General features: G+C 41.9%; 8 protein-coding genes across 11 annotated transcripts; 6 read left to right on the forward strand and 2 right to left on the reverse strand.

The window, feature by feature from the left end:
* Positions 1 to 2820: 2820 nt before the first annotated feature.
* mapta (microtubule-associated protein tau a) lies at positions 2821 to 40497 on the forward strand. The gene is made up of 14 exons (XM_069665126.1): positions 2821 to 2885; positions 14053 to 14218; positions 18360 to 18434; positions 19075 to 19137; positions 21205 to 21228; positions 23727 to 23761; positions 25100 to 25234; positions 25579 to 25630; positions 25757 to 25795; positions 26021 to 26277; positions 28326 to 28418; positions 32375 to 32456; positions 32984 to 33090; positions 36769 to 40497. The coding sequence occupies exons 2-14, from the start codon at positions 14071 to 14073 to the stop codon at positions 36964 to 36966; spliced, it is 1308 nt and encodes a 435-aa protein (XP_069521227.1). The 5' UTR covers positions 2821 to 2885; positions 14053 to 14070; the 3' UTR covers positions 36967 to 40497.
* Positions 40498 to 43242: 2745 nt separating this feature from the next.
* On the reverse strand, positions 43243 to 75415 carry kansl1a (KAT8 regulatory NSL complex subunit 1a). Of its 4 annotated transcripts, XM_069664182.1 has the most exons (16): positions 75393 to 75415; positions 74256 to 74338; positions 66247 to 67720; positions 55559 to 55700; positions 55340 to 55423; positions 53369 to 53472; positions 52488 to 52629; positions 49877 to 50042; positions 49191 to 49346; positions 48326 to 48535; positions 48085 to 48239; positions 46956 to 47080; positions 46702 to 46759; positions 45825 to 45937; positions 45469 to 45721; positions 43243 to 44939 (listed from the first exon to the last, which is right to left on the reverse strand). In XM_069664182.1, the coding sequence occupies exons 3-16, from the start codon at positions 67650 to 67652 to the stop codon at positions 44724 to 44726; spliced, it is 3330 nt and encodes a 1109-aa protein (XP_069520283.1). In that variant the 5' UTR covers positions 67653 to 67720; positions 74256 to 74338; positions 75393 to 75415; the 3' UTR covers positions 43243 to 44723. The 4 variants fall into 4 exon arrangements, with proteins under 4 accessions (XP_069520283.1, XP_069520284.1, XP_069520282.1 ...); XM_069664183.1 differs by lacking the exons at positions 74256 to 74338; positions 75393 to 75415 and adding an exon at positions 70437 to 70871 and having other exon boundaries at positions 46956 to 47077; XM_069664181.1 differs by lacking the exons at positions 74256 to 74338; positions 75393 to 75415 and adding an exon at positions 70437 to 70871.
* A 12597-nt stretch (positions 75416 to 88012) lies between these two features.
* LOC138593317 (corticotropin-releasing factor receptor 1-like) lies at positions 88013 to 162957 on the reverse strand. The gene is made up of 14 exons (XM_069664270.1): positions 162928 to 162957; positions 155084 to 155171; positions 152377 to 152436; positions 151916 to 152041; positions 125101 to 125186; positions 114750 to 114856; positions 109019 to 109139; positions 105986 to 106139; positions 103662 to 103722; positions 100993 to 101065; positions 96258 to 96343; positions 95960 to 96095; positions 95689 to 95730; positions 88013 to 88355 (listed from the first exon to the last, which is right to left on the reverse strand). Exons 1-14 carry the CDS (start codon positions 162955 to 162957, stop codon positions 88215 to 88217), a joined length of 1311 nt encoding a protein of 436 aa, XP_069520371.1. The 3' UTR covers positions 88013 to 88214.
* A 22213-nt stretch (positions 162958 to 185170) lies between these two features.
* On the forward strand, positions 185171 to 198828 carry LOC138593792 (protein FAM171A2). The gene is made up of 8 exons (XM_069664878.1): positions 185171 to 185498; positions 190300 to 190527; positions 192306 to 192398; positions 192862 to 193020; positions 193812 to 193991; positions 194091 to 194204; positions 194870 to 194996; positions 195170 to 198828. Exons 1-8 carry the CDS (start codon positions 185402 to 185404, stop codon positions 196650 to 196652), a joined length of 2481 nt encoding a protein of 826 aa, XP_069520979.1. The 5' UTR covers positions 185171 to 185401; the 3' UTR covers positions 196653 to 198828.
* Positions 198829 to 199752: 924 nt separating this feature from the next.
* On the forward strand, positions 199753 to 214467 carry grnb (granulin b). The gene is made up of 17 exons (XM_069664390.1): positions 199753 to 199866; positions 200163 to 200233; positions 202010 to 202150; positions 202778 to 202918; positions 204407 to 204520; positions 204858 to 204999; positions 205124 to 205224; positions 206811 to 206940; positions 207029 to 207120; positions 207215 to 207377; positions 208945 to 209042; positions 209367 to 209600; positions 209797 to 210033; positions 210212 to 210475; positions 211149 to 211382; positions 211548 to 211805; positions 213161 to 214467. Exons 2-17 carry the CDS (start codon positions 200231 to 200233, stop codon positions 213305 to 213307), a joined length of 2499 nt encoding a protein of 832 aa, XP_069520491.1. The 5' UTR covers positions 199753 to 199866; positions 200163 to 200230; the 3' UTR covers positions 213308 to 214467.
* Positions 214468 to 221797: 7330 nt separating this feature from the next.
* On the forward strand, positions 221798 to 232095 carry LOC138593084 (mitogen-activated protein kinase kinase kinase 14). Its single transcript, XM_069663922.1, has 14 exons — positions 221798 to 222044; positions 222816 to 222891; positions 223077 to 223872; positions 225986 to 226120; positions 226231 to 226360; positions 226483 to 226611; positions 228266 to 228346; positions 228713 to 228876; positions 228961 to 229111; positions 229744 to 230307; positions 230818 to 230924; positions 231004 to 231121; positions 231202 to 231302; positions 231605 to 232095. The coding sequence occupies exons 1-14, from the start codon at positions 221798 to 221800 to the stop codon at positions 231767 to 231769; spliced, it is 2964 nt and encodes a 987-aa protein (XP_069520023.1). The 3' UTR covers positions 231770 to 232095.
* A 1083-nt stretch (positions 232096 to 233178) lies between these two features.
* Positions 233179 to 241134, forward strand: arf2b (ADP-ribosylation factor 2b). The gene is made up of 5 exons (XM_069664021.1): positions 233179 to 233251; positions 235659 to 235816; positions 236776 to 236886; positions 238937 to 239061; positions 239237 to 241134. Exons 2-5 carry the CDS (start codon positions 235669 to 235671, stop codon positions 239396 to 239398), a joined length of 546 nt encoding a protein of 181 aa, XP_069520122.1. The 5' UTR covers positions 233179 to 233251; positions 235659 to 235668; the 3' UTR covers positions 239399 to 241134.
* A 2169-nt stretch (positions 241135 to 243303) lies between these two features.
* On the forward strand, positions 243304 to 263857 carry grb7 (growth factor receptor bound protein 7). The gene is made up of 15 exons (XM_069664308.1): positions 243304 to 243385; positions 248713 to 248887; positions 250226 to 250355; positions 254309 to 254465; positions 254539 to 254660; positions 256162 to 256236; positions 256829 to 256966; positions 257068 to 257178; positions 258575 to 258673; positions 258887 to 258970; positions 259093 to 259209; positions 259467 to 259524; positions 259641 to 259728; positions 261364 to 261457; positions 262358 to 263857. Exons 2-15 carry the CDS (start codon positions 248718 to 248720, stop codon positions 262502 to 262504), a joined length of 1590 nt encoding a protein of 529 aa, XP_069520409.1. The 5' UTR covers positions 243304 to 243385; positions 248713 to 248717; the 3' UTR covers positions 262505 to 263857.
* The last annotated feature ends 24501 nt before the right edge of the window (positions 263858 to 288358 follow it).

The raw sequence follows: 288358 nt of genomic DNA on the forward strand, positions 1-288358 counted from the left end.
TAAACTTTAGCACATAGACTGTAATTACAAATAAAGTTTTGTGGGTTTGAACAAAGGAAGAGTTTCTATAGAAAGTCAGAGTTTAAAAGTGGCCCAAACCGACCATCTGCGTGTAAATGATGATACTGAAGGCCAGACCAGCCTCAGGGAGATTAAAATCCTTTCATCAGCAGTGACCAAGAAAGCAACATGAACATCGTTAGACCACAAATATTTGTTTCTACTTAATCATCAGCCAACATATTCCAGGATTGGTTTCTATCTAACATGACTTTGACCTTAACATTTCATCCATTTAGGTTTACATCTAATTGCAGGAAACTTCAACACAATCAGTAGGTGATATGTAGAGGGATGAGCAAAAGGACCAAAAAGCATCCCCTTTGTTAACCTTCCATCAAGGGCCATCCCCCCCAAGGTCACCACTGCGCGCACCCAGACGCTGTCCTATCCCGGCTTGGAAATATAACCATTAAATTATAAAGAGTTATTGAATACAGACGGAGCATTTAAATTTTAACCGGCGCAACATTTCTAGCCCTTTAATGATGGTGAAGGCGGCCTGTGACTGTAAACGGGAGGAACAGTGGGTGTACATTTTACATGTGGGGGCGGGGGGCTTCTCCAACTGGACCATCCCCCCTAAAAATTCCCAAATCACCTACTGACTATAAGAAACACCCAGCTGTAGAAATCTTCAGGTTTTTGGATCAGCATATTCCTAGAACCTAAAGTGAGCATATAAAGCTACTTGATAAAGTCCCAGCAGAGGAGGTAGCCTATTTCCTGCACGAGTTCAGGAAGTTCAAGCAGCCTCAGGAGCTGCTGATCCAACTCCTCTCCTCAGAATCACCCACCATGTGCTCTAAATCTCATCCTTTCTTCTTAATATACAACACATGCAGCTGCCCATACAAAGTAAATACTTTAAATACAGGATGTATACTATCTGGGGATGCTACTTCCTCATATAACTGCACATTGAACTTTGACCCTCTTGCTCATACAGTAGCACAAAATTTGCATACTGCTTAAAATCAGCACTCAGGCCGGAAAGCCACAAAACAACATGCAGGCTCACATGATCCAAATACAACCGGACGTGGGATGATACCTGGTTTCCTGCATGTGATGTACATGTAATGGGACGTACTAACTGTTTGTCTGGCATAATGGATGTAACAGGAGTAACCCAGCCCCAGTCTGTTATGATTCAGTCCAGATGATGACAGCAGATGGGCAGAAAACAAACAGGAAAGGACCAGACTACGATAGACAAATAAAAACAACCAGAGCTCTCTATTCAGGGTTTAAACATCTAGAAACAGGGAGGAAACATCCCTGAAGAGCAACAATATCCTGGACACCACGTTTCAACTTCTAATTAAGCTCTGTGCGCAAAAACAACAACAGTTTGTCTCCCCGGACAATCACTCTGATAAACAGCTGTATCAGTCGTAGGGCGTGAGGAACTCGACACGTTTGACCTTTTTCTTCAGCTTTGTTGTTTTCAGGTTTCCGTCTGTTTCCACCTTCCTGAAAATCTGGAACTGTGTGTACAGATTGGACCTAATTAAGTGTGTAACTCACAAATATCATGCTCCCTTATAAACCTGAGAGTGGTTGAGTTTGATTTGGCTTTAAGGTTTTATGTTGAAGGATACTTTAAGGATTTTTGACACGCTTCATTCTAGAAGAAGTATATTTATTTGATTTAAGTCTGTGGCTACTCTTCACTTTGAAGTCAGCGTGCTGCAGGTCCGGAGTCAGAGGGGACATGTTGTCCTGCCTGGTGCAATGAGCAGTGATTAATAGCAACACCTGGACCCTGGACTGTACCAAACACCTGCAGCAGAGAGGGGGGGTCAGAGGAGACCCTTTTGTTTTTATATATACAGTTTTATCGTTCTCGTTTTTTCTGCTTAATTTATTTTAACGATGGCAGCAAACAGACTGTTCAGCGTATGTTTGCAGTACATGTAGTAGTCGTGTTCCCCCCCCTCGTGTCTGTGAATGGTTTAGCCTGCGAGCATATAAATGATTCTTTCATGGTTGGTTAATTAGGTCAGTTGACTGTTGTCTGTATTTTTACTGCATTTCTGGCTCATTTAACCTTTTTTACATCCCAGTTTTAGTTATTAATCGTATAAATTTGTGGAGATTTTTCTTCCTCCGTTTTTTTTATTATTGAAATCCAACAACCTGTGACCTGTGTCGCTTCTTATGGATGATTTCTGACATAGTTCTTCCCATGTGTTGCAAATAACACCAAAAACATCACATTTATTTCAGACATGTCGTACATCGAAGAAAGAGATAAAAGATTCTTAAGGAAGATCATCACTCAATAAATATTCAGAATGGTTTTAATATCGCAAACAGTTTACGAATGTAGAGGTGAAACATTGAGCTCAGGTTAAAATGAAAAACAGTGGTAAGAACGATGTTTCCTCTGAGATGTGGTGAGGCAGAAGTATAAAAACAAGACTCAGAACTTCTGCAAACAAAGCATCTTTACTTTTGTTATTTCAGCATATTTTGATGCTAATTATTTTATGCTTTTGTTTTCATTTTGAATGCAGGACTTCTGCATGAGATCTGAGAACTTCTTCCACCTCTGATTAAAACATGGAGGTATTAATGACCATCTTAGTGGGTTTAAATAAGGTTTATAACCACGCTTCACCGTGCCGCTCTTTGTTTACACCTCGCACACTGCCAGCAGATGGACTGAAGGCTGCCGGGAGCAGACAGGTTGCATATCAGGACAGACAGCCTCCGCTCCGCAGCGCCCTCCTCCGGCCTGTTGCTGCACTGCGAGGAGAAGCCGAGTCGACCCGGTGAGCGACTGCCGCTGAAGAGACAACACCGCTGTCTGCACTCAGGTAAGAGAAAAGCCACATTTTGCTTTAATTTCACGGATCAAATCTGAGTTCCGAAACATCCCAGCGAGCGTCTGATGTGTGCGCAAAACGCTGCGTGGTAATTCTCCATCGGCATTCGTCTTGTCACTTAATATTTTTTGCATGAGGGAGGAGAGGATGGGCCTCTGTGCGTTTACATGTATAGAAATATCATGCACATGAACGAGATACATTTTCATTGCATCATATGGCGGCGCAGATCCTCCTGCTGCAGCTTTCGGGTTTTAAAATCAGGCTTTGATTACGCGCGAGCTCCGTCTCCATCGATCCTCCGACACAATAAACAGAAAGTAAAACGTGTTTTTGTTGCAGCCATCGTCGCTCCCGCGCTGAAGGAGCAGCAGTCGCCTCCCTACAAACACATTCTGCATGTTTTCTCCTCGTTCGCAGCAGGAGAAAAACACTGAAATGTCTCCACCGTGCATCCTCCGGAGCAGGTCCCGCGTTCGCTCCTGCCACACGGAGATTGTCCTTTGCGCGCGGTAACAAGACTAATCCGCCAGAATATTTATAATCTCATTATAAAAGGATTCCCTGAGGACAACAATGCAATGTTATTTCTCTGATGTTTACTCGTGTTAATGGCGGTAAACACTTGTTTTCTTTGTGTGATTTGCGCGCAGTGCGAGTCTGAATGTGTGTCTCTTCACGTTCTTTTTTCCCTCTTCCGTTATTCTCGATCTTTCGCTCTTTTCTTGCATCTGAGGGCCTAAACGGGTTCCAGCATAGCTGTACGTGCAGCACAGATGAGGTCCTTTATTCTATAACCTGATTCCCTGCATGTGAAGCAATGCAAAAAACAAGCGTCCCCTGTGTATTGCCTTCATTTGCATGCAGTCTCCCCTGTATGTTCATCTTCGTACATTATTTAAGCAGCACATTCTGTGGGGAACCGGGATGATGATGCGGCGCCTGTGCGCAAATGCCAAGCCCATTTTTCATGTGAGAGTCCGCACAGCAGCGTCTCTCCGCTGTCACTGAACCGGGCTGCTTATCTCACACATATGGGCTCCTCAGTAATCCTCGCGGGGTCAGTGGACAGGGTCTGATCCACTGTAGGTGCATGAGCAGCCTTTCACCATGAAAACAAAGGGCTTTAATTCGCTGTTTGCGTGTCAGTGCTGATAAAACCTGCGCTCTGATGGACTGCGTGGATTAAGTGGAATGAGGTCTCTTTCTCTCCCGTCACACCTCTTCTCCATCCTCACGGGGAGAGTCAGGTTCTTGTTCGTTACATTGATTTCAGCGAGGAGGGGGAGGAGGGGTTGTAAAACGGGCACGTTGAAGTCTGTAACCGCAGCTGGAAGCCATTCCAAGCGGCCATGATCCGCGGAAAGGAATGAAAGACATCTCAGTGTCATTTTGTTAATGTTTGGATTAGACACAGACAGCCTTCTGCGCGTTTCTGCAGCGTGTTGGCACGAGTTGATACCGGAGAGATGGACTGGTATGCTGCACACAGAGAGGGCACATTGGATCCCTCCCTTCATAGGAAGGATTGAAGTTTTGGTTCATTTTAAAGGAGGGGTGCAGAGTTTCATCTGGTTTTTTTGTGACTTCAGGCCAAGTATGGCGGCCATGTTGTTTATTCAATATCCAGCCCATTGAATGGCTGTAGTTATAAACCTAGATGTAAGGTTTAAGGGCCCCACTCTTCCTTCTCACGTTATGACCAGAGACTGTATAAATGTGGACGTAGCCATCAAGACATCACCCACTCATTTTTTGACTGCTGGTTTGAGGCTTTAAGTCTGGCATTATAGACGCCGCCATGTTGGTTTTGTGTAGCCATAAGTGACCATATTTGGACAAGAGGCTGGAGTTGGAGAGTAGCGAGTGGCTAGTAAAGGCTAAGTAGTCAAAGCTAAGCAGTCTATACCCGAGGCTAATTCATCAACTGGATAATTAAAGTAAACCAGAGTGTTAAAGAGAGCTTCTAGAACGTAGCGTACTAGCTGCTCGCCCGGGTCAGAGAGTGACGGCCGGATAAACAGAACAAACCAAGTCACTTAAAAGAACAGGTGTACAAGCATCCTGTCTCCTGTGCACGTGCCAGAACAAATGTAATCAAAGTGTGACAAACACTGAACGAGCTAACAAAGCAGGGTAAGGCGTGAGCACTGACACACATACCTGCTAATTAGTGCTAACATATCAATACAATAATATAGAATTACACTTATTCAGCTATGGACACCAAAGGTGTTTTTGTACCAGGCTGTAAACACGTTTGGTTCTGCTGTAAAGCTGGCCTTTTTAATATGAGGCCTAATGCGGATTGACTCCAGCCTCAAGTGGACACTCGAGGAACTGCAGCTTTTGGTATTAATGCATTAGCTTCGTTTATCATTCCCCGAGGCCGACGCTTGGAAATTACCCACTCTTGTATCAAGGCGGTGACACAAACTGGTGGCAGTAACTATTGAGACAGCAAATCGTTGGAGGAAGTGGTTCGGGTGGGTGGATGGATGGAAGGTGGTTCGGGTGGATGGACAGGTCAGAGAAACCCAGGAGGCCGAGGTTCATGTCTGGTGTGAGTCCAAAAGCCAAAGTTATAAAGTCACGTTCCTAACCTGACTTCTCTCCGTCTTGTTTCTTTAAAGGAGCATATTTTACTGTATTTATGCTGCAAGTTTCCAGTATTTCTTTGGTGATACTTTGAACATCTGTCTCTATTTTCATAAAGGTTGAAGGGCCTAAAAACAACAAAATAACGTTCACTCCAACACAAAGACAGACATTAAATCTTATGAATAAACGTTGGAGTAAAGCTGCAGGTTCATTGTATTCTTCCAGGTCTTTCCCTGAAACAGTCCCTCCCCTGAATGTGCCTGCTGACGTGACTGAGTCATCGGCTTCAGAGACACATGCATTATGAAATGAGTCTTCAGCGGAGTGCTCCATTTAGCAAACACTGACAGGCTGCTGCCACGCACAGGCTCCGGTCCAACAGTGACCGCATCCAGCCGGCCTCATTCTGGAAGGACCTGCCTGAGGAGCTTAGGCTGGCAGAACCAACATCACCAAAATGACTCCTCTGCAGTCCAGCTTCTTATACAAGTGACTCAGTATTTCACTCAGATATCGGCTGAAACCAGAAGTCGAGTGATCGGGTAGTCTATTGCGTCTTTTATATTCTTTTGTTTCAGCCTCTAAAATGTGAATTTCTCTTTTTTATATTTAGGTTTGAACAAAAAAGGTTCACAGATCAACTTTGTTTCTATGAGTGCACAATGAAATGTAGCTGCATCCTTCTGCTCTACACAGGCTGCAAAATAGACGTTGACGTGGCCGTTTTGAAGCCTCGAGGTTGGTATTATAGCTGCCGCCATCTTGTTTTTTTATCAGCAGGAAGTCATATTTGGATGAGAGGGTGGAGCTGGAGAGGAGCGAGGGTATGCGAACGCTAGGTTGTAAGCTAACGCAGGCGCTGGCTTGGTTAAGACACATCTGTCGTTCATTGTTGCTGCAATAGAAACTGAGAAGCTAATTCTGGCTACAAGAAACTTTCAACAAATCATGGCCCTGTCAATCAGATGGCCACGCCCTCAAACACACCCTGCTTTATCGTCTATTTGACTCTAAACAGAACCATACTTTAAAGGAACATCATGCTGTGTTGAAGAAGACTTGGAATTGATGATTGAGACCATAAACTCGTTAGGAAAATGTTTTCTGAGGGAATAAATGAAGTGAGGAGTCGTCTCAGACTTCTAAACAATCAGGCTTCTTTTTGTAATCAGTGTAGTCTCCCCCTGCTGGCCATCAGAGAGAAGGCAGGATGCAGGAACCTTTCGATTGGCTTCATTTTTCAGACATGAACGAGTCGTGCTTTGAAGGATCAAACATAAAATGTATCACCACTTTGCAGTGTTTAAAACAAAACGATATCTTTTAGCCAAATGAAACACGTTTCTTTCTTTCATTTGAGCATTCCTTCAGGTGCAGAGTGAGATTTAAGACGAGATAAAGCAGACGGTTGTAAAGTGGGCCAATGAAGCTGCTCAGACGTCTCTCTGATTGCGTCGTCTCGTTAAAGAGAAGACGAAAAGCCACAGCCGGCTTTAAAGCGCATTCTTGTACACAGTTAATTGGCACCGTGCTGATCGAGGACTTTGGTTCATTACACCAGTAAACGAATGTGTATGTGTGTGTGTGTGTGTGTGTGTGTGAGAGTGTGAGTGTGTGAGTGTGTGTGTGTGTGTGTGTGTGTGTGTGTGTGTGTGTGCGCTTTCAGATCAGATCATAGCTCCGGGTCTTGTGCACATACTGAAACATGCAGCAGCTGGAGCGTCTTCACTGCTTCGCACCATGACAACATGAGAAGAATTCCTCATAGTTTGAATTCCATCCTGCGTGATGAAGACTGAGAAACGCTGCGGCGTGTCTTTTACTGCTCTGCAAACTAGAACCGAAAGTGGAGCTTGGATTACGTAACAAATGTCTTGTTTTAGGAGGCTGCAGCGTGTTTGAACGGAGAGGAGGATGTGTGGAAAGGTAGCAGGGCGTGGTGACATCCTGGAGGTATGAAAACAAAGATGGAAAATGTGACTACAGGGCTTTACAGCCACTGAACGTGTGCAGCTGCTGGTGTAGATGCTGAGCAGGAGGAAGACCCTGCAAGATGCATTCCCTCCAACGCTTAGACGGAGGGTAAAATGGAAACGGGCTCCACCTTCAGCCTCCTCCTCTGCAGGGCCGGGCCATCATTAGAAAAGGTAGAGCCAGTGTGCGGCTGCCGGAGGCTCGGAGGGAGGAAGCAGAGAGAGAGAGAGGGGAGGATGAGGAGGAGAAAGTAGGTCAGAGATACAGAAGCAGCCGAGCATGAGAGAGCAGCATCCTCGTCTCTTCGCTGAGCGTCGAGCAGCGCTGGTGATCGGGCAGGACCAAACACAGCCTCAGACAAACGCCTTTGTGTTCCTGTTTGATCTGTTTCAGTGCTGAAATGAATGATTACATTATGAGTCAAAGAATATTAAACCGACAATAAGCTAAATATTCTCTGCTGACGGCTCCTTTAATGTGCAGAGTGGCTTCTTTCTTTGTCTGTTTCCATGTAAATGGGATCTCTTGAGTTCTGATCAGACACAATAAACATTTTGAAGAAGTCATTGTCAGCATGCTGCACAATTTAATAGATAAACCTTTAAATATCTGAAACATCACAAAGACAAATGGTTTTTTAAGGTTTCAGTCGTATTTCCTACAATGCAGCTGAGCTGAAACCATCAGTCGATTGCAGCTGCAGCTTACGGCCGATTAATGTGAAGAATATATTGATTTAGCAAAAAAATTTTAAAAAATGAGCATCTCAAGCTCTGAGAGGCCAAAGACCCCAAATATCAGAGAAATGTAGCTGTTAATATTTCAAACCACAAGATAAATCCATGTTTGACGGTGGAAGCCATTTTTGCTCAGTTAAATAATTGTAACAAATAATCGATAATCAGAATCCTGACGGTTTTGGACTAATCAGCATTTTTTTTGTTTCGGCTCCTGTGTCACAAATATTATGTGCTATTATGTTTTGTAACCCAGAGACAGCAGCAGCTGCAGAATACAGGATCATATGCTGAGGTAGATTCCTTTATCTATACATGTAAGATAAATAAAGGCACTCGGGCGAGGCAGGTAAACATTGACAGAGCAAACAGTGAGGTATAAAAAGATATCACACACTACAGAGAGGAGGAGGAGAGAAACCAACTGTGCACCAAATTCTCTGTTTCAGGCTTCTGAGTTGTGATGATTTCTTCTCTTTGTCTAATAACAAAGTGAAGTGACTATTTTGGGTTTGGGTCATTTTCAAGAGGTCATGTTGGACTCTGAGAAGTAGCGAGGAAGGATTTCAGCTCCAGCCTGAAAACCCTCCTGTGAGTGTTTGAAAGTGGTGCTTCAGTGGTTGAGTATTGCACTTTAGAGTCTCAAGAGACGCATCTACCAAAGACGGTCAAAACTGAAGCAGCACAGGCCGAGATCTCCTGACGTCTTTGTCCCTAATATGTGTCAAACAACAAGAACACAATGCAGCTAACAGCATCTTACGTTGGGCTGTCAATGCCTGAGCTAAAGCCTCTCACTGGAACACTGGCTGAGTGAAGCCATAATAACGGGTCATTTTGCAAAGAGACGACATGATACAACCCCAGAATTAATGTTCATGTATAAAATTAGACTTCCCCTCAAGATAAATCCACGTTTTGCCCCACTTTGCTGCATCACACACACATCGTTCAGACTGCTCCAGTGTCAACAGCCCTGATGACCGAGCTTCTCCTTGCAGAGCCGTCTTAGCGGTTAGCTCGGGAGGCCGGGGTCTGTGCCAAGATTACATTTTCACACGCCCCTGAGAGGAACAAGCTGCCTCAGCAGACCTTTCAGCCTTTTCCCCCTCATGAAGCTGCGACAAAGACCGCTGTCACGTCCCCTTTCTGCTGCAGGTGAAATTTGTGTGTGTGTTTTGTCCCAAAGCAAATCATTGAGAGGGCCTGGACGGGTGTGTTTAAAAAGCTCTCATGTTTACAGACTATTTTACACCAGTCTCCTGCAATGTAACACCGCTGCAGACTAAAGTACACACAAGTATCAGCTGGAGGATCCAGTTCTTATCGGGCTTCAGTTTGTTTGCTCTCCAGCCGTCCGAGCTCCCGGATGCAGAGCGAGGATTGTCACAGGGATTGTCTTGGTTGGCAGGGCTGCAGCTTTCTTCTTGTTTGGATTCTGTCATGTGTAATGCCACAATGGGACTTCTGTCCCCGAGCTGTGTGAGCAGTGAGAGTACACTATTCATCACAGTTTCAATGGGACACACAAACATCCCTCTGCCACTTTTAATAAAATGAAACCTCCTTTTTTTAAATGCAGTTTTTAAAGGTTAAATCTGGTGTTTTTCTACATGTTTCTTAAAGCAAACAAATCCCAGGAAAAGACTAAAAACTAACAAAGTGTTTGTCCGTCTCTCCAACACTCTCAGCGTCTCTCAGCTCCGAGCCGAGCCCGCTCCGAGCCTGTGAGTCGCTGCCTTCATCTCTGATTATTTCACTGGTTCGAATAGGTCTACTGTTTGGCTCGTCTGCGGCTTTTAACAGCCACTTGGAAAACCAACAGATCCAATCAGTGATTTGTTGGCGGGTTAAGAATGGGGACGTTATGTTCCTGCACCAGCGCCAGAACAATCACAAAAGACAAGGTCATGAAAAAGGCGGCCGGCGTGGAGGAGAACGATGAGGGTGACCAGGTGGTCGTAAGTCAAATAAGAATTCTTAAATTGGCGTATTAAGTTGAGTTTATGGCGACTAACAAACGCTGCTCCTGTGTCAGCTATAAACGGACTGAGGCCTTGTCCACAAAGATAGTTTTTAAAACGGATCATTAAGTTGACGTTTTTGCCTCGTGTCCACATGTAACGCAGTATTTTTATCTTCTACGTTAAATACGTTAAAAACTCTGTTGTTTTGATGTTCATGCAAATTAGAGCGTTTGACAAACAATGACATCACCTCAATGAGCACATGCTCATTGTTGTTTAGTGAACTGAGCATGTGCATGAAACTACAACAACAATGGCTGACCACTTTTTTTTGTTTGTTTGTTTACAGTTGGTCAGTGTTGACAGATCTAATAAGTAATAACTATAAATAAATAAATAACAAGCTACAGTTTTTTATGTTATTAAGACACTATTTGTACTAAATTATTGCTAAGTTAGCCTGATTATTGTATAAATACAATCAATAAATCAATATATTATTATAGCCTCTTTCAAACTAATCACATGAAATTCAGTGTTTTACAAGCAACTGACAAAAAATGTGATTTAGAGACGAACATAGATCATAAAGATTAAAGCACGTATAATAACATACTCAAACATAAACACTACCAGTCAAAGTTTGGACACACTTTCCCATTCACCTGTATGAGAAAATGTGTCCAAACTACTGACAAGTAGTGTAAATAAAGATGTTAAAAAGCACATGTATAAGAATAAATAATTAACACTTATTTACAAAATACCACAAAAAGCATAATTAAAAAGGTCAGGATTATCTTTATTATGATGTCATTTGATTTTGAGTTTCAGGATTTATTTATTAGTTTTGTTTTTTTCCATGTTTTTTTTTTTGAGAAAAATAAAATGTCAATATTTAGTCATAAACTGGAAGTTGTGGTGTAGAAACAAGCTCGCAGCAGGAAAGAGTTTTTGTCTTCTTAGGCCAGATTTTGTTGCTGCTTTGTCCCATTTATGACGTCGTTTGTGCTGCTTGTGGAGTTCAAATGTCTAAGGTCAGGAGATGTGAAGGTCACGCAGCTGAGCTGCGAGCCTGGAGACGTTTATTGGGTTGAGTTGTTGTTGAGTTGTTGAGTTGAGGCGTTGCTGCCTGTAAAGAGACAATCGCATCAGAGGCGTCACAACGCTGCTGAAGAGGAGGAGCAGTAGGGGAAGTACTGGAATCCTTTACATCAGTTTAAGTACCGATTCAACAATGTAAGAGGACTCTGTGAGAAGAACCAGTCCTGTATTTAGAAGGACAGAAGTTTTATCAGCAAGTTGGACTTCTAGTGTTAAATATTAGGTTCTTAAACTGATGTATTATAGTGTCCACTGTTGATGTGGAAGTTTTAATTACTGTATATGCAGTTATGTAGTTTGATCCTGTTTCAGCACAGGGATCAGGCCCCTGTTAAAGGTCACCTTTGTTGTTTTTTTAAAGGTGTTTTATTGTAACCCTATAAAAATATATCTATTGCACAAACAAAGTTTGAATTTGTATGTTGATAATTCACCCAAGTCTGCAAATTAATCAAAGTTATGAGATTAAGTAAAAATTATTAGAAGTATAATGTAGAAAATCTTTAGAGTTCTTTGTAACTTCATGTCTAGTTGTCGAGTATACTGCAGTAAAAAGTACAATATCTGTAGTGGAGTAAATAAAGTATTAAAACATGTAAATACCTGAAAGACACAGCTCTTGACTGAATCTATTCAGAAACTTTCCACCACTGAAGAGTTCAAATCTTTATGGAGACATCACATTAACTCAGTCCTGATTGACGTCCCTGATATTGACAGATGATGATGAGTGAACTCAACAGTCTGTGGGTCACTGCGGGCTTCAAACCGGACCTCAGAGATTAAACCGGGTTGTGTTTGTGAGCGAGAGGCTGAAAATAAACGGACAAATCTGCATCAACATACAAACACGGAAAGAGCAGTTTGGATCGGACACTGATTACACCATAAGCTCTGTGCACTGTGTGTGTGCGTGTGTGTGTGTGTGTGTGTGTGCGTGTGTGTGTGTGTGTGTGGGATGGACAGTGATTGTGAGCGGGCAGTATATGATTCTAACTGAAAAGTGCTGATGTAACAGAGGCTCGGGTTTAATCTGATATGTAATCCTCTTTTTATGAGATTTGACGCGTTCACGTCTCGCTGGTCGAAGGAGAGTCTAAGTTTCATTTCCTGGGACAAACTGAAGCGTCACTCTGTCTGCATGATTCATCTGCAGTGGTGGAGAGTAACTAAGTACATGTTTCATGCACCTTTAGTACAAATTGGAGGGTTGTACTTCAGAGTCTTATTTTCAGACTTTTCTCTACAACATTTGTCTGACAGCTGAGCTACTTAACAAGTTAAGATTCAAAACATAATAAAAATGGATATATGATATATATGCAGGACATGAATATAAGACTATATTTATAATGGTATGCATTACATTTCATTTAAAAAAAATGTTTCTCAAATGTGATCATTTAGTTTTTTCCCTTTAAATTATTGTAATCGACGACCTGTATTTGTTATAATTTAGCAGTGTGGACTGTTGGCTGGACCAAACAAGCTTTGAAAAGAACCCCGACACACAAGCTTCTTATTCTAGCCAACAAATGTCAACTGTTGGTGGCAAAATGTATTAGCTTTAGCTAGAAAGTTAGCCAATCGAGTTAGCTCCATGAGTTTGATAAAAATGCAGACTAATAATATTTTCTTGGTTCCCGCTTCACACTCGTAAGGCTCTCATTATTTTCCCTTCAAAAGTTAAAAAAAGTTTATTTAATAATGTAGAAGTTTTGGACTGTTGAAAGGACAACAGAAGCATTGTGAAGGTGTCACTTTGGGCTCTGGGTAGTTGACGGTTTGCTAACCCCTTAGTCCCTGTAAGTCCGCCTGATATCTATTATTGTTTATTAACAATGACTTGGTAGATTCACCATTTAAAATTCTGACTAATATGTGGAACAATTGGTGCCTGATTTCAGACAGAGGTAAACAAAATGAGCCAATGAAGAAGAAGTGTTGGTGACAGAATTAAAAAGTTGTGGCTAGCTTGCTAGTAATGCTAACGTTAGCTCCATGAGGTTGATAAAAATGCAGACTGGCAACATTTAATGTCTTTTTAATTATAAATCTTAGTTCTAACTTCTTAAATTTGAGGATTTGTCGTTTGTACTTTTAATAATTTGGATCATTTTAATATATTTGCATTAAGTCAGAGGTTTGGACTGTCCCTTTGTGCTCTGGCTGTTTGCAGAGACTTGTGCTCCTAGGCTTCTCATTTCGAGTCAACAAACATCAATTTCGCCAACTGAAATGACTGTCAGCAGAATTTATGCACTATAGCAAGACCAAACAAACAACAACAGTAGCATAAACAGTAGACTATCCATAATGAAAATAGTGAGCAGCTAAAACCTCATTCCCCAGTTAATAAATAACATTTCAATGGAGGACTTTTACAAACAAAGTAGTTTACAGTGTGTTGTTAGTACTTTTCCTCCAGTTCAGGTATTCTGAGCTGAAACTTGGCGGTCCATGAAACAGAAGTGCTGCACTTGTTCAGAGGTGGTTGTTTAGGAAGTGGAACTTATCTCATCAAGGACGACGTGCACATGGGCAGAAGGGACTATTTTTATCAGTCAGGCTGTAACATGAAGCGCCGACCCCACGTCAGGATGTATAAATAACTGGTTTTCACAGACACAGTGTCTGTTTACATTTCGTGGTGACGGACTGGATTCTGCAGGCCGGAAGACAAAGTGTCCATGAAGTACGCCATCTTTAGATTTAATCCTTAAAACCAGGCCTCTTCCTTCTTTATCCTTATCTTGGTTTCTTGAACTTTTGCAGCCTGACCTGCGACTGGCAATGGACTACATGAACAACGCCTCCAACAGCTACAGCTCTGGAGACACCATGAGCTCCACCTTAGCCAACATGACCATCAACGATCAGCACCACCAGGAGAACGGCGTCCAGATGGGACACCGAAGCCCCGGAGACGCCAAAATGAAAGGTCAGACATGAGACAGACCAGCACAGCCAACAAAGAGATGCTTCTTCAGTTACTGTGCTCAATGAATACTGCTGAACGGTGACATAATCCTGATGTCACTCACATTATCTTCTTATGATTACGTCATCGATCAGCTCTGATGTCCTGGCAAGACCCAGCAGAGATTCACGCTCAGCAGCACTTTGATAGGACGATAAAGACTATTTCTCAGGCAGTGAGCTGTTAAAAATACATGTTACATAATATTTCACTTTGCAGAGAATAAGCAGCTATTGTGTCCTGCAAGACTACAACAAACTCACTGATATTAACAAGATTGTATCGCATTAGAACGACTGATTTAAATAGTCGCGACCTAATAACAACATACATGCACAGGCATTTACCTCCAAGACTTGTAATATTCACCAACTTAATGAACAACATTTTTTATGAGGTTCTGAATTGTTACTATGCATGAAAATAATCATGTAAAATAATTATTATAAAAACATGACCTGCCCGAGACTACAGACAACATTTACATCCATAGCTAACTCTGGTGATGTTTATGCTAATTGATTAATGTGCATTGTCCCTGGTAATAAAACAAATATAAACTAAAGTAGATTAGGGTACAGCTAGCTTTAGGTTCTTCATTTCTACTTTAATTATATGTTTAAATATAGGAGTAAAGGATATGGTTACAACTAATATATCTACATCACATTACGGCAAACAACAAAATTCACATATTCTGTCATAAATAGAACATAATTATATATATATAACTGGATTCCTGTGAATAAACTGATAATGAGTGTTAGTATGTCTTTAAACTAGAGGTTTTTATTGTTAAAAATCAGTAATTAAAATTAACTTTCATCTAATTATATCCGTAGTGCAGGTGTCTCCCACAGGTATTTCGCGACCTGGATTTTAGTAGCTCACCAAGAGGTTCACAGACTGTACAAAAAAAACGACGTTAGTAAATGCACCTTGAAAGCCTCTTCCCACTTCAACTCAATCAAACGCACAGATGTCCCGCCCCCTCCGATACAAAATACTAGGATAGGCCGATCAGCTGTCAATAACAAACGATGATGCTCCTTGCAAGTTTGTCAACATCTGAACCTAACCAATCACAGCAACGCTGCAGCAACCGCCATCGACACGTCGGGTCAGTTATGCTGTACGCTAGTGGAGCTAAAGTGAGGAGTTCAGTGCTGTTAGCCTGTTAGCCAGAGTTATGATGGACGATGAAGGTGGCCACGTCAAGAAAAAGCAGAAAACTATTCCCACGGGGGAGTGGGGAGACTCCTGTTGTAGTGTAAAATAAGACATCTGTTAAATGTTTGTGCAGTTTCAAAGTGATAAGGTGACTTGTGGGTTAACTTTGGGGCCTGGAGGTTAAAGGTCGAATCAAAACAAGTGCGTCCCTCTGGTTTCGTGTTTAAATCCCAGAACATATTCCAAAAACATCCCAGAGGGCAGGATTTATATTTCCACGTTCAATCCCCTCTCTGAGTTTCCGTGTAGATTGGGGTCTGAGGCCGAGCCCCGCAGACTCTACTGTGCTTTGTTTTAATCCCTCTTTACATAATAGATACAAGACATGCCTGACTGTCCCCGAGTGTGCGCCTGCAGCTGCACTGTGCTCTGTAATCCAGACATCTGGGTCAGAACGAGCCCCGTCTCCATCCTGTGTCACTGTACGCTACAGATTCAGCTCATAGACAATCAGGCTTTTAATGCAGCACAGAAAACATCGACTTTTAAAAGGCTGAAAGGGTGATTAGTGTGAAAATAAAGGTCAAAGGGAGGTCTCGTTGGTCAGCTGCAGTTTGTGACATTAATAATTACAGTCGTCGCTCATAATCAGTTTCTTCCTTCTCCTCCCAATCAAACCACACGGCCGGTTAGTCCGTAGCCTAGCGTTCCCCAGTTTACAGCCCTCACTAGTGCAGTCGTTCTCCCCGTTCCCTCTTCCCATCATCCCTTATTCAGACAGGAAGCAGCACACAGAGTCAGATCCACCCGCAGAGATAAACAGAACACTTACCTACGCTGAGACACAAAGTGAGTATCATTGATGTCCTTGTAGTAGAAGTGGTAGTGGAGTAGAAATTGGAGGGTGTAGTATTTGTAGGTTAAAGTTACTCATGTGATTAGTTAGTTGTGGTTTAAATATTGGTTTGTTTCAGGGTTAAGAAATCCAGTCTAAAAAGGTCCGATCGCATAAAAAGCTCTTAAAATGTGATCTTGGAAGTTGTGAAATAACAGCCCCAAGCATTTCCTCATACACAATATTAAAGTGATTATATGAAAATGATGGAAAACGGAGTTATCAGAGAAACAGCAGGTGAATCTGGAGCTCTCCCTCGATTTCACAGAGCTTTATTCTGAGTCCCGGCTGATTGTTTATCTTGTCTGGCGCACATTTTTACAGTTTTTGGTCACAATCACCACTTTCAGAGAGTTGTTTTTGGCTGAAGGCAGCTGTTTTCTAGTAAAACCTCTGGACAACACGCTGCACACAACGTGCTGAGCACCAAACAGCTAAGAGACGCTTGTGGAGAATTTAGCAGCTAAAGAGACAGATATTTTGACATAATCCCATGGGATTGTGTGTAAAGCGTGTCACTTTTAGGTCATTTTGCGTGCCATTACTGCCATTTAACATTGCATTTTATGAGCTTTGGGCGTGCAGGAAAAGATGAAATCAGGTGGTTAATTTCAGGAGTTTGGTTAGTTTTAAGCTCCAACACTACCTGGTTAGGTTTCAGAGTAGGTAAATTTTTGTGTTAAATGAAGTACGTTATTGTCTGACGTTGATATATCCTCTGGGAGTGATGGCCAACTTTTCAGGGCTTCCGGTGTAGCCAGCGGTTAGCGATAAAGGACTTCCAGCCAAGACTTCCTTTTCCGCGTGGCTGCATTGTTTACAGTCGGACAGATAACTGGAGAAGCCAGAAAGGAGTTGGAGTTGAGATATGACGTCTAAGAACGGATTGCTTGCTGTACTTGCATGCAGATGTCTGATTATAGATGGGAGCTGTGGCTGTGTTACAGTGGATTAATGCTGCGTTCAGTCAACCTCGAGTTTTTCCGACCTCCAACTCGAAAAATTGCTCTGGAACGCCATTCAAAGTCGGAGTTCCTACTTGTGAACTCGGAGCAGATTCATCTACCCTGGCTTCACGAGAATCAGATTTCTGACGTCACACAACAACGGAGAGGGAAAACGTTCATGGTAAACTATCAACTGGAAAGCAATGTAATTTATATTTGGCTGCATTTAATTGAATAACAATTACTATCATACAGTAACACATGTTCTGCATGAAAATGTTTCTAAGAAACGTGGCCAATGTGACAAGGTCGCTGGTTACTTTAAATCATCTCTGAAAGTTTTCTTCTCTCCACAAATGTTATTCTGGAAAACATTAAAAATGCAAAAGAAAAAGTTAAATTGGCCGAAGAAACTTTAGTTTGTCATGGTCGGCCATTTTTTTATTTACTTTTGCCGTCGTACACCCCGAGTTTGGAAGTCGGAATTTACTACTGGGAAGTTTTCGAGTTCCCAGTTGTCTGGAACGCAGCATAAGTCCCGCCCCTTTTGTTATCCACATGAACTGTTTTTCCTGCATGCAACCAAAGCCTGCTACGTGATTGGTCGGACTACAAATGCACAAATGGAAACAAAAACACTTCCGAAACCAAAATCCGATTCTAAGTTTGTATGCAGAGTTTGTAAATAGAGATGAGCCAGTGTTTGACGTTGATATAGCCTCGGGGAGAAACAGCCATTTTTTATGGACTTCTGGTGCAGCCAGCGGCGTTTAGAGACGACGACTGCAACCAGAATGTTACATTTTTCCCCAGCTAAATGAAATAAACATGTTTAACGTTGCTTATAATGCAGATATTTAGAAAATATATATATTGTCATGTCTCAATTTGTTCTCATCCTCCAGTCATCAAATCTCTTCAGGTTTTAAAGGTTTGTTCTTTTAAATGTTCACTGTTAAACTGTTGCCAAGGTTTTAACCATTTTAATTCTATTTCACAGCTCACATAAACATGACGTGCTTGACTTTAGCTTCTGGCTTCGGTCACCAAACGCATCAAGCTTGACCTCCAGTTTACCTTTGATTCACAGAGAACGAAGCAGCTCTCAGTGAGAACGGGCTGAAATCTGGGTCTGAACTCTCTCAGCCAGAGAGCAGCCAACCTGGTACGCTGCCTGCACTCCTCATGTCACGAAGCTAAAACACCAAAGACTTAAGCCACTTCTTTAATTTGTGTGCACTCTTTCCTTTCAGCGGTATAATCTAACGAACATTTATCTTAATTTGTTGATTTTCTTCTACCTAATAGTTGTTATTCTTTTCAGCCTTCCAAATCCTTCCCACGTATTCTTTATTAATAGCCTCCTGGTGAAAGCTAGGCACATGCACTGCAGCTGTGTAGTCACTAACATAGTAAAATAAGAGCCTATTCTCCCGTGAACATGCAGAATCAGCACTAACATGGAAAATAAAGCGTCTGTGTGCCGGTAAGAGTTAGCCACAGTAGCTCCACTCTCGTCTGGGTCGAGCACGCTTTGATCATAAACACTGAGACTGACAGCTGGTCCAGAGCAGTGGAGAGGAGTGTCATCGGTTTGAAAAGCCTCCTTGATCTGTTCAACAGCTCCAGAGTGTGTGAACATGAGAAATACCACAGCTGACCCGTAGCCGCTCACACCAGGTCAGGGGATGTTGTTTCAGAGCTGATTCAGCCGAGTAAACGGGAGTAAACGTGTCAGATTAGGGTTAGACTTAAGGTTCAGTGATATCTGTTTCCTGCCTGACTGACGTGCATTTATCCCACAGCAGAGACGTCTGCAGTGAAAGGAGGTGTTGAAGCCGCCTCATGTGGAGACGAGGGGCAGCTTGGTATGCCTCCGGACTTTCAGCTCGCCTTTTCTTTTCAGCTGCTTGTGCATTCAGTTGTTTTTCCCAGCATCTGTAAAAGACTAGTTTGACATGCTGGGAAACATTTGCTTTCTTGCAGAGCGACGGGAAGATCAATACCACTCAAGTGTCTGTTACTAAAATATGAAGCCTCAAACCAGCAGCTGGTTAGATTAGCCTCGGATGAAGACTGGAAACAAGGGGAAACAGCTTATCTCCATCCAAAGCCACCAAAATCTGCTTACCAGAACCTCTAAAGCCGCGTATCCACCAAAGACTTTCAGCATGGTCCCATTAAACCTTAAATCTGCACTCCCCCTGCAGACAGTACCATTAAATCATAGGTGGGGTTGATACCAGATAGTAATAAATACATGAACCATGTCAGAATGTAGTGCAGTGTTTAGAGTCTTTTGCAACTGATTGGATACTGTATTTAAAAATGGCAGATTTGAGTCCTTTGTCATATAAGAAGGGACAATTCAGTTAACTTTGAGTCTCTGGTCAGGCTGCTATGTGCCTCAATAATTATGCTTATTATTATTATTATAATAAGCAGGTCTAGACCAGACTTTTACTAATATTTACAGAGGCAGAGAGGCAAGAACTTGGCAACAGCTGCTGCTTTTAACCGGCAGAAACCTTGAGAAGAACTGGACTCACAGATGCACAGCCGTCTGCCTCAACTGAGAGCTGTATAAAAACAAACAGACATGGAATTGAGTTGTTTCTTATGACACCAACCATAACTGTTGCCAATGTTAACATGAAAATAATATAATAATAATAATAGTAGTTCTAATAAGCAACAAAGTTGATTGAACTCAACTGGACGGCTTGGTGAAGCAGTGAAGAACGCACCCTCGAGCTGAAACAATCAAATGTTTTTGTTTTGCTTAAAACCCAAAACGATTCAGTTAGTTTTAATGTAAGACAAAGAGGAGCATCAAATTCTCACATGTCCATATGTTGAAACATTTTTCTTGTATTTCTGTTTGAAAGTGATCCTCTACTTTGGATTTTAATGATGATATCAGCTGGACTTCTCTGCAGTGGACAGACTGATGAGGTCTTTATCTCGGCACAGAGGCAAAGACCGTTTGCTTTAATCAGAAGAGAAACATTTGGACTCCAGAGTAGTCTTATCTTCATGTTGTGTGTTCCTAACCAGCTAGCTAACGGTAGCTACAGGAAACTTCAATATCAATATTGAATAATAAACATGATGTATTTTGTTTTTTCTAATCTCAATAAAAACTGAAGTATAAATTAACCAATCATGAATTCAGGGAGGTTATTCTGCTAACCGTTTCCTCCTGCTTCTAGCCTTTGTGCTAAGCTAAGTGGCTGCTGGTCATACCTTCATGTTGAACCTTAAGATACGAGAGTGGTATCCATCTTGTTGTTAAACTCTAGTGTAAGAGTGTACGTGTATATTTCCCATTATGTTGAACCTTTAAGTTCGATGATCTAATCTGCTTGTGTTGATTTGAAATAAGCCGACTGTCTTTTTCTTTCAGCAGCTTTCTTGGAAATGGGTGGGAGTTTGGATTTCTGTTGCTTCTTCTCTTCTTTTCATGCTTGGCTCTGATGTTTTATACTCCTCCGATTCAGAACAGAAACATGATCATAAACAGACTCAAACATTTTATACAAAAACATGGTTACATCCTGGCTATTTTTGAGAGGCCAAACCGCAGGAGGATTTCAGACTCCTGTGATGTGTTTAACAGATGCCCCGCTCCATGAACGCCAGAATAATGTTAAAAACAGCTGAGCAGTACCACACGCAGCACCAGCTAAGGTGTGGTACTGCTGCACATGACAGACCGATCAAACATGCGGCCGCTCTGTGTGTTTATGTTTTTGAGCGATATATTTAACAGACATGTGCTCTGGGCTTTCTGCATTAACTGAAGACGTGCTGTATGCGGGCTTTGAATGGATTTCTTTGCAGTGAGTGAGAGTATTAATCAGTCATGAATGACAGAAAGTCATTACTGGTCGTGCTCTAATGTCTTTTCCATCTGTCTCTTCATGTCCGACCAGCAGCAGGAGGAGCAGCTCCAACAGGTAGGCGCTTTTATTCTCATTGATCGCACTTAGACTGTTTTTATTTACCGCAGGAGGCAGATATGAAGACAGTAATGACTTTAGGTGGAGCCCAGAGGGGAAGCAGCTGTTCAGCTTTTCATAAATGCCATACATGGACCCATTTGTCATATGTTACTGCTGCTGTATTGCACAGTCTGGAGGGTACCACCTGAATAATTATAGACTCTGCAGAACTTAAGTGTAAAAGTTTTTTTTTTTGATTGATTCATAATATTTGCAATTAAATAACTTAATAAACTAAAATTTTAAGAAATCGTTGCCATTAATAACTTAATTTCCTCATTTTATCTTAAATAATGAGTTAATATTACATTTTTTTAATAGTATCACAACATTTTGAAACATCTAAAGCCAAATTATTTGGATTTTTGGCCATTTGGGGAACGAAACAAGCTGTAAAAACATTAAAACTCATAAAAAATTCAAAATTATTTACTTTATTCATGTAGCTCTTTTTTTCACGCATTTTTATTGCATAGAAGTTGATTTTGTGAATGCATTTCTGCTGCTACACAGGGACGATGGTAGCTGTGAGAGAACTGAAACAGTAAAGACAGTAAACACAATACACTATGAATTATGGGTTAGAAATGTACGTAAACACTCAAGTAAATACAAAACGGCACATTGAAAGTTTGTGATTCAATTTCATAGCTCAGCTCTCCATTCTTAATTCAAAGGCAAAATGAGTTAGAAAATTATAAATTGGCAATTTTAATGACAGTTTATGTGCTGAGTCAGCCCATGCTCCTTTTAATTGTACAATAAAACGCCTGTATATTATATATTTTCAATATCAATTTATTAAACCAGACTTTATTATTATTATTCCAGACTACACATACTTTGTATCATATTTAAGGAACTCTGTATCATATTTTAATCACTTTATTTACAATAAAAAAACATTTTATTGGTGGTTTTCACTGGAATGCATCATCTGTCGTCTGTCAGCCCAGTGTGATGCATTACCGTCCATCTTCATCTCATCTTATGTTCATGTGATCTTTTTCCACCACTGGTCACGTCTCAGTTTTGCATCTTCACTTTGTGTAGCTCTCTCAGTGTTTTGGGTGTTCTACAGTAATCTTTATTTTCCTCATGGACATCAGTTTCCCAGTGTTCTTCACTTCTTTCATTATTTTATGGTTTCAATGGGGAGATGGAAAACAAGTGCTGTGATTGTCATCATTAATCTGCTTTCCAAACAAATTAGCAAAGCCTGGTTCTGGAGTCGGCAGTGAGTTTGCGTTTGCGGGCGCTGGATCACAGCCTGCTGTAGACGGAGCCGCCGGGGAGGGCGTTGACTTCTTGGGAGCTTCCTGCCCTCTGGACCCAGGAACCGAGGTGGCGGGGAAGAGGCTGAGTGACTCTTTATGGGCCTCTGAAGACCTCAGCGGCGGGGCAGAGATTAGACCGGACATAATGGCCAGCAGGGGGAGCCCTGAGCGGACTGGAGCAGTGGATTCCCACAGGGCGATCAGCCTCGACGCCTCCGAGTGTCTGAGTGAAATGAGCAATCTGTCCGGGATGTCTTTAATGCGCAGCTCGGCTTTGGAAGACCTGACATCCATCGGAGATAAAGGAGGGCAGCTCGTCTCGGAGCAAACTAAAGATGGAGCGACTGCACACAGAGCAGCTTTAAAGTCCTGCAGTGACGCTGAAAGCAAAAACATGAGCCCAGAAACACTTAACCCCCCTCGCACCCAAAGTCTGTCTCACTCCATCTTTGATTCTCCCTCAGAAGATCTTCACCCAGAACAAAACAGTAGGAACATTTCCGACATGGATAGCCTTTTTACCAAACCGCCGCCTTGCACGCCAGCTGAAAACAGCAGCAGTGACTCATCATCACATAGAGGCAGCTATTCAAAGCCTGACATTTCTAATGACTCAGACATGAGGAGCGATGTGGCTCAGACCACCGGTACCGCTGAGCTGCAGAAAACTCCCCCCCAGAGCTCTCCAGCCAGAAAGTCTCTGGTGCCGGTCGCTATTTTCAAAGGTCTGTTTGCTGTCATGTTCACCAGTTCAGAACCAGCCCTCCTCAGTTAACTCCTTCCACTTGTTTCTTTTACAACGCAGCTTTCTTTGCAGCACTCTCCCTCAGAGTTCTTTTCTATGGACGTTAACTTTGACCCGAGGAGAAGCTTGCCGTCCTCCCTCCCCACTTTAGCTTTTTGTTTCATCTCTCCATCAAAGCTCACTCTGCTGGTTATGCAGCCCCGAAAAAAACAAACACTTTTTGTTTTCCACGAGCACTTTGTGTCACGATGCATGCTGCATAACCCCACATCACCGAGATTTCATTTCTTTGCTGTGAGAATGTGTTCAAGCACACACATGGAAAAAAAGGATTCATTTATCTCACTTGAGTGGATAAAAAGGATAAATTATAGATGTTAAATTCCAAAAATGGGGTCAATCTAAATTCTGCTTCTGTCTTCTGTCTGCAGCTCAAGCAAAGATGGATAACGGCTCTGCGGATAAGGTACGTGAATGAGAACATTCAAGGAGTGACATCATCTCTCTCATTAAAGGGATCCTTCTGGTTTAAAACAACTTGGAACCCTTTTTGGAAGCTTTGTACAGATTTTCTATCAGTTCTTAAACTAATGATCTGGGAGCTGGTTGACAGATTAAATGGTACAACCAATCAGAGCAACAACTGGATATCTTCTTCCTGATGTCCGCAGGCTGCACTGAAAGCCCCCAGAGGCTTGATTGTCTTTATCTGATATCCGATAGCTTCCAGGATTGCGAAACATGTGACATAGCGGTAGGATGCTAGGCTAGGAAGCTAGTTCAAACATTCAAAGTATAAGGCTTCTAGTTCAACATAATATACAGATGATTGGCAGGACCTAATCTACTGTCCGGTTTCCCATGTCCTCGGCAGCCATGTTGGTTTACGAAGATGCCTCAACGGTTCGTAGGCCCACCCCATTATAGACAAATGGTTGTGATTGGCCCGACTTTCATCAGGTCTCATAGAAATCTGAACTGGAGGGGAAAAAAGACACGTCGGCCAAAGGAAATAAAACAAGAGCTTGAAGATTTGTCTGACTGTCAGGCTTTGATTAGACAGGTTGTAAATAAATTGTTAGTAAGAGACCAATGGTGAGTTATTACCCAAACTGAAATAAACATATTTTATAATTGACTAACATCCATGTTCAACTTTGACCAAGAGAACTTTCCGTCATTATGCAACGAGGGATTGTTCTGCTCATTTCAAGTTGTTCCTCTTAATAAAGTGGTTTAGATAATCTGGTAAAACCTTCTCCTCACACCTCCACCTCCCGAGGGATTAAAGAGCGATTATAGAGCTTTGGTCCCTCAAAAGAGCTGCTGGAAATTACACTGATGAGAGCGGTCGACTAAAACAGTGAAGCAGCAGGCCAGGAAACCAAAACAAGGAGCTTAAAGATGCTTAAAAACGGACTTTAGAGACGAAGGGAGCTGCAGATTGGGCTGACAGTTTGCTGTGTGTAATACTGACCCTTGACTGAAGGCCAAAGCCACAGCGGCAAGATTTAAAGAACACTCATATGTGTCGTTTAGGAAGAACATATTTTGTCATATTTTTTGTTGCCCCGATGTGCTCCCAGATTTCAGCGTTTACTTTGGAGATTGCAAATTTTACAGCTGCTTAAAGTGATTAGAAGACCATGAAAATCAGGTCCAAGTTGTAATAAACCAGAATAATCCTTCAACATTACATTCATGAAAATCAACCTTTCATTTCCATCATTTTTCATTCCTCTGTTTTCTGTTCATTGTCATTAGAACTTTGTTTCTTTCACCATTTTCCCTCCTCATGAAAAAGACTCAAACTGCCACCACTCCAACCTCTTCCCTTAAAAGACCCTCCATACCCACCAAGGGCAGCAAAATACCCGCGTCAGCCCGCAACGGCCCCAGCTCCATCCCCATTAAAGCCAGCAGCACAGGGCAGCCCGGAGTAAGTACAGGTCTGAATGCAGCTTAGAGGTTAGACCTGCGCTGAGGGCAGGATGGAGGGATGCAGAATATCAGCTAAGTTCAGTGAGTTTGAATGCACCCAGATCTGCAGTGATTTAGGCTAACATCATCGCTAACCAAAGCCTCATCATCACTGAGTACAGTCTGACACTCGAGCAGATCAGAATGAAATGTGCAAGCTTTGTGATTCTGCATCCAAACGTGTTCTGATTACTGACCTGCCTCGGAGTGAATGCACGTAGATTTGAAGCAGCTGAAGCTCTGAGAGCTGAAAGTCTCTGATGGAAACTCAAGTATTTCGTTGTTGTTGTTTTTGATTTGCAGAGTGGTGCCAAGTCTCAAACTCCTGGAGCCAAAACTTCTGCAAGACCTGGAGGTATGACCTGAGCACTTCACACTTCATTTTTTAATCTGATCTTAAACATTTACTTTTGATTTCTGTCTTTCTATAAGTCGTAGGATTTAAGATTACTTATGATGTGTCATATTTTTTGTGATACAGCTAGTGCCAAGAAACCTCCCACTCCAAAAAATGAAAAAGGTAAAAAACAAGAAAAAGCAAAAGCACGAATCATTAGCGATCACTTTAAGCCTCCGTGCCTAAGTCTGATCCGGTTAATCCTGGATCGAACTTGGGCCGCTTTCAGCCAGCACAGCTCCCAGTTTGTTTTTATGATTTATGATCATTTCTGCATTAATTTCCTTTCATCCACGACGTTGACTTGCTTCAAACTTCTGACCCTGTGGCTTATCTTGATTGCTTAAGATGCCAAGAGTGGACAGAGCAGCCCTGGTACTCCTAAATCTCCCACTAGCCAAGCGCTCTCTGCGAAGGCAGCAGCCGAGGCCAACAAGGTGAAGAAGGTGGCGGTGGTACGTTCTACACCCAAATCCCCAGGCTCGCTGAAGGGCCGCCCCCCGGCTCCGCTGGCTGCAGCAGCAGGACCCATGCCCGACCTGAAGAACGTCAGGTCCAAGATCGGCTCCACTGAGAACATCAAACACCAGCCCGGAGGTGGAAAGGTACTTGTAACAGCGTACACCTCACACTGCTCACAGTCCAAACGTACGGTGTTGTTTGCAGAGTGGAGGTTTAGAGCCAGGTAACATTTCTGCAGACGGAGCTGCTTTGGAGGCAGAATCAATCATATCGGTATAAACCTCACCTGTCCATCCTGATAAAAGGTGCATGGCAATAAATGCATACCTATTTAGAAAGGTCTAAAATAAAATTAAAAATAAATTTAAAGGTCCAAAAACAATTTGAAAGATTTGCAATGTGACGTTTAACTTTTTAAATCCTGCCCTGTTTACAATAAACTTTACATCTTTATGTTACGCCTCTGCAGCTCCTTAGTTTGGAGCACCTTTATTTGCATCTACTAGAACATGTTTAACAAAACGTGCACTCACTCATTAAAATATTGCACCATACTTGTAGTGGTCTCCACAGAGCGCCTCTCATTCAAAACACTATGGGTTATTAGTATTAGTGAAAGAAGATGTCAGAGACACACGCGGTCAGACTAAGATCAGCAGAAAGAAGACAAAGTGTTACCCAAACTGTCCCATTGAAAACATCCAACACAGTTTACAGGCAGACTTCCTGTTCAGCTTTGATTGACTGTAACTTTAGCTTCCCTGTTCAGCATTTAAGGAACATATCCAACATTTTGGGTCTTCTCCCAAATAAAGTGTAAAATGAAGTTTGGATAATCTGGATGAAATGTCAGCTACTTGCAGATCGGTTAAAAAACAGCTTGAGATTTATGTCTTAAGTCCAAATTGGTGAATAAATCTGATCCGCCTGCAGCCTGAACAAAGGCCAGAACAGAGAACAGGGAAACATTCCTCTGCCCACTGAGACTCCATCAACCAATCGTTCTGTTTCTGCTTTCGGAGCGCCGATGTCTCTGAGGAGTGTTTTTGGAACTGAGACTCCAATCTGTGTTTTAGTGCTGTCCCCACATTGTGTACATGTTGTCCATATGCTGTGTGTGTTTGTGTGTGTGTCTTTTGCGTTTGATGAGTGTGTACGTGTGTGAGGCCCATTTTAGCATTCAGAGCTCTGCACGTCTTTGTTCTAATTTTGTACCGGCTGCAGTCACGTGTCTGATGTTTCTCTGCTGAATTTTAGAGGATGTTAAGTTGTGATATTTATGGAGCAAAATAAATCATTTAAACGGTGATCAAACAAACAGGAGAGAGGATGAAACTCACAGGACACATGGTTTTATATTCCCCCTCCCCTCTCCTCCTCTGTGACACCTCCACCTGCATGCGGTGACACACAACGCCACGAGTGAGCGGCTGTTTCTTCACAGCTCGTGTCACACCATCGTCTTCTTGCGCTCAACATCTAAAAGCTGACGTTTTCATTTTTCCAGGTTCAAATCCTTGATCAGAAGTTGGACTATAGTAGTGTCCAGTCTAAGTGTGGCTCCAAAGGCAATGTGAAACATGTACCCGGTGGCGGCAATGTGAGTAACTGAGGGATGAACTCAACACCAGACTCTTGAGTATCTCTGCAGTTATGATCATCAAAAAACAACTTTTGGTAAAAAACTAAGTGCTCTCTTACTTGTGCTCTCCATGTTCAAACACACGACCAGAAGATGGACTTACAATGGAAACTGTGCAGACACAACCTGCTCAAAAGATACTAATAAGACACGGAAATATTTTTACTTTACATTCTAGTTGTTGCACTAAAATCTCAACTTATATGAAACCAAAAGACCACTGCTTTGAGGCATTAAAGCTGGCATCTGTAACATTTTATTAGTTATTAAAATGAGCCAGTGCTCGAGAAGTGTCATATGTCTGCATGATATTTGTATTTTAAAAGGCACTACATTCGTAAAAATACCCCCTACAGATTGCTTTGGTTTGCAGTGGTTGAATCAAACAGCTGTGTGAAGTTATGGATGGCAGCTTAAATGAAAAGAGTCCACTTTAGTCTAATTCTCATCCCTTCATCATCTTAATTCATCCTCTTGAGCTGCTCCTCTCTGCAGCTTTTCCTTCTTTAAAGTTCTGATTATCGTTCTGCTTCTTCTCGCACTGTGCAGGTCCAAATCCTGGACAAGAAGCTGGACCTGGCTAACGTGCAGTCTCGCTGTGGCTCTAAAGACAACCTCAAGCACACGCCTGGTGGAGGAAAGGTGAGGAATCTGGACAAAAACTCATCTGCAAATATTTTACTGAAGATGAAGTCTAGAAATCTGAGCCTTCTCTGAGCTAGCGAACACGATCCTTCTGCTGCAAGTAGAGGAAATGTTCACTATTTAAAAACTGGATTATTTACTGCACAAATACATTCTAAGCTTAATCCAAAAGGCAACTGGACTTGGTTGAAGTCTTCAATACTTGGTTGAAGTGTTCAGCTGCCTTTTGGATTAAGCTTAGAATTACCATGACCTGGATGACTGAGAACCTTCACAGACATTAAATGAGGTACAAACATCGAGTGGTGGAAGTAGCTGAGAGCAGTAGTACTTCACTTGAATATTTCAAAACACATCAAACTAAGCTGAGCTCTGCCTCAGCTTAAGATAAGACTATTTTTAATTATGTTTTAGAGTTTGTTATTTCCTGGAAAACAAAAAAACCCATCATTTTGCGTGCAATGGAAGAAATCTCAAATTCAAGTCACCCTCATGACGCACAGGTCCTACTAGCTAGCAGTTATGGGTCGTCAATGTGTCCGCCATTGACTGTATGTAAAGACGGACGACGCAAAAGTGAAGCCAAAATTCCCCCTGGAGCGGGTGCTGCCATCTTGTCCACCTGTATCCAGAGCGTGTGCAGTAGAGATCGGCTGGTGGAGCCGCAGTATCGATGTCCTGCCCCTTCCTCTACCCGACACACACCTTTACCTTGTGTCCTTGGCGTGTTGGAGCCCTCAGTTGTCCTTGGCGTGTTGGAGCCCTCAGGTGTCCTTGGCGTGTTGGAGCCCTCAGGTGTCCTTGGCGTGTTGGAGCCCTCAGGTGGGCTCAGTCTGCAGCAGAACAGCTTCTTGTGTCGGTCTGAAGCAGATATTCACGCTGATGGAAAGTTCAATGACTGTAGTGTTAGTGTTAGTTACGTCTCCTCTCGCCTCTCCTCCTCTACTCTGCTACTCGGGAACAGAACGCTGCAGGAGCCCCATTTGTCCACAGAGCTGTCAATCATGAGGTCACACCCCCTTTTTATAGCATCAAATAACAAATTAAAAGTGTCAGAAAAATGAACACTTGGACATAAATCAGCATGATAAGAACTAACTATAATGACAGAAACCATGTTTGAGAAAAATGTATTTGACGTGTATTTTGATTTTATAGTTTGACTCATGTCCCATCTGTTAACATGGAGGAGGCGGGCTTTATGAGTTGTACTGCAGCCAGTCAGCAGGGGGCGACAGAGAGGGTTTGGCTTCACTTTTGGGGATCTGTAACGTCATCCATCTTTTTACACAGTCTATGATGAACGGCTTCATGGAAACTTTTAGTAAAACTTTGACTCGGTGGTATTTCAACGTGCTTCCTCCACGACTGCAAACTTCTTCTTCTTTGGTATTTTTTCTTATAACAACAAGGCTGAGTTCTGTAGTGTCTCTCAGTGGTTCTCTTACCTCTGCACTTTTCCAGGTTAAAATACTTGATCAGAAGGTGGACTATAGTAATGTGCATTCTAAATGTGGCTCCAAAGACAATATGAAACATGTACCCGGAGGTGGCAATGTGAGTAACTACGGGATCTTCTCATCTCTGCAGTTACGATCATAACACAAATCCTTGTTAAGACCAATCAAAGTACTTCCCCTTCTCTTTGATCAGCCGTGTTCCCTGGTTAGACCTCTCTCAGCTCCCGCAAAGATCTCATTTCCTCCCCAGCAAAAGGGCCTCATTCACAGCCTCGGCTGCTGTTTCTGCCTCCAGGATAACCGTCTTTCTTTCCTCACATATCAACTTTCCAGGTACAAATTCTTGATAAGAAGTTGGACTTAAGCAGTGTGCAGTCCCGCTGCGGCTCCAAAGATAATATAAAACATGTACCCGGTGGTGGCAATGTGAGTAGATTTGGGATTTGGCCTGTGAAAAGCTGCAGGTTTGCAGCTGCTGCCAAAATCCTTCTTCTTGTTGCTTTTACTGAATGCATCTTCACAAAGGAGCAGGATGTCAGAGTGCACGAACCTCCCGTCTGTGTGAAACCCCTCTGACCTGGACCCCCCCACACAGACCTGATAACACCTCCTATTAACAGTTTTATCATTAAACTTATACACAGCCATGAGCATTTCATACTGACCACTAGAAACCAAACTGTAGAAACACTTAACGGCAGTAGTTTCCTTTCTGCTCGAACTGAATCTTTTAATTAGTTCTCATTAACTGGAGTCTTTGTTGGTGTGCAGTCATGGTGTAGTGCTCGCAGTGCCTCTGCTCTCACAGCTAACACTGTTATTATGTATTATGCAATGCTCATGGTGTAATGTAAGCTTGATGTTGAATCTGTGCTTGTTGGTTTGACCGTGATTAAGATTTTGACCCCCAAAACTGGCCCCTAAACAACAATGATGGAGGCCCGTTTTCACCAAGGTGACGAACACAAGATCCTGTGATCAATCTCATCGACAAACTTTCCCAATAAAATCTTAAATGTTAAAATAATGACTTGGTATCTCAAAACAATGAGTTAAAATCTCAAAATAAAAATTACAATGATTTAATATCTTAAATTATGATTATGAAATATTTTTAAATAATGACTTACAATCTCAAAATAATGGGTAAGCATTAGAAAATAAAGACAAAGCATCTCAAATCAATGAGTTAAAATCTTGAAAAAATGTGTATTATAAAGATTTCCTATCCTACATAATGCGTAAATATCTCTAAATAATAGTGAAGTATCTCAAAATAATTACAGACTTTCCGAAAACAAAGACATAGCATCTCAAATGAATGGCAACTTATTCCAACATATTGAGAAATCTCCACATTAACACTTACTTGTCACAAAATAGTGATAAAGTATATCAACAGAACACATTTTTCAGGGTAATGTCAAAGTATCTAAAAAAAAAAAGGAGTTTTAAAATAACAAATGACTTGATGAGTATCTTAAAATAGTGACATATCCTCTCAACAGTCTCAAAAAATGACCTTAATAAGTCATAAAATAACGACTTAGTGTCTTGAAATATGATGATTTTGTGTCGTATTTTATTGCCAAAACTTCTTCAAATGATCTCGAAATAAGGACTCTAACTGATGGTACATTTGCATAGTGTTGCAATAAAAGAAAATTTATGTAAATGTATGTATTTTAGTGTTTTAAATCACGTAATATTAAAACCTCTCCACTTATCTCTAAACTTTAGAGAGAAAGCTAGAAAAGCAGGAGTTCTGGTTTATTCATGAGATACCGTTTCATTACTGAGAATCTTTTTCTATCACACTGGCAGAATTGGGCCTCCATACGACATGCATGAATCCTGTGTGTGTTTTTGACTCAAACTGATCCGTGCCTCAAGTTGCAAGATCAGATCATTTATAAAACAGATAATCCATTTTTAACAATCTGTAAATCTCTCATGGTGAGGAGAACTAATAGTGTCATAAAACAGTGAGGAGAGGAGTCCTCACAGAAACAATACGTCTCTGTCCTCGGCCTCTCCACCAAACACTGCCTGTTGTCCTGAGCGCTGAGATGACCTCAGCCCAGAGACTGAGCGCTTTGTGTTCCAGCGGCCATGACAGGAGAGCCTGAGATGAGCTCATGGTGACGACTTTTATCTTCAACCAACATGAGCGTGTCAGAGAATGCAGAATATGATCAATTTAACAATAGACTAAACTTTTTTTAACATCAAACTGGATCATTTTTCTGCATTTATTTAGCTAATTAAGGTTGCAACGGTCACGGACGGCATCACGAGACTTTAATATCTAATCCAGTTTGTCTTTATGTGTAAGATTTGATCAATCTGTGTTCCTTCCTTCCTTCGTGTAACAGTCGTAGAGACTAACAGGCCAGTTTCTAGGATCAGATCCTCTGTAGCTGCATGCAAACCGAGTTTACAGGAAAGCGTTATTCTGATTTCTTTCTGTACTCTGTTTTGTCGCATTCTCAGGTTCAAATTGTGCACAAAAAGATCGATCTGACCAACGTTCAATCTAAATGTGGATCGAAAGACAACATCCGTCATAAGCCAGGTATGTGTTTTGTTAGATCTCAAAAGACCAAAAACATGCATACAGGCCTGCTGGACATCAAAATACGTTTGGCAAGAGAAATGATAAAAATATTATTCTGAACTACATTATTTTTCCAGGATGTTTTAAACAAGTTTGGTAAAATTACTTGCAAAACTAGCTTTCAATGACAATCTTCATTACAGACCATGCACTCGTGGACAGAAGCTATATGCATGTACTCCACAAGTACAATTGTAAAAAGCACTTGGATATTTCTTAGACACCTACATTGTGCACGACAGTTGGACTTGTTGTACTTGTAACATATTTTGCAGCCTGAATTAATAGTTAATTTTCAGGTGAAGACTTTGCACAAAAAAAGTATAACATTATAAAATAAAAAAGCAGTTTAGTTGTGGCTACTTGTCCTGACTGAGACGTATTAAGTTGTTAGCGCTTTCACCAAAGGGACGTTTACTTACTGAACTCAACTGCAATAACTAACAGCGAAAGAGGTGAGTAATGGTGCCATGTTCTGTTTTCAGGTGGCGGTAATATCGAGATCAAAAACGAGAAGCTGGAGTTTAAAGTCCAGTCTAAGATCGGCTCTCTTGACAACATTGGCCACGTTCCCGGAGGAGGACTGAGAAAGGTAAAAACATCACAACCAAACCGCACTGCTTCTTACTCCTGCCTGTTATCATCCTCCACTTCTGCTGCCAAAGCTTTTATATGCACAGCTGGGGAGCTGTTCGTCTGTTTTCTTTAGATAAACGGTTTTCAGTCATCGTGACGACCTGCAGACTCATAGTACCTTGACCCCAGCAGGAACAGCAGTTCCTTTAGACAGCTGTACATCTCATTTTCTGCCTTTGAGGGTTTTAGTGGGTGAAACACAGTCAGCAGCACGGCCAGTTTCACACCTCACAAGCAGCAACAACTCGCCATCTTTACAGAAACATCCAAAACAAATACAAGACTTCAGTGATGTTTTCAGAGGCTGAATTTCCACTTAAATGTTGTTTTTAGTGCCAACACACACCTGTGCAGATGAGAATATCTCTGAACAGTTTCCTCTCACTGGCCAGCTCTAAGATATAACAAATCAAAGACAAAAACGGATATGAGAGGAGCCAATCAAAATCTTTCACAAGGAGCTACAAGTGGTTTGCACTGTTTTGACCTGAGTGTTGCATGTCAGGCCACACAGGCTTCCCTTTCTTATCACCCTGTGTTCACATACTATTTTATTATTGCACTAGGTACTGCAGCTGCCCTAAACATATGTACTTTGCATGCAGGAAGGACACAATACAAACAAACTACTTAATCACCATGAACTTTGACCCTCGGGCTCATGCATCCATCACAGTCTGCAGTGCGAAATTTGAATAAAAAGGCAATGTGAGGAATCTTCTGCTGCACAAGTGACTGTGGGTCAGCATGAGCCGAATAGCATTCTTCAAAGGACCTACTTTAAAGGCTAAATATGTCCGGATCTTGTAGTCCGACATGCTGAATATTTTTTCGGCATATGACATACATGTACAAGGGCTTTTTCTGGTGTCGTATGCAAGCAAGTATGAACATTGGAATGGAGCCTTTGATAGGACTGCAGGCAAGACTCAGGGCTGAAATAAGAAAAGATTTAAAGCTAAATATAACGTATGTATGGAAATAACAACTTCCTCCACCAAAAATGTAACTTTTGTTGTACGTTTACAATTAATATTCTTACGAAAGGACTCGAGAATTGAGCATAAATCAGACAGAAGATAGTAAAGGACAGTGATGGGAAAAATAAGGAAGATATGGATCTTTGTAATAAAAGTGGAAGACAGTGTAATTTATCCTCATTTCTTTTCCTGTTTGTTGTATAACTTTTTAAAGTAGTTTGACCAATTCCATCATAATTTGTTATTTGCTGGATAATAAATGTAAATAAACGCAGAAAATATAATTATCTATTTAGCTGGGGGTTCAGAAATGTCCCCTCTACTTCAGAAACCGAGCCTGCATCTTCTGCACCGAACTACATTTACAAACGACAGCATATTACGAGCTGCAGCTTCATTTTAAAGAGTCCGCTTTTATAGACTTAAGAGATTCATGCATGTGAAATTTAACAAAGAGGCATTGAAAAGGCTGGCAGACATTTTATTGCCCACATCACACCACATGATCTAAGTCAAATCATCATATTACTACTGAGTTCTACACAAAAATGGTCATTTTTAGAGCCAATATTAACCTGCATAATATCCCTCCTTCCTTATTTTGCATTAGCGCTTATCTCCCTCTTTTGTTGCCATCTTTTCCATCCAGCTGATTTTATGTTCATCATGATTTATTGATTCTTCTGTTTCTTGCCATTAAGTTTTTCCATATGTTCTGTTGCGTTTTGATTTCTGTTGATGCCATCACGTGTATTTTTGTTGCATGCCTTGTCATTTCCCTTGCTGGGGCTCCTCTGTAGAAGGAGAAGGGGAAGGAAGCGGAGGGCAGTTCCTCAGACAGCCCCTCCATCCCCTCCCCCGCTGTCACCCCCCCTCAGTCACCTCAGACTGTCCCCTCAGCACCCATCACACCCATCCTGACGAACCCCCTCATAAAGATTGAGGAGTCCTGTAAGTACTCACGAGCTGTGTGTTGTTTTAAGCTTCAAACGGCTGCAAAAACGTTTAGTTTGTTGTTGACCATTACCGTTTTTAGATGCAGAGTTTTATTTACAGGTTTCATGCATTAGCAGAGTCACGGAATTGTTTTGAGGGAGTTATGGGGGGGCTGGATTGTTCGTAGCAGGTGCTTATAATATACGACGATTAGCACGGGTATAGAATTGAAAAGCACTATTAGTCCCATACGTTACTAATAAACAAAACAAACGTAGACTATTTTAATAGTACTCGACAATAACAACCACAATCTAACTCATAGTCACCACAAAAGCATTTGTGGATTTACAAAACATTTAAGCAGCGCACAAACACGACTGTAGCACTGCCAAAGTTCAATATTATAATGTAGATTCCTCTAACGTTACTATAGAAACAACACGGCTCCTGCTAGCTAACAGCTGCGTGCTAGCTGTCGCTAACGTTAGCCCGAGTTACACAGTACATAATCGGGTAGCTTACTTTCTGCTAACGGCGCTAACTCACCGTATTAATGCTCGGTCGGGCGGTCCTCTTCTTCGCCGTCCTCCTGATTTTCCTCCCATGTTTGGCATCGTGACGTCGTGGTATTAGCCAAGATTAGCCGTCTCTGATCGTGGCGACCGACGCCATATATTCTCCCTCGTTTACTTAACAGAACTAAAGTAACAGTGGTCCATTTTTAGCTGATTACCACATGAACTTATACTTCACCGAAATGATTCGTCACTTGTAGTACCTACCAGACTAAAAACTGTTAGATTTAAGTATTGATTGTGGTTTAGGTGTCCAACACATTAAAACCAGACTTGCAACGATTCAAACTAACAAGTTCAACGGTTAACGTCACTGACGTTACAAACGGTCACGTATATGTACGCAAGGTCCTAAGGTAAGTAACGTTACCTACCGTTCTTATGTACATAAAAATATGATTATATTTCAATATATAGATATAAGCTAGATCAATGTCTCCTTGTGTTTGTAGTATAATCGTTTTTATTCCGTAGATATTTTATCAAAGAGTTACAAGAGAGAGCTTTCAACATCAATTAAATACTTAATTTCTAGCCGGAACCGGAAATATGAAAAAAAACGACCCATCTTACGCTCTAAAATGTTTTTTAATTTACAAGGCCAGTAATGAAAGGTATAACATCTGCTTGTGCCTTTCTGTCATTCTGATTAGTTGTACGCCATCTTGTCAAATTTCAATGTCTAAATTTCAATTTTAGTCAATGTCTAAAAATATTGAACCCTAAAAATGGCCTCCAGCATTCCTTAAGAAATTAATTCAAGAAATTAATTAAGTAAACCTGAGATTTAAATATTGTAATATTATTAATATAATATTGTTTTTCATTTAAGCAGTCTCTTTAGCATTAACCCATACACATCATATTTTATATTTTCACTGATATTTGAGTTGGGGTTTTTCTTGTATTTCTCTTATTAGTTCTGTATATTTGGAGCTATCTGGTTGTATAATTTCTTTCGAGATTAATAAAGTTCTATCTTATCTAATTTTATTTATGGTGGAGTCACCCCTTTTAAAATCCAGTGCATCATTCAGCCCATGTGTGATTATACTTTCCTCCACTGGAGGGCGCCTTACAAACATGTCAGACAGGTACTTCCTGCTCTGAATGTGACCCTCTCCTGTGATCTGACCGCAGATTGAGAGCCACAAACTGAGCTTCCGCGAGACAGCCAAGGCCCGCACTGACCACGGCGCTGAGATCGTCTCTTTGGAAGACTCCCCCCACCAGCTCAGCACCGTGTCCTCCTCCGGCAGCATCAACATGGCTGACTCCCCGCAGCTCTCCACGCTGGCCGACCAGGTGTCCGCCTCCCTGGCCAAACAAGGCTTGTGAATGCACCCGCCCTTCCTCCTTCTCCACCTCCACCTCCACCACACGACCACGTTAGAGGAGTTGTGATGCCTTCCTCATTATGTTCACAGGACTTTTTTAGCTACCCATCACTGTTTATCCTTCACTAACCTTTGAAACTGTTCTTAAGAGAAAAAACAGGTTAACACGTAGGCCAACATGTGTTTGATTTCTCTCTGTGGTCTTTATTTCCTCTTTCTACCTTTTGTAAGTCTCCCTTTAAGAGTCAAAGCACCCCAGCAGAGCAAAATTCTCCCTGTGGATCCGACAAATTCTCCTCTACATATCCCGGTGAATCATGCAACACTTCCTGTCACATCGACTGTGAACCCTGTAGGAAGTTTCCCCTCGATGGGTGTCCACTTTCCTTTGGTTTTCTTTTTTAAAATAAAACTAGAACTTGTGAAATGGAGGGAAAGCAGACTGTTAGGTGCCAGTTTGTGCTAAAGCAGAAGAAGGAACAGTAACAGGGTAACGTGAGGGGGAGCGAGAGGAAAACTGTTTCAAGAAAAGTAGCAAATTTTTTTGTCAAGGCAGAAAAAAAATGCGTTCAGACCTCGCTGCTGTCTTTGCTTCGTGTAGTCCCGACATGTGCTGCACCCGTAGGTGCAACCTGGATTTAAAAAATAACAGATCGGCTAGAGTAGAAACTTTGGTTTGTGTTGGGCACAGTTTTATAATCGTACTCTGTGGATATATGACATGTATTTGATATGAAGAAAACATTTGTATTGTGCCTGCTACTGTCAGTGTTATTTTCTTTTCTTCTTTTGTTACTGCTCTATTGTAAATGCGCTTCAGCTTGACGTACGAGGAGGAAAACTAACCTTTAAAGTGTAACTTTTATGGCCAAACTATGACAAGGAAGCTCATCACTGATTACAGTATTTAAACTGCTATATGCACATTAAAGGTAGGTAGGATGACGTTTATCCAAATATTAAACGACAGTTCTTAAAGCGAGACTACGTAACTTCTGCTAAACAAAGGCCTCTACTGAGATTATGCTAAATGCTAAGCTAACATTGCCTGAATCCCGACCTTTAAAAGACATGACATAGTTACTTGATAAAGGGTTTACCTCAATTAAAAAGTTATCTATCCAATGATCACATGATGACTTATGTTTGGCCAATCAGAGCCAGGGGCGGGACTAATGCTGTTGTCATGTTGGGGTACTTTAGCCCTGTGGAAACATAGCAGAATGTTTATTTGAACAGAAACGTTGGTGCATTAAAAACCCTGCTCTGTATGCTGTGTTTGTAAGTGCACTGCTTTTTTAATACAACAGGGTTTAAATGCACATCACTGCTGACTGGATAAAGCCTCTGACACAAACACCAAACAAGATCAAACGTACCTCACAGACTGTTTCACACCTTAATGGGGAAACATGTCATTCCACACGGGTACCTGTTTGTCAGAGGATTAATAACGTTAGTTTATAGAGATGACACGACTTTTTAATATCGCCTAACTTCTTTCTTTTTTCTTACTTTGCTCATAAAACTCCTGTAAATTGTTAGCATGGCTACACATCACGGCGTTAGTTTCAGGAGGATACGTCTTGTGTTGATCGGAGTCGAGGAAATGTATGAAAAAAATAACAGGTTGACAACTCTGTCTGATATCAGGCAAAAGCTACTTTTTATCATGAGCTAAAATGCTAAGCTAATCTACAGTAGCCCAAGTGTAGAGGAGTCCCAGTGATGATATATTGACCTAACATTATGCTAGCTAGCAGAAGCTAACATTAGCTTACACCAGACAAAGTAAGGCTGCGTTTTACTGCTTTTTAAGAGTGTGTTTATCTTCGCTCGAACAGTTACATAGTCTCACTTTAAAGGCTGAAAAAAATAGTATTTTAAAAGTCACTCAACCCGAATGAGAACGACTGAAGTGAGAAACTGATGGATGATGGGTGGATGAAGTTGAGACGAGGGATTTTGACATGTGGGAAGAGAAAGAAGAGAAACTGTGCAGCATCATCAGATAAATATTACATCTATACCTGAGCTTTGAACAGGTAGAAACACAGCATGATGTCAGCTGGTTGCTTTTATATTTAAGGTTAAAATATAAACACTACATGGCCTGAAGTATGTGGACGCCTGTACTCTAAACCAAAACAACAGTTTTCTAGTTTCAAACTCTCCACCAGACTCACCAGAGCTTCAGCGAGGCTCAGCTCTGATGCTTGCTGATTTTAAAGGTCTGGCAAACAGTCCCGTTTGTACTGCAGGTGTTGGACGGGTTTAGGCCGGTCAAGTTTAATCCAAACCCGTTTTGGCTTGTAGAAAACGTATTATCCTTTGAATCCTTTTCAGAAGCCAGAAAAGGTAAATTTATCCATTAATTCACAACAAAATGCGAAGATTCAATCAATAAATTGATTCATTTTATTTCTATAGCACCAAATCATAACAAAGGTTGTCTCAGGACACTTTACAGACAGAGCAGATCCACACATTATTAAGATACAGAATCCAGTTTTACTGTGTTTTTCTGCTCTTCTGTGCTCATTTACACATGACCCCAACAATCAGGTTCATTTTGATTTGTTAAGGAAATCTCCACCCAGAAATAAATGGAAGCAACCTGAGGAGAAGGAAATGATGAGGGATCCCTCTCCGAGGACGCACTGACAGGAAATATGCCTCAGGAATATAATGACATGTTCCTGTAGAGTAGATTAGATCATTGGAGCTGAGAGGCCTCGTCTGAACAACTTCAACCTAAAACAAAGGTGCAGCAGGTGTGCACGGCCGTCCACATACTTTTATCCATGTTCTGTGTTTCATATTGAGGAATGTGGATTGAATATGAACACTGATGGGGAACGTAACGAGGGAATATTATTTAGTTATTTGATGGATGAACTGAATGCAACCAGCTGCAGAATTAGAAACAATCTGCCTCCAGGTGCTCCAAACGTCCTCATGCAGATCTATACTCCTGATGATTCATCTCTAACACTCTCATTATAAAGTGAAAGAACGTCTGCATGCTCCTCATGTGAGAGCTCGTCTGCTTGTTGCCTCCCCTTCATGGAGCGACCTCTCTTCTGTATATCCTGTTTCTATATGCGCCCTGACCTGGAGGATATACTGACCCTGTCCCCGCCGTGTGTGTCCAGATTAAACCTTATAAACCACAGTTTAAGTTAAAGATCAGACACGTTAGGACTTTAAGGGTGTGCTCGCAACATTATCTGCATGCTACGTTCTTATTTCAGACAGACACAGGATGAAGATGCGTGTGTGCGCGTGTGTGTGAGGGTCTGGGAGTGGATCCCACTGCAGCAGGTGTGCGGTACAGTTGGTGTCCCTCTCTGTCGCGGGACGTTTCTGCAGTAACAAAACTCATCACTCTTTCTTTCTGTTCTGTTTCTTCTGACGCTGTACAGTCGTGGAAATGTGATTGTTCTCGTTATTGTGCATTTTATCAATAACTGGTTTATGATGATTCTCGTTGCTGTATATGTGTATTTGAAAATAAATGCTATGAAGTCACTGTTGTTGTCGTCGTCTCAGTTTAACTCATAATGCACCAAATTCAGATTTAAAGCTGCAGCACAGAAAATCTATTTCTTCTTTTTCTACCACGTTACAGATATAAATAAAAGAGCTGTCTTTGCTATGATAACAGTATTAAGACCAAACAAGTCATTGATAAAGTAAATAAACCACTGTGGCGTGTTTCTGTATGCCACACTACATGATATTGATGCATCTATTGATCATGTATAGGTCATTTCATCCCTTCAAAAATGGCTAAAAAGCTAAATACTCTTCTGCTTGGATTTAAATCACATTAAACTGACGTGAGACATTTTAAAGATATCACACTGGACAATTTCAAACATGTTCTGATATTTTAGACTAGATGATTAATAAATCATTAAAATAATTACATATGCTAACCTGATGCTAACGTACATGATACCGATACAAATACCTTTTATCTACTGATATTTTAGCAGTTGAAACATAGCTAAAAAAAACCTAAACACTGCTTTTCTCTGATTAATATCTAAAAAAATCGTGATTTAACTGAATATATTGTATATATATGTTTATTGAGACATTTAAGACATGTACACTCTGCACAAAGGGGGCGGAGCCGCCTCTCTTAAGGAGGCTCAGATCTCCAGACATGTGCAGTAAGATGCTGCAGGTGTTTATCAGTGTGTGCAGGCAGGTGTTCTGTTTCATGCTGCAGTCTGCTGGGGAGGCAGTATGAGACACAAGGATGCAAGGGGACTGGACAAACTGGTGAGAAAAGCTGGCTCTGTGACTGGAGCCAGGTTGGACCCACTGGGGGACGTGGTGGAGAGATGCACACTGAAGAAGGCTGAGGCTGCTCTAAACAACACGGATCATCCACCTCATAACACCTGGATGGACCGAAGAAACAACGGTTTGCGCTGCAGGACGGATAGATAGAGAAGATCTTTTGTTCCCACAGCCGTCAGACTTTTTCCTTCTTCAGTAAACGGTGATGAGATGCCAGACAAGTGCACTTCCCTTTGGGGATCAATAAAGTTATTGTTATTGTTATTTAGACATTTGTTCTGATATTTTAGACCAAATCATAACAGACAGACTTTCCTGTTAAAAAATTCCATTACAGCATGTTTACATATGCTAACATACATGATATTGATACCTTATATTTATTGATCATTTCAAGGTCAAATGGCAGAAGAACTGAACATGTTTGTTTTTACACATTTTTAAAAAATATCACATTGAACATTTTTCATTGTTTTTCCTGAGATTTTTTTTTTGAACAAATCATGATAAAAATAATAGATGCAGCCAAATCACACACGATGACTTTTCCCTTTAAAATAATCCACTATGGCATGTTTACGTGTGCCAGTTTACATACTGATACAAATACGTTAATATATTGATACTTTGAAGGTAATTTCTCTAAAAATAACAGCTAAACACGGCTTTTCTCTTTTTATATCATTTTAAACTGATTTGTGTTTTTTGTTGACATGAGACATTAAAAGCTTCACGTTGGATATTTTTCAGTGTTCTGATGTTTCATGGACCAAATCATTGATATCAATTAAAACAATAGATGCAGCCCTCATGCACTTGACAATTCAATAATTTGCCCTCAAAGATTCCACCATGGCATGTTTACGTATACGTCAAAGTAGTGACACATCTGTTGGTCGTTTTAGCATCTTTGTTCCATCCCTTTAAAATAAAGCCAAACACTGTTTTAATATGACTGACATCACATTCAACTGAATATATTTGGGCTTCAGATGGAAGACATTTTAAAGACGTCTCTCAGTCTCTTAAATACGTCCTTTTTTTCCATTTTAAATCATAAACTGAAAAAGTTGAGGTTTCGTACTGAAGAAAAAAAGGATTTAAAGACATCACGTTTGACTTCGAGAAACTGGGACGGAAACTTTTCACTATTTCAGCTGTTTTATGGACCAAACTATTAATTTAGGATAAAAATAATCTTAATTTAATTGTACAGTTATAATGAGCCTTAGAACTGAAGCAGAACACATGTAAACAATACAAATAATTGTTACATTGACATTCATGTTTTATACCTTCTTTGTCATATGGAGTTCTCTTTAATCCGACAGTTTGTTTCTGTCAGTTAGCCGTTTCATGCCTCATGTTCAGTTACTTCTGAAAGAACAAACTCACACCATGTGACCTGTGTCACATGACTTGATCAGGGTTAAATTGCTGCACCTGGCTGCATGCGTTGACTTAATCCATGTTATAATAAAGGATTATTATTCTACACCAGAGCGCCTCGGAGGCCTGTTGACTGCCTCTGCACACCTTGGATTTATTTACCGTCAGATAGCTGGACTTTTTCTGTCTCTATGCAAACAATAATCTACTGATTAATAAGGATTCCATTCATGTTGTGATTTTTCTTCATTGTATTAAACTGAAGATCTTTGGATTTTGAATGAAAAGCAAGAAATAATGTCTGACTTTGAGAAACTTAAAAATAATTTAAAATGTGCTTTTGAGACTTAAAGACATTTGTCGATAGTAATAATAATCCTTATCGAAGCCCAAACCCACTTCAGAGGCAGCGACATGCTCTGAGGAATCAGTCAAGATGCAAAAATACATGTTACAAAAAAAGTCCCAAAATCAGGAGCGTTAACTCCGACTGCGACGGGGTGAATGAGTGAATTATTGAATGAGTGACTTCAGACATTTCGACACTGAAGGACTGGAGGCCAGAACAGTAACGCCAAGTTAAACATAAATGTTTTAATGGTACTATTTACAAAAAAGAAAAACAATTCTGCTTTTTGATTAGGTTAACTGCTGCAACAATCGAACAGGTACATCGACATCTTAACTACAAAAGAAAGAAACAGTGATTGAATGGCTGTGGCATACAAAGGAGGTGTAAAATGAAAAACAACCATAGATTTTTTTTGCATAGCAATTAGTTACTTAAGAAGAGGAGGGGGGGCAGGGGGGGCAGAGAGTGTGGTTATGATGTTTGTGTGTATGAGGGGGCAGAAACAAAGTCCTTCTTGAAACGGAGCAGATGTGATCGATCTGAGAGTGAAACTATTAAACAGCAGAAAAGATTCCCTTACGTTGAAAACCTGAGCTCGGGGTGGCTTCTGGCTGAGAGCTGCTACATTTGAAATGTTTGCAAGAGAGAAATTTGTCAAGCTGAACCAGAAGAAACAGGAAGTGAGGGCGAAATTGTGTTTATTTAGCCACATGTTTTATCTTTCTGATACAGGAGAAACTGTACGACGAGACGAAGATGGTACAATCATCCTGCGACTGATTCCTTTTGCTTTCTGTTTAATAAGTGAAATCTGCCTGTGCTGTTGTGATAAGACTAACATGAGCATGTTTCCCAGCATGCAGCAGCGCTTTCTTTGTAGGGCAAGTGCTCAAAAAGTCACCCCAGTCCTCTCTGTGCCGTCACCCTCTTTACAACAGAACGGAGGGAAGAGAGAGATTACAGGGGCGGGACACTCTCCTGAAGAGACTGTAAAGGAATGATTTTACTATTCAGAGAAAAAAAAACAAACACACAGAGAATGTGTTACGCTGGAACAGACAGAACAGACACAAATAAAACATGTCAGGAATGAAAAACAAACAAAGAAAGCAAACCAACAAAACCAGACTTGGCAGTTTGGAGAAGTGCTCTGGTGATTTCAGGCGACCTCTAGAGGGAGAAGAAGGAACCACATCTCAAATGTACCTGTTTATTTGGATGAGGAGGAGGAGGAGGAGGAGAAGAGGAGGGAGGGGGTATTTTTTCTTGTTTTGTTATTTGTCACTCCACTAAAAATGTACATGGGAATTACAAGCAAACTAGTCAATAGAAAACACCCTTTGGCCATATTTTGAGGAGTCCGCTACATAGTGCGCTACGAGTGTACACGCGACATATGAAACACCACTAAGCCCCCATGTACATTGTTTAGCCTACTACAGAAAACATTTTTTGTAACGTGTTGTTTTATACTTTTTTTTTTTACATTTATCCTTTTTTTTCCTGTGACAAAAACAAGTGTAGGGAAAGGCTTCTATCTCCATAATGTTCACTAAAAACTGTGAAAGTATTAGACTGATGTTTGAATATCAAACAACAGGAACCCATTTAATATCTTATTCTGCTTTGAGGTTCTGCTTGTTAATGCCAGAGAGGAGCTGTGAGGGGCAGGGCAGGGGGCGGGGCCTCAGCCTGTCAGTCATTCATCGGTGGGTGGAGGCCTTGTGTTTGGGGACGATGCCGCCGTCTTCGTCACAAGGCAGCTCCGTGTCGTCCGAGTCCAGCCGTCCGTAGGCGGTCGCCCTGCAACCTGAGATGCTGCGCATTCGGGGCCTGATGTGGTGGTCGCCCTCTGGCTCGGGCTCGATGGCCGGGTCCTCTGGCATGGGGAAGCCGCGGCGCTCCCACGGCGCTACCGTCTGCAAACAACAGACAGAGCTCATTTAAGAAAATGTATTATGAACATATCGGCTTTTTATTTCTATTCTAGAGGAGCTTCACATGATTCACAGGGGAAATTATCTGTATTTGACTTTTAATGACGCTTTATGCCGCCCCTCAGTGCATCCTCTGTCTGAATAGGCTGTTTTAGCTCCTGAGTCTTTGAGCCCATCCTCCCTGAAAGCCCTTTTTCTGATTGGCTAGATTCCCTGAAGCCTGTGAGCACCACTAGAACTAAATAACATGTTTCATTATTGACAGGAAATGCTGCTTTTCAAACCCATACCGACACAATCTGGCCAAAGTCTAGGGCTGTACCCAACCTAGGCTTCAAGTATGTCTTCCCTTTTATTACAGGAGGACGTCTCCACTTGCATGGTACATATGAAAAATGCTGACTAAAGTGGAAAATGTCTGCTGTGAGGAAATGTGGCTCAAAGGTCCCCTTTTAAAGACCCTGGAAAAATGCCCTCAAGTCTCATCGTGCAGCAACGATCCAACACGTACCCGTTCCTCAAAGGTGAAGTCGGGCGTGGAGCAGCGAGTGTCCTCACTGGACAGCAGCCGGTGCGAGTCTCTGGAGCAGGGCGTGTGGGGGTTGGAGGTGGTGTCGGGGCTGGCGGGACTCATGGGTGAGGGCACGTGGCTGTAGTCGTGCAGCATGGGGCAGTGACCCGGGTCTGGAGACGCAGGCTGAGGGGTGGGAGGGTTGGTCCCGCACAGCAGCGGCGTGGTCCGCCCGTCCACAGATTTATACGACCTGAGAGGGAGTTCAGAGTCCACGTCACATCTACAGTCTGTGTGTGTGTGTGTGTGTGTGTGTGTGTGTGTGTGTGTGCGTGTGACACAGAGGGGGTACTGACCTGCTGCCCCTCCTCTTAGCAGGAGCCAGAGCCATCCAAGTCCAGCGGGAGCGCTCCTGGTCCTCGTAGGGCTGATGGAGCAGAGTGAAGGCTGCGTCTGTCAGGTCCTCCACCTACACAGGATAAAACAAAACAATCAGTTCATACTTTCACAATCTTCCAACATTTAAACACCTTTTAATACAACATAAGACACACCATAATGCTTATATCACAGCCAAAGTATGAAATATATCAATAAAAAACAATTGTTTACCAAGTGAGTGAAGTTGTTGACATTTATATCACATTTTAATAATGAAAGACAGATTAGAGATGACTGGATGGATGGATTAGTGCATTAAAAAAATACTGCATATAAATCATGAGGTAAAAAACTGTCAGGGACTTTTTGCAACTCTCCTGTTCCACAATGCTGAATAAATAAAACAGCTACCAACCACAACACATCAAAAGGTTTTAGCGCCCTGATTCTGCCAGGCTGTGAACTGCACAGTTTTCTTATTGTGTACATTTTGTTTGTTTGTTTAGACGAGTGACAGGAAATATAAGAAGAAGAGAGCGGGGATGACGTGCCTCTGTGCATGGGGCGCCTGCTCAACCAACTGAGCTAAACGACGCCCCCTTTCTTATATATTTAAAGTAAAAACTTACAAGAATAATAATAAATGTTCTCATGAGCTGCAGCCCTTATTTTGTTTGAAAGGTTAAAAGAGTTTCCTCTTTAAAAGAGACCCTGAACCTCTATTGTGTTCGACCACCAGGGGTCACTGTTCACTCATTACCAACATAACGGAGCTGAAAACAGTGAATAAAAAAAGAACAGGCATGTGAAACTAAGAGGAAACAGTCAGTAAATATGGTGGTTAACACTGACCTCACGCTCATCTTCCTCTTCAGTGATTGGCTGAGAGAAGATGTCCACCGATCGCCAACTACACAGGCAGAAAAACAAATGTGAGAACAGCAGCAGTGACAACACGCTTCACGATATAAATACACCGCAGAAGGAAACCAGGCAGGCGGTAACAGCTCCTGTGTCAGACCCCACAGGCCGCAGGACAAACATCATGCCGGTCAGGTGTGAAGTCCTGAGCCGACAGTGTGAGCAGTGCGTGCAGGTGTGTTTACCTCGGGGTGAGGATCTCCTTGTACTGCAGCTTCTCCACTCTGGTGGTGGCAGCCACAGACATGGGGATCACGATGTTGTTGATGTCGAAGGAGCTTTCACCTCGCCTCCTCTTGATGGGCTGCTGCTGGAGGACAGAGGGACGAGTGACGGATCAAAAACACAACTTTAGCTTGAAGAAGATTTTTACTTCCTCTAAACACTCAATATCAGCATCTTTATATGGATTATATTGCAGATATTACAATTCATATACTTCATTATGATTTGTTCAGCATCTGTTGTGTGCATCGTTTTTTTGTGACAATGCAGCATTCTATGTTTAGCTGTATATTATATTTATGTAAAGGCCGTACTTCTTGGTGTTTAAATTTGCAACGAGAAGAATATTTCTGCAGTTCTTGTGCAGATCACATCCAACACATCAGTGCACACCTTCCACTGCAGGGGGCTCCTAACAGACAATAATAGCTACTCTCAACACATTCATGGCGGAGCAGGAGCCATTTAAATATTAAACCTCGCACAGATTTTGCTTTACAAGCATTTTCTCAAACCACACCTGTCAGCACATTATCAGATACCCAGCCTGCACTGCCTGACAGACGCTACACTGGCTGTTAGATGCTACACTGGCTGTTAGATTACCACAGGTGTGTGCTTCCTGTCACTTCCTGCTTCAGCAGCTGCAAAAACAAACAAAACCACGAAGCAAATGATGTTTCAGTTTGAGTTAACTTTCACTTTCTCACCTGCTCGCCCACTCGCTTCATCACAACCCTGCATGTCAACAGTGTCTGATATCAGGCTGAATCAGGGCGACATGTTATCTAACATTTACAGTAGCTCTTATGAAGTTTCAGTTCCCACACTAAACTCCTCCAGTCCACACGTTTCACATTTCACCCGTAAGACTAAAGATGTTGTGGTGCCTGTAGAGATCACATTCAGTCATGTGAAACTTTCCACACAGGCACAGAAATAAAAAACACAGTGCTCTGCTGGATCTGCAGTTTGAGACCAGACCAGAGCTTTGAACTGATGGTATGCACCATCTTCATCTCGTCCTGCTTTATTATAAGACATGAAGCAGGCAAACAGAACTAGAGCTGTGCTGCAATGTGTCCTTACAGGTGTGTTTGGGACGCTCTGGCTGCCGGGGCCCAGCGGTGTGGAGTTCTCCGAGGACGTGGACAGCTGGCGTGTGAGGGGGCTGTGGAGGGACGAGTGCATGTTGGCCAGAGAGGGGCAGGGGCTGCTCGAGTCCAGGAAGAGTTTAGGGGAGGCTGGAGGACAGGAGATGGGCGTGTTTAGATTCATTATCCCACAAAACGATTGCATGTACTTGGGGCTTCATTCATTAAACACTCACTGTCGGTCCTCTCCAGCGAGGGCTCTCTTAATCTCTTGCGGCTGTAGTTCTTGTCGTAGGGCCCCAGCGGGGTGGAGAGGCCCTGCAGCCGCTCGGTCTTGCACACGGCCTGGCCCTCGAGCCGGGCTGTGTTCAGAACAGCACTGCTGCTGCCCACGTTGCTGTCCACTGTCCTCTGCTTCTCAGCACGGTTCTTATAGTGGCCCAGTCCTGCAACACAAAGGTCACATTATTATTATTATTACACATTTTCATTATTATAAGATGTGTTAGACTAGTTTTCACAGTGAATGTTTTATATGCGAGTATTTTAAGGAACCATGCATTCATCTTAATCCCTACAAGGCCCCAGTTTTAAGAGACTCCCTACGCTGGGTATGATGTGCATTTCTGCTTCACCACCAAAATAATAGAAACAATGAAGCTGCTGGAGTTGTAAGAACTCTTGGGTTTGGCAACAACAGCCAATCCCGCACTGCCTCTTCCCTGTGGCAACGTGAAATAAAACAGTTACTGGGACGAACATCACTGGGGAATGAAAATAACTGGAATTAAATGAAAAACATTCTGCAATAAACATTTCACAATAAGCCAACAAACATAAGAAACACTGGAAGCTCTGTATCGCTTATTTTATTAATTGTAGTCATCATTATTTCATTTATTATCTAACACTGATAATAGATGCAAAATTAGCAGCTGGCCGACTCGGTTTATCCTTAAATTATTTAGCCGTCTCTGTTAAAGTGGACTGTACATTTAAAATATATGGAACACTTGGGTTCTCCAGGGATGTCAGAGGACCTGCAGACAGCTCCTGCAGTATCTCTGTGTAGGCATGTGTGTCTGCAGCATTTGTACTCACTGACTGCCATGAGTGAGTTGGTGAACTTGTGCTTCTCTTTGGACGAGGACAGCTTGTGTTTGAGGGAGAGCTTCTTCAGTGGTTTGCTCCTCTCCAGCGACTTGGTCTGCCACTGGCTCTTCATCACCTGCTGCAGGCGGAGGCCTATACAAACGTCTGAGGGACGAGGACAGGAAGAGGATTTAAACGCTGAGATTTCACCTGCATACAACATGTGCAGTGTAAAGCTGGATGCTTCAGATTTGCCATCTGTAGTTCAACATTAGCGATTCACAATGATATATAAAATTTATAATAAGCCAAAGGCACTCTACCATGCGAGCTAATGCCAAATCCATCTCTGTCTCGTGGTTGTAAATACTACACTGTCTCAATAATGTATCAGACAAATGTGGTTCATGTTTTTCATTTGCAAAAGCACAATACATTCCTTAATAATCACTAAAATGCTCTGCAGAAGCAGAGCAGAGACGTGTGTCACTGGATAGTAAAGGGAGCCAGGCACTGAGACACATCAGGGGGAAATGTGACCCACTGCAGATAGAAAACATTTTCAGCCATTTAGACGATCTTTTCTAAGAACTTCCTGTCGAGGAGTCGCTGAAAGGCCCCTCCCTGTTTGTCTTCCCCTCTGGATGTAAAGAAGGAAACGGCTGCGTAAACTGAGCAAAGAGCCCGACACTGACCGTCAGGGAAGGAGAGGATGGGGTGGACGCCAAGATCCAGTCTTGACAGGCGCTCCAGGGTGGGCAGCTCATACTGAGGGTCCTCTCTAGGGGTGGGCCAGCCACCGCACATCACACAGCTGGGGTTGACCCTGCAGTTACACTGGATACAGCTGCTCCTCGGGGCCTGGAAACCATGTCAGAAAAACCATGTCAAGCTGTGATCGCTCATAATTCAACCTTTCTGTTAACAGTGTTAGAGTGCATACTGTATCACTCAGTGAAGAACAAACAGCTTCTAGATGTGTCTAAGATTAACTGCACAACAGGAGTTAAGTGAGTCACCACAGAAAACATTTCCATCTTAGAAGTCATTGGCGTCACAGTGACACACTGCATGTTTTATTCTACTGGCTCCTGAGCAGCATGACCGGTGTAAAAACAGAACACAGGCAAAATTATACCCCATGGATGCCACGGTGAGGACAAAGGACATTTGTCAGGCTCAGTATCTGTTGCACCCTTACACCCTTCTCACCCCGTCCTAATAAATGCACTGATGACAGATATTTACATGGCATTGAGCAATAAAGGTGAATGAACACAAGTGCCGTAAAATTCAGTAGACGCACTTTGAACACATTTTTATATCTAAAAAGTGGAAGGCATCCTTTATACCGATGTGACCAATATACCAGTGTAAAATGCAGAGGTATATTATTGTGTTTCAGTGTTTTACCCACACGATGGCGCTATCCAGTTGTCAAGTGGTGACATCACATCTCCGCATTAAACTGTTTCTGGGTCCAAGCCGCTACAACGTCGTGTATTTACGCTTAAAACAGCGGGGAAATCTAACTTGATTGTTGCCAAAGCTTCATCACAGACATGCACCGCCATGATCGCCACCCTCACAACAAACAATGTAGGCTGCCAGCTACTGCAAGCTACCGCACCGAAGCTAGCAGGATCGCAAACTCAACATGGTGAAAACAGCTGGAAGGTTTAATTTGTTTGTGTGTTTTAAATTGAAATACATTGAAATAGTGTTGAAATAACTTGTGTACATGTTTTTATTTATAAATAGCTACAGAAAACCTTCATTTCCTCTGGGACACCCCCAAAACAGACTGCGTCTTATATTCAGGTGTGACTTATATTGCAGATTTTACAGTAGTTTGCATCTTAAAGCTCCTGTGAGGAGTTTTTTGCAGGTTATCAAACAGACTTAAATTAATTCTAATTACTCTATATGAGCTACAAAAGCAAACCAGACCATCAGCAACAAGATTGATTATTTCTATGTAGTTATTTTTAAGGGGTAGGTGTCACATAAAGCGATTAACCTCACGCTGCCTTTGTATTCCAGGGTAAAAATGTAAAGTGAGTGACACATGTCACTGTTAAAGAAAGCTGGATGAGATTGTTAAATATCACCACTTAAGCACATACAGGACAAAATCAGAGAAGAGATGAGAGACAGCTTTGTCCACAGGGGGCGCCAAAACAAACACAACCCGAAAGCTCCTCACAGGAGCTTTAAATGATCTCCTTTACTAACTCATGCTGAGATGAGGTGAAGCCAGATTCAAAGATAAACTTGACGTGCATGCAGCTTTTGTTTTGGTGCATTTCATCTTAATAGTAAATGTAAGCTAGCTATGAATGAGGGGAAATTCCTGCAATGCACGATTCTGCAGCTTTAAAGAGGAAGTGATTTCTTGCAGGTTATTCAGTGCACGAGTTTACATCATGAATCAAATCACCTTTCACCTCAGGCTCTCGTACAGGAAAGAGACTTTAGTGATGTTTGGATCTTCAAACACTTAAAAGAGGTTTATGAAATAAATGTGCATTATGAAAACCTTTATGATACTAACTTCTGTGCACAAACTACACTTAGTAGCTTAGTAACTTAGTATCGATAAAAACAGAGAGACATTGGCACTGATACCTACAAATCTAAGTAAAGGGGTTTATTTCTGTTATTTTAAAATAGATAAACCTCTGTGGGGGCAGTGGGCACGTTATGTCATCTCTGTATGCCCTACAACCACGTAACACTGACTGAAAGTCTACAGTCGTGCCCTGAAGCTTTAAATACAACAGATTGAGGAAGATAAGGCTGCATAATATACTGAATGTTCTCTCTTTATGTAAAAACTATCTACTCAAAATGTCCCAAAGAACCCCGAGCTGTAGTGTGTATGTGTGTGTGTGTGTGTGTGTGTGTGTGTGTGTGTGTGTGTGTGTGTGTGTGTGTGTGTGTGAATCATCAACAATCAGCCAATGTTTCTATTTTCCCTCCACTAAAACTTGTGAGTTGTCACAAGGGTGATTTCTCTTCTTTGTTGTTTGCCCCAGTTTTTCATTAAAAAGTCACTGATCTCTTTTTTCCTCTGATATAAGGTCACAAACCAAAGAGCTAATCAGTGACAGCAGCAACTTAGAGCACATTAATTGTGTGAGAATAAAGGTCCATTTCTTGTGGAGCTCTGCAACAAAATATTTAACATCTTCACAGCACGAAAACACAGATTTAAAAAACATAGCCTCACAGGATGATGTGATTTAAGGATCGTCCACATACAGTGAGCATGCTGAGCCTTCAAACACAGACCCCCAGACTCACCTTGCCGTTGAGGTTGGGCACAGTGTTGGGCTGAATGAGCCGCCGTCGTCTACAGCTGACGAGCGGTCGCGTGCGCGCGGCCACACACGTGCTGTCGTACGCCGACGGCTGCTGGTGCTTGGTGTCTGCACTCTCTGCCATCCTGTCACAAGGACAAACAACAGGGAGAATAAGGTCACAGATTTTACACCTTCAGATTAAACACTAACACACTGTGTCTCAGGTGACCAATAAGACACATCAGCAACATGCAACAATCAGTTTGTTGTCTTTCTGTAAAGCAGTAAAAGCAGGGCAAATTATGGTTGTTATTTTTCTGTCTTGATGAAAGAAGAGTGAATTCTATGAAGATATTTTATAATAAAATCCTCAAAACTACGTCTCAGTTTAAAGATAATGAAGCAACAGCATCATTTTTATAATTTATTAGTCTACTAAACACTTTAGAGATTAATCAATTCAGAATTTTGACTATGAAATATAAGAAAATAGCGCAACATGCCCTTTAAGAACTCTATGAAACTGCCTGTTTTCCCCCAAACACATTTTATATCTAATCTTAAACACAAAGATCTTAGACACAAGATGATTAGCGTCATGTACGACAAAGAAGAGCATTAAATGTTCATGTTAGTGAAGGTGGAACTCAAATATGTCACACTTTAGTTTAAAACTAACCAAAGCGATTATCAAAACAGCTGCTTTCTTTTCTGTTGAGTGACTTGTCGATAAGCGACTAATCGTCACAGCTCTCAACAACATCAGCACCTCACAATTACAAATGCCTAAAATCCATCATTATCGAGAACTCCCCTGTTGTGTTTCTCAGAAAACAGAGTGCCTTCTGGGAGATATAACAAGGTAATCATCATCAGCTGTACCTGGTGAGGACGCCGTTAACAGGCTGTGCGTTTTGACCTTTCCAGGGCTCTGTGTTGGCGATGTGGGCGGCGCCTGTGTGCTCCAGCCGCTCTGAACCAACATCCTGCACGGACAGATAAGACAAAGCCAGTGAGAACACACTTCATGTTACTGGCACAGAAACACAGAGGACTGACAGCACTTAACAGAAGCGGGGATATTTAAGGAAACTACATAATAGACAAACTGAATCATGCCGCTCCTCTGGCCTTCAATTATTCAGTTTGGATTTGTGATAAAGGGCCGGGCTCTCCCAAAACTTATGACTACAGAGACGTCACCGAGCTCTGTTCCTCACAAGCTTTCAGACACAAATTAAACTATTTCATGGTTTCATTCAAACTGAGGCTTCCTTGGTTTGTCCTGAAGTCTCAGTTCACTAATTCAACACTTTACAGGTCCTTGTTTTTGCCCAACATCTATTACAAAAGTCTGTCTGAGGAAGGAAGGTTTTTTTTTGTTTCAAATCAACAATATGCCTCTGTAAGAACCCAAAAATGACACCTTTGATCAGGGTTATTGTACAAACCGTACAATTCATAGACTGTATGACTAATTAAAATACAGCAACAGAGCTTGGTTCAGACTGCAGGCAAATCAGATTTGTTTCTTCGGACAGCACCGACCTATCTGCATGGGTTCAAGTCGTAACAACGCAGGCGACTGCAACAACACACGTGACCAGGAGTGTAATTATCTATTTGAATAAACATATCAATTCCATGACCAGCAGATACCAGAGCCATTGTCGTAAAGATAAAACAAAACATGTTATGGCATGCCAGCGAACATGTTTCCGTTTCCATGAAACAGGTCTCTCATATCAGTCCAAAAAGGTTCACCTCGTCTTCACTGAACTTAATGATACGTTTCTTATCAGGAGACAAATGATTTAAGGTGTTTTTACCTCGACATTTGTCAATGATGTTGCAACATCACATGACTCTTCTGAGGAAGACTGCAGGAAGACACCAGTCCAAACATGTGAAGGCAAAAAACTCCTTAAATCATTTGTCTATTGATGAGAAAAGTAAAAATAGGTCTTTAATATCGTCTCATATAATTTAGCAGCCTGTGAATCAAATTATGTTTCTATTGTTTTATGTTCATGTGTAAAATCTGGATGAGACAGAAAACAGATTTGGGCTCTCAGTCTGAACGGGTCCTCAGAGCAGAGGCCGCGCCTGCAGTCGTACTGGATTAACAAACATTTGTATAAACAACTCGAGCGTATCCAGACTGACGGGCTCAACCTGCGATAAATCATTGAAAAGATGAATGCTGAAGACGTTTATTACACAAAGCATTTTCTGTCTAAATCATTTCAGACCTGAGAGACGGATAAAAAAAATCATTTCCTGAGAGCATTTATCATTTCCACCAGATGCTGTGACAAGAACAAACAGGCCCAATGTTTCATTGATTATCAGGTTCCTATGAATAACCTGTACGTGCAGAGACAGTCAACAGCTCACATTAAACATCCAAAGCTCAGACACAGAGCTTTAATTAAAACATTTACTGTAAACTTCATGAGCTAATTTTTCCAACAAGCATTATCTACGTTTTTCCACTCTTAAACGCTCGGTTAACTTAAACAGGCTGACGTGACACAGCATTTGGAGGATTTTTTTGAGTGATTTAAGCTCAACATTTTGACGTAATTCTGTTTCTGGCTGAGCCTTTGTTGGAAGAAATAATATCATAGCCCAAATGTGTAATCCAATAGAAAAAAAGAACGCCCTCTTTGCTTCAATAATCACAAAAAAGATCCTGGTGAGAGCACAAAATGCTGTATACTCATGAGATACTGCATTTTAGAGCCAGATTACGGAACTTCCGCAGAGATCATAAATCTATTTGAGCCATTTTCTCTGCCTATTCAAGCTCAACAAAAGCGCAGCTGTAGGGTAACCTCACCCTCTGCTTACCTGAGTGTTTACAGGCTCTGTCTTCACCTCTGTCCCGCCTGCAGACACAGCGCTCGGGGCAACACCTCCCAACTCTACTGAGCCCTACAGAACCAAGACCTGAGTGTTACTTCCACCCCAGAGATCATATTTGTGCTAAAAACCCTCCTGAAACAGCTCAGTGTTCTTCTCGTATTTAACACACATGATATATCTAACATAGAGAGAACAGCGACTGACCTTGCTGGCGCGGATCTGTCTGTAGATGTCGGTCTGCTGTCGGATGCGGTACTCCAAGTCTGAGATGTGGGCCTGGAGCCAGTTCCAGTGGCTGATGATGGCGGCTCTCTCCACCGTGTAGCGGCTCTCTGCTCGCTTCCATCTGGGGGTCAAGAAAGGGACAAGTGCTTGTTTGAGAAAAGGTGAACAGATGAAATCAGGGCATAAAAAAAATCACCAGCCACAAGAAGCAAGCTGGTAAAATATCAATGTGGCTGGTAGGTTTCTCTTAAATATTCAAATAATCTGCTTTTCTCCCTTTAATATGGTTTGATAAAATAAGACACCTCCTTGGAGTCTGAGAACCTTGGATGGACATGTTTTATGTTTTAAGATCAATGTTTTAATTTCAGTAGCATAAAGGCAAATATGGTTTTATGTAGTCTGTCTTATCCAACATGAAATACTAATAAAAACAGATCATTTACAGCACATTATCTTGTGAGCCTCAGAGCATTTCCCCTGTCAGACTGCAGAGGTCAGTGAATCAGCATTATACAAATCACTCAGTAACTGCAGGCACCCTGAGAGAGCATTATGAGCAAAAACATGTTCAGACATGCTTCAATAATGTGGAGGACATGTAAAAATAGAGAGTTTCATTCCACTGATTTATTTGATGGTAAACAATGAATGCCAACTGAGAGCAGAGTACTCCATTTTACCAGTATGACACACAGAATGGGCATTTCAAAGGCAGACATGAGAGGAAAATGTCTGCTCCTGCACCGTGCAGCAACGACCACAGAGGGCGCTGTTTCATCAAAGTGCAGGCTGCAGTGACCGTGGCTGAACAATGAAAAAAATGACTCAGATGGCAGACAAAGATAGACCTTGCTCTCCTCTGCGCTTTCTCCTCCCCACACCCGACTCTGTTTTCAATTTTTCAGAGCTCCACCAGGATGGAGGAAGTGGAGAAAGGCTTCTGCTGGGAGAGGGAGAAGAGATGGGGAAGGGGAAGGAAGAGGGGAGTAAAAGAGGGACAACAAGGAACGGGAAGCTCTGGCAGCCTGGAGAGGAACAGACGGGCTTTAAAAGCAATCTACAGGCCACAGGGTGCTGGAGGGGGTGGGGCAGGGTCAGGGAACAGTGCGGCAGACACTGGGATAACCAATAATCCAACCAGGCATGTTGTCTTATTGTGGAGCTGAGCGGAAGGAGAGTTACTGTGGCTTTGACGCAGACATCAGCCAACAATCAGTGCAATCAAAGACGTCTTGATTCTTTCCTTCATTCAGCCACAACATTAAGAAATCTATGGCTTGTTCCCTGCAATACAGAATCAAGGACACTGCTGCAAATCCAGCTGCAGTTACCTGCTAATAACCTCCCATTGCTATTCTACAGACTCCATCCTGCTCTGCGCACATAAACAAACATGTTCTCCTCTTACACACTAAATGGTGGATGTTAAAATAACACTGCAACACTCATGAACACGCCCATGCCTGGTGCACCAGATCAATTCAGTGGCAATTCATTTGCATCACTGAATCCCCGTGGAGACTCATCTAAGAACACTGATGGCGCAAAGTGTGTCGCACCATCGGCAGCACAAATTACCGAGCACACCATGATTCACCAGGAGGTGGGAGGACACTGGATCCACCACAGGGAGGAGAGGCCAGGTGTAACGTCCCTCAGGGCGAACTGGATAATGATCTCAAGGAGATTCATAGAGGGGAATGTATATATAATGCAGAAAACGACAAAACAGTGAAAAATGAGCAGACATCTTAGCTATGGCCTGCTTACAAAGGAGAGTAAGTCTGTACACAAAAGAGCACAGAGAAGGGACAGATAGAGTGCAGTTAGAAGTTAGGACAGCATCTAAAGTCAGCCAAATGATAGGTTTATGAGTTGCTTTAGCTGCTTTCCCACTGGTCAAAAACCAGCGAACACTCGGCTTTTTTGCTTAATGGGAAAGGTTACAATCAGCATTCAGACCCGGGTCAAATGACGGTAACTCCTGCGACTCCTTGTCATCTCAGCTACAAATTCCGCCCGTCTCCGTCCAGCGCCGAGTATGATGCACAGACTGAATGAGTAATAGATACAATAAAGACCTAACCACTGTAACATCATCTTCGTTTGTGACGTCAGACAGTGACCAGCAGAAAAGAGACCGACAGGACTATACTTCACTGGCAATGGGAACAGAGACTATCAGCATCTATAAGCGAGTCTTCCCGGGTCTGAAAAACCTCCGCAACACACTAAATTTAGGTGGGAAAGGGGTATTAGTCAGCCAAGTGTTTGCCATGTTACCATGACATTATTTCATTAGTAAGGTAGTAACCCAGGCTAGGCCAGGTTACCCGAGCCAGGCTTAAGCCAACTGAATCAGAATACAGAGACTCCCAACTACAGCTCAGGGGTAACAAAGCTGGAGAGGACAAAGTTAAACTAATTAGAATGAAGGAACATAATGTTCAACTTCCTTGCTGGTTGTTCCAACATATATAGTCACTGCTTGGTTAACTGGCGGCATGGAAATGTATATTTTAAAGGTTTATTGTTGCAGTTCTTTTTATTTATCTGTCACTGATAACATCCTTTTTAAGCCCTGGAGCTTACGCTGTCGGTTATGTTCTTTAAGACTCAACTAGTTCTGTCTAAAAAATGTCAGAATCTAAGTCGGTGTTTCCCAAAGCCCAAAAAAGAATCCTTAAAATGTCTTGCTTTGTCAACAACGTCACAGAGGGGAAAATATTCATGTTTAAGAAACTGGAATCAGGTTTTTTTTTAACTTCTCTTTCTTAAACACTCAAACCGTTGAAAAAGTATTGATTGAGTGTTGCAGCTCTACAATTTGGATCTCCAGACCCTGGCATATGTGCAAAGGCCTGATTTAGACTTCACTTGCCAGTAAGAGCTAAATTAAAAACTGTAGCTAGAGTAGAGAACTCATGCTTGTGTACATTACAGTGACAGGGATGCAGTAACAGCTAAAAATGTAGTTTGGTAAAATATAAACACAGAAGTCCATTGACCTTAATCATCAGAGTGACAGAGGAGGAAGAGGAGGAGGGGTCAGTTAGCAGCATTGAGAACCTCCCCCCCTCCCAACACCAGGAGCTCCATCCTCCATCCTCCCCCCCTCTAACCAGGACACATTTTTCTCCCCCCTACTCCCACACACACAAAGCACCAGCGGCGATCACTACAGCCGTGGTTTTCTGGCTGTCAGCACATTCTCCATTGTGGAGCTTCTCTGGATGCAGCACATACGTTGTAGGGTGCTGGAGACCCCTGTACCATACCGACCCTCCTAAACCAACACGATCGTTCACAAGCATGGCCAAGCACCACACCAAAAAACAACAACAGGTCTCTGGACTGAGAGCCGGTTCACACATCTACACCTGATGTATACCTCTGCTGGAAATGTACCGTGGACGGAGGAGACGTGTGATGTTCCGTCATGCTAAGAGAAACTATCATACATGGTTTCAAGGATGCCGAGATGGTATGTTGCTCCAAGTTAAAATGCACCAAATCATACTGGTATCACCCTTTATGGGACAAACTAAGTGGAATTTTTGCACCCTCTTGATCTCTCTGTAATCCATTGTGTGTTTGTTTATAATTGTTTGGGGGTGGGGCGTTGGGGGCGGGGGTACTTCCTTTCCATACAGACACAGACTTGAAATAGATTTACTCTCTCTTAGCTTGATGCCTGTAAGACACAGTGTAATTATGATGCAATATGTAATCTGCGCTGACATTTTTACTTATCACTTCATCTTACAGCAGTATGGGCAGCAGAGCCTATACATGCGTGCATCCTGTATGAAAGGCATAAGAGCAGAGGAAGCTCTGACATATCAACTACACTGCAGAGATGTTTTTACACAAGATAGACCTGACTGCCGTTTCTTATATACGACTATCTGAAAACACTTGTTCCACTGTTGTTAATCAGTAGCCGGCAAGCTTCAAGCATAATTTCAAACTAAAAGTGATAAACAAAACAAAATAAAGACATTAAATTCAAAAGGTCAAAATTAAACGATATATAATTGTTAAAAATCGTTCCAGAAAGGGAAGATGAGTACGCAACAATCACAATAAATATCAACAAATATACAAAGGGAAAGAAACAGCCTCTAAACTGCACAAAATATGTGGCCATCAAACCTATGTCCATCGCACGCTAGCTGCTCGTCTCTGCACCAGTGCTCAGCTGTCTGCTCTGACAATTTCATGCACAAAAATTTAATACAGAGATTTTTTTCTGCTTAGAGGTGCAGCTCGCATCTGTTCCTTTCCCTCACTTATAGATTCATTTCCTTGTTCCAGCAAAGTGTTGCAGTGACACAATTCTCAAGTGCTGCTGTGTATTGCAAGCAGGGTTTAAATGTTTATAGTTTGCTCAGGCTAAAGAGGGGTAAGGGTCTCAACACCTTCCTGCTATAGTAGTCCACCTCTGCACCCTTTGTAGACATTAAAAAACAAGACTATGCAAGGCAATTAAAGCAAATGTATGATATGAGATATGTATTCTGAAAGTAGGTATCGGGAGTCCCAACATTTTGTGGTTTGGTTTTGTGTTTTTTTTAACCCTAACCCCTTGACGGCAGTGTTGTAATCCATCTACAGCTATTTTACTTTTTCACTTAAACCTAGCAACATAAACGGAAACAGGAAGAAGTAAATAAATAAATATCCTATGAAATGCCTATGAAAGAAGCAGAATCTTAAAGGGCATAAAACATCACCTTGCAAACAGTATCCCAACATATTGCAAGCTATTGAATCATAACCCCTGTATCGTAATGCTCATCTTTTTAGGCCAGATTCTTGCCCATAGGAGCCATAGTCTAGTCAAACATATTTATTAAGGATGCATTATATTGGCAGGAATGCTTATTTGTAGCTTATGCAGATATTCCATGTTAAAACATTTATTAGACTATACCAATAACCTGCAGGTATCATCGACCATTCAGAGAGATTTCATACATCTGGAGAACAGCATTTATAAGCTGTGTGTCACACCTGCAGGCCTATAGGACTTCATCATAAGGATGTTTTGTCACACATCTGCAGCCTACAAGATTTGGATATTGCACTTGGCTGCATCGTGATTTCCATAATATTTAGAACAATTGTGCAGCCCTTGAGAACCTCAATTGTGGGCAGGAAACACTTAATGTGACTTAGTTATGTGCATAAGGTGACAATTCATATATCTGTAGTTTCCAACATGTTCATATTTTGAAACAAAAGCTCCTTGTACAAAAATCTGTCACAGGAACATGAATATGAATAGAGGTAATAATGCTATGGAGGCAAAACAAAGGCCTGTAGACATTTTTCTTTCCATATGAAACGCAATAAAATCACTTTGCTATTGTTTCACAAACCATTCACTCATCATTCAAACTGAGTAACAAGAACAAGGGAAATCAAAGCAGCAGCTGTCATTTTAATGTCTTTGTTCTCTAGAGTCAAGGATTTTCAAAGCACATTTAAAGAGCTGAAAATTCACCAAACACTGAAACATTTATGGAGGCTGAACACTGCCTTATTTTTCAGGTTTATTCCGATGCTGCCAGGATGGCCGGCTGGAGTTTCACAGGGCAGCTGGTTAAACTCATCTTTAACAGGAAGAGAGTGCTCGGGAGCCGGGATAGTGAGCAAGGCCGGCCGACAGGGTGTGGGGCAGGAAAACTAGAGAGGGCAAATTCAGCCGGAGAGCTGCAGCAGTCATTACATAAAAGAGGGGGGTTATGTAACGCCTGTGGGTTTCGTGTTGAGGAACTTGGGCCTGGCTAAACACATCCAGATGTGTCGAACGGGACAGAAACCTATACAGGAACTCGCATACATACATAAACACATATACACAGAGGAAGGGAAAGAGGGAAAAAAACATAGCTGAGCTACTCAGACTGCAGAGTAATGCTGAGCCATAAGCATGAAAGGCACGCTGTAGTCTCAGCCAGCCTAGTTACCCTAGTTCACAAGCAGCAGGCAGACAGGCATTTCAACTGTCTTACTGCATGCAAACAAGTACTCCGGATCACCTAGCCATCTGAGAGACAAAAAGCCTGCAAGCCTCGGCACATTTTGCTGCTGGTCAGATAACAAATTTCAGACAATTTCATTGTTCTGTGTACGAGCCATTATGTAAGCTCTGAGATTTCCTGATGAGCATTATTGTTGCCTCAGAAACAAGAGACTGTGCCCACTCACTCCTTAACACAGAACAACCCAAGATACATGTAACATGCCTAAATAACAGAATATCCTTTAACATCCACTTCTAATGTATGAAGTGTCTCAGTCACTTTGCAGCTGGTTATAAAGCAGACTTCCTTCTGTGAAGCTAGAAGCACCCACACCCTAGTATAGAGGCCATTATGGACGTCATATCCACAGACAGACACACTGGCTCGAGCACAGAGGCCCTGCAGCATAAGCACGACAACAGATGTTGGCTATCCCCCAATCCTCTAAGATACGGGAAACCACGTCTACAGTATGGATGGGGATGACAGGATTAGTTGTAAGCAATGCGCTGCATTCAAACAAGCAGCCCAAATAGGTTATTTTCCACCGTGCTGTAAACTCAGCTGACGTTAAATAATTGAAGTGCTGCTGCTTGGAGAAGACGTTACATTGTCTGTAGTGTTTACTGGTGTAGAGCTGTAAGCCAGTAATTGGTAACTGGGACAAAATTTCAGTTGTGAAAATGTGGCATTGTGGTTATATACATACACACACACACACCCTATTCCTGCAAGAACAACTCATTCACAATCAGGTATGTTTTCTCCTCTGCAGGTTGAGGAGCTGAGAAACCCTTTTTACTTGCTGTGGGGCTGGATGATTGTTCAATGAGCATCAGACGGCTGCTCATAAAGACATTACAGATGGACTGCTTTATATTTCCAAGGCTCCAAAGCTTTCACTCAGTGCACAGAGAACTATTAGGCTTACATGTGCCACCACTTGGCAAACATTTGCAAACGCCAGAAGTGACAGGTGCTTTTGTGACAGCCATACAGCAACTCTCACACAGGGCTTATTGAAGAGCACCTGAACACCGCTCCATGAACCGGTTTTGTGCTGCTCAAATTGCATAATTTTGCAGTATTGTGCAGCAAGTAATGCAGGTCAATAAAACCGCTGTTCTCTTATAAAACATGGCTGGACCTGTTGTCAAGTGAACTCAAGTCTAGATGCATTTTTGTGAGGGGAAAACGACATGGGGTTGCTTAACAGAACTCCTGCAGGGAAGGCAGCATTTAGATATTTGCTACAGAAGGCTTTAACATGAATCAGCAAGCATCTGATGATTATATTACTGATTAACAACACATTTCCCCCCATTAATAATGTTTAAAGATTAATGAATATTATGTGTATATGTGCCGTCATTTAACCAAAGAGGCCAAAGTACACCTGGTCTGGCAGAGTTCTTTCCACTAAGTATAGGAATTAGGAATTTACAGTTTAATAGATAAGTTAATGAATGTGCTAGGTTCATGTCACAAGTAGCTCCATGTCATGAATAATATATACAATTGTGACTCAATATATTAGCCAGATACTCATCAAAACATGTTTAAAACTCTTAAAATGGAACCAGACATACTGAAATAAGTCAACGCTATGTTTAGTTAAGAATGTTTTTCATGCATCACCCCTGCTTAAAGAGGATAAATAAATAAGAACTACATAAATAAATATAAATGTAGTTTACATTTGGATGGTTTTGATGGTTACATATTGCTAAAATTTCGGTTTTGGTATAATGTCAAAATATTTGACCTTTTAGTACTTTTATTCATGGACAGAAAACTACCATGCCAATAAAATATACATTAAAACGAAGAGAATATTCAAGATGATCCCTGGAAAAGGAATTCACCAAGATTGACATTTTTAGTCTTTTCTCATCACAATGATAAAATCCTTTGTCCTTCCTTATGCTAGCACTGCTGTAATGTGTGTTCATGTTGTACATAAGCTAGCTGGCTAGCTAGTTTTTCCTGCTCATCTGAAGCTTTCATTGGACGCAAAATGATACACCTGAGGGCAGAATGACTCATCTTCATTTTTAATTTTCTTTCCCTGTCAACTCCAAAAATATCATTTAAAATACCTGCAAAACAGCATTTTTTGGCATTGTCAGGCCAGATACCTGCATAAAGGTGATGATCAATGCAAAACGTATGTGTTGGGGACTGTAGTCACTGAGGAAGTGGGACAGTCGTTAACAATGGTGACTAAGGTTGCAAGAAGCTGTTCCTGCTTCACAATAAAACCCTCACAATGGTTGGCCGCTGGAATGTTTTAAGGTAAAGCAGGAACAAGATGTGTCATGTTTGCTATTATAGAAGATTAACTGCAGCTCAGAGGAGGAAGAAGTGAGTTTGCTACAAGTAATTTTCCCTGCTTGTTGAAGGACATTAAAAGGCTGTAATGAGCTAGGCAGGAGTCATGTTACAGATGTATTGAGGTGGCTGCATTATCCTTACTTTTATATCTAAATAATACCTCAGTTTCAGATGCTTCTGGAAGTATGTTTGAGTAAACATGCTGGAAGAAATATGATTGGTCTACTTAGGCTCAGCTCACGACCAAAGCTTTTAATCACAGCGTGAATAAAAAAAAAAAAGAATGGAAACACAATTACTTTGGGTGTGTAAAAAATGCACTGCATGATAATGATGAAGTTAAATCATACGTTAAACTATAAATCAGCCCTCCTCTCATGAACACATTGATAGCCTATAATTATTGAAGCCTGTAACCATATTCATCCTCAGTATGGGATTTATATTTATGAGATATTATTAACATTTGGCATGTGTTTACAAAGATACATAATTAAATACTCCAGGTCCATCCAAGTTTAGAATGATAATCCATGGATGTACCATAGTCTCACATTTGATTGTTATGATCTGATCATTACATTACTGATGTAATGAGAATATCGCACTTAAAATGGGTTAATTTCCTATTTCTATCATCATGATCAAGGTGTAGATGACCCATTGACAATCTTTATTTAATAGAAATAGATAAGCCTAATTCAAGTCCGTACTAACATTATACGTTACCAACTGTGGAAAGCCCCTACAACTTCTCAGGGTGTCCTATTTCAAAAGCCCCCAGATCGGAACAGCTTTCAGTTTCATTACAGAAAATAACTAAATAAAATCATTAAAATAAATAAGACAGCGCACGCACATATAATTCAATAAAGATGATTTATCAACTGACTAAATTAGACATTTTATATCAAAACTGCTGTCGTAAGGCTTTTGGTAGTCGAGACTTTTACTGTCTTGATGTGTAATTTTACAACTTAAGAAAATCATAAAACATTTGTATCATAGTAAAATTATTATCTGTGTACTTTCAGTCAGGCCTACACTGCTTTTCTTTTATGTCATGCCTTTGTGGGGTCATCAAATTCCCCGCTATCTACATAATTATCCTTTACATATAAACATTATATAACAGCTGTTATCGATTTGTTATGAAATAGTCTCCTTTTGATGTGGTAATTGTAAAATCTTGTTAAAAGAATTTATCTGTTACATTTGTTTAAATGATATTCACAATGACTCTCACTCCTCCTACAATCTCAGGACACATTAATGCAGCTCACTGTCCACTCTCCTTGAAAACGAGTTGCTGTAAATTTGCACATTAACTGCTCTAATATCTCATTTGACCTTAAGAGGCCCAAGACACAAAATGAATATATTACAAGCAATTTTTCTACGTTGGGGTCATGAATGCAGCACACACAGACACAGTCACTTCCTGCTTCCTGTTTGGCTATGAAGATATTTGGGTCAAAGGTCTAAAGTCAACACAGAAAAGGATAATAAAAATCTGTGTTTCTCAGACACGTCGTTAATAATCTACCCAATCCTGCACAGGTCGGTAGGTCCATTAACGCTGCTAACCCACCTGCTGCACTTTCTTCCCCCCTTTCCTCACATTAATGTCAGACAAATGAGCACCTTGGTGCCTACTTCCCATGGAATAGATTTGCAAGCACCTGCTGAGGTAAAGCTGACATCACACCAGGCAGCATGTACAAAACATAAAACCCACACCTTCTACAAAAACCACCAACACCCCCAACTCTATGTTTCTTCTTGGTTTCGGTTTAAATCAAAACACTCGCTGGCTCTGTGGGCGCTCACTTGTTCGCTCTGCAGATAAACAGAACGTTCAGTCTCAGCCTCTCAGGAGGAAGCACCGTGTGACGAGAAAGCTTTTATACTCCGAGTCCATTCGAGCCTGTATGTTCTCTACAGGATGATACCACCCACACCACTACACATGCTCTCTGGTATCTCTACCCCTCCCTGGAGTTTGACCCAACCACTACTGAGCCGACCAGGCAGTTATAATTGTCATTAGCACCTGCTAGGCCTAAACAGCTTACTGCAGAGCCAAGAAATACAGTGACCAAATTTAATGTGAGTTACTTGGATAGGTGGCAAAGAAACCTACTCACTATGAAACCTTTTTTTCCACATAAATACTGCTTTAAAAATTCTCCTTGAGCCGTAACGGGGAATTTTCCACTACTGCAGAACCATACACATACAAGCCTACATAGTAAATACAAGCCTGATGTCTCTGTAAGTGAGGTCACCTTTACTTACATTTTAACATGTCGCTGCTCAATGTCCACTCTGGCCAGCTCCTCCTCCTCCAGGTCAGAGTCCCCTCCAGAGCTACTTTCTGTTACATCTGAGTCAAAGGCGCTTTCTGCTGAATGAAGGTTGGCTGAGCCGCTCAGATACAGCCTCTCCAGTTCCAAGGGCATGGCGCCGCTTTTCAGAAAGCGACTGAGGCTGTCTCTGTTGTTTGACGAAGAGTGGCGTCCGGTCCTCCATGTAGCCGTCGGGGTTGCCGTCTCCGATTTGCGATTACCTGCTATTAGCCGGTTGAGAGCCGAGTCCAAGAAGCCACCAAGCTGCTGCTGAATGTGCCGCTCCACCTGCTTCGCCTGTACAACCTGAAGACGTTTACGCAGACGCCTTAGCCGACTTTCTATCTCAACTTGGCGGCTGCTGTTGAGAAGGGTGCGCTCCCTTACTTGAGCGTCAAGGCTGTCCGAGGAAGAACTACAGGGCAGAGGAGGATGTGGTGCAGGTGTGCAGGACGGGGAGCCCTGCTGACTGCTACCTGCTCTCTCCCTATCAGAACCCTGTAACTGACCGGTGGCCGTGTGTGGATCAGCCTCCTCCAAATTAACATGTTCAGTGGGGTTAGGGTTGTCATGGGTAAAGGGCGAAAGTGCAACAGACTGAAGCACTGTGGGTTCAAGGTTTTTTCCATCAGTATTTTGAGAAACCCCAGAGGAATGCTTCTGTTTAAGGGTTCCTTTCATTGGGATATGCCCTGATAAGGTAGCTGTTAAGGTCTCAGAATTTAAGGGCAGGTTCTGGGTCTGAGAGTCCGTAGTAGCAGAAGGCTTGTCACCATTCACCGCCACCACACAGCCAGGGCCGGACATAGTGGCCAGCTTCTTGGCCAGGCCGTTGACAGGTGCCATAGGCTGGCCACCTCCGTTGGTGTTGCCACTCATGAGGCTTTTGAGCTGGCTGCCAGAAAGTTCTATCGCCTGCCTCTTCCTTAACAGGAAGTCTCCTCCTCCGTTGAACAGCGAGTTGTCCAGTATTCTGTGGCTCTTCAGCACAGATTGTTTGATGAGCACTCCTTGAAGCTTGATTGACTCCTTAGTTGAAGGGACAGGTGTCACATCAGAGCATAGGTAAGAAGCCACCAGCGGCTGGAGCTTGCCCAGGGCCGAAGCCTGAGCCACAGAGTCTGTTTGGGGCTGCTGCTGCTGCTGTTCCTGGTCACCACCACAAAAGTCAAGGGGGCACTCTTCGGGGGCGGCCTTACACTTGGTGGAGCCGCTGCTGTGGATAAGGATGTTGCTGGCGTTACCGTTGTTCTCTGCACTGGCCGGTGAGAGACTTGAGGATGGGGCAGCCAGTTTGAAGCGGATGTGGTGAGCTTCGGCTGGGGCGTCGGTGAGAGCGGGCGCCATCGCAGCCATGCAGTGCAGAGGGACGGGCACCGCGGCCTGCTCCACTCCACCCGCTTACTGCCCCACCTGTGGACAGCCTGGACATAAAGAGGGGAGGGGAGACAAGAAAGAAAATCAAATTAGTCTAATGAGTTTAAACACCAAGAACCGAAAGTTTACAGAAAATCGTACATCAAATTCTGATCCAGTACTTGTGCGAGGGTATTAGTTTGAAAAAATTCAAGGTAACGTTCACAACCTTGTTCAACCACAACCACATAGTGTATTCAAACACATTATCAAGAACAGTAAAGATTGATTCAATCCTGAAACCAGCAGCTCTACAAAAGTAAATGTATATGTGTGGATTCACAAGAATTCAAAGGGCGTTAACCTAAGTTCACAAGGAAAATCTAAATAGAAAACATTTCAATCTTGAGTGAGAGGGCTTAAAGTTGACTTCAATAAACACAGAAATTAATTTGATTTACATAATCCATATAAAAATATTGTTTCATAACAACATAAAGGCAGGCTATACCAATGTCCAATAAAACATACAAGAGAAATACTTGCACTACAGGTTCTGTGAGCCTGTAAAGGGAGTGGAAAATTACTAACCACCACCCAAAAAGAAAGTACACTTTCTAAAATATTTGGCATCAAACATACTCCCTGAAAAATCCATTACCACTGCTTGATGACAGGTATGACATACTGACTCAAAAAAATCTTGAGTAAATGATTACCAACTTATCTAGTGAAAGGTCTGATCAAATGAACTGGTGACTCATTGACATTTTGTTGACCTACTGGTTACAGGCAAAAATGATCCTACAAAGCAGCAGGGAAAAACCTTCCAGGTGAGGAATACAGGGGAGGATCAAATTTACCTTCCAACCACTCTGTTAGCTCTAACAAAATTTGAGAAATATTCATATAATTTAATAGTAATCAAGATCAATTTGTCTACAGAAGCCCTCTCACATAGACATGAAAAATTTAATGACATGCTCTGACCTTGGTGTGTGGGATGCTGACTATAAAGATGGAATAACAGCAGACATCTGAGCTACATCCCAGGCCAATAAATAATTCCCACTACACCCATGCATGTGTGAACAACCCTTCATTGTCATTTACTCACAAGGCTGCTCTTTATAGAATAGGCTTTGGTATTATATTCTGACAAGGGACAAACAGGAAAAACCAATGCAAATTATCCAAACCCCACTGCCCTACATGTGCCCTGGTAAGTCAGTGTGCAGCAGGGCTTCACACAGCCAGTGTAAGTAGGTGGATTTAGGCCTCAGTATTAGTCCAAAGCACATGATGTCATCCTGACTAGGTTCCTCTGTCAATATCAGCCAAACCTATTGAACTCTAACAATTTCCTTAAATATTATGTGCAGAAAAGGGATTTCATATTAAATATGTAAAGAGAACGACAAATACGCGATTAAGGGGACGTGTTGTCTCATTGGTTAACACGCCATTCACACCGACTGCCTGTATATTCATATTAACCTTTTAAAAGGCTCCCTTCACATAAAACAAGAGATAAAAGCGAGCTGCATCCCCGCGTATCGTCTGCAGGGTCAGATGAATGGGGGCTCAGTATTTCACCGCAGTTTCTAGTCAGCGCGCACTACGCCATGTTGGTATTTCCGAAGCAGATTATGCAATGCAATTCATCTACCTAAAACCGCCCATTCCGCTCCAAACACACCGAACTAGTTCACGCTATAGGGGAGGAAATAAATAACGACCGTCAGTATACACATAACATTAATCCATTATGCATTATGACACCAGCTTAACTGTGAACTCTGGCTGGAGATGCGACAAAAATGTCCACATCCAACGTTAGCCAAGCATAACGTAATCACCAAAATGTCTTCCTAGTGTTTACAAATACATTAATACGTTTAAAGGAAGGTAAGCGCGTCTGTCCAAGGTGCGTTCAAGTGTTATAAGGTTGTTTCGTAATCTTGATTTATCCAATAGCTGCCGTGGTAAACCGTATAACACGAGTGTGTTTGGATCAGTGAGCAGTGCCAGTAAAAAAAAAATCAGCAACCGATGGCCACATCATTTGAGAACCGAAAGATAAATAACATTTCGCTATTTTTTGTCACTCTGTACACTGCGTGCAAATTAATGCGCTCTGCTTGCGGCTAACGTTAGCTCAGAAAGCTGCTGATGCAAGAAACACAACCTGCTCGAGAGCTATAGCGTGCGGCTCTTATAAGCCAACTGCAGTGCAACGCTGCTTGCCCTCATCACGTTATGGATAATTTTGTAGCTTTCGATTTAGTACCACTATTTCCTGTGTCTGATTAAAGCTTGGCTGAGCTTTACGCAAACCTCGTTAAGGAAGTAAACATTTTAGTCACTTACTACGCAACCTACGCGCATCTGAGTTATAGTTTAAAGTCAATAACGCCTGAAGTGATATGCATTATACGTTAAAAACAATGATTGCACATGCATTAACGTCTACGTTAAATCACAGACACTCATATTCATCCACAATAACAAGACACCTTCGCTTGCAACTTATTTTAAACACCGCTTTAAGACCTAATGCAGAGTGGAGACATGGTGTGCATTGCAATTAGACTGTGGAAATAAATACAGGCAGTGTGTTGTTGTAAATCTATACTGGCCCGTCCTTTGCCCTACTTGAGCACACTCGCAGGTGGGTGATTAAAATGTACGTAACGATAATGCACATATGTCAAAAGCTGATAAGTTGGGAGTAGACCCTGCCAGTCTAGCTAGCTCGCTAACAAAGAAAAAGGAGGAACCTACCACGTGACGAGGTTGCACTATCCGAGGGAATTTCGGCAACAATCCCCTGCAGTTTTAATGGAAAAAAACCAAAGGGTGCTAACACAAAAACACGGCTCGATTCAATCACTCTGCCATTAATTAATCCAAAAAAATACAGCCAGATGGCGGAAAAGGCCCGGTTCGTAGAGCGGCTCGGGTTCGTTCCGGATTCAGGCAACGGGCGAATCAACGATCTACACCTCCTCGCCTCGCCAGCTAGCTCGAATATAAGACAAGGCCGTGAAACACTCCTTTCTACCCCGATTTACTTCAAATGTAGGCGATTTCACAGCAATCCTACACCAAAAAATCCGATTCTCAGTAAGCGAAAGGTAATCCAGATGGCAGTTTGTCGCGAGCGTTTTTCTCTCGTTTTAGGGAGAGACGCTTAGAAAATGGCGGCTAGCTCCTCTCCCTCGGATTTGAGTCTGACAAACATAGAAGGGCTGTGTGCGCGTGCGTGTGAGTGTGAGTGTGTGTGTGTTGCTCGCTGGTAGGCGGGAGACATTTCTCATACTCACCACTAGAGTAAAGGGCAGATAAGAAACGACATAAAAGCTCTAAAGAAGATACCACAGGAGGGCATTGTCTTCTAAAAGATAGCGCAATGTCAATTTAGCACTTGTTAGATACACCCTGTTTTAAAGCTGCTGCTGCTGGTAGTTGGACTGGAAATACTGCCGCTGCTGTTCAACACTATTTTCCACCTCATGTGCAGTAAATAACCTAACGTACTTAGCATTTCCCTGCGTTTATATCCAAAAGAAAAGAACCCCATTTATTTACGCATTAAGGGTTTAATTTTGTTCTCTAAATTATAATAATAACAACAGGTGCTGGGAATTATCCTCCCTGTTTCTGTTTGCCATTACAGACGAGAGGGACCAGCCCCTTTTGAGTCGAGTCTGCTTGGCTCTCATGACATTTTAAACAGGAACTAGATCGCCCACCACTACAGCAACCTTACTGAAGGTGCAGCTGGTGGCCACATGAAGGAGCTCGAGCTCACATTATTGTTAAATGCAGCCAAAGCTGAAATATGAAAGGACAACAATTAGCTGAGTAAGAGCAGGGAAGAGGAGCCAAATGAGACCTAATGTGTACAAAATTAATCCTCACAACTACACTAATATACTATGTATATATAATTCACAGCTTTCACATATTCTATATATCATTTACACATTTCTTAATTTTTTCTGTATATAAACAATAATATATATAACATATTAATTACATATTTTTACTGCATTTATATTTTCTATATTTCTTTATACTTCTAGTCTGTAAATTAGTAGATATTAAAGCAAACATACAAATAAAATGTAGTTTAATACAATGGCCTTTGTTTTTGTGTTGTACTGGATTAAGATGAAATAATAAAAAAAGTAGAGCTGCAACAGTTGATTATTATTTAAAATTGACCTGATTATTTAGGCCATTATATGTAATGCCAAAATGGCAGAAAATTATTTTTTCAACTCACTTTATTGTGGTGATTTTTAAAATATTAATAGACTCTTTAAATATTAACTAATACTGAATATCGTTGGGTTTTATATGGACAAAACATGACATTTAAAACATCACTTTTGACCTTTAGAAACTCGTTTGGATATTTTTTTTCTATTTTCTGACATTTTGAAAACCAAAAGATTAATCGATTAATAAAGAAAATAATTGTTACATGATTCCTTACTTTCAGCCCTATTTTTAACTATATAACATTATATACAGCCTGTGCAGCTTCAGAGTTATATAAAAAATATATGTAACATATGTCTCAACAAAACTGTGCATACAAGCATTAAATAAGGATGGGAATTGTTACATTTTTGTATAACATAACCATCATATAATTAAACAAAAGTAAGTTAAGTGTCATGTTAAATGTTATCTGAAGCAGCTGTACAAGAATTTGCTATTAAATTAACAGAATTTTGATTTACATTGGAACTACTGATCGAGTAAACCTGCTGTACTTTACAGATTTTAATCCATCAGTCGTAACTCAGGTTGAAAAGCCAGCGCCGTTCTTAAAAACATATACAAGTCCTTTATAAGCGTTTAGATATTGTAGCCTGTACTCCTGTTTTGGTTAGATCTCTCACATTTGTACATTAAATCATACATATAGAAGTACCTGTACTTGTATAACTGTAATCATTGGGTGAAGCTGCCCCTGTTTTTTTATATTAAACTATACTTTAAAGATAAGTTACTTTCATTAAAGAGATTATTTTACTGTTATCATTTTTATGGGGGATGCTTACATTTCTGTAGTTACTCCCCCTTTTTCTTTTTTTTCTTTTTTACAACAACTGCTGTTTCCTGTTTCTCATGTTCATCAGATTATCTATGGCTGTTAAATAAACAACTGTTGAGGACTTCCTGCGCACTACAAGATTCTCAAAGCTGTTCATCCTTTATGAGTCAATGTGCATATTATTATAATATTACTTCACATCTATTAATCACCGGAAAGTAATTACATAACTAGGTTGAATTTAGATTAGTTCAGTGCCTCTGATCAGACAATGCTTATGACTTACACTGTTAAATGTTAACTGTTAAGCAATGCAAATGAATGCATACCACGTCTTTCCTACGGGTCGTGCATGGCCTTTGTGCATTATCTGACGACAAGAGTAGATATGCATAAGGAATAAGTAATTATTAGTGTGTGTGTGCGAATGAGGGAGAGCGGAAGCTTGTCCTACAAAAAATTAGGCTACATCAAAGATATTTCAACTGAAAGACTTAGCAGTTAAAACTACAGATGAGTGTTATCTAGTCAGTTATCCAATGAGCTGCATTTATCCACTTCTGCTAATTGGTTAAAACATTTATCTATACATCCATCGTCTGGTCCTGCCTCAGGTCTCAGTAACAACAGGCTCTGCTAGGTTGCCTTCACTTCCAGCTCCCAAGCCACATCCTCTAGCTCCTCCTGGAGTGTGCTGTAGCATTAAGAGGACCCTTTACTGTAACTAAGGGGCCATGCCCAAACCCTGAACAACGTGTCCAGACCACTATCCCTCCTCTCTGTGCATTCCAGTAGGTGGCATTTTCCTTGCATCCAACAAATGCTGATTCAACCATTACACCTCCAGATTGATGAGCGTGATTCATAACTCCACAGAACATGTTTCCACAGCTTCAAAGTCCAGTTGCTATGTGCGTTACATCACTTCATAAGACGCAAGATTTTGTGGATAGTGATGTGAGTCTTCTGTGCAGCTGTTCAGCCTTAGAAAACCATTTCATGAAACTCTTGACGCACAGCTTGTGTGCTGATGCTCTTTCCAAAGGCAATTTAAAACTCTGGAGTGAGTGATGAAACAGAGGATAGGCAATTTATGGCCCAGTTCTCTGAGTGTGCGTGGTCTTATTTGTTTGTAGGCTCTTCTACTTTACAATAATGACTTGTAGAAAAGGTAACATCTTATGTGAGTGCCTCATCTAAAGTCGCTAACCTTTTTACAATAACTTCAGAATTAAAAGTTAGTAGGGTTGTCCACAAATCTTCTATCAGATAGTGCATGCATGTTCTAAGTAGATGTGTGTGAGTCTTTCTCTGGAAAATAGAAAGTTGTTCCTGTTGTGGTGAGCCACGGGAACGGAAAAAGGAAACTCATTTTGACCACTAATATCCACAACCTAATTTTGTTACAGTTATCACCCAGAGTGCAGGACCCCAGGCGGGAGCTGGCAAAACCGCATTGCCCTCCAGCTCCGTCAGAAACACGCAAAAATACAGATTTTGACGTAATAACAATAAGTAGTATTTCAAAATACCTTTAACTCCATTGTTGAAGTACTCCACTCAGTAATCCTGGGGGCCATTATTCCAGTCACCGCAGATGGAAATAACATGACGCCTAAAAAGAAAAAGAATGAAGAGAAAAACTTTAGTTGAATTCCATTTAAACACATCGGAACAGAGCCAGGCTCATTAAATAAAGTTGTCAACTGTCTTATCAGCGGTTTGAGTCTCAATGATTCCTAACGTCCAGCTGGCAAGCTAGCGCTAGCTGGCTAGCGATCACTACACGAACGTTATCATTGCAAATTTATAATGAAAAAGTTTTATTTGATGCATAATTTAGACAGTGAGCTTGAATATTTAAAAGTCAGTGACGAAGGCAGTTTCCTTGTTGACTATTCTTTCAAATAATACATTTCCAGTGATTTTAGGAATACAATTATCAGTACTTTCTCTTAACGCTAGTTGAGAAGCTAATGTTAGCCGAACTAACGCTGCTTTCAGAGGTTGTGCAAGTAATCGGAAAAATGAACTTCCACCTGGGAAATTTTACGAGAACGCTCCCTCAATTTGGAAAAGCAAAGGGTTAAGTCGGAGAAAATGTTGGTACTAGACTTACAACGCAGAAACTTATTAACAAATTATTATTTTTTTACTCATTTGTAATTTCATATGGAAATCGAATATAAACCTTAGTTAATGTATACTAATATTGACAGGGATTAGTTTTTAGCAATATTATATAATACATCTTCTTAGTGGCGTCCGTGATCTTGCCGCGTTTAACGCGAGCGCTTATAAATACACCGAAGTCGGAAGATTGACTCCCCAACTTTCGAAATGGAAATGGACCATCCGAGGAGCACGTGAATGCATCACAATGTTTGAGCCTGAGGTACAGCGACGTAGTGAGCTAACGCTGAGAGCCTGGCCAATAACGGCCAACTAAGCTAGCAGGCTAAGCTAATGCTTGCTAGCTTGTTTGCTTCCCGATCCCATACTGACTTCTCAATGACTACAGTTTTCTGCACGTTTGGCAGAAAAGTGTGCTAAAAAAAATCCAACCCACCAAAATCGATCAACCGAGGGTTTAACCCAATGAGTGTTTTTTCCTGACAAGCAGAGCGTTCGTGTATTTTGAGAAAATAACAAGACAAAATCTTACTTACCTGCTTGTCCTGTTACTAACCGTTTACGACTTGATAACAACCGTCCCCCGCGCTCCTATTGGTCAATGCCTCGATTTGAGGATTTCTATTGGCTCCCAGACCTATCAGTCTTCACAAATGCCCGTACAGCGGAAATGTGGACGAAAGTTCATAGCACGAAACTTCTTTATCCAAAAATATTGTTTTCATTTGAAAATGTTTCCTTGAGTCATATAACCTCCACATTATTCGCAAATGACTGCTTTTAATGTGCAATAATATGAGTGTTGTTTACACCGCACGCAAGCTAGCTACTCATAATCCAGGGTGATGTATTTCACTCAATGTAACTCCAACGTCAAATAATTCTATTGCTTTGTCTCTGAAACTTTAGAGAAATGAACCACTCATTTTCACCGCATTACACACATCACGAGTATATAAAGCAGATGACTGCTAATGAGTTTCTTTATTGTATTTCATTTGATCTTATTTCTTCCATCAAATGCTGAGCAGATTTTGCTGGTTGAGTGAGAATTGAATGGGCTTTGTCTCTCAATCATTACCTCGAAATAGGACAGGAGACACAAGAGAGGGCATTTACTTTAGTTAAACCTGGAGCTGGTGAGACAGGAGACAAGTGTATGCAAGGGACAGAGGACTGATGTACATATAAATTAATGAGGCAGAAGTGGGCTAGTGAAAGCAGGATGTAGGATTTGCAACAGCAAAGTGTTGCAGTGAGACAGACCTTTAGAAGTTGCCATGGAGTGATTTACTCACATAAAGAATTTAATATTAGTGAAAATGACCAGCAGCCTACGTCCATGCAGCTTAGCAACAAAGGCCTGAATTAGAGAATGACTTTCTGTATTTGGAGCAATAGCAGCTACTAACATACTGTATATTAGAAATGTATTGTGATAGTTTAGCTACTATATTGCATGCTTTATTGAATGTTTTTAATGGGTGCAATATTGGACAACACTTCTTACTAAAATTAAAGGTCAAGATTGGGCAAGAAAAATGTGTTAATGAAATATTAAGAAGCACTCTGACCTTTAGCTGAATAAAAATAGCAATATCAACGCTTATTAATACAGTGTTGCTTTGCATCAAATAAGCTATTTATTCAAAGGTAGAGAAAGTGTTCAAAGAGTAAGTTATATCATATTATTGAAGAATAATATAATCACCACACTTAAACTATTTTACATTCTGGCTTAATCCAATAAAATACATAATAATGTATCACTTTATTTTATTTTGAAGGGCTGCAACTAAAAATTATTGAATGCAAATACTGAAGAAAAGTAAATTTTTAATAGGTCCAAGAAAACATACTTAGATACATTCCAGCTCTGCGTCATGTTGTCAGAATGTCAGACAGACAGACAGAAAACATATCCAGGGCCCTTACTTATTAAATAAAACACCACACTCTGCTGACAGAACAGCTTCTGTAGGTTTATGTTTTAATGTTGGATTATTATTACTGATGCATTAACATGTAAACAGCATTTTATTCTTGTGGCTAGTTAAGGTTTAGCTTCTTTATATCCTGTTGAGTATCTTAATCCTGAACAATGCATTCTACATGCTATGCTAATCATGTTTTGTAATGGAACATCTTGGTTTTCAAAATAAAAGCTGGCAGACAAATGAAGTGTCTCTGAAAGTCAAACATTTCCCTGCAATATGTTGAGGAGAAATATTAAGTTTTATCACCTAAAAAAATAACTTACAATACACCACATAATACAGTATGATGTTTTATATTTTTGAGGTGATTCCACATTCACAAACATTAATGAATAATTAACCTGAAAGTGTCAAAAGTCTGTTTATCTCTACTTTCCCTTTTGTGAGAGTTTAAGTTAATTTAATTTCTTTAAAAGGCTCTGGGATTTCTTGTTATAACAGGAGATTTGTGTTTAAGCTGTGATAATTTAAGAATTCAGTTCCAGGTAAAGGGAGATAAAGAAAGCAGTAAAAACCCCAACTAACCACCATCCACACACACGTATGCATCCGTATGTCAATCAATATCAATAAATTATCAAACATATTAATACAGCATCTTTCAAACAAGTTAAATGTTTTTCAAAAGTGCTTAACCAGCAAAGAAAGGCTGTTAAAATGGATTAATAGAGAGGAATGTGCATTAAAACAACCAACAAAGCAATGCAAAGATAACATAATCAATAAAAACAACAATAAATATATTACAGTAAAATGTAAATCTATAAATATAATCACATAAATAACAATAATAAACAGCAGTTGGCAGTAAAATGTTGTGAAATACAATGAAATCAATAATAATGATGCAGATAAATAAAGTAGTTATTAATAATAGGACACTAAATAAAAGTATAAAGCGTTTTTGTTGCACGCCATGATGTTCTTCAGCTCTTAAATCTTACAAAACATTTTCTTGTGACGCGTTTATAAACTGAATTATTGATGATAAAACGTCTCCGGTCCTGTTTACCGATGACTAAACTTATTATAGCTCCGTCTGGCTTTTTATAACACATCTTAAGCTTTCCTGATCTTCCTCCATCTGGCCTCCTCTTTTCCCTCTCTGTATTTATCCCTGGCTCATCCTCATTCTCCAAATAATCACTCAACACATGGACTTTCTTTGACAATGATTTAATGCCACGGGGTAGGAGCTCTTTACAGACCCAGAGTTTGTGTTTTTATCAGGCTGGGGTCAAGATGTCTTCGCCAAGCTTTGGAAAGTTCCTCCTCTCTAAATCTAAATGTTTACGCATCTTTTTTGTGTTTATTTGGCTGTAAAAGGCAAAAACTCCTATTTATAGGCCCCAACACTCTGAAACCCCTCTAAATGTAGTTCTAGTAAATCAACACTAGATGGCGCTGATGCATCACACTCAACATCATCATGAGGCGACACGAGAATAATAAAATGCTCTCATTCATATATTTACTGTGGAGTACTTAGCAGCATTTAAATGGGAAATACATGATTTATAACACTATGATGCAGATCTGCACTGACTTTAAACTGTTTACTAATTTGCACTGTTTGTTAGCTTCTCGTACGAAGGCACATTTTGTATTATTACAACCGTTTTTTGCCACGTTTTCATTCATTATCTGTTTAATACACAAGCCTCTTCTTACAGGAGTCTTAGTGGTTGACAATTAATCAATAAACACTTCTATCTGCTTCTTATAAATATACCACAGTTTGTTATTAACCATTGATTAACAGTTTATAGTGTTTTAGATGCTAAATACGGGGGCTGGAAGGAGAGTGATGCCAAATTTACTGCCAATTTACTTTGATAGAGTTTCAAAAGAAGGTTATTATTCTAAAATATAAATAAAAAGCCTATCGTTCTTTAACAGTGTCTCTGAATAGCAGCTTTGATGATCCAATCACTGTAAGGTGAGATAATAGGCAACGTGCTCTCATCAACATAATAATGCCGCCTCATAAAAACTCGTCTGTGCGTCACTTTATTTGCATTTTGCAGTAAATCTCAATGACGCATTTGGGAACATGTGATCTTCTACCAGAATCAAACAGCAGGAGTTCACAGTGCTGGACTTACTGAACAGTCCAAGGGCTCAAAGAAAATGTATTTTTAATTAAGATTCAACTGTTTAAATCAATAAAATAACTTCTCTCTGAGGCTCCTGTCAGCTGACCACAGCCAGCTGTAGATGTTTGCATGCAGCAGTGAGCCGGTTAATATCACCCAGACTCTCTCAGAGGAGAAACATGAGCTCAGCTGATTACCCTAACACAGTTATATTGTTTACATATGAACAGGTTACTTGAGTAACCATGTTATGAGCTGCGCGCTCATGCATATAAATGCATAATTGAGAGCAATTTGGCACCGCGACTCTCTCCTGGGACCGACTGCAGATCACAAGGAGGCATTTCTTCATTCAACCGTCAAACATGTCGTTTGGTTATTTTGTTACCACTTCATCTTGATTATTAAAGTTAAAATAATCAGCAGATTTACAGCGTCTAGCTTTAATTTCAGGGCATATTGAAAGAGTAACATAACATAACGAGAGGATTTTTAATTAGATTTTTAAAAGTGGGAAACAGGTGTTGGTTGAGCAGTCCATGTGCAGAGGCCACGGTCCTCTCTGCGGCGGCATTGGGTCCCCGGGCCTTTGCGGCGTGTCATCCCCTACTCTCTCTTCCCCTCTCTATCCACCGTCCTCTCTATACATGAAGGCTTAAAACGCCCCAAAAATTAAATCTTTAAAAGTGGGAAACAAATCGATGTACGATGCTGTTGCTAGCTAACAAATAAACATCAGCTTTGTGATGCTAAAAGTTGAAGGTTGATTGATGCTTGGATGTCATGGCATTATTTGTTGTGATTGGTCGGTTCAAGCTTCTATAAGCACACGTCATTTTCAGACTGTAAGGTTAATACTGAGGTACATAAAATGGCAGTTCCTCCAGTGGCCACTAGAGGCTGGCTCCAAAAGCGAGTCAACCCCCATTAGGTCCCATGTTGAAACGTTTACATGTTTACAGCCTGGTACAATGAAAAGTTTTGGTCTTATTAGTGGCTTATTTTCTAATTCATACTGCAGTGGGTCCATTTTTTATTTAAGTCACAAGTTTGAGTTATATTAATGCTAAATGAGGCAGACAGAAGAGCACAAGCTGGATGTCGTTCTAGTGGCAGAGCGGTTGTGTTCAGGTCTTTGTCGTCCAGAGTTTCTTTTTTAATCTGGGTAACAAGAAGCTTATGAATTATTTGGATGCAATTGATTAATACATTATCCTTTTTCAGACAAACTTAATCAAGGGATACAATCAACATGGTTTTAAAAGAGCATTTTTCTTTTCATCGTGTCTTTAAATTCGTCTAATTCAGATTATTATTCTCCTTGTTCCATTTTATAAGACAGCCTCTCTTTTCAAGACTAATTGTTTTGAAAAAGACTTTCTGAAGACCAAATCTTGTTTTTATAAAGAAAATTATATTTTACTGTTATTATAGATATATTATAGATTATAGATATATATATTATCAGTCCTGAAACAGACCTTCGTTGTGTTTTTCAGTAACACACTAGCACGCTCCTGTCAGTCTCTCTGGAAGCAGCCGCTTTGAGGACCACATTTTTTCTCTGTTAGCATCTGTTAGCTAATACTGTTAGCATTTTTAAGACAGTCTTTTTGGTCTCACCGTCTTCAGACATTGCCCTCTGCAACACCGTATTTCTGTGCTGATTGACAGCTGTTTAATGACTCTGCTGCAGTGATGAACTCCGCCTCAGTTGTCGGTTAACTTCGCCGACTGTTGAGCCACTGTGTTCCGGACGATCACCGCGTCTCTCCGTCTTTCATCCCCACCATGGCTCTGTAGTTGTGAGTGACGGCTGGCCTCAGTCAGAGGGGAACACTCGCTTTAGAATATTGGCATTTAAAAGTCTAGACCTCGAATATAAGACGATTCCACTTTTTCAGATGTATTTCAAGGAAAAGAAAACGTCTTATTTTCGGACCAATACGACAAGTGTCTGTTTAAATATTTTCTGGCTTCTTCCGACTCATCCTCACAGCCACATGATGAGTTTAATATTTAAGACTTTTTCACGGCTGCACCATCCTATTAAATATAAATGTGTTTAGCCACACATATTCACTATCTAAGGAGACTAGAATTGGAAATAGATTTCTGTGTGACTGACGGATGAGTTTATTAAATGACCGACTCGACACTAGGTCGGAGAGGTCGTAGAGGTTAAACCAAGGCCAGTGTGGACGTGTAGATGTATTGATTTCCTCCTGAAAATTGAATTGCATTGTTGTGAAGCTGGAAGCTGCAGAAGGATGCAGCCTCTTCACTAAACAGCATACCACATTAAAATAACAAGGAGAACTGTTGCAGGTAAACAAACAGTCATAATGCAATAATCAGAGTGGTGATGTGTCGGCCCAGTCTCAGTGCAGACTTGGTGTATTAATAAATGGTATAACAAAAGGGCAATGTTTCTGTATAATGTTATACAACTTAAATGAGTTGTCTTTATTTCTTATCCACATTGGGAAGCACGATGTTATCGGCTCGTTATCGGTATCTGCAGATTATGACATATCAGCATCGACATGTCATTATTCTGACGATATTTTCCACCGATAAAAAAACGCTTTCATTATACATCGATGATTCCCCAAAAAAAGAAAAAGAAATCTGGCATTTTGTACATAACTCAAGTTTAAGTAGTTTTCATATCCTGCCCAGTGAATGTGTACATTTTGAAAATGTTATTTCGGCATCTGCCAGTGAGCCACTACAATAAGAGCAGGCATGACATCAATTCCACTACAGGGGAGACTTCATGTTCTCTGCAATGAGGTGGAAAAAACATGTGCCGAATATGTCGGTATCGAAATCGACAAACAAGGTTGGAAAATATCGACAGATCGGATATCCTGCATTCCTGATATGAAGTGTTTTATTTTTATCAGACAACTACGATTGTTATTTTTGACCCACTTTTTAACATCACTATGACCGAATATTCGCAGAATGTTACAGATTTATTTCTTGCAACAAATTAGAAACTAATAAAAGAACACACATCTGTAATAATGTTTGATATTTTTTATTTTAAGGTTTTTATACCAAACAAAATGTAAAGTTATGATATCCTAGGATTTATAAGACTTGGTATAATCATAATAAATAATTTAAGTGATATTTGTGCACACATACCGATCACATAAAACAACCGGTTTTATCATTACCGTAAAATCTGGAATATAAGACGCAGTCTGTTTTTGGGGGTATTGCAGGGAACATTTAATTTATTAATAAAAATGATTATGCAAGTTATTTCAACACTATTTATCAATTTATTTTCTTTCTGAACACACAAATTACAGCCTAACATCTGTTTTCACCATGTCGAGTTTGAAGTCCTGCTAGCTACCGGTGCGGTGTTTGAGCTCAGCCTACGGTAACGCTGATCATCATGGCGGCTGCACTGGCGATCATGAAGCTTTAGCTGGATTATAGCGCCATCGTCTGGGTAAAATACCGTAACAAAATAAAATCTCCCTCTCTGTATTTTATACCAGTTTCAGAATCAGAAATACTTTATGAATCTCCTGGGGGGAAATTCAGGAGAAGTTTATTGGTTGCACCGGTGTTTAGGACGCAGCCCAGTTTTTAGATGAAAAAAATGTATTAAGAGTGCGTCTAATACAATTTTACTCCTCTCCATTGTATTCTTGTGTCACTGTCTACAAGTGTTATTGCTTTTGTAATTTACAACTATTTACATCTGTAGGCCTGTAACTGTAGTTTTATGTTTATGTTATCTTTGTCGAGCTTGCTGTCCTTGTTTTAGACGTGTGTCTATTTCTGTGTGAACTTAAAGAACAATGTAACCCTTCATGGCTGATAAAGTTGATTCTCATTCCGATTCAAGTCTCAAAATATCGTGAAATATTTCCAAATCGAGCGCCGTCTGGGAGCCGAAAGATTGCAGCGCTCATCCAAATGAGGAGCCTGAATTTTCATCACTGCATCCGGACATCTGCGTTAATGAGAGCTAGATCATCGTGACTAAACTCTAATCAGAAAAACTGTGAAGATGAGCAACTCTCCCGAAGCTAGAATTACAAAAATGAGTTGGTACGACGGCATTAATCGTTCGCCTGAAGCTCCATCTGTAGGCAGTGAGTAACCCGGACTTCACATTACATTTAGAGCTGGAGAAATGCAGAGAACGCATGTTTGGATGGTTTAAAAATCGCCATGAATACAGTCACAGTCCATTTTTGCAGCATGTATTTTTCCCCCGTTTCTCGCTGTGCATTGGCGTGACATCACAGATTAAAAGCAGGAAAGCCTCTCTGTGTTTGTGGTCATGGGAACAACACTGTGAATGCTCAGTTTGGCAGAAGGATCGTATTTAAAAGCTCCCCCTCTGAGACACACACACACACACACACACGAAGCTTAAAAGGATCACACGAAGCTCAAAATGTATTTCTTGTTTGCTTCTCTCTCAGGGGGCCGTGGAGACAAATGGCAGCGTGATCCGGAGCGCAGCTCTTAAAGCGAGGAGCCCATAACGTTAGCTGAACGTGTAGATGTGTTTTCTGCGGTGGAGGTCCATCCTGTCGTCTCTATAAATAAACATCTTAGCCGTCTTGAATTTTTCATTCAGTCGAATGCAACAGACACTTTATTTTTCTCTTCACATTTTTTCAAGTATGAAAACAACAACATTGAAAATAAATAACAATAAATAAGGTTGTGATTTGGTTTGAACACCGTTTGTACCACGTGACAGAGAAGCCGTCAGAGTCGCTGATGGTCTCTCTTTCTCCTGTCTGACTGAGCTGGAATGAAAACATGTCACCAACATGCTCTGCTGAGTAAAAGATTTTGGTTGCTCCATTTAATAAAAAAACATGAATTTGTTGGGTTTTAATTTCTTATTGGTGTGTTCAAAACAAATGTGAAGCAAATCTGATTTTTGGTGAGCAGGGGTACAGCAGAATGTAATGCAGAGTTGTGATTGGGCGATGCAAATCACGCAAAATTCTCGTCATATGTAAGAGTTCATAATTGGCGAGAAGTCGACCGATGTAGTCACAGCGACACCATCGGTTCGGCGGTTTGTCCGTCGCCATCTTGGTTTTTCAAAACCAGAAGAGACCACAGCTGTGTCTCAATTCGGGGCTGCATCCTTCGAAGGATGCAGGCTACGAGGGATGAGTCATTCATTATCTATGTAAACACTAAAGCCGAACTGAAATGAGACGGTCTGGTCTATGGAGGATTTTCTCTCTGCGTCACCAGCTGTTCCCGCTCTTACCCTTACTCTACCCGGTAGCTAGCTGGCTAACTAGCTATTATAACTAATGTCACGTAACTTGTTTCAAGGCCCCTTTCGTGTTTTAACATTTGTATCTCTAGCTGTTCGATTGAGTTAAATCAATAAATTCCGTGGCCTTGTTGGAGTTCGCCATCTCGTTTGAATTGGCGTGCAATGAATCTGGGGATATACGTTGGGCCACGAAGGATCTACCCGACGGATCCTTCGTGGCCCGGGAAAAGGAGGATGCATCTGAAGGAGCCTTTGAAATGGGACAACGCTGTGATGCAATCGGCTTTCAAGTACGTCCTTCGAAGGATGCAGCCACTGAATTGGGACACAGCCCTGCTTTATCGTCTATGTTACTCTAAACTGGACAGTAATTTACTAAATGAACATCATGCTGTATTGAAGGAGACTTGAAACTGAAGACTGAGACCATTAACTCGTTAGGAAAATGTTTACTGAGATAATAAATCAAGTGAGAAGAAGGCCCTTTTTTTCACCCCCTGCTGGCCATTATAAAGAATGCAGGTTTAAGGCACTTCCAAATTGATTTCACTTTTGGAACTTATTCCCCTTTCCCACCAAAATTAGCGCGTTGATGCGGTTTTTTCAGACCCAGGAAGACCCGCTTATAGATGCTGATTGTCTCTTTTCCCATTGCCAGTGAAGTATCCTCCTGTCGGTCTCTTTCCTGCTGCATCACCGCCTGACGTCACAAACGCGCCGCAGACAGGGTTAGTAAACTGTGAACTGTGTTACGTCTGTTACAGTCTGTTCATCAAACTCGCCACCGACAAATTTCGAACGATGTTCGACGGCTGCTCCGATGGAGACGGGTGGAATTTGTAGCTGAGATGACGAGGAGTCGCAGAAGTTACCGACGGAGCATAACATCGCACCGGAGAGGGGGAGGAGATTAACGTGTCGACACAGGTTTTGTGTTCCCATCAATGCCGATCGGAGACGAGGCGATAATTAACCGGGAGTCATTTGACCCGGGTCTGAATGCTGATTGTAGCCTTTCCACGAAGCAAAAAAGTCGAGTGTTAGCGGGTTTTTTGACCAGTGGGAAAGCGGTTTAAGAGGTTCTGTTCCACCTCTTATACACAGTCTATGGACAAAACATTTCATTATTGACGCCATAGTCAACCTTTACATTTCAACATCTTAACTGTAGAAAGGATAAGAACAGAAAAAACCAAAGGACTAAATGTAAAATGGTAAAAATATGTATCTGTTATTTGATTCCAGACATCAAAGGTTGCAAAAAGTCCCAAAAAGCCTAAATTTGCTTCCTATTTGTCTGAACACACCTTTATATCCACATTAACCTGACTGCTCTTTAACCTGAGCACACACTCGGGTGCTCTTTAACCAGATAAACGCTCTAACACCTCGATAGTTAGCTACACAGACTGCTGCATCACAACATGAGAATAAAACACGTCACAGTGGAGTGTCTTAGTTTGACAGTCCTTCACAATCAGATCTCAAAGGGATAAAAAATCATGACATGAGGGAACAAAAAGATGAGGTCCATTTACATGTCGACACAAACAGTAAAAAAGCACGGGTGCGAGGCAAACTGGTTCGTAGGAATGTGGACTGTGAATTTCCATGTGCTTCACAGTGTGTGGTTTCTGTGTGTTTTTGGTTTATTTGTGACGACTCTGCTGGATCCTCGGCTCCTCGCTCGGTTATTTATATATTTACAGAAACAGTAAACAAACTTACTGCTGAGCCGACTCAAATTTCATGCTTCGAGTCCGCCGAACGAAGACGGCAGGTAAGAGAAGAACACCTTCCTGATGGATATTCTTCGGATGACTCTCGTTATCGGTTTGCTGGTAGAGAGGCGGCGAAGGTAAGTCTCTTTATTCAGCTGAAGAGTTTTGTTCCAAACACAGTTTATTTCCTGATTTGTTTGTAAAAGTTTAACAAAAAGAATCTTAAAGTCAACTCACATTTTCACAGCTTTTTATCAGATCCTAAGTCGTAATATCCTGTGATTTTAATTAACCACGATATCAACGGCACAGAAATGAAGAAAAGCCAAGTGGAGCTGATAACAACCAATATTAATGTTTACCGTTAGTGGCGCCCTCTAGTGGCCGTAGTTATAAGATTGGTAGCAAAGTAAGAAGTCATGTGACGTAGCATAAAGAGTAAGAAAGTCTGAGAACTAAGAGGACAAATACTGGGTCATTACTTTAAATGACTTTGTGAATGTTATGTTGAGTTAAATTACACGTCCAGTTTAAATTTCCCCTGAAATGAGGCGAACATGTGAGAAACATGAAGTGTTCTGTCAGCAGACAGTAAGTGCTGTTATGACAACATTTCTAACATTAAACATTTCAGTAAGTTATTAGAATATTTTCCTGAGATTTATTGTGAATAAGAAGACTGAAACCACTCTTCTGTTTGGGTTAATTCTGGAGCTGGAGCCGGGAGGTGATTAGCCTAGCTTAGCATAAGGGATTGGAAGCGGGGAGAAACAGCTGTGTATGTATTTTTAGACATTGAAGAAAGGCAGACTAACGGTTCTCTCTGCTTAAAGCCAGATATAGACTTGCTTTTGACTACACGTTTGCAAGCGCATGATGTCCGCCATGCGTTCCCTGTGTCAGTTTGGAGCGTCGGCTGTGCACGTCCTCAAAAATTAACACTACGTGTACGCGAGCTGCAGTCTGCACCTGAACAGAGGGGGCGGTGTAGAGGCAGAGGGGATGTGACAGGGTCAACACAGCCGCAGGGACAACGATGGCAGAAAGTTCTGAAGACGAGCTGATAGACCAAGTCCACAATTATAGACAAACACGCCTGTCAAACAGCTGCAGACAGATAAGTTCTGTTTTATAAGTCGATGTGGAAACCTGCTAAACTAAATGGGAACAAGTCTGGGACCGTTACGTCCGTGCACGGAGGAACATGTTGGAGAGACGGACCGGGGACGATGCAGACGGTGTGTTCTGTCCACCGAACACACAGCAGCTTTTTCTTCTGTGATCTCAGAAGTAACATCACAGTAACCTCCTCGAGTGTCTTCATGTCTGTTGTTTACATCCCGCACATACGGTAGCTGCACACGGCCTGAGCTCTCTGGTGCGCCCTCTAGAGGTATCCTCCAGTAACACGCGTAGTGCAGAGACAAGTATGTGAACAACAACCTTCATGCGCAGACGGTTGTGTACGCGAACACAAGGTTAAAAAGCAAGTATATCTCTGTGCTTAGTTTAACTGCTAAGCTAGGCTAATTGTTACCTGGCGCTAACTCAGTTTTTAAAGTATCAATTTTCTCATGTAATTCTCATAAAGAAAGCAAACTACTGAAGCAAACCCTGGCTATAACGATTCATTCTTGTTTTACGTTGGAACAGAACTCTTCAGGTTGAAATGATGGAATGTGTTTAACTTTCTGACAGTTATGAAAGACGGCACCAAGCTGAACAGAGGAAGAAAGCACAACACAAACTGACAAACACTTTGACCAGACGACGGAGACAGGAACATAAAAATAAAATCTGTTTTTATAATAACTTAGTCACATTTCTTTAGCTTTTTAATCTTGTGTCCGCTGGGAGGGAATCCAGTTCAGTGCAGTCCAGCGGCACGAGCTCCCAGTTCTCACTGATGCAACATCGTAAAAATAAAATAGAAATACAACAGAGACTTTTATGGCAGGCAAACATTAAAGAACACGGAGTGCTGTACATTCACATAAAGTCTCACAGATCCAGACTCAGCTCGTCTCCTGATCCACTAACCTCGCTCCTCACACAGTCTGCAGCGTCCTCTCTGCGCGTCCTCTTCCTCCGTCTCCTGAGAGTCTGTGCATCGTCCCTCCTGAGGTTTAGGAGTCTGATTCAGCCTCTTTCTCTCCCTCTGTGTTTTAGTGAAGTCCAGTGATGTGGCAGAAAATGATGACGGCGACAGCTCGAGGTTCCTCCCAGAGCCCGTATGTAGGACAGCGCGGGTCGCCCTGTCTCATAGTGACGTGGACTGCTTGATGCTGTGGAAGCTGACCCGTGAAGGTGAAGTGGGGATGGACATGGCCTGGGTCATCCGCGCTCGGATCGAGTGCTGCTCCTGCCAGCGGTGGAAACGCTTCCTCACAGCCGACCGCACCTGTCACAACAGAACCAGGACGACTCAGACAGAGGATTGATCTGTGTGACGACCTGATAATGACTTAAACGAGTTTACTGAGACATTACCTCACTGTTTTTGAGCTCTAAATGATGGATGACATCGTGCATATTTGAATTATCTGATGCACATTGATGCTGACAGCCAACATGACTGCAGAAAGGGGGTAAAAGGGGAAAGTCTTCTGGGGCTCAGCTGCTAAGCGCCCATGGAGGAGAGCTATAACCTTGTTCATCCTTAATATAAGCAATGATAATAACACTTTAATATAACCTTTATACTGACCCTTACTCATTTACGGGAGCAGCCATGCGTCCATACATTTTATTGACTCTGTTTTCCCGTGATAAAGAGTCATCTCAGTTGTTTTTCTCGAGATCTCGACTAATTTATCTCGAGATAATAAAGCTGGTTTTCTCGTGATAATTTTCTGTCGATCTATAAACCAGACCGACAGGCTGCTCACTGTGATGTTACAGAGCCGGACGTGCTGCCATCGCCCACACTGATGACGCAAGTTGAGCCTGTTTCTGTGTTTTTATCTAAAGAAGTCAAGATATGGAAATTACCGGAAAACAGAGTCAATAAAATGTATGGATGCACATTCTCTGGAACAGATCAGCTGCAGGAGCTGTATTTGTCAACAGAGCTGTCAATCATGAGGCCACGCCCCCTTTTTATAGCATCAAATAACTTATTAAAAGAAAACTTCAGACAATGAACACTTGGACATAAATCAGCATGATAAGAACTAACTATAATGACAGAAACCATGTTTGAGAAAAATGTATTTGACGTGTATTTTGATTTTATAGTTTGACTCATGTCCCATCTGTTAACATGGAGGAGGCGGGCTTTATGAGCTATACTGCAGCCAGTCAGCAGGGGGCGATAGAGAGGGTTTGGCTTTACTTTCAGGGAGCTGTCACGTCGGCCATCTTTTTATGTCATTGGGTAAAACTCAGGTGATAATGTTGGTAAAAATAAGAAAACAAATGTGATAAAAACAAACACAGAAAGCTCAACACGAGATGGAAAATAAAAACATGACATCACAATTCAAAATGGAGAAAAACTATGAGAAACGGAGTCAAAATAAAAGAGAAATATAACTTTTTAAATCAAAATAAGTCTAAATAAACACATTAAAATGGACTCAAGCGAACAAAATCTGACTTCATATCTCATGAATGAACATTTTGACTCATCTTATAATTTAAAGTAACATTTTTATAACTCCAAACTAATTGTTTGAATAACCGTGATGACTTTTAGGTTTACTCCTTTAACTCTGTCTTTATTGTCCCCTTTGCGCCTCCATAAAATTAGTCCCTACAATGTAGAACAGAATTTACACCCCTGTGTCATGTAACGCTGTACTTCATGGTGAACAGAATCTATACAACAACATGCGATAAATCACTTTAATGATGATTAAAAAGGTTTCCTCCTCTCTCAGGATCAATGGTCCCATGTGTCCCACTTCTGGAACATCCCCTCCTGCAGCCATGAAAACACAGGAGGAGCTGTGACCTTAAAACTGAACTAAACCTCTCTTTAACACTTTAATATTTTACAATCAGTGTTTGGCTCCGTCCTAAAGTAATAATCTCCTCCACATGTTTCGGCTCTTAAGGTTTCCTTTCTTTAAACCTGACTCTGCGCGTCTTTTCTTCATCGGTCTCATCTCCTCCTCCTGATCTCCTGCGCCTCTCAGCTTGTAACTAAACACTCGATCAATATCCTCTCTAAGATACACATGCTGGATAATCCCCTCGCCGTACTACAACACGCCTCATCATGAGATATTCATTCATCATGCGGCCTGCAGCGGGGAACCAAAGGGCAGCAGTTGGCTGATATTACATCCTCCTGCCTCTCGGGGAATCACTTGTAGGACAGTGATTATTCTGAGATGAGACGCTGGGTTTTTACTTCACATTATATAATCTGGATTATCACGGTGAAAAGGTCAAGTGATCATATAATTATTTGCAGCCTGCTCTCTGGTGGCAGGACTTTGGTGTGGAACATCGGGCAGTATTTCAGAGGTCGTATCGAAGCCAAAAAGGTATTGATCGAATCTTTGGAGAGCACGACGGGGGAGTTAATTTATGCCTGTAAGTATGAAGCTCTGGTTCCTCAGATCGAACCTTTAAAGGGACTAAACATCTATTTTTAAAACCAACTGTTTTATTTCTGCTTTTAAACCTCTTTTAAAAATAAAATTGTTTTATTTTATCCTGACTAAAAAGTTATTCTGAAATGCTTTTATGCCACAATCAGAATCAGAATCACAATCACAATCAGAATCAGAATCCGGGCCTTGTTGCCGAGTATGTTGACACATACAGGGAACCTCGGTGTTACTGGTGCATAAGGGTAAATAAAAACAGATATAAACACAGGAAACAAAGTGAACAGCAGTAGTCTTACTGTCTTACTGATGAGAAATCTAAATATATTAAAATAAACAATATAAATATAAAGTATAACATGTGTCTTTGGTGTATAAAAACAGCTGTACAGTTTGTATAGGGATGTGCAACATTTTTCATTTCTGATTTATTGAAATGAGTTTTTCCTGCTGTAATTTTCTGATGTTTTTAAATGTTCTAAACAAATAAAGTTTAGCATGAATATTAGTTCAATCATAATTGATCAAAATTTCTGCCAAAGTTCAAACAGTCAAAGGTTTTCTGTATTTTTCGTTCTTCCTGGTTCGAAGAGTGGGCGGGGCTTATTTGCAAACAGATGATGTCATATATTTCTGAGAACCAATCAGAGCTTCGCAGTATATCACTAACACTGTGACAACAGCTGTTGGGTTGTTTCTGTTTCCAGCACTGTCAATCAAATCTGATGAACCTCGTCCTCCTGCTGAAGTAAAAACAGTTTGTGTTTGAAGCCGTTTAAACTGATCCAGAATAAAAAACTGCTTCAGTATTCATTCTTTCTGCAACAGGAGGCGAGTTCTTTCTGTCACATCATCGGGCTGTACGTTTGGTGACGACATGAAAACGTTTGGGGCAGTGACAAAGGAGCGGTGGAGATATGGCAGCAGGAGATTAATGTTTGCATATTTTAAAAAAAGGATTAAGAGTCATTTGACCAGAAAATGCACCTGATTATTGCTGAACGCTGCTGATCTATTGTTTGCTGTCATTTCGGCTTGTTTTAGTCGTGTTTGCAACGGGATTGTTCCTGGTTAAATAAAGGTTAAATAAAAAATAATAATAATCCTATATAATCCTAATAATAATGTTTAAATGAATCTTAATCTAAAACACATTAAAGGTAGAGCCCAACCTACAAAACTTAATAACATAAATGTTGTATTAATCAGATTTTAGGGATATAAAGGATTTGAAGATAAGAAATGACATCACAATAAGCATAAATAAATAAAGACAGTATTTCTATTGCAGATGAAACAATGAAAACGCCTCTGCACTCTGCTGAAGAAAATGAGAATATCTCTAAATGTTTAAAACAAACAGGGTTGAAGCTGTTCATCGAGTGTCGAGAAACAGTTTATTCCTGTTTATATGTTCAGAAACGTTTTGAATCTTTATGTTTTATTTATCAAAACTTTATAAAAAATCGCGTCAAAAAGCTGAAACATCTCAGTTACTATGAAACCCCGTCGCACACGACTCATATAACATGCAGGAAGAATACGCAGCTCCGCTCTGACATCATCCCCTGATATGAAGTCAAGACTCTGCTAAACAGACACTGACACCACTATTAAGAGGCGAACACATAATAAGTGTAGAGCCTGCTGAACAATCAATAACCCTCCTCACTGACTGCTGCCATGAATTTAAACCACCTCATCATGTTGAGTCGTCTCTCTTCTGAGGGATTTGAGCTCTTTCTGTGCAAATGTTTTCATGCTGTGCAGCGAGATGAGCATATCCTCGATTTGCATCCAAAATACTGTCAAATCTTTCTTTTCGAGCAGCGAGGGCGGCCGAAGTTATTCCTAACAGGGAATCTAACAGGGAAAGAGGCAGAAGAAACCCTCTGAGAAGACAAAAACAAAGAGATGCTGAATAATATCATCACAGGACTAATAATATATCCTACACGATGTGTGGCAGAATTTTTAACAAACACAGACATGGCAGATTTCTCCCAAAATTAAGATCAGACACGCCTCCGCAAATATTACCAGAGGCTCCCGTGTAACACTTCTCCTGTATGCAGAAGGCTTTAGATGTTATTACACTTTTATACAGACATTAATCTACTTCTAAATTAACTGTAAGAACTTTCAATATTAAGTTTAACAGCATTACTATTTAGAATTTTCAAGGCTTTTATTTTGAAAGTACAGAGCAGTTTGGGCACCGCTTGATGTGTATATACCAAAGACTGTATAAAAAGATGGCAGACATGACAGCTCCCTAAAAGTGAAGCCAAACCCTCTCTGTCGCCCCCTGCTGACTGGCTGCAGTATAGCTCATAAAGCCCTCCTCCTCCATGTTAACAGATGGGACATGAGTCAAACTATAAAATCTAAATACACGTCAAATACATTTTTCTCAAACATGGTTTCTGTCATTATAGTTAGTTCTTATCATGCTGATTTATGTCCAAGTGTTCATTTTTATGAAAAGTTTACTTTTAATTAGTTATTTGATGCTGTAAAAGGGGTGTGGCCTCATGATTGACAGCTCTGTGGACAAATGGGGCTCCTGCAGCGTTCTGTTCCCGAGTAGCAGAGTAGAGGAGGAACGGCGAGAGGAGACGTAACTAACACTAACACTACAGTCACTGAACTTTCCATCAGCGTGAATATCTGCTTCAGACCGACACAAGAAGCTGTTCTGCTGCAGACTGAGCCCACCTGAGGGCTCCAACACGCCAAGGACACCTGAGGGCTCCAACACGCCAAGGACACCTGAGGGCTCCAACACGCCAAGGACAAAGGTAAAGGTGTGTGTCGGGTAGAGGAAGGGGCGGGACATCGATACTGCGGCTCTACCAGCCGATCTCTACTGCACACGCTCTGGATACAGATGAGCGAGACGCCAGCGCCCGCTCCGGGGGGTTTGGCTTTAATTTTGGACGTGTGGTTCATCTTTATACGCAGTCAGTGATAGATACATGGGCAGGTAAGATAAGATGGGCGATCATCGGGGAAGGGGAATGTGTTTTTACCAGGATGAGGAAGGAGGAAGACGCCGCAGATCTCTCGTCTGTTTCCTGTGAAATATTCTAATAAATGTCAAAGAACTGAATTATTGCTCAGACTTTTTACGATCCTGCGTAAGATCTACTTCCTCTGTGCCCAAGTGACCGGTTTTATTCTGAGTTTTTGGTTGATCAAAGGACAAAAACAGACAACATTACAGCTACTTAACATCAGCATGTCAACGTTGTTGTTGTGAACACGATGTTACGTCTATATTTAACGACACGGAGACTGAGAACATTTCCACAACGACTAACATCTGTCTCACTTCTGTTATACGTTCTGTGCCATTGTGTGTATATAATAAAAAACCTAAGTAAACTATGAAATAAATGTTTGCATTAGCGAGCCTGTTTACTGCTGGGAAACATCTGGAGAGATTGTGCAAAGAGGGGAGACAGAGAGCGAAAGATAAGGAGGAGGGAGCGGCCGGGGCCGTGTTGGTGCAGGAAAGCAGAAACATTATATTTATTATCAGACGTAATGCGTGCTCTATGTCTCTGTATGTCTGTGCAGTATGTTATCATGATGTCTTTTTCTTCTCAGCACATTTAATGTTCTAACGTCTGTCCGTCCTCCACCACAGAAATGATACAACAAAGACTCAGTACAATTAGATTTTTAAGATAATATATAACGGCATCACAACTCCACCACTTTAATCTCAGTGTGCCCGACACACGCTGAAGAAACACTTTATATTATTACAACTCTTTTTGTACATTTCAGGAACTGGTTTTAGTATTTTATGTCTTTTTTTTGAGCCAAAATGTTTTTATGTTCAGTGTTTCTGTAAAAAGGTATCTAAGATCTATCTCTTATCTCTCTTTTACCTCTTCTCTCCCTCTCTCTGTCCTCTCTCTCTCACTTCTATCTCTTCTCTCTCTCTCTATCTATTTATCTATCCATCTCTCCCTTGAATCTGTCTATCTCTCTCTAACTCTATCTCCATCTCTCTATCTGTCTCTCTGTCTCTCTCTCCATCTCTCTATCTGTCTCTCTGTCTCTCTCTCCATCTCTCTATCTGTCTCTCTGTCTCTCTCTCCATCTCTCTGTCTCTGTCAGTAATAAGCTCGGAGGTCAGTAGCTTTAGGATGTCAACATCTGAACAAACCCTGTATGAATCAATATATTTGTTTTTGAAACCAAACGTTTGTAAGAATCAATAAAAACAGGGCCTGAGGTTTGGGCAGGACGGGAGACTGTTAAAGAAGAATTTCTGTAAAAGCTCTGCTGCCTTTTTTCTTTGAAATCTCCGGCTTTAAAATGAATCAGCTTTTAGTTTCCGTTAACTGCTTATGTAACATTTTATCCGACACCTGTTTTTATCTCTGACTGTTGATGGGATTATCTTTGCACCCGTTTACCTCACATCCAACACATCGCTTCTTTTATCATCGTTGTATTGTTTTACAAAGACCCCACAAAAGGTGCTGTCACTACGGAAGCCCCATGTGGACATGCATTTTATTTACTAATTTCTGTGTTTGTTTGGTTTGCAGCTCTGGAGATACGAGTTATGATCGTGTGACGTTACGCTGGTGAATCACAGATAAATAAAAAGATCCAGAAAACAACTGGAAATGACTCGTTATCACGGGGAATTAAAATAGTGTGGATGCATGTCCTCTTTTTTATAAACAAAATAAGTTACTCTTATTATTGTTGTTTGATTCACTTGCTTTTTCATTTGAGGAAGTCTGTATTTGCTCCAAGACCGACCCTTTTATTAGCATGCAATGTTTGCTATTCTTGAAAATACTGAATAAAAACAGAGTTTAGAGGAAAAGAAAAACCTCTGTCTGCATCTTGTGTGTATTTCTTTTGCTATTTCCAGAGCGTTTCACCCCCGATTCCTCCATGGAGCCAAATGAGGCCTGACACTGTCATAAAGCGTACAAAGCGATGTCACTTATGTCGCTACATGACAAGTCTTAATTGTGCCCTAAACAAAAGAGCTGCAGGCTTTATCACCCGGTCTGCCGCAATCACACACAGCAGCAGCAGCCACCAAAAGGGAGAGCGGGAGCGCCCGCAGAGGGGCTTTATGCATAATTGTCTGAAGCAGGGGGAAACGTTAGATCAATAAGTGGATGCAAATGTGCTTACCTCACTGTTTAGGAAGCAGTAAAACACGGACACAAAGAAGCCCTGCAAAGAGAGAGAGAGAGAGAGGAGGGAGATAAAGAGAGGAACAAAACATCAACAAAGAGGAGGAACGCCCTGATCCGGTTTTAATCGCACACACAGCCGCTTAGCTCACACGCTACATTCAATCAATCATCAGAGAGGAACACTGTCATTACAATTATTGTGTCTTTATGTAACAATAAAAACACCCCACGAACATAACAGATAAGCTCATTGTTTTTAATCGTACCTGAAAGGACTCCAGAAAAGAGTTGAAGTATATAAAGACGATCTGGGAGATCTCGTCTTCGCCCGGGTTGACAAAGAAGAGCATGTAAGTGATTCCCAGCAGAGGAAGGAGAACCAGCGTGGCCTTCACAGCTTTCCTGCAGATAAGCAGACGATGAATCAGACAAGCATGACAGGAAGTTACCGTCTGCAGGAGCCGCACACAGTCGACGCCGTCAGAGTGTGAAACATGAATTATTTAACGTGTGTTTAATCCCCTCCGACACAGCAGGTTAATTAAATTCATCTGTTACATGTACCTGTACTGGATGGTCTCTGAGGTGGTGGAGGCTCGCAGTTTGGTCATCAGGATTCTCACGATGTTGAAGAGGAAAATGAAATTGATCTGTGGGAAAATCAAACTTGTTAAAAGGCCTTATGGAGACATTTTGGTGTCTATTAACGTCAGAGAAAAGCTGGTTAGAAGGTTTTTTATCACTTTCAGGCACACTACAGCTCCCGCTCCATCCACCTGCCTTTCAGCACATTTTCAATTTGCACATAAATGACCTGAGAGCACACGCTGGAGACGCTCACTCTGCATGCTGCAGAAAAGTTTGCAGAAGAGGAAAAGTTGGTGTTAAATTACTCATGAAACAAACATTTAAGGCGTCTTTGTAAATCTGTCGACGGGACGCCTCGACCTGCTAAACGAGGTCAGTAGCGACTCTTTCTATCTGTGAAGGTTTTGCATGATAAAAACATTTCCTGAGCCGCTTGAGAACGTGTGACGTGGAGGAAATTGCAGAGGCAAGCTGGAGAACCACCTCTGCACAAACTCAGAGAGTCGCATGCTGAGGAAGTAAAACCCGGAAGATGGGAACTATGTCTGGGAATGAGCCAGGAGAGATTTATGGGACGGAATGAGAACGATCTCTGGGTCAGGTCCGGGTGCTTGGCATGTTTGTGTTTGAGTTTTAAATAAGACATAAAAACTATATGATATTATAGCACTTTAAAGTTGGCATTCTGCATGAGCACATGTGTCTTTGATTCGAGCACACGCTGTTTATCTTTGTTTTTCTTCATACAAACGTTGCTGTTTGAATGCTTTACTTGGTGATGTTTATTATTACACGGTGGTTCCACTGGAGTGTTTTTTCAGCTCTGATGGTTTAAGGCAGACGGATCTTGTTTGTGGGTTTAACTACAGTGTGTTTGGAACGTGTAACCAGTGTCAATACTTCTTGGACAACACTGAAGCTTGGGTGCACAAACGACTGCGCTGTGTCTCTGGCGAAACTACTCTCTTACAGCGTGTAACAGCAGAACTGAAAGTCGGCAACTGAAAAGTTTTGTGGTTTCAGTTTGTCGTTCGAGTATCGTCCACTTACAGCGAGTTTTGACTGCACGCTAGAAAAACAGTCCGTGTGGATGTGGAGCTTCTTCCCTTTTTGGGGCTCCAACCTTTGTTCATCTGAGAGCTACTCTGAGAAAATGAAAGTGGCCGAGAGCTACTTGCATCAGATTGCTGTAATCGCTGGTGGCGCCTCATGTTGATTCTTTTGTCGACTGAAACGTTGGTGCCACAGACGAGGCACATACACTTAAAGCTCTCTTTCCACGTGGAAACAGTTCTCTGCTTTTTCTTGGCGTGGTCACCTTCACTGTCCATCAGAAGCAAACTACAAACTTTCCAGGAGCATCACTGTTTGTTATTGACAGCTGATCGGCCTATCCTATTGTTTTGTATTGGAAGGGGCGGGACATCTGTGTATGTGATTGAACTGAAGTGTGAAGAGGCTTTTCGTAGGATTTTTGAACCTCTTGGCGAGCTTCTAAAATCCAGGCGGTAAGCTACCAGTAGCTCCCGAGCTACCTGTTGGAGCCCCTTATTCTACAGCGTGTATTTTCATGTCGATCAGATTATTAAATACTTTTCCTTAAAAAACCTAAAACTTTGTGCTTAGATTCAACATGTATGCTTGCACTCAGATAGATTGTTGTTGCTTCAACCCTCGTCCGCTCACTCAGACCTCGTCTGTACGCTTCTGAAACATTGCACTGTGCGCTGCACTTCTCTGCTCTTGGATGTTTTTGAAGCACCAACTCTGTCAAAATTCCCCAACCAATAGAAAACCATGTATAGGGTTGACCAATGATGTGATCTCTGCCCCGCTGAGTCTCCCGTACAGGTGGTTACTCTTTAACCGTGTTTATCCTCTCCCGCCCACTACGACTTTACAATAAATGTCTGACTTGCTTTCTCTATGACTTTCCAAACAAAGGATCAGCCAACAGTTTGGTACATTTTTAGCTTAACAGCTTCACAGTATATGTGGAGAGCAAAAGCAGCAGCATACATCGGCCGTGATGCCGTCCTGCAGTCCATCGGCTCTGATTGTTATGATCTGAAGTTGTCCTTGAGGTTGTTTTTTCTAGAATGTGATTACAGAATCAATAACTCTTGCAGTCGCTGTGAAGGATGTAATATGGGAGCAAAAACAACTTTGCTTTTTGTCACTCTTTGTTTGCCCTGACCTCGGCATGAACAGATGGATGGAAATCTCTCGAGAACCATCCACAGTCCTCTGAAACCTCCTGCATCTTGGTAACACTTTTAACAAAATCCTGGACTTAGTAATTATAACAGAACATCAGAATATTGCTGATATTACAACCATCAATCTAAGGCGTCGAAAGTTCAGACCCACAGCCTCCTGACAGGAGACAGCACAGATACTCCGGTGACCTGCCGATGATCCTGCCTGATCAAGTGCCAGCCTCTGAGATAAAAGCCTCAGAGAAAAGTTGCTATTGAAAGCAAGAATGGAGAAAATTTTGTGAAAGAAGCGGAGAGATAGTGAATGAGGCAGATGAGAGCTCTAGGGGAGAGTCGGGCAGGAGACACATCGCCTTTTAGAAAGATGACTTTTTCAACTTTAGAACAGATAAGCGAATGAGCTTCTGACAGGGATGGGAAGGTCAGTCCACCACTGGAGACCCAGCAGGGAGAAAATAGAGCAAACGGAGCGAGAAATGCCCCGAAATGCCACAGCGAGGGGAGAGCCAGCAGAGGTAGTGCAGATTAAGGGCATGCAAGTGGATAATCACTGAGGATGGTATTTTGGAAGCCCAGCCAGGAGGGACTTAGTGTAGTCCAGACGAGAAATGACTAAAGCTTGTACAAGAAGCCGGCTGAGTCCCCAGCCAATCTCCAAAATCTGCAGGATCACTCACATGAGCCCCGCTGCAGGCCGAGCGTCCGCCATCACAGAGGCTGTTAGCGGGGTGAGGAAGAGTCACAATAACACCACTATGTTCTGAGCGCTGGAGGAGACGTCTGCAGCTGCTTAATGTCCACTTTAAGATGCTGCATCATGCTCCCTCAAAGGTGTAATCTAAGTGCTGAAGGCTGGATGCTACGGAGGCCAAAAAGGGCAGACAGGCCCACAAGATTTCCATTTCACGGAAATGGGCTGCTAGTTTAAGAGGACGATGAATATTCAAGAAAAACACGATGGAAATGTGCACGAATAACAAGACAAATGCATTAACAGCAAACACTCTGCAAACACCTGCAGTCTCCACAAAGGAAGCCTCCAGGCCTCTAGGGGGAGCTCTAAGCTGAACTGGTTTTTACTGAATCATATTTTATTGAGAAAACAATTTAAACAGCAGCTATAGCAGCTTTGAGAAGGAGGTTTTCAGCCCTGTATGAGGGGTTAGGTCACATCCAGAGGTCAGTTTGTTGAGCAGGAGAACTGTATGGCTTCTGGCACCCAGCGGAGCAACCGTTCAGGCCTCGCTGAATGAATCCAAACAGCCCTCTAGCTCCTCTCATGCCTCCACTGAGTCTTTATTATCGCCTCAGTCACGGTCCTGGTTGGATCTGCTGTACAGCTCCTGGTTTTCCTTACGGTGAAGTTTCTCCCTGTTGTCAAACTCTGCCATCATTTTCCACTGCCCCAGGCCTGAGCCTAGACCTCGTGGTAGTCCGAAGGTCCTGTGCTAGTAAGAGGAGGAGATACTAAAACCCCTTTCCCACTGAAATTAGCGCGTTGATGCCGTTTTTTCAGACCTGGGAAGACCTGCTCATAGATGCTGATTGTCTCTGCCAGGTGACAGCGGGTTTTTTGAGCAGTGGGAAAGCGGCTTTAGAGGAGTAGACACGAACACTCTCCTGACGCCGAGAGCTCCCAGACCAAGCAGAGTCAGCTAGCTACACAGCTAACTGAGCGTACGAGCTAACAGCACCGGTTACTCTAGCAAATGTATCCGTCCAATCAAACCATTTCTCCACTTTTTCGGAGAATTTTTCCAAATTCAGAGACTAAGGTTATGAAGCTGTGTGCTTTCTTCTTTCTGCACAGTAGATTGTTCACTGCTCTCTCATTGCTCTCTTAACTTAGAGCTCCCCCTACAGGCCTGGAGACTTCCTTCGTGATGACTGGTTGTGCACTTTTTTCAGCTGTTTTTTAGAGTCGTGCATTTGACTGTGCTACGTTTATGTATTTGCAGCATGTTTCTGTTGCTGCATTCGTTTTAGTTTTTTGTTTGTGTTTTGGATTCGTTTCTATATTTGCAGCAGATTCCTCCCTTTGTTAATCTTTTACACCGCTGCAGCAGTTTGGCCTTATCTGTCATCGAAGGACGCAGATTAGAGAAACAGATTTCCCAATAGTTAATACCTGATGAAACATTGTAATAAAACCATGACAAACCTCCCCTGGAGGTATGGAAAGGACCCAATAACAGAGATCAGTCTTAAAGGTATCAACGAGTCGGAACATATTCTTGGATTTCCTTCTTGTTTTTCAAAAATCATCTCCATATTTCTGAAAACTTTTCAGCTGCAGAGATCTAAATCCTGATAGGGGACGCATTCGAGCGTCACATTCATCTCTGCTCACATGAAGAATGTGTTGACGTTTCCAACTATTCACACCTTTCAGGCATTTTAGAGACATAATGAAGACGAACTGTGTGAGCAGACTGTATAATGCTGTTGTGTGCTGAACGCTGCTGAAGGACGAGGATACAAAGCTCTCTTACCACCAACACAAGAATCATGGGCCCTTGGTAGATGTAGTCTGTGTAAACGCCTGCTCGCTTCCCGAACCAGCATCTGCAACGTCAACAAAAGCAATCAGTCATGCTCAGTGCTCACAGGCAGATGTATTTATATTGTCAATCATTCTTCATACAGAACTCCCCTCAGAGTTCGCTACGTGCTGGAATTCATTTCATTTTCTGCACTCAGGGGTTTAAAAGCACGTTTTGCACTCAGTCATTTATTCAAAATGTATTATCAAGTTGTTTCCGTTTATAATTAGATCCTAAAATCCTCATTTTCTGAGAGCAAATGAAACCATTCGCCAGTGTAATGAGACTATTTCAAATAAATAGATTTGGTTTCAGTGATTGTTGAGAAATGAGCTTTGCTTTCTTAAAGAAGAAAGAATGCGTCAGGTCGCAGCGCGGGGAAGTAAATATAATGAAAGATGATTATAGTGAGAGTTTAGGAGGCCGCTGTTGTTCTGTATGTTTCAGATTTTTAACAAGTTCCACACAAAGACAAAAAGCATCTTATTTCCTGTCTGTGACTCCGAGCAGCAAGACGATTCTTTCCTGCGGAGGATGAATGATTGAGTGAATGATTTCCTCAAACAGCACGACACTGAGATTTTTATCAAATGTTACTAAACAGGAATAAATAATAATAAATTATTTTCATGCATTGTTTAAAACTTTTGCCGAGCACACTTGCACTACCTGTACCTCAACTCGTATGTATGCACATACAGTACATCGCAACACCCTGACCCAGATGTTGATTATGCATATTTAAACCTGCATTAATAAACATATGCATATTAATAATGGATTTATGTGTAATGTGAAGGTGTCGCTTGGGGTGACAATTATCTTCAACCATCAACCATCTGGGAAGTCATCCTTGGAACGTGTTTGGAAAGGGCAGGTTGTCAGATGAATTATCTTTCTATCATTGTTTATTAAAGGGCCAGTTCACCGACTTTCACCCTCAGTCCTTTCATGCTATCATGGGGAGCTAAAGCCGTTATGGTAGAGAGAAAAAGCTATTTCTTTCTGTGCCTTTGGAGGACGCTATCCGCTTCTCCAATGGGCCCTGGAAAACCTCCGCCAGGCGACACATGCGTCATCTGGCGGAGGCCAGGGAGCTCGCTAAACTACACTTCCTCAATCTAGGACGCCGCCCTCGATGTCATGTCTCGTTCAAAATCGTCAGGTTTGAAATGTCAACTGCAGACCTGAAGATTTTTTAGACAATCCACCGGTATATTCTCGTCGTGTTTCGGTTACTGTCCCACTCTGAGCCGTTGCCTGCAGGGAAACAGTCGTATTCCAGCGTCTCTAGCTGGGCCGTTCCTCTCATGTATGAGGGTCTCTCAGTCAGGGAGTGACGATCGGAGTCTCGACCAGAGTTTACTTTAGCCGGGATCACATGTAGCTGTCCGGCAGATAACGACCAAAATGCCCGGTGGGAAAATATGCCAAATAAATAAAAATTAATAATGCCGTATTGAATATATTGGTTTAATTAAAAGACGTGTTACCAAGAGAACTGAAAAATAAACGTATGCAGCCTTTGCCTCCACTGTTAAAACATCGAGAGATGGACAGGCAGAGGCGGACAGCGGCACAGTGCGACCCATCGTTTGCATCTTGGTACTCTGCGAGATGCACTGCGATGATGACAGCGCTGTGCGGCTATGGCAAGTTGAAATTCCACACGGCCTGTAAAACTGTCATCTGGGACTTCTGGGAAATCTACTCCGACTGGGCAAAGCTGGCATGACGAGGATATTCTTTTTCCCTTTAATGGCTCCGTCATGTAGCTTATTCCGTTCTAACGTTAATGGAATGCAAAGACACATTTAAGATGTCTAATGTGGAATTAATGAATATGCCTCATTAATGGCATATTTTGCTATTCAAAGCATGTGTCATATTGTTTTTCTATACGGCCGGAATTCTGGAATATTAACAATTTAATGTGTGAGTGGAATGACAGGGTGGAGTCCACGATGACCCCCAAGCTGCGGACTTCTGCGGATGGAGATTCATTTACAAATGAGTCTGGCATTAGCAGGCTAGTTAACATTGACGTCCTACTTTAGTGTTTGTATGCAGAGAAGAAATGTCTGAAGATGTTTCAACACGACTTCTGGTACAGATTCGGAGCTCTCGTGAGTATTTGGGTCATGAATTTTTAATCGCTTGTGGAAGAAAATGAAGCTCTATGTCACAGAGAAAGAAGTACATCATTGTTTTTTCTCTCTCTTTTGGGATAATTTGTTGAAACTAACAAAATAATAAAACCTCAGCAGCCTTACTCTCCGAGGATTTGGATTATAGAGAAAATGAGAAGATAAAATGTCCCTTTTTTTTTACCAGCTCTGAATCTGTTTTCACCTAATCTTATTGGTGCAACAAGAGACTACTTATATCAATCCAGCACTAAGCTCGCTCAATCAAAGAGAAAACGGCTGCAGGGGTAACGTGTAATTAAGAATATCGTACAATGCAAATGTGATTACAGCAGGTTAATAATAGACATTCATCTCCTTAATGCAATCCAGTTTGACTTTGCCCTTGTCCTTTTATTAGCGGGCGAAGAAGAGACGTCTCTTCGAATATCAAGAACAATCTTTCATCAAGAGTCACAACAAAGGGCTCACTTCTCATTGTCGTAATACAGCTTCCCAATGGCCCACGCCACAATGATCGGGAACGGTATACCTGTGAGGAGAAAAAAGACAGAGTGACACATTCTTCTTTCATCTTTTCTCTGCTATTCAGATCAGGAAAATATCATTCCGGGGATTTTACGCTGCAATATAAAATCCTTGTGTGTTTTTTTTTTTCATGGTCAGTCCAGCACCAAGCGCCTGCCAAGTTCTGTCAAAACGGATTGTTCCCTGTGTGCTGAGATCCACAGATGCAAGCCAAGACGTGTCACCATCTGAAATTTTCTTTGTGAATAAAAGAAAAGCTGGACTCTGCTTGATGCTAATGCAGAGTGATCCGCTGAGTAACTGACTTATAGGAGTATAATACGGCAGATAAACACCCATTACTTACATCTAAATGACACTAAAGGGACCGTGAGGACCTTGCCAGCTGCCACGACACACTTGTAAGTCTCTCGTCTCTTCAAACGCTTCTCTTCATTAGTAAAATATTGTAATTAGTGTCACGATAAACCTCAACCTCAATCTACTCTCACAGCCGTGGAAAATGTGATTTGTTCTGTTGTTCTCCTCTCTTGTCCACACCTCTCTGCCTTAATAATACTTCTGCTCTTGAAGAGCGAGTTGAAGCTAAGTGGAGCAAATAAAATTTGATCTTATTTATGTCTTCACAGCCGTGCTGCCATCTCCCCTTCACACGGAGGCTTCACGCTGCCCTGGGGGAAATGTAATCCAGCTGGCACAATACACCTAATCTCAGCAGCACATAGTTTAGTTTGACAGTGTGAAGCAGGGTGTCAGTGAACCCCACACCAATACATTTCCCAGCTGCCATATGAAATCATGGTTTCTCCATCAAGTCAAATGCTCCCATTGTTCGCTAAATTTGTATCTGACCTTCAGTCGGTTCCATTGAACTCAATCGTACCTGAAATGCCCGCAGTTACACAAATAGCTTCGGGAGGATCTATCATTCTCTTTCCTGCCAAGATTTTTATGAGAAAGTTGACATCACACTCACATCTGTCTATCAACGATTCAGCGAGAACTAAAAGCTGATTAGCGTAGCTTAGCATAAAGACTGGAAGTAGAGGGAAACAGCTAGCCAGGCACACAAAACATTTTGTCCGTCTTACATTTATGTTTGTCAATTTTTTTTAAATCAATTATCAATTCTTAACAAACACAGGTATGCTAAGCTAAGCTAACTGCCTCTTGGCTCATCAAACTACATTTCCCAGCACCTCTAAACCTCATTAATGTAGGTGTTGCATCTTGTTTGTTGAATATATATACAAGCAGAATGTAACAAGGAATATAATGTGGTTATATTTTGAGTTACATATTAGGTTAGCTGTGTCCTTGTTCCACCAGTCTTAATGCTAAGCTAACAGGCTCCTTTCTAGCTCGTTAATGGAGATGTTGTACGTTGTTTGTTGAATCTACCTGCAAGCAGAAACGGAACAAGGACTAAAATGTGGTTCATTTGGAGTTACATATTAGGTTAGCTGCATACCTGTGCTTCCAGTCTTAATGCTAAGCTAAGCTAACAGTCTGGTTCATCTACCTACACTAACCAGCACCCCTTAAGCTAATTAACATGCTCTACCTTGTTTGTTGGATCCATACACAAACAGATATTTAAGAGGGTCAAAATTAGGTTATTATGTTGAGTTACATGCTAGGTAAACTGAAAGCGTCTATTCTTTATGTTATGCTAAGCTAACCAACTCCTATCTGTAGCAAGGAGTTGTAAATTCAAGCAAACCACCACAATATTGGATAATTACACTGACGTCTTGGGAAATAAATATACAACGCACATATTTTTCTGTGCGTAAAGCTCTAAGCCGGAGCCAGTTTAGCTTAGCTTAGCATAAAGAGCAGAAGTAAGGGGAAACTGAAGCTTTACAATTTTGAGAAAAACTCTGATCTTGCTTAGAGTTCTCTGAGAAAATTGTTGCTACTCTCGTGTGTACTGAGCTCAAGGCAGGAGGTGGTTAGCTTAGCATAAAGTCTGTTTGTGTTCTTTTACGTATCTGTTTGTTTACAGATTAAAACAACAAGATGAAACATGTTTATTAATGACCTAAATGTATCGATGGATATTTGTTAAACTTTGATCATCTGGACAAGCTTCCAGTCTTTATGCTAAGCTACGCTAATCTCCTGGCTCTTTCTCCATTTTTAATAAAAGACATGTAGTGTGGTGTCGTGGTATCAATCTTTTAATTGAAACTTTCAGCAAGACGACAACAAAATGTTTCTGGACCCTGCAGTGGTGTTAAAAGAGAAACAGTGCGTTTACGTACACCAGCCGATGCAGATGAACATCCACTTGCGCAGCTTGTCGGTGGAGTAGGTGAGCACGATGGCGGTGTGGAGGTAGCAGCCCTCGCCAAACATCCAAAAGAAGTTGGTGGAGTGGAAATAGTTGAAGGAGGCGGTGACGAGACGACACCACACCTACAAAAGGAATACATAGACATCTGTGTAAAACTGTGTCATAACTGGCGTCTTAATTCTTGAGTTAAGGCCAAGACGATATTTGTTGAATCAGACTGGCCTTGACCTTTTACCACCATAATCCATCATTGAGTCTAAGTGGGCGTCTGTGCCAGTCTGAAGAATGCCTTGAGGCCTTATTGAGGAGCGTGTTAATGTGTTTAAAATTCGCTCGAAACCTGCAGGCTGAAGATGGCAAGATGTGGGTCGAGCCATAAGGCAGCCTTGCTTGGCTTCTTTTGGTGATATCTGGCATTAGGTCATTAAAATGCCTTGGCTTGCCTCCCCACATGCAAATGTTCCACCATGTTGCTTATTGCATTTTTTACTTTGTCGCTGCATCCTGAGTGAAGGCACTGCCCAAATAAGTGACTGGTTGAACCAAAGAACAGGCAGGCAGACCCTTCTCCAGCGAGTTCGGTCAGCACACTTCAGACTGTTATCAAATTACTGTGACTCAAACTCTGTGACACGCCGTTCCTCCCTCCGATACTCTTCACAGACTTCACAGAATCTATAACAAGGAGATTTCAGTCTGCTCTGGTTTGTCACGGCGAGCAAACACCGGAGTGAATCTCATTATGCCCCTTTTTTTGCTTTAATTTGACACCTTGACACGAACGCAGCAGAGGGCTCTCCAAACGGGTTGCTGAACATCCTTGGCGACAGCGCGGATGATTTTTACAAACTCGAGCACAGAGTTAAGATATGAAGCTTGTCGTGTTTACAGCAACAAAGAATTAACAAAAGCAGTTTTATAATGTCTGTATTAAAGGATTCTTTCTGGCCAGTTAACATAGATGATCACAAAACAGGGTATATATGAGTAGGATTTCGCAGCTTTTCCTGTGATCGTTGAGGCCTAAAAAACCTGATTTTGCGGCAGATTTCTGAAAAGTTGCAATGCAAGTGAAATGTTTGTTCAGGCTTTGTTTGTGTGACACATGAAACATCTGCGGTGAGCTACACACGCTCCAATAAAGCCATCTATCGGCTGAGCGAGCTGTTTGTCTTCTGACATCACTTCCAGTCAATTTTTGAGTCAAGATGGAAAATAAAATGTGAAAATGACTTTGAAATAGTAATTTCTATACCATGTGAATGTTATCCATCTTTCCACAGAAGAATCTACACATTATTCATCACATTTAAGATGTTCTGCTTGTTACTTCAGGTGCTACGCTTCTATAAAACCACTGATAAGAGACGGTGATTAATATCTCACTGTACAAAGACTCTTTGAGATCAACGTCTGTAACAGAGCCTCTGGTTGGTGGAAAGTTAAAGGCACCAGGAAGTGGCTAAGTGAACAGCTAACAGTTTTCAACATGAATAAATAATCACAAGAAGATAATGGCGTGTTTGGATTTATTATTATTTAGCTGAATTAATTTGATAGGGACGATGTAATTTAACATAGTCCCAGTACAGAGCACAGAACTGACGTGTTGCACAGAGTTTGAAGCGTTCGCTAATAGTTGGGCCTTTACATATTCAGTGTAATAATAAAGCAGTCAGTGTCATAAAACCACATAAAACCACAGACTTTAAAGTACAGTTAAAATTTGTCATACTATAACAACACACAAATACTAAACAATAATACAAATACGTAATCTAAAATACAATAAGCTAAAAATGACTCGAGACAGAGTCTGTAGTGTAAACCGGATCAGGAAGCTCATGACAGAGAGACGACGTAGAACACAGTAAACGATGCTCTCTGATGTTTATACAACACTGCAGAGCTCTGAAGATCAGCATCTTGGTGACGTACACATCGACGACCGTGGGGGAAAATAGGTTGATTGGTCAAATCTGCAGAAAGGTGGCAGAGATTGGCCAAAATGGCAAAGTCGCAAAAACTTGAATTCTCTGAATCGCAACTTCCTGGAGGGACTGGATTTTCCGAGTAATACACCTCATAAAAGGAGCAAAACAAAAAGTGTTTTTGTGCCCCAAAGTGTCTCTCTCAATACTGTCTGACGTCTCCTACAACTTAAGAAACAACACACAGATATGCACTTTAGAAAGAGGCAAAACAATTCCCTAAATCAACTGGGCATGGTGGTTTTTACCATACATGACTCACTGCATTTGTCCGGGACTATTTTTAGCAGCGGATTAATCCACAGTTGGAGCTCTAGTGAATATTTGTGACAGCAGGACAGTGTGTGTGTGTGTGTGTGTGTGTGTGTGTGTGTGTGTGTGGTGTTGAGTCTAAATAAACATGTTTTTATGCAGTTTTCAAGTCGAGTGGGAAAGAAATGTTGCCAAAAGTGTCGGGCCCTGGAAAACCTCCGCCAGACTACGTAAAACGCGTCATCTGGCGGAGGCCGGGGAGCTCCCTAAACTACACTTCCTCAATCCAGGACGCCGCCTCCGATGTCATGTCTCGTTCTAAATCATCAGGTTTGAAATGTAGACTGCAGACCTGAAGATTTTTTTAGACGATCCACCGGGTCTATTCTCGTCGTGTTTCAGATTCTGTACTGCTCTGAGCCGTTGCTGGACTGTTCCTTTCAGAGGGAGGGGCAATGCATGCTGGGTGTTGTAGGAATATAGAAAGGGTGAAACCATGAGCTGTTTGTACAACTTTCTCCACAGCTATGGCGCCAATTAAAAATATTATTGCATCTATTGATTACAGAGAACACCAGCTTTGACTGACAGGGGCTTTTACCAGGGGCGAACTGCTCCTTTAAGTCGAAAATAAACCTCTGTGTGTGTGTGTGCTTGTGTTCATGGTAATAAAGGAACAAGGTGCAACAGTGCGGCGTGATTGAGACAAATCAAGAAAAGCTCAAAAAGTGTTTGCTTAAAGAGAGACGGATACATACCACGTTACTTTCGTGCACCTTCGGGCTCATGGTCAGCTGGACGATGAACCAGGTGGCGTTCCTCAGGATGAAGGCGGTGATGAGGTTCCAGTGGATGATGTTCCTCAGGCAGCGGATGCTCCTGTGAGACGAGCAGAGGGCGAATAAATCCACATGTTACTGCTTCTTATTCGACCTTTGCTGGGGAAAACATATGATAATTCAAGTATAATGTGAAGTATAATATTAAAGCCAACTTCCTGCTGTGTTTGAGTGTGTTTTAATCCCACTGTATTCAGACGTTACTCGACTGTGAGATCATCTTTAATGTAATGTTGTAAAAGAGGAAAATAAAGATGATGAATATGAATAATGAAGCGATTTAGCCTCAGAGTAACATCTCCCACTGCTACCGCCCCTAATGTAAGATGAAGTAACATTTCATCCACGCTGTTTGCACTCTTGTTTGTGTCACCTCCTGAAACTCTGATGTTTCTTTAATGCTGTGAATAAATAAATGGACCCAAGGACACAATTAAAATCTGCTTTAGCGCCTCAGAGCGAGCGGGCGAAAATAGCAGCACACGAGCGAGCGGACGGAGCGGACCAGCCTCTGTGACAGCCTCGTTTGTCGTCACCGGCTGCAGCATTGTTAGCCACTTCCTCCTCTGCAAACTATGAATGACTTGATTTATGTTTTTGGCTTTTAGGCTTTCGCTGTGTGCTGACTGAGCGGACAGGGTTTCTAGTGACATTGTGTTATTGAGACTTTTTATAGACCGTGCTGCTCTTAAGGAAAATAAAAAACATTATTTACAGCTGCAAAAAGAGCATAAATGTGAATAATTATAATGTTACACAAACACAGAAACAAAGCAGCCTTCAGGGTGCAAACAAGTGCAGCTAATTCCCCTCATTATGTGACTCTCTGTTACTGGAGCTGCCTTTAAAGGCGGCTGGTTTGGAGTCGTATTCCTCACGCTGTGACCTCACTTCCTCCTCTCGGCGTCCTGCAGGGCGAGGTCACACCGAGCTGCTCTGATGTGCGTTAATTAAGAGGAAAGACAGTGAAATAAATAAAACATGTACATTTGTCCTCATCATGTGTCACTGCGTTAATTATTCCACAGTGTCTTGTTAGGAGGAGCAGAAGAAGAAGAAGTACTCAGATGTAGCTGGTGGAGCTAATCTTGATTTATTTATACTCTGCCGGGTTGCTTAATGTGCGACAATAAATCATAATTCATTAGGTGATTTATATTTAGCATTAATCTTAATCTGTGATAAATCATTACATGTTATGCTGTAAAGTATTAAAAACACACGACGGTCACACTGAAGGACGAGTTCCTCAAAGTGCAGGTTTTCCACCACAACAGGAACAAACCTCACACTTTGTATATGTTGTCGCTCATATCACAGCATCAAAATGACACTAGATTAGTGCTATATCTGACACTGAGCTGTATATTCTATACTATATAATAAACTTCATCATTGTGTTCTTTTCTATTTAAGTCAAAAACAGACCTATTTTGCAGATTTTACTCCTCTGTATCAGCTCTGTGTGACAGAAGCAAAGTGTCTGAGGACACGCTATCTCACACCTTCTGGTTCTGTCGCTCACTAACTGGATTCTGGTCCAGAATATCTGACAGGTACTCTCAGGCCTATAAAAGACTTTTCTAGCCGGGAGCTGGACTTGACATCTTCAGCTGCTTCAGCCCCATACCCATGCAACGATCACTGATGCTGGGGATTGCAATCGCCAAAACCCCTTTCTTTATAGTATCTAACAGTCATTCAGTTTGTTTATCAAACTCGGTTCGAGCGCTGCTCGGATGGTGACTGGTGGAAGCTGAGATGACAAGGAGTCGCAGAAGTTAGCGACAGAGCATAGCATCGCGCCGGAAAGAGGGCAGAGATTAGTGTGTCGACACAGGTTTTGTGTTCCCATCAGTGCCGATCGGAGCCGAGACGATAATTACCCGGGTCTACTGCAGAGTCATGTGACCCGGGTCTGAATGTCGAGTGTAACCTTTCCCTCTAAGCAAAAGAGCCCGGTGTTAGCGGGTTTCTTGACCAGTGGGAAAAAGGCTCAAGAGACTCACCCTGAGAGACTCCACCTCTCCTTCATTTCGAAAATGGATCCCTGATATGATGTCAGTCATACAAAAGGAAACACGGTTCGATAAGGAAATCTTCAGGTAACTGAGACCCATTTCTCGCGTACCTGGACGAGCCTGATGCAGGATGAAAACTCTCATCACTACTCTTTCTACTCCTCGTAAGACTCTTACGATTAACAGCTTTGTAACGTTGGTTTGACTTCTTTTCTGCCTGCTCTTCATCTACCTGTTTTTCTTTTCAGTGTCTCTCATACTCATGTTTATTTTTCAGACATGTCTGAGCCTGGTGTTTGTTTGATCTTTTAGTTTTATTTGTATTATGCTTAAAAAACTACAAATAAAGTAAAAACATACCTGTTTCATCAGGTGCAGTCAGCATTTTATCCATATATGTGTGATATTGTTTTATTCTTATTCTTTTGCAAACATTCACAAACTATTCACCTGAAGGGTCCGGGGTAATTTTATGTATTTATTGTTCATACATTTTTAAACACGTCTGATTCAATGTTTTATTAACGTTATTCTTTCTTTCTGTGTTTTCTGAACTCTCAGTTTCTCTCTGTGCTGCAGTGACGTGAACTTTTATCCTCAGGTAGCAATAAGTACTCTTCATTCATAAATTATACGCTGAATATTAGAAAGGAAAGCATTTTTGGGTATATTTTGTTTCTCGCCCTGCAAAATATTTTGATTTGCAGAGACTGGTTTCCTTGTGTGATGAAACCAGTCTCTCTTTGCTTGTGTGTTGGGGTCGCTGGTGCAGCGCTATGACGTGTCAGAGGTTAGAGATCCGTTTGCACAAACCTTGTTTACATTTTCAATCCAATTTCCAAAGTATTAATGTCCTCTTCCTGATCTAACAGCGAGGGTGAAGGTGAACCCGTCAGACACCTGAACATTTTGATCAAATTACACCTGAGCAGCTTGTGTGGTTGCAAAGGAAGGAAGGAGTTCTTTCGAGCTAAAGTTGAATGCCCTTTTACTCCAATAGTCATTAACTGTAACATGACTCAACAGTTGAAGCATTTCATGGAATCTCTTCCGGTTGAATCATCGGCACAAAAGATGTGCAGCTGTGCGAGAAAATATCTGCTTTGTTGATTAAAGTCAAAGATACAAGCAGAGGAGGATCCAGGCAGTCTGAGCGCCACCAGCTGCGTGCAGGGTGGAAACTGTGCACCCAAAGTCGTGTTGCATTCATGGAGAAACGTTTCCAAACCCCTTTCTAGCATTAAGGGCGGAACGCATCCGTTTCTCTGCATCATGCATTTTTGCACATCAGGCCACCGTAGAGGGCGCCGTTTTCATGCATCGAAGACGACACGAAGAAAAACACGAGTAGGAAAATAACTGGAGGTTGTAACAATGGAATCATTCAATGCCGATTCTCGGATTTATTTGATCTCTCAGATGTATTAACATGTCTCATCCTGCTTGTTTCTTGTTACTTATAATTTATATACTGTATAATTTATTTCAGTTTCATTCAGTTCTCATTTCCTGTTTTATTCTCTCCTCTCCTTTCACTTCACTTCCTGCTCGTATGTGATTAGCTGCGTCCCAATTCACATATGCATCCTTCAAAGGATGGATTGCGTCACAGCGGCGCGTCGCAGGCTGTCCCATTTCGAAGGCTGCTTCAAATGCGTCCAACAAATGCGTCGCCCTTTTCCCGGTCCACAAAGGATCCAACGGGTGCATCCTTTGTGACCCAACGTATCCCAGAATTCAATGCACACCAATTCAAACGAGGTGGCGGGCTCTTAAATGGCCGAGGAATACTCTTTAAATGTAAACATTTTTGGTTTCAACTCAATCAAATAGCTAACGTACAAATGTTAAGACACGAAAGTGCTCTGGGACCAATTTTCTTTAAAATTGTGATGTTAGTTTTATTAGCTAGCTAGCACGCTAGCTGTTTGCGTTTGTTTCCCTGAGCTGGTTTCATCTCCGTCACATGTCCTGCCGTTCAGCCCTTTCCTCATATCACCTGACCTTCCTGACCTCTTCTTTGTTTCTTTGCACATTTCCTGATGTGTACACTTTTGATTCTCGCACACTCTCTTGAGATTTATTCGCCTGTGTCAGACCTTTCCTGCTTCATTTCCCATAAGCCTTGTATAATTGCCAGTGCCTTTACAGTCTGCGTTTGGGTCCTATAACCTTTAGTCCACTTAATCCCTCTATTGACTCTCACTGTGTTTTTGTTAAACATCCACAGCTTAAACACCATCACGTGCATCACTAATATCAAGGGAACGCTGAAGTTACAACCTCATAAAACATTCAGCACTTTAAACAGATTCACTGTCAGATAACTGAAGACAAAAAGAAATGTTGTATTTCTTTAAGCACAAAGGATGAAACGCAACTGTCACTGTGCTGCAAGGAAGATACTCTGTCTCTGCTCTTTGCATGCATTTAAATGAGTTAATATGCAAACCTCACGTCACACTATTTGTGGTACCCGAGGGGCCTGGAGTCCTCGTGAGCAGATATCTGCAGGAAATATCACGTTTATGTTCCTAGCAATATAAACTTCATCAGATGCATAAGAAGGAGATTCCCCTGAGATGCAATACTTGATGTTCATTAGTGCAATACCTGTCCAAGCAGCAGACAGAGGTCGTGAGTGCTTTACAAGTCATGGTGCTGTCTTTGTGCTAACTTGCCCCCGAGTGTGATAAAAACACAGACACAAAAAGAGTTCATTTCTGTTCAAATCGTTTGACAAAAAGTCTCAGAATCAAAGGCAACATATTTAAACCAAATTAACTTGTGTCTTTGTTGACTCATCCAGGAGTCAGCTCTCTCTCTCTTCAGTAAAAAGAAAACCTTGAAATCGGAACATGAGCTTCACTTTTTATTCACTCTCATTACAGAAGCTAAAGTTACATTTAAGTGTTTGAAGGATGAACTTTTCTCTTTGCCTTGATTCTTTTGTCTCTTTACAGTTGGAGTGCCAACCTTTCTCTCCTCCCCTGGCAGCAGAACGCTTCCCTTAAATGCTGCTCGATCTCATTAAAAGAGTGAGAAAGGTGAGTAATAAATGCCAAACTCCTCCACTGCCCCGATGCCATTTTTAGCTGGCCGACACTCGTCCTCCCTCGCTCCCTGAAGCACTGCGGCACACAAACACGGGTTGTGCATAAACGCTGTCCTGTAAAAAGTCTATTTATTATTTCTCCCTGTGCCCTTTCACGCTTTTCTCACCCCCGGGGGTGTCTCGAGGATCGATAGCAGCCCTGGCTGTTGAGGGTGCTAAGACCTTTCTCTCGTTAACGCACGGTTTGCTTTGCAGTTTGTCACAGAAAACCATCCCACCTCCACCGGCCGTCCCAGCAGGCCCCCGCTGGATGCTTTGGTGTTCCTCGCAGCTTCCTGAGACAGCTATATTATTCCCATTTGAGGGGAAATGTGCCCTAGTTTTTGCGGGCGTCTAAACCCCTTTACATCTGCGGGATTGAGATAGGAAATGTTTTATCCCATGACCAAACGGTTTTTGAATAAGAACGAGAGAACGCTTTGAACGCGGGATCTTAGGAACACTGACGTTTCTGTCACATCAAGGATGCGTTCGGGATTATCAGCAGCCTGGTGGCAGCGAGAGCAACACTCACCTCAAACACAAGAAGAGGAAGAAGGCGATGAGCAGAGCCACCATGGAGATGCAGTGACCCAGGAAGTTTATGATCACGGCGATCTGGTAGTGCATCTTTCCTTTTTTCTGCAGGGAGAGAGAAACACAGGAAGAATCGTCAGAGTGAAACTGAAAATCCTCTTCAGTCTGTTTCTCTTGGCTCTGACTCGTTTTTTAACAAGCGGCTCATTTAGAAACTTTGAATCAGGCAACACTTGGCAGAGTTTTAAAGAAGCAATAACAAACTGAACATTCTCAATAGTAGCTGTTTATTCAGTGTGTTAAACGGTGCCAGATAAACATGTTTAAATATTCTGATATGAAATCACACTGAGAGAACAGCTGCTCTTTGTGATTCAAACCGCCAACAGGCATGAATACATTCAAGACACCCAGACTGAGAGAGACACATGTCTCCTCTGTGATCTCTCTGTCGTCCTTTGGGCTTTTTCTTTTGGTTCTTTTGAGTCTTTGCAGCAAATTTGTGTCTCTTTGTCGTCTTGCCAGCTGCTGTAGTCCTCATTTTGTGTCTTGTGGTCTTCTGACATCTCTGTGCGGTTATTTTTGTCCCTTTTAAAGTCATTTTGCATCTTTATAAAGTCCTTGGTGTTGGTTCACGCGTTACAAAGTAATCTGTTAGAGTACTCTGATTACTTTTTTTGTTGTATGGAGTAACGTAACGCGTTTGTTCTGCAATTCAAGTAATCTGTTATTTAGTTTTCATAAGAAAGTTTAGTTTTTCAACAGAAATCTGTCACTGGAAAACAAATCACCGTATTTCTCTTTTCCTTTTGTCTCCACAGAAACAGAAACTCCCTGAAGCTCTGTTTCTGTTTCTCTCCTCCTTCTTGGCAGGTCGCTGCGTACCAGCAGAAGGTAAACACAGCTGTGTCACTGCACATGTGTAGCTAGCTAACTCAGCTAGCGAGCTAACAGAGAGGACAGCGTTTACTTTGTGGAAATATTCACATTATTCTGAATGTTTGGGTGAAAGGGACGAGAACAACATGACGGTGAAATGTAAGCTGTGTCTGGAGGAGAAGTGCTCGTCAGCTGTGAAGAGCTCGACCTCAAACGTGAAGAAGCATCTGCAGCTAAACACAACTCCACAACACTGGTGGGACTAAGAGCCTGTGTTGTATTGTTGTCATGGAAACAGCTGTGCCTAATACTGTATGCCTCTGCCCAGTTTACTGTCAGACTGTTAGCATAATAAAGAGCTGTAAAGGTTATACTGCGTCTGTCAGTCCTGTTATCAGGCTGCAGAGTTACAGATTATGGGTCGTAAACGAGGCGATGCAATGATGATAGAGTCGATACATTCAAAGGTAGACGTACAGCAGGCTACACGCCGTTCTGACAATATAACACACATGTGCAACAAGTCGTAAAGGGGGGTTAATCTTTGGTAACGCAAAAGTTATTTTGCAGCAATGTAAGAAGTTACTTTTAAAAGTAACGTTAACCAACACTGCAGGCATGTTTCTCTGTGGCTGTTTTTGTCTGAAGTTTTTAGTCTTTTTTGGTCATTTTTCATCATTTTTATAAACTTGGATCTTACTGAAATATAAATTGTCTTGTTGTAGTCATTTTCCTTTCTGTGGTCATTTTGTCGTCTTATCATTGTAGCCAATAAGCATATCTTTGTAGTCCATTTGTCAATTTTTGTCGTTTTGTGTCTCTCTGTCGTCTTGCAGCTGTTGCAATCATCGTTTTGCATGTTGTGGTCATGTTGCATCTCTGTGTGCTCATTTTTGACCTTTTTGAAGTCATTTTGCATCTCTTTGTAGTCCATTTGAGCCTCTCTTTTTAGTTGTTTTGTGTCTCTTTGTTTTTAGTTTACATTTCTTTGTGGTCATTTGGCATCTTGTTTCTTTTCCCACATTGTTTGTAATCTTTTTGCACAGCTTTGTTGTCTGATTTTATCGCTCTGAAATCATTTTGTTTCTCTTTGCAGTCATTTCACATTTCCTTTTGGTATCCTGTCCCTTTGTAGTCATGAAGCATCTTATTGGAGTCATTTTTTTCATCACCTTTTGCACCTCTTTGTCATGTTTTTGTATCTGCTTGACATTCTAACACAAAATGATCTGGTCTCGGGGCCCTGGACCTTGTCGACCTGACGAATAATCCAGCTGTGATACCAAGAAGCCCACAACCTATCATCATACCTGTCAGCTTCCAGATGTCAGAGGGACCTGTGCCATCCTCTAACCATGAAGACTCTACAGCCTGTGAACGTGCACACACACTCTCATGCAGCTTCCACATGAGGCCTTCGCTCTGCAGGTTTTACACTGCACACATGAAACTCTGAAGCGCTGCCTAAAACCGAGCGCCGTCTGTGACTCACGTATCCATTGTGATCGGATTTCCGCCCCACACTACCAACAGTAATCTGTGCTGTAAGTGGATTTATGTAACCTCCTGGTGTCTACGTCCAGATTAAATGAGCGCATGTTTAATCCCTGCCCCGCCCTGCATGAAGCATCTCTCCCATTCACTTTATGTTGGTGCTGCAGAACAAATCTTTAACTCTTGAGCGGACAAATATCATGGAAACAACTCTTGTGGTTCATGAATGCACACTGCATGGTTGATGATTTGTTCGCAGAATAATCCTACAATGTGTCTGTTACGCTGTACTTAATTACAGGATGGGTTTGGCTTTTTACAAGCCTGTTTTATTAGAAAACTCGTGTCTATAAAAAGCGATAATTACTGCTGCAATCACGGCTGATCCAGAGAAGGGATTGAAAAGCTCTTCTTTCATCCTTTACACGTCGGTTTCCATCACTTTTTGTGTGTAAATAAAACACAGAGAATGCCTTGAAGGAGAAAGTCTGAAGACAAAGAGACACAAACAAAAGAGTGACTTCTTAGCGAGATTGTGGAGGAGGCGTGATGCAGCCAGGAGGAGGTTATGACAGCAGCCTTTCATCTCCACCATTCAGGAAAGGTAGACACACTTTCTGTCCCCCACTTCCTGCTGCATCCCACCGCTTGAGTCAACAAACTTTCCAAGGACACATTGTTCGTCGTCATCGTTTGAGGCTCATGGAGTCGTATCTGTTGATCGGGTTTGTATTGGCAGCTGAAGTGTTTCTATGTGAGTGTTTTGCATGTTATCGTGTTCATGTCACATCTTTGAGGTTGTTTTATCTTCTAATCGTCACTTTGCATGTCCTTGTTGTCATTTTGCATCTTTGTGGAGATCTTGGAACCCATCAGCTTTATTCTTAACTCAGATACAGCCTTTGGGAGTGGCCCCCTTTTTGTTTACAGTGCTTCGAGTGCTTCGAGTCCAGGACAACGCTTCCTTTTCTGAGCACTTATCATTGTTTACAGTCCGACAAGCAACTTGAGACGTGAGATTTGGAGTTTAAAGACGACATCCACACCAGATAGCTTCACTAAAATTCAGATGTCAGATTTGAGATGTAATAAAATGCTAATTCATTCGTTCTTCGATTGCGTCACAGCTGCCTCCGCCTCTCTCCACAAAGACAAACGAAGTCCTGCTCAAACACGAGGAGACAATTGCTTGTATTATAAACAGAAACAAAAATGCTTCAGACACAAAATGTGTTGCATACAGATTCTGCATCATCAGCAGACATCTCTTCTCTTTATAGAGATAAGGTTTTCACTGAGCACCAACACAGATCTGAATCACAGAAAGAAAAAACGAAACTGTTCAATATTTAATCTTTTAAGTGTTTGTCTTGGTGTTTTTGGCCTTTATTTGATAGGACAGTGAAAATGGTGAGGAAATGTGGGGAGGAGAGAGCGGGGAAAGAAATGCATGAAAGGGCTGCGAGCCGGAGCCGGAGCATCGAGGACTCTGCCCCTGCACATCAGGCACACGCTCCAGCAACCGAGCCAAACCAGCGCCCCGAGTATTATTTTTAAGTATTTTCTTTCCTTTTTTTTTTTTTAAGATCATGTTTTTGGCCTTCGCCTTTATTTGATCGGACAGTGGATAAAGCTGGAAATGTGGTAAGAGAGAGGGTGGATGACCTGCAGCAGAGGCTGCATGCTGCTCAGGGTTGGAGTGGAGCCTGGGGCTGCTGCACACGGGCTGCGGGCCGCACCGCCGAGCTAAACCGACGCCCCAATCTTCAGAGTTATTTTTCCAAAGTGTTGGCTTCTTGTTGATCTCTTTCACTTCTGGTTGTTCTGTCAGTTTGCATTTGTTTCTAAGGAACAGAGCATTGAGCTTCAGGGCCACCGTACAGGAGTCATGTTACTCTGAGTTCTGCTGCTTTTCATGTGATACACATCTGAAGACACTGATTACACCTCAGCTGCTTTTTATAACACCTGTTGTATAACGATTTCTTTGTCCGGTCCAGGACCATCCTTCCTAGAAGCACATTAGCCTCATTCTGAAATGATTTCCTTCCATATGAACTTGCCGAAAACGCTCAAGACATGACCGTTTATACACACTGGGCAGGCCGGAGGGTGTAAACAGGAAGAACGCTGCAGGATAAGGAGACCGCCACATAGCTCACATAATAGCTCGCTTCCTGTGCAGCAATCCAGAATGACTGCACAACAGCTGCTAGCACAGAAGGTCTGCTACACCTGTGATTGAGAACCTGTGGAAGATTATTTAACCAGGAAGAGCATTTGCATTTAGAGTAGGGAAGCCTGTCCAAGACATCACAACACTTACAGTTAAATTACAAACAAAACAAAGACAAATTCAGTGCAAACCAAGTAAATCCAAACAAGTTAGTTCAGCCAAAGCAAACACGGGGCTCCAGATGTCGGACTTACAGAAGCCACATGGGTATTTATCATCCAGGGGATAGTAAATGCATATCATTAGTGTTGGTCCCAGGAGACAGATCTTAATGCATCTTTATAGTTGTTTTGAGTCTCGTTATTTTAGGTTCGTTTGGTTGAGTTTAGGGTCATTTTAGGATTCTGCCGTCGTCGTCTGCTGCTGCTGTCGCTGTTTTGTTCTCTGTGGTTACTCAGTGTCTTACTGCAGTCCTTGTATAATCTTTAATGGTCACTGTGCATTTTGTCTTTTTAATGTCACTGTAGTCAGGGCTGCACAGTTAATCGCGAATAACGATTAAATAAACATGATTGTCGGTGATATTGGCGTTTAAAATGCTCCGCCCGAATTAAACTCTGCTGCATATCAAATCAAGCGCTCCCTAAACTAGCAGCCGCTCCCCCAGGGGGCGATGGAGAGCTTTGGCCTTCACTTTTGGGGGAGCTGGCGTGTCATGTGATGAACGCCGAACCTCTCAGCGACAGTTTAGAGTGTGTTTCACGGTGTTTTGGTTCAGCGAGTGACCATGTTAACTGGTGACTTTCAGAGGACTGAGGTCTGTGGTTGCCATAGTTACAGCAGCTGTTGAAAATGGGAAGAGAAAGTAGCTGTCCTCGTGTATGCCTCTTTGTTGCTTCATTACGATCTCAAAATATACTTCTCTGTTACGTCTTTGGAGTGTTGTTTGTGCGACGTGTCGCATTATCATGTCGGGATTTTGAACGCTGCAAAACAGGAAGAGAGCGAGTCACTCATTAAACCGAAACACCCCTCCCCCAAAACGGCTCATCATCCGTTGTTTGGAGGTGTTCCAGGTGTAGGGCGAGTGATGTTAAGAAGACAAAATAATCAGCAAAGAGGTCATGAAGCCTGCGCCTGTGCCGCAAAGCAACACGACTAACAAAGAGCAGCATGATGAGTGTGTGAAGGCCGAGAGGAAGAACGAGCTGCTCCCCGTCCTCCAGCGTCAGTCATCCAGAGCAGAGACACCCTATCCACCCAAAGACACACTGAAATCACCCATGATGCACCACATTCAGGTAACGAACCTGATTTCAAGTCTTAGTTTGATGCTAAATTTGTACATTGAGCCCTGTATTGAAGTCTTATTTGTGGTCCTTTAACATCTCTTTGTGGTGTTTGGGAGGTGTAAATGTCACGTACGTTTGATCTTTCAGGACGTCATGTGTTTACAGATTGTGATGCACGACACACTTCAGAGACATCTAGTGAATCAGACATGTTGTGTTTCTTGCCTGCCGCCCCAGAGTCCACATTTTTCAAAGAATTACATCCTGAAGTTCAGCCAGAGCAAACATGAGTCCTCAGATGTCTGACTTACAGAAGCCACTCGGGTATCATCATCCAGGGAGTCACACACGCATATCATTACTGTTGTCCCAGTAGGCAGGTCTTAATGTAACTTACAGGACATTTCCTCTGCTGCTGTGAGATACATTTTTTCACCAAACAAGGAGTGCAGATCATGTCCCCGTGTGGAACACAGAGAGAGACTCTAAAAAAGGACGCTTTAAAGGCAGCTATGACAGGAGGAATGATCACAATGGATGGTGATTACACGATGAAGGATTACTCTCTCTGCGAGCATGTGAGCTGTGATATAGACCTGAAAAGGAGAGAAATGAATAGATACTGACTGGTGCAGGACGGGCTGACACATCAGGACATAAATCAGGCGGACATAAGATGGATAGCAGAGCCTGAGAGGAGGAGGGGCGGACAGGAGGATAATATAAGACCCACCCACCTCTCGCTCCAGGTCCAACTAAACGTGTGGGCCACAAGAAACCTGACTCACTCTCCTTCCAAGGAAACAAAGACTCTTATCTTTTGTTTGAGAAAATAACCTCGAGCGAGTCCCAAGAGGAGGAGAGGATTCGTCTCCACTCAAACAAACTTTCCAATAAGCCTTTGATCTACACTTTCTCCTCCCGATGGGACCGCTGGATATCCAGTTCAATACCGACTGAACTTTAAAGAGGATCTACTTTAACTCCCCCGCCTTTCCCCCTGATGTCAATCACGCCACCTGCTGATTTGTTTTACGGCTCCAAAAGGACACACAAAATCAAACGCACATTTTTAAAAGGTCAGACAGTCTGTATCCATCTTCTGCAGGGATCGATCAGACATCACACTCACAAACTGAAGGGTCTGCAACTGTTTCCTCGATAAAGTGCTGCGTTTAAGGTCAACATGCCTTCACAGGTTACACATAATCCTTTACAGAAAAAGGGGGTACTCGATATGTTTTTTTATTGTTAACAAATCCCAGGAAACGACCAACATCAACAGGCCTGATCCCTCTAACAAGTTCCGACTGTGAAGCCAAATCCTGATAAAACCCTGAAACAAACGAGCCGATCTGAGCTTTGTGGAGAGGATAAGAGCAAAGATCCTCGTGAGGCGACGCCAGAAAACACAACACAAACATGACATCACAAAAAGTCACATGACGGAGAAACGACGAACAGGAAAGCAAAAGAGCTTTGGCAAAAACACGAGTTTGCTTTCTTGCTGAGATTCATTCCCCTCTTGAGCCAGGACATGATTAGCTTAGCTTAGCATAAAGAATAAAAGCATGGGAGGCTGACGTAAAACACAACTTGTCAGTTTGCATCGCTATTTCTGTACAGATTGTTTGCGATGTGTTAAGAGAGATTTTAAAGAGGTGCTAATATGTTTATTTTAGGACGGAGCCAGGCTAGAGACTTCCACCTGCTTCCAGTCTTTATGCTAAGCTAATCGCCTCCTGGCTGCACCTCCATGTGGTATCCTTCAAATCCTTTTCTTATGTTCTTAAGCGGAAATGCAATAAAAAGTAGCTCCCACTGTGTCAGACAGTTCCTCTGAATCTACTGAAGCTGTAAAATGTCGCATTAAAAGCTTCTAACTAACGAAGCCGAAGAGTCGACTGCAAACGACCTGAAGTAAGACGGATTTATGGCTCGTTTACGTCCGCGCCGTAAAAACTATTCAAAGCATCAACCGAAAAGAACTTTTATCTGACGCGCACCTTTTCAGTGAAATATTTGCACTTTTGTTCTTTAGCACACTGAGCTGTGCACGAGCAACAGCACGGCAGGCTGTAAGTTAAGCTAGCAGCTGTTGTGAAGTCTCAGATATGGCTGAGAGTTGATTCTTAAAAGGTTTAACAGGAAGCTGAAGTCTCTCCGTCCCTCCAAAACAATCAGAGCTGCTGATTCAAACCTCCAAACACACTGAATGAAGCCGTTTTATATAAAATCTGTTTCTCTGAGACTTTTCTCCATCAGACACAGGACATCAGCTGTGAGCTGAGCTGCTGCTAGCTTACATCAGTGCCTCTCAAAGTGGGGTCCTGGGACCCCTGGGGGTCCGCGAACCATAGCCTGGGGGTCCGCGAAATATTATAATAAATTTAGAATAAATGATAATATAATAATAATAATTGTGTTGTATCATTAAAAATTGCATGTCTATAGATGACGACCATTTGTGCAAGCAAAACAAACATACTTTGTCCATTACTCCCGCCCACGTAGCTTTGGACCAATAGAAACGGATTGTGACACATCACCTCATGAATCACTCAACTCACTCAGGTCGCAGCGCACCGTTCCTGCAGCTGTCCTGCTGCTACTTCAAAAGTATAAATGCTGTCTAAATGTTTTTTCTGTTTATCACTATGAAACAGGTCTGCAGTATTTACATTGATAACTTTTACAATACAAACAGTTCCAATGGCATCTAGGAGTGCAAATGGTCATGAGCATATAACCGTGTTTCGATTATGAGGGGGTCCTTGGAGAACGTTCGCCCCTGTACGGGCTCCCTGGCCCTAAAAAGTTGAAGAACTCCTGCCTTAGATGACAGCGCTCAGGTTGTTCTTTGTTAGGATTCCTCATCTCTTTATCAACATGGGATTCAAATAGGTAAAAGCACAAGCAATGTTAATAGCTGTGTTTCAATTCAGGGGCCGCATCCTTCCAAGGAATGACTCATCCTTAATTGGGACACAGCTAATGTCTCTCAAATCCATGTCTCTTTAGAGAAACAGGGGATCTGAAAAGTGAGCTGCTGCTGACTTTAGCTGAGTAAAATCATTCAACCAGTTAAAACACACAAAAAAAAACATTCATGAAAGCCAAAGAAAGCAGTCCGATGGAAATGTTTTAATGTCGGGCGAACTCTGTGAAACATGCCTTATACAGGCAGAACATGAGGCCGCTAAAAGACTTGGTAACAGGTGGTTAAAGGTTCGTGTTGAACATCCAAATCATCCAACAACATTTTAAATCCTTCGACTTGAAACACGCTGTAAAGAGAAAAATGTAAATCAATAATAATGGCCAACGAATCGGGAAACCCCGTCTGATTATCTGACAAACGTTCATGGTGCTGCGAATGCTATCCTGAGCATTAAATATGTATCAATCCGCTGCTCAAAATAGTCCCCATCAGATGCACGATTTCTTCCTGGATGAAAGCTACACTGCTCAGCTGTTTCTGGAAATCACTGAGCATTTTTTGATGTTGATATCCTCCACATAAACAAAGAGTCTGAGAGCCAAACAGGGATTCAGACTGTGTAAGGAGACAGATTATCACAGTGTTGTTTCTCGTCTTTTCATGGGATTTGTGCAGAATAAAGCCAGTTTCATCCTCTAAATTCAGGACGAGGAAGATGTCTGAAAAAACATACAGACAGCTTATTGAAGCAGAAGAGGGTCTCAGTGTTTATGGAAACTTCACTGTGTAATATTCAGCTCCAGCAGATGTTCAGGTCACGGCAACAAACAAACATCTTTGCATTTTACATACAATACCTCAAATGTGCTCGTTCCAGCCTCATGTAGGTCAGCGTGTTCTGTCTGAAAGCTTTGTCCTCTCTTCAATCCTAATTAAAATGAGCGCTCAACACCGTCACATCTGCAGATCACAATGCTGCATCCAGGTGGAGGATAACAGCATGCAACAACAAAACAGGATAAAAATCTGGAGCACAGCGGGATCGTAACAGCCGCCATTTAACCAAAACACTGCCGACCGTGTTTTTCCTCTCTGCGTTTACATCTCCATCACATCGCCGGAGGACAGCGCTGCCTGGGAAAATCACTGTCACAGTTTTCTTTTGAGGAATTTACCAAGTGAAACACTTTGTGTGCAATCAGAAGAGGAATAGCTGCAGGTTAATTTGTAGATTTCAAGCCTCCACCTACTGAAGGAAACCAGCCAAGCCCCCGAACCCTTAAAAAGGACGACATTAAAGCTGCAGTTTTCATGCTAATTCACCACAGTTGTTGTGGTGTGTTAGCGTTATTGTGGAGTCCCTTTAGGCTGCAGGCACCAAGCAACCAAAGCCTGCATCCATATTCTCTACAAATCACCCTGGAGTCAACCTCCTCCTCCACCGCTAACCTCGCTGCCTTTGTTGTTGGTTTTTGATTAACGCATGTTTCATGTGCTTTGAGGCTCTCCGTGAAAGGCTTCATTATTCAGGATAAATGTACACAAACGCCCCGCGCCGCCGTCTTACCTCCTCGTGAAGTATGGCCTTACACATGGAGTAGTTCCCCTTCAGCGCCCACGTCCCGTTCGCCAGACATTTCCTGTAAACGTTATCTGCACAGAGAAAAGGAGAGGACACAGATTTAGATTTTTGGCCTTGTATCCCTGAAAATCTACATTATGTGAAATGCTCCTGGATCTGCCGTGGCACGGTGACCTTCTCTGCTTTTGAGCGTAATAGGGAGCGATATCATTAGAGGTAGAATTTCAAGCTGTGATATTTCACACATCTGCTGTCAGGACAGTCTGCCACCCTCGGCCTCAGCATTGTTATCTTCCTTTACATTTAACCTCGGTGACCTGCTCTCAAACCGGATTTTTCCAACACTTTACACGAAGTATTTTCCCCCTGTGCTCGCTCGTATCCGGCTGCTGCGAGAAGAAGGGCCAGTTTTTCACATAAAAGCTGTGACGCAATTATCGGGTGTATTTTTAAATTTCAATCCGTCTCCTACTTTGAATCCAAAGAGAGACCATAGAGTGTAAAAAAGCATCATTTCTGCACACTGAAGGAAAATGCACGAAAGCTCTGACAAGTGATGAGTGAAATTATATTTTTCCATCATCGCAAACATTTTTCTGTCTGCCTTCACAGGACAGAAGTTACATAATCTGCAGCGAATTTCACATTTGTCATTTCACATTGGAGATGAAGGAAATCAAATCGTCAAATAGGGACACTTTTTTTTCCTGCAGATGTTTTGACACTGCGGAGCTGAAATATTGAAATACTGCAAATGAGGCAATTTAAAGTTGAAAGGAGAGTTGTCAGACGTTTCATGAGGATGATTTTTTTAAACATCAGAAGCCGTCTGCAGAGGAGGAGGTGCGGCGGCTCAAGCTGACAGCCTGTGCACAAAATCACGCGTGCATTTTTGTAAATAATAAGTGAGGCTTTAATGACTCTGACCTTGTGAGAGATATTTAAAACAAAATGACTGAAGCTGCTTCAAACACAGCTTCATGACACTTTATTAATAATGCATGCAAATAAATAAAGTGCATTTCTTATCCTCACCAGCCCTCTGAAATCCTCACTTACAAACAGCGACGGCACAAGTGCACACATGCTTCACTCCAGATGAATACATGCATGTAAAAAAGCCTAAAAGCAGAAGTCCTGACTCCCCCTCGTACCAGAAGCAGGTTGGCTGGTTTAACGTCGTCCACGTCACTACAACTTCTCCCTGTCGCTCACATCCACTCGCCGCCTCCTGTCATCAAGTAGTTTTCCTCTGTTTGTCTCGATGCATCTTTCACGATGTTTTTGTCGTGTTACGTCTGCCGTGTGTGATTTGCACTGATGGATAAACCAGGGAACCATCTTTCCTTCCTGTTAGTGTCTCATCCATTGTCATCCTCTGGCAGCTCTTTGCACCGTCTCTAATCTATCATTTATAACTACACAATCTTTTGTCTTTATTATTATTAGAATTATGCATATCTTCTCAAGTTTAATATCCATCCATTATGTGTACCGCTGATCCTGTTCAGGGTCTCAGGGGGGCTGGAGCCTATCCCAGCTGTGATTGGGCGAGAGGCGGGGCTACGTCTGGACTGATCACCTGTCAATCACAGGGCTGATACACAGAGACAGACAACCTATCACGCTCTCGCTCACACCTACGGGCAATTTATACCCCTTTCCCATCTAAAATCAGTGCACTGACGCAGGTTTTTCAGACATGGGAAGACCCGCTTATGCCGATGGTCTCTTTTGTGCTGCGTCACCGTCTGACGTCAAAAACGTGTCGGAGACAGGGTTAGTAAAAGGCGATAATTACCTGGGTCTACTGAAGAGTCATGTGACCCGGGTCTGAATGCAGATTGTAACGTTTCCCACTAAGCAAAAAAGTGGGGTGTAAGCGGGTAAGAGGGAAAACGGCTTTAGATTCCCCAGTGAACCTAACGAGCATGTCTTTGGACTGTGGGAGGAAGCCGGAGTACCCGGAGGGAACCCATGCATGCACAGGGAGAACATGCAAACTCCACACAGAAAGGCCCACTACGTCTGAGCCGGGATTCAAACTGGGAACCTGCTAGCTGCTGCGCAAACCACTGCACCACCGTGCAGCCCAGGCTCAGATATATTACATATAATTTTGCAGTTCAATCACAGGAACAAAGCCACACAGTTGTGTAGTATGAGCCCTGTCTGTAAGTATTTACCGCCGCGTTTGTGTCGCTGCAGTTGCATATATTTGGCTAAAAGAGTTTAATTGTGCAGTTAATTATATATATTGTTTAAGGGCTGGTGTTAAGCTTTGGCTGAGGTTGATTAGCTCTGTAACAATACAGCACTAGCTAACCTACAGAGCCAACATTTAGCATAGCATTCATAGCTTTGAGAACAAATAGGGCATCAAAGCTGACGCTGCATGTGTCTGCTAACCTTCTAGCTGTGAGGCGACAGCGCTAACCATGATTCTTATTCTGCCTTTATTTGACAGGACAGCTGTAGATAGGACAGGACATGTTGGGGAGGAGAGAGCGAGGGGATGACATGCACCAAATGATCGGCAGACCAGGAGTCCGACCTGCCTAAACTGCCTGAGCTAAACCAGCTCCCCTCTATTATAATATTATAGCATACTGCGTATTCACACCTTTCTATCAGAACCAGCATGAACTTTTTCAGCAGTTTGAGCTTCAGTAGCTCTTCTGTTGGATCGGACCACACGTGTGTCACTGAGCCTTGGCTGGTTTTCCTTCCTGGGACCACTTTCGGTGGGTCCTGACCCCTGCAGACCGGGAACACCCCACAGGAGCTGCAGGTTTGGAGATGCTCTGACTCAGTCGTCTGGCCATCATAGTTTGGCCCTTGTCAAAGTCGCTCACATCCGTACGCTTGTCCATTTTTCCTGCCTCCATGACGCCAACTTCCAGGACAAAATGTTCACTTGCTGCCTGACATATCCAGCCCGCTGACAGGAGCCATTGTAACGAGATAATCAATGTTATCACTTCACCTGTCAGGGGTCATAATTATATGGCTGAACGGTGTGTGCGGCGCACTCGCGTGTCTCTGTCTTGTCTTGTTTTTGTCATGTTGCCTCTGTTGTCTGTTGTGCTATGGATATGTCATGTTATCGTCTCATTCATTCAGGTTGAAGCTGCTCTTTATGTTGGGATGACGGCACACGATGCAACCCTCACAGCCAGAAGCCCCTGAGTCTCTTCATCCCTCCAGTCTGCAGACATCTTTGCTGTCGTCTCATAAACGATCCTTCTTCTTTTACCTCAGACGTTTTTAATCATCCTGTTATGTGTCACTCTTCTGGTTTACACCAGTCACATGATCTGGACATCATCACGCCGCCCTGACTTACTTACTGCGTTCACACATCGGTTCACACCAACTTCTTGCAGATATTTTACCAGGAAGCCGGCAGGAAAAAGTCTGCATGAAGTCGGGCTGAAAAATTGCCCATGCATGCAACCTGATGCAGTCAGTGCATGTGTGAGAGAGGCTATAGTAACTCATCACACTGACTGTAAAGTGCCTACTCATGCTTACTCTTGTCGCTGCAGCAGAACCAAGGAGTTGTAGACGGCAGCAATCAAAGTGTATTTATTTAAAAAACATCCACTTTCCCTTTAAGGAGATGATACTGAGCGAGTTCTGCTGCTAAGGATTGAAATGATGATGAGACAGGCACTCGAAACACTCCGAGCCGGTCTGCAGGATTGTTTGATGTTCAGTGAAAGACTTTCTGTCAGCGCGGAGAGACTTCAGCAGTGAGAGCACGTACGGATGTGTCAGACAGTTAATCGCTCGTCCCGTACAGAAAAAAACGCTTTTCACTGACTGATGTGGACAGCTCTGACCCTGTTCCTGAGGCGCGTTTCCTCGGGTCGTTGCACACCTTTTCCAGTGACAGGAGACCCGCTGTGGAGAAAGTGAAGCAGCCCCACAGTCGGCTGAAGCTGCAGTGGTTTAAAAATTGTTTTTGCCTGTTTTAGGAGACGGTTTGTGATTTTCTCTCAGTCAAACAGGGCGAGTCTACACAGCAGGCAGTTTGTCTGCTCCCATGTTTCAGTGTTCATCAGCAGCTGTTTCCCTCATCTGGAAGAACAACTTGCTTTAAGACAGCTACAGAAATGTCTTCTATGTTTTCCAGCTGTTTGTTTTGGTTTCCAGCCCAACAACTTTCTGTTTTTTTTCATTTAATTTATATAATTGGACGACAAGAGGTGGAAATATCCCGGAGTAAAAGTCGTGAGGGAACTGTGATCCAGCTCAGATTTAAAATATCTATTAAATGTTTTGTTCAGGGGAGAAATTAAAGCAGTTTTTCCAGTGTGTGAAACCGTGTAGTTAAAGCAAATCTATTTTACTTGGAAGCACCACAAATCCAGCTACAACACATTCCTGCAAATTTTATTTAACTTAATTTAGCAAAATCTTATTGTCTAATTGTTTCAGCTCTTGTATTTATGATGCAACTTCAAAACTTTTATTGATTAAAATTGTTTCCTGACTTATCGAACCTTTAATCGTCGGCTCTACAGAATTTAGGGATATGACACATTTGAAAATACTTCTCGTACTGACATCATAATAAGCCAGAATATAGATAAAAGCAGGTCGTAGGCATAACGATGGCTTCTCACAATTAAATAAAGTGAAAATGATCGGCGGCGATATTGATGTTTAAAATGCTCCTCCCGTAGAAAACTCTAAAAACATCAAATCAAGCGCTCCCTGAACAGCCGTGAGAGGTCTGGGCTTCACTGTCAGTCATGTGATGAGCGCCGACCTTGCAGCGGCAGTTTAGACTGGAATAAAGAGAACAATAAAAACAAATATCCCTAAAATGAATAAATAATCGTGATCATCACTTTGGCCTTAATCCTGCAGCCCGAGATAAAAGAGCTGGCAGAACATTCCTGCTGCAGAGGTTTAAGGGTTAAATGTTTCCAGCATGGAGATCAACTCTGATCTAAAAGCCAAAATGTAAAGCAAAGAATGACACGTGCGTCAGATACATCAGCGACGGCTGATAAACATAAAGGCGCGTTTGAATAAGGGGAAATGTTCTGGGGGGAGAGGGGATGAAACGGGAAAGGGTTGCCTGAGGGCAGTAATGTGCAATGAGTGGGGTAAAAATAGCCTGTTGACAGTGTGCTGGGACTGTCATTCCCAATCAAGATTACCTAGTTTGAGATATTCCCTAAACCCCAAACGCAGGAACCTAGAGAGAGACGTGTCTGCGGAGAATCATGTCAAAGTCAGAAGTTAAGATGGACAAAGTTCTGCTTTGAGCTGTGAATAAATAAAGAGTCAGTGGACTTTTAGGAACACTTTCTATCTATTTGAGTTCATAGACGTCGTTTAAAATCAGTATTTGGTTTTTATTTCTGTTCAAGCTGCTTTAAAAAATCCGTTTCCGACTATCCGACTGAATTAAAGGTGACCAAAGAAACAGCTTTTCCCCCCAAACGTCTCTCCTTTATTCAAATCAAATCTACACAATGCTGCATGATTGGTTCCTCTGGGCTCACGGTCGCACATAATCTGCATAGATTATCGTCTTTATTTAGAAAGCACACGTACCAAGCAAAGTGCAGAGCAGTTTTTAGGACGTCACAGCAGAGGGCTTCACACAGAGCCAGAAGATTAAAGGTAGAAAAGGTTTGAGCCTTAAATTAAGCTGTTTGACCTTTGAATTCATTCTCTGTGGCACCGCAGCTCACAGATTTATGTCTGTTAAACCTCTTTGTATAGAACAGAGTGTTTATCCTATCATTTAATAACACACATTAATGTCTCTGAATCATTCTTCATGTAATACGTAAGTAAGTTTCCATATCTGTGAACGTTCACCTCAGACCAACACAAGAAGCTGTTCTGCTGTTAAACACGCCGGCGAGCGAGATCCTTGCTGTCTTTACGGTAAGTTAAGTGTGTGTTTTGGTTAGCGGAAGTGGCTGCGGCGGCGCCACCCGCCGATCTCTACTGCGCAGACGTCACCATCGCAAGATAGCAGCGCCCATCACAGGGGCTATGTTGGCATCACTTTCGTACAATGGGAGCAGACGGAGACGCGTCGTCTATTGACATATACAATCATTGGCGCTGATGTAAACTGGAGGCAGATGGTGTCTTAAATTACGTTAAGTTTTCCCTGGTTCAGAACCAACACGAGACTGTGTGTCGGTCAGGAGCTTTGGACGTGTTGTGAGTGTATTTTTGACTTTCTGGTCGTCTCATCTTTTAGTTCACTTTACCAGAAAAATTAAGCATTAATTTCCTGTTAAGTGATCATTCAGATTTGGCTCATTAAGATAAACGGTGATCATTTTGCAGGAGGATGCTATTAAATCACTGCAGTGAGGAAGGAGCTTCAGTCAAACCTGAAATAAAAGCTCCATGGAAACCGTTTATAAAGGACTTTTTTTCATGCATTAATCTGAGGAAGTAAAGTCTCCTCATGGCTCCACACAGACCTCATGTTTTCCTCTCTTCAGTGGAGGTTTAAGTCACAAGCTTCGTGCGCCTTCATGATTTATTCACCAGGCTGCTTTCTGTTGCTCTTAATTTAAAATGCACCTAAAAACAGATGGAAACACTCTGACTGGACTGTATGTGGCAGACGCACTTTGTGAATGAATAAACTGTTAGCTGAGAAGCAGTTTAAGATCAGACCTGCCTCGTCATTTTTACATCATTGATCATGTGCAGGAGAAGACGTAGTCGTGCATCCAGACTAGCCTTTCCCTCTTCTTCCCGTCTTATGCTACGCTAGGCTAATTTACCCGACTCCAGGCCTGTTTTTATGCACAGACATGAGATATATTCAATCCTTTATTTCCGTTCTGGGAAACGAAGTAAATAAGTGAATGTGAAACCTTTCCTTTAATGAATAACCCGAGTTAAAACAACAAAAACTGAATTTTTCAATAAAAGGACAAAATGTTTGAGCCTGCGTGCGGTTGAGTCGGGTTGGACGCCAGCTCCTGAGGTTTCCTGGAAACATCCGTCTCTCTCTCACTTCATTAAAAGTTCCAGGCTGCACTTTCAGTAGCGCATGTACCGTCTCGTTCAATCATAGAAAAACATGCATCAATAATGTGAGATTTGTACTCTGCGTCTTCCTTTCGTTCTTCAGACTGCAGCGGGGCCACTTGATTAACATTCTCCTGCAGTCCTCCGAGGTCTCAGGGAGACGAGCTGCTGAAAGCGTCATAAAAACCATCGTTCAAACGGGTCACGAGCTCAAGGTCCCTAAAATAGCTGCTGATATCATCGAGTATCTGCTGCCAATCTGGTGATTTTCCAGGATTTATATCATCATCAGATACGTTTGTGTCTGCAGCATCTTACAGTGGATGTCATTGTTCGAAGGGATGTAAGAACGCTGCTACATATCACTTGTAATCTTTGCTTCGTGGCCAGCCTTTGTGTCGTCTGAATGGGTGTTAAAAACAGCCACTGCTCAGTGCCAGGTGCTAAATCCTCCCTCTGGAAACAGGAGCTGGAGGTACATGTGGATGGAACACAGGCTCCTCTCCAAGCCGGCGGCCAAACGATCCTCTTTTCATTCACTTCCAGACGCCACACGCCAGCCAGCCGTGCACACAGCTGAGAAACAAAGCCCGCTGCACAGAGGATCCTCTCCGCGGCTGAAAGCGCAGAGCAGAGCACAAACGCTGCTGTAATTGGAGGCCCTACGCGAGCAAATATGCTGACCCAAATTTAGTCACACTTACTTAGCACTTCAACTCATCGGATCAATGGCTGCAGCTAAGAAGCATCTTCCCCCTCAGTGCATTCTGAGCAGAGGTCTAATTAAAAGACCGCCTTAGTAGGGAAGAAAATAACTCACTATTTGCACTAAATGAGGGGATTTTTGCACAACAGTGGAGCAAAACTCGGAGCTGTGTTATGAAGCGTTCACTTGTTTATGCAGGTCAGCAAGTGTTCCAAAAACCTCAGAGAGTATACACATTAAAGGTTCTGCAGAGGGCTGCAGTTTATCTACTCACATGACCATTCTGTTTGCCTGTGTACAGATTAATGACACACATTAGGTATGATTGAAGCTCAATATTGTTCCTTTAATATCTTTATTTAGTGTCGGTGTAGACGTCCATAGAAAGAACTGCTACTGCTGGAGAAGACTCTGTTTGAATCCATCGTAAATCTGCACGAAAGGGGGAAAAGTCGTGCTCTGGTTTGTTTGTATTTCTTTACACCAATCAGGATCGTCCTGGCGGAGCTAAGTCCAGGGCGCTGCGACCGCGTTCCTGCACAACAGAGTCAGAAATAAACTTGACCATCATTTGCACATGAGAAGGTGAACGCCATCATCATCATGGCTGAATCCTTTCACCTTGTAGCTTGTTAGCTCTGACTTTGTTGTTTGCTGTAACAGGGAGTTAATGGCAGGTTATATGACTGTCTACGTCCGGGCAGTCAGATTAGTGTAAGCATGGATCTGCTGCGCGGCGCATGAAGGTGTAGAAGGTATTCAGACAGTCCTTAAGATGTGTGGATTTAAAATGCGTTTCAATGTTTCAACAGACGTGGGCAGCCGAGACACAAAGCCAATAAAACCTGTGCTCCTCCGAGGTGTCCAGTTGATCTCTTGTTCAGATTTCATCACAGGCTACGTCCAGTCCTTCAGAATTCCCCGAACAATTACTACAAGCGACAAGTTTCTCACAGGCCATCGAAGAAAACAACAATGTTTAAAGGACTATTACACATGTTTGGTCTTTTTCAACTGTCGACATGGATCTTTTTTAAAGCGTTGGTGCCGTTGACTAAATACAAAGATGGCCGACGCGTCTCCACCTCCTGCAATTTTACAAAAAAAAGCCAAAACCCCCCCGGAGCGGGTGCTGTCGTCTTACTCATCTGTATCCAGAGTGTGTGCAGTAGAGATCGGCTGGTGGAGCCGCAGTATTGACGTCCCGCCCCTTCCTCTACCCGACACACACCTGTACCTTGTGTCCTTGGCGTGTTGGAGCCCTCAGGTGGGCTCAGTCTGCAGCAGAACAGCTTCTTGTGTCGGTCTGAAGCAGATATTCACGCTGATGGAAAGTTCAATGACTGTAGTGTTAGTGTTAGTTACGTCTCCTCTCGCCGTTCCTCCTCTACTCTGCTACTCGGGAACAGAACGCTGCAGGAGCCCCATTTGTCAACAGAGCTGTCAATCATGAGGCCACACCCCCTTTTTACAGCATCAAATAACTAATTAGAAGTAAAGTTGTAAGAAAAACACTTGGACATAAATCAGTATGATAAGAACTAACTATAATGACTATTATGATCTGTTAACATAGAGGGGCGGGCTTTATGAGCTATACTGCAACCAGTCAGCAGGGGGCGGTAGAGAGGTTTTAGGGAGCTGTCATGTCGGCCATCTTTTTATACAGTCTATCGTCAGTGAGCTGCAACCAAAACAACCTATTTTCTGTAAGTTAAGTCCTTGTTGCAGACGCATCGGGACAAACTATTGTTACACTACCACGTAGCTTTGGTCCACCTGCATGAAACGAGCAGCTCTGCTCACATTGTTCTCGGCTTCTTACTGAAACTAGAAAGAATAAAGCATGAGCCAGCGATGAGGTCATGTAAAATGTAAAAGCTGAAACTCTTCAAAAAGACGATTTGCATTAAAGTAGATTAAAATATTCATAACTCACTTTTTTAAGAGGAAACTTTAAGGACACAACTGAGACTGAAATTAGTTGTTAGGAGAGTTTTTTCCCCGAGCTATTAACATGTTTATTATGTGTTTATATGTGGGAAATATATTCTGCAAAATATGCAAATTAACTAGTAAACTAAGCTGATATATGTGGTGGAGTAAAGGTTCCATGTTTCCCTGTGACATGAGGTGAAGCAGAAGCACAATGTGGCACTGAGATTAGTTTTAAAGTCTCTTATACTTTATATTTTCCTGCTTATACTCACACACTTTCACAGTTGTACTTTGTGGTATGGGTACTTGTAAGGGGTCTGAATGCTTCTTTGTTTACTGGTTAAAGAGGAATTACGTTTACGTATTCACAAACAACTCTAACACTCTGCAGTCACACTGTTTCTGACACAAACCAGACGGCAGCTCTTTTACTGCATCTTTCCACTCTGAAATAAAATTCAGGTGAGCAGCTGTACCTGTGTTCTGAAAACATGCGTCCCTGCTGTTCGTGGAAAAGTTTGCTGCCACCTCATTATCATTTAAAGGAAATCTGGAACAGCTCCTGAGAAACCGCAGGCTGCATGCGCTGAGGGGAGCCGATGCCAGCTTTCACGCTGGGTGTGTGTTCTGGCTCGCTTCTGTTTGGTTTTGAGACAACTCGAGGGTCTGCTGAGGACGGCACAGTCTGCTCGGATCTCTTTCTGCAGAATCGTCTTACAGCTTCTGCAAACTCGGCTTGAAATAGTAAAAATGCAAACATGATATAAATTTGAGTCTCAGAAAGAATCCCAAACTAAGTGAAAATAAATGCTCATAACTAGAAGAACAATAAGTCAAACAAACTGATTAGACAACTTCTCCAGATGGTGTGGGCGTGGCCTGTCACGCTTTGATTGACATCTCTCTGACTCCGCCCACAGTGATGGCACATGTAACGATCAGTACGTTAGAGTCGACTAAGTCAGAATCAGAGGAAGCAGAAGCCATCTTATTACACAGTGAAACATGTCACTAAACGGTGAGTGACGAATGCTATGCTATCCATGTCACAGTGAGGAGTTAGCAGACACATGCAGCGTTAGCTTTGATGCCCCTATGAATGCTATGCTAAATGTTGGCTCTGTAAGTTAGCTAGTGCTGTATTATCACAGAACTAAACTACCTCAGCCGACGCTGAACACCCGCCCCCCCCAAAAAAAGATCATCAGCTGCCCAATTAAACTGTTAGCTGAATAAATAGACAACTGCAGCGACACAAACGCAGCTGTAAATACAGACAGGGCTGATACTAAACAACTGTGTGGCTTTGTTCCTGTGATTGAACTGCAAAATTATACCTAATATTTCTGAGCCTGGGCTGCTCGGTGGTGCAGTGGTTTGCGCAGCAGCTAGAAGGTTCCTGGTTCGAACCCCTGTTTGGATGTAGCGGTCCTTTCTGCGTGGAGTTTGCATGTTCTCCCCGTGCATGCGTGGGTTCCCTCCAGGTACTCCGGCTTCCTCCCACAGTCCAAAGACATGCTCGTTAGGTTCACTGGTGACTCTGTGAGCGTGAGCGTGAAAGGTTGTCTGTGTCCGTGTGTCAGCCCTGTGATTGACAGGTGATCAGTCCAGGTGTAACCCCGCCTCTCGCCCAATGACAGCTGGGATAGGCTGAAGCCCCCAGCGACCCTGAACAGAATAAGTGGTATACATAATGGATGGATATCTGCCCAATAATAAGAAAAGTTTACAGAAACTTGATGCTGATTCTTCTGCACATCAGACCTTTTATTTCCTAGTTTAAAAGCTTTTGTGGATTTGGGTTTCATTGCCTGTACCAGAAACAAGAACAGAGGTATAAAGCTGCTCGTCACATTTCTTTTTGGCTCTTTCTCTTTTGTGTTTTCTATTTTTGGTGTCGCCCGTCTGCATGCCTACACAGACTCATGAATTCAAATCAAACGAACGCTCCGCTGAGCTCGAGCTCGAGCTCGAGCTCATTCAATAAAAAGATGAATTCCTTGTGAGTGAGCAGGAGGGTGAGCCGGGGTGATGATCTCTGCCACCCGCCTGACCGCGAGCATCTGTCTAAATAAAGCTACACTCGTCCTCCTCTTCCTCATCCTCCTCTTTCACCAAACATCCACACAAACAAAGCGCATTCACACACACACACACACACACGTGCTCTAACATACATGTGAGAATCCAGCAGCCTTCCTCTGGGGGCCATTAAGGGAAAGTCGAGCTCGGCTACAAAGCGTGCAGAGGGTCTCCGGGTGCGGCTGGACGTGCATCAACAAAGATAGCAACGCCAGACTGAGTCACGAACCCAGAGGAGGGCGTGCGGCGCTGCGGGCTGCCGTCACAAGTCAGCGGCTGAGCGGTCTGGACAGCGCCCCCTGGACGTCTGTCGGCCCCTCCCTGCGTATGTTTGGCAACAGGCTGCGACCGTGTGAGGGAGCATCACAGTTAACGAGGAGCCGCTAATGATTAGCATGATTAGCACGTGTTGATCGCTTCAATTAGGTTTCTTCCAAGAAGGTTACCTCAAGTTCAGCCTGTCGCCTCTGATCTTCAGAGCAGAATTTATAACACTCGTTAGCTTTTATTTCTTTTTTGGAACATGAGTCAGAAACATCACGGCACAACAGCAGGAATGAGACCATGTGAAAGGTCTTCATATTTAATGATGTTTTAGAAGGGGCATCCCTGTGTTCCTTTGGTCCTATGTACATTAACACTGTAAAGATTCCTCAGATTGATCATCTTATATGCAGCTTGAATGGTCTTTAAAAAATCGGTGCCACTGTGGAGGTATCAATATGTAACATCAAGAAAACTAGCACAGGTTTCTAAGAGCTTGGCATCAGGAGAGTCGTTGTAGGCGAGTCATTTCAACGAACAGACCCAGGAAGGCATTAATCGAACATTTGACCTCGGGGGGAAACATCCCTGAGAACATGAAACCTGTTTAAAGATCTCTTAAATATGTCAGGATCAACCTCGGTACATTCCTGTGTTGTCGATCGTCGTAGTTCTGGCTGCTTGAGCCGTGCATTTGATTTACATACACATTATTAGGCCTACTTCTCACATGTTCTTAATATAAAGTAAAAAATGTTGAATTATATTGGAAGCTCTGGTCCTCTACTTTTGGAAAATTTAAAAGAGAATAGTCGGATGGGGTGAAACAGGAAGTGAAGATTGATAACACTCTTGGCCAGCATCAAACTACACATACATCTCCGGAAAAAAGTAAGAGACCGCTCCAAATGTTCCTAAAATCAGTGTCTCTCTCTACACGTCATGGCCGGCCCAGTCCAGATGTGACCCCCGTTAATAACCTTCTAAATGTGATCAAGAGGAAGACAGATGGTCACAAGCCATCGAACAAAGCCGAGCTGCTCCAACAGCGGCCGAACGTCACCCAGCTGCTCTGTGACAGACTGGAGGAGAGCATGCAGAGATGCAGGAGAGCTGTGATTACAAACCAAGTATTGATCTGTGAACTCTCCTGAGTTAAACATTCTGTTGTTTAAACATGAACTTGTTTTCTTTGCATTAGTCGAGCTCTGAAAAACATCTTCGTCTGTCTTTTTCTGCAACCGTTTGATTTGGAAGAAGGAGACATGTTGTGTGTTCATCAGTGAGCTTCAGAGGTGTGAAAGGTTGTTATCAGGATTATTGTTACAGTCACGGCCTGCCTGATGTCTCATGGGACTTTAGCTGTGATCTGGTGGTACAGACGTAAAACTAGGGTGACCCCGTGAGGCAAGACTTCAGCTTTCACAGCTCCTGAATCTCTTCACCTCTCCAGTCTGCAGACATCTTTGCTGTCATCTTATAAACGATCCTTCTTCTCAACCTTGGATGTTTCTAATCATCCTGTTGTGTTATCTCTTCTGGTTTCACGCCGGTCACATGATGTAAACATCACCGCGTCCACTCGCTCAAAGTGGACTATTATCTGCTGCGTTCACACATCGGCTCACCCCGACTTCTTGCGGACATTTTACCAAGAAGCTGGCAGGAAAAAGTCTGCATGAAGTCGGGATGAAAAATTCCGATGTTTGGGTTCACACATGCAGCCCAGCCGGACGATGTAGAGACATTTACCAGACAAATAAAACATTTGTGATGCCAGCTGGACTCTGGACTTAAAGGGGTTAAACTGGCAGCTGTGTGTGTGTTCAGTTTAATGAATCCAGCTCTGATAAAAAAAAGATGCACAGAGTGAAACAAAAGCACGTCTCCAGGTCCGAGACGTAAGCGGAGGATTTGTCACCATCTAATTCTGGAAATCCAGCCGGCTTCACGGACGAGCTGCTTCAGAGTACAGCAGGGACGCGCTCACACACAGCGAGGATTGACTTCTGTTCAGCATTTTTAGCAGCACAGTTTTATTTTTAGACAAAGTGTCAGCTGCAACTTTACCACTCGCAAACATCAGACTGCAGCTGCACTGGTGGAATCTGCTTTTACTTTGAAACAAAGCAGAGGAAGTCTTTTATTTTGAAATGTTATACTTCTTCTCGGCTATATCTCAGATGGGAACGTTGTACTTTTACTTCTTCTGTAACCCCTTTAGTTTGTGTTGAGAGAAAATTATATTGCAACTATTTTAATTGTCTTTTAATTCATATAATCATAAGTTACTTAATTAAAATGTTCTACTTTTACCCTCATTTTACAAACACATTAACGTCTAAGGACTGTTGACTTTGGTCTTTGGGGGCCTCAAGACTTCTAGAAACAGTCGTCACAGAAAACTTCATCAGTCATGTAGTTAATGTCGCCTCGGGGAAAAACAGATTGTAAGTAGAAAAGTTAGAAAAGTTATGCCTATTGTGGATTACAGTGCAGGTTCAGGAGCATTTCTTTAAACTCTGCAAGTTTTACAACTTTAGGACTTAATGGCTCCAATGGTTTTGGACTGGTTTGCTATTCTAGACTCGTCTCTTTCACAGTAAAAGTATTTTGGGCCAGTGTGCATCAGGTGACTTTGTGGCTGTTTGGCAGGGAGAGAGTGGCGATGACAAGTGGCCAAGGGCCGAGGGTGGGAGTCAAGCCCAGGGCTGCTGCGTCCAGGACTGGAGCCTCTGTATTTGGGACACGCTAAGCTTAAAATGATTGTTTTCAAAGGTATAATAAGTCGGATTTTTCCTGCATTTTGTCAACAACACATTCGAACTGGGCCCCTCCTCCTGGGCTCTTCGTCACCAGAAGCTCACTCTCAATCTCTCGTGCGAGAACACGCCCACCCCGCCGAGCTAACACCGACAGCATCCCTGTTACCTTTGTGCTAGCATGCTGTCCGCCAATCTGAATGGGACCCAGTTGCTAATTTGAACCACTCCCACACTCGCCTGTACGCTGTGATTGGCTCAGGGAACCACAACAGCGCCCCTCCTAATGCGTCCCGTGCAAAGCAAAACAAAAGAAAATCCTACTTATTATAGCTTTAAGTAAACAGCCGTGTAATAATTGTGATAACAGGTGAGACAAGACCCGCTCAGCCTGTCGAGGATCCATTCTGCTCCAACAACCTGCTCTCTAAACATTGTGCTTTACTTACTAAACACAGACACCTCCACAGACATGTTACTGAATAAACCGTTTCATCTCTTTAAACTGCATACAGGTGGACTTTGGTTTGTTTGACTGGGGTCCTCCGTGTCACAAATACACTATTTTTCAAAATCAATAATTAAAACCGATGATCTGACGTCTTCGACAGCGTATTAGGGCCATCGTAAAATAAAGCAAACAAAAGGCGCAGGAGGAAGACTAATATTCCCACTCAAAAATTCAGAGATTAAAGTTCCACATTTGCCAGAAAAAAAGAGCAAATTTGTGAGATAATTAAGTCATAAACTTGTGAGAAACAAAACCTAGTAAAATCATGTTTATAGGAACATTTCTGAGCCCCGACGGCCCACTCCCTCTCCATTCACCTGTGTCTCCTCTCTGCCCTGTCGGCTCTGCTGCTCACACAGGCGAGCATGGCACGGAGCTCGGAGCAGATTCAGCCTCTCTGCACACAAGAAGAAGACTGCATAGAGGAGAAAGACTGAGCGAGCCTCTGCTGCAGAAACACACGTTTCTACGCTCCCCGTTTGCCCCAGGGGTTACCACCACACATGGAAGTTACCCTACGACCTCGTGACGGATACTGAAAGAACACAAACCTGCATTACAGACAAAATATACAACTACACTACTTTAAATCAGAGGCTTTAGTCGTTTCGTTGTGTGGACGGAGGCTGATGCAACACACAACCACCCCGAGGTTGTGGCTGCTGGGGTTGGACTCTATAATCTCTTAAATTTGCTAGTCTGAGATATTACAAAGACTATAGTTCTGTTGGGATTAAGGTTAGAGTCTTTTCTTTGCGAGAAACTTTCATTAATCAGCGAAATCTTTGACATTCTTACTAAAGAGCTGAGAGGAAGCACACAATGAGCGTGTAGTGAAGCACCTCCACTGACCACTGTTGTTTCATTTCATCTCTGCACAAAGAGCTGTTTAGTCCGTCTTCTCTTCAAGGTGTGACCTTCCTCTCTTTCAGCTGGAGTACCACTTTGTTATCAGCCTTGTACAAAAAGGACACTTAAAGTTTCCTTTCACAATAAAAGTTGCTCAGAACAAGTTGTTCAAGGTTTTACTTCTTACTTGTCAGGGAGAATTTGTAGATAGTTGAAGCAGAACTTTTCCATCATTAAAGGATCTGAAAACTTCCCCCTGCACGCTGTACTTTGTCTTTCAGTCACCTGCTCGCTGTGAATAATAAAGTTTTAAAGTGAGTAAAGACGGCGACACTTTCTGCTTTTCAGATTTGATATTTCAGGTTTTGGTTCCAGTTGGTGACCCTTCATGTTATCTGCAACCGGAGCAGAGACGAGACTTTCAGAATCCAATTTCAGCTCCTTCTCTCGTCTGTAATGGATTTCATGGATTTGTCTTTGGCTTCGAGTTGATCTGCAGCTGAAATAAGACTCAGAAATTCAGCTTCTTTCTGCACCGACGACTCGGACAAAAAGTGAGGAAGACGTCTGCAGTGAACTCGCTCTGAATGTGAGGACGGCAGCAGGCTTTAAGTGTCCGCAATAGACTCATCACTCTGTCCCCGTGTGCACCTGAAGCCACTTATCATTGTCCTAACTCCACTAACACTATTAAAACCACTAACACGTCTTTAATTCTACGTCTTCTGCCAAGTTTGACTTAACAGAGATCAGCCCTAAACCTTGTTTGTCAGAGCATGAAGCCACAGATGGTAATCTCTTCTACTGATCCTATTTATATTTTACAGATACACAACTTTCCTTTGTGTTTTGTGTCCAGTTCGTTCTGAGTGGTTGGTCTGCCAGAGAGGGTAGGCGGAGCTAAGGGGCTGCTTTTCCGCTCTCTGCCAGTGTTGCGAGTAAACAGTAATCTACTATGGCTGAACAAACAAAGAAAAGATGGATGACTACAGATACAACTTCAACAAGAAGTGAAAATCCAAAGAAGAAGAAACAAACTCGACGCTCAGATGAAGCAAACAGTCTGAAAAGGAAAGCGACCGTCAGCCAGGAAAATCAAGAGTTACAACCGGAGCCGACCGTGGACGTCACACATGCAGCACTGTCTGGATATCTGGGGAGTGTGCTCCCGCTATTACCGTTTATCACCACAGGTGGCGCCAAAGAGAACGAAACTGAGATCTTTGAGATTATATCTTTAAAATGTCAATTATAATAAGGAAGTAAACTGATGAGTAGTATCAGTCGCAGTTGTAAAAGTAGAAGTATATAGTAGAATAATAAAACATTAAATTATTATTTTGTCATAAACTGCAGCAGACAGCACGAGGAAGGTGCAGCCTGAGATGTTCCTGATAGACAGAAATCAGGGCAGGAACACCTCACTGCAGGCCTGTTTGGCAAAAATCCAAAACACAAATTTAATCAAGGCTCAGCTCATTTTATAAAACATTTATTTGCATTAAACGCATGTATTTATAGCTGACACTGTAACCTTTTATGTGCTGCTGGTTGGAATATTGTAACATAAATTACAGCCGAGAAAATACAGCAGAGAGTGAAAGAGAGCCAGCAGCCCGGCTGCCCTGCTGTACATAGAAACACAGGAATCGATCGTAGCCTGATGTCTCTGATGAACTCAAGCGTAAACTGAAGCTTCAGCCTGAATCTCCTCGTTCTCTGCTCGCTGTCTGTCAGGCACAGACGACGACACACGACTGCAATACTGTGCTCATGTGATGCTAACAATTGTTTTAGCTCACTACAAACATCAGGTGCTTCCTTAATAGTATCTTTGCTGTGTCACTGTACACAGAGCACTGCAGGAAGAGCAAACTGAAAGTGACCACAAACCACAGAGCTGACTCTGATGGAGGCAGAGGAGACTGACAGCAGCGGAGGGCAGCGTGAGGCCGGATAGCGTGAGCCACTCCGCTCTGACGCGCTCTGCTCCGGAGCGGGCGCTGTGATTGACTCGTCGGCTGACAGCGCTGTCAGCGGCCCGGCAGGAGAGACGCTCCGTAGTGTGCTGGGATCTAAATCTGAGGGGGGGACACACTTTTCCTTTCTCTTACTGCGTGGAAATCAGATGCTTTCGCAGCACAGATGACAGAAATAAGTTTAAAATTCTACTTAATTGACTCAATTTATTGGTTTCATACTAACACTGAGGTAGTCAGGTGAACAAAAAGGCTCTTAGTTCAGCATTTTTACCTTGTATTTACATTTATATCATAGACCGTATCAAAGGAGTGGAAGAGCCGTCATGACGACATCCATTTGTTTTTGAACGCCCCTTTTTTAGCCTTAAATTTGGCATTTGACACCTTGGATTTTTTGGAGTCAGAAGTGACCATATTTAGAAGACTTGGTAAATATCATATCCTTTATACAAAGATGGACGACGTGACAGCTCCCCAAAAGTGTAAACAAACCCTCTCTATTGCCCCCTGCTGACTGGCTGCAGTATAGCTCATAAAGCCCGCCTCCTCCATGTTAACAGATGGGACACGTCAAATACATTTTTCTCAAACATGGTTCCTGTCGTTATAGTTAGTTCTTATCATGCTGATTTATGTCCAAGTCTTCATTTTTCTGACAAGTTTATTTTTAATTAGTTATTTGATGCTATAAAAAGGGGGTGTGGCCTCATGATTGACAGCCCTGTCGACAAATGGGGCTCCTGCAGCGTTCTGTTCCTGAGTCCCGAGCGAGAGGAGAGAAGGTAAAGGTGCCGATCTCTACTGCACACACTCTGGATACAGATGAGCAAGATGGCAGCGCCCGCTCCGGGGGGGGTTTGGCTTTTTCGTACTACGAGAGGAGAAGAGGTGGAGATGCATCCTCAATCTTTATATACAGACGTTGGTAGATACCAATGTAACATCTCCCTCCTAATTTTACAGGCTGCCTTAGTAGCGACCAGATAGCCCCGCCCTTAATCCTCCCGTTTTATGGTCTCAGTGACATCATGCTTTGTTGAAGAAGACTTGAAACTAATGATTGAGACCATAAACTCATTCGGAAAATGTTTACTGAGGGAGGGAATGAGAAGGAATGCATGTTTAAGGCACTTTCACCGAGGTGTATTTCACCTCCTTTGACCCTTTTTTAAATATTTGTGCTGTTAAGTGTTTACGAAACAACTGTTATTGTTTCCCTTAGGTGTCCCTGGATGCTAACAAATTGGTACTTACAGCTCAGAGGGATGAATGTGAGGCCTTGAGGAGATCAATTTACGCCTGTGAGGTTGTTCTGAATCAACAGAAGAATGCCTTTCTGTAAGGAAAGGACGGTGAACAGCTCAGGTGTGGTCTTTTGTAAATGCTCTTCCCTTGATTGCTCTCATCTCGTTGCTTGGAAATACCTCACCATGATTCATTATGAATTCTTGTGTGAAGCAAACATCACCATCCTGCATCCTGAAGCCTTTTCTCTCTGATCTTTAGCTTCTTTAGCTTGAACAGAGCGTATATTAATCCTGAAGGTGAAATGAAGCTCGCAGTGTCACATTAGCGCCGAGCTGCAGCTGAATTACCTCCCGCCTCTCTCTCTCGCGCTCTCTCCTCGGGGGTCCTCTGGGGGTTTAAATTACCCACAAACACATTTGCTTTTATCTCCTAAATTTGTCTTAATTGTGTTTACTGTATTTCCCTGGCTGGTGTTTGTTTTACCTTCAGAGTGCTGCAGTGCCCCACATAGATCCACATCACAGACAGATCCATGTTGGATAAGAGAGAGGGCCTGAATTTTAAACATGTCCAAACTGACTCGTCCTTCTGCGTTAATAAATAAAAAGCAGAATAAAATATGAATCTGCTGAAGCTTCTTCCTCTTTTGTCTTTAAAGGAACAATGCTCTTCATTTGAAATCTTTAAGAAGCTAAAATCTGGTTTTAAAGACACATAAAGGTGCATCAAATCTTTTGTTCATGTCATTCAGTTATTGTGTAAAAAATATCGGTCTCCTTTATTCATAGGTTTTCAAATGCGTCCAATTGTTGTATGTTATGATTATTAGTCTAATATGTTAGTATCTCACATTTGTCCACTATAACTGTATTGTGTTTCATACTCCTGTGTTTGCACGCCCACTGTTTACCTGCCTCAGCTCAGTGCATCTATTTATTCAAAACAAATGATCAAATATAGATCATTACGGGACTAATGATCAGATCTATCTTTCTCTGTCTCTTGTTTTTATCTTCTACTGCTGCTGGTCTGTGAAACTGCGGGCAGCGGACACACAGACACACACACACACACACACACACACATGCACATACACACACCAAACTTTTCCCTCTCCATCAGCGCCTCTAATCTATTTGTAAAACTCTCCATTATCCTTCTTCCCCTCTCTGTTTATGTGGCACGACCGAGGGAGCACACATGGAAGTTCTATTGTTAACTTTAGCACATTAGCGACCGTCAGTCAGGAAAATCGAGAGTTAAAACCGGAGCCAACCGTGGACGTCACACATGCAGCACTGTCTGGGAATATCTGGGAAGTGCAATTACTGTTTATCACCATAAGTGTCGCAAAAGAGAACGAAACTGAAATCTTTGGGGAAAAAAATCCTCAATACGCCGCAAAGTTTTTAAACTTTTTAAATATCATGCATTTTTGGCCACAACAATCAGAAAATCTTTGTTTGATGTTTAATAGAGATTTAGCAGCATTTAGTTTTACTTCTGAAGCTAAAAGTCAATAAATCAATTCATGAACTGATAGAAAATCAATTTATACTGAACCTATAAAGCAAAAATACCAATCTGTTCGCTTCCGTTGAACCACGTTACCATCAAAGAAACAAATCAATAAGCACCTTATGCCGGTATAATGACTTCTGTTATGATATTTATGACTTTTATCTCATATTAATGAGATCAGGGAAGGGTTCAAGGCAGAAGGATTTTCAGTGTTTGGACTTTAAAATAATCCCTGTCAATCACCAAATGTGACCCTGCAGCAGTGCGAGGAGGGAGACCCTGTTCCCTGGGGATAAATCTTTGTGTCCAATAATAAACCTGCACCAAGAGGAAGCTGTTGTTGTCATAGAGGCGAGGAGGCGGGCCCGACTTTGACTGTTGTGTTTACAGACATGTTCTGCTCAGTCTGCCTTTAAGGTGCTCATCAATCATCTGTGTTTCAGATTGACAGAGACATGACAGCACTCCCTGGCTTCATGTGCTCATATATCCTGTTGGGTTTAAGATGCTCGGAGGCATTAACGTCACTGAGTTATGAGGATTATATTATCATCAGTATGTTAACATGAGCATTTGAAGTCGTCCCTCAGGCAGAAAATAATCTGACATGTTCATGCCGCTCTTTTTTTGGTGCATGACGAGCTAAAAGTGAACAGGATGCTCCTACAGTGAAAGTAAATAAATAATAGGTACATATCAGGTTTGCATCCGAGCTTAACATGCACATAATGTGTTAAACATACAGATTTGAATGCACAAACAGGACTCTGAGGAGTCAACGACATAACACCTGTCTCATAAGATTAAATACGACAACAAACTAAATATCTGTGGGTTTGTCTGAATTAAAACAAGATATTTTGAAGACTTAATCTTTACTTTATGAAAAATAGTGAGCATTTTCCCCTTTCTGTGCAGATGAACGGATCATTCATGTAAAAACAGGTGCATTATACTACATATTCTGGTTTACGTTGATGTCATTGACGTCCTATCTTGACTGGGACACGTTTTCAAACAGATTTACAAATCTACTGTTAGTTTTTCCTCAATCACTGCGAGGCTAAGATGTATAATTAAAATACAGTATAAATGCTGCAGCAGTCTGTTAGTGGTGTACATGTTTGATTGACAGCTGAGCTGCAGGCTGCACAGGCTCACAATGCAAACAGACAGACAGTGTGTGGTAAGCAGGGCGATGAAGAACGAGCAGCGACTGAACTGACCTTTAGTGACATTTGCAGGTCAGGTTTTGCAGAGCTTTTCAATGTGTGACAGCTGGTTAGCTATCTGTTAGCTATCTGTTAGCTATCTGCAGCAAGTGTGTTAGACATACTGCTGACATGAGAGCGCACCGAGTTACATTTAATGTGAATTTTACCTCCACGGAACTGAATGCTGTTTCAACAGAGCCGATGTTGATTATACTTAACAACATACTTAACATTTTAAGACATAATGTTAGGATGTTGGATGTTCAGACTAAACGTGGGTGACGTTCCAAATCTGCAGGTAAAAGTATGTTTGAGAAATCCCCAGGCTTCTCAGCTCAGTCTGCAGGCTGCTGTGAACGCCAGGTTTCACACTGTTTTTTCTACACGATGTCACAAAGTGCAGCCTCAGCAGGCTTCGGAGAGCTGGCCAATCAGAAGCGAGAAGCTTCTAAATGTTAAGTTTAGTTAAGTTAAAAATGCATCTCGTTTGTTTTATTGGTAAGGTTTTGATTGAACATTTAAAGTGTTATAGTGAAACATTTAGTGAGATATAAAAAGATGGTAACGTTTTATGTGTTTTTCTTTGAGCTCCTCTGATGTGTTTCCAGAATGTTGAATGAACGACCATTAAAAGGCTTTTGTGAACCATCAGTTTGAGAGTCGTTATGATCAGTGTGATGAGTTTTGATGCTCTCCTGAAAGTGGTTAAAGTAGCGAGTTTAAAGCTTAAACTGCTTAAAAATGTAATGATATATCTCTGCTAACGTGCTCTCTGATTGTAGACGCTTTCACTGCTGATAATCTCTCTAATGTCCCTCATTAGCATATTTCCTGGACAAAGACAGAGCGTGACACCCTGTGCTATTACTGAAGAATAAACGCACAGATGACTGTCTCCTGGTGTGAGCGTTGTTAATCTGTAAGCCGCCATCCTGCAGCTGCTTCACGGGGAACATCAGAAGACGCCTTCAACAATTGTTAGCTCCTCCTCAGGTCATTAAAATCCAGAGAAACGTTGCTGATAATGCGACCTCAGCGTGCGCTGCAGCCCTGCAGACTGATGTTCTCAGAGCACTTTCATGTGGGGGATAAAATACAGCTTTGAAGCTAATTTGACACAGAGGCCAAAGTGTGTAATTACAACTTCTGAGTGTGTCATGCCTTAAAAGATTTTTTATCCTTTCATGAAAGAAAAATACACTTAAAAGGCCTTTATTTAAATCACAGTGTCACAAGAGTTGTAAAATTCAGCCGAATCAGGCGTCATTGTTAAGCTAAATTAGTCGAACTTTTCTGGCCTTATCTCGCTGATTGACAGTCGTGAGTTTGTCTGTTCCTCTCTAGACAAACTGAAATAAACAAACTGCATGCTGAAATGTATTGTTTTAAGTAGCTACAGACTTTTGTTAGCTTTTCCGCACTTGGCAGCACATTGTGATGCTGATTGATGTTGCTGATTGATGTCCCCTCCATTGGGCATGGGTTTTTTTCCAGTGTCTCTAGAGGAATGAACAATGCTGCATCCAGTTTTCATCCAACCATCCATGGGTGGATGTTTGTTTGCCTGTTCGGGCGCTAATCTGTTTCAGACCCGTGGGAAACCCGTCCGAACTCGACATGCATAAATACGTTATCAAACAAAACAAAGAGATCTGATGTGAAGGGGACCCGAGGATAATTATACTCAAAATCCAAGACCCACCGAGAGAGAGAGAGAGAGCGAGAGAGAGAGAGAGAGAGAGAGAGAGGAGAAGCAATGACAGCAGCAGGATGTTCAGCCAATTAACAAGCAGTCGCTGTCATTTCACCAGAGTTCACACTCTCTGATGATGCACCGCATGATCACAGCTTAAAGATAGTCCACTCAGATTCACGTGGAGTTAATATATAAGACTGAATATAATCTGGACCTGGATCTGGATTATCAGGACTGCCTGGACCTGTGGAAACCCGTCGCATAGTTCTGACAAGTATCTGCACAGACAGGCGGGGGTGAGCCGTCAGGAGGTAATAAGTCCGCAGCCGTGCTCGCAGCTCTGCCAGGCTGTCTGATACCGACAGCCGCCCCGCATGAGACGAGAATTACCGCCTCCACCGACCACTCACATTTGTAATAACCACCTCACGTCTCTCTCTGTGCGGACTGCAAGGCCCCCGGAGGCAGATTTTTGATGTAGAGATAATTTAAAATTGATTTGATTTGACTTTGTTAAGCTTTGTTGTTTTGTTCTGCTGTGTGGAGTCAAATTACTTTTATGTGCTCAAGCAATAAAGATGATTCTGATAGAGGACAAAGTTGTCCCCATGACGAGAGACAATATGAATACTTCCCTCTGCGGTAGACATAAGGTGCTTAAATAATCCTTTTAAGCTTAACGGCAAAATGAAGGCTGCGGCAAAGAAGCTAAAACGCAGATTTCAGATCGACAGTCACAACAGTTTCAAGGTTAATCATTCAGCGTCCAACCAAACGTGGAATAAGGTCACACTCTCCCCTTCTGCTCCTGAGTTCTGGGATTGATTAAATCTATAAAAAGTTGTTTTTCTCTAGAACGTCATGATGTCAGAGGAAAGTTGACCTTTGAGCTTTTGGACATAAAGATGTCATCACTTCATCGTTTCATCCTTAAAAACATCTGTATGCCCAAAGATGTGATTGACCTTGACCTTTGACCATCAAAATGTAATAAGGTCATTCTTGACTCCAAAGGGTTGTTTGTTTGGAATTCCCTCACGACGAGTTTGACATATATCGTTCACAATAACAGCCGACAGCCCGAAAACAGAATAACAACAAACACATTCACTGGGGTCGATTAAATCCACGAAGGGTCGCGTCCCTCAGGGTTCGCTTTCTAAGAAAAACACCATTTTTCTTCTGTTTACTGTGAAACAAAAGAGGAAATATTTGCTGCTGTGAAAACTCTCCAGAGGCGTAAAGTTCTGTGAGTTTTACAAACCACTGCGCAGCGTGGAACAAACTGTAAAACGCAATTATTCAGGAGGAATCCTACTTTAGACTCAGTGATGTTTTAAAGGAGCAGCAGGTGGGACTTAGCTGCATCACAACCTCTCTCTCCCATCAGCCTCGCCTTTAAGAGAAAAGCTACAGTGCTGACGAAACAGAAAAAACGCTCACTCTAGAGCCAGGGTTTGGTTTGTCCATTCTGGGCTCCTGTAGTAACATGTCAGTGCGACAGGGTGGAGAATGAAGTCTTTATAATAATAATAATAATGATAATAAAAATTAAGACAATAAAATCAGACAGACAAGTAGAATTAATGATAATAAAATTGGAAATAAATTGAAATGAAACAACATCACAGAGTGAAAGCTTTTTGTGAAGGTATGTCTGAAGTAGTGAGACTGACTCCGCAAGTCTGATCTCCTCTGGCAGGTTGTTCCACAGTCTGGGGGCTCGGACAGCAAAAGCCCTGTCACCTTTTGTTTTCAGCCTAGACCTCAGAATGACCAGCAGTGCACTACCAGAGGATCTCAGACTGCGACCTGACTCGTGGGGGATAAGAGGTCAGAAATATAGGGAGGGGCCAAACCTGGTGCCGCTGCATCGAGGACTGTAGCCTCTGTATGTGGGACGCGATCTAACCGCTGAGCCAAACCGGCGTCCAGACAGTTTCTTGCTTATTGTTAATTTTCTTCTTTTCTTTCAATTTCTTTCCCAACAGAAAGAACTTTGAAAAGCCTCTGCGTTTTATTGGTCCTGTATCAAGGCTGCCTCGCCTCACCTCGCACGTTTCTGATAACGACTCAATAATTGGAAAAGTCAGGAGATCAAATTTAGGGTAACGCATTTTATGTGAACTCGAGCGTCTGCACACAATTTAATATCAAACCATCAAGAAGATGTTGAGACGTTTCAAGAGGAAAAGTCTGAGGATCACAGAAGTCACGAGAATGACTCCTCTGGGGACCACGAACGTATTGTATCCATCGTACAGGTGTTGAGGTAATTTAGTCTGAAACAAAGTGGTTGACCCGACGACTGTCTGACGCTGCATCCCTCGAAAGAAACAAAGTATTGATTTGAGCCGTTTTTCAGACCAATTTCTTTCAAAAGAGAGAGAGCACAGAAAGTGTAATTAAGAGAGTAGATCTGCTCTTAATCTCAGCAGGACTCAAAGAGTTTGACCTGAGAAGAAACTGACGTGCAGAGGAGTTCAGGAAGAGTTCAGGAAGAGTTCAGGAAGAGTTCAGGAACCAAACAAAAACCTGAACTGTATTTTTACTTCTACAAAAACACTCTGAAACATCTGCTTTCTACAAGACACTGCACGTTATTATCTGATGCTATGACCCGGATCATGTTCCAAAGAGGAGTTGTGATTAAAAAACACAAAGACTGAACCCGCTGTGACATTTATCTCCATCGTTTTAAGCAGCTTAATCATCTCAGCGATGTAAGGTTCATTCTCTAACATCATCCCGTCTTTCCGTCCTGACACAAACACCATCCCGCTCCTCTCTGCTGGCAGCAGTCCTACTTTGTGTACACGTGTTTGTTTCTTACACTTCTGTGTGTGTGTCTCGCTAATTTGTATGCTCATGCTAATTTCTGTATACACGATTATGTAAACAGGATCTGCCCGAGGGGACGCCGAGCAGGGAGGCAGGAAATCAAATTCAATCTTGTTTATAATCCATTGTTTCTGTAGTGAGAGCTGACAGTGAGACTCACTCGTGGTGTTGTATCTGACACCGTAGAACATCTCTGGACAGGGTCGCGACACCATCTGGCCGGCGCTGCTCCTGGGCCAGCAGGTGCCGATGCCGTCGATGGACGTGTCACAGAAGACCCCCGAGCCTGCAGCGCGGGGACAGAAATGTCAGTCACAGACGCACATTCCTGGCATGGCTGAGGACTACATATAGCCAGGGTGAAATTCTGACAATGCTCCAGCGATCCTGGCAATAAAGCGTGGAGCTGAATGAGCCGTTTGTGTACACGGGCTCTTAATGATTTCTCCTGAGCTGAGCTGCGTCTCCTGTGGAGCGTCGCCAAGTCTATTTCCGGCATTGTTCTCGTCTTTGATGTTAGTCCTTATAATCTGAGTTCAGATCAAACTTCCACAACAACTCTGCTTTGTAGTAACAGCAAGGGAATCAGTTTCACACATAGGAGAAGAGTGTCCAACTCACCGCTCCACTGACCCGTGGCATTGCTCAGGGTTTGGTTCCAGGAGGCGGCCAAGGACTGTACTGCAACGCAGAGAGAGAAGAGTTTCATCAATAACCTCCATCGCTGTTTGCACGGTTCAGAAGAGGCTATGAGAATCTCATTAGATACAGCTTAGCGGCTACAAAGGGTGAGCATTAAAGGGCAATGGTAAACATTGGTGACAGACCTTTTTTCCCAGAGCAATAAGAGGGCGGCAGCAGCAAATATGAATCTCGACGTGCCCCCGGGGGTCAGGCTATTAATTCTGCAATCCGGAAATAAGGAGGCTCTGCAGGGCAAAGTTGATGCTCGAGTCTAATGCTGTCAGATGTCTTTTAACCAACGCTGCGGCGCCTCATTGTGAAGGGAAATTAATGAATTAAAGCAATAAACAAACCAAGTGGCCTCATATGAAAAACAACCAGACCTCGGCCTTTAATAAAATATACTTATGTTTTATTGACGTGGACCTCTTGCTGCTGCATACATTATGACTGTATGACTGTCTGTTTGGGCGCCAAAGACCCTCGCAGTGGCTGCTTCATCAAATTTGTGACTTTGATTCATGAGACCTGTTGGCATCCCGTCTGCTGCTAACTGTCAGTGTGTCTTTAATCCAAGCGGCTGTCTGCTTGTGTTACACACAGTTTGATGTCAGCTTGTGTTCAGTTAAAGGCTGGCTGGGATGTGAGGTGGCGCGGGGAGGCAAGAGAGGAAAGTCATGCTGTTGGGTTCTGTGCATTTGTCTTAGCTGGCTTTATGACTCTGAACTGAACGTGGACGATTAAAGGCCCAAAGTTTGCAGAGTATATACATTTCTGTCACAAGTCATTTTACTAAGACCTTGTGATGTGGAGGAAAGTAATGTTATTGCTTCTGATTACTCGTCATAGGTAGTAACACTCAGACTGTTTCTCGATGTAAAGTCACGTTTACACTTTAAGCAGCCAGTTTCAATCCCAGGAGCGACTCTTAAAGTAACTAGAAGGTTCCTTCAGCTTGTCGTCGTCTGCTTTTCCACCATGGAGTTAAAACCACCAACGTTTAGGTAAATAAAGCCCCTTTTTCACTGCCACTTCAAGGCGGGATTATAACACCTCTGTTACCTTTCGCCTTCTATGTAAGACGCAGAATGGTTGGGCGAAACAGTGTAAACAGCGGAGCCGGCAGGGAGGACAGCTTACACTTGCCTTGACTTTTTTATCGTCTATCATTCTATTTTTTCTGTATTTTCAGTAAAAAGTCCAAAAACTATCATCAGCAATTCTTCCTGCCCGTCGTCCGCCATGTTTGTTTACTCTCAAGTCTCGTTTGACCGCCGGAGATTTAGTGAGATTTCCCGCTGTGAGAGTCGGACTCTGCTCTCTACACACTACAGGAACAAAGCTGTTTAATCTATCTTTATCTGTCGTCATGTGTGGCTCTCTCACATTTTCAGCATCTGGTAACATTTTAAAAACCTTTGCGTGTGGGGCGGCCCACAGTCAGGTTCTCTCTGCCTCAGGTTTGACCTTTCTATTTTTAATCCGTCCCCAAATTCATCCGAGTGCAAAATCTGCCGACTGCTTTTTTCCCCAAGCAGCCAGAGGTGGTTTTATGTCTTTATCTATTGTCTGCAGGTTCTGACAAACAACTGTTTAGTTATTTATTCTGGACGACTCCGGAGTATTTTTTTACTCTTGTTAAGTTCAGGTTTCTCTGATTACCCTACTGGCTAGACGCATGTAATTAATCTCAGTACAGTACTGTAACAATACACCTCATAAAACATAAACATCATGCCTCAGTCATCACCAGGGCCGGGGATCAGTTTATTGTGTCAATATCAGGAGCAAAATGATACCTGAATGCAGCAGTATTAAAGGAGGAAGTAAGACGGCACAAAACAGAGTCTTAGAGGAGGAAATGTCTGAGCAAATAATGAGGACACGAGAGAATAACGACTTCTGGTGTTTGACTACAGCTCAGACAACTTTTTTGTATTTTAGGTCAGTTAAGAGAAGCTACATCTGCAAAATAAGATCCTTTAAATCATTCAAGCAAGTAAAAACACCAAACACTCCATGCCTCTGCCTTCTGACAGTTTGCAGCTTGTCTTTGTTTTATATCTAAAAACTAAAATCTCTTTTGGGGTTAAACTGTTGGCCTGGACTTAAACGCATCAGCTTGTCCTCTAAAAAGCTGTGATCAACATTTTTACTTTAATAATTAACTGAAGCTGTATAATCATCATTGACAGATCATTGCAGTCATTGTTGAAGCAGCATTAAAGCTGAGCGCCCAGCCCGAGTACGTGACAGCGTAATAATAACAGCAGCACAGTTAGCATTGTTATTAGGTTGTTCAGCAGTACCTGGAACATATTTTACCCCGGGGCAAATAACAAGAGGTTCCTCTGAGTCTGTGCTCGGCTCTCCAGGTGTGTACGCTGGTGTTTAATGATGAGCTATTACTGTACTGGTGAGGTCAACACAGAGACAGAGGTATAAGCGAAGACATTCTGCCAATAACTCGGAGTGAAGTTGTGATTGAGGGCGAGGGCCTTGGCATTTAATGGTTTTAGTCGTGAAATGGAAAAGACTGAAAATCAATCCAAACACGGAACACTCAGGCAGCACTGTTCAGGGATGTAACCGCCTTTTAAAAGCTTGTTTCAGACGCTAGAGTCGATGTTTGTCCTCAACTTACATGAGACGTTCCCCGACAGCAGGAGGAGAGCTTCACATGTCAAATCTGCATAGGAGCCCACGGGCAGGAGGCTCACGATGGCACAAACCTGATGAGAGCAGAAAGAGGAGGAGGTCGGGTTAGATCGATGACTATCAGCAGGATGTTTGGCACTGAAGCGGCGACCATGCTGGGAAACAGGAGTCATCGTTTGGTGGCTGAAACTGGAAATGTGGTCGCCATGTTTATTCAGAGTGAGAGATAATACGAGGTAATACATCAGCCTGGTTATGAAGATGTGACATAAAGGAATGTTTGAACTTCATTTGACTTTCATCAAAGGGCAGATTGTTCATGATTTACAGCAGACATACTGAATCCAACCTTTGACAACCTCAATCCATTTATTAATACAGAAAAAGTATTACAAATATTTGATATATTATACATTTATGTTCTAAAGAATACAGAGCTAAAGTCAGTTCATTCATTAGCTCATTATCATAACAAGATCGCCCCTTTATCAGACGGCCATGCAGCTCATTCATTACTTGTGTTTGTTGTTAAACAGAAAAGTAGATTAAAAGGTTTTAAGGCCGTCTGAACCGATTTAAACTCCTGTTTGAAAAGAAGCACTGTTGACACGTTTACATTTCTGCCTTTATGACTCTGATATTGGAAATGTAAACGTCTGATCCTTGAGATTCAGATTCTCTTTATCGTCCCACGAGGGGAACTTTGTCATGCAGCAGGAGCACACAGAACGACTCAATACACAAGGACACCATCAACAACCTCAACAGTTAAGAGCGCACCAATTTGGTCTGTTCCTGTTATCGTATTAGCTCTGTACATATTTCTTTAGGATCCACTTGTTAACTTATTTTATATGCTCGTTATTGTATGCACTTTCCACTTTGCTGCTGTAACAATGTAAACGTCTCCTTTGTGGGACGAATAAAGACTTCTCTTCTCTTCTCTTCTAATCAGTCAAATCTGAGCTCTTAAAGAAATGGACGTTTATACCAAGTGGAGACTGCAAAAGTGCAATGTGGAGGTGTGCAATGTGCAAAAAGGAAGTACAAGTAAGGCCACCTGAGTGCTAAGTGCCATTAATGAATTGGACTTTGGATAAATGAGACGCGGAGTCCTGAAACGACGGCTGGAGGGCAAAAGCTCAAACTCACTCAGTGGATGATTCTGGCAATCGAGTACAGCATGAGCCCTCCAAAGGACCTGGCTGCTGAAGCTTAGCCCGACACCTCCCTGAGATATTACCGGCTACTTTGATTTAAAAAAAGTACCAGTAATTGAATCTGTCGGCTTTACAGCAGAACTTTCCACCCGGCTCAAGAATGCTAAGAAACTTCTCCTCTGAAGACGTCCCCTAGATCCTTCTGTTTTCATGCATTTGGTTCTTAATCAGTGGAATCAATTTGTTTGAGATGTTGTTGAACTTTTCATCGTCACACATGTTTGTTTGCTTCAACATTGTCTCTCCTTTACACACACACACTACTGCCAGCCTCACACTAAACGACTTTTTAAATGATTTCACTTTCAATTCTTTTTAACATCAAAATAAAATGACGGTTTGCTGCCGATCGTGCCCGTCATTTCAAACATTTGGTGTAATGTAGCCAATCAACTCAGTCGGAACTGTCTGATCTGTCTGCCTTTTTGTTTGAGTTCAACGACGACCAATGGGAGCGCTCTCCCCAGTCAAGTCTAGTCAAATTCATTTGTATAGCACATTTAAAACAACGTGAGCTGACAAAGTGCTCTACAGACAGTGGCAGATAAAACCGTGTAGGCAGACAGAACAAGTCATGAAGATCAAACACAAAGACATAAAATAATTCATAATACAGACACATTTAAGAAAAACACATTTAAATGAATTTCAGTCAAGGCCGAGGAAAAGAGGCGGCGTTTGAGCTGTGCTTTGAATGGCTGAATTGAAATTGCTCTTTTAACACATACAAGGCTGCAAAGCTTTCAAAACGCTGGCTGCAGTAAAGTGCAGTTCCTGTACTTTTGGACGACCTAAGCAGGAACTTTTCCTGGTGTAAGATGATGTCCAATAACATAAGTAAGACCTTAATACTGCAGTGGAAATGCAAGTTCCTTTAAAAGGTTCCTGGTCAAAATAAAATCCTGGGAGGTTTGCTGGTGATCGCTCCTGTCAATGGGTGTCATGTAGTCATAAAACTCAGTCCGAACTCTCTTCAGTCTGCCTTTTTTTGTCGTGCAAATAGTTAAGTTCAATAGCGTGGACAACCAATGGGAGCCCTCTCTCTGGTACCAAACAGGAAGGAGCAAAGCGTGGAGCTAGTTAACATTGAACGTGACGCTGTGACGATGTATTAGCTCAGCTGTGTTCAGCTCCTGTGAACCGCTCAGAGTTTGAAGTAACAGGGAGGAAGGAAACTCCTCGCTATCAATCAATCAATCAAATCTTATTTACATGGCGCCAAATCATGACCAAAGTTATCTCAGGACATGCAAAGAGCAGGAGAGAGACCCAGCACCAGACATCAGCCTCCACTAGATGGGCTAGCTTCCTACTAGCTTGTAATGCTAACCCAGCTAACGTTGCAGCCTCTACATCGGCGCAGAAAACTCAAATCACTGCACACACGAGGGCAAAATGTTTGCTCCAATGTTTGTTGTTGTTTCTTGTAAATTTCCACCAGGTGCATGATGGGAAACCACCTCAACAGGAATCTAGTTGTGGTCTTGGACAGAGAATCTTTTTAAATGTTATAGTCTCTGATCGAGAGAGAGCCGGTCAGACTTCTTTGATTGGTGGAAACTCACCAACAAACATGCAGCTGACTGTAAGAGAAATATAAAACAAACATGTTGCTATAAGCTGGTTGTGAATGAAGTCAACAAAAGGACAGGACCTGGCTGCCAATCTCTCCAAACTGCAACCCAGAAACTGTCGGTCCTGATGACGGAATCTGAAACACATCCCTCTCTGTGCTCATGTTTGAGTCTCTTATGTTGTTTTTAATTCCCTCATGAAGTTGTGCTGAAAACTCTCGGTGCCCTTGAGCAGATGCTGCATGTATTAACAACTGCTCTCCCCGCATGCAGCCTCCTAATTTGGAGCTTTGTGGTCTGTAATCATTTTCCCCGTCCGCTCTTTCATGTTTACTGATACAAGGATACAGTGAAATGAAGAGGCTGAGGAGTTACGTGCAGCGTTCTGGAGGGTTTGGAAAGGTATGCTTTTCTGTGCATTGTGTTTGTGTTTGCCGTTAGCCTACTTTACATGTGTGCAGAGGGGAACATATTAAATCATGCACATAATTATTAAACTACAGTAGCTCAGGACGGGTTGCACGCGTGTATCAGCTGGGTCTCGTGTGACAGCGTTCTTCTGCTTGTTTCTAACACAGTAAGAGTGAGAGACGGCATCTGCTTCGTTTACTACACACACACACACACACGACGAAAGGTCATGGCCTCTTTTTATTTGTTAAATGACGTTGAGTGGAATCCAGTGTTTGGTTTGATGTTTCTGCACACTTTGATCTCCGCTGGATTCTTGCAGTGACAGCTGGAAGCAGTCCAGAAAACATCCAGTGAATATTGAGCTGCATGTCGCTCTGCTGACATCTGGAAACCACTGATCCGCCGCCTGTCTGCCTGAGCGCCAGCATCTGTCAGAGCTGCTTTATGGGCGACGGAGAAGGCCACAAAAGACGGTGAAATGTCATCAGTTTAGTTTCCGTTTGGCCTCTCTAATTGACCCCTAACTAGGTTACACGCCATTGCAGCTGTCCTTGAGTGTTCCCTGCGGACACCACAGAGCGGCTCCTATTACCTATAAAGCCAATGTTGCATTTCCTCCCTAAATAAAACATTCCTTTAAATAATGCAACACTGAAAGTATAAACATTGCACCTTTTTTTAGCACAGAAAAAGTTGCTTTAAATTCATCCTTTTCCATCTAATTAGTCTGGAGTTCAAAAAGGCAGCGCTCATACCTGATGGTTACAGAAGCGTGAAGCACCAGCCGTGTGTAGTGTTTCATATAAAATGCTAGCGTGCCCCAGATTTCAGAGCAGGGTTCCTGATGGCTCGCTGTGCCAGTTTCACGCTCGGTGAATCCTGGGTGGGTATCAGAGCAAGGTAACCTACTGCTCCCGCTGTCCGTCTCCTTCCAAGTAATTAAAGCTCACGAGTGACAGCCGTGACCGAACGGCGGGAGGAAAACCAGCCTGTGATGCTGGTTAAGCGATTTGAATCTGCAGCACTTTCATCGAGCGGCTTAAAGAAATAATAAAAGTAAAAGTAATGTAAAAATATGAATAATACAGGAGCAGCTGTAACGAAGGAATCCCACCAACTGCTCAACCAACTGACTTGGCAGGTGTTTTGCTTTGGACAAACAGACTGCATATAAGAAGTGATGGCACACCTTTGACTGTGGACTTTTATTTAGAAGCCTCAAGTTTTGGACGTCGCCATCTTGTTTTATTTTGGAGCCAGGGGTAAGCATATTTTAATGACAGGATAAAAGGGAGAGGGGCGTGCGATTAACGTCTACATTTACAAGCTAATGCTAGTGCTAGCTTGGTTAGCATGTGCATCCATATACCACGGCGATATTATTTGAAATGCAAATTTTCAAGGCCGTAAAATGGAATTTAAACAAAAAGTTCATTAAGCAAAAACAAACGGACTCCTTAGGGCTCGATCAGACAGAACGCGCTTTGCAGGCGTAAAACGCGAGGCGCACCGCACTGCCTTTTTGTGAAAGTAACCACCCGATCAGACAGAGCGCGTTTTAGCAGCTGGGGGCGGCTTTTTTCCCTACTGTTGTTAAGGCAACCACCGAATCATTAGCTGTCATTAACCTAACCGTTACATTGTAAACTGACAGAAGGCCCGCCTCTCCTTTCATTCGATTGGACGATGAGAAAAAACGCCCATGACATCGGGCGCTTTTCTGCTTTGAGTTGAAGTTTTTTCAACTCGAGACGCTCGGAGTGTTTCCTCAAAAACGCGAGGCCCACTGAGCGGAAAAAAGCGAGGCGCTCTGCAAAGCAAAAGCAGCGTGCAAAAAGCCTCTCATTGAAAACAATGACAAAAGAGCTGCCCCCAGCTGCTAAAACGCATTCGGTCTGATCGGGCCCTTAGAGTGTCTTTAGAATCAACCTGGATGCTGAAGATGACATTTCTCAGGTTGCTATGGTAGCGACTTGTCAATCACAATAGCCACGCCCTGAAGCATACCCTGCTTTATCGTCTATGTGACTCTAAATGGGAGCATAGCTGACTACATGCACATCATGCTGTGTTGAAGAAGACCTGAAACTAGAGATTGAGAGCATTACCATATTAGGAACATGTTTACTGAGGGAATAAATCAAGAGGGAGGTAAGCTCAATCAGCCACCACTGGAGTCGCCCCCTGCTGGCCATAACAAAAAAAAGAAAGGTCACTTTAAGGCACTGCTGTGGTTAGGTCTTACACTACAACTAACTGCCATGTACAAAAACTACACTTGCAACATTTGATGGACGTGTGTAGAAATAATGTCTGACTGACCATGAAAAATATGGTGCCGTATTTTCTATAGGTGGCGCTGCAGCAGCATCAACTGGATACAAGGAGAGAGGGACCTCTGCCTGCCTGTCTGTGTTTGCACGTTCAAGTTTTCTTTGCACACTGCACAAGATATTTCTGTCCATATAAAGTCCAGAAACAGTCAGATCTGTATTATTCTAAATTAGCCTTTAATATTTTCTTCTTTGGATTTGAACTTCTTCTCATGGCCGTATCATCAACGTCCTCTGTAAATGCACTACAGTCACTTTTATGACTTCTCCTGGTTATTAATCATTCACAGGATGTGCTATAGAACGCAACTCGTTATTAATATCTCTGTATGAATTAAACATCATCAGGTTACTCATCTTGTGTGCACAAGTCTCTTTGATGCCTCCACATTAAACATTATGAATCATTTCCACACTCTGCATTTTTATCCAAATGATGACCAGGTTTATGATCCAATATTTGTTTTGATTCTTCGATTATATTTTTCCGTCATTATGCAACTTAAACAGCACATGTCAGGCCTGGATTTAGTGCAGACGTTCAGAGCCTGTATGTCAGAGTGGATCCAAACCTCTGCAGAGCCGCCTGCGACCTGCAGCAGCCGCCATGCAGAGCTTTGGCTCACCTGCATGAAATAAACACAAAGCGACGCTCTGCTCTCGTCCTTCACTGCGACTCGACGAAACTAGAAGAATAAATCATGAGGCAGCGCTGGAGTTCTGCAAAAGATGAAATACTACAAAAAAGTTGATTTGCATTGAAAGCAGGTTGAAATATTCATACTGAACTCGCTTGCAGGACTCGTTCTCAGACTAAAAAGACGCCATTAGAGTCACAATCATAATTTAGAAGTTGATTATATGTTTAGTAGAAAAATGATCTGCAAAATAACTGTGATAAACGTAGAGCAGCTGGAAGTATAAAGTAGCATCTGAAAGAAGTGGTCCTTGTGTATTCACGACCCACTCAGGGACAGACTTGAAGAGCGTATTTTCTTTTTATGCTAATTTGCACTTCTCCTACACCAAACCTCATGCAAATATACAGCTCTTTTCATTCCACAATACATATCTGTTTGTTTGCAGATTCTCTGACTAGAAAACAAATACAGTACGCTGTATTATGAAAGATGAAGACTTATTGATCCCTGATTGAATATGAACTTATGAAAGCATTTATCATAATCGCACTATATCATACCTATTCTTCTGAAAAAGGACATTTTACTTTTGATACTTTAAAATCATTTAACACTAACTGAAGTGTGCCTGCGTGACAGAGTATTGTAACCATATGTTTTCCCTACTTTTGCTCCTTCCACCATCGTTAAATAGAAATACACGCCTGAACTGACAGCTCAGTGCTTGATTAATAGGACTCTGGCACTTTTTGACCCTGTAGACATGTGATATGCGAGTGTGTGTGTGTGTGTGTGTGTGTGTGAGAGGGGGCCCTGCCTGGTCTTAAATCACAACAATGGGGACGCGAATAGAGAGCAGGGGGTTTGAGAGCAGCTTCAGAGGATTCTTGGTTATTCTTAGTGCTGCAGCTCTCTCACACAAAAGGTAGGAGGTAGATGAAGTAATTCACCTCAGGCGTGTGTAACAACATCAGCACATGTACATATTGTTGCCTCTCCCCGTTTTGTCCACAGAGATGAGTCATCCCGGGGATGGCTGAAAACACTTTAATTTGTTGGGTTTTCTTTGGAACAGGAAGTGAGAGGAGGGCACATGCTGCATTAACACTTTTTAATCTCCAGTGTCCCAAATCCGCGTTTTTTTCCCTCCAGCATCAGCGCGAAAGCTCCAGACCCGGAGAGGGAGGAGGATTCGTGCCTCTGCGGAGCGTCTTCTCATGCGTCTTAACCCCAAAGTCCCGCTTCATGTTTCTGTGTCTGTGCGTAAACATGCCGTTTGCAGTTTAGCGCTAATTTACCCTAATAAGATGCAGATTGTTGTTAATACACGGAGCTGCTGCATCGAGAGAGTGGACCGAATAAAATCTTTAAGTGTCATTTTTAGGAACACAGCCCCGATTCAAACATTTTAATTAACACAAGTGTTTGTTTTGCTGCTTTTTGTGGCCGATGTTTTAAAAATGAGAGTGAGAGGGAGACAGAGTCCTAATCTGACATCTGGATGGGAGGATGGTGTTTAAATCCCCTCGCATCAAGATTACACTGTGAGTGGATCTGTCTTATTCTGGCGGATTTCAGCAGTTTTATTGAGCTATTTTAATTAAATGTGAAGAGGATGAAGTCAGAGCGCAGGAGAGGCTGAACTTACCTCGAGCAGATAGAAGCATTTGCGACGCATTTCCACACCTTTAATCTTCACATTATTTTCTCCTTTATCTTTTAATGTCTTCCTCTGACTTTCATGAAACCGTTTTATCCTCATCCACAGAGAAAATCCTTTGAGTTTAATGAAGAAAAGAAAAAGTCGGACCAACACAATTAGCTGGAGGTGTCAAAATGTGTTGCTGCTGTTGGAAATGTCACTGGTGTCAGCGGAGAGCGCGCGCAGCCGGAATCAGGTCTCCGGATGAGCTGTCCGGGTGAAATCAGAGGTTATGATCCATCCACAGAGTTTAAACGTGTCCGCAGGTCTTCAGGTGTTGACCTGTCCTCTCTTTTGGGGTCTGTGTCTCCTGAATCCTCCGATGAAGTCCCTCCGTCAGTGTGTGTTACCGGATGGACACAGAATCCACGTTGGAGAGACGCGCACCATCACACGGACACTGCTGTACCCTTCAATCCCGGCCCGGAACCAGAACTCCTTCTAAACGCCGGGTTGAGTCCGCAGGATACCCGGAGCTACACCGTCATGTCCCGCTGCTTCACATCCAGCCTGTGAGTCCTGCGCTACGCCGCTTCACATCGCCTCCCCCGACGCGCCGCCCACGTTGTGCCACTTCATCTGGCGCATGCGACGCGACTGAGGAACTACTCAATTCCTCGTCGTGGAGTTAATTATGCAACGGCTGCGCGCTGCTCCAGATCCTAATCTCTAATCCCCCCGCGATGGACGTCACTTCTGTGAGAAAGTTACAGATGGGCCAGGGGTGGAGGGATTCTGACGGCGAGCTCCGCGCGCGTTGCTGAAAAGAGGAGAAGCTCTAATTAAGCATCCAGGAATGAGAAACCTTTAAGCACGTGTCCCCGATTTCACTGGAATTAGTGACAAACAGAGAGTTAGCAGATCTGGCTGCAGGCTGAATGAACAGATGGCCCCACAGTGTCATAAAGTTAAGCATCCCCGCGGGATCTTTTTAAATAAAGTCAGTGATTTTCTGAGACATTTTGTCTCCATGAAAATAGACTGAAGATTTCAATGTGACAGACAGCTAATCAAAAGGGTTTTAACCATATTATAGTAAATGAAGCTGGAGGTTGGATCATCACTGCGCTCCAAAGTGAAACCTGATGGATCAGAGGAGGATTTAAGGGAAACAGTGTCTAACGACTGACATGTCTGTAGTTTGAGTCCCCAGTAAGAGCTGGTTTTGTGGCCACTTGGTGGCAGCAGAAACAAGCTGTAAACACAACACTGACATATTTTTTTAAAGATGATTTTTTGGCCTTTTATGCATTACTGAGAGAGTGGACGGTGGAGGGTGTCGGGGATGGGGGAGGAGGGAGTGGGGATGGCACACAGCAAAGGGCCGAGGGTGGAAGTCGAGCATTGAGGACTTTGGCCTCTGTTCACGGGACGTGCAATTTAACTGCTGAGCTAAACCGGCACACCACGACATGACACACGCCTGGAGTTCAATTTGTAACCCTGATTACCCTGATTACGTTTTCGGCAAAAAGCATAAAGGCAGGTGAGTTTTAGGATCTCACTCAGACAGATAAAAAAGCCTCTTCAGTGACTGTTGGTCTTCTTTTGTTTCCTTTTCTTTGATCTGATTTTCCCCTTTTTTTGTAAGACAGATCTGTTCCACGTTTCTTCGGCCACTGTAACCGTTTACTCACAATTCAGCAGAGACGCGAGGCCACTAATGTGTTACCTCCCGAGGCAAAAGAAAGCAACTTAACAGACGTTCTTTTAACTGAAAAGCTTTGAAATTAGCACACAGTTGCCTTTTTACACAACTAGCAGCTACAAAACAACATTAGCATTAATTCAGAGTCGTGTTTGTGCCCTCCTGGTGAATGTGAGTACAGTATTCACTCTTTTTTTGCTCTGTTTTTGGTCTCCTCCGTTTCCCGAGGCAAGGAAAGGTCATTTATAGACAAGGAGATTCAACGTGCTTCACACAAGACATCAAAAGCATCCTGACAAAGGGCAAAATAAACATTATAAGAGAGCATTTTAAAAAGATTAAAAATGCACCAAGAGAAGATAAAACAACAGCTAAATTATAATGAGACAAATCGGTCTCTTTACCGTCTGAATGCTTGACTGTGTTACACCTCTCTGCTGTTGGCTGCTGAGCAGGAAGTGTACAGCAGCCGTCACGCGTCATCAAACCAAAGAATGCAGTGAGAGACACTTAAACATTAGAGCAGCAGAACAGCAGAGTTGGGATATAATTCTTATAAAGCTTTGTCACCATCCATGTTGTTATTTGATCTATTGCTGGTATTAAAAAGTATTGATTTGAGCAGCTTGAGAGAAGGAAAAAGTGCCGCTTGTTCTTGTGTTGCTTCATTTAAAAGGGTCACAAGCCAAATCAGATCAAAGGAAAAGGTTTAAGTCATTTATCACGGAGAAAAACTTCTATGTTCTGCTCCAAGACTCCTAAAGAAGAAGAATGTTCTGTTTTATATCTTTGAAACTGATCTTTTAGTTTTGGACGTGTCCTTTGACTTCTAGAAAATGTTTGTGGTTTCTGCATTTGACTCACATTTTATCGGCTAATCAACAGCAACAAGACCTCCCCTCTGGCTGGTACTTCTGTTTCTACGCATTTAAATCCAGATGAATATTTAACACATCCCATCATCTCATATTAGATATTTCTCTTACATGCGTGAAGGGGGATGTCTGCCTCCTTATTTCCATACCAGCGAGCTTTGAGTGCACAAAACGCTTTCTGCACACTGCGCTAAAGCTTTCTTTAGACCCAGTGACGTGCAAAGAGGCATTATTCAAAAGATGCGTTAATCCAAGGTGACAGTGCCCTCCCCTCAGTGTGCCATCTCGTGAAGTGTCAGTGGTGGCAAAGAGGGGACCACGGCCAACTGGCTGATGTGGTTAATGTACTGTCAGGGCTGAATACTACGAGCCCGGCGCTTTCTGTACACACACCTGTCTATGAGACTAGCGCTCAGGTGCTAATATATATAGCATTAATTAGCCAGGCAGGTGTTGCACGCTCCTTTAGTGGAACAGTTTGTTTGGATTTCCTTAGAGGCCCCCTGGATTGTTCAAGGAGGTTGTGTAAGATGATCGTTCTAATCCCTTTTCCTGCAGCTGGGAGAGTTCACCATCCAGCCATCCAGCCATCCAGCCGGCTGTAGCCCCCCTCCTCCCCCTCTTTTCCTCCCCCTCCCCCTCGTTTAATCTCAAACACAATTTATCTCCGATCTGGACATGTGACGTTTCCGGCGCTGGAACTCTGTACACACTCTCCCCGGCGTCAGATGCTGCCCGTGTTTGCTGAGGGTCTTTGCAGATGCACAGATGATGTCAGGGCAGGCGTTCAGCGCATGTTGGGGTGTCGCACATTTATGTGATGAACATGCACCCGGCCCCCGTAAAGGTCCAGATAAAACGCGCTGCTCTCTCCACTTGAGTGCATTTAATGATGAAAATGTGAAACCTACAGAGTGACGAGGGGAGGGAGGAAAGAGGGAGAGTCAAGGTGGCTCTTCTTATTCTGCTTACAGAGAGAACATGTGAGGAAGTGAAACAATAAGAATGAGCAGTTCTAAGATGCTACTTTAGGTTCTATGTTGGCTGAGCCTGTAAATTTAATCTTTTTCTAATGTTCCAACATCGTTAAAAAGTGTGTTTATTGCATGACATGCATTACTACACATTGGCTGTGTGTAGTAATAGGCCCGTGTATATATATATATATATATATATATATATTTCATTGTTTACCCCAGTGGTTCCCACCGTTATCCTTGCAGCGCCCCCTGCTTGTATCTAAGAAAGGCTGAGCCCCCCCCAGCCGGCACACGTACTCCAAAACAACAAAGTGGTTCATTCTAAATCTTTATTGGTGAACATTTATCAAAAAAAATTTATCAAATCAATCAGCCTATAGTTCTTTGTCGTTTCAGTTTATAAAAGTTCTTTAGTTATTATAATAAACAAACCTTTAGTTCATGTAAATATGTGGATTTCTGCATGTATGAATATATGTCAAAAAAGAGATCTGTGTGCATACGTGTGTGTATGTGTGGATGAATATAGTTTTTTAGTAGTTGAACAGAATTGATAAATCATCATTTTATTTAACATGCAAATCTGATCTTGACAATCTCAGTGCAGACAAAGCCTCACGGACCCCCAGCGATCTTTGGCGCCCCCCTAAGGGGGGCCCAGACCCCAGGTTGGGACCACCAGTTTAGTCTATTGAAATATAATTTTTCACAGATCATAATGTAATTAAATATGAAATGTAGGGCTGCAACTAAGGTCAGTTTTGATCAACGACTAGTCATTGATTATTGAAACGATTACTGATCGATCGACTGATCGGATAATGGATTGCACAATGACTGCATGGCCGTTATTCAGCCATCAGGTTCTTTTAAGCACGTGCTCACGAACAATAAAGACAGTAAATATGAGGTTGTCATTCAATAATATGTCTTTAATAACATTGCTGCTGATTTGTCTCCGACTGATAAAGAAAAATAAAAAATCTAATTTCAAGTTTTTGTCTGTTTAAAACCACCGACAGACAAAGTGCTGATGGAAAGAATAAAGAAAGAACACCAGTCCACCGTGACTTCTCTTTGAATGCTCGCTCATAAGTGACGTGCTCCCGTGATAAACAAGCTCCGCTTTACAGCTCCTGCAGGCGATCCTTTTCTTTGCAGCATTAGGGCTGCAATGCTCCCAGACTTTACAAGTTTTAGGAGGTGATGGTGTTGCATCAGCCGCCGCCATTTTGCTGTGTTTTGTTTACCTGTCGCTGTTTTGCATGTGCAACTCTCAGCAGAGAGAGCAAGGATGCGAGATGGCTCATCCCTCAGCAAACTCAGATGTTATGTCCGTGCACAGCATGAAAAGCCTGTGTGATGACGTAAACGAATAATTATCGACAATTAACTTTGTTGGCAACTAATTATGTCATCGATTTTTGTCAACAATGTCGAGAAATTGTTGCACCGCTAATGAAATGAGAATAGCCCATTTATGGAGGTAGAATAAACCCAACATTCCAGTTAATATAAACCAATATTCGGGTTCATTGTCAACCAATTCATGTGGTAGTTTTAAACCAGCATTGTTGATAAAGTGAACCAGCTTTCACATTAAATATTCAGCACATCATGTTGGGTAAAAAGATCCAATAGTTGTGTTCAGGAACGATCCAGATTAGGTTATTTTCAGCGCTGTCTCTTCTTTTTTAAGGGTGTAGTTGCAGCTTTATACATTATGAAACATAACTTCAGTTTCCAAGGTCGAGAATAAAGCGAGAAGCCTCGACTCGACTCGTTCATTCAAAGCCTGACATCAAGATTTTATATTTATAGCAAATAGTTTTGGAATTAGGTTTGGCTGAGACGCCTCGGCTCGCTGTAAGAATAATCCTCCCTCTTAAGAAAACACACACATGATCATAAATCTTGTGTGACACCAGAAATACATCATGAGGAGGAGGTGCTGGAGACAGCTGCAGCAGCACTTGGCAGAGGAGCATCAGCAGGGTGACGGGCAGGTAGGCGTCAGGTTATAAAGTCCGTGCTGTACATCTGCATGATTATGATCGTACATTATTAGCCTGCTTGTAGCTGCAGCTGTAACTGAGCGAGGGACGCCAATCAGCAAATGTGAGCACGGCTGCAGTGCTCTTCAAGAACTCACACTCTGCTTTAGACCTCTGAACACTGTCTTTATCAGCAGCCTTGTTTGCCCGGTTGAATTTTACACCTTCCTGATGCATGTCCACATTTATTTGAACATTATTTTCAGGTGCGTCTTTAAACAGCTTCTTCTGACATTAAATAATCTCTGAGTGAATCTGAGACGAACCTTTAAGTCACAGCAGCAGATATTTTTGAAGCTGCCAAAGGTGTTTGACATTCTCAAATAATCCCAGTTTTGTCATTTTCAGACACCACAAGTACTTGGTTAGAAAACGAGCATGGTTTGGTTTAAAAGTCTTGTGGTTGACACATCCCTCCACCTGGACCTTATGTAAGTGGACTTTCTCGCTCTTTACACGATGTAACCAGACTTCCTCCTTTGCACTAACGCTGGAGATAGACTTGCTTTATAACCTTGTGTTCGCATACACAACCTTCTGCGTCATGAAGGGAATTGTTCACATACTTGTCTCTGCACTACGTGTGTTACTGGAGGATACCTCTAGAGGGCGCACCAGAGAGCTCAGGCCGTATGCAACTACCGTATGTGCGGGATGTAAACAACAGACATGGAGACACTCGAGGAGGTTACTGTGATGTTCATTCTGAATCCTCAGCGGCCCGGTGACTGACAACATTCTGTATCCAGCTCAGGCGACTGATGACCGACAGAACACACCGTCTGCACTGTCTCCACTCCATCTCTCCAGCATGTTCCTCCGTGCACGGACGTAACGCTCCCGGACTTGTTTACATTTAGTTTTGCAGGTTTCCACGTCGACTTCTAAAACAGAACTTATCTGTCTGCAGCTGTTTGACAGGCATGTTTGTCTCTGTGCAGGTGCAACGACACATCGGACAGATGTGGATCACTGTGGACTTGGTCTATCAGCTCGTCTTCAGAACTTTCTGCCATTGCTGTCCCTGCGGCTGTGTCGACCCTGTCACATCCCCTCTGCCTCAACACTGCCCCCACTGTTCATGTGCAGACTGCATCTTGCCACAGCGTAGCGTTAACTTTTGAGGACGCAAGTGAACCTTGAGTTGCAATTGTTTTGTCCACTGCTTTTCCCAATGTCAGGAGCTACCTTTCAAGTACAGCTTTTAAGACTTCTCCATATCAGCTGAGCAAACCCAACCCTCTGATGAAGACTGTCTGATACAGTCAAAAGCTCCAGAACAAGCGAGAAATCGGACATGAAGTTGAGATTTTTTTTCCAATTCTGTTTCAAAATGTCTAAATTTCCAGTGAAACTCGGAAGCTCCAGAAAAGGCGAGTAGGTGGACCCTGACTTTAGAGTATTTTATAAGTTCTGTCAAGCTAAACTTTTAAGCCAAAGTCCGAGAGTTGCTCAGATTAACAGAAAGTTTGACGTCTACATTTAATTAAAGAAAAGTCAATCTGCTGATGAGGACTGTGTGACGCTGTTGGAAGCTCGAGAACAAGCGAGTAATAGAGAGTTGAAAGAGTTGTGAGTTCTTTGTCGAATTGTTAGAGCAGTTTTAAATACATCAATTGTCAGCCGGGAAAGTTGCATAATCATAATTTCATTCATCCAATCACTGTAGCGAACTTCAAACGCTTTTGCAAGATAGGAAAACTTGTCAAGTCACTCAGAGAGATGTGACCCAGAAAAAGGAAAAGCCTTTATATTAAAGCAGGCCGTGTTTGTGTGTAAGTGTGTGTGCGCGTGAGAGACGCTCGTGCTGGCTCTTGTTTTGACTTTTTTCCCACATCTGTGCACTGTGTCTTACTGGCACATTCAGAGGAACACTTCAAGAGCTCTCCTTACAATAACAAACACGACCCGGCCTCGAACACGCTCAGCGCTCCGCAGAAACAATCTGCCGGCACGGTCAGGACGGGCGTGTGAGGAAGAGACAGCATGCTGCACAGAACAAGGAACACCAGTTCTTCTCATGTACCCAGGGAGGAAAACAGACTGTATATTTATGATGTGCTTGTTTCCTCTCCATACATCTCTCCTCTCACGCACCCAGAGTACACAGATATTTCAAGTGGTAAACAATTTGAAGAGTCAGTCCTTGAACCAGGTTTGTGACAAAGCCAATATGAGTTATTGGTAAAGCCTTCGGTGGATGGTGTATTGATTTTATGACATGCCAGGATGTAGTAGCACCTTCGGAACATGACACAACTCTGTGCATGCTAATGAGGTCGTCCCACAAAGACGGCTTTGTGCTTACATGTGCTGCTAACCTTCGAAAGGTACGAGTGGGTTCATTTAGATGGCCATAGTGCGTTTTTCACCCTGATAAGTAGCTTTGTTAACACTTCTCATCCATATGCAAAGCAGCCATGACATTTACGCCCTGCACTGTACACCTGTGTGAGGAGGGACCGTCAGAGAGCGCAGGAGAACGGTGCAGCGGCCTTCAGCACAGAATGAAACAAATATATTTCCAATCACTCTCTCCTGGATTACTTCCTGACACATTTTGATAAAAGGACGTTTGTTTTGTGCAATTTTAGTGACGTCACAATTTTGGCCCCCTGACATTTATGGGATTGGAGGCGGCGGTTGTGCAACACGATAACAACGCAGATGAAATTGCAATCTGTGTGCTGGAATAGCCGCTATTGTGCTCTAACTGTCCAGTTTGTTCATGTGACATTTACTGAAATTATGTGGGTTTTGAAGGCAGCATAGCACAGAGAGAACACAGGGAAGGAACAAAACATTTAGGAAATATAATGGCGTAAATGAAAACAAACAAAAGTAATATTTAATTGACTAAAAAAGCTTAAGTGAGTTTAAAACATAAATATGTGATTCATGCGAGTGAAAAATCTAACTAAACTAAATGGATGTTTTTAAAGGGTACAAAAGCAATACAAGAAAAGTGGGAGAAAATATCATTAAATATAAGTGATGATTAACAAAAGTTTAAATATAAATACAAATGATGTATGTTCATGATGTGCGATGTAAAGTTGCTGATGTCTTTTTTTATGTTCTCGGTGTAAAGCAAATTTCCTTCGTGGCAATAAAGGTTTTGTTCATTCATTCACAAATATACTTTATATGTAATTTAGATCACATAAAAAAACTTAGAAACAAAGTGAGTTTTTAAGTCGACACTGAAGAAACTTGTTTTGTGGATCAAAAAATTCTCATATAGATTCTAAGCTGTGAACAGTGTTGGGGTGACAGTGACACGGTACAAAGTAATCCGTTGGAGTACTCGGATCACTTTTTTGTGGTAACGAGAAACGTAACACGTTCGTTCTGCAATTCAAGTAATCTGTTATTTAGTTACTTTTTCATAAAAAGTAATCTGTTACCGGAAAAAAAAGTCCCGGAAGCTCTGTTTCTGTTTCTCTCCTCCTTCTTGGCAGGTCGCTGCGTACCAGCAGAAGGTAAACACAGCTGTGTCAGCGTGCATGTGTAGCTAGCTAATTCAGCTAGCGAGCTGTCAGAGAGGACAGCGTTTACTTTGTGGAAATATTCACATTATTCTGAATGTTTGGGCAAAAGGGACGAGAACAACATGACGGTGAAATGTAAGCTGTGTCTGGAGGAGAAGTGCTCGTCAGCTGTGAAGAGCTCGACCTCAAACGTGAAGAAGCATCTGCAGCTAAACACAGCTCCACAACACTGGTGGGACTAAGAGCCCGTGTTGTGTTGTTGTCATGGAAGCAGCTGTGCTTAATACTGTCTGCCTCTGCCCAGTTTACTGTCAGACTGTTAGCATCATAAAGAGCTGTAAAGGTTATACTGCGTCTGTCATTCCCGTATTAGGCGGCAGAGTTACAGATTATAGGTCAAAAATGAGGCTCTGCAATGACGGTAGAGTCGATACATTCAAAGGTAGACGTACAGCAGGCTACACGCCGTCCTGACAATATAACACACATGTGCAACAAGTCGTAAAGGGGGTTACATTTTTGGTAACGCAAAAGTAATCTGACGTGTTACTTTTCACAGTAACGTAACAAGTTAAGTTTTAAAAGTAACGTTCATCAACACTGGTTGTAAAACAATAAAACTTCCGAGTCCTTGTGAATACGTTTTGAAGACACAGTACAGTACAACTAAAAATACTGTCCCCCGGGGGAATTGAAGCAACTGCGTCCTTAATTCATCTGGACAACCAAAGTGTTTCTGTCCTACATTCATCCATTACTGTAATGAAGCCTCCAACAAACGGACAAGATGCCGCAGGTCAGCCTCCTTGAACCTTTTTTGACAGATGTGCTGCTTTTTTTCATCCATCTATCATCTGTCATGTACTCTTTCTATCTGCGCGGATCAATACTTCTATCTGTTCATCCATCTGCTGTCTGTCTTACACTGTTTATGTCTCTTCCGGCCTGTTTTCTTGCTGGAGGCTAAAGCTGCGTCTGAAATCACTTCCTGCTCCTTCATTCATTACTCCTCAGTTAACAGATAATCACTAGTTTCCTCAAACTGGAAGTAGGTCTGATTCTAGGCGCCATGAAAACTTTCAATAACAGTCTTTTTTTATGAATATATCCTGTTCCTTACTAAAGGAAACCTGATATTTGCAACTTTCATTTTATTGGACGACAGCAATCTGCTCTTTATGATGCCTAACGAAGCTGAATGCTGTACACCATTGGGCTTTATGATATATAACTGGCTGTGGAAATCTTGTTCCGTTGCCATCTCTGTGTGCCTGCAGACTTAAGCATTGGCTGAGTCTAAAACATAAATCCCTCCTTGGACTGGTTTGTCCTTATCTGTGCACATACATGTGTAAAAACCAAAATCAGCATGGCCTGCACGCTGAAAATATCCTATATATGTTCGTCCCCAGAGTAAGATCAGAACTAGGGAAAAAAGCTTTTAAATATCCTGCCCCTTCTCCCTGAAATGCTGCCCCCTGCATTGGGAAAAGGGCCTCACACAAACAGATATATAGCATAACAAATATTCACAGAAATTAATAATTGCCTTCCCCCGGCAGCATCACAGAGACCGAACAGGCAGGGACGGTGCATAAAGGAGACAGCACACTGAGAGTAATTAGCAGCAGGTCCCGGGTCTATTGACTCAAATGGGAGAAGTGAATGTGAGCACAGATTACGACTGAATCCTTCACCCTTTAGTCACCAATATAAATGTTGGCACCATTTACATGTAGTCAGACAGCTCACGCTTGTGATGCTTTGAAATGTTTATCGCAGCAGCAGAACATAGCTTGTGTTTGTCATCTCGGCTCTGACCTCATCACTCCTCGTGGACTTATTTTACATGCAGACATTTGAAAAGTGATGAGATAATATCTGAATGTTGACACATGTGACATTAACAAACAACAAAAGTTGAAAGCTGGTAGTCCGTACTCGGTATCGGCCGATGCTCAAGTCTAGAAATCGGTATCGAAACATCTCCAGTGCTGCCAATGTTCCTTTTTAAATGGTTTAACAAACAAATATTAAACTGAGGTGAAAATTGAAAGAAAACCTTTGTTTCCTTCATTAAAGATGTTATGATTTTTATTGTTTCACTTTCCCATGAAACGGCGAGCAGAGTGCTTTATGAATCTGCATATTTACATGTTTCCTGTAACAGTAAACTGGAGAGGCCTTGCACTGAATTTTAATTGGTGTTTAGAGCAGCCAATAGTGCTGACGTTCATTTCCCACATTTTCATCAAATTAAGGGAAGAAAATTGGGAGCAGGCTTCTGAAAGTTAAAACTAAGAACACCAGGAAGAGCAGGTAAATAAAAGGGGTCACAAGCATTGGATGCTTAGCTGCTTGCTAGCTCATACATCCGTTTCTCTGGATGCTAACTTGGGACAGAAAACTCAAGAAAGCATTTCATCTGATGCAAAAGTAGTAAAGCCCCTTTTCTGTTTTCCAGGAAGTCAAATATACCATTAAGAATACCTACAAAACCAGACTGGCCAGATGCTTGCATTTATGTGTAACTATAAATGCAAGGCATGTGCATCTATTTATATTTAATGGGAACTGTAAGTGTATTTGAAGGGGAAATGGGACCATGCCCCCTGAGGAGACACAAAGTGTATACCATTGTGTATCACAGACGTCTATTGTATTGAGTAATCTCTGCTATAGTGAATTTTTGAATGAGGTCCAGGCCCAATTCGTGCAGAATTGATTTTGTCTTGTCAGCAGTTTCAGTGCCAAGCCTTTATTAATCAAGTGGTCGTGTTCTTGTGGACCTGGCAGAGCCGCAGCAGGTGTGAAGGTCACCAAGAGAGTCATATTTTAATCAAAGACCACAGAGCTAAAAATAAAACTCTCCCAGCGGGCACTGCACTGAGAGACTCAAGGAGATGTGAAAAGGCTCTGTAGTGTACACGGTGTAATTATCACGCACACACTGGGGTGGTTAGTATGCATAAATGTCAGCTGGACAGGTTTTCCGCTAAGGAAGCCATTAGTGGTGAAGAATGTGTCGCAATGCACCTGGAGTCAGAGCCAAGACTGGCAGCAAGAATCACGTGGAGAGACTGAGTGACAGTCCTCAAAGAAAAACATAAAGACAGCAAATACTGTTGGTGTGCGTGTGTGTGTGTGTGTGTGTGCGTGTGCCAAGGCTCAAAAGCCTTCTAACATCTATGATATGCGTGTGAGTATGTGTTTGTGAGGGTGTGTGAGCACATGCGTGTTTGCATTCCCCTGAATGTACCATGATGATTGCGGTTAGAATAATTACCAAATCATTTGTTTGCACATATACCGGTATTCTTTTAGCGTGGGGCTACATCAAATGGAAGTCAGGTTATATTTTATAGTCCTGCTGTTAATTATACGCCCTGGGAAAATAAACACTCACGTGCAAAAGAAGAGAGAAAAACAAAGAGAGACAAAAACAGGAAAGGAAGACCTGCAGCTTCAGAAGTCCTTGTTGTGTTTAGCTGCCTTTTTAGAAAGAAAGAAACAAGGACTGATGTTTGAGAACAAGACTTAACCTTACAGTTACAGTTCTTACAGTGTAGCTGCTACACACTGGGAAATAATAATAAGTAAATATCGAGGGCCCAAACAATGTTTTATTCTTAACCACTCCTTTGTATTTATTGCTTATATTTAATATGTATACATGGAGAAGTGCCAGCTTTAGGATTAGTTGTATTTATGCAGAATTATCCAATTATGTAATTAAAACTTCCTCGTCATGATTATGAAACATCTTTTTGATCAGATGTCAGGTCAGGTATGTCAGCCATATTCAATGTGCTCTCCTCTGTGTGAGCTACATATTAGCATGCTAACGTACTGTGTGTTTTGTCAGTTACTTTAGTAAGCTATGAAGCAGTTAGCTATACCAGCAGTCTCAGGGTTTAAATATTTAGTAACAACAAATCACTATGTGTTAATGACTTTGACTGTCGTCCATGCACTTTAGTGTAAGTGAGAAATATTAAAATATTGCTAAGATATCCAACTCTGTTTATGTATCTAATGTCATGTTTTATCATCTGAGATTGTTGATTTTGTGATATGTGACTCCTAGTTCTGACTATTAAACATCGTTTTGGTCAAATGTCAGCTTAGCTATGTAAACCACATTCTAAGTTATCCAGCTCTGTTTGGTGCTTTTAGCTAACGTAATAAGCTAAATGTTTGATCATTTGAGGTATGCTGTTATTTTTGTAAAAAGTGATGTAAGCTGCTAGTTTACATCATTATTGAGCAGCATCACATATCAGGTCACATATGTCAACTATACAACCTTTTTCTCAACCTTTCACTCAGTCAGAAAGGGAAGCATGTTAGCAAGGTTTGTTTTGTCAGTTGAGCCTACTTTAGGTAGCTTTGTAGCAGTTAGCTTCCCCAGCAGTGACTGGGTTTAATGATGTTGTAACAATAAACCTAGGGTTGCAAATATTTCCTCATGTCAATGAATGTAATCTGGGTGTTACCAAAACATTAATATTCTTACTGAAGTTTGGTTCATCGCTAACAGCTGTTTGTAAAGGTGTTATTGATTACCTGTAGCTATCACACAGCGCTGTCTTGTTTAAAGATTAGTGTCTCCAAAGAGTTGAAGTCCACATGTTGTTCATTTTGCCACTTAAATTCTGAGTCTCAGTATTTGAAGAAGTGGGATTAAAATAAGCATGAATGTGTTTCCATATACAGAAAGTAACCTCTCTGAGCGGTAAAGTAAAAAGCTACATTTTACAAAGAGCAGTGACAATGAAGATATTTTCTTGTATCATGAATTGAAAGTTAGCGATTGAGAAAACGACTTTCTGTGGTTCAACCTGTTTTCATTTAAGCACCATGCTGTAACTTGTAACTTTGCCAAGTAAGAACTGAAGAGCCGAGGTGACCGCGGCGCATCCCGAACTTTGAAGGCCATAATTATGTTCACAACATATCACACGTCCTAATTTCATCTCACACTTTTATAACCGTCTTGATTAAAGACTTGCTTTGAAGGCATCGTGCCGACTACACCCCGGATTATTTGTATACAAGGTGATCATGTAAACACTGGCGGTAATTGAGGACTAACTACACTCATAAGTTGTTACGTGTTTGCAGAGCGGGAAAACCTTCTGAGGTGTGTTCTGTAATGAAGAGTTAGCTCACAGTAATATTCAGAACAAACCACTCGTCTTGCATTACAGCCAGGATGATGAGATAAAGCTGGGCCTGGCATTGAATTGATTAACCTTTACTTTACTTCTTGTTTCCCTTTTGTATCGATGGAGGCTAATGTTGTGAGTTAACTGATAGGATTGATCCAGGATTTCACACTCACTAAGAAAGAACTGATAAATTTAAGTTATATATGCCTTTGGTGAATAACTCTCAGAAGAGCGAACAATGGGTCAGAGGTATAATCCTCCAGTCTGATTAGCGGCTCCTCTCTGAGCACATGTGGTCGCTTCATTTGACCACTTGAGACCTGTTCTTTAGGTCGCTATATTTCACCGGCTGTGAGCCCCAGCAGCTTGATAAATGTGTCTTATTCTTCATTTTCTGCTGAGAACTTTTTTTCTTTCGCTAAGCAGGCCCGGTGAGAAATCATGACTGTTATTCTAAAGTTTTAATCAATCCCGAGTTCCAAATACGGATTGATTAATAGGGGAAAAGAAAGAAAGAAAAAGGAGTGGGGGAGAAATTCTGCTGTCGATAGATGAGTCAGAGACATCCTGAAGAGAATTGAAATACACAAGTGCAGACAATGAAGAAGCATGATAGGTGAATAACTCAAATAACTCTCAGATGTGCTTAGAGTTGGAAAAAGTAATCAGAGCTTTGAAAAGTATAAATACTTGCTTTGATTTAATAATCTTTTTCTTCAAAGTATATCGTATAAACTTTAAGCTGTGGTACTTTGGAAAAACACGGTAAAGATCTTGAGAGTATTTAACAGTGCGAATGTTAAAGCCCCAAACACATGATCACGCTCAGTCTCACTTATGATGCAGGAAGAGACCATGAGAGGGGAGGAGTGCATTACGGTCATCCCGAACCTTATCAAGCTACATTTATCTGCAGCCATGGATGTAATATTAATACAAGCTAAAGGACCCAAAGGTGGCGTCTAATCAGTCCAATAAGAGATGCTCAACTGGTGCACATAATAAAAAAAGTGCAACTGTTTAATGGACCTCTTTTTTTAAACGGTGCTCTAAATGGAAAACGCTGTTTCAACAGCGGGAGATTTCTTTGCAGCATTACCGCCTGAGGCCACCGTGCAAAATTGGAATCAAAGCTCAGCAATGGAGCTGTTTGAAAGGGGGATTCCAAAGTCTGCATTTCCATACAATCTAGTAATCATCCAACATGTGTATGTATGCCAAAGAAACCAGGATGTCCTACATCCAGTCACAGTTTGCAGCATGCAAGCCAGGATGCTTTTTTTTTTTTTTCTATGCCGACGAGCGCTGTGCAATTAATTTCATCGTTATCGCTATATGAGCATGTGCAATAAACACACCGCAACAGTCTGAATTTATAGCAATTAATGAGAAAATGTATTTTATGTAAACAAGCCGTGCTTTCCCGCCCAGCATGCAGAGGTTTTACCTTCTGGATGGAGCCCTGGGTATAACGGCTTTCACACCATTTTAATCACACGATCAGATGAAGCACAGCAGCTATCAGCTACTCTCAGATTAGTTGGTGTCAGTTTAGTGGTAAAAACAACAACAGCTTTTTTTGTTGCACGCACAGGTATTGTTTAAAACATTCAACAGTAATAATAATTTGCACTCTTTAATATTTTTATTGTTTGCACTTCATTTGATCATCGCAATACTGAAGATCGTAATCGCACATTGCAGTTTGCTCATATCGTGCAGGCCTAATTTCGACCCACAATCCTTTGCACAGCGTCAGATTTGTGACATTGACTTAGTTGCAGAGACAGTGCCAACAGATGTGCTACAGATTGGGATGGATGCATGAGTAAGGAGGATGGATGTTCAAAGTGCAATGTTATGATAAAGAAGTATGTCCTAATTTAATCCATGCTGCATTAAAAGTACGGACTGTGTAACACAGAATAACAGCTAAAATATTAGTGAAATATAAAGTCAATATGGGTTAAATGCAAAGGAGACAGTGCCTAATAGAATAACAATATGACAATAAGGTATTTAAGCAGAAAGGAGTGATGGCTAGTGCAGCTGCAGTAGTACTGTAGGAAAAAATGCATCTTTTAACACAAGACAGGTCTTAATTATACTTCCATGTGTGCGACTACATGGAAGTACATCACTAGATAGCTTGCTTAAGCTAATGGCAGAACTCATTATTATTGAATATTGGGATGAGTTATGACGGAGTTATTTTCTTTTTTTGTCCAAACATTGGATTTACTGATGCTCTCTGAAAGACATCAACAACAACAAATGTGCTTCTAAAATACATCGCCTACTGTCGCTATAATTTAAAAATGTAGCAAAGAAAAAAAGAGCAAAAATTACATCCAAAAAAGGAAGAACATGAAATGGAAAAACTCACAATTGTACTTTAAGTATCTTAAGTTGCCTTCAACCTCTGTCGCTTTCATTCCCAGTTTTACAACACAAGTTTTTGCTTTTCCTTCGGTTCTAAACGTCCCTTTCTGCAGGTTGATAATCAAAGACCTGTTTTGTTGCGACAAATGTGAGTTACACCACAAGCTGCTCTACGCTTTCATCTGTGTGTTGTTCACTAACTGCTAATCTTCCAGGCTAACAGCTATCATTTAGCACGCAGCAGATACACCCTCAGTGTGTATCAGCAGGTGTTTTTTCAACATGCACATCCCACACACACAGAGGGAGCCTGCAATTCAAGGCTGGGAGTCGATCACGTCTCCCAGCACAGCTTTCAGCACACACTGATGTCGCGCTGTGATAACCACAGACCAGATAACAATTAAGGGTGTGCAGAGTGGAGAGGTGCACCTTGTTTTTTAGAGGATGACACATTTTATCTCACAAGGCTTTCAATTTTGACACCAACTCAGGACTGTACTGTCAGCATGACAAGTGCACTATGACAAAGGTCACCGTCAGCAGGAAGGGACTTTTTAGGCTCTTCTCTGCCCCCTGCTGGTGCATAACTCTCCATGCACGCAGGTTGACAAGTGCAGTCACAGCAGGGCAGCACCAGGAGGCTTCACTAACGTCGCCACCTTGTCAGAAACGTGACCCGCAAAAAATAAATGATGATTCAGGAGAGTTAAAGCTCTCTCCTTCCCCTCAGCCTGCCCTCAACATCTGCTTCTCAGGTACATGTTTGTTTTGCATCGGTGTTCAGTCTCAGACATTAATCTCCCTTAATGATCTCATCAATTTTGGGTTGACAACTAAGGATGAAAGATAAATCACAGATATGCATGAAACCATTTTAAGTCATGAAACAGGACTTTTAAGTCTTGTGCCGTTTTAAAAATTAGCTGCTGAAGCTCGGCAAGACTTCAAACGAAGTTTATCTGTAACAAAGAAGATGCATACAAGCTTTAACTTCTAATTCCTTTAACTCATAGGTCCCTTAAAATGTCTGTTTGTCCAGTTGGAAATCATGTTGGTAGCATTAAAAGTTCAGCACCAACAGAGCAGAGAGATGTATTGGTCGGCAGATCTTTTGCAAATCTGTTGCTTAAACACAAAATAGCCCAATTTTCCATTTCTACCATAAACTCAGGACCTGCTGCTAGTTTTCTAAACGGGCAGGGCCGTGCAAAACCCCTGCGACCCAGATACAAGACCATGGCTCATTATGTAACGATTGAAAGGAAACATCTGTAAGTCAGTTCACAAAAACAAAAGTAAACAGAAACTGTAGCTTCAAATTCTGTAACTTGTGACCCAAGTACCGAGCGAGGTTGCTCTTTTGCGACACAGCCGATATATCCCACCTACATTACCTACGTTTTTATTTAACCTGTTTATTTTTCTGAAATTTGTTTTCAGAAACAGACAAACATTTGTGCTAAATCCATCTTGTGTCTGTTGTATCTCTTCAGTCGTTTTTTTTGGCGATCTCACCACAGTTTATCCTGCACTCTCGACCTCATGACCAAAATATGATTCATGTGCTGGAGTCAGTTAAACATCTGGCCTCAGATCGGCCTTCATTTCCACACGATAAATTCACCCTGAAGGGAGACAGTGGTGCTCTCTGTACTTGTCAGGGTGCCTGACCCTCGCAGATATGTTTACTGAAAGACAGTGAGTCTGGAAGGCGGCGTGTTATGATGCAACCTAATCATGTTGGACTCAGAGACAAACCCTGAAAACTCTGATTAAGGACGGATTCACCATTTCTGTGAAGAATCTTAGGAGCAGAAAAGTCTATAACGAAGCCCTTGCTAAATCCTCAGCGTGCCCCTGAATCGTGAGGTAAAATGACCATGACCTCTTACACTGCATCACATGGTGTTTGCACACACTGTGTAACAATCACGTGCTGTACAAAGGAAAATATACCAGTGTAAAGAGCATGTGAGAGAGGAAGAAGTGTAGATGTCACATACATGACGTTAGCTATGTGTCTTAAAGAAAAGAAGTCAATCTTCACTTTTGGTCTCACACAGGAAGTTGAAAGTCTTGTGTTGATGTTACCCGACCTATCGCCCCCAACCTCTACGGCAGAAGAAACGTAATCACAGTTAACAGACGTTCTAAAGGTTCAGTGTGCCCGTCACAAAGAAAGACCCTAATTACTTTTCCATTTGCATGGTTTCCATGGTGCTGGCACGTCATTTTAACACATTATGTTCGCCCACTATGTAATGAGGTGTTTAGAGGTCGTTACACTTGTTTCTGTGCAACAGGCTGCACCAGCGATATATGTACATATAGCAGTCCACTGCCAATCTCTGCTGAAGCCTTGCTAAGCTAAGCTAACAGTCAGATCACTTCAACCTGTTACAGAAGAACATATTTTATCATTTTTAATGTAGCATTTTGTGCACTCCTCATCCTTGTACTATTGTCTCACTGTCTGTCTCACTTTCCTTCATTGATTATGTGAGCAAAAGATTTAAAACAACTAATTGTACATTGATTAATCCTACTGAAGTTTAAATCTGTTTGTCTTTCTGAAGCGAAGGCTTTTCCCTGGCTGAGTTTAATATTCCAATAAAGTTCATTTTATAAAAGTCGCCTGTTTTTTTTCTATATGAATTTGTGGACCCCATAAAGGAAACACGTCTTTATTTATTTTAAAGAGAGGAAAAGTATCGTAAATTCATTGAGATGGTTTTTAAAGTAAAACTATTTCAATGCTCCTGTGATGTCTAAAGGTCAACATTTAGCTTTCAGTTGAGGATAAATGTCCCAACTGGATGTTTAACTGCTGATATCATTTCTGGAGTTATATTGGCATTTTTTTTACTTCCATAAACAGTGTCTCAATACATCAACTATTCTGTATATTCTGAACCAGGCATTTATCTCAACCATCTGCTTGTAATGAATTGTACATTTGTTATATTAAAGTAGTTAAAATGCCAGTGTGGAACAAATACTGTCCTTACATGACATTTAACTTCTGTGCCTTTTTTCCACAACCATGCTGTCCCTCTGGTGTCATGCTTTAATACATGCCATGTCTCTGCTCTTTGTTGCTCACACGAGGAGGCTTTGGGAACAGTAGATTAGTACGTTTAACAGAATTAAGTTATAAAAACCTCATACGAAGGGGTCTGCAGGAAAACAACGGATGATTGTCCAAGGAAGGACTTTACAAAAACCCCATTTCTCCCCTACTGACTTGTGGTCGCATCTTGACCTGTGTGCTAATTAATGTCATACGCACATATCACTTGAATTATGGGTTAAAAATGCTCCACGTTTATCTCTATAACTGTATGTTAGATGCAATCTTAATCTCATTTAATATGGTCCAAACAGCAGCTGGCTAATTCCCCAATGTTCTTAATGCACCAATAAAAAGCCATTAAATAAAAGATAAAAATCCAACAAATTTAATTTAAAGGACCTCAGAAGGGGTTGTGATGGATCCTACTTTAACTCTAAGCTTATTTCTAAAAACTACCAAACTTTTAATTTAGTCACCTATAAAAGAACTCGCTGTAACAGCCACGCAGGCAGAAGGTTGTATTTCTGTAATGAATATAAAATACCAGAAAGCTACGTGTACAACTTTGGCTGAACGATAAATCTACAAACACCCCACTATGCTGCCTGAAATGAAATAGTGGTGCAATATGACTTTTTAATTAAATAATAAAAATGATTAACATGACAACCAGCTGCTATCGAGCGGTGAAAGTAGGCAGAGAGAAATCTGGATGGACGGGGAAGATCCGTCCGGAGTACAGCCCGTTTCCCTTCTCGAAAAGTTTCAGCTCTAATGTGAGAAACAGAAGTCTGATCCAGAACTAACTTCTCTGCCCAAACAAATACACTAAGATACACGACATATGTATATTTATCATCACCAAGATCCTGGTCAAGATATAGGCCTAACCGTAGTGGAGGAAGCAGGAGCATAATGTAAAACACTTTACATGTATAGGTCTTGTAAACATTTGTATAGCACTTTTTTAAAACATTTTTTGACATATTATCTATTGGAAAACATCAAAAACAGATATATTGCAGGTATCTTTATATATTTTCCTATTTTGAATTGTTTCATTTTTGCACAATGTTCACCTCCATTTTCAAAACAGATATATTGCATAGATGTTTTTATAATAATTTGTCATACTTGTTAGATCTTTTTCTTGCCTGTTAAACGTGATTAGGGGAGCTTTTGGGAGATGTATTGTTGTATCAGGTGCTAATGATTTTTGACAACAAACACAAATAAAACAAGATTAAATTATCCCGGATATATAATTGAAATTCATGTTACAGAAAGTACGCCGTAAGCACAATACATTCCGTGCATTATTGAATAAATAACAAAAAGTACATGAAAACAACCCAAAAAAATCAATGATCCAACCATCACCACCACAAAAAGCATCTGTGGATTTACGAAATACTTCGGCTGTCAGTAAAAACGGCTGTAGCACCGACTTGAGTTGAATGCTTTATGTTTACGGTAAAGCAAATTGATCTATGTTAATATGGAAACAGTCAAGACACCACTCCCGCTAGTTAGCAGCAGCCGACCAGTTTTAGCTAATGTTAGCTCAAGTTAAACAGCACGTAACAGAAGTAGCCTTCGAGGCTAACTTACAGTGTTAATGCAGCTCGTTCGTCTGTCCTCTTCTTCACTGTCCTCACAATCCTCCTGATTTTCCTCCATGTTTGGTATCAAGATGTGCTCAAACACGTTAGCATCCTCATCGGTAGAATTAGCAGTCGGTGACCGTTGGGACCAACCACAACAGTATCGGTCCATAATGAGCTTTAGCACAAACTTATTGTAATTAACCGATACGAATCGTCACATGTAGTCACTCCAAGACGAGAAACTGTTAAAGTAGCAGATCTTTATGTTGTCCCACATATTTGATCAGACTTTTAAAGACCCAAACGTAACTAGCAATACCCACAAGCCGAAAGTTCAACGGTCATCATCAATGGCGTCACTGGAACGTCATTACGTAAATAAATATTATGAATACATTTAATTTTTTTTATAGAAATATAACTAAAAGCCAGATAGATGTCTCTATGTGTGTGTATTCAAGTTTTATTTACATAGATATTTTCTTTTTCAACATAGAATAACGTTGAAGTGGGGGCTTATGGGAGGCCTCAGCCAACCAATCAAACGGCACATTAACGGCCTCACTGAAACGTCATCGCGTAAATTAAAAATATTATTGTTATTATTATTATTATTGTTGTTGTTATTATTTCTATAGATAAATGGAAGCCAGGTCGATTTATCCATGTATATATATGTATTTATTTTTTTATTATTTATATATGTTACATTTTTTATTCCATAACTATTTTTATAACATTTTTACGGGGGCTTAAGGCACTGCTTCCGCTGACGTTGTTTAAATGTATGCAGCATTTGTGCTTTTACTCTTATTTCTCCACTGTTAACTGTTGTGCAGCACCATTATAACACGGGAAAGTCCTGTTGTGAATCACACTTGGCAGCTCTGATTTGTGCAGGAGAGCACCGGAGTTGCTGTTCCTCTGCAGCTCAGCAGAGGGAAACGTTGGACCCTTCTCCTCTCCAACCTCAGACAATAAAAACAAGGCGAAGCCCGCACACACACACACGGCAGCATCTCCATTCACAGCCTGGCATCCGAGCTATGTCTGAGGACTGAAGAGCTCACACACGGCGGGCAGAAATATGGATACATGGCCGACATGGAGCTGGGACTAGAGATGTAGCTGCAAGGATGCCAGCCGACTTCGTCTCTCGCTTGCTCCTCTTCGCCTCGATCTGCGCGGTTTGGGAGGCGCTGGCCAAATCTCTTCCAGATCAGGGAGCAGTTGGTAAGCTCGCCATACGGGGGATGCAGCACAATGAGGAGATGGGAGTGGTTGCATTTTTATGGCTTTTGTCGAACATTACCGTCGATCCTTGCAGCGCTGCGCTTTGATATCATGCCTGCTGAAAGGAGATGGGTTTCAGGGGATGCTTTGTTGTTAAATCAGCTCCTTTATGTTACTTTGATGGTGTAGATTCCTTCATATATATCACAGCTTGGGCCTCGCTGGTGTTTTATGCCTGATTTTACCCAGATACAGTGCATTTTTGTGGTGTTTGAATCTGATCTCTGAGCAGATTGTGCAGCTAGGCCTTAAATATAGTCTGCTGTAATACCAGGCCTAAGTTGCTGTAACCAAGGCCTCTATATCAGTTAAATAACACTGACAGTGAGACCAGGACAGCCTGGGGACTGAATATCTGTCAGTCACTCCAACCAGCTCACACATGTGTGCGCTGTAAAGACAAAGAACAGTAAGAATCATGATAAATATCGATGCAGCAGCAGCCTCAAACACACCTCTGTTTATATTGTGGTTGCATGTTTGAAGGACATTATGTAATTACAGTGCATTATTCATGCTTCAAGCTATTTTGAGCTGCATGGATGCTCACAGACAGAGCTGGATTGTAACTGAGTACATTTACTCAAGTACTTGTACTGCAGCACATGTACGTATTGTATACAAACATATCGGAGGAATGTTGTACTTTCACTCAGCTGAATTAACCTGAAAGCTAGTTATTTAAAATAAAATCATAACAAAAATAGAATTATAGATTAAACTACAAATACCAGGGCGAAAGAGACCATTCTGCAGAAAAACTGCAGTACTTTTACTTCTGATACTTCTTCATTTGTAAAACCTACTTACGCTGGTAACAGAGTATTTTTACATTGTAGTATTTATATTTCTGGTAATGTTTATTGTCTACATTTATGTTGCAGCTAAAATGACTTTACAGATAACAATTTTAAATGTCATTAAATAAATTATAATGCATTAAAGATTAAACGAACAAAGGGTATCATAAGTAGTTAAAATGTTACTTTTGCTATAATGAATAATACAATAACAAAGATTATATAACAGACAAAAGGAGCCAATCTGCGTAACGAGTGCAGCTGATTTTAGCAGAAGACAACATATGCAAAGCTTTTTAAATGTTATGTTAAAGTTTAAACTACAAACTGTAAATGATGTGCAGCTGCTACAAAAATGACATATACTGCTTACACTCTCTGAAAGCATCACAACAGTGCAAGTCCAAGAGTACTTTTACATTTCATACTTTTAGTGCATTTTGCAGCTAATAATTTCCCCATATTAAGATCCAGACATTTCTACATCATGTTCTTGTTACTGTTCCTAACACGTCCTCCATGGCTGCCTGCAGAGAAGTTATTGTAGCGACTAAACTGCAATTTTTCTATTGGTTAGAACCTCATTTAGATTTAATTGTAATGGATTTTTGCTCCCTGGCGGCTGCCTGACAGATTAAAATGTCAATTAACTGATACCTCGGGTGTGTTTTGGAACAGCTCAGCACTTCTCCTGACCTGCAATCATTTGCAAGGTGTTGTTGAAGCAATTAAAGGATTAAGAAATGTGCACGGTCGCTGTATTTGGAGCCCATTGTGTTTTATAGATGAAACAATTACCCATAATTTTATACTCAGACAGAAAATCTGTTTCTGATAATTCAAGTACATTTTCTGACCAGTAAGGCTAAAAAGACATTCAGCTGTTCAGAGGGGAATACTTGCTTATTTTTGATAATAGAACACAATTTTTTTAAACTGAACAATTAATCAATTAATTAAAAAAACAGTCTGCAGAATATTTCCTAATGAAAATCATTGTTTGCTGCAGCCCATTTGTTCCTTTAAAGCTTAAAGTGATGTTGATTATATTCAAAGAAAAGGGCGAAACCTTGAATATAAACGGTTAAATTCTCACAAAATATCCGGATTCTGCCTCTGACTTTGATAACTACAGTTGAAACTTGAGGGCTTATCTGGGCCCAAAGAAGGAGACGAGGGTTTCCACTCCACTGAATCTCAGCTGTACTGGAGCCTTTGGAGTGGTTGAAAATTCCCAGACCCTCGATGTGACACTGTGACTCTCAGTGTTCCCGTCAATGCAGCCACAGTGTTTCAGTGTGGAGCACAAATGGAGGAAATCCTCCCCGCACACACAGGAGCCTTTATTGAGCAATTATGGCCATGGCTTACAGCAATTACACACACAGACAATAGAAATGGACACACAAACTTCTATACATGCTGGGTATTATCTGCATGCAGTCATTAGTTTGTCCCTGGAGGCCTGGGGGGGGGGGGTTTAGAGGACGACAGCTCGTGGTGCGACAGGGAGCCGAGCCGAGAAGCAACAACAAGCCGGCTTTTGGAGAGTCAGCGTGTATCCATGGAAACCTCCCCGAGCGTGACCCACATCCACAACGATCAAGAGGCAAAGAAGAGAAACAAAATGTACCGGGGGCTGAAAAACATGGAGGATGAAGGGCAGACGTAGCCACACGATGGATTTGTGATGGGAGTGTCTGTGGTGACTGCAAACCTCATCATCATCATCATATTAATCCACTGATGCTGAGAACGATTAGTCTGCAGCAGATCTGGGAACAAGGAGTCATTGATGTTATAAAAACAACAGGAAGTTAGTCATTGTAGTTTGTCCCGTTGCTTTGGTTCGTTTATGCTCAGAAGTCGCAGCATCTTCTTTGACACAAAGATCATGGAGACGATCAATGCAAGTGTGCACCAATCAGATGATTCTGTCCCAAAACAGATACTTATACCTGGGTATCTGCTGATACAGAATACCAACCCAATAGCAGCGTTTTTTATCTTGTATGGAAGAGCCACCGATCATTCTTTCATGTAGAGTAGATAATACGACCTTTTTTTATAGAGCAATTTTCGAAAAACGCACGTGACAAAGTGCTTTACTAAGGCTGCAAAATTTAACAAACAGGTGACAAAATTATCAGGTTAAAAACGAATAAAGACACTAAAACAGTGAGGGCAGAAAATATAAAAGAAAAACACTTTTAAGAGAAAAATGAAAGATGAAACTTCTGCAGATAACAGGCTTGACTTAAAACATGTATCTTCTTACTTAATTATACAAAATGTATAAAGTAAATGCATAGATATATTAAGTTACTTGGCATGATGCTTCCACACGTGCTTCATTAATTTGGTTGTGTATATTTTGCATCCACACCTGTATTCATTTGCTTTGCAGAGATTGTGAGTAGCATTAGAATTTGTCGGCCTTGCAAGCGTGACATACCTCTAGACAGCTGACACTTCAGCTCCATCCAGCACCCGCCTTCCTCCTTCTAGCAAGATGGCCGCCCAGCACACGGCAGCTGATACATAACAAAGTAGAGACACACAGACATAAATATAGAATTGAATTAAATAGATTGGCCCAGGATCAAACCCACTGCTATGATACCCAATCCGGTTTTGAGTCAGTAAGAGATCGTGTTTCAGTATGGGATTGATGCATCCCTGAAATGTCCCACTGGTGCTATTTGCACCAAAATATGCACTCATTCATAACTCAGTCAAATATGAACACAAATATATCATACATGTGTGTTTAGATTCAGTGTGACTTGCACGTTCTAGTGATATAGTTACTTCTGATGACTTATCCATAATCCACATAGAAATCATTGAATAAATAGGCTCCTTATAGCTTCAGAACTTGCTTTAGAAATGTCACTTTTTCATTTTTCCTTCACTTTACAAGTTGTTCAGTGATAGTTGTCTGTATGTGTATCACTACATCACAAAGAGGAACTGCTAAGAGATTATTCGGCATCCTTTAAAGGTGCCAAAAATGTCAAATATGTTGTAGCCCTTAGCTTAAACTTGAAGACTGTTACAGTATTTAAATCCTGTTTGTGCAGAAGATCACCCAGTTATGCAGTTCTAGTGCAGACATCTCAGATTTCTACAGTTTTGATCACGTGAACTGCCCGTGTCACCCCCTCAAGCCTCCTTCTGCACCCTATCACACACCTTCATCTTCTGTGTGACGCATCTGGACTGGACTCGTACCCTCAGTGGCCACTCTCATCTTCATCCATCTGTTTGGTTCATAAAACACACATACAGATGAAGAGTCAGTCAAAATCAGTTCAATAAATGAGTGGCATCTCAAAGAGAGTGTGTGTCTGATGCACATTACATGTTCTTACCGGACAACCTGTGGAGATTGCACATCCATTTAACCACCTCAGTTTTCAAAAGCCCCAAAATTATAGTAACTGTAGTCTCAAAACGTAGAGCGTATAATCCCCCAAATTAAAGAAGCTTCAAAGTAATTTTATGAGCTATAAAAAATATCAGAAATATTTACTTTTATATGTGTCACTATTTGCCTTTTTTTGTATGAAACCTTTGGACTTACGGGCTGCCAAAGTGTCCGACATCACAAACCTGTGGTCTACACGGTGTCTTTGAGCTGCTGGTGTTTCATGCCAACAGTTCCTCTCTGTGAAGGTCATTTTAGACAAGATCATTACGCTGCTGCATAATGATTATGTCCTTGCATTGGAGAGAAGGGTGACTACATCAATTGAGCCATTTGCAAGTATAATACTACTACAGCATTATCCCCCTACTGTATATAAGACTAGAACATGACACCAGTATTTGGTCTTCAAAATGCCCATCATAGTTAGGTCTGCTGTGATAAACTGAACCGGTTTGTCAGCTTTGAGCAAAATCACTGGACTGACCACTCTCTCCGTCTGCTCTTCCAGAGGTGCAAATAAAAGTCCAGGTGTTCGACAACAGCGACCTGTCTCCGTTGGCGGACGCTCAGGTGGAAGTCCATGGGAATCAGACCGTCTTGGCGTCCAACAGGGCGGGCCGCGATGGCGTCCTAAGAGTGAGCTTCCTGTACCGCACAGGAACATGGGTCATCATCACAGCCTCCAAACAAGACTACGTCACCAACTCTGTGCCCTGGCACTCCAGCCGCATCCCCCGTAAGTCACACAGAGAGAAATCGAGTTTATTAAGCATGAAGAGCACTTTCACCGTCTCTTGTTTTTCCTTCTGATGTCTCAATCCAGCGGGAAAATCTCTCATCTCTTTCTCTGGCTCTGCAGCTGTCACACAGGGTTTCTGATGGTCTTTAAAATGTTCCTAGATCACTTCAAAAGACTTTATCAAACATTTTCTGTTGTCTGCTGAAGGCCGTGATGTCAGTTTTTTTTTAATTATTATTTAAGGCTGTCAGTGAAAGTTATACCTCTATAAACTGAAAGTGTTATTGTTGTGACAGTGTATTTTTCAGCTACTTTAACCTTTTCTGGAGCTTCTGTCACCTTCATCAGACCTGCAGTAAACACTGTCACCACTGTTTATTAACTCATTCGCTGTTTTCTGCTTCTTATTCAGGTCCAGGTCTTCTGTATTGCTTTATTATGAAAGCGGGAAAATACAACTAGTTATATAAAGCTTGGTAGTAATTGAAAAGAAAAAAAACACTCAACAGTTTGACGTCGTGTCCCTTTTTTAAAATCATAACCTGTTAACCCAGACAACTTGGCTTTACTTAAAAAAATAAGGCAATTGATTAATAGTTTGACTAATGGATATAAAACTGATTTATGTGATTGAAATCGAATTACATAGTTCAGTAAAATATTAACCAAGGTACCTAATTTACAATCTCGGATCCCATTGGCTACAGTCTGACGACGATAGCCTCTGGGACAATGGTGAACATGTTTAGCCAGCGGTTAGCCATAGCCATCCTTTTCCGCGTGCTGCATTGTCACAGAAAGGATTGACTTTAATTAACGGGTCTTACCTTTGCCGAAATTCCAACATCGTGATGCAGATTAGTGAAAAGTCAAAGTGAAGCTTTGTCAGCTCTGTCCTCGGGCGGAGAAGAAAAGTACTTTTAAAATGCTCGTTTGTTGAACGGAGGTCGGATCCATCATTTCCAATGCATTCGAGGAAGTCGGGAAATTTGAACTCTGCACGGCTTTCGTGACACAGCGTCAAGGGAATTTATCTCAAGTTAAATTTTGGATGTAGAACAGATTGTTAGCTGAACTTGCTGCAGATGTCTGTTTATGGAGATTAATAAGAAGCTAAATCGTTGTCAGATGACGCTGATGGGAGCCGGGATGTTATTCAACACACATTTCTTTCCGCCTGCTTTTGCTCTCCACAGGGACTGTTTTTCCTGCGTACACCAAAGCCTGTTGATACGTGATTGGTTAATATTACTCGCGTACTACAAACGGAAACCAGGACAGCCATCCCTAAAATCCATGTCTCTGCCGAAATGTAGAATCTGTAAAGAGAGATTACCTTAACATTAACTTAAAACCCAGTCCAACACAAAACATCCTCATTTTCCAGTTTAATCATGCTCTTTAGCATTCAGTTCACAGACAGATACCTCGCTAATAAAGATGGATTCAGAATAGTTTACAGAATAATATGGATGAAGGAGAGTGAAAATGCTGTAGGAGGGATAAAGTGGGATTTAATGCTTTGGTAGACAGGGATTGGGATGTGTTTGAGGAGGTGTTATTGTTCCCTAGTTACAAAACTCTTTTGAATTTAAGTTGAGAAAACTCGAAATGTGTCTTGTTAAAAATACTTTGTCTGGTATGATGGAGAAGAAGGTATTAAACATTTTATGTGGTATTAAAAAGCCTTAAATTTGACTTAAATCCTGCAGATGTCGTGTCTCTATTATTGTTGTTACACCAGTTTAATCTTATTGTCTCTTCCTTTTTTTCAGTGTATGCATCAGTCAGCCTGTACCTCCTGGTTCAGAGGCCAGGAACTCTTATTCTGTACGATGACGTCCTGCAGGTGCTGTCTGGGTCACCAGGTAAACAAAACAACCTGAATATTTGATGCTCAGTCATGCAGGCCCACTTATCCTATATCTCAAATTTATGAAGGAACTGAGTCACAATTTATCATCCAACTGTTAAACATAAGAAGCACAGCCGACAAGTTAACAATATTTGGACCTTTTGGGTGACGATAATCCTATTTTTGGCGCTCGGGAAAGTCAGTTTGACCTTTAGACAATTCCGCCATCACATCGTAAATTAATCTGTCTCCAGCAGAGAGCGAGGACAGATTCACACTCATCTCCTCCACGCCACGTCTATTCAGGCTGTCATAGATTTCACTGCCTAACATTTAGGTGACCCTGTGTTTTTGTTGCAGCTGCGTACTTATTGTATTGTTATTTATTGTAGTTTTACCTCCTCATAGATGCAAGCATGTTAACAGCTTTTAGGAGATATAGGACATGATGCACGAGTGTGATATTTCCTTTGCAGGAGCTCGTAACCAGCCGCTGGTGCAGCTCCAGAGAAAATCCCTTCAGCTGCCTGCGAACTCAAACTACACGGCGCTGTCCGCCTCGCTGACCACAGCCAGGACTCAATATGAGATCGGGGGTTTCCCGTTCCTCTTGGGCCAAGAGACCAACAGCTCAGGTGAGTCTGTCTCAGAAATCAATGTCAAAAATGATCGAGTATTCTTTTATGTTCTTTTATTGGCACATCTGCTTTTGTTCCCGGTTTGGCTCCTCGGTTCTACTTAATGATTCAGTGGTATTTTAGACTAGAGTAAGCTTCCAAGTATGTGTCAACAAGTTAGAGAGGTGCTTTCCTGTTTCAACAATGTCCTCATGCACAAAGCAACTCAGCAGAAAAGACCGACACCTCTTTTAACAACAAATACTGAACATTAAAACCTTCATGGGATTTTTTTTAGGGCCGTTGTTTTAAGCTGGTTCAGTTATATTCAGGTGGACCTAATGAGATGTATACCTGCAGTAATTTAAGCAACATATCCATGTTTTAAAGGCTGCAAATGCAGGTGTCTTTGTCTTAATTTAATACATTTTTGTTCGGTCGTTTTGTGTTGTTTTTTTGTGATAGCTTTTAAATGAAAGTTTGAGGGATTCTTGCTGAAACTGTCTCATGAAAAATAGTTAAATTCAACTGATATATTGTCATGTGACTTATTTCTTTCGCCCTAAAATCGATTGCTGTTTGCACTAAACTTATATTAAGTCATTACGGCCAGTTAACCCTTATACAAACTAATGAAGCATGAGTGCCAGAAATACTCCATTTAATGCTCTCTGTTAAGTAAAACAATGACTATTCAATATACAGTATAATTAAAGAGTCAACAAGGGATCCTGTTTATCATTTGGTTTTTCATCACAGATGTGTTAAAGAAGCGCTAACGCTAACTATAAGTGACTTCTTTTGTTCAGGTGCAGAAACGGGGTGGACTGACTTGACAGCGTTGGCCGTCGTCAGCGTTCAGCTCTTTGACAAAGATGGCGGTGCGATCCAGGTCTCTGATCCGATCCACATCTCCGTGCCGCTGCCGTCAGACACCCGTAACAGGATGGCTACAAGTGTTCCTGCTTGGCTGTATCAGCCTAAGACGGGTCAGTGAAACAGACACATAAATCACATGTGCTATTGCAGCTGTGTATTCTGTGTCCCTGTTTTAACAGATGTAATGACTGTAATAAACATTTGTGCAGGCCTGTGGGTCAGGAACGGGACGGGCTACATCAAAAAGGACGGCCAGCAGTTTGTCTGGAACGTGGTGGTTCCTCAGATGGGATACTGGTTAGCTGCCTTCCCTACATCTTCAGGTACCGTAACTCATCTCTGCCTCCGCTCTGCTGCTTGAGCTGTTTTTCATCGTCAGTGTTGCTGCTGTGCCAGCAGATGTTCCTGCACCATATGTCTCCTGAGAGAAAATATGAAATTCTCTCTTTGGTGCTGAAAGCCAGGTGTTGTTGCAGCATATGGGAATTGCTACATTGAAAGATTTAAGTGCTTTGCCCATAAAGTTGTTGTGATAGAAGCATCACATATCTGCCATTTTCCCCTTCGGAAGACGTGAAGTTGTATAACTCAAGAAACATAAATATGTTAGAAGGATAAGGCTGGTGAAACATGTTTTTATTAGTATGAGACTTTATATTTATGACTTGGCTCATACCTGTTTTTATCATCTCAACCACTTCTTCTCTGTGTGCATTTCTGACTGAGTAATGTCCTCTCAAAAGGTCGTGAAAACGGGCTTCAATGGCTGCACCTGATTAATGTATGTCCACTTAAGGTGCTTGTTTTTGCCACTGACAGGCTCAGATTGTTTTCCAAACTAACAAGAATTGTTTGTTTGTTTTTTCTTGGTGTTTTTGGCTTTTTAACAGGACTTGTTGACAATGACAAAAGCATAGAATATTACCAGTCCAAAGATGTGTTTTTAAATTGATTCTTAGACGTCTTTCTGTCATGAATTGTCTTGCAGGATTGGGTCTTTCTCATCCAGGCTTGAGGGACATCACCACCTACCACACCCTGTTCCTGCTCTCCATCCTGGGCTCGCTGGCCCTCCTGGTCCTCATCCTGCTCTGTGTGCTGCTCTACTACTGCAGGTGTGGGGAGCGTAGGCGCAGGTCTCGGTTTTAGGTTTCTTAAGATTTGGAACAATGATTGGCTTGGATAGTTGCTTATAAATGATTGTTAATGTAGGTTTAATTTAAGGCTCTTATTAGGTTAGACTTCCGGGTGTTTAATTTCTGACCTTTAGTGTCTGTTTACCTTTCAGGCGGAAGTGTTTGAAACCTCGTCGACAGCAAGGGAAACCCCACTCGGCCAATATAAATGGTGCAAAGAGAGATCAGGGTACATCCACTTCCCGTCTGAATCTGATTTGTGGAGGTCATGTTGAGTCTGCCGCCTCCAATGACAAATCTGAAATGTCTCCATCTCGAGACTACCAGAGCTCAAAGGAGGACTTAACCAAGCACGTTCCAGCTCACATGCTGCGACACGCAAAGGGAAAAAATAATTCAGGTGCCCAACGGGGTGAAAGCTTTGCCATGAAGGTCACACGTGCCACAGAAACCAACAACCTGGACAACCCTTTGCTGCATGAAGACTACAACCGGAGCTACAGCCCCATGGAGGGTAAAGAGTCTGAATACCACCGACACCACAACGCCAACGACAATCGAGGATACTCCTCTGATCCCCCGTCCCCACCTCGATTCCAAGGATATGTGCCAAGCCAATCAGACAAACCTCCTGAATATTCAGCTTCAGCTGCAGACAGCCTTGCAAGACCCACATCTCTCAACACCCAGCCGGGTCAGATCATCTTCTGCAGCTCCATCGACCAGATGAAGGAGAACATGTACCGGAGCATGGTGCCAACCCTGGTCATCCCGGCCCACTATATGCGCCTGCCCTCTGAGTTTTCTGGTAAAGATGGCAAGGACCAAAAAGATCAAGACAAAGATGGAGCCCAGATGGGAGGCCAGCAGCATAATCACCACCACTCCCAGAAACAAGGCCAACAGCAGCAACAGCAAGGCGGATCCCAAGGTGATGACTCCGAGGAGCCGAGCTGGGCGTCTGACTCCTCCGGTGGACCCGTGACCATCCCTGTGCTCTTCAACGACTCCACCATGGCTCAGATGAACGGGGAACTGCAGGCTCTGACTGAGAAGAAGCTGCTGGAGCTGGGTGTTAAGCAGCACCCCAGGGCGTGGTTCATCTCCCTGGATGGACGTGCCAATGCTCATGTTCGCCACTCCTACATAGATGCGAATGATCTCAGTGTCGGAGGTGGATTCTTAGGTGGTCCAAGTAGCGCTGGCCGAGACATCAACCTTGAACCACCTCTGGAGTCCCAAGAACGCAAGTTAGGAGTCAACCGGAAGGGGAAAGACGAGCGGTGGGGGACCGGAGGACGGAAGGGCCACGGTGTTAGCAGCAGTGGAGGGAAGACATACTCCAAGCTGGCCTACCCGGACCACAGCGACCCCAGCAGCAGCGAGGGACGCCCGGTCTCACCTGAAGAGAACTCCCTCACCCCTCTCCTTGACGAAGGTCCATCCTCCAGAGGATCCACCATCCCCCGGAGAGGACGCAGCCGTGTGAACAGCAGCCGCAGCAGCAACAGCGAGAACCACCGCGACTCCATGACCAGTCCTGAGGATGATCCCGACGACAAAGAGGAGAACAAGAAGAGCCCCTGGCAGAAGATCGAAGACCGGCCTCTCATGGTCTTCCACCCCAGGAAGTGAGCTGTTTGAACTTAAAACACTGGAACTTTAAACGATCTTTTCAAGAAGGGAATCTGAGTTTTCACCGAGAGATCTCACAACAAGCACAACCTTGCTTCACTGGTCCATTTTCAGGTTGTCCTGACCTTTGTGTTTCTGGTGAGGTGCTTTGCACTTTCTGATTACCCTCGTATGCTCACTGTCAGTGACTCCCACTGGTGTCCACTGAGAAGATCTATCGTGTACCGAAACCTATCCAGTTTATTGTGAATTGTGTCACCCATCACATCACTTAACCATCGTCTGAGCCATTGCATCTTCTGACTGTGGAAATAGCCATTTTATAGAGCAAGATATAAGATTAAAGCACTTACTAATACTTTGATGATTGATTGATACTTATCAAGTGTTTGAAAGTAGATTTTTTATGGGATTGATGGGTATTTAGGTGAATTAGATTTCCTTCCCTGGACTCCCAAGGCTCGTATTGATGGTAGAAGACATGTTTCCTTAACTACTCCCGTTCCCTGAACTGTAGAAACTAGAATAAGTTTTCTTTAAAGGAAACGCCGTCCCAGAGCTTGAATATTTAGGGAACCTATCGGTTGTACTGATTTTTTCTCCCCTGTGAATGGATAATGCAATCTATTAGATCCAACGTGCGACTTGCATTTTGCTCCTTCAGGGATGTACTTGATTTCCTCTTCCTCCTGTACTGTGTTCGTGTGTTCAAATGACTTATTCAGATTTGAAATGTTGAGCATCATCTTCGCGTGTTTCTCTCATCCTTTCTGTCTTGATTGATCTACACTTCTGCCAAAATGTTGCATATCTGCCTTTCTCCCGTTGTTGAGGCAAAGACTTCTTTGTTGTGTAAATAGATTCCCAAACATTTGAAAGACCATTTGGTATTGGAAGATTGCATGCATACACTATGAATGTATGAAACAAACAGAAGGCACCAAAAGCCCCCACAGTTCTTCGGGCTCCTGCGTAGACAACCCCTAATCGCCAAGACACGTTTGTACCATCACTTTACTTGAAGACTTGCTTATTTAATATCCGACTGAGATCTACAGGGGTTGTTTGTAGGCAGGGCCGGTACCACTTCTCTCCTGTAAGTGCCTTCTTTCACATAGGATCGAGTGATAGGCATGCAGGTCCCTTTTTAAAATGCAGTAAGTCGTCACCTAAACGAATCCGTCGAATCGGCGAGCACTAATAAGCACACTGCATTGTGGTAACAACAACAACACACGTCACTCTGGGGAGCATGCCTGCCAAAACATACAACTTTTCTTGCGGCTTTTACGTCCTTGAATATCTTAATTTCTTGTATCTATCCTCTTTTTCACCAAACTTGTAAATGGTATGATGAACTATATGAGATTTTATGTGTATAACGATGTGCATGTAACTTGTAGAATAGGGTGTTTTTAATGAAACCTTTTTTGAACTGAATCCAGGATGTTTGGCATAAAAAATGTGATGCACTGACGCATTGAATTGTGTTGCCAAAAGAACTCGGTTAGACGAAGATACACTGACTTTTCCCTTAATCCAGTTCTAACTAATTCACTTCCGGTCGTAAATGTTTACAACAATAACATACTGACCAACACGCGCCCCGCTGTTTCTAGCATCACCACTGCCTACGACACATCAACAACTGTGAATTGATTATGTCATCAAGCGGATTCGTCAAAATAAAACTCTTGTTTTAAAGCGTGAAAACTTAAAGGCTGTAAAAAAGCTGATTGTTGGTCCTTTTCACCCATTTGCTTGCTGTTCATACGCCTGTGTAGCCTACAGTCAAACTGAAAATGTGATGTGATTCACAGACGAGTCCTACTGAACTGTCGTGTCCACTGCTGTAAATGTACATTTATTTGGACCAGATATGGAATTATTATGAGTTGTGCAATTGTGGCTTTCCTTGCTTGTTGTTTTGTTTGTTTCTTTAAGAGAAGACAATCTGTTTTCTCAGTAGATTTTGTGAACCTGTGTTTGAACAGAAAGCATTCAGCTGATTTACACGAGAACTGAATACTTCAGTGAGGATGAGGAGGATTGAGCTGTAGGCCTTCATCCTGTGCAGTGAGTCATCGGCTTCATACACCTGGTCAGTTGTTTGTAAACTGTAAATTGATTCTTTCTGTACATGAGACAAAAAAGAAATAAATTTGTTCCCACAGTCGGTCAGAGTTTGTGATTTTATTTTGAAATTTCAGAACAGACTGAAAACATTTTTTGAAAATATACAACTTTGTTTATATAAAAAGGCAAACTTCTTTTTCATACATTAGAGAATAATTGCATCATAAAATTTAATGTGTGTGGAAAGTAACATAACACCTTCTCCCAAGTACTCAACTGAAGGTGCTTGTCTCACAAGTATGTTGATTCTTTGTTACTTTATACCTTTAGGCCAATTGAACTTTAAACTCCTCGATATGTATTAACTTTAATCACATATGATGTATTATATTGACTTGAGCTACTCTGCGGTAAACAATGCCATTATAATCAGCTATTTCTTTAAGCATTAACGAAGTGACAAAAACATTAATACACTAATAATTTTAAACAAGCGATATAATGTTTGATTCTTAAATGGGGCATATTGACGTTTTTATTTAAATGTTTTTAAATTTCTACATACATTATAGCTTATATAAGAATATGAATATTGATTAATTATTATGTTTTGAGCTTTGATATTGCAGCTGGAATATGTGGAACTCATTTTAGTTTATATATAAAAATATATTTAATTTTTTTAATACTGTATTTATCAATATAATTCTGGGTAGGTTGGAAATTTAACCCTATAGTTTTGTTAATGTAATAATATAACTTATAGTATGTTTTGTGTTCAATAAGTTGTAGGCTATAAAATGGAAATACCGTACTTTTAGAAGTAAAGTAAAAGTACCTCATACAGTGCTTGGTTATTCATTTTTTATTAGATACCTCTGCTTTTAACATAAATCATGTATATTTGATGTTATTTTTATACAACCATGTGATGCATAGCTGTGTTCGTCCTGCCAGCTGCAGTATCTCTTTAACTGTAAACTGCAGAGTCACATGTGAGCGTGTCATGTGATTATTGAATTGAGAGCTGAAAAAAACCCACTTCAGACAGTCCAGCTTTGTGCCCTGAATGCTCATGAAGCTGCAATAAGACGACATATATGTGACAAGTTTGGACTTACTGCACTGAACAAACCAGGTAAGAAAAGCACGTCCGTTTTCCACGAAGAAGAAAACATACCGCTGAAAGCCATTCAAACCGGCTAGCTTAACTGTTAGCCGCCTAGCCTGCTAAGCTAACTTGTTTTTCTCTGGATTAGACGTTATCTTACTTTCTAGCTCGCTAAATTAAGTTCAACGTTCGTGAAAAGTTAGTTTCCTCTTGTGTCAAGTGTTCTAACATTTTTAAAGGTATAGTACTTTATTTAATAAAATTCTGGTCGTTATTTTTAACACTGTATCAGGGTGACTAATGATGTTTTTGTTGCTCAATAGGTTGTAAGAGGAGTATGCAGCACAGTGCCCTTTGTTCATAACAACTGAACTCAATCCACCTGCTAATAATGGTAAGGTAGACTCACTAATAGCCAAATATATAGAGAGAGAGTTTTACGCATTATTCATGTTTTTGCTGCAGTGCTGGAAATTGCATTTACCCATGCAGTGTACCTTAACACAATTATTAGTGACTTGTACCTGAGTTTTCCTTTTTTTTCTTGCTATTTTATGCTTGTACTACATTACATTTTGAAGGAAATATTTTATTTTTTACTGCTTTACATTGAATTCAAAAGCTTTAGTTACTTAGCAGATTGAAACTGTAAAATTATCCTGCTTAGAAAATAGTTTTCTTACAGGTCACAGTTATAATCCCTGAGTTTAAATCCACAACCTATCATGATATAAAATCATTAAATTTAACATTAAGCTGTAGTTCGAAAGTGATGTGCTAATGCATTTTAACAGAATAATAAAAGAGATAAGAGCCTTCTTAAGTGTTAATTGCACACATTTTTCATGCAGAAATGCCAAACATTTGCTCTTTTCCCCCGTCTCCAGTTACTGGATTTAATGTTTCATTTAGTTTTATAAAGGAACATTTTTATGTTTAGGGGTTTTGGCCTGTTTGAGCGACAAAAGAAGACATTTGAAGACATTATTTTGGCCCTGTCACACACTCGGCTACGTAGAGATACTTCTTTATCAGCTCCCATACTTCTGCAGCTGTTCACATATTGGCAATTTTGCGGTTTTTGATGAAAGATATTTAACATTTTAAGGTCATTATCCTTAACCAACTACTCTTTCTTTATTTCCTTCCTTTTAAGTGTGCAATCACTCTGTGTAAGAGACCTCTTGGTTAATCGTGAAGCAATTAGCAAACACCTTGTACAGGTTCAAAAACAATCTACCAGAGCTTCAGCAATTTTTACAATTATTTTTTTTGTACATTCATTCAACCTTTATTTAAATGTGGAGGAATCATTGAGGGCATGCCTTCATTTTCAATTATCTCGAGAGAACAACAAAATAAATGTGCACAAACAGAATAAAAACAAAGAATGGCAGAAACACAATACTTTAAGGTATGTTGCAAAGTGTTTCATGTGGATGCAGCAGAGAAGCTATGAGCAGTTAGTCCAAACACAGTGTTTTCCTGTGACACTTCAAGCATCTATTACAGGAACGTGTTGAATATTTACTGTGAGCTCCGGTGGCATGTTGCAGATTAAGGCTTTATAAATAAATAAAAAACAATGCCTGTTGCGTCTTAATGTTAGAGGTAAACGTAATATTACACTTTTAAAATAATTGATTAACTTTTTTTCAAAAATAGCAAACATCCTCTGGTACCATGTGCTCAAATGTTATGATTTAGAATGTTAGTCAGACAATGGAAGCAAATTAAGAGAAGTTAACAATATAAATAGCCCTAAATGACAAAATAACCTTTATCTGTGGCTCTTAAATCTACATCTGACTGAATGAGTGATGGAGGAACACAAACCTACGAGCAAACTAAAAGTATATTTAGTAAAACATTGGACATAGTAATCTTTGGGATTGTTTAGCAGTTATCTTTGGTAAGATATGAGTGCTGTTTATACGTTAAAGGGTCGTGAACCTTACAGGAAGCATCTGTGTTTGTTTTATTTTGAAATCCAGTTGGTATGTTTGCTGAGCTGCTCTACCTTTTTGTTACCTTTGTTCTCATGACCAGAAAGAAACACAGAAACCAAGAAGATTAGATAAAAACCTATTGACAATAGTTCAGGGTCTTTGTATGTTTTCAGACCACATGTATTACACTTCTCTGACAGCCGTCTCTCCTGTGTGTTCAGGCTGTGCAGATGGGGATCCTGCTTTTAGCTCTGCTGGGCCTCAGCACGGCGCTCGTCTGTCCTGATGGAGGCATGTGCGAGGACAAAAACACCTGCTGCAAGAACACTGTGGGAGGATACGGATGCTGCCCACTTCCTCATGTGAGTTACCATTCAGTCGCATGCCCTACACAGGAGTGAAGTGTTTAAATTAAGCCTCTAGTAGTCCTCCACATTGAGATTTGCTATCTGAAAAGCAACAACTGGACTGGAATTTAAAACTTAACTACAGGTTTTTTATTTAATTTCGGAGTGATTTAATTTTGTTTGGCCTTTATTATCTTCAAACGTACTCCCTTTGCTTCATACACACGATCAGAGGAGAGCTGTGTCACTTTGCTTCTGCAAAAACACCTTTTAAGACGCTCAAACATATGTTGTTTAATATTTGACCTGATGAACATTTGCTTAAAGTAAAGGTTTGTTCCACTTCGCTGACTCCTCGTAGAAACAGGAAGAGTTGCCTTAAACACAAATAAGACAGGATGGCAGCTGTTTTTACCCCCTTTTTCTTCTGCATTTCATGATGTTTGAGCTGCTGGAACTTTCCAATCTAGATGACTTAGACCCACCCTCATAGACAGGATTAATGCTGTGTTTGGAAGAGCCTAAAAGACATCACATGTAGGGAATTTAAGGCTTGAACACACAACATAAACACTGCTGAGATTATGTTTCCTGCTGCTCTCGAGTGTTTTAAAGGTCTCTTATTTTTTGATCCATCTATAGGCTGAGTGTTGCTCAGATCACCTCCACTGTTGCTACAAGGGGACAGTCTGTGATCTCGTGCACTCCAAATGTGTCAATAAGACGGTCTCTCTGCCCTGGATGAGACGAGTTCCCACCAAACAGGCCCTGCTCGTCCCTCAGGTATTTCCAACACGAGGGCTTTGTTAAATCGCTTTGTATTCTTCTTTTCTTTGCCGTCTCTTCTCAGCTCATCAGATGTGTGTTTTTGTTGGAAGTCTGGGGGCAGCCATTGATTGTTTTCTCAACTCTATTCTTTAGAAATGCAAAAATAAAGAATGTAGGTCAAACACTGGATCCATAGACACCAGTAAATCTGCTGCGTTGACACTTTGTTCTAATCTCTCTTTACTGTCTTCCAATACAAACAGCATACAGACTAAGCTCTGTTTAACTTAAAAGTATATTAGACTTAAACACGGTAAAACATAAGCCCTTTTTACACTGCGGCTCCGCCACAGCACCGTAACGAAGCTCCGCGGTCATACAGCCTTTGCCATTTTACATTGAACCACGCAACGCCGGCGTAACGCCGCCCCAGCGAGTGTTTTTAGGTTGTGTTCCAGCGCTGCAGAAGCAAAACGTGCAAAATGAGCATGTTGTCGCAGGTTTTTCATCAAACTCGGCGGCAACTAATTTGTGACGATGTTCGAGCGCTGCACGGACGGAGACAGGCGGAAGTTGTAGCTGAGATGACGAGGAGCTGCAGAAGTTACCGACGTGTCGACACGGGTTTTGTGTTCCCATCAATGCCGATCGGAGCCGAGGCGATAATTACCCGGGTCTCATGCAGAGTCATTTGACTCGTGTCTTTATGCCGATTGTAACCTTTCCCACTAAGCAGAAAAGCAGAGTGTTAGCGGGTGTTAGCGGGTGTTAGCGGGTTTTTTGACCAGTGGGAAAGCGGCTTTAGAAGACGAAACATAACAGAGGCGTAATAATCACACCTTGAACTGTCAGTGTAAAAGGGGCTATAGACATGGAAGTGAACATCTTTGAAAATAGGAGGAAAAAATGCATATTCTTGTAATTACATTTATGTGAAACATAAAGACAACCTTGTTTGGTTTAAAATAACGTACTGAACATCACTGAAACAAAATGAGGACTTTCTAGCAGCATTTGCATCTTTAAATCTGTGTCTCGTCCACAAAGGTTTTTTCCCTGAGTCCAGCATATTTCTTAACATTTGGTTAAAGTTTTATTCTTCATAATATTCTATTTATTTCCTCCCCTAATCAGTCATTCAAAGTCCAGTTTCCTAAAGTCACATGTGACGTCTTCAACAGTTCAAAATCCTCTAATAATCATATAATCCCAAAATACAAAGACAAGCAGAAAGTCCTGGAAGTGGCTAATCAAAGAATCATTTTATTGACACACAGTTTGAGCTGTAGTTGTGTTGTTGTTTTTGCCTGTTGTAAAATAAATGTAATCATTTTAATCTGTAGAGGACACCAGCAGGTCTTAACACTTTAAGTCTTTCTCATTTTTCAGTCAGATAAATATTATATTTCTAGAAAGGAAAGCTGAAATCTTTCTCTGACATGTCCTTTGTTTCCTCTCCATGTGTGCTGCTGTCATTGGTATTCATGGCCTGCGATGTTTCAGCTCGAGCAGCGAGTGAAGGCCGTTATTTGTCCGGACCAGGAGTCCGAGTGTCCGGATGACACCACCTGCTGCCAGCTTCTCGATGGCTCCTGGGGCTGCTGTCCATTAGCGAGGGTGATGTACAGGCGCTTAACCTCACATATATATATCCGCACACATACGATCAGAGCATCAGCGCAAAGCCCAAACACTTCACACCAAGAAACATATCACACGGTCAGAGTTTGAGATTGCCTGCTGCTTCATAGATGCTCTGGTGGATGAGAAACTCTCATTTGTGAAGGTCTCATTATTTCTAAGATGAATTCTCTGCTCAGATTTTTACACCAAATACAGAAACTAGAGCACAGTCGATACAAAGCAGCACGCAATCTAAATACTCATGCAGGACCTGATCCACTGTCTGCAGGAAGCGGCGTCCTTGACTGTCTGAATGATGTTCTCCTTGCAGGCGGTGTGTTGTGAGGATAAACTCCACTGCTGCCCAGAGGGAGCAAAGTGTGACATTGCTCACTCGAGGTGTGTGTCCGCCTCACTGGAGTCCTTCCCCATGCTGGAGAAACTTCCTGCCAGGAGGAGGGAAAACCACACAGGTGAGGAAGTCCTTGAAGACAAAAAGGAACACAATTTAACTGTACTCACAAATGGCCCCATGAAAAATGAGACCCCTCTGTCATTAGAAAGCCTCACGCTGATGTTTCTTTCTTCTCTCTGCAGTCACTTCAGTAACCTGTCCAGGTGGGAAAAGCAGCTGCCCTGATAGTTACACCTGCTGCCTGTTGAGCAGCGGAGACTACGGCTGCTGCCCGTACCCAGAGGTACAAACAGTTTGACTCTCATGCATATATAAGAGCTCCGACTGTCCACGTTATTAGTTTAAGTCACGCCAAAATATTCACTTGTCCGGCCCATTTTCATGTTCCTTTAATATCTTTCGGTTTTGCTTTAATAACTGGACAATAAACCAAAGACTTCACTGTTTGCTGACTTTTTTTGACAGAAAAACAAAAGATTGACAGCAGAAATCTGCATAGTGTACGCAAGATACAAAACAAATCTATAACCCAGTCGTCCATCCATATTCTACACGGATTCAGGCTAAGCAAGGTGACCCAGGTGTCCCTCTCCCTTGCAACATTTTCCAGCTCCTCTTGGGAGAGTCTAAGGTGTTCCCAGGCCAGACTGGATATTTATTGATTTAATGTTTATTTGTATAGGGACACGTATGAGGCTAGTAAACCGATGCCACACACAACAGCATTTAAAGCCTCGGCTAATTTGCAATGCCCGTCCCTCGATGGGCCTTAAAAATACATCAAATCAACAACGAATGCACAAGAGAGTACAAAACAGACTCATAGAACAGATACAACAATACAGGATACAAAATATATCCTACAATAAAACTTAATGTAAACAAGAAGCACTGAGCCCTCTTCAAAAACAGTTTGAGTTTAAAATGCTCCCAGTCAGGGTCCGGTTTGAGCTCTGCAGGTCAGGCATTCCACATATTGATCCCCGGAACAGATAAAGCTCTTCATCCAAGTGATGATTTACAACATTTACGATATATAATCCCTCCAGCGAGCTCTTGGTCTGCCTCCGGGGTTTCCTCCCAGGTGGACGTGCTCAGAACACCTCCACAGGGAGGTTCGTAATCAGATGCCCAACCACCTCAACTGGCTGCTTTTGATGTGAAGGAGTCGCGGCTCTACTCCGAGCTCCTTACCCTCTCTCTAAGGCTGAGCTCAGACACCCTGCGGAGGAAACTCATTTCGGCCGCTTGTATCTGCGATCTCATTCTTTCGGTCACTACCTAAAGCTCGTGACCACAGCCGAGGGTTAGATTGACTGGTAAATCGAAAGCTTTGCCTTCAGGCTCAGCTCCTTCATCACCTCGACCCGTCTGTCAATCTGAGACAGAAACTGAGACACTCCACCGTTAGATACAGAGGGGTGGAGAGAGGATATACAGTAAGAGGGAAAGAGAGAAAAAATATGTCCCTACTATCATTTTAACCGTTTCAAAATAGAATAAAAATCGTAATCATTTTTTGGAACAGAGTCTTGTAATCGAGAGAATGCTGCCTCTTTCATTCCAGACACCTGTGCTTGCTCTAAATTATTAATGCCGTTGAGCAGGTCCAATCTCGTGTCAGAGATGCACAACATTATACTCTACAGCTGTCACATCTTCTCCCTTAACCTGCGTTTGCCTGGTGCAGAAATCCTTACAGAGTTTCTTTAAATGAGAAAATCTGATCGAATGATGCTCCTTAGAGAGATTCAGACTAGCGCAGCTTTAGTTGCTTATTAACTTCCTGTTTGTGCCTAGAGAGACCCTTTTTTTTACTGCACTAGGCTTTCTGTATTTTTACTGTATTTGATATCCAATCCTGTGCAGGCCATATGCTGCAGCGACCATCTCCACTGTTGCCCAAGCAACACAATATGTGACCTGGAGAGCGGCATCTGTAAGTCCGGTGAGACGCAGCTGCCTCTGCTGAAGAAGATCGCAGCTGTACCCAATGACGGTGAGCAGTACAGAGCAGAAGTATGAAGTTATATTTATTAGTATAATATTAATAACTTTTTTGTATTGATGACTTCTCGTCCTCTTAGTCGAGTGTCCAGACAAGCAGTCAGCGTGTCCGGATCAGACCACATGCTGCCAGATGACCAACAGCTCATACGGCTGCTGTCCGATGCCTGATGTGAGTTACCTGAACTCGCCTGTAAACCCGTAAATTCAGCTTAACTGTACCTGTGTATTGGCTGTCATTAATATCTGTTCCTCTTGTCTTTCAGGCCGTCTGTTGTTCAGATCACATCCACTGCTGTCCTGCAGGAACACAGTGCGACCTGGCCCGGAGCGCCTGTGTGTCCCCGCAAAGAGAGACCAGCATGGCCGTCAGGATCGCCGCTGCTGAGACGGAGCTGGTGGCAGCACAGAGGAATGACATGTCTACAGGCAAGGCTGAACTTCTATACTATAATTAGTGTTTAATTAGCATTGAGCAGTCGTCTCTAACATCCTGAACTTATTTGGTAAAGATACATCACCTGTTGATTTAAGGAGCAGTTTGTTTTCTTTTAAAGTAGATGATTACTTTATAATAATTGACCTGAGTGATTAATTACATCCTACTTTAAATGAATTTGTGGCACAGTTGTCCAGATATTTAAATAAGTTGTTGTCTGGTTTCAGGTCATGATGCTGTTTAAAAAAAATTTGAATCTAAAATGATGCAGATCTTTATAAAGATGAAGAACTAGCTTACAGGATGACACTACAACAATTCAGTTATCGATTCATCTGAAGGTTATGTGTTTGATTATTAAGACCAACAGTCCAGAACCCAAACAGATTCTGTTTACAAAGATCAAAGAGTCAAGCAGCAAACCTTTACATCTGAGAAGCTAAAAGAAGCCTTTTTACTTTCTAGATGTTTAAATTTCATAAATTATTGTGGCTGTGTTAAATACTTGATTCTGTTTGATTAATTACGGCATTCTGTAGTCTGTTATTTCTCGATAGCAGACCGTTGTTATGAAGAACAGACCGTTGCTAGGGATGCAGCTCTAATCACACAATCTGTAGGACTAACTGTAATCATATCAATCCACCGAAAGAAGTCAATTAAATTGAACGTCGGTGTTTTTCCAGAGGGGAAAAAAAGAGACAAAACAGCGGAGAGGAAACAATAAAGGTTAAACGACGTAAAAACTGAAGCTACGACAGAGAGATCTACAGAACTGAAGACGGTACAGGAAGTTAAACAGAGCACAGTACGGGACACGGTGGTGTTTAAAAGAAAAGAAAATGTCGAAAGACTCTGACAGTGACGAGACAGAAAACGTCAATCAGGTGCTGCGCTGATTCACCGTGTCTGACTTCACCGTGTCTTACTTCACCGTCCATAGAAATGTTTCTATTTACTGCAAGTAAAAACAGCTAGCTTAGCTCATTCAAAAGCTACAGAGTTAACCGTTACTATGGCCGCAGCTCTCACTGCGAGTGTAACTATTTTTAAACGGAAAGATGATCATTTTTAAATAAACAAAATCGTTAGATTTCGTTCGTAGGTATCCATGTAATGTAATTGTAAACCTGTGCACCCAGTCGGAGTTCCATTCCTCGATAACAACCTGCTCACCATACTTTACCCCTTACTTGTTGTCAGTTAGTTTTATGTCATTTGTAATTAAAGGGGGAATCAAGCTACTTCTTGGAGGAGTGCTGCATAAGTGAACAAAAGCTGCACAAAATCTGGATCCGAATCTGTTGGGACTGCAAACACAAAGAAATAACTTTGTGTGGAGCTGCTCTACTTTGCTCCAGGCTAGATGCTGCAGGGCAAATTAGCTGCTACAACCGTAGCACACCTGCTCTGGTCTAGTTGCATCGTGGCCGATATCAGTGCCAGAACTTGATAAGGAAGAAGAATGAATGGGGGGAGGGGGGAGTGTTTGTTTTTTCATATTTCTGCAGTTTGCTCTCTTGTTCACTGATAATAAAGTTTCTGTTTGTCTTTCAGTCGGTTCCGTTCCCTGCAATGACTCTGTGGCCTGCGCTGACGGATTCACCTGCTGTAAATCATCTGCAGAGCAATGGGCGTGCTGTCCGCTTCCAAAGGTGCAGACGTAATGTGAACGATAATATTAATGATAATAACCCCCGACGCAGGCTGTCCAGCTGTCTGGACTACAGAACACTTTCTTAGATGGTTTCCTCTCATGTCTGCAGAGTTTTTGTCCCCTGATGGATCTAATCTCTGCTCTCTTAGAGACATTTATTTTGTTGCAACACTCAGGTGAAGAAATATAAGTCAATATGATTAATGCAAACATTTCTTCAGGCTTGGCAGGTATTCCAGTTTCATTATCAGGAGGAGGAGGACACTTCTTCCTGACTTTACGTCTCTAAATAAGTAACTTTGTTCCTCTCTCCTCCCTGCAGGCTGTGTGTTGTGAGGACCACCTGCACTGCTGCCCTCACGGCACCGTCTGTAACCTGTCGGCCTCCACCTGTGACGATCCCACAGGCAGCGTGGTGATGCCCTGGCTTAAGAAAGTACCCACCTTCCCTTTACTGACCGAGAACAGCAAGTGCGACAAAACTACATCGTGCCCTGGAAAAGCCACCTGCTGCAAGACTGCAAGCGGAGGCTGGGCCTGCTGTCCGCTGTCTCAGGTAATATCACTGAAGACGGGATGTTTATGAGGCGTTTTTTCTTATCTGTCATTTGCAGTAGTCCAGACACAGAGAGACCGTCTTACCGCAGACCAGCAGGATGGATGAAACTGTGGAGAATGGACATGTTTAAAGTATAAAGACGTAGTACAAACTGCTAACACCCATCAAATACGTCTGTCTGTGTCCCTGCCAGGCTGTGTGCTGCGACGACCACGTCCACTGCTGCCCTCACGGTACCGTCTGCAACCTGGAGGCTCAGAGTTGTGACGACCCGTGGGGTTTCTCTCCATCCCTCCCGTTGGTGGAGAAGGTGTCGGCTCTGAGCTCAGACGTGCAGGAAGAGAAGTGCGACAAGCAGACGATGTGTCCCGGAGGAACCACCTGCTGTAAGAAAGGCTCAGGACAGTGGGCCTGCTGCCCCTTACCACAGGTCAGTCTCTCTTTTACAGCATGTGAGGGGATGATGAACTTCCCTCTTTGTAACACTGTCATATAGCTTTTATAGAATGTAGTTCTTTGAGTTTCATGTTAATGATGTTTAGTTGTAAATGTGACACTTAAATGGATTTCAGCAGCATTAAAGAGCTCTTTAACATCGTTCTCTCCAGGCTGTGTGCTGCAGTGATCGTGAGCACTGCTGCCCAAAAGGCTACAAATGCAACGTTGCTGAACAGACGTGTGATAAACCCGGCATCCTCAGCCTGCCGTGGCTGCAGAAGATCCCGGCTCTGCAGGCGGGGAACAGTCCGGCTGTTTCTAGTCCGACTCGGCCGGTTAGAAACATGTGTGACGCCCAAACCAGCTGCCCGAAGGACACGACCTGCTGCTTCATGGACCAGACACAGAAGTGGGGCTGCTGTCCTCTGCCAAATGTGAGTGGTTCTTTAACAGCCTCACACATTCTCAAAGCTGGTTGTGTTTTTTAAAGACCGGCTCCAGTCATGTTGCAAGACATATAAAAATGCTCTGCTTGAAATAATAAATTACGTCTGCAAAATACATTTCATTCCCTCGTAAAGGCATCTCCTCCTTCTCCCTCATTTAAAATTCCAGACTCTGCCGAGTCCCCGCCCACTATGCACATTTCCAACCGCCCCCTCTGTCCCAAAAACAAAACACGTCTCTGCCATCGTTTAGTGACAACTTATTGAAACTTAGCAGCTTGAAATGTAGTAGTTAGTAGTCGTAACATTAACGTTAGTAGTCAGTAGTGAGTTTGCAAAAATGACGATGACAGTTACAACTGGCTCGTGCATCGCTGAAGTGGTTGCCATAGGTTACACCTAATGATCTGCATAGCGTCACCGCGTCCATTAACGGGATTGGCTCCTTAGGTTTGTGACGTCTCAAACCTGCCGATCTGAAAACGTGTTGTTCAGCCTGTCCTTGGTACACTGCAGTTTAAAAGCAGCCATGGAGATGATGCTCATGTTGTCCCTGATATGTCTTATACACATGTCACATGAAGAACACCACATGGAGATGTTTAAAAGGTTAAACAGTTTCACTGGAGAGGGGTTTTAAACTTTACTTCCTGTTCTTCAGGCGGTCTGCTGCAAAGATGGAAACCACTGCTGCCCGAATGCGCACACCTGTGAGCCTCACCGCTCCTCCTGCTCAAAGGGCCCACATGTCATTCCCTGGTTCACCAAACTGAGCGCCCTGACCGAGCCGGGCGCCGTCACAGACGTCAAATGTGACGACAAGAGCAGCTGCGCTTCAGGAACGACCTGCTGCAAACTGCAGACGGGAGAGTGGGGCTGCTGCCCGCTGGTCAAGGTCTGCACATCTCTGACTTTACATCTGTGTAACTTTATAATTTAGTCTTTGATTATTTGTGTGTAAATATGTGGAAAGAAATGTGCTGTTTTAAATGCTTCACAAATGCACAAAGCTGTAAAATCTCACATCCGATGATAAATCGTTCTTCTGTCTCCTCTCCAGGCGGTTTGCTGCGACGACCACGAGCACTGCTGTCCCCAGGGCTACACCTGCAACATGCACACTGGAACGTGTGAGAAGAAGAGCTACGACTCGCTCATCAGCTCCCTCCCTCTGAGCCAAGTGGTACAGTCCGAGGCTGTAGTCACACAGGACGACACAGACGTACCATGTGACAGCACGGGGGAGTTTCAGTGCCCCAAGCGAGACACGTGCTGCAAGATCTCAGCCTCAGAGTGGGCCTGCTGCCCCTCGCCCAAGGTATGATCACACTTCACTACAATCTCTTACATCAACACTATTTTCTCTTTTTAAAGATTGATTTGATAATAGATTTGAAATGGTACTGTCCTCAGGAACATGGATAATGTGAGCAGTGAACATTCATGACACATGATCGTAACAAACTCTTTAGACGACTGTGTGAGCTTTCCTGCTTCCTGCCTCATCAAACATGCTGTGTCCCTGTTAGCGATGCCTGGAGGGAAACGTGCAGCAACTCAAAGATGATTTAATATATTAGAAAAAATATATATAGATTAGAAAATGTAAATAAGAAATGATAGTCAGTCTAAATTAATCATGCATGATATTTATTTATTCCTACATTTGTTTGGTAGATCATACTTTTATTTACACTTAAAGCTTGTTTGGTAAATTATGAATATCACTCAATTGTATATAAAGACATCTGAGTAATCAGGACATAGTTGTTCACATACTTGTCTCTGCACGACATGTGTTACTGGAGGATACCTCTCAAGAGCTCAGGTCGTATGCAACTACCGTATGTGCGGGATGTAAACAACCGACATGGAGACACTCAAGGAGGTTACAACTGATGACCGGTGGACAGAACACACCGTCTGCATCGTCCCCGCTCCGTCTCTCCAACATGTTCCTCCGTGCACCGACGTAACGGTCCCGGACTTGTTTCCATTTAGTTTTGCAGGTTTCCACGTCGACTTCTAAAACAGAACTTACCTGTCTGCAGCTGTTTGACAGGCATGTTTGTCTCTGTGTAGCGGCAATGACACATAGATATAGATATACGTATAGATGTGGATAATGGACTTGGTCTATCAGCTGTCTTCAGCTCAGCCCCTACTGTGCCCCTATGTGCAGACTGCATCTCGCGTACGCGTAGCTTTATTTTTTGAGGACATGCACAGCCGACGCTCCAAACAGACGCAGGGAACACGTGGCAGCCATCATGCACATGCGAACGCGTAGCTGAAAGCAAGTATATCTCCGGCTTCAGAGAGAACCAGATTTCTCTTGGAGGACGCAGATTTTATGACCACATTTAAATGTAACCAAATTTCTAAAAAGCTTTTTGCATGTTTGCATGTGCATAACAAAACACACCAGGCAGGGAAAGTGTCACTGTGAACGCAGAGTTCTTCCTCTTGATGTCTAAAAAAGTCTGCTGATTATTTCAGTTTCAGACTTTAATAATCCCAGAGGGCAGGTCAGTTTTACAGCCCACCAGGTCACATAAAGAAAGAAAGAAACACAGTCACAGCATCAGCCAGACATAAACAGCATGTCAGTGACAACACATGACTTTTGTCTTTTTTAACTTTTTGTATAATTCTTTTTTTTCCTTTTTTCAGGCTGTTTGCTGCTCAGACTCGAAGCACTGCTGTCCTGCAGGACACTACTGTGACCTGAAGGCTGGAAGCTGCACCCCGCGCTCCCCGCTCACCTGGGACTCTGTGTTTGGAGACAGAAAGAAAGACTTTAATGGACATGGACTCTAATCCTGCAGAGGCTCACTGATCCTCATCAACCTGGATGCATTAGGTCACCTTCAGCTACAGACAAAGTTTGCTACACACTTCCTGTTTGTTTCTTCATTCATGGAAGTTTATTTACAAGTTTGTGCACTCCTGAGTATTTCTGGTGGTAGGTGTGAAGGAGACATGCCCGCTGCAGCCATCTCTCATTAAAACGTGGACGCATTCAGGTGATTCGACAGCCGCTCGTTCACTGAAGCTCATTTTGTGATTTCAACATGTATAGCTTTGAAGTGAGAACAAGTGTGCAGGAGTTTGAAATGTTCTGCACCTGGCTGAAAGTATTTATCATCACGCTCCCTTTTTTTAAATCAGTTTGACAATGTTACCACCATTAAAACGACAGAATGATGTTGGTGTAATTCTGTGTTTTTATTGTAAACAAATCTAAGGAAAAGACCAAAATCACTGGTTGAAGAAAATCTGTTCCAAACACCAAACCTGGGGCGTGTTGGATCAGAACAATGGTTGCTACAGTTTCAAAAAAAGTCTGTTTGGTTTGTTTAATTAGTGTTCATTATGCAGCTTTTAAAATCCCCTCACAAATATTTAGGGTTGTCTTTAAAAAACAGGCACACCAGGGCATTTCATGGGGACTATTTTTAGCGGCGGATGAATCCTCATTTGCTGCTTAAGTGACTATTAGCTGCAGCAGAAAGGTCGACACATTATTTATGAGTTGACACATTCACTGTTGATTTTGGTCTTTTCATCGGCTTTGTTCAAAGATAACAACATCCAGAAATCACTTTTGTTTTTGAGGTGTCTGATCGTTACCATATGAAGTGAGTGATTCCAGCTTTTCATAGTTTGTTACTCTTCTGGTCTGGAGGATAAATGTAGACTTTTTATTTAATCTTTGTTTTCTATGTGGTTTAATGAGAAGCTCTAGAGTTATGGAATTGATAAACTGTGAAGGAACATGAAGCAGTTGTAGAAATAGTTTCTTACACTTTGGATGCTCAGTTTTTCTGACTTTGTGAAAGCACCTTTGACTGACAAACAAACAGCTTGTGCCTTCAGGTTCTGGTCGGTCGGGAAGTCCATCATTTGAAAGAACTTTTGTGTTTTGTACGAAGCAGAGAATGGTCGAGCTTGTAATAAATTAAATGTTGTTATTTTGAGCTCATGAGTTAATTATTTCTTTATCTTGATTGCAAAGCTGGTTTTAACGTGATAAAGGGTTAATCAAACCTGTTATCTGGGCTGCATGGTGGTGCAGTGGTTAGCGCTGTCGCCTCACAGCTAGAAGGTTCCTGGTTCGAATCCCTGTTCAGATGTAGCGGGCCTTTCTGTGTGGAGTCTGCATGTTCTCTCCGTGCATGCCTGGGTTCCCTCCCGGTACTCCGGCTTCCTCCCACTGTCCAAAGACATGCTCGTTAGCTTCACTGGTGACTCTTAATTGACTGTAGGTGTGAATGTGAGCGTGAAAGGTTGTCTGTCTCTGTGTCAGCCCTGTGATTGACTGGTGATCAGTCCAGGTGTAACCCCGCCTCTCCAATGACAGCTGGGGCAGGCTCTAGCCCCCCTGTGACCCTGAAACAGGATAAGCCGTGTAGATAATGGATGGATGTTTCTAGATCTGCAACACTTCATCAACAAGCTGACAGATGCATGCTGTGAGGAGATCAATGAGAGGAAAAGGCTTTTGACAGTTGGATTAATCTTTTATCTGGTATAAAATAAGTTTTTTTTATCTATAACACAGCTCCAGAAAAAATCAAAAGTTCATTTTATACAAAGAAGAAGAACCGGAGAACTTTCTTTTGCTGTCAGAGCTGTATCTGATTTAGGACCACATATGAGTCAGAATCAGAAAAGGTCACATTCTATTTGATTTGTGCTGAAAGAAGCAGATCTAAGGCGCATCTGAGCCAAAAAATATGACTGATTTGAACCCTTTTACCTGCAGAGCCTTTGAAACTTGTCTCGCTTCATTAATGTGTTTTTTTCCTCTCTCCTCCTCCGGACTTTCAAGAAGGTGTTATTAAATTTTGAAGGGGGGTAGGAGGAGGGATGAGTTAAATAACGCTTCTCAAAATACCCGCCTGGTGGATGTGATAATTAAATTCAGTGAGGTCATCCCTGAAGTTTATCAGTCGACAGGATGTACAGACGCTCTCACAACAAGCCCACTCACTTCCTCTGGCCTTTTCCCTCCATATCCTCTTTCCCCCTCACCCCTCCTCCCACCTCCATCCTCCCACTCATCAGAAAGTTGTTTTGACGACCTGGGTAAACACGCCACAGAGGAGTGCAGACACAGCTGTGGGGGGTAGTGTCCCACTTTCCTGTCGGCTTGGCAGGCTGGGACAGAGCCGCCCTATTTGATCATCTGCCCTCTGGTGGTCACAAACAGACACGACGGCTCTTCTGCTCGAGTAGAGAACAATGAGGAAACACAAGCTGCTGCAGCTCTGAATGAGGTCAGATGCTCCGCTCCTGTGAGGCCTCATTGTTGAGGCCGTACAGGACAGTTACTTATGTGAAGGCCTTTAACACACTGCTGTCTTTATAGAGCAAAGGAGGAGTTTTTAATTTAATTTGGAGAGGTCAATTCAAAATGATTTATTCATCCATCAAACGGCAATTTGAGGCCAAGGGATTTGGCAAACAGACCCAACAACAGACAAAGGGCCTGAGATGGAAAACGAGCCGTGCTGCTCACCTACATGCATGTTTAACTGTTTTAATATTGTTTAAAGTACAGAGATCACATATACGGTTAATATATGTGCAGACAAAATATCTTCCTCTAAATGTAAAAGTTGAGAAATATTAACATTTAGGGATCTACATTTTGTAATGCGTAAACTAGTTAAAATAAAAAAATTCTATTTAAAGTAAATATGAATGAGAATGTATGAAAACCTATGCTTTTATTTTGAAGGTGAAAGGAAGTAAAAATGTTCACTTTCAGCGTCAACAATTATTATAAGCTTCCCCTTCACATTATAGAGATTAATGTGCTTACTCACCAAATTTGGGGAAGGGATTGAGACCACTCTTATATGAAGCTACATCCAACAAATGGTTAGCTTAGCTTAGCTTAGCATAAAGACTGGAAACTGCTAGCATGGTACTACACAAACCCCTGAGCCTTCAGGGTGTCACTTCTCCAAGCCAAGAAGTACTCTGTTAAAACTCATGTAAAGAGGACAAAAGACTGATGTTACTTACAAGGCTCCAAAAGACCAGCAGCATGTTAGCTTAGCATAAAGACAGGAAACACAGGGAAACTGTTAGCCTGCTTCTGCAAAAACCACCCCAGACCTCAGGATGTCACTTCCCCCAGCCAATAAATAGACTAGCTCATAAGCTCTAATAAAAGGAGATCAATGCCATGTATATGGCTATACAAGTTTAGCAGCCAGTTAGCTTAGCTTAGCACAAAGACTGAAGATGGGGGAAACCACTAGCTCTGTTGTACCTTATCAAGGTGACTAAGAAATAGTTTGACACATAAACTCCAATAAAAGTACAAATAAGAAAGATTCCACCAATAAGGCCAGAAGCCAGTTAGCTTAGCTTAGCATAAAGACTGAAAACATGGGGAAAGTGCTAGCCTGGTTCTGCCACAAAACTTTAGAATGTAATTTCTCCCAGCCAAGACATTTTCAGAAACGCAAACGGCAAATAAGATTGATGCCACTGATAGGGCTAGAAGCCAGTTAGCTTAGCATATAGACACAAAACAAGAGGAAACTGCTAGCCAGGATCTGCAAAAACAACAGCCTGGTACATAATCTCATGTAAAAGGTCAGAGAAGATTGATGGCTATACAAGACTAGCAGCCAGTTAGCATAGCTTAGCACAATGCTCAGAACAGGGGGAGACAGCTAGCCTGGTCCTGTCTAAAGCTAGCAGCAACTCTAAAGCTCATTAAAAATATACATATTTTGTTGTTTAACCCGTCAAGAGAAATTAAAGGATGGCAGTTTTTGGTTTAACCCGAAGTTACATGTTTGATCTCAGCCTACTTAAGCTTAGCTCAGCGGCTGCTTGCTTAATAGCTTCCTTTAAGGGTGGTATTGATCTTATCTAACTGTCAGCGCACATTTCCCAAAACTATCCCTGTAAACATGAGTGATTAAGGGCGAAAGACACAGTTTGGATGATGAAAAGCACATGAAAGCTCTCAAAGATCGTCATCAGCATAAATTAACTTAATTAATCTAAGCAGCAGTATCCGTTTCTGTGAGTGACACAGAGCTGAAGAAGCCGTCTAACCTCTGCGAGGCTTTTCAGGTCTATGTATAGCAGACTTTTCCTACCAACAGCAGAGAGGACTAAAGTGACAAAAAGCCTTTGACGTGTGAGCAAACTTCCTCCTCAGCCTCACTATTGGTCAGCTGCTGATCCCATTCAGATGTTACCAGGGAGGAGAGGGACCCCCACCCTAAACACACACACACACACACACACACACACACACACATACTTTTACTCTCCCACTTCTGGTATTTAGTTAATTCCCACAGGAATGTATAGATAGTAGTCATTGCTATGTGGGACAACACATGTGCAGCTGGACTGATGGACTGATGCCAATCAGCAGATCTGAAACAGCAAAGTTCGCAGATGTAATCACTGTTTTTATGTTTCTTCTTCTGTCAGTGCACTCCATTGTTAACATGTTCAAAATGTAACACACAGACCAAACTTTATATTATGGTTCAAACACTTGGATGAACATTTAAAGTCGAGCTGAAACGGCATTTCGAGAGTATCTAGCTTCCGTATCGTGACGTGTTTCCGAGTGAAACAGGACGTGCAGGCGGGACATATCATTAGAGGGATTTGATTGGATCGTTGAGAAGTGGGCGTAGACAGACGTTCTCCACAGCGCAGTAGCTAGCTAACTGACCGAGCGTTCTCGGTGCTCTGCGGCTAAATGTTGCAGATTGATTGGTTGAAATTGTTTGGTGCTAACTTACGTAAGCACGCGTGAAATTTAGTTTTACAGGAAGAAAAAAATGATCTGATTTTGATATAAGAATACGAAGAAATGGATTTTCTGTATTTTTTTTGGCCTATATTGTCAAATAGATGCACAATATAACCGGGGATGTAATCAGATGCAATTAATCAAAACCTATAAATTACTTTTTATTACAAACATATCTTAAGGTAAAAAAAAATCAAACCTCAAACAAGCAGAGATATCAGAGCTCAATTTTGAGTATATTGTTTTTGTTTTTTTTACATATCACGGTATTTTAAGCTAGAAAAACTGAAAAGTGGAGAATTGAAAATGGGAAAAACTACGGAAGCCCTCAGCAGACATACATGCATACATTTTATTTCCTCTGTTTTCTTGTGATAACGAGTACTTTAACGTCAGATGATCATAACACGTATCTTCAGAGCTGCAAACAAAACAAACAGCAACATGGCAGCATGGCACGTCCTGCTCTGTAACATCACAGTGAGCAGCCTGTCGGTCTGTTTTATAGATCGACAGAAAATTATCACGAGAAAATCAGCTTTGTTAACTCGAGAGAAATAAGTCGAGATTTGGAGAAAACAAAATAAAAACAAAATAACAGAGAAATAAAATGTTTGGATGCATGTCCACTTAGGGCTTCCGTAAAAACTATAACATGTTACAAATTCACATTTTAACTGGTGAACTAAATGTCAGTTTCATTTTCTTATATACATAAACTAACATAAGTTATCTAACGACACTTTACATGAAGCGCATGTCAGACTGTCCTGTTCCTCATATAAACATCACATGTGCTTTTTGCTGCTGCTGTTGCATCTGCTCACAGTAAACTTTAAAGAGTATTACTGCTTTACAGAAACTAAAGGAGCAAAACAGACAGTGGCCAAGTGTCACTGAGGGCATCTACAGTAACCATCCAGAGGCTGCTGTGTGCGTGTGTGTGTGTGTGCGTGGGAGGGGGTGTGTGTGGGAGGAGGTGTTTGATTGTGGTGGGTGTTTGTGGGGGAGGAAGAGAGTGGGCCAGGGGGGACTGAGGTGTAAGATCTCATAACTCACACACGGTCGACCAATCAGCAGAGGCAGCCGGGGCAGAAAGCCGGTAGGTTACAGACTGAAGCACACATGACACAGAACGAGCAGAGAGACAGGGTCAGGAGACTTCTTCTTCTTCTCCTTCTTCTTCTGCGGTTCTTTTAACAGGAGCGACTTCACCTGAACCTGAGACAGGAAACAAGCTGCTGATCGTCCTGCTCAGGTAAGTTACTCTCATGGTGCAGGGTTTCACATAGATGTAACTTTAAACCACACTGTCAGGCTGAGTTTGTAGTATGGGAGGTGTTCTCTCTCTCAGGTCACAGAGGGAGGCGAGGAGTGTAGCAGACAGGAAGTGAAGTTAGCGGTGCATCATGGGAAGTGTGGCATTATTTGGAGATGGATTGAGTGTCCTGGGAGATTGATTGATTCTTTAATAAGTTGTCACTTTAGTACCAGCAGGTGAATGTTTATTTCTTTTCTTCGGGAACATCCTCAGGTGTAGATCATTTACCTGTCCTGTGGAGTTTCCTTGAGTTTTAGTTTGTGTCTTAGGTAACAAAAACACCTGTTGACTTCTAACGTGCTTTCACACTTCCACGTCCTCCCACTATCAAACCAAAGTACTTCAGATACTTCTTTCACCCTCAGGCTGTGTGTGTGGGAACTTTAGGACAAGTGCGGTCTCTCTGTGTGGGAAGTGTGTGTGTTTTGATCCCTCTGGCGTTGGCTGTCAACATGGCGATTTTTGAGGAAGAGAGACTCAGACAGCTGGCCGGCCTCAGTGGAAAGCATGCGGCTGCTTCTCTGCGTGCCAAATCTCTGCATGCTATTTATACTCACCTTGCCAGGCTCACCACTGGTGTCTGTTCATTCACGCCCCGCCACCGCAAATGCCATCACATTAAAATGCCTGCCAATTATTAATTTGCTGTGATTTTTTACATCAAGAGATTTTTTACTGGAAAGTTTGAAAAAAAGTTTTCATAATTAATTTTATCAAATAACAGCAGAAGATTTTAGAAATAAAGGCAGGTATAAGAAAAGACGATGCGAAACGTATTTTGTAGCCATGCTAGCAGCGGTTGGGTGCTTAAAGTGAAATATCTCAACAATTACTTCATGGATGGTCATACAATCTTCCACAGATATTCATGGTTTTTTCCTTAAAACCAACATGAGGTCAGAATTCAGGTGTCTGGAAACTTTTGTTTACCTCCAAAATACCTGCAAAAGCAAAATTCAAATGTTAGCATGCTAACATCCTTAACTAAGATGGCTAACATCTTCAACATAATACAATATCAAATATACTCAGAGGTTTCTGGCATGTTTTTAGCCATGTTAGCAGCAGACTGTAGTTCCAAAACAGGTTTAGAGTTCAATCTTTTACCAGTTATTCAATGGATTGTCATAAAATCTTCCACAAATATTTACGGTCTCAAGAGGATGAATCTTAAAGACATTGTTTCCTTAAATGTTAGCATGCTAACGTGCTTAGCTAAGACGGCTAACATCTATGTATGTTTTTCGCCATGCTAGCAGTGGTCATTAGTTCAAAAAACAAAGGTTTAGAATTAAATATTTTAACAATTATTCCATGGATGGTCGTAAAATCTTCATGGAAGTGGATTTTGTGCAGCCAATCACGGCCCCTTGAGGATGAATCCTAATGACTTCGTTGATCAACTGACTTTTCTTCAAAGCTTTTGTTTACCACCAAAATACCTGCAAAAACGCCCACTTCCCCTAGTTAATCAAATGTTAGCATGCTAACTTGCTTAGCTAAGACGGCTACCTGCTAAACATCAAAATAATCCGATCAGAGGTGGATGTTTCTGGCTGACACTATTCAGGTTTTTAGCCATGCTAGCAGCCATATTTACTAGCAGCGGTCAGTTTTGCCAAAACAGGTTTAGAGTTAAATATTTGAACAGTTATTTCATGGATGGTCATAAAATCTTGCACAGATATTCATGGTCTTTAGAGGATGAATCCTAAAAACTTCAGTGATCGTCTTTGGTTTCCCTCAGTGTCACCAAATGATCAGGGTTTATACTAAATATCCAGTGAAGAAACGGCATCGCTTTTTTGTAGACAGTCATTGTTACCTTATGATAAACCCTAAAGACTCATCTAGCATTAACATGAGGTAAAAATTATCACCAAATCTCTGCATAACCTACAGCATTTTCAAAGGCCTCTGCTGCACATTGTTAAGTGCCAATGAGCAAATGTTAGTATGCATTGTAAACATTATATCTGCTAGACATTGGAATGTTAGCGTTGTCAGTTAGCTAAGAATAGCCTCTCAGAGCTGCTAGAGTATCTGTCTGAACAGCTTTGGCCCGGTGTCCCACGTTTGAAAAGGTTGAAACATCCTCAGATTTTATGTTTTTTAATACGTGTGTGTTTTATTCGTCTTCTCTCCAGCTCTGACAACACTGATTCACGCTCACAGCGACAGAGAAATGGCCATACCGCGGATGTTTAACTCCAACACGCCCTTCATCATCGTGACGGGAGGGTCTGAACTCACATTTCTTGGCAAAGAGGACGACAGCGAGGGGTGTGAGGAGGAGAAGGACTCGCTGGTCCAAGCCATCGCCCCCCATCTGAGCCGGGTGATGCAGCACGGCACCGCCAAACATGTGGTCACTGAAGGGCAACAAGTGTGTGAGGAGGATCCCTGCGTGTCCATCGTCGCACAGGCAGAGAGTAAGAGAGCGAGTCTACAGTATCTTTACAGTCAGATAGCAGTCAGTGACACATATTCCCAGGAGTTTAAACTATCCTGACTAACAGTCTCTGCTCTTTTGATTTGTAACGCTAATTTGGGCTAATGCTAGTAACTTAGACAGTTAAATAAATCACATTTAAATCACTGATGTTTAAAAGTAATTTCAAACTTGGGCAATTACACCTGTTTGTTTTGTAGTGGAGAATAGAGTGAGGAATTTGATGTGTCTTTTATATCTTTAATTTAAACCTAAAGCAAGTAGATTTTAGCCTAGCCTAACTTGAAGACTGGAAACGCGCTAACTGTGCCAAGGACTATTTCTTACCCATAAGTCTCACCTAGGTAAACGGCAAATTGTTGTTTTTACATCTTGTTTTCTTGCACAGATTAAACACAGCACCTGCCTCCACATGTTCGGCTGTCCTCCACACTGCCTGTCTTTAAATCAAACCTCAAAGCGCACTTTTATTCCTCGGCTTTTTGCTCTGCAAGAGAGTTTCCTCTTTATTCCTTTTCCTTTCTTACTGGTCTTCACACATTTTACTGTTTTATTGTTTAAATTGGTCTCAGTGTTTGTTGTGTTGTTTTTATGCCTTTTAATGTTTGATTGTACAGCACTTTAGCCAACTTTTGTTGTTTTTAAATGTGCTTTATAAGTACATTTGGATTGGATGAGTATATTCGTCCTAGTTTTAGCTAAATGTGTTTGTGTTTAATTGTGTTTAATTGTTATCCTTTCTCTTTCCCAGGAGAAGACTTTCAGGAGTTCAGCCCGACCAACACACAGAGTCCTTACTCAAGAGCTCAGCTGCTAAAAAAGCACAGGTACATTTTACAACACCAAGTAACACATACAGCCCCCTTTGTGTTACAGAAACTTATGCTATCACAATAATTGATAGTCTTTGATCAACGTGCACATAGGGGCTCTACATTGTCTGGGATTTCATTGATATCAGTGTTGAATTGATCCTTAAACCTCTATGCAAACTGTGTCCTGAAATGTGCAGGTTTATCAGCAGGGAAAGTGAACTCCTGAGTGACACAGAGGAGGAGGACGTCATCCCACAGCACCACCTCCAGAGGAAACAACGCAGGAAATCCATGCGACAGAGCCAGGAGGAAGGGGAAGAACCTCCAATCATCCAGGGTCTGTGGGTGCAGGAGATTGATTGGCTGAAATCAGCAGAGAGAGAGGCAACACTACCCGCTGAGATCATACCGCCTCCTCCTCAGTTTACTGACTCACGCTCCTGCAGCCACGGAGACGTGCAGGCCTGTGTGCATGGAGGCTGCAGCTGTGCAGATGTGTTCGAGGATGTGTCACCATCAGAGGACAGGTCAGCAGATACAGACGACACGTCCAGCAGCGACCACAGAGGAGGCTCAGACTCGGACTGCGACCTGGAGCGGGACTCTGAATCTGTTTGCACTCATGAAAGCGAGTCAGACTCATCCGACGCACAGGCAGCAGACAGAGATTCAAATTTAACCTTTGACCTCATGCATGTCTCTGGCTTTAACTCTCACTCCCACACTGACAGGGATTCTGACTCTGCAGGGCGTGTGCAAAGCCTGCTGGGAATGTCAGACTCCACAGACACCCTGAGCTCTGTGAATATTTCCCAGAGTGCCTTTGGTTTTGATGACACGAGCGACACTGACACAGTTCTGGATTTCCTCAGAGGCAGAGTGACACAAATGCCGAAGCTCTCTGTTTCACCTTTCTTCAAAGATTTGATCAAACAGACTCTGAACGGCTGGAAGACGAGCACATCTGTCAATGAGGGGCTCATATTTCATCATGTAAGACGTTTAAATCCAGTTTATTTACACTGCCTGAAATTCATATACCTATACTATAATCTATGGTCACCAAGCTCTGCTTTTGATGAGCTGAAACTTCAAACTAACATAATCAGTGATGTTAGTGACATTTTTAAGATATAATCTCGAAGATTTTCATGTAAATAAATGTCTGTTAAGTCTTTATCTGTCACCGCATGAGGTAACAGTGACTGAGCCTGTGGCCCACTGATGAAAGCCTTTGCATGTGCAGTATCACAGACTGGGTGTCTGTGGTGACATTCGTGGAAGAAATCACAAGCAGCGCCCAGTTAGTGACGCGTTTTCCATCAGCCAGCAGTGGTTGGTCTGCCAGAGAGGGTAGGCGGAGCTAAGCGGCTGCTTCTCTGCTCTCTGCAAGTGTTGCGAGTAAACAGTAATCTACTATGGCTGAACAAACAAAGAAAAGATGGATGACTACAGATACAACTTCAACAAGGAGTGAAAATCCAAAGAAGAAGAAACAAACTCGACGCTCAGATGAAGCAAACAGTCTGAAAAGGAAAGCGACCGTCAGCCAGGAAAATCAAGAGTTACAACCGGAGCCGACCGTGGACGTCACACATGCAGCACTGTCTGGATATCTGTGAAGTGTGCTCCTGCAGTTACCGTTCATCACCATAGGTGTCGCCAAAGAGAACGAAATTGAAATCTTCAAGATTATATCTTTAAAAGAGAATTAGTTTAGTTTCATGCTTTCATATAAAGCTTTGGGGACTGAAAAGAGTCAAATCAAAGTAAAACTGGTCATAATTAAAGACGCAGACACCGAGACATCATGACTGTTAGCTTCAGAGTCTCGCGAGTAGGTTGAAACACACGACAACACAAAACATTATCTTTCCTCCGATGTGAACACAGCTTTATCATCAGATGAACCTTTTTATACGAGCTAAAAACACAGCATGTTATCACCATTGAAGTTGTTAATCTCTCTGTAAGTAGATGGCTATTGGATGCACGGTGGTGCAGTGGTTAGCGCTGTTGCCTCACAGCTAGAAGGTTTCTGGTTCAAGTCCTGGTTCAGACGTAGTGGGCCTTTCTGTGTGGAGTCTGCATGTTCTCCCTGTGCATGCGTGGGTTCCCTCAGGGTACTCTGACTTCCTCCCACAGTCCAAAGACATGCTCGTTAGCTTCTCTACTCTAGAATTGCCCGTAGGTGTGAGTGTGAGCGTGATAGGTTGTCTGTCTCTCTGTGTCAGCCCTGTGATTGACAGGTGATCAATCCAGGTGTAATCCGGCCTCTCGCCCAGTGACAGCTGGGATGGGCTCCAGCCCCCGCGACCCTGAACAGGATAAGCTGTATAGATAATGGATGGATGGCTTTGTACACATCCAGCAGAAACACAGCAATATAAGCATGAATATGGCAAGCTAGATAATGTTTTTAAATTCAGCTAATTTGCAACATTGAATTTGTTTTGAACTAAATGAAACTGATTCATTTTATCACGTGTTTTGAAGCTGAGCCCAGATGCAGACAGACAAACAGGTAGGGTGTAAAATAATAGTGATTTATTAGCAGAGCTGGCAGGAGAGTAGTGAAGGGAGCTGGCTGGAGTTTGGGCAGGGGAGTGACGGAGTGATCCAGGAGGATGTTGGCTGGCAGGCAGGCTTGGTGAAGTGGCAAGGCAGGCAAACAAACAGGAAGGCAAATCAGGCAGGCAAAAGATTAGACTTGATCTGGACGTGAGGCACATAGATAAACCATGTATGGTACAAGGACCCAGCAGGGACGGGCTGTCAGTGCTGTGTTCTTTTAGGAGGTGGTTACCTCTTGATGGCAGGCAGGTGTGTCGATTGCAGATCCAGGGCAGGTGTGCAAAGAGTGAAGCGGCCAGAGGGTACGGGGGGTGGGGGAAACCTAAACACACCAAGCATCCCTCACTCACATGTAACATGACGCACACTAACGGACAGGCAGGTGTCAGGCAGGTGTTTTCACTGTGAACAACCTCATTCAGTAAAGTACAAGTACCTCATACTGAAGGTCTGTGCTTATTTAAATGTACAACAGCTGCAGTGACATCACTGTTACCCTTTAACTGTCACTGTGCACTTTTCCCTCCTAAAGCTACTTCAGCCCAGCTGCTCTCAGTACAGGGAGGGAGAGGAGTTCAGCGTCCTCCACCACATACAGAACGGCTCATACGGTGACGTGTTCTGTGTGCGGGACACAAACACAGGATTCAAATGTGCAGCCAAGAGGGTAAGCCAAGAAAGAGTGAGTCATTACTCAGAAAAAATCCAAAGCTTTGTGATGATCGAGGTAAAAGTTAGTGAACAGTTTTTCTGCACATTGTTGTCCCCTGATCTCAGATCCCTCTGAGTCACTTCAGCAGCGAGGAGGTGAGCACGTGGAGCGCTCTCCACTCTCCTCGTGTTGTCGAGCTGTTTGGGGCTGTGAGGGAGGGGCTCAACATCGTGCTCTTCATGGACTTGAAGCCAGGTAAACTTTCCCCAATATGACCATTATGAACAGCAGTGTATAAAAGTCCATAGTTAGAAAGTTAACATACTCTATAGTTAAGTACACACACAACATCAAATAGTTTTCTCCATCCTCTTCAGCCTGTTTGGCCCAGCTTCTCAAAGAGATGAACACTCTACCTGAGGATTTGGCCCTGCACTACCTTCATCAGACACTGGGGGCACTAGAACACCTGCACCACAGACAGATCCTGCACCTGGATGTCAAAGGTATGTTCCGGGGGGTTTTTTCCCAACAAAGCAACACAGAAAATAAAAACCTGATAAACCCACTGGACAATTCTTGCACAAACTAAACAACTTTCTGGTGAAGTGATTTGCAGCTCATGAATCATATTTCCCTCAGGAGTTGGTGGAGACCAAAAACAGAACTAAAAGCGAGTGATGTCTATTTGATGCGTTGCAGGAAACATACTTTCAAATGGTTGCTAATGTTGTCTGTTTGGTGTCTGTTGGTTCACAAGATTTCCTTTATAGAAGAAACTTCGTCATGTTGTGTTTTCAGCTTGCTCTGCTGTGGCCAAAAAATAATCTTAGTTCCTTCAACTTAATGTTTTTCTATTTCTTTTATTTTAAAATTATAATGAGGAGGATTTTTTATGCATTTTGTCAACAACACATTCAAACTGGGCTCCTCTTCCTGGGCTCTTTGTCGCCAGAAGCTCACGCTCACTCTCTCGTGCGAGAGAACACGCCCACCCCTCCGAGCTAACACCGACAGCATCGCGGTTACCGTTGCACTGCATGTTAACCGCCGGTTAGCTTGTCCTAACCGGTTTGAGGCACCTACCTGTCCAACAGAAAGAAGGCCAACTCTGCATCACTCTTCATGTTCGCCGGTCTGAATGAGGCCCAGTTGCTAATTTGAACCACTACCACACTCCCCTGTACGCTGTGATTGGCTCAGGGAACCACGACAGCCCATCCTGAAAACGTCCCGTGCAAAGCAAAACAACAAATCCTACTTATTATAGCTTTTAACATTTGTACTGACACTGTATCAGAAGTGGATGTAGCCTCCTGGTGAAGCAGTGCCTTAAACCTGCATTTTTCCTAATGTCCAGCAGGGGGCGACTCCACTGGATGCGGCCGGTTAATCTAGCCTACATTTTTAGTACTATATGTACTTTTTAATTTATTTGTAGCGCAGTTATGTTGGGGTACTGCTACTGTTTCTTTAACAGGATAATCTAAACTATCTTTATTTTAGAGCATTCTTGTATATTATCTGTAAAATCCCTTTTGAAAGCCCGTTTTTATTTATTTCCGTGCCGTTTATGTGCTTCCATTTGGACTGATCTTAAGCCTGTTTAGTTTGTTGTGAGCGCCCACAGTCTCTCTCCTGCTGTGAGAGTAGATCTGATACTATCATCAGGATTTAGTGGGTGGGAGGGAGCCCATAAAGCCTGTAGCTGCTCTTTCTCCTGTCAGACAGCATCCCAGTGTTTGGTCCCTAATCCTAAACTGACATCTCACCCCTAAACCCCTCTGTAATCCCTGCTGAGAGGATTGAGTAGGAGGGGGCTCGCTCAAATTAGGCCCTACGCTTTGCCTCTGAGCTCGCTGCGAGCAGGTTCACTCAGCCAAAAAATATTAAATTAACCCGTCTCATCCTATCATGAAGAGGTGGAGGAAAAGTGTGTTAACTTTATTTTGAAGATGTTTCCTTGTGGCGCCTCCAGACGGCTGTTCAGAAGCTGCTCAGGCCTCGGCCCCCCCTGTCGACCCGTCAGTCTGACAGCCTCCGACAGCCTCCTGATTTCTCAGTCAACTGTTTCATAATGAACAGCGAATGAAAACAAGCTGTCTCACCAAATCCTGTGTGTTGATTTAATTCCAGTTGACAATGTGCTGCTGTCTGCAGACTGCAGGGACACATTCCTCTGTGACTTTGGTCTCTCAGAGACATTAGATGACAACGGATGGAGCACCAAGGCATTCAGGGGTGAGTAAAGGCGTAAAAGTCAGCAATAAAACACGACACGTTTCCACACATCTGAAATGTCTTTGATCATGTAAGTGGATTTGGATCATTTAATTTGGATTGGATTGAAAGTTTTTTGATCTTTGCAAAGTCATAAACACTAAACAACAAAAGGAACAAATATAATTTTAATGTTTTTGTTTCCAAAACGGGATTGCCAAAATAACAGCGCATGGCTATATTTGTTCAATGCGAGACAGGACACATCCAGCAGACAGAAAACTTCCCAAAATGAAACTTTTATGGTACATTGTAAAAGTGTGTTGCAAGATAATTGAGAGGTAAAAGTCAGAGAGATAAAAATGTATTCAATGTGTGTTGATGTAGGAGCTGCCTTCCCCGGCACAGAGACCCACATGGCCCCTGAGGTTGCGCGTGGGGATCAACTCTGCGCCAAGGCGGATGTGTGGAGCAGCTGCTGTATGCTACTGCACATGCTCAACGGGTGCCAACCGTGGATACGCTACTACTCCCATCCCCTGTGCCTGCAGGTGGGAATCCTTTTTATGGTTATTGGAAAGTTGTAAAAATGATGCACGTATGTATTCTCACATTTCTTTTCATGTGTTTGTCAGATTGTCAACGAGCCTCCACCTCTATGGGAGGTACCGTCCAACTGCAACAACTTCACAGCCAAAGTGTTCAGAGCCGGCCTCCAGAAAGATCCTGACAGACGAGCTTCTGCCAAGGAGCTCCGGAGGAAAACAACCAAGGCCCTCAGAGCAGGTCAATATGATTTTCATGGGGTCAATAATAAAAGTGTCTGTCTTTTCTCAATTTAATTGACAAAACTTCATTTCCATTGAGTCTTTGATATTAACTAGACATTTAAGAGCTGCATACCAAGGTCTGTTGTTGAGGGCTGCATTCGGATTGATATGCCTTTGGTCCCACGGGATCCAATTCAAGTGGGACCATGGGAGCGAGCAATCAACAAATAAACTGCAGCAATTGTCCTGAGATGAAAGTTGTGAGAATTAGTTCCTTATTTAGTTCGTCAATAATCACACTGTCTTGGTTTATAAGGGAAGACATTAAGTTCTCTTACAAGACGTTCTTTGGCCTTGCAATGGATGAACATTAAGATTATTGGGCTCTCCTTGGTGGGCTTTCATGAGAGGAATAGTTTTGTAACGTCAGTATAAAGACAAGTGAAATGAAAAACACGTTATTGAAATGAAATAGGACCCAGGATTGATCCCTGAGGAACTCCAAACCTAGTTTTATCATTTGTAGAGATGTGAACGTAGGATTGTCTGATTATGAGGTGTAAAAACTATGTGTGAAACAATTACCTGACTGTTTTTGTAACATTATCTGCATTCAATGAGGACTTAAAATGAATATTTCCTCTACAGTTGGAGGCCTGAGTCCCTTGTCCATCAGAAGTGCCTGTGAGAAGCTTTATCATGGCAAGAACAGGAATGAAGATACCCACTGCCCCGTCCTACCCATTAAACCATCAGCACCTGGGATGTACTGGGTGAGCCCCTGGAGAACCACAGCAGTGGATGAGGACAGCAATGACTGGAAGGATGGTGAGTCTGAGTCAGACCAAGACTATGATCCAGAGACAGATTCCTTAACGAGAGAATGGGACTCTCAGCCAAAGTCACTGCAGGATTACGCTTCGTATGGAAAAGACTTGGACACGTGTTCTGAGTCAGAAGTGGATATCTACATGGGAGAGGAGGAGCACATTCAGGAAATGTGGCTTAAGACTGATGGGGACTATGAGGGAGATTGGGAAGAAGATGGAGATGAAGAGGAGGAAGAAGAGGAGGAAGATGAAGACTGGGATTCTTCCATTTCTACAGAGTATCCCCGTGCTCTCCGAGGACTTTTCCCTGTGCTGCAAAAAGGCCAACAGACAAATGAAAATTCATGGGGGTCCGAACCGGAGCTGGAATACCTCAGAGATGGTGAGTCAGAAAAACCCTGCGTCATGAAAACTGCTCAGTAACGGTCTTGTTTACCGATTTGTTGACTGGATACATGTCCAGAATAACTTTATTTCCTCTGGTAAAGCTACGTTTTTTACTGCATCACTTAAAGAGCTTGTAGAGAAACATTTAAAGTGTGGTTTAAGATTTTTCCCAGTCTTTTTTTTAAAGGGAAACTACACCAATTTGACTCATCAAAGTCTGGTCTTGGGGTTGTGTTTCTCCAGAGGAAGTTCTTGCCTCAAGTGATGTCACTTGAGTCAGCATTGTTTTGGGCTGATGTTTCTGATGTATAGATATGTTCTCAGGAAGCCTTCTGTAACTAGTCAGACACGCTGAGAGTTTTAATCCTTTTCAATGAGCACCTGCCTGGTTATCTAACAATTATAGTCTAATACCAACAAATAAAGTGAACTGATTAATGAGGCAAAGGATGGTTGGATTTGAAAAGTAAAATTGTTTTCCGTCTGCTAAAATATCTCTCTCTAGATGTACCTAAAGGCACCACAATCCAGACCCCGTCTCCTGAACCCCGAGACGACCCTCCCTCCTGTTTCAGCTGCTCGGACACGTCGCAGATAGACGCCTCAGACAAGGTGTGTACCTGTCGATTCAGGTTTGGACTGTACATACGGAATTACTGTGAAAAAAACAAAATATCCCTCCATTTTTAAGGACTCCGACCATTCATCTGATGATCTGAGCTCCGGAGTCTTCTCCTCCTGCAACAGTCAGGCAGACAGATTGGAGTGGTTGGCCTCGGCAAATCAGCCCTCCTCGCACACCTTTGAAGGTAAGAAGGCAGGACTTTAACATTAATATTATAGACCTATGCTGCCAGTGTTTTCATCGGTGGATGCTCTGAATCTCCAGGTGTTGACATCTGGATTGAGAATGTGCAGGGCGAGTGTCTGAGGATTCGTGAACGTCGGCAGGTCAAAGTGGGCCATGTTGCTATAGGAATAAGTGATCAGGTAAGGGATGTATTGTGCATATGGCATTGAATAATTATTCAATTTAATCAAAGTATATTTTCTATGATGTTTGCAGAGGTGGGGGTTTTTTTTGTACCAATTTTATTGGCGCTGTTGGTGCAAAAATCAACACCTGAGTTCTTTTACAGACATCATGACTTGGAGTAATAAACTAAACCAGCAAAAAGCCAAAGTTCTGAAATATTGACCATTGAAAATAAGATTAAGATGAAAAATTGAAAAGTAGACATTCGCTGCCAGCTCTTTCAGTCAGTGCTGATGTTTGATAACCCCTTCTCCAGATCTCAGGTAAAGCCTTCACCTTGGAGACCCTGGACAGGAAGACGGTGTCCTTTGAACAAGAAATCAAAGAGTCGTGTCTGTGGCTGCGCTGTGTCCCTGCTCCTGACAGATGTCAGCGCTGGAGGTGGAGAGTCAGAGACGGCAAGCTGGAGCTTCGAGAATGACAGACATTTTCATGATTTTTTGTCCTTTGCACTGAGTTTAACCATTAATAATTTTAAAGCAATAAATATTATGTCATGCTGCTGGTATGTTTGTTTGTCTGGGACAAAAGTGGTCGAGCCAGTGCTTTTTTCTGTGTTTTTTTTAATGCACCATTTATGTTAAAGCATTTGGTCCCTCTGTGGTCTGGAAACCAACGTTTTTCGTACTGTTTGAGGTTTAGAATGACATACTAAGTTACTTAAAACAATGAAGAAATGCAATATGAGTCTTGAAGACTTTAATACTTGAATGTTACTAATATTTTATATTTAAATAAAAAATTCCCTCCCAGGCAAATAAAAGAAGCTGCTTCCTTTTGCAAGCTCTGCTCCAATCATTTCTGCCTTCGTTCATTCCTTTTGTGGGTGGTGGACTACAGTAGCAGTAAGAAGACCAATTAACCACAAAACACAGGATGGTAAAAATATCAGACTATGATCACACCTGTAGTCTGCAGGAACACTTAGGGCAGGTCTGGAAACGTGTTTATTTGGGAAACACTCCAACATCCAAAAACTGAGAATGATGAGGAAAGTCTGTTTTTTTAGGTTATATGACAATCTTTTTAAAAATTTGCAATAAAAAAAACAACTAATACATTTAAATTACACTGTATCTTTAAAAAAACTATCACATTTAGAATTCTCCCACAATATCATCATCATGGTTATTAATCTGCTGCTATAACAGCCTCCACTCTTCTGGTTTCAGGTTTTGCCACCAGCCACCACAGTATTAGTGCTGGGTGATACTAAGGTCAGGCTCGCACGTTTGGATGTGGTTGAGGGCTCCCTGCAGACCAGTGAAATTCTTCCACCACAAACTAGAAAAACTAAACCATTTCTTTATGGAGCTGGCTTGGTGCAAGGGAGTATTGCCATGTTGAAACAGGAAAGGGACAAACAAACACTGCTGAAGCACACTATTGTCTATTGTAATGTTGAACTTAGGGGCCTAGCCAGAGCCATAAAACACAGACCACCTCTGTACACATCCTTGGGCCGTATGGTGTATGTTGTGGAGAAATAATACAGAATCCTTAACATATCTTCCAACGAAAACCACCATTACATGAGAAATCCCCCAGAGACCCGCTACTCAGTCCTGTTATCCACTTTTTCCACAATGCCTGCGTCTGAAACTTGAATAAACTTGTGTGCAGTTCACTTCCTCGACATTTTGTGCAATGTGCAAACAGGAACCTGCTGGTGCTGTGATTGGACAGCCGGACAGCATGGGCGGTATATTAAGTACACTATTTGAGCTCTGATAGGACAGTAGGACAGCAGGGGCGGGTTATTAGGTGCAATAGTTGCGCTTTGATTGGACCAGGTTTGATAGTGGGAAGTGCCCGTACACCGGTGTCTCCCTGGCTGCGCAAGACGCCATTTTGGAGTGACAGTGAAAGATAACGGAAAGATCGAGAAGCTGTCTTTCTAAAGGTAATAACTCGCACAAACGCGCTATTTTTTGTCCTAAAATGTCAAAATATGTGAACTCAATGTTACTCCGTGCGACCGACTCGTTTTGTGCGGTGTTTAACTCAACGTCTCGGTGTTCACTCTTTACTGTGACGCGGCATTTAGCTAACGGTTAGCTGGTTAGCTAAAACAGATCCTGTAAAGGAACAGATGAAGGCTGTCACTGTGGGTTTTGACAAAATACTGGACTTCAATTCCACAGACGGGTTTCAAAACACGTCAGCGTTATATGTATTGATAATCAATCACTAAATATTGTAAATGGTGGTGCTTTTTTCGACTGTATACGTTGGCGAAATTGGTGTCGCCCGATAGGAGCAAGCTAACATAAGCTAGCAGGCTAACTAGCTAGCTGAAGCATCCGCCCATAGTAAAGAGAGCGGTAATCTGCCTCGATTGGAAGTAACATGTTAACGCTCTCAAACGTTGGCTTTACTTAAATCTGAATAAATCAATTATCCTTTATAAGCTGTGCGCTTTTACTTTACATTTTACCGCACGGACGCGGATTGTAAACGTTAGCTGGATTGTCGGCCTTTTTGCTAAGGTCGAGATGTTGTTAGCGAGCTAGCGTCTTGTGACGGCTCACCCATACAGTAACATTATCCCTGCCGCAAGTGCACAGGGATGGAGTTTGCCAGCTGGAACAGGCCTCTCTTATCGGCTGATCGGTTAGCCCCTCAGTTTATCCGGGTTAACTCCGGACCTGCCTCTGGATACATGATTGTTAGCTTTAAAGTAAGATTTTTGTAGAAAGGATGCCAAATTTAAACCGTGTTCTCTATTAATGCGATATGGGCGATATGGCCAAAATCCTATATCATGATATAGGATTTTTTTAATATCTCGATAACGATATATGTCACTATATATTATGTTTTCTGGTCATTTAACAAATAATTAGTCAATATAAAATAACCACATGGTAAAGCCTATTTTTGGATAATCCTGTGTGAATTAGATATTTGACAAATAAAAAGTACTGAGTTTCCGCTTCCCTCTATGGTTAGCTGAAAGCTCACTCCCACCTGCAAGGAATAGAACATAAAGTATTGTCAAAATGACGTAAAAATTGCCATAAAGCAGTTCAGCCGCTGGTTTTGTGACATCACTATGGAGACGATATAGAGAAACACATATGATAGACATTTTCATATTGTTTTAACAACCGTTTGATAATGGCTGACGTTGACGGTTGGTGCTGGCTGGTAACGTATAGCCATAAACTGTAACGTAAATGTTTAACCATTAGCTTAACATTCAAACTACTGGAATTCTTTGACTACTAGACAGGTCATTGCAGACACTGTGGCTACTCATACATTATTTGCATCTAGTTTTAATAAACAATGTAAAACCAAAGAAAAAACAGATGTATTGTTAGGATATGTAATGCAAAGAGCTAATAAACATCAGATCACAATTTATTTACTAAATAGTGTGAAAATATATGTTTATTAAGAACCACTGAACCTGCAGATACAAGATTGAATTAAATTATATACATCATTTTCTTATTTTTTATTTTACAAATTCCTTCTTTGGATGTTGGGATGTAATAACTTATTAAAACATCACCAGTATGTATTTCAGTGCAAAGTAAATACCTTTTATTGACTTGTATGAAACAGATAATCCCCAAATAGCCGAAACAATCAATCTCACTGCAACAGGAAAGAATAAGAGATAAGATAAAATAAGATTTGCTAATCTGGAGGAAAGTGGATTGATTTTGATTGACATGTAAAAACGAAAATATCAAGCTGCAATAAAAAATGACTGTTCTTCTCTAATTTAGCTCGCATGAACAAGGCTTCAGGTTGTTTTAGAAGGCAATGTCCTCTTTTGTTTTAGCTCAAAGCTAAAGCTAGGCAATAGCTTTGGGGGATTAGGGGCAAAAACTGAAATGATATAACACTTGGGGTCAAAAGTACTTTTATGAACCTTCTAAAACATTTAGAACTATTCTGTGGTTTGCAATTTTAATAAAATGGCAGTGTATAATTAAAATATACACGCTTCTAAGACAAGACAGGGTCTTATAGTTACAGAGTTCATAGGTGCACTGTCAAATGTAAAAACAGCCGAAATGAGTGCCGTGGCAGTTCTAGAAAAAATAAACCAGTCCCACTATGTTGGATTCACTGTTTACGTTACCATATAAACTTATTTTATCTGCCTGTGTTGATCATTTATCTGTGCTATGATTAACTGAGCAACAATGCTCAAATATGAAATTGACCACGTTCTCTATACGTAAGTTTCACTGGTTGGCCGTTTTCTGGGTGGTGCTCCTTTCTATCTGACTGAAGTAGAAACGGTACAAACAAAATATTCCTCTAACCCTATTTCTCTTTCTCGCTTTCAGCTTCGTCACCATGGGGAATGTATTCACAAACTTATTCAAGGGCCTGTTTGGCAAAAAAGAGATGAGGATCCTCATGGTCGGGCTTGATGCTGCTGGAAAAACTACCATCCTATATAAACTGAAACTTGGAGAGATAGTCACCACCATTCCCACCATCGGTATTTATATCTATACATTTATACATTACTTGTATTTTTCAGTGTTTTTAATCTTACAACACTTTGTGTAAAGAGTTGGGTATTGTCTGAATGTTTTTCATAATAGTGCCACAATAATGTCCAAGTTTGGACTGATATTAAAATTCACAATTTATGATGCGTTGCTTTGGAAACATGTTATTCAATACACACAAAAAGCATATAGTTCTAAAATGTTGAATATCTAAACAAAATAAGCTGTTTCAGAAATTTGCCTTAATGAATTATCTTTTTAAAATTGGCACAGTATTGATAATAAATTATGGAAATAGCAACATGGCCTAGTGCCATATTAGAAGTTGCAATTTTGTTATGAATGTGTGACAGAAATGCAGTATTATTAAATATGTTTGCTGTGCAGAGATGCCCTGTTCTCCAGATCTCTAGGTGAAAGAAAAGATGTTGGTAGACCCAAAAAATGACCCATAAATAAGATTTAATTGAAATTTTAAATTGTTATGGAAACATGAACTTTCCCGCTTACCATGAATTATACCACTCTCAACATATCTATTAAAATAGTTGCAGTAGGTTTTTTCCTACATTGGGCAGCACAACATTTTTAACAAAATTGGAAAAACTAATTTATATTAGATGTTGTCTTAACACAGTACGCTTTGTGAGAACTCTCCTAAATCAAATGCAGTGTAAGGCACAATGATGATCACAAACTATATGATCAGAAAATAAACCCTTTTTGTAGCCTTGAAGATGAGCTCATTGATAGGCTCTGATATGTATGCTTATCTCAAACACTCTTATTGAACCAGGCTTTTACATGAACGTGATTTCAGTGTAACTTGTACTGTGTTAGATATCGGCCTTTGTTAACACTGGCAGGTTGGTGCCCGCATTCCAAAACTTGACTGTACAACATTTTTCAGTTGGTGGCTCATCCGTGTTTCTCCTCTTCTGTCCAGGTTTTAACGTTGAAACTGTAGAATACAAGAACATCAGCTTCACAGTGTGGGATGTGGGCGGTCAGGACAAGATCAGGCCGCTGTGGCGCCACTACTTCCAGAACACTCAAGGTGAGGGGGACTATCCCAGCTGGCAGTGTCAGTGAACATCACTGCCTATAGGTGGCCTCATTGATGCATAAAAGATGATCTTAATGCTAGTCAACCCATGAGTCATGCACCATTGTTCAATTCTCAAAGGGTGTATTGTGTGACTCCTCTACTGTTTCCTGAAATTGAATGCATCAGTTTGTAAAGGGACTGCAGGGTGGCTTGTGGTGACGTCACCTGCAGGTATTTTCTGAATTTTGACAGCGTTTAAAACCAGTTTACACCCACAGAAATGTACCTGCCAGTCCTCTTTTTGTGAGTCCTTTTCTTGCACGCACCGGCAAACATCACAATCACAGAGTGAGCACTCAAGTGTGAAATTGAAGTGAGAATCCTTTTTGGTTAGATACAGAATGATTAATAATAAAGGCCCAGGAGTATTCAAGAGGTGACATTACCTACTCCATGTTAAATTGGTTGTTTTGCCCATCTGTAAAGAAAGTGATGCTTTGCGGAGCGTACAAACGCAGAGCCATTGACTTGCTAACTGGATAATACCACAACCCTCTACCTCCAGGTTTCCTCAGCCTGGGGATTTGAGACTTAATTTGTCCCAAAATAAATCTGAGCATAACTAGATGATTGAAGGGATAAGAAAAGACGGAACACCGTGGGAAAATGTCAAAACTTCTACCACTCCAAGCCTCATCATTTTATTCAAATAAAATAATGAGGGTAAACTTTTGTTTTTTCATGTCAAACAAAGGCCATACATAATAACATGTGATGGGGACCAACAAGTGGACACTGCTTTGTTTTAAGGGGTCACAAGCCAAACAGGTTGGGACCCAGTGCTGCATTTTAATCCTGAAAAACTGTCGGCAGATACTGTGGAAGTTAAGCCTTTCTTCTATGCACCAAACAGTATTTGACTTTCAGTGTATGACCTTTCCAAACTGCAACGGCTAAGAGAAGCAGCAAATCTTCTTACTTAAACTTAACAACAAGTGCAGTATAAGTGAAAATGTTTGCAGTTTTTAAAACCTTAAAAAGGCTCATTTAGTCTAATCTAGTGCTGTATGAAAACAGAGGATAAACCCTGGTATTAGACATTGTGCTTTCAGTGAATATTGAGTGTATTGTTACAGTGATATTCTGCTCACTGCAGAGGGGCTGTAATTTAACAGACGTAGAGAAAGTCGTGCTGCGTACAGATGCTGGTGCAGCAACCAGTGCCAACTCCTCTCCGAGCTCCTGTTTCAGGATGCAAAAATAACCTTTTTGTCATATAGGAAGCTACAAGGACAACGAAACATTCACCACACAGACACATAAATCAGGAAGTGTACTCATCAGATACTGAACATCCTCATTATTCACTTGTCCCGGCCAGGAGGATTTCAAATCTTTTTTTCGTGTCTCTTCTGTTTTCACAAGAATAAATCTTATAAAGTAGAAAACTGCCATTGTAGTGCTTCGTGTAGGTTACATCTGCCAATCACTGTGTCAGAGCAGGTTTCATCCACCAGCTTTCAAAGACTAAACTCTTGCTGTGATGTAATTTTTAAAACTATCGCTTCCCTGTGGTTTCTATCTCGTGTGTTTTGCCACAAGTCTTTGTCTGCTTCCTCAAAATGCTGCGTTTCCATCATTTATAGGATTAGGTCTGAAAATGACTTGACGGCTAATATATTCAGCTACATTTAAAGTCGTCAGACATCATGCGTCATGTAGGTGACTTTCAGCAGCTCACATTTAAATATCCGGTTCATGTTTTGGGCTACATCGGTTTAGATAATGGTCACGTTATAATCGCAGAGTTTAGCATGTTGTTTCTGCATTAATTCCAACACAGTATAAATATAGTTGTGACTTCTGTCAAGTCAAGGAGACTTATTTCAGCAGCCGGAGCAGTTTGTACACAATTAATAATTCATCAAACAGAGTCACAGGTTTTGATCCGGAAGAGAAAAGACTGCTTTGGAAGCAGCTGTAACTAAAAATACTGATATATGTAACACAATTATTAGAAGTCTATTGGCCTTAACAGTTTGTGTCTTTCTGTGTGCAGGGCTTATCTTTGTGGTGGACAGCAATGACAGGGAGAGAGTGAACGAGGCGAGGGAGGAGCTGTCCAGAATGCTCGCTGAGGACGAACTCAGAGAGGCCGTGCTGCTTGTTTTCGCAAATAAACAGGTGAGTTCCCCTTTCAGTTTCTGTGAACGCTTTAGAAATTTGACTATAAATCTGAGATTGAGAACCTATCTTCTCCAGAAAGGTCGCAGATGGTACGCTTTTGCTTCTCAACATGAATAGATGTAGATGTATCTGTCAATCCTGTATGATGACGCACTGTTTCTTCTTCCTCCAGGATCTCCCCAACGCTATGAACGCTGCAGAGATCACAGACAAGCTGGGCTTGCACTCCCTCCGCCAGCGCAGCTGGTACATCCAGGCCACCTGCGCCACCAGCGGGGACGGCTTGTACGAGGGCCTGGACTGGCTCTCCAACCAGCTGAAGAACCAGAAATGATCCATTCCACCAGTTTTGATTTTTGTTTGTTGTTTATTTTTTCTGTTTCAACACAGCGGCAGCACCGGATCCAGGCCCCCTCGCTCCCATCTAACCCAAACCTCGACCTAAGCTCTTTCTTTCAAGAACTTCCTTCATTCCCTCTTTTCTGCTTCTCCCCTCGTCCCTCGTCAGTACTCTTTGGGGCTCTAGCCTGTGCTGCTTGTGTGTATGTGTGGGCGTGCATGTGTGTGTGTGCGCGTGTACCTTGTGTGTTCAGCGAGTGTGTGTGGGTGTGAAGGCGTCTCTGCGTATGTTGGCTGGGATTGGGAGTAACCCTGGCGTGCCTTTTACACACCTCCTGTGGAATCAGCAGTCTGGTTTTCAAGCCCCTCTCTCCATCCACCAAACTCAGCCTCTGCCCCACTCAGCCTGCCCCCACTCCAAGTCTTGCACGGCCCCCCTCTCCCCCCACCCTTACTCTCCAGAGGAAGCATGGTTTTCATACGGCAAAGAAAGAGCAAGGGTGCAAGCTCTCCCCCCCGCTCCCTGTAGTATATATCTGTGTTAACTAGAAGCGACCACCTCATGTAGACTGAATGCTAAATGTTCATTTTAACCTCTTTTGATTTTGAAACCTCAAACCCACCAGTAAGAGATTCAGCAAATTGCATCTTAACCTGTATCAGGTCGAAGCAAATCAAAAACTAGAGAAAAAAGGACAAAAAAAACTACAACGCCCATCCTCGATCATTCTGGTGTCATTTGAAAATCATGCTGTTTGTTTTATTATTATTATATTGGACTATAACAGATTATTCTTAGCAATGGTTCTCCAGTGAACACTACCTTTGTCCCCCCCCCCCACCCACTAAGCGAGACCGTGAAGCACAAGGCACCCAACAATCTTTAAAATAATCGACTATAAAATTAGATCCTGCGAGAATATGCAAGTCTTTAAATCTTTTTGGTATATTACATTGAATTCCCTGGATTAAATTGAAAACAACCTTCAGTATAAATCATTCTGACAGTGTTTCTTCTCTAAAAAAACAAGCTGTTGGGCTTTTCACAGACATCTGACTGACACAGGTTAACTGGCTTCGGTTTCCTGATACATTCACAAGCTTCACATGTTATTCCTTTACGAGATGTTACATGTGTGTTTTTTTCTGTAACTAGTTTTAGCATTTCTATTTGTACTACGACTGCTGAACCAAATGCATCTGAGCAGTATGACAAATCCTGTATGTGAAAAAGTAGTGCGTCCTCCAGGCCCTGCTTTTCATTTTGACTGAAGAGTTTTTCTCACAAACGGTTGGCAGTTTTACGCTGAAATGTGAAAGCATCCGGCCGTCTCGGTTCTCCTGGTTGGGATGAAGGATTGGCACCTAATATGAAGGCTCTTTAACTGTGAACGATCAGAAAGAGAGGAAGGCTAGTTCCAACGTCTTGGTGTTTACAGGCTACTACTACACATTATAGCGCTGCATACTTCATGATGAAAAGACCAACACAGCAAGCACTCGCTCTGTTTTCAGTAGCTCGTCAGTGAGCTGGAAGGACTCAGTGGTAGACCTGTTGAGGGGAAAGGGTGTGCAGTTAACTGGTCGCGTGATTCAGCAGGCGTTCTCGGTGTCGAACCACGGGGGTAAAGCTGGCACTTCTGTCAAGAATGATTGTAAATCTGTAAGTTCCCCTGTAAACTGTTTCTGTGGGGATTTCCTGAACACATTAATAAACATGATTTGATCCAACAGTTTGTGCTGAAAGAGACTTTTCTGTTTATATTTGCATGTTTTAGAGCTCTGTGTCTCGTTGTGACTAAACGCATTGAAAACTAACCACATTTATTTCAGGCTCGGCTGCAGGGCTCGTAGCATATTATTTTTTCTTAATTGATCCTTTGACATAAAAAGTAGTTAAAGATAGTAAAAAACGATGACATTTACTTGTCTGGCTGTTGATGGATTCACTGATAGATCTTAGGACACAATAGACACATTAAAATGACAGAGCTGTATATAACCCACTTCTTTCTCATGCTTTAGTGCATTTTTCTTTTTGTTATACTAAAGACCCAGAAGGAAAATGTATCTATATTGCACAAAGTAAGTTATTTAAAAGAACTCAGACACGGAGCATTTGCACTGTTGCAGCAGCGTCTGTAACATTTATCGATTGTACACAATTAATTCAAAAGACTTTTAAAGGTGAAAAATGTCTCTGATTAAAGTGAATATTTATGGTATTTTTTTCCACCTCTATGACAGTTAACTTAATACTTTTTGGATCAAAGACAAAACAAGACATCTGAGGACACCATCTTGGGCTTTTGGGAACACCCTGATGCCTTCAGTTTATTTCCCTATGATGTGTCAGTCATCCATATTCCTAAAATAAGATATGTAGTTTCTGGGATAATAAAATGCATTTCAACATGTACTGTAAGTCTGTACAGGTAATAGCCTTGGGTTGGTTGTAACTCTAAAAACATTTAATTTCAGGAGATGCTTTTACTCTACAGTTGTAACCCATGTTTGCTGAGAACATTAACATTCTTATTTTAAACTTTCACAATGAAAGAATTAAGTAAAACGGGCTTTACAAGGTATTTAGAAACCTTTTGATTCTGATATTTCATCTGATTTAATAAAGTTTGTGGTGATGAAGATGTGTGTAAGCATGTGTTTTCCTTCCAGACCCACCTTTCTTAAAAACATCCTGCAGCCGTTGGGGGATAAAATGTTGCATCTAGGTTAGAACTCTAATTGGTTCATGAAATAATTGCCTCAGTAAACGTGTTTGCTCTTGAATTTGTGCTTTGATGTGTTTTTTCTTGACGCTGGAGGTTCACAGGTCTGTAAATATTTAACTCAGATTGGACCTCTGGTTAAACTTTACCCGTGACAGGGTGAGAGGAAAGAAAAACAGGTTAGCTACCTGTCTGTCTCTCTCTCTCCGTCTGTCTCACTCTACAGTTATGAGTTTCAACCAGCAGGTGGAGACAAAGAGCCATCATATGTGCAAGTGTTCTTCTGCAGCGAGTTACATGATTTTTAACAATATTTAAAGCTTAACGAAACTCCAGAGTAAGATCCAGACATTTGACAAACAGAAATAGAGCTGTACATTATATAAACAAACAAAATATTAAAAAACATTAATGCAAACAAACATTAGTAGGGCTGGAGAAAGTCTGAAAATAGTAAAACACAGAAAATAGGTGAAGACAGATAATTTATTATTCAAAGAAATACTACATTAAAGGAATACAAGTATAAATTCTGCATTAAAAATCTTAAGAAAAAAAACTAACTAACATTAAACTATACCTACAGTATATTTAATATATATTATATATTGTCTCATTATAATAAGATGATGCCTTCAGGTGTGCCTTATTGTAATGTTGCATAAGGTACAAATTGAATAACAAATCTGGGACGCTTAACCTTTAATAATACACCAATATTCATAAGTTGCTTTATATTTTGTATTAAAAATCTAAATTTGCAAAGTAACTAAAGCTGTTAAACTACTGCAGTGGACTAAAAAGTACAATATTTGACTCTGAATTGTAATAAAGTAAAAGATTAAAGTAGCATAACATTAAAATACTCAAGTAAAGTACAAGTAGCTCAAAAGTGTTCTTGAGTTCAATGCTTGAAAACATTCATTTTGTCATTTATGGTCTAATTCTTTAAAAGAAAAGTACACAAGAAGTACAAATAAACCCCGGAGGTATCCAAACTCATTTAATCCCATTACACTTTTTTTTAAACCTACAAACCAGTAGCCCCAGAGCGGCAGGGGGCGGGTCCACAGTGCACACCTGACGGGCTGACTCCGCCCTCCCTCCTCGCTCCACACAGATAACTCAGTTAGCGCTTTCTAGTGACACAGCATCCTGTTATGTTTGCAATAATACAAAGCTTAGCATCACATTTAGGATTAACGCGATGGCTGACAGCTGAAACCTGCCGACTCACAACACAAAGTTTACAGGTAGGTTGTCATTTTGTGAGATGCTAACATGCTAGTCTAAACAGGTGCAGGCTTTTTTCACCGCGAAATTAAAACTCGTATGAAGAGATAGAGATAGCCGAAATTAGCCGAATGTTTTTTTGTCTTTCGTGTTAACTTCGTGTAAGTGTGTTCAAGTCGACCGAGCTTTCATGCATTCATTCATACATTTGAACTATTTCTTCATGTTTCGGGACGAGGTTTGGTGCTATGCCTACACCTGTGTTTAGATTAGCTTAGATTTAAGCCTTTGAAAACTACCATTACTTAGTTTGTACAGCTGTCCATCACTACATTTTGTTAACTGATACAAGAGACAACATGTGTCAGAGGAATAACAGTCATTTGATTTTTCTTAACATGACCTGTAAGGGTGTAAGGTGGACTTGTGAGATTGTATTCCTTCACAATAGGGCGCTGTCAGGAGGGCAAACTGCACACAGGGTCAGTGTTTATCACTCTGTGATCACTCGGTGACGTGTTGGTAGTCTGATAACAACTTTTTTTTCTTCAGCACGAGTTATATTATGTCTCAGGTGGCCCATATACACAAGGAACCTTATTATTGACCTACTTCTTACTGATGTGTTATAAAAAAGTTTATTACTTTACAGCTCTTTGTTTTAGTAGAAATCGGGCAGATAAGGTGCTGAAACAATTGGTTGATTTATGGATTAGTCTAAAGAAGATGTATTTTCTACAACTTTGATAATTTATTTATCATTTTAATCTTCTGATAAAGCAAAAGAGTCGATTTTCATCAACATCTGATCCTAGAAAGTGAGAATTTGCTACTTTTATTTGTCTAATGTGACACAAAAGTCAATATCTTCTTGTTTTTGAATGTTTGTCAGACAAAACAGACACTTACTCTTTTTACTCTTTAGGCTGTTGCCTCTACAAAGCCTTGAAATATATGGCTGCAGTATAGGAAATGTTTTTATTATTGTCTTGTCAGCCATAAGCTTGTAAAGTTGCAGGTTGTTTTTTGCTGAGTTGTTCTCAGGTGCACTTATGTTTGTCTCATAGCAACTCTTCTCTCCTTTATACACGTGTACACCTGTTAACACACCTTTAAATTGGATCCACAGCTGCTGAGGAGAGATTCTTAACCACTAACTACAGCATGCAAATGCTTTGTGTTTGAAAAAGGTAAAGCTATCCAGTCGACCAGCTGCTGTGTGTGTGGAGAATAAAGACATATTCAGATTGTCTCTGGCAGACGGCCCTCTGCCTGATCAAAGCAGCGTCTCTGTTTCTGAACCTGCAGGCTGCCTCCTGTTCTGCTCACGCTGCCTGATCTGCATGGTAATAATAAGACAACAAACCTGTCTCCTGGAAACTGTGTTAGGAAGAAGCATGAGAATGACTCTGAACCAGGGCTGGGTGATCTGGTTAAAATGAAAATCATGTTTTTTTTATTAAGAATATTCTTCATTCAACAGACAAAACTCAAATAAATCCCAAGAATGAAAATTTCCTCAATCAAAAGCCCAAAATTGCAGATACAGAATAAGTCAGATAATTTAGTCAGTTACCTGCAGAACCTGAGAAAAAATACCCTGCTACTCTGGAACAGAATGCTGCAGGAGCCTGATATGTCAAAAGAGCTGTCAATCATGAGGCCACGCCCCCTTTTTATAGCATCAAATAACTTACTAAAAGAAAACTTCAGACAATAAACACTTGGACATAAATCAGCATGATAAGAACTAACTATAATGACAGAAACCATGTTTGAGAAAAATGTATTTGACGTGTATTTTGATTTTATGGTTTGACTCATGTCCCATCTGTTAACATGGAGGAGGCGGGCTTTATGAGCTATACTGCAGCCAGTCAGCAGGGGGAGATAGAGAGGGTTTGGCTTCACTTTTGGGGAGCTGTCATGTCGGCCATCTTTTTATACAGTCTTTGGTATTCAGTCAATCTGCTAAACAAACATATGGAGGATGAATAACCACATGATAGTATACCTCATAAACATCAGCCTGTTAGCATTGTTATTGTGAGCATATTAGCATGCTTACATTAGCATTAGCCAACATGCAGCCTCACAGCGTAGCTTTGGAGCTTTTAATCTTGTATTTTGGCAACTCAGTTACTAAGCAGTTAATCGGAATCAAAAGTTATCATTTTTGCAGCGCTAATATGCTAAATCTTGTACTTGGTTAGCTTGTTATATAAAAGCTAATATGTTCAATCTTGTACTTGGTTAGCTTGTTATTTAAAAGCTAATATGCTAAATCTTGTACTTGGTTAGCTTGTTATTTAAAAGCTAATATGCTAAATTTTGTACTTGGTTAGCTTGTTATATAAAAGCTAATATGTTCAATCTTGTACTTGGTTAGCTTGTTATTTAAAAGCTAATACGCTGAATCTTACAATTGGTTAGCTTGTTATTTAAAAGCTTATACGCAAAATCTTACACTTGGCTAGCTTTTTATTTAAAAGCTAATACGCTAAATCTTGTACTTGGTTAGCTTGTTATTTAAAAGCTAATATGCTAAATCTTACACTTGGCTAGCTTTTTATTTAAAAGCAAATATGCTAAATCTTGTACTTGCTTAGCTTGTTATTTAAAAGCTAATATGTTATATCTTGTACTTGGTTAGCTTGTTATTTAAAACCTAATATGCTAAATCTTGTACTTGGTTAGCTTGTTATTTAAAAGCTAATATGCTAAATCTTACACTTGGCTAGCTTTTTATTTAAAAGCTAATATGCTAAATCTTGTACTTGCTTAGCTTGTTATTTAAAAGCTAATATGTTATATCTTGTACTTGGTTAGCTTGTTATTTAAAACCTAATATGCTAAATCTTGTACTTGGTTAGCTTGTTATTTAAAAGCTAATATGCTAAATCTTACACTTGGCTAGCTTTTTATTTAAAAGCTAATATGCTAAATCTTGTACTTGCTTAGCTTGTTATTTAAAAGCTAATACGCTAAATCTTACACTTGGTTAGCTTGTTATTTAAAACCTAATATGCTAAATCTTACACTTGGTTAGCTTGTTATTTAAAAGCTAATACGCTAAATCTTACACTTGGTTAGCATTTTATTTCAGAACATATTGGCTTAGCAGGGAGTCAAAACAAAAATGACAGTAATCGATAGAATATTTCTTCTTTTCAGTTCAGTAGAGATTTCTGGAGAATTTTGGACTAAACGCTTGTTTGGTAGAAAAACATAATTTCCTGCAGCTGTAACGTTCCTCTTTGTGCACATGAGACAAAACAGTCAGTTTGTTTTTCCTCTGACATGTCCAACAATAAGTTTCGGTCTGACACTTTCAGTTGTGATGATGTTTTTCTCTCTGCAGGTGACTGTCTGAAGCAGGTTTTTTTTTTATTGGAGCTAGCTGAGCCAAAACAAACAGGCAGCGCCGCGCGTTCGTGACAGCAGCCGTTTCTTTCATGATTGAATAACTACATCACGTTAACCACATTCACACACAACGCTACAAGAAAACAACACGCTTTAGTCATACTTTCCTCACTCAAAATAGATTTTTCATGGCTCAGAGCCAGGGGAATATACAAACCTGAATTTCAACACACACTTCACGTCAACACCTGCTGCTGTGTGTGTGTGTGTGTGTGTGTGTTGTCTGAATCTAAGATGTATTCCCTCCAATTCTAACACTCGTCTGCCACAAAACATTTCAAACAACACTGACGGTTGAAAGCACTGTAGTGTAGGCAGTATCATTTCTCTGTGCATTACATGCAAATGTACATAAATTAAATGATATGTAATTCATTGCACTGACTGTATAAACCTTGTGACACTGAATAAAAATACCCCACATCCATTTAGTAGATAATAAAAAAAAAAGGGTTACTGCAGTCTCTAAATTTGAGCCAAACCACTAAAGTCTCCTAAATGCTTAATTTGAGTGACTAGTCCAAAGAGATGAGAGTGAATGAACTCATTTTGTTAAGTTAATGCCGACTGAGATGCTGGAACAAACAGATGTGTAGGATATTAAGCAATGCTAGCATTTGTTGTTCTGTTCGCCACATGTTCAAGACTGTGCAACATTAAATTACAATCAATCAATGGTCATCTGCTCATTTGCAGATGTTAGCATGCTATAACTCTTAGCTTAGATGGTTAACGCGTCTCCACCTCCTCTCGTAGAAAAGTTACAGCCATAATCCCCCTGGAGTTTGTGCAGTAGAGATCGGCTGGCTGCCGTCCCGCCCCTTCCTCTCCCAAAAACACACCTTCACCTTGTGTCCTTGGCGTGTTGGAGCCCTCAGGTGTCCTTGGCGTGTTGGAGCCCTCAGGTGGGCTCAGTCTGCAGCAGAACAGCTTCTTGTGTCGGTCTGAAGCAGATATTCACGCTGATGGAAAGTTCAATGACTGTGGTGTTAGTGTTAGTTACGTCTCCTCTCGCCGTTCCTCCTCTACTCTGCTACTCGGGAACAGAACGCTGCAGGAGCCCCATTTGTCCACAGAGCTGTCAATCATGAGGCCACGCCCCCTTTTTACAGCATCAGATAACTAATTAAAAGTAAACTTGTCCGAAAAATGAACACTTGGACATAAATCAGCATGATAAGAACTAACTATAATGACAGAAACCATGTTTGAGAAAAATGTATTTGATGTGTTTTTTGATTTTATAGTTTGACTCATGTCCCATCTGTTAACATGGAGGAGGCGGGCTTTATGAGCTATACTGCAGCCAGTCAGCAGGGGGCGATAGAGAGGGTTTGGCTTCACTTTTAGGGAGCTGTCATGTCGGCCATCTTTTTATACAGTCTGTGGCTTATTTTGAAAAATGTTCTCATTATGAGATTTCCCTGTAAAATACAGTGATAGAAACAAAGACTAAAAAACAACCAAACTCCTCGACTGAGACACACTTTCTGAAAGTTGAGGACGTGGACGTGGTTTTGTTTGGAGCTTATTTTACATGTTTTGAATAATAAGTTTGTTTTCTCACATTTTGCTTTGTGTTTTTCAGGAAATCAGCTTTAAGCCACTTTGTACCAACTACACTGAAAACCTCTAGACTTAAAACACTTGAATCATTGAAACGTTGATTTTTCAACCTTCTCTGTTTATGTATTTAAAATCTGGCTGGTATGTTGTGTTTTACATGCGAGTACTTCTTGTCCTGTGATCAGGGCACTCCTACACTCCCCTGTTTAAATAAAGGTCGATCATAGTTTGCATGTGGTTTTCACTAGAGAGCTGCAGTGTTTCTACATCACGACTCGTCAGCTGTAACCTGAGCACAGCAGCAGCCTGGTGAGACTCAGAATCTGACCTCTGACCCCTTTTTTTCCCCGCTCAGGTATCATGATGGAGGTGGCCGGTCCCTGGACGGAAGTATTCGAGGGCTCAGAGAGGACGGAGAAGTCTGGGAGAGGGGAGACGTTGCTGGGGAGCTCCACCCTGACTCTAGCTCCCCTGGTAGCCGACTCCTCGTCCGTCCGCCGCTCCCAGCCCATCCTCATCACCTCAAACAGGTACGACCATTACGCACACACATTACTCACTCTGCGTGAGTCAACAGACTTCTGAAGGAGGAGGTCGTATTGACTCAATGTGTGGCTGTGAGTCATGGGATGTGTAAAGTGGTGACAGGTTTCTGTTGTGGCAGACACTCCCCACCTTAAAGACAAAGTCATAAAACAGTGATTGTAGAGAGGGCAAGAGTGTGTGTTCAGACACCACGCACACACACACACACGCACACACACACACACACACACACACACACACACACACACACACACACACACAGACGCTGGCTACAGATGTGGTTTTGTTTCATGTTCTTTGTCTCTTTATTTAAACCTGCTACCTGTGTTTCCTCTGCCCTAAAGACAAAGTTTAATCGTGTAAAATATAACGTGTTATTAAAATCAAGGATGGCTTACTTCCTAATTAAACTAAATTTAACCCTGTATGAGGACGGCAGTGTCAAGAGTTGTTGCTGCCTATTTAGAGATCAAATACCCAACACACCTGTGCTTAAAGCTTGGCCGTCACGAGGACAGAAACAGGAAGTCTTCATCTGACTCTTCATCTTCATCCTGATGGTCTCCGTGTCATTTAAAATGCACTCCGTCTTCTAACAAAACAACGTTACACATGGTTCATTTTTGCACATTCAACAACTTTGCACACTGTTTTGCATACCAACTTGGGACGGGTATCGAGAGCTGGTATTTTTCAGTACCGAAATTATGATGGGCTCACGGGCAACGGTGCTCCTATCGGTAGTTAAAGTTAACGTTACGTCTTATTTAATGTCGTTTTTATTCGCTCGTTTCATCCTAACAAAGCTGGCGTCCGTCCTAGAGATGACGAAGCCACCAACGTCAGTGTCGTCGCCTTGTTGTGGCCTCCTGCTGAAGAAAGTCTACTGGGTCTATTCAGCAGACAGAGCCAAGTGTTCGATACTTTGGGCTCATTTTGCCTAACTTAACTCTGGTGCATCTTCGTGCAATTTATATAAAAAGGTAGCTGCATCCAAAGAGGGTAACACCAGCAACCTCAGTAAACGCATACAAGTTCAATGTTCTGTAAATCTGAAGCAGTGCGGCGTGAGTAGAAGGAACTACTGTCGTTGTGGGGGAATATGTTCAGTGATTATTACGGCGTATGTAGGCTAAACAAATAAACTACACTGTGTGTGTTCCTGGTAACGGTGGAGCATGTCAACTAGTACAACAGTGTGAATTTCAAACAATGAAAGAGTAAACAGAATATCTGCTTATCTTTTAATTATGCGTGATTATAAATGAAATGTATGATGATATAGATTGTTGTTGTTTTTGTTTTTTTGTTGACTCTTTCAGGGTGAAACGTGCCGAGTCGTTCTCCTGCTCGCTTCCTTCCTCCATACCAAACCCGTTTCCAGAGCTGTGCAGCCCGTCCAAGTCTCCCGTGCTCATCAGTTCACTTCCTCCACCTTTGAGCGACAAACGTGTAAGTCCAGAGCCTCTTCAGTGAGAATCCTTTCAGACTAGTTTCCGTATGAACCTTCGATAAATATTCAGACTGCAGTTTGGACACATTTAGACGTGTGGTTTCTGTGTTTCTTGGAGCTGTAAGATTTGTCTCTAAGGTTTGATTAGTTTGTTTATTCTATAAACCAAACGGACCTGTCATCATGTCATCTTTAAGTCATTACCACATTGTGATTCATTTAATTCCACTTTTTCAGTTTATTTTCACATTAAAGACATTTATAAAAAGTGTAAACTGGAGGCAGTGAACACGTGTCTGTGAGTGAATAAGATGCCAAGAAGTGAAGCTCTGACTCCACGTCAAGAAATCCTATTAAACAATTAATCATTCCTACTAATAATTGTTTTCTTTGTAATAATGTGTTTTGATCCGCCGCTGATGCATGCTCAATCTTTTCCTGTGAGAGAATGTAGAACTAAAGTAAGCAGCTGTTGAAATCACTGAACCTTTTTTAAACTTTAAATTATTTGTCGACTGTTCTTAAAGATGAAACCTCCTCAGTAGGAACCAGCAGGCTTTGGCGTGAGAGACACACGTGGGCGGGCAAAAAAAAATGTTGTTTTTGGTCTTTTAAAGGGATTTATTTGCTGAAATTAAAACACAGAATCACTCCAGCCTCATCCTCGGAGAAGTATTTGTTTGTGTAAATCACTTCTGCTGCGTTAATCCCCTCACACCTGCCCGATCTGCCGGGTCTGACGGGTGGGATTACACAGTGGATCCTTCAGATGTGTCTGAGCTTGTTCTTGAATGGAGCAGGTAGAGGAGGCTTGTGACTGTGACTGACAGGAGAGCTGATGTGCTTCCACGTCAGAGTGAACTTATTTTGACTCTCAAACACGGCCAGAAAAACACGTCTGCAGGAGAGTTCTGTTTTCATATTGCTCGTTTCTGTCTTTTTAACAGCTAGACGTGGCTGGATGAAAACACACAACGTCCGATGGCTTTAAACAATCTCATGACACTTATGTTACCTGCTAGTTAGCGGGTCTATAGTGACTGCTGCTGTCTTGTGCAACTTGCAGTGCCAGTTGGCTGCGTGCTTCTGTTTGAGATGCTTTTAGTTGGTGCAGACTTATATCCGCTTGTCCTGTTCCGGGACTCGGGGGGGCTGGAGCCTATCGCAGCTGTCATTGGGGGAGAGGCGGGGTTACACCTGGACTGATCTCCAGTCAGTCACAGGGCTGACACATCGAGACAGACGACCTTTGACACTCACACCAATTTTAGAGTCACCAATGAACCAGCATGTGTGTGGACTGTGGGAGGAAGCCGGAGTACCCGGAGGGAACCCACACATGCACGGGGAGAACATGCAGACTCCACACAGAAAGGCCCACTACATCCAAACAGGGATTCGAACCTTCTCGCTGTGAGGTGACAGCGCTAACCACTGCACCACCGTGCAGCCCGACTCAAGTCTATCTAGGAGGGTGGGGGGTGTGGAGACTTGAATACAGGAGGAACAAAAGCGATGCATGTCTGTGGAGGTAGTCATGTTTGATTTGGCCTGAATGATTGAAAATGAAACATTTGATCACAAACTTATTAAAAGATGGAATGGATTTATTTCCCAGCTGAAGCTTCCTTTGTTTTTTACTCTCCGTCGTTAGCTTTAAAATACTCCTCACACCATGTTGCTAAAAACATGTCCATCTGCTTTTGAAATCTCTCAGCCTGAGTTTGTTTTCAGACTTCATGCTGGAATACTAAATGTGTTCCTCAGGCTGATTCCAGCGAGGCGCAGAAGTCCTCTCTCTGAGCTGCCGTCAGACTTCCTAATGAGCAGTTACAAAAACAATGTGCACTCGTGTACAGGAACAGTTGCATATGCTTTTATATATACATCCATGTGTGTGTGTATACAAATGTATGGACTGTATATAGTTATTGTATTTCTTAGCTATCTTTTATTGTCTCATTTATAAGTTTGAGTTTGTTTCAGAAACGTATTTGTAGGTGCCGTTTTAATGAGTGAATGTTTTTATGTTCAGTGTTAGATGTGCTGTCTCGGCTGTGACAGTGTGAAGTTCCTCCATGCACGTTAAAAACATCTGTTTTTATTATCTCTTGTGTGCAGTGTGATCAGACTTGACCTTGATCCGACCAACTAGTGCTGCAACACTAGATTACTTTCTGTATCCACTATTTTTAAGGATACATGCACAGTTGCTAAAGACTTATATTCTCCATCCTGCAAACTTAATATATGAATGCAAGTTAAGAGGAGTGTTGTTCCTCCTGCTCCTGTGCAGCTGTCTCATGTGCGAAGTGTCCTTTTGTTCTAAGACTCGGTGCACAACATGCAGCTGTAGTGTGTTTGACTTGTGCATGTTTTTAAATTCCTGAGCTAAGCTCCACTGTTGTCTCACAATGTTAGTTTTATATCTGGAGCACAGAAGCTGGATTGGCTCCGAGTGTAGAGCAGCATACTTCCCTCCGCCTCTCCAGGACCGGATATTGAACCTCGAGGTTTCTGAAAGAATGTTCCTCCCCCGGGTTGATACTTAGTCATTATTTGTCCTGACTGACGCCGGCACTCGTCCAACCAGTCAGGCCTTTTTGATTGACAGACGCAGGTTTCTGGTCGGGCAGGTTTGTTGTCTTTTGCTGCGAGACGTGCTACTGGATCCAGACACCGTGTCAGACAGCAGCACGCTCCGAGAAACGTCCTGACCGCTGAATAACCCGAGAGCACGGCAGCAAAAACAGGGACACAGACAGAACACGGCACGCATCGCTGCCTTTCTAATCTCATCTGTTTCTCTGAGCAGATACAGAAACCACCAGCACGATGTAGAAAAGAGGAGAAGGTGTTTTTCTATGACCGCTCCTGACGTGCAGAATAAGACATGAAGCCTGTGTTGTAAGAACATTAATCCCTGCTCACCGTGAAGGAGAAAATTAAGACACAGACAAGATTAAGAAGACGCATGATTCGTCCTCGTGTCTGCCTTGAAGTGAGAGGAGTTTTAACAGCCGTGTCTGTCAGTGTCGAGGCCTTTTCATGCAGAATGACAGAGTCTGCCACTGCAGCAGCTGACAGGTTCTTGGACTCACATTTTACCTTCTTGTCTTAAGTGTTGATTTATTGCAAAACAAGCTCTGAAAATTATTCTGTGTATTGAAAATAGTCAGATTTTTCCTGTTTTGTCCAACTTTTTTAGGCCAATTCATAAAATATTTACTGTTGAAATGAAAGAAGTGTCACAGAAGTGTCGTAGCTGTTAATGTCTTAGTGGTTTGCATGTTTTAAAGCAGCAGGAGGAAGTGTCGGGATCGCACCAGAAATATTTTAATTAGACAGTAAAGACTGTTGTCAATCAGGGTTGGGCCAAGTGACGATGCTATTTTCCGTCGCTAATATTAGTCACTAACAGTTATCTAATATGAAGCATCATAACATTGAACATGATGACTTCAAAGCTGCAATTGGGTTAAGCGTCGCTCTGAACTCCTGACTCACGTGTTGTTGCACACCGTCAGCCCAAAAGACAAAGAAAGTAGACCCCCCCCTCACACACACAAACACAAAAACCCCAATAACAAAAGCATGTCGTGGTCGCTTCCCTTTGGACAATGGATACTGTCATATGTCATATCGCCCACTGTTATCACAATTAAATGTAAGTAAACTCTTGAATAGAGGACCTTATTAGCTTCTTTTGATGATGTTTTTGGCCGTTTATTGATAGGGCAGCTTAAGACAGGAAGTGTGTGGAGGAGAGAGTGGGGACGTCATGCAGCAAAGAGTCAAACCAGCGGCCGGTGCAGCGAGGACTTTGCCTCCCTCTTTGGGGCAGCTGAGCTAAACCGAAGCCGAGGACTTTTATTTGTGATGCTTCTGCAGTTTTGCGTCCTTCTACACAAACTTAACTAAAGGTTGTGAATGTTTCCACGTGTGCTCTCAGCTGATAAAGGTGTACGGAGAGGACAGCCACAGCAGGTCAGTGTGGGTTTCCCCCGGAGCGACAGCCAGAGAGGTGTGTCACCTGCTGGTGCAGAAGGCTCACTGCAGCGACCAGGAGAACTGGGCTCTGCTCGAGCTGCAGCCCATCCTCGGCCTCGGTAACACTCTAACCATGTCTAAATATTATGAAGGATAAACGGATGTTTCAAGGACGTGTTCTTCTCTCTGCAGAGAGGTGTCTGGAGGACCACGAGGTCGTGCTGGAGGTTCAGGTCACCTGGTCCCTGAAAGGCGACACGCGGCTCGTTTTCTGCAAAAACTACGCCAAGTACGAGTTCTTCAGGAAACCGATGGTACGAAGCAACAAGTCAAAGTGTGCAGACAGAAAACAGAGTCGTCTCCTTTACGTAACCCAACACCTGGAGCAGAGACAGGATTTATTGAACATGTCGGTACAGCAGACGTTGACAGCCTGACGTCATGCGGGGCTGCGATCCTGAGTGATTGACAGGTTGCGTGCTGGTGCAGACGCTCTGACTTTGCGCCTCAGGTGTTTCATTACTTCAGATTATTGTGTCACCTGTGCTTTAAACAAAGGGGACAGTTCACTGTGAGAACTGCTTCTGATGAACTCCCACTGGTGTTATGTGTGCAGTGTGAACACAGTGCCTCCAGACGGCTCTGAGGTGAATGTGATTGTGGATTTATTTATTTCTATTATACATATAAAAATGAGACTTCTATCACGTCTCAAGTGAGCGATGCATGCAGCTGCCTCGTGCAAACAGGATAACAAAGTGCTGCAGCTAAGTGTTAGTAAAAATAAAGGCCCGTTGCAGCTTCCCAGGGGTCACAGTGGTGTCTTAAAATGTCTTGTTGTTTGACCCACAGTCCAGAACCCAAAGATATTTAGTCTGCATGATATCAGACAGAGAAAATATGTATTTACATGTTTTAGAGGCTGGAGCAGGAGAATGTTTGTTCTTTATTCTCTATTGAATAAAGGAAAATAGTTTTCTCAGTCTGTACAGAAAAAACCCACGACAATATGGCAAAGCAGCATTATTTATAAAGCACAATTCAAAGGGCATTACGTCGGCAGAGAGCAGAGCAGTAGAATGAAATTAAAGAACAATAATAATAAGAGATGCAATAAAAATACGCTGGTAAAAGGAGATTAAATAAAAACGCAGTTAGAGTGCAGAATACAGTGCAGAATAAATTTGCCCCCAATGCAACAAAGGAAATTAAAGTGCATTAGCGAAAATATTAACGGACAGCAGAACAACAGAGGTCCAGCTCCACACACACACATGCACACACACAGTACACATAATGTGCTGGAAATGAGACACCTGTTGCTTTCGTACACACGTGCTTAACTTTGCGTGACTGAGGCTTTGTTTCATGTCACCTCGAATACAACGGGAAGTCTGCAGGGCCGAGTTCATCTGCATATTCAAGATAATCACGGTGCAAAGCAGAAGCAGCTTTTTCTGGTAGTTGAGCGTTTTCCTTCCTAGCAGGATTTTAATGATCACCCTTCGCGCTCCTCGGGCGGCTGTAGCTCAGCGTTAGAGTCGGTCCAGAGGCTCAGTCGAAAGGTTGGTGGTTTCGCTCCCCTGCTAGAGCAGCATACACGTGGAAGAGTCTGAACCCCTAATTGCTCACAAAGGAATAGCCATCGGTGCATGTGCTCGTGAAATGTTACATCCTAATTGGAGATTGGCACTTTGCATAGCCTCTGCCATCAGTGAGTGAATGTGTGTGTGAATGTGTGTGTGTGAATGGGTGAATGTAATGTAGTGTAAGAAGTGGGGGAAAAGCCATTTAACGTTCCTCTTCCTGTTTCAGCTCTTCTTCCCAGAGTCCATGATCTCCGACAGCGCTGATGTCAGCAAAGGGATGACGTCATCGGAGCTCATTCAGGTAAAATCTGCAGCCTCAGTCGCACTGATTCATTAACATACCAGGAGCATGAGATGTTTCTTCATCGGATCATTGATTCAGAGTAAAAGAGAAACGAGATGGCTGAAAATGCAAAGGTGTGAAAGTGGTTTAAAGATGTGTAACAGGATCTGACAGTGAATCTTACCTGGAACATAGTTTGGTCTATAAAGTTAGAAAATTCTTGTAAACAGAGAATATTCTGTTTGTAAACGATTCGATAACACAACATTTTAACGATTAATTGTCTTATGACGGACTAATTGATCAGTCCTCTAAAGTGTTTGAGCACAAAATGGTTTCAATCTGTTCCATGCCAATTGATTTGTCCATATAAAAAATTTCTATTAACTAAAACTGAGGTGTAGATAAACCTAAAAGTGATTAGAAATCATCTTTATATAGAAAATAAGGAGGAAAAATCAGAAGAAAATGAGATGAGCTGCTGATTATGATCCACAGTCGATCCACATTAAACAATCTTTAAACTAATTCTGCGTTTAAACCTTTTTATAATTCAATATTCCAGAATTATTTTGCAAGCTTAAATGAATGCTCCTCATGTGTTCCTCAGAACCTGCTGAAGTCTGGAACGTGTCCAGAGATTCAGGGCTTCCTGCACGTAAAAGAACCGAGCCGGAAAGCCTGGAAGAAGGTCTACTTCTTCCTCCGACGCTCCGGACTCTACTGCTCCACCAAAGGATCCTCTAAGGTCTGTAATACTTTTACAGTTACAATCTGATAGAACTACATTATTAAACAGAACCAAACAAGAGACCAGACTTTAAATGAACATGACAAATCTTTGCACAGGAGCCCCGGCACCTGCAGTACGTGGCCGATCTGGACGAGTTGAACGTGTACACGGTGGTGAACGGTCGTAAACTTTACGGAGCGCCCACAGACTTCACCTTCTGTATAAAGGTAACGTCTCCCTCCAGGCTTCCCCTCACACAGTCCTGATGATGCAGACACACGTCAAACAGAACATATTGGAGGGAACAGTCAGAGAACAGTTTGACCTGAGGGTCTACGTCTGAACCCCCCCCAGCCGCCATTCAGCATTCATGTCATTCCTGTGATCGAGGAGTCGATGTTGTTCTTACGTCAGCAGCAGAAAGTTTTATTCCTCTGATGTGACTCCGTGTTCTGCACCTTTCACAGTGATTGATAGACTCAGAGACTTTATATAACTGGAGGGAACAAACGGGGAATCAAACAAACCTGTAATTCTCTGCATAGTTAGCTTATGTCACCGTCGAGCTAACAATTGTAATGCTGTCCTGAAAGCATCCAGTTCCAATTTGTTTCATTTTAGTTCCTTTGTGTGATGATAAACTCAGAGAATTGATCATATATAACACCTGACATGTGTCTGTAGTAAATAACAACAGAACAAGTAATTTAAGTCTAAAATCTTGTGAACACGTCAAAAACTGAATCTTTCACCGTCTTAAAGTGACCAATGTTTAAGCTGCATCCATTCTTTGTTCTTTCACCATTTTGGGCAACAAATTATGATCAATGCAACGTTGAGAATCAGCTGAACAAATACACAATTCATTTCTGTTTGTGTGAAAAAACTACTATGAGCAGCTGTTTTTTATGGACCCAATAGGAACTATGGAAGCCCGAAGCAGACAGGCATCCATACATTTTATTTGTCTGTTTTCCCGTGATAACGAGTTTATTTCAGTTATTTTCTTGAACTCTCGACTTATTTATCTCGAGATAGCAGAGCTGATTTTTCTGTGATAACAAGTTCATTTCAGTTGTTTCTCGAGATCTCTATTTATTTATCTCGTTATCTCGGGATAACAAAGCTGGTTTTCTCGTGATTACAGGATAATTTTCTGGCGATGTAGAAAAACAAACCAACAGGCTGGTCACTGTGATATCACAGAGCAGCCTGTTTCTATGTTTGTTTTGTGCTTTTGCAACTCTGGAGATACGAGTTCTGATCATCTGATGTTATGGTGCTGCATGTGAATCAAAAATAAATAAATAAGTTGAGAAAATTACTTGTTATCGCGGGAAAACGGAGTAAATAAAATGTATGGATGCATGTCCGCTTAGGGCTTCTGTAGAAACCAGTATTTAGAAATGGACTAAAACATTATCATTTTTCATCTTTTCATTTTGTGTTTTGACAATATAGAAGAGTCTAAAATGATCGCTAGTCTTATCCTTTAGTTTTGAGTAAACAGTGAGAGAACTCACTTCTCAAATGGACTTAATATTTCGCATAATTACGGGGTTAAAAATACAAATCAAGGCCGAGCTACGGTCCCCTCCTCATTTTGTATTATTTGTTCTTTAGCCTTCCAGAAATCCTGTCCGTGCTCAGGACCTGAAGATCCTGTGTGCTGAGAGCGAACAGACTCGAACGTGCTGGACGTCCGCTTTCAGATTATTCAAGGTTGATAAAATAATCCTCTCCTCTCTGTCTAATACACAGAAAACCATTTTTCTTTCCTGAAAATACAGCTGATTTATTATTTATAACCCTTACAAGGTTCTTTCCAAGTGCAGACAGTGAACTCAGTGAATGATTAATTTATGTGTTTTATGTGTACAACATTAAATTCAGGGAATAATAATTAACTTGTGTTTTATATTTGTGTGTGTTCAGTACGGGAAGCAGCTCCAGTGTAACTACCAGCTATCAAAGTCGGCCCCTCGAAGCCTCGAAGGAACCAAATTCACAGATGGCAAAGTGAGATCATCAGACATGATGCAATGCAAAGCATTCTGGGAAATCATTTAGTGGTGTCATCTCACATTCATGCTGTTATACATGCTGTTATACCTGCTGTGTGTTAAACTGTGTGTGTGCAGTCAAAGTCAGAGGCGAGCCTGGTGGCCATGGACTTCTCAGGGAAGGCGGGCGGACGGGTCATCCAGAACCCGATGGAGGCCCAGAGTGCAGAGAGGGAGGAGGGACAAGCCTGGAGGGTGAGGAGGGGGGATGAAAAAGAGTCTTTTAAATCCTTTAGTGTTGATATTTTGATCGGCATCAAAGATCCAGATTCAACCACACTGACTAGCTTCTTATTATTTCTAATACAAATTATGTTTAAAGCTTTGGCGATGAGCTTTATGCAATAAATCAGAACTATTCTTGAAGGCAGTGATGCAGTGATGTACAAATCCTTCACATGTCTGATTTTGTGACCTTTCCCTGGCGTGTTCATTTCTCTTCACTGATGCAGAGGAGAGAAGCCCTGAGGTGCAGTCTGCCCAACCTGAACTCTGGAGCCAGACCTACCTGTAAGTCAGCATGAGGGGAGACAAGGTCCTGATCCAGGGCTTCTGTATTTGTTTTTAAAATCACACTGTATGCTCACTTTGTTCCTCATGCTTCTGCCTTATGTGTCTGTTTTTAGCTATCCACAAGTCCCAGCCGTGGTTTCATGGCGGTGTGTCCAGAAAGGAAGCTCAGAGGCTGATAGAGAAGCAGGGCCTGGTGGACGGGTGAGTGGAGGAACCTTTATATACTGTTCCAACAGCCCAGTATCCCCAGGTATCACATCCATATCAGAAGACTTCATGTTCTATATCCAATGCCAACATTATGTATTAATACAGGAAGTTAGGTGCTCTTTCTGTTCAAGGCAGAAAATGTGACGGTTGTATCAATATGTATAGATTTATACAAAATATTTAACCCGAATTAACGTGTAAAAATCCAGAGGGACATCCGGGCATATTTCAAATGAATCAAATTATTTGATGACCTGTTAGCTTCCAACAGCTAAGTCAAAACAGCTAATGCTATCATTCAACCACTTATATATCCACCTTTTTTGTAGCGATAATATTAGCAAGCAAGCAACTGAGGTTAGCCTGCTAATTATATATTACCTAATTTGCAAACTCCAAGCTAGCCAGTTTATGGCCAGATTAGCCGCAGGCGTCTGGATAGCGTCTGCGGCTAATCTTATCTATATTAAATGTTGTGCTTTTGTTATTGTAGCTATTATTCAACCACCTCTTGACTGATCAGCATATAAAAAGTGAAAATCCAGAAGGGAAATTGGCTGTATGTCAAATTAAACAACTTATTTGATGACACATAAGCTACCATAGCTAAGTCAACAGCGAGCGGTAGCATTCATCAAACTCCTCAGTAACTTTACTATTAGCTAGCTATCATTACTGTTAGCTAGGAATTTACACCTTTCCAGTTGTCATCATCTAACACTATCAAACGTTAATGTTAGCTAGGTAGTAGCTGAATGCTAACGATAGCTGTTGTCTTAAGCATGGGTTATGAATTATGTTGTTTTCCTGAAATATGGAAGTTTGCTGATCAAATGGGAACCAATGAAATTAGAAAGATTTGTCTGATTCTCAAGGCCTGTATGATTGACACAGCAGTACAAAAACATAACATAATTTAAGCTTACTTCCCTGTGGTAGCAAAAGAGGAAAATGGCTGCCATGCAAATATGGTGAATTGTTGTTCTGAACAAACAGTCCTGTCATTGCATCTAAACCACCACTGCAGCTGCCAGGAGTTCCTTATATTAAAGGACGCTGATTGATTCAAACCACAAGACACTTGTTCCACTTTGGCAACCGAACAGCCTGCGTCAAATGTTTTTTGAAATTTATGATCAAATTCACACAACGTGACTGCTGCTACTGGGACTAACAGCAACAAACCAATCATTTGAGATAAGGCTTTAAATGGCACCAGGCTGCAGATGATTTATGCAAGATGATGATCTGTCTCTGCTGGCATATTTTATTTTTTCTGCTATGATTCACCAGACAGTCATCGCTCAATCTGATGCTTCTAAACTGATATCCAAAAGTATGACACAGATTGTAACAGACCATCAGTGTCTCACAGTGTGACACGAAATGAAACCACAATATGTCTGTTGACTGTCTATCACGCAGTGTGAAGGAGCCTGAAGGCTGCGTGTGGCTTTTCAAATTTATTGATGATACAGAAAGTTGAGTTCATTTTTTAACAAAATAAAAGCAGAAGTGTGTTAATATATTTTTCCATCTGAAATTGTTTGTTTTGAAATTGCAATATCTGAAGTGTGTGTGTGTGTGTGTGTGTGTGTGTGTGTGTGTGTGTGTGTGTGTGTGTAGGATGTTCCTGATCCGTGAGAGCCAGCAGCATGCACAGTGCTTCGTCCTCTCGCTGTGTTACAAACTGAAAACCAAACATTACCTGGTAATCCCTGTAAGTTCTCTGTTTTCTCTCAAACAATCTCATTCACTCGGTAAAAATACACATCTTCATCACACATGCTAAAAAGTACTGTGCAAACTTTCAAGAAAATCTTTGAACCCAGTGTCTGTTAAGTGAACTGCACTCATCATCCTGTTGCTAATGCTAGCTCTCTGTAGCAGTAGTATCCTGGCATCCCAATTTGAGGCATAACATTATTAACAGGCATCTCTTTAGTCATCAAGTTTTTTGTAGCATAAAATAATGTATTGGTGGATAAATTAAACATAGCTTGTCATTATACATAATATAGTACCATAAATGATATTAGCTGGGCAAGCTAGCTAACAAACCAACCAGATTCACTCTTTTAGCCATTTTTCTCCAGCGATAACATTAGCAAGCAAGCTAAGGCTAGCATGCTAGCTTAAACTTATCTATGCTAAATGGATCTGGCCTTTGAATCTAATGTAACTGAATTTTGCCAGGTAAGCGAGCTAGCAATTTATTCCCATTAGCAAGAGAGATAACCCTAACTAACAAAATAAAACAAAGATCCCCTCAGAATTCATCCACTGCTGATGTTATTCACATATTTCCTAGATGTATATCACAAATCTTTGGGGTTTTTGATCCCTTGTATTGGACCCGTTAGACTCGATTCCTAAGCTAATGTTAGCTAGCAGTTTCGTTGTACTCGGTTGGCACCTTGCGGGTGATGAAGAGAACATCAGATGCTTTAAATGTCCCGCCAAAACTGTCCTAATTCCTTTACATGGAATCTGTTCAGAGCCTTAAATTGGCAAAAGAGAAAGACGAGAAAGGACCACCCTAATCCGTTTAGTAATTGGCATTTCTAAGCGTAAATTGCTTCATATTTGACCTTTAACTGTGATTATCTCGTCTCTGCAGTGTGAAGAAGGAGGCAGGAAGTACTTCACCATGGACGACGGCCTGACGCTCTTCATAGACCTCCTACAGCTGGTCGAGTTCCACCAAATCAACAAAGGCATCCTTCCTGTCTGCCTCAAACACCCCTGCGTCTGTGTAGCACTTTGAATCCTTCACACTCCGCCTGTATGAGGCCTCTACCCTGCTGGTCCTGGATCAGCCATCCAGACCTTTAATTCACGCACTCAGATTGTATTTATATCTATTAAGCACGGCTGATAAAGGGAAATAGCTCCACTCTGATCCGGAGCCGTTCAAAGGTGTTTGATAATGTTATCAGCGCTGGAAGACGTGGACCCCCGGGAAGTGTGAGGCAGATATGAAGCATAATGTCCGCCCCTCATCTCTTTAGCTGTTTTAATTACTCCGACTACATGTGCAGCTCCGGACAGAGGTTTGGTTTTTATTTTTAATTAATGAGCCGGCGTCCCTGCAGAGATGCCTTAATTAGCCATGCTGGACAGACTTTTTAGCGCTGTTAAAGTGCACTTTGATTCAGATTCATACGGCCATGAGTGTGCTGTGATGAGGGGCAGCAGGAGGAAGCGTTTGATTGTGGCTGCACCAGATTTCACTGAAGAACTCATCGATTTTGACCACTGGAGGGCACTATGAGTCAAAGCTCAGACAGAGGAGTTCACAGGGTTTTTCAGCTGTTTAATATTAGAATTGAACATGTATTTTGATATTAATAATGAAGAGAATTGTGTTGTTATAATGATGAAAAATGCCCCAGGTTGCAATCATGTAGCATGTAAATTTCTGTTCATGTGCCTTAAAAAACATTTGTAAGTAGAAGTCCTTTAACCGTCAGAACTCTTTTATTGCTGTATTTGCACTATGATGGTGATGGGAAAATACATTATCTTACCAAATATCTTACATAAACAAGTTTTATGAGGGACCATGAAAGACATTAGTGATCCCAAAAAGCACATTTTATATTTGCAATAACTGCTGAGGAAGGTCGTAAGAAGTGGTTAAAGCTCAGGAAAAAGGTCGTAAGGGAGCCTGAAGTTAAGACTGTTTGGTTACGTTCGTTTCTTTTTTGACAATCCAACGTTTATTTTTGTTTAGATAGAGCAATACTTATTTTTTCTACACTTAAAGCCAAATTAAACAGTTTTTTTTGGAAATTTTGGAAAATTACTCTCCTGTTAAATAAAGTGTTTCTGCCCTTCTTGTTATAAATGGTTGTATAAACATGTTTTCTTTTACTTTGAATATTTGCACTTACTGGTTGCATCTTATCATGAAGATCCAGTGCATAAATGTCTCCATATACAAATACTGTCATTATTCATCAGTCCAACGTTTACTCTTTTCCCACATTTCTTTTAGATTAGATAGCGTGTGTTTGTTTTATACACAATGTATGTTTGTGCCCTTTTCAGACCTGTTTTATATGTTAATAAAAAATTGTGTAGTAATTCATATTAAATGTTGATAATTTGTTTTTAATTGTGCAATTTTTTTTCTTTTTTTTGTGAAAAACATTGAGGAAGAAGTGTTCAGATACTATACTTTAGACTTGTATTTCGTATATACTAATAATAAAAAACCCTGCAGAATAATTGATAATGAAGGGAAATCGTTAGTTGCAGCCTTAGGGACTAAAAGGACTGTATAAGTCTCTAAAATGCGATGGATAAATATTGTAAAGTAGCAGTAAACTACATACCCTTAATTATCTAGATACCTAACTTGCATATAAATGTACTGGACGGTAGTGACATCGTTCTCACCACAGCTGCCTCGCTAAGAAAAGAAAGTGCTGCTCTGCCCCTGATTTAAATTGGATGATTATGAAACGCTTATCAGCCCCAAACTAGACTGACTTAAAAAAAACCTGGCCTGAGTCCTGGCTGCCTCATTGGTGGAGCGACATGAAAGGCAGCCTGGAGGTTTGTGTGATCACAGATCCTCTGCTGGACGGCTGCTCGCTCTGCACTGTGAGCCTGCTGAAGCTAAAGACACCATTTCTCTCTGCTGACCTACTCTCCATGTGTCTGTGTGCTCGGGTAAACCCTTCCAGTCTGTGGAGGGGGTTTCCATCGCAACACATTTGTTGGCCTAGATGGTCATGTGAATTAAAGGGTAAAAAAAAACAACAGAGGAGAAACAATTTGGTCAGGAAGGCTTCAAAGAGCTCATAAGTGTGCAGAACATTTATATGATGGCTGATTTAATTTGTCAGCAGAGGAGGGAGTCAGTGATCCACATGTGACCTTCGTCTGTTTGAAGTGATAGAAATTCAACAGTTCTGTAAAATGAGACAAGCATTATAATGACTTCATCTTAAAGGATTTTTTTGCAGGTGACCTCTAGTTTTTAAAACCGAAAGTAAAATACTTGGAATTTAAAATAGTATGGCTTTGTGGAACACTTTGTTCTCTGATTATCAGTGAATGTACATTTATTTTCTCAACTGTACTAACATACCTTACAAATTAAGATTCCTACACACAAAACATACAAAAAACAACTATTTTGTTAAATACTTTTTATCCATCCATCCATTCATTCCAGAAGAATGTTGAAGATGAATAAGGATAAACAAAAAAAATGGGTATGAAATGCATAGTATGTAGAGGTCAGAAGCCTCTACCGAATTGTACTAAAAAAATACTGTACATATATCTAGATTTCCAAAAAATGCTAAAGAAAAACAATATATGATGCAATATATAAACACAGAAAACTTGTATAATTTGTTGTACTTTTTACGTTGTATTTTAATTTTATACATGTTTTACATTGTGCAAGCTGCTCTCATTATATTCGCATAATGCTTGTATACTACGTGCAAAAATTCGCCATTAATTTGTATTTGGTAAGTAAAAACCATAGACTGTATATGTTAATAGATAACAAGGAAAAACTTTATTTAACACTAATTTGAAACACTGCCCGGCTACCCCTCCAGGAGAGCCAAATCAAACGCACCCCCAGCTATCACCGCAACAGGTGGATGATGGTGAAAGTTTTCGGTAACCGAAAGGCGACCGTTTCCTCTTAAATGACGCAGTTTTTATCGTTAAAGTCGATGTCGAAAGAGAGACAGAAAGAACAAAAAAATCAGCTTAATGTCTCCCAACTCAGAAAATGCTGCTGTCTTGTGGTTTCCGCAAGTAAGTTGAATGCTATTGTGTTTGAAGCTAACGGTTGGTGTTCAATTAAGCTAAAGGCTAATGCTGAGGTGTCTTTATACGTCTATTTGTGGTCAGTTAATTGTTTGAATTTGCTAGTTTTGTGTTCTCTCATTAAATCCACCAAAGACGGTTATATTTTAAATTGGTGGTAGAGTATGAACCTTTAACTTTTTTAGCCGTTGGATCTGTAAAATGAAAAGTGACGTCATCAACGGAAATATAGCCTGTAATTTCTAAGCGCTTGAAAGTGCTTGCAAACATACCTTTCACTATGATTGTGCTCTGTATGGTTATATTAAGCAGTCAGACTTCAACTTGAATAATTTATATTCATTATACTTTCGTGAGTGTATGGTGAAATGTTTATTCTTTGCTTGTGCTGTGCAGGTAGTTGATCAATCGTTGGTTCCAGCTTCTCAGATATGAATATTTGACTGTTTTTAGGAAACGGTGATGAATATTTTTCATATACTCTTTAGAGAAATATATCACTAGATTTACTGAGAAAGAAAACTAAGGTTCGTTTCTTGCAGCAGTAGTGAAAACCCATCTTTATGTGCTTTCAGGAGGAGATTGTTTAGCCTCTGCTCTATTTACACCGAACCTCCATTCAGGAGAAGGTGATCCTCCTTAAACTCTCTTCAAGGAGCATTTTATTTCCTGAACAGTGTCCTTCTACAGCTGTGAATCATGACCTTCGTCCTCTCTGTTAGCAGATGGTATAGTTTTCACCGTGTTTCTGTGGTTTTTCTTCAGGCTCTTTAGATTCCTTTCTCAGTCATAAGACTGAATCCTCTACACATGAGAATATTTTCCTGCTAGTCTTGTGTCAGCAGGTTAGAGTTAGTGTGGAGAGTTTCTTTACATTTCACACAGAGGAAAGGTCTTGAAGAGCCACTTAAGCACTCATATACTGTATGTCTGGTAAAATGTTTAGAATATGTTTTTTTCACTGTAATGTTATTTAATTTTTCATGTATATGTATATTGTGAAGATGTTCTATAAGTAGAATATGCTGAGCTAATGCTATTATTCTGTTTTACAGGTATATGTTAGGTGATAGTGCTGTAAGGCAGCTTTTACTGAGCGCGGGGTTCAGTAGAAAAGATAGAGGACAATGCTGTGCTAGTAATATGCAGTAAAGTCTGCAAAACATTTGATTGACTTACGATTTTTGATCATATGGACTTGTAACAGTATTTGCATCATGTGAAGAGGAAGACACAGAATCTCTAGCTGTGTCCCATTTCAGGGGCTGCCTCCTTCAAAGGACGTACTTCAAGGCTGATTGCGTCACAGCGGTGTGTCAAAGGCAGTCCTGTTTTGAAGGCTCCTTCAGATGCGACTGACAAGTCTGTCCTCCTTTTCCCAGGCCATGAAGGATCCATCGTGTGCGTACATCCTTCCTGGCCCAGTGTATCATGAGATTTATTTTACTCCCAATTCAAGCGAGATGGCGGACTCTCAAGGGTTGCAAATGCTGCAACTTTCATAGCATGCATCCTTCGAAGGATGGAGCCCCTGAACTGAGACAGTGCTACAGTGACGTAAATCATTTCCAGCAACTGAAATATATAAAGATAATCGATTCAACTTTGGAGGTGAAACTAACTCTCATCTGTTTTTATAAACCTTTAAATCAAAGGGTTAGTTTAAACAGAGAAAACTAAGTGTTGGGTCGCCAGCCTCAGAGTTTGACTGTAAGTAACGTTAGCCTAGCTTTGATTTAATCTACAAGAACACCAGTCAAAACTAAGTGTCCTATGAACTTGCAAAAAACTATCTTGCTAATGTGCTTGCTAACTGCAACTTAGTACGATTTTCTAGCTCATTCGCTACCAGGATGATTAGTTGGCACAGTTCATTCAAAATATGTATGTGTGTAAAATTTACTCACACCTGTTTCACCTTTGACCCCATGCAGAATCAACGATGGACGGGTTCAGGACAGGGATGTCACATGGTCCTAGGGTCCACCTGTACGTCACTGCAGCCAGGTAAAAAGTTAAAGCATTGGAGGTCAGAACAGACAAGATTCTCAGGGGTGTTAAGCTAAATGGTGCAAAACAGTAAAGATAATATACAATAGCTTGACAAGTATGTCAAATAAACAGGGAGTTACTTTAATAACAACAAGAAGAGGCCGAAGAGGGAGGTTTTAAAAAATGTTTATGATCTATTTTCTTCATGAGTCGCTGGACGAGTCGCTGGATTTTAAAGATGTCAGGGAAAAAAATAACTTCAATTTAAGCATTGCAGAACCATTTTACCACCAGCTGGGTTCAATTCAGCTGTGGCTTACTCCATGCAGGGACTGCTGAATAAACAATAGTGTGTTATTTATAGGATAAAAAGAAATGCTACCTTCACAATCAGCAGCAACAGCCTGGATGCAGCTTGCTTTTCAGGCCAGCGTTCACCAATTTGGCTTCATGCATTGCTTTACTGGGCTCACTGGAGGTGTTTGATTCACTGTTTGTTGTTTCTGGTGCGTGGTCACCTTCATCCAACCAAACTGGAACATAATCTGATGATATGTTGACAGCTGAATTAGGCAGCGTATGAAGTTTTCTTTGGACCAAAAATGTGACAATGGCAGGTGATTATTGTTGGTCCTCTGCTGCCAAACTCTGATAGGAGGAAAGCAGGACAGACAGAGCACAAAGTGCTGACTTGCAAACAAATGACTTTTGTTAATTAAGTGAATTGTAAGTTTTTTGCACTTTAGAGCATTTTATGTTAAAAGCTTCGACTTCACAGTCGTGTAAAACGAGCACTAAAATAAAACTACACGGGGATATTGTTCCAGAAGTTTTTAGTCATAAAAAATACAATGTTTAATAAAAGTTTAATAAACTCTGAAGGAACTAACTTTTGAGCACCACTGGCATGCTGCTTACATCTGCATAAAAATATTAAAGGCATTTTTCATCCTCAAGGTTATATTCCAGCTGAAAATGCAGGAAAATGAGGATGCAGGATTTTATCAAAGAAAAAGTCGAAGGACAATATCTGCAACATTTCCGCTCCACTAGCGCAGCAAAAAATGTCGATATTGACATGACTGCTTTGGGGGATTATAGAAGTATGAAAGTCAGAATATTGTCTTGAGAGTGTCCTTTTTTTCACCCCAGGTTTACAGACACAAGCATAACAGAAAGGGAGTGTTAATTAAGAGAGAAGGAATACAAATTATACTAGTGTTGTTGGAAACACCTTTTATGACCCTGAATTTGTTTATTTGGTTTATTTTTCTTTGCTTAAAAACCTTTTTTAAACATTAGAAAAATACACTCATCCCATTCCTTTTTTCTTGGGGCTCCTTTTCATCATGACCGATTTAAAGGAGTGTTTACTGAGACTCCCAGAGCTGTTTTTCAATCTCTCTCCCAGAGTCAAAGTCTAGTGTTCAGTCTTTTGAAACACATCTGAGTCAAATACCTTGACTACATATAAAATAAGCCTGTATGTGGCAAAACCAGGAACATTTAACGTGTCCAAGTCCAAAGTCCAAGTCCAAAATAGTCAAATATGTTTGAGAGGAACATCTAAAGTCTGTGGCACCAAGTCAAGTCTGAAGACCGAGCCCTTGGCAAGTCTTTGGGGGGCAAGTCTGATTCATGTTTTAGAGGGCATATTAAAGTCACTCCAAGTGTTTTAAGAACAAGTTCAAGTCAAGTTTAAAGCCATTTTGACCCTGTCAGTGTTAAGAGTCAACTCTTACAGCTTTCAGACTCATTCCCAGTCTGAAAAAGTCTGTTCCAAATTATCTGTTTTATTTCCTCTGCTGTGATGTCGTCTTTTATAATCCTTTTTATCATCTTATATTTATCTCTTTGTTTGTGTTGCTTCACTGCTTTAACTGTCTCCTTTTGTTTGCCTTTTTTCTTGTTGACCTTTTGTGTTTGCATTTTGTTTTTGCCTTTTGTTGAAATTTCTAGACTACTCCCTGTTTGGCCTGACTGACCTTTGCTTTGTCTGTCAAAGCACTTTGTAAACATCTGTTTTTAAAGGTGCTGTTTAAATGAAGTTATTTTAAGTCAAGGCCGATTCTAGAGGTGGGACAAAATATCGACAATTATCGACAGGCTGGCACCAAATATCGATATTTTAATTCACAAATATTTGGTGCTCTAAACAGATTTCCCTGCAATTTGTACTCTCTCATGTTTCATTATATGTTGATCTTACAATATATCAATTATCGCAGAAACGCTGTATCGTGATATTATTGTTACCGTGGGCATGTACCGCGCATCGTATTTTGAGTTACCCTGCTATTCCCACCCCTAGTCGATTCTAAAGTCTTCACATTGTAAGTCCCAGTTAGGTCTCAAGATTTTGGCCCCGTCCAAGTTAAGTTTGAGGGAAAATCACAGATAAGGCTGAAATCTTTTGGGCCAAGATGTTTTGTACTGCTGTTAACATTGTGTTTGGTATCCTATCTAGAGAACATATGGGACCAAATACCAAGGCTGGTTAGCTTAATGCAGTGGTCACTCATATTTCTACCTTATATCTTCACAGTGTTGTGTAGAGCTCTGTCTGATAATGACGCTGAATTTGACACAACCGAAGCAACGACCCGACGCTTGGCTTTCCTTTTTACATCTCAGAGGAATACTGATTTATATATACAGAAACATTTTGTGTGAGTCGCATGAAAAAATAGGTTATATTTAATAATCAATACAATAAAGGAATAAACATGAATAATCTTAAATATTTAACACAACAAAAAGCAGCTCTTTCAACAGCTTAAAGCAGGAACCAGCACATAAATGATGAATGATGCATACATCTGAGCGTCAGAATCAGTTTAACTGCTGCAGGGAGGAACACGGCCAATGTGCTGGAGAGGTGTGTAATTAATTTGATAACAATGGGCTAATTTCTCTCAAGTGCATAAAGAGTTTTCTCCATTTTATTCTGGTGCCAGCAGCTCTAAATGAAAGCGTGTATTCGGTTATGAAGATGTTGCGTGCACTCTGGTTATGTTGTTCATAATTCATGACAGTTTGGCAGAGCTCCATACAGCAAAAAAACTACATTCAGTAAAGCAATTTCCAACATTTACGGGTCAGCAGGCTGAGCCTCGGCAGCTTTTTACCCCCCGAGTCTCATGTAAGTGTACGATCTACAGCTCTGGTGACAGCAGAGTGCTCGGCGCTCTCTTATTTGTTTTCATGAATAATTTTTCAAACAATGTCCAGCAGAGTCAATCAAAAATCTGTCCTCTCCGTCTCCAGCTTCATTAAAATAACAAAGCCGAGTGTTTACTTGACCCACTTTTAGCATGAAAATTCCCATTCAGGCAAAGATCAAAGTGTCTGCGGGATTGTTGTGGAATCTAAAAATAAAACCTCTCAATTAAAAGCAAACCAATGACAAACAGACGGCGTTTTCAGCCACTGAACAGCAGGATGCAGACGAACACCCGGACAGTTTGAGCTGCAGTCTTTCATCCTGTACGAAAACGGGACGTCATGACGGACGTGCCTAATAAAACATGTTAACACAATGAAATAATGAGTTTTTAATGCTTTAATGACGAGGTGTTTTATATTCACTCTGGCATAATATTGCTTTTCAGCAGGAGATCAAGGCTGCTGTTCGAGTAATTTAATCCATCAGTGTGTGAATGCAATAACTATGAAACATGCTTTAATTTGATTTTCTTTTATGTGCTCTCACGCACAGTATCTCTTCATCTGTCTGTCTGCCTGTTAAGAGATGCTTTATGTCCGATTAGAAAACTCAACAGGGTCCTCTTTCATCCTTATTTGCTTCTTTTACGACCACATTTCTGCATTTACTCTACTTTAAGTCCTGCATGAATCCTGATCCTGATTATATTTCACTTCAGTCCGAAGAAATTTAGTATACTTATTCGTCCCTCAAGTGAACCTGCAAATGAAAACACACACAGGCAACAGAGACTTTTACAAATAGGAAACTATGAGAGCAAAAACAAAGATTAAATTGCAGTGGCCAGTTCATAGCTGGAAACAATATCCAACAAAACACATCTCAAATTGTGCAAGTGCATTTATTGTTTCCTAACGCCAAGTAAACAGACCCTGTCCTGTACTGTTAGACTTACATACTTGTTATCAAACCGGCTCAGAGCTGGTGTTTCTGCAGAGGCACAGGTAAGGGGGCTACAGCGGCTGTTTGATGTAAATAAATAAGAGGATAAAATGAAGAACAAGGTTGTTATGCGTGTCGATAAACAAGGGGAAAGTGCCTCCAAAATGGGCTTATTTTGTGCTTGTTGGTCCTAGTGTTCGTACGTACGTGCATTCAATTATACTTAGCTGGCACTTTTACCCAAAGCAGTTTGGACTAAGCGCAGTCACTCATGAGGAGACAACCCAGAAACTGCTCGTCGATGCTCAGCCTGTTTTTAGGTTTGGATTTCCTCAGTTTGAATGAATCTAAAGGTTTTTACGTCCACAGGAGTCTCCTCCTCTCCAAAGCAGTTTCAAATTTGGCAGCTATTTAGATATGGTTTTAGTTTCAGTCACATTTGAGTCATTTTTACCTTTATAGTTTTAATCGACAACTCGGAACATTTGAGTCATTACTTTTAGTCAAAATGTTTCTCTTTAATCTAATTGAGTTAGCCTAATACAGTATCACAAATTGGTATGAAGGTGACAGGTTAAACTAAGTGTTTAAATCTGAAAAGCACCATTTCGCCCTCTTAACACTTTTAGTCCCGTCTCTTCTCGTTAAGTTTTTATTGTCAACGATCTATTTTTAGCTCGGCAACGTCTCGTCTTTGTCATGAAAAAAAACGTATTATCGTCATGATTTCTGTCAACGAAATTTACACTGCTCCAAATCACACCGATTCAGTAATTAAACCAGTAAAAAAACGAAATAAAGTAGTTACATGTTAAAAGTGCAGCAGAATCTCTAATCTAATGCAGCGCTGTGGGGGCTGCGAACCGAGCTGCTGCTAACTTTCTAGTTCAATAAAATCCTTCGTTTGGTTGAATCATAAAGCAAAGTGTCTTGAAACACTTAGAAAGCAGCCGGCCAGCAGCCAGTGCTAACAGGAAACTATGACAAGCGTGCGTCTTACAGGTAAAACATAAACATCAGGTTGGCTGATAGAAGAGTTTGATACGGTCAGAATTCACTGAATAGAAGTTAAACGAAGACGTAGTCAAAGCAGCCAAATCCACTTAATTCAGAGATGTATTCAGGTCGAGCTTCTTGGTCAGAGTATCATACTGACATCCTGCTGCACAACAGAGCATCTTGACATCTTTAATTGCAGATCACAGTGGGCGGTTTGATCCTGTACTCTAACCGTCTCCATTCAGCAGAGAGCATCAGAGGAGGGAGCACACACAGGTCGCGTAGTCCTCCGCCTTTCTACGTACAGCACAGTTAGTTTTATAGAGAGGTGAGAGTTTGTAAAAGTGTATAAGCTGCAGCTCTTTGTGTCCTTTGTGCTGTGAACAATGACGCAGCAACAACGTGTATTGATTCTGCTGACAAAATGAGGTTCCACTCAGCGGGACGCTCGGCTGATGATTCGACTCATTGATGTTTAGGCGGCCTACTTTATTCATACCCAGAGAGGAAGTGTGCTTCTTACAGGCGTACAAACGGTCTTACAACAGTTTAAAAAGGTGTTTAAACACTTAATAGACAAAGTATGTAATAAAGGAAATCCTATTCATAACTTTTATGCGTTACAATAGTTCTGCTTGATTTGTACCGTGTCACAGGTCACAGTATTTGTCCTCCAGGGTCACTTTTGCTAGATCTGTCTGTGATGTTAAACTTGCGTAAAAAGACATGTTTTGTAGGTTTGCTTGTCTGTATTTCAATTGATATAGTAAACACGTTGCTGTTTGCCTCTTCTCTTCTATATGCAACTCACCAACTGTGTCATTGTGTGTATTTTGGATTTGCATCTTCTTGATATTTTAGAGTTTATATTTGCACTCTTTCCTACTTTTTCCTGCGACTGTGAATCTCCCTAAAGATAAACTCAGTTTCATCTTGTCTTTCTGATCTTATCTGCCTCAAAAGTACTTTGTCATTATTGTTAGCAGTCTGCAGAGCTGAGAGAATCAGAGCTGCCAAAAGAAAGGAGCGTTTCTGCTCTGTGTCATGCTGCGACCCATTTCAATCACCCTTTACTCCAGTTGTACTATGTAACAGCCAGACATGCTGTCATCCTGCAGCAAAATAAGTGCAACGATTTGACTGACAAAATGTGAATTTACTCCCGGGACTTCCTAACTGACGGTTTGAAACATCACTAATGAACGGTGGCTAGAGGGTTAGCGAGGAAGAGGCTGAATGCTAATGTTAGCAGCTTCTAACAGTAGCGAACGCGTTATCAAGTATGTTCTTTGACCTTGAGATTTGGCCCGATGTCCCTCTGGATCGACTCATGAAGTGATAAACATTTCAGAAGCCTTCATTTGAAACAATTTGACCCCTTGAATGCAGTGATGTGACATTATCAATTAGCTGTTGTTTTGAAAACGCTGCATTCTTTGGTTTTCTCTCTTGAGGTACCAAAGAAGAGCGAACAGGAGGGGAGACCTCTCCTCTCCTTCGGTTACTGCTGTGAGTGTAGAAGAGCCCTTTATTTAATCATGTCTATGATGGGACCCCACCATGATTCATTTTTGTGAGGTGGAACCTGAGAGGTGCGGTCCTGCCGTGACCTTTCAAGGCAAAGTTTACCGGTGCCTCGGTGTTTTATTCTTTCAGCCCTGACCCACAGAGATTCTGTGCACGTCTCTGCTGTCACCTAACCTCAACCGCCGTCCCTCTTCCTGACATCTGGCGGGTTTCAGGGACACCGCATCAGTCTTTTTGAAGTCCTCTACACCTGTCTTTTCCTCTCCGTCTGTGGGTAATTGCTGCTGCTCTGCGTGATGCAGTCGCCGTTACTGTACGTGGTTAAACATCCGCTGCTTCCCGATTCATTATTCAGCTCCCCTGGCCAGACGGAGCAGGAAAGCAGCTGCTCCTGCTGTCACCGGTCAACCAGGAATCCATGAATGTGTAATTATCTTGTCATCTCTGTCTGTCTCCCTGTTCTTTCTCTGTATTTATCCCCTGTCTGTTTGTGTGCTTACTCTGTCATTCACTCAGCCTGTCAGCCTGTCCACCTGTCACCTCTGTGTCCCGTCCTCCTCCTATTACTCTGACAGGGGTTTCTTTGCAGCAATCATCTCCCTGTGATGTTCACTGCTTTTCAAATCCAACATCTGAAAGGAATATGAATATTTAGATCTGTTTTTATGATGTAAAACATGTGAAACCAGGTGATAAATCAGGTAAATGTTTGCAAACTTTCCACACTTTAATCTGTTCCTTTACTCTGATTCTCACTTCCCTCCATAATAACTTCCCCTCTCTTCTCTCCCTTCAGGGTGTGATTCATCTCTCGCCGAGCTGTGACTTAGTGCGTTAATTACCCCAACACCTATACAAGGTGCCGAGGATGTCGCTGCACAAAGACGATGCTCAATGAGATTCCAGGAGAGAGGAGCCAAGGCCGAGCATGCATCATACTGGTATATTTTTCTATTACTTACCTGTGGCATGTGTGTGTTTCTGTGTGTGTGTGTGTGTGTGTGTCCCTCAAGGGCAAAGAGAAGACACTCAGGAGCATTATGGGCGAGCAGGGGAGCATCCGCGGCGCTCTCAAGGCCCAGTAAGCGTTATCTTTAATTTATAGCTATGTTTTATTTACACGACAGTCACTTCAGGTCAGCGAGCAACAAACTAGGCTCAATATTGACGAGTGAACAGAATCCTGCTTAGTGTGCGTCAGTATTCAGAGCTGCACTCGTGTCTGTTCACTTTTAGTTTTCTCTCTTTTTACTACAATAGTTTGGAGGGAATCCACTCCACATCGACATGCTGACAGATGTCGTATTGGTGTCCAAAGAATCAATTTAATAACACTCGTGATTTACGCCATTTGTTGATTGAAAGACCCTTTCGTCCCTCTGCCTCGCTTCTTCTCTCTGAGCTTGTGGCATGGTGGCCAAACTTACTTCTTTTTGTTGTCATTATTTTGTTGATTACTTTCTCACACATTGGATTTGCTGTCGTGTCTTTAAAATGTGAGAAAGTTGTGAAAAAGGCTGATCAGTGTTTCCCAAAATGTGCAAGATGAAGTCCTCAAAGTGTCTTGTTTTGTCCTAAACACAAAGTTATTCAGTTTACTGTCAAAAGGGAGGAAATATAACTCGGAAACATTCACTAAAGTGGAATCAGATAAATGACAATTAACAGTTTAATATTGTTGCAGCTTTATGCCAAACATTTCCTTACTCGTCTCTCAGGAGATACTATTATCAGGTGTCATAGTGTGCATGACATACAGCTCTTCTGACCCTGAATACACCCACACACACACACACACACACACACACACACACACACACACACACACGCACACTCGGCCTCATTAATTCATGGCCTTCAACTCAGGATTGAATTACAGCCGCTGCTGGTGCAGGATTTACTTTAACAATATCCTTTGTTGCGGGCACACCCTCGCACACACACTCGCACACACACAGGCTCAGACACACACTCGCACACACACTCGCACACACACAGGCTCAGACACACACTCGCACACACACTCGCACACACACAGGCTCAGACACACCCTCGCACACACACTCGCACACACACAGGCACAGACACACACTCGCACACACACAGGCTCAGACACACACTCGCACACACACTCTAAGATCAGCAGCGTCTGCAGTGTTTCATCACACATGCACACACAGCTCGGCTCATGATATGCTATCAGTGTTTGCTCTGCCACTCTTTGCTTTTGCTGCTATTCATAATTCATCGCCTCCAATAATTTGTCTGCTGAAAGTGTCACAGAAACATCTGCAGTCACTTTTTTTCTCCTCTTTTCATCCTCCCATCAGTCACTTCCTCTCCTCAGCTGCTCAGGGAGAAGTGTCAGGCCTGCCGAGCGATACTGAATCTCTGATACACACTCCAGTGTATTCCCACAGACACACGTGAGCACACGATTCAAATCCAATGCGTATAATTATGGCGCTAAGATCAAAGGCAGCAGTAATGGGGTGCAGGCCCTTTAAGAGAGGCAGGATGGGGAGGGCTGCATCCATAAAACATGAGTTTATTCAGTGGCCGTGCTAAGACATGGTTAGGAGCGCCTCTGCACTCCGGCGTGCTCTCCTACACATCACACACAGAGCGTCCGCGTCCTGCCAAACGCCTCTCGCACATGCTGCTGACACAGCTCCAACACAAGCCGAGACATGGACGCGCTGAGAAGAAAGGGATAAACGTGGAGCTGGGGAAAACAGGAAGCAAAAACAAACAACAGTAGAAGAAGAGAGTGGATGTAGAAGAGGTTAAAAGAAGATAAGAGAGAAAGTGACGGCGCTGGACAGAGGACAGTGAACAGGTGCATCGCGGCGGAGAATGGGCAATTCCTCCTTCCCAGGCATGTCCCCTCTCTCTCCGTCCGTTCTGTAGTTGCAGGTATTTTCTAACTTGAGTGCCCTTCTCTGACGCGCTGGGGGTGCTGGGAAACTACTGCTGTTTACCTCCGCTTTCCCTCGCTGCTTCTTCAGTGTGATGCTGTCTGTCTTTGCCGCACTTCTGTCTGTGCCTGCATGCTCCTCAAAGATGCATTTGATGTCACTTTGCAGAGTTAAAGTAAATCTTTGTTTCCTCCGAAACCTCCTGTAGCATCACTGCAGTGGATGAATATCATTTCAAATCTGGGACACGAGGTTCAAGCGTCCTCTAAGTTATCTGGTGTGATTTGAGGAAGAGAATCTTTCAGAGTTTGCTGCATCTTGTTACAGTGATCAGTTTTAAGTGTGTTTGAAATGCATTTCAGTGCCGATATTGACAGGACAGAGTGTCTAAGAGCGTTGAGTGTTGGCTGGTGTCGGTTGGCAGCAGCACTTGTTTACAGCCTGTGCGGATGGGAGACTGTTGATGTTCTGCCTCTCTGTGGTTGGCATCTGGGCGGCATGAAAGAGTGCTATTGATGGATGCACTGAGGCTGCTGTTGGTCAGAGAGATGGAAAGAGTGATGCAGACAATGCTGCCAGTTTGTTGGATGATTTGCTGAACGATAAAGCAGTGTTTTGACATATAAAAGCAGTGTTGTCCACTTCGTTTGAAGACGCACAGCCGGCTGTAACGACGAAAACTAATTAGAATTTCAAATGTATTCCAGCAAAAACAGCCTTCAGTCTGATTTGTATCGAATATTAAAGTGGTTGGAACATAAAAGAAGGTTTGTCCTCTTAAAATCTGTGTTGTTACGTTTCAGTCGCAGAGCTGACCATCTGTTTTTCAGCCCAGAGATCTGTAAAAAAGCAGAAACAGAAAAAACATTTCCCCTCAAAGATGCAATTAGTGTTGCGGGACATGGAAGACAAATCATGTATTGATTATTTCGACATGTATTACGACTGCGATTACGTCCATGATGAGTTAGAACGATCATATTTGCCGCAAGATTTGTATTTTCATGAGAACCCCGTTAAAGAACCATGACGACGTTTGTTGTGATGTGAACCAAACAAACATGTTATCTGACATCTGAAGAAGAAGAACCGTCAGAGATCTCTGCAGCGCTACAGAGCTACATTATGATGCTGTTCGTCACATATTCAAAAACATCTGTTTCTGTGATGTGTATTCTGCCATAAGGTGATACTGATAATATTTCAGTGACACGTGCAGCCTTGTGATCACTCGATTTACTTGTAGTCATTGAGTCCTCTGCAGTCACCACGGTCCTGTAAACTCCTGCAGGTGCACATATATCAGGGAGGGGGCCTCCTTGCCTTAAAATTATAGCGTACGATCATAAAAAGAGAATGCACTGTGATGAAATAAAGCGGTACCCTTTAGGAACAGAACACATTTCACAGCGGATATTATATATTTAATAAGTGTGACATCTGTGAAGGTCATTAGATGGATTCAGGATGTCCTAATTTGTCCCCGGGGAAATTTGTCTTGGACGTAAAGGCTGCCACATAAAATACAGTGCAGCAACAGCAGACATAAAGTGCACAGCACAAACAAGTGCATTTAGATTCACCCCACACAGCTCCTCATTTCACACCCTGCTAATATCCTGAGGTTAGGACACTCGCTGATGAGAGAGGTGACAGAGGTTTGACGCCTTTTTATAGGTCTATAAACTGAACTGATCAGACAAGGTGTGTCAGGATTTTAAAGAAACACTGCTTTCAATGTCAGTTTACTTAACCTGAGTAACTCAAGACAACAAGTTGACGTAGCGAGCTTTATTCTGCCTTTTAGTGGACGTTGTAATGACTCAAATTTCACAACGTAGACACATAAAAAAATATAAGAGTTTAAGATGCTACAATGTCAACTTTTGTCCTGCTTCTGCTCTCTATAATTAAAGGTATCATCGTATCAAATAAGGGCAAAAAAGCCATAAAAACCTAACTAGGGCTGCAGCTAACAATTATTTTCATTATCTAAGACTTTGCTCTTTATTTTCATGCTTAATCAATTAAATGTTTAATTCATAACTTGAAAACTGTTCATCACAGTTGCCCGGAGCTTTGAATGACGTGTTTACACAACCGTTCAAACCCAAAGACTCTTCATTTACCGCCATAAAGTCAGACGAAAGCAGCAAATCCTTCCGTTTATCAGCTGGTAGCTGCAAATGTTTGCTTGAAAAACTATTGATTGACCAAAATAGTTGTTAATTAATTTATTTCATTGGCTAATCTGCTAATTGTTGCAGCTCTAAACCAAATGCAGATAATCAAACAAATAGCTGAATTAATTTATTTCATTGGCTAATCACTCGGCTGTATCCCTGAATACCTCCAACAAGGCGTGTTTAACATCATACTTGCTTTTTAAACCCGGGCGTCTGCATTATAAAACACGTGTGTAAAGTTGCATGCGTTGTAGCATAGGGAGCAAAATTGAAATTCCCTTCACAAGTTTCATGCATTTGTTTGTACTCTGCTTTAAGCTCTGTTTTCATGCACAATAACGCCGATAGATTACACGCAGGACAAGCTCGGAGATATGTATTTGGCAATCTTGGTGTTGATCAGTAAATAGAGGAACAACTGGGGAATTGGGTTACAAATCCTCTTTATTGTGGAGCACGTCGAATGTTTTTGAATCCAGATGGCAGAAGAATCTTTGAGGATTGTGGAAATACCTTCACAACGACGTGCTGATAATTAAACAACCTCCTTGGTTTTATCTCTCACAGAAAAAGACTCTTATCACCGGCTATGATACATGAGAGGCACGAGCTGGTGCAGCTGCAGACTTTAAGCGACTGCAGGCTGGCAGAGTGCAAAATGGAGGTCTTCTTTATCTTTAATCAGTATTGATTTACATGATACCTCCTCTCTTCGCCCTCCGACACTCTCACACTGCACAAATCTGTCAGAGCAAGAAAAGACTCGATGAACATTTTGGGAGATAGTGTTGGAAAAATACCCGCTATCTTAAAATTCACCTCGTTCGATATGAGGCCTGTCACGTCCTCTGTGCTGTCTCGCTCGGAAATCTCTGAGAGGATTAAAGCTGAACAGAGACTATAGAGTCGCCCTTGAACATCTCAAACTTATCTCTTTGTGCCGCGTGACGGTGTGAGTCATGTCACCTCAATGACATGCCACAGCCCTCCCCGACTCCCCGGGGGTTTTTTGCGGGGCGGGAGGTGGTGGTGGAGGTGGTGGGGAGCAGATCAAGCGTGCTGGAATCACAAGTGACTGGGGAGCGAAAGAGAAGAAGAGACGGGGTGGAGGATCTGTCGTGGAGCCGAGGTGCCGCAGTTTTCCCGTGTCAGCCTGATCAAACTTGTTGACATGTGGAAGGAGATGGAGAGACAGAAAGAGAGGAGGAGATGAGGAGCAGAGAGAGGGAGCTGCAGAGCGCAGGGTGTCGACATCACACGACTGATTGATGCGGTTTCTGCGGAGCCACCAGGTGAGGGTGAGCCCACGATAATATTGACTCAGGGACGTCTTTGCTCCCTGGAGCCGCTTTGCTCTCTGACATTTAAAGGCTCTGTTGTTTTTCCTCCCTTGATGTTTGTTCCTTTGACTTTTTTTAATAAGTAAAAACCACATTTTGGAGGAATTTGGCTTCACGCTCTGAGACTGAATGATGAAGCCTCTGGTGTAGAAAGCTGAATTTGGGAATCTTCAGTTTTAATGTGTAAGAAAGTGATGAAGCTACACCTGTCAAATGACTTCTTCTTATCAATACATGAGATGATCATTAAATCTAGATCCATTTCTCTGAAAGATTATTTTATCATTTTATCTATCATATGTCCAAAAATACTCACAGATGTCAATCAGAAGTTAGCAGGGAGTAAGCAGCAGTTTTTGATTTACGCTTTTTGAATAGATTTATACTTTGTTGTTGTTTAAGTTATTTAAGCAGAGTGACAAAAACGAAGCCAAAAAACTTTGCTTCTGACTTCTCGACTCTTCTATACACAAGACAGCACACCTAAAAATGTCTTCATTATATTAGAAGCTGTTGTGGAAATCTGAACATCAACATGAAGCACACTATAAGACGAGAGTTTGTCTTTGTGAGTTTTATTACAACCTTTGCAGAGACGGCTGCATACAACAGAGTCATGAGCAGACTCTTTGTGCGAGTCTTTACACGTCTTGGTGGTGAGAAAAACAACTTCTAATCCGACATGGGAGTAAAATGTGAAGGTCACAAAAGCGAGACATCGTGTTGTTTCTTAGCGGAAGAAGAGCAAGAAGAGAATGCGCCGTGTGTGCAGCTGTCGGATAAGAAAAGAGAAGTTACACTTTAATGAGTTCATTAAGGTTTTCCACTACAAAGCCGGATCCAAAGGAACGCTGGACTCGGTTGAAGTTCCTTTGAAGACAGCAAGGTTCACATCCTGGCCAGAGAAGATGGTTTGAAAGGAAGTGAAGGAAGCCATGTATGTTAAGCTTGAACAACCATCCCTTAACAAAGGTGGAGGTCTAAGACACCACCTATCACCTACATGCAATGCAGTGTTGAATTCTCTTCCCAAACTGCTCAGAGATCAACCCACCATCACCAGAGGCTGTTAATGACGCTCAGGGATACGAGGTCATCTGTCCAGGTTAACGACTCTCAGTTGATTACACATCTATTAGCATACTAATGACCGACAGAGGCTGATATTTCTAGCTCCGTCCAGCCTTTGGATGAGAGGTGGAACGTCTTCACAAACTTCAACCAAGTCCAGCTGCCTTCTGGATTAAGCTTCCAGTTACCGTGACCTTGATGACTGAGAAGCTTCACAGGCATCTTTCTTAGATGCTGTTGTTGCAGTTTGTATTTAACGATATAGAACACATAACTTGGAGTAACAGGAGATGTTACAGTACCTCTGCAGTGTGATGTCACATCAATTAAACATCACAAAAAGGAAGCAAACATGTTTTCTAAGGATTTAACATCTTTTTTCCAAGTCATGCCTGTAGCTGTTTGGAGCTGTGTGTTGTCTCCATTTCCATCGTGCAGTTGGGACTCAGCTTGTGTCTCAGGGTGTCTTCATAAAGTATAGATTCTCCTGTGTGAAGTGGGTGTAATGGCTCCTGCGACGATTGCCTTTTGAGAGGAGTGCAGGCTGAGAGCAGCACCTGTGGAGCTGGCACACTCTCACTCTGTTGTTCAAGGACAGGAGTAACTCTGCTCACTCGTTTGGCAGATACTGCTCTTTTCTGACGGCATGGAAACCTGTTTTATTCATTTATAAAGAGGAATAAATGTAGTCGGTTTTATTGTTGTCATAGAGGATTTAAAGAGGGACGTTTCTGGCTGCAGCCTCCAGTAAAAGACGCTCAGCCAATAAAAGTTTATAATTAAACAACCTTGGCCTTTCCTTTCACAGAACGCAATGAAACATTGACGAGTCATCGCAGCAGCAGAGTTATTAACAATAAATCTCAGTTAATTTGGCTCCGTCAGCTCTGTAAAGCTGACCCGGGATAATCTTGGCAGTCCGTCTGCGGATGTTGTTTAATTTAGATTCAGTGAGACCTCAGGAAGTGAGCGAGCTGATCAAAGCTCTGCTGTAAGGTGGTTTAAGGTGTTTGGATGTCAGGATCAGGCGAGTCACTCACACTGGCAGTCCAACACATTCATAATACAAAATGCACTCCTGTTTTTGCAGGTTGTGTCTGGTGAAAAGCATGTAGAATCTCCCAACACTTTCAGTCAACATCCTTCCAGCCGCTTTAATATTTTACTGCCCTGACCTGTTTGGGCCCCTGGATGCAGCTCCACGCCGCCCTGACTGCTAACATGGAGTGAGACGTGTGCCTTAAAAGTCTTCACACTCATGCTTCTGTTTGGCTCTTTTCCTATATCCTGCCGCCATCTTTACCCTTACTCTTGCTTTTCTTCTGGCGCATCCAGGCGGTATGCAGACACGCTGACAACACAGAGAGATGTGAGGAGTCTGAGAGGAGAATAGAGGATGATTTCAGGAGGAGAACGTGTCTATTGCCTTTGGAGAACAGATGCAGATGACTGTCACACGGCATTGCTTGCACAGGGAGGTTTTTCTCTTTGAAAAAAACAACCAGGTGTCTTTAAAGGCAAATCCCTCTGTATGAAGACAAATGATGAGAAATAGTCTTGCAGGGAAGGAAGAATTCTTCTTATAAAAAAGTGAAGCAGCCTTTTTTCTGCTTTTGTCATCAGTATTTTTTGTCTCCCAGCCTCCAGAAGCTTTACACAAAGTGGGAGAAAAATGGAGGGAATAAGCAGAGAGAAGCGTTCCCTGGAAGAGACGGTGGTTCTGCTTTACTGAAATAAATCAGCTTAATTGCAAACCGCTGCATCACACTGTTCCAGAAGCAGGCGCTCCCATTTTGTTCTGCAGTTGACAGTAGCCAGACAGAAAGTGCTGATAATGACCTCAGGTCAGCTAATGTGGGCTCTCTGACTGTCATTATTTAAACTCCTCTGCACCACTGGAGGGCCAGATGCTACACCACATGTCTGTCACACCAAGAAGGCATTGTTTTGTGAGGTTTATTATTTTGCATTGTTATCATTACATTATTTTGCACACAAAAATAAATCTTGGTGAGTATTTATCAGCCTGTGCTTTGTTTGTTTTATGTTCCTACCTTTGTGGTTCTCTTATTCCTGAGTGTGTGTTTCGACTGAATCAGCCGGCTTTGAAATCTGAAGGAGAAACCGAGGTAGGGCTGTGAGATCATGGCCGACATGATAACCACGATTATTTTGATCAATACTGAGTTCAGTTATTTATTAATTTTAGGGACATATTTTTTTAAATTGTACTTTCACGTGTAAATAAACAACAAGCAACACTTTCAGCTCCATTTTGTGCTGCATTCTGGCTCATGTACAAATTTAGCCTCAATCTAAGACTTCAGGTTCTCTACCTGAATGTGGTGCATCATGGGTAATTTCAGTGTGTCTTTGGGTGGATAGCAGCTGCTAGAACAATAATTTTTTCTTGCTTAACACCACTCGCCCTAAACCTGAAATACCTCCAAAAAGCACTGACGAGTTTCGGGGGGATCAATGTTTCGGTTTAACGAGTGACTGTTTTAGCATAACTACAAGCAGCGTTCAAAAGGCGCCTGAGCTTCAGTCGTCCTACATGTCACACTTCAAAGACATAACGGATGTAAGTATATTTGCAGATCGTAATGAAACAACAAAGAGGCATTCACAAGAACAGCTACATATTGACTTCCTGTCACAATAGCTGCTGTAACCACGACAACCACAGATGCATTCGGCTGAAAGTCGCGAGTTAATAAGGTCACTCGTTGAACCGAAACACCGCTCTCTGTTGTTCACTCTTCCACTCTCGACTGCCGCTGCGAGGTAGGCACCCATGAAATGACAGGCCAGCTCCTTCAAACGCGAGGGAGTGGTTGTTAGTTTAAGGAGTGCTTGATTTGAGTTTTCTACGGGCGGAGCATTTTAATCGTCAATATTGCCGTCAATACATTTAATTGCTGGTAAGCCGAAATCGTGGAGTTCCCTCAGAATGATACATCTCTAAACTTGGAGGCTAATCGGATGCCAAACAATGCACAGTGCTTTGAAATATTACAAAGTAAAATTTTATTGCTCTAAAAAGTTATTGTGATGACAACCTTTTCATCTTTTGTGGGGATTATGTTGGAAAAATCTTCCAGGAATGTGTGCTGTCATGCATTTGATTGGCTGTATGACGTCACACTGGGGAGCAGCAAAAGTTTAACCTGAACTCACATGAGGAGGCTGCAGGGCTCGACAGGAACAAGAACCTTTGGTTACAATCATTAGAAACAACTTGTTAGCACACAACTCGGGACAGCAAAACTAGCATCTCACAATTACATCATTGGTATTTGTTGCATTAGTAGAAAGTAGCTATTCAAATCTGCACTATGACCATTGTGAGTAAAGTCACATTACACATGCCTTTGATCACATAGACACCGAGACCTTTTTTAAATCAATGGTGGAGCAAATGAAGTTGTATGACTGTGTGGTGAATAACCTGTTAAAATCCTGCTGGTTGCAGGTCCGGTAATGACTTTGTAACGTTTTCATTTCGCCCTGGGCTTTGTTTTCTGAAACTTTATCTTAAGTCTATCTGAAGAAGGTGAGACGTGACGGCTGCATCAAGGTAAATCCTACTGCAGGACATCATAAGTGCACGGTGTACACCTCAGGCTGTCGAGCTCCCAGGACACTGTATTGATCTCTTGAAAGAGTACTCCAGTGATTCGGTCGCTTTTAATCCTTTAGACTTAAATCAAGCTGCAAAAACACTACACTTCCCACAATGCAACTCCCTCCTTTATCTGGTGAATATTCATATCATTTAAATTCCACACCTCCAAAACTCAATGACATAGAGGCTCTGTTAAATAAAGATGATGAGGCAATAGTGGTGACATAAATAGCAGTGTTTCCTCGGTCTCAGCAGAGCTCCTCCTCAGCCACTGGGGACATAATGCAGCTGAATAACACTCGCCGTGACTAGTAAATTGACTTTGACACGCAGAATTGGTTAAGTGCGTCTTTAAATACCCACCAGGGACTTGTTACATTTAAACAACCTATAGACCTCCCTCCCAGCGTGCTCTTAGCTCTGTCTGTCCTGCTATTGGCATCTGCTGGCTCTGTGTGGCAGCTCGCTGAATGTAATGGAGCCGTTGTTAATGTTATTAGTCACACCTGTGCGCTTCCTGCTTCATAAGGTCACAATGTCTGCCGTGAATAAAGGTCTATTAACAGAGTCTAATACTCTCCTCTCAGGTTAGTGCATGGGGAGATGTCCATGATTTTACTCTGTGTTAAAGCTCTTAAAAATCTTGACCTGTAAATCAGTGGAGGTGAGTCGGATGGGATTCGGTTCTTCAGAGCTCCTTTTTCCCTTCAGAGCCACACCAATCTCCTCTATCTGCCTACATGAGCTCCGTGTTTTACCTGTAAGATGCAGGATAATCACAGATTTGCATAAACACCACCTGTCGGCTTAAAATCAGAAAACTTTCAGCCTGCTTTTTTAGTTTTTCACGTCCGTCACTGTTGTTTGATTTAATCCGATGAAGGATTTTAGTCCTTTACGTCCTCAGATATCAGATGTTGAAGACGAACTCATTTGGACCCAGACCTGCTTTACACAGTGTTTATACCGGCTGCGAGTAATTTGGCTCCTTGTGGAAAACCTTTAGAACAATGTACACTTAAGAGTCATTTAGAGACTGTACAGTTTACAGTAAGTCAGGACTAATAATGAGACCACTGTCCATCGCCGTGGGCTGACGGTTGTCCACTACAGACCATCAACCATCATGATTTCAGGATTTAAACCCCCGTTGGTCCACATTTGAATCCATTTCTTCATCATTATTCACGATTTCTTTGTCCATCTCAAGGTTTAATTTTTTGGGTTTTGCCTTTTACTATACAGGACAGTCGGAGAGAGACAGGAAGTGTGGGGAGTTGAGAGTGGGGGATAACATGCACCAAATGATCGGCAGACTAGGAGGTGAACCTGCGATCAGTGCGCCGAGGACTGTAGCGTGTGCACATGGGGCACCTGCTCCACCGACCGAGCCAAACCAGCGCCTCAAGGTTTCACTCTTGACGTCGTCTCGTCAGTTTGGTAGACATCGTCACACCCTCGTTCACAGCCTTCCCTGAATTTGCTCTGTGTATGATGAAGCAGGGCTGCATTGTGGTGCAGTGGTTAGCTAGAAGGTTCCTGGTTTGAATCCCGGTCTGGATGTAGTGGGCCTTTCTGTGTGGAGTCTGCATGTTCTCTCTGTGCATGTGTGGATACTCCAGCTTCCTCCCACAGTCCAAACACATGCTCGTTAGGTTCATTCTAAATTGCCTGTAGGTGTGAATGTGAGCGTGACAGGTTGTCTGTCTGTGACTGACTGGTGATCAGTCCAGGTGTAACCCCGCCTCTCTCCCACTGACAGCTGGGATGGGCTCCAGCCCCGCCTGCGACTCTGAACAGGATAGGCCGTATATGGTAGATAATGGATCGACATGAGGAAGCAATTAAAAACAAAAATGCTGATATTTAAGCGACAAATTGGGATGTAACTCGAGTCTTCTTGACTGAAGACTGGAATCGTCGACCACTCGGGCGCTGCCTCACAAATCAGTTGTTGAACATTTGAAAAACTCACTGTTACACTTTAAAAGGATCCTCCGTCCCTGTGTATTTGTGTGTATTTGTGTGTATTTGTGTGTTTTGTTGAATTTCGATTCCCAATCATTTTCTCCGCCTGCAGCTTACTGCAGCAGGAGGGTAGATATGAGAGCATAGATATTTTCTGCACACACTCTCTGGCTTTCCATCAACTTGTGAGCTTTTTTCTGAGTTGTAGGAGAAGTCTCTGGATGGTTTTTTTTGTTGTGCTGCATGAAAGCATCGACTGATTTTGTACCACAGAAGACACACCACAAATGGCCTTTGTTGTAGCTTTTAAAATACCATGTAGTAGAAAAGGCATTTAGAATTGCCAAGGGGTTTTTGGATTTTGCAATGTGTGCTGGAGTGTGAGTATATGCGGAGGTTACTTCAAGGTCTTCCCGCTGCTTTCACATATTCTGGCATTTCCAGTGCAGTGAGAAATATATTCAGAGTCTAATTTGACAACTTTCCCTGAAAGACTGAATCACATTTATTCATCGCCACGTTTTTTTTCTTCGTACAGCTGTAACATTTTGTCCTTGATAAGGGATTGCTATTTCAGTGACATCTCTGCTAGAGAACAACCTATCAGATAGCATTACTGTCACACATCAGGGCACAAAGAGCAGACAGGCATCAGCTTCCAGAGCACACACGCTGTTGCAGGTAAAAAGCATATTCCTGAGGCAGAGGGGAGAACCGGCAGGATGGAGGAAGCACCTCTCTCTGTTTGTTTTGTTAAATCCATCATGTCTCCAGATTTATTAGTGAAAGATTGGCTTAGGCTGCAGGCACAACACAACACATTGTTTCACATCTTTCCTATAAATTCTACATGCTGGATGTGTAGCCACAGCAGCTCAGACGACACGAGGGATATCAGGCTTATTTGCTCAAATTACAGGATAATGTAGCGGGGATGGGGACTCCAGTTTGTAACTGAATCACATACAAATTGACTTTAGACGTGACATCGAGCCGAGGTTTCTGATCTGGGACCAAAGAAAGCTTCTGTAAAAGACATCTACTGGAGCTGAATGTAATTTATTAGAGTTGGGATCGGTCCA

Source organism: Semicossyphus pulcher, unplaced genomic scaffold (genome assembly GCF_022749685.1).
Source record: "Semicossyphus pulcher isolate SPU_LCO1_2020_fin unplaced genomic scaffold, fSemPul1.0.p SCAF_16, whole genome shotgun sequence".
Taxonomy (NCBI): domain Eukaryota; kingdom Metazoa; phylum Chordata; class Actinopteri; order Labriformes; family Labridae; genus Semicossyphus; species Semicossyphus pulcher.

Coding starts and splice junctions, on each gene's coding strand:
- mapta (XM_069665126.1), top strand. CDS start 14,071: ATGGACTACATGAACAACGCCTCCAACAGCTACAGCTCTGGAGACACC. Junction 14,219..18,359: donor CGGAGACGCCAAAATGAAAG/GTCAGACATGAG, acceptor TTTGATTCACAG/AGAACGAAGCAGCTCTCAGT. Junction 19,138..21,204: donor TGGAGACGAGGGGCAGCTTG/GTATGCCTCCGG, acceptor ATGTCCGACCAG/CAGCAGGAGGAGCAGCTCCA.
- kansl1a (XM_069664182.1), bottom strand. CDS start 67,652: ATGGCTGCGATGGCGCCCGCTCTCACCGACGCCCCAGCCGAAGCTCAC. Junction 47,081..48,084: donor AGAGCGTCCCAAACACACCT/GTAAGGACACAT, acceptor TCTGTCCTCCAG/CAGCAGCCCATCAAGAGGAG. Junction 45,938..46,701: donor AAGAGGAAGATGAGCGTGAG/GTCAGTGTTAAC, acceptor TATCCTGTGTAG/GTGGAGGACCTGACAGACGC.
- LOC138593317 (XM_069664270.1), bottom strand. CDS start 162,957: ATGCGTCGCAAATGCTTCTATCTGCTCGAG. Junction 155,172..162,927: donor AATGCTTCTATCTGCTCGAG/GTAAGTTCAGCC, acceptor TGCTCTCATCAG/GTTTGTGCCATCGTGAGCCT. Junction 101,066..103,661: donor CTGTATTACGACAATGAGAA/GTGAGCCCTTTG, acceptor TTGACGTTGCAG/ATGCTGGTTCGGGAAGCGAG.
- LOC138593792 (XM_069664878.1), top strand. CDS start 185,402: ATGCCAGCCGACTTCGTCTCTCGCTTGCTCCTCTTCGCCTCGATCTGC. Junction 185,499..190,299: donor TCCAGATCAGGGAGCAGTTG/GTAAGCTCGCCA, acceptor CTGCTCTTCCAG/AGGTGCAAATAAAAGTCCAG. Junction 194,997..195,169: donor GTGCTGCTCTACTACTGCAG/GTGTGGGGAGCG, acceptor TTTACCTTTCAG/GCGGAAGTGTTTGAAACCTC.
- grnb (XM_069664390.1), top strand. Junction 205,225..206,810: donor GCTGCTGCCCGTACCCAGAG/GTACAAACAGTT, acceptor AATCCTGTGCAG/GCCATATGCTGCAGCGACCA. Junction 206,941..207,028: donor CGCAGCTGTACCCAATGACG/GTGAGCAGTACA, acceptor TCGTCCTCTTAG/TCGAGTGTCCAGACAAGCAG.
- LOC138593084 (XM_069663922.1), top strand. CDS start 221,798: ATGGCCATACCGCGGATGTTTAACTCCAACACGCCCTTCATCATCGTG. Junction 222,045..222,815: donor CATCGTCGCACAGGCAGAGA/GTAAGAGAGCGA, acceptor TCTCTTTCCCAG/GAGAAGACTTTCAGGAGTTC. Junction 230,308..230,817: donor GCTGGAATACCTCAGAGATG/GTGAGTCAGAAA, acceptor ATCTCTCTCTAG/ATGTACCTAAAGGCACCACA.
- arf2b (XM_069664021.1), top strand. CDS start 235,669: ATGGGGAATGTATTCACAAACTTATTCAAGGGCCTGTTTGGCAAAAAA. Junction 235,817..236,775: donor CACCACCATTCCCACCATCG/GTATTTATATCT, acceptor TCTTCTGTCCAG/GTTTTAACGTTGAAACTGTA. Junction 239,062..239,236: donor TTGTTTTCGCAAATAAACAG/GTGAGTTCCCCT, acceptor TTCTTCCTCCAG/GATCTCCCCAACGCTATGAA.
- grb7 (XM_069664308.1), top strand. CDS start 248,718: ATGATGGAGGTGGCCGGTCCCTGGACGGAAGTATTCGAGGGCTCAGAG. Junction 256,967..257,067: donor CCACCAAAGGATCCTCTAAG/GTCTGTAATACT, acceptor ATCTTTGCACAG/GAGCCCCGGCACCTGCAGTA. Junction 261,458..262,357: donor AACATTACCTGGTAATCCCT/GTAAGTTCTCTG, acceptor TCGTCTCTGCAG/TGTGAAGAAGGAGGCAGGAA.